General features: G+C 41.8%; 10 protein-coding genes and 1 pseudogene across 18 annotated transcripts; 6 read left to right on the top strand and 5 right to left on the bottom strand.

The window, feature by feature from the left end:
* Nucleotides 1-3,896: 3,896 nt before the first annotated feature.
* Nucleotides 3,897-13,123, bottom strand: LOC146503299 (alpha-(1,3)-fucosyltransferase 4-like). The gene is made up of 2 exons (XM_085131148.1): nt 4,621-13,123; nt 3,897-4,343 (listed from the first exon to the last, which is right to left on the bottom strand). The coding sequence occupies exon 1, from the start codon at nt 5,805-5,807 to the stop codon at nt 4,647-4,649; it is 1,161 nt and encodes a 386-aa protein (XP_084987274.1). The 5' UTR covers nt 5,808-13,123; the 3' UTR covers nt 3,897-4,343; nt 4,621-4,646.
* A 129-nt stretch (nt 13,124-13,252) lies between these two features.
* Nucleotides 13,253-69,792, top strand: cux1a (cut-like homeobox 1a). 4 transcript variants are annotated; one of them, XM_085131136.1, is made up of 23 exons: nt 13,253-13,435; nt 30,532-30,642; nt 34,858-34,905; nt 38,778-38,856; nt 41,622-41,759; nt 44,333-44,456; nt 46,574-46,650; nt 47,561-47,627; nt 52,042-52,090; nt 56,347-56,451; nt 57,743-57,931; nt 58,163-58,221; nt 58,486-58,528; nt 58,783-58,879; nt 60,184-61,002; nt 61,694-61,777; nt 62,250-62,351; nt 62,457-63,004; nt 63,097-63,238; nt 63,934-64,221; nt 64,324-64,512; nt 66,198-66,462; nt 66,864-69,792. In XM_085131136.1, the coding sequence occupies exons 1-23, from the start codon at nt 13,373-13,375 to the stop codon at nt 67,369-67,371; spliced, it is 4,194 nt and encodes a 1,397-aa protein (XP_084987262.1). In that variant the 5' UTR covers nt 13,253-13,372; the 3' UTR covers nt 67,372-69,792. The 4 variants fall into 4 exon arrangements, with proteins under 4 accessions (XP_084987262.1, XP_084987263.1, XP_084987264.1 ...); XM_085131137.1 differs by lacking the exon at nt 61,694-61,777; XM_085131138.1 differs by lacking the exons at nt 13,253-13,435; nt 30,532-30,642; nt 34,858-34,905 and adding an exon at nt 34,912-38,670.
* cux1b (cut-like homeobox 1b) lies at nt 68,257-76,709 on the top strand. Its single transcript, XM_085131121.1, has 10 exons — nt 68,257-68,323; nt 73,321-73,329; nt 73,433-73,636; nt 75,357-75,469; nt 75,585-75,701; nt 75,848-75,931; nt 76,169-76,225; nt 76,317-76,397; nt 76,493-76,557; nt 76,661-76,709. The coding sequence occupies exons 1-10, from the start codon at nt 68,257-68,259 to the stop codon at nt 76,707-76,709; spliced, it is 846 nt and encodes a 281-aa protein (XP_084987247.1).
* A 19,733-nt stretch (nt 76,710-96,442) lies between these two features.
* sh2b2 (SH2B adaptor protein 2) lies at nt 96,443-127,928 on the top strand. The gene is made up of 9 exons (XM_085130447.1): nt 96,443-96,688; nt 110,127-111,060; nt 119,276-119,377; nt 119,618-119,709; nt 120,094-120,194; nt 120,293-120,454; nt 120,577-120,779; nt 121,282-121,456; nt 124,368-127,928. The coding sequence occupies exons 2-9, from the start codon at nt 110,158-110,160 to the stop codon at nt 124,700-124,702; spliced, it is 2,073 nt and encodes a 690-aa protein (XP_084986573.1). The 5' UTR covers nt 96,443-96,688; nt 110,127-110,157; the 3' UTR covers nt 124,703-127,928.
* Nucleotides 127,929-130,511: 2,583 nt separating this feature from the next.
* On the bottom strand, nt 130,512-132,948 carry dnajc30b (DnaJ (Hsp40) homolog, subfamily C, member 30b). Its single transcript, XM_085130448.1, has one exon. The coding sequence runs from the start codon at nt 132,900-132,902 to the stop codon at nt 131,775-131,777; it is 1,128 nt and encodes a 375-aa protein (XP_084986574.1). The 5' UTR covers nt 132,903-132,948; the 3' UTR covers nt 130,512-131,774.
* Nucleotides 132,949-134,105: 1,157 nt separating this feature from the next.
* Nucleotides 134,106-143,946, top strand: bud23 (BUD23 rRNA methyltransferase and ribosome maturation factor). Its single transcript, XM_085184495.1, has 12 exons — nt 134,106-134,279; nt 134,589-134,626; nt 135,488-135,583; nt 138,683-138,765; nt 141,598-141,694; nt 141,779-141,875; nt 141,953-142,003; nt 142,116-142,201; nt 142,407-142,452; nt 142,539-142,600; nt 143,260-143,349; nt 143,503-143,946. The coding sequence occupies exons 1-12, from the start codon at nt 134,232-134,234 to the stop codon at nt 143,555-143,557; spliced, it is 849 nt and encodes a 282-aa protein (XP_085040621.1). The 5' UTR covers nt 134,106-134,231; the 3' UTR covers nt 143,558-143,946.
* A 1,722-nt stretch (nt 143,947-145,668) lies between these two features.
* LOC146503293 (syntaxin-1A-like) lies at nt 145,669-246,828 on the top strand. 3 transcript variants are annotated; one of them, XM_085184494.1, is made up of 11 exons: nt 145,669-146,270; nt 174,002-174,079; nt 185,650-185,749; nt 214,755-214,829; nt 220,054-220,127; nt 220,667-220,775; nt 237,525-237,598; nt 237,694-237,828; nt 239,402-239,512; nt 239,702-239,812; nt 244,278-246,828. In XM_085184494.1, the coding sequence occupies exons 1-11, from the start codon at nt 146,241-146,243 to the stop codon at nt 244,353-244,355; spliced, it is 975 nt and encodes a 324-aa protein (XP_085040620.1). In that variant the 5' UTR covers nt 145,669-146,240; the 3' UTR covers nt 244,356-246,828. The 3 variants fall into 3 exon arrangements, with proteins under 3 accessions (XP_085040620.1, XP_085040619.1, XP_085040618.1); XM_085184493.1 differs by lacking the exons at nt 239,702-239,812; nt 244,278-246,828 and adding an exon at nt 241,299-243,179 and having other exon boundaries at nt 145,671-146,270; XM_085184492.1 differs by lacking the exon at nt 239,402-239,512 and having other exon boundaries at nt 145,702-146,270; nt 244,278-246,825.
* Nucleotides 246,829-249,908: 3,080 nt separating this feature from the next.
* LOC146503292 (caspase a-like) lies at nt 249,909-255,250 on the bottom strand. The gene is made up of 8 exons (XM_085130595.1): nt 254,706-255,250; nt 254,339-254,617; nt 254,179-254,267; nt 253,877-254,053; nt 253,547-253,784; nt 253,301-253,453; nt 253,065-253,174; nt 249,909-252,986 (listed from the first exon to the last, which is right to left on the bottom strand). Exons 1-8 carry the CDS (start codon nt 254,710-254,712, stop codon nt 252,837-252,839), a joined length of 1,203 nt encoding a protein of 400 aa, XP_084986721.1. The 5' UTR covers nt 254,713-255,250; the 3' UTR covers nt 249,909-252,836.
* Nucleotides 255,251-259,334: 4,084 nt separating this feature from the next.
* On the top strand, nt 259,335-263,324 carry LOC146503291 (caspase a-like). Of its 2 annotated transcripts, none has more exons than XM_085130597.1 (8): nt 259,335-259,451; nt 260,958-261,242; nt 261,359-261,453; nt 261,585-261,761; nt 261,863-262,112; nt 262,210-262,380; nt 262,515-262,624; nt 262,993-263,324. In XM_085130597.1, exons 2-8 carry the CDS (start codon nt 261,062-261,064, stop codon nt 263,095-263,097), a joined length of 1,089 nt encoding a protein of 362 aa, XP_084986723.1. In that variant the 5' UTR covers nt 259,335-259,451; nt 260,958-261,061; the 3' UTR covers nt 263,098-263,324. The 2 variants fall into 2 exon arrangements, with proteins under 2 accessions (XP_084986723.1, XP_084986722.1); XM_085130596.1 differs by having other exon boundaries at nt 259,349-259,468.
* Nucleotides 263,325-266,960: 3,636 nt separating this feature from the next.
* LOC146503290 (caspase a-like) lies at nt 266,961-270,938 on the bottom strand. Of its 2 annotated transcripts, none has more exons than XM_085130599.1 (8): nt 270,822-270,938; nt 269,038-269,322; nt 268,827-268,921; nt 268,519-268,695; nt 268,168-268,417; nt 267,901-268,071; nt 267,654-267,763; nt 266,961-267,285 (listed from the first exon to the last, which is right to left on the bottom strand). In XM_085130599.1, exons 2-8 carry the CDS (start codon nt 269,216-269,218, stop codon nt 267,181-267,183), a joined length of 1,089 nt encoding a protein of 362 aa, XP_084986725.1. In that variant the 5' UTR covers nt 269,219-269,322; nt 270,822-270,938; the 3' UTR covers nt 266,961-267,180. The 2 variants fall into 2 exon arrangements, with proteins under 2 accessions (XP_084986725.1, XP_084986724.1); XM_085130598.1 differs by having other exon boundaries at nt 270,805-270,934.
* A 5,335-nt stretch (nt 270,939-276,273) lies between these two features.
* LOC146503289 (uncharacterized) lies at nt 276,274-285,398 on the bottom strand (annotated as a pseudogene). The gene is made up of 9 exons (XR_014868772.1): nt 285,388-285,398; nt 284,908-285,008; nt 282,784-282,875; nt 282,158-282,384; nt 281,551-281,710; nt 280,419-280,581; nt 280,244-280,297; nt 280,149-280,169; nt 276,274-279,307 (listed from the first exon to the last, which is right to left on the bottom strand). The product of XR_014868772.1 is annotated as an uncharacterized LOC146503289 (transcript).
* Between the last annotated feature and the right edge of the window lie 2,960 nt (nt 285,399-288,358).

Genomic DNA, 288,358 nt, shown 5'->3' with positions numbered 1-288,358 from the left:
CTGCAAGATCAGACATGTCCACCGCTTCCCCCCCGTGTACACTCCAGTGACTGATCATGCAGTATAGTGCAGGCACAGACAACCAAAGATGCACACCCACACATGTTCTCGCTGTTAATCACACAAGCCCGGGCACACACACAATGCAGAGGGCCTGTGGTCCATGTGTCGGCTCTGCTCACATTGGGGTGCCTTGTTTGCTGGACACAAGGGAGCGAGAGCGAGATGGTGTGTGCGATTTCCCCTTTCTTGCCCTTTTTTTTTTTCTTTCGCTTTTGACAGTAAGATGGATGATTGCAATCACAGGAGCCATCAGTGAGACAGAGTGGAGGTCTACGGGGCAGTGAGACACAGCCATGGGAAACCAGCCTTCAGATTAATGCAACGCGCTGCCATGGGAACGCTGCGCTGTTTATTTGTCGAGGGGTTTTGTTGTTTCATATGCATTTTCTTGGCCCCCTTACCTCCCCCCCTTCGCTGTGTTTTGATAAACAGAACATGAAAGCTTCCTTATAAAATATGTGCAGGCTGTGTGAGAGGGACAGAGAAGGAGAGCTTTTACTGTTTTGCAACATAGCGAGTCTGCAGTCAGTCTGCATGTGTCTTTAAACCAGTACAAATGTGACAAATTTCATAGTGATTATACTGGTCTCTTTGAACCCTCCCGAGAGAATGAGAGGCATAGTTTTCACTCCCCAGTCAACGGATGTTTTTAAGAGAAACATCTGTTGCTGCACAAATGAGATTACTGTGTCTCTAGCCAGGGGCCATGTAGGTTATGAATGACACTGTTACTGAAGAAGGAGCTGTGAAGGATCTTTGTAATAAGCTGCAGCGGGTATTTAAGGGCTTTAAATAATCAAATCGCCTTTTATTCCGAGTATTCATCAAGGCTCACTTTATAGTTGTTCAAAAGTATCTCGACCACTTGTATCTCATATTGATACATCCGATATTTCACCTTGTTGCCAAGCAACGACTCACCTCATCCTCTGTAAACTTGTCAGCCCGTGACATGAGGTGTTATTTCGTGCTGCAGGGGAGCAACGAGGAACAAGAATCACTGTTTCAATCTCTCTGACTTTACATTCTGCATTTCACCGGCTGAGCCTTGCATCATCATGAAACGCCTCCTTTATTGGTCTAATTCGTTGTTATCTGTGTGATGAATTCCTGTGAAGGGTCACCGAGTCTCTGCTGTGAAAGCTGTGAATAATATCTCACAGTCGCTCTTTCCCTCCCATCCCGAGGAACTACTGCTCCTTCTGGGTCAAAGACCTCGAAGGCACTGAGAATCGTCTGCTCGGGGTCAGTTTCTGACAAAACACAGGTAACGCTGCGAGCAGGGACTGTTCATTTCAAAGACGTCCACGCACACTGCACTGACTCACCTTGAGATGATACTTTTTGTGTCACCCCGCTAAAACGTAATGTTTTGATGCTAACAAATCTGGACTTTGCAGCACACACCACAATCCTTTCTGTGAGTGCATTCAGGTAACGATGTTTTTTAACCCATAAAAAACATTAAGGATGCTTTTAAAATCAACCTAGTCTGTGATCTTTAAATATGAATGACTATGTTTTACTTAAAATATTAATCTCTGACTAGCTTTAAGTTATTATTATATGTGGAAGAAATAAATTCGTTGGTTTGTATCCACTTTGTGGGCATGTGGTTCACAAATATAGAACATCTAAATGCAAATATAAACACATTTTGAAAACACAAATAGATTTTTTAAAAAGAGGTGATAGAATTTGATGTTTTTATTTTAATTCAAGCTGGTCTTTTATCAGTTCCCAGAGTCAGAACCAGACACGGAGAAGCCGCATTCAGCTTTTATGCTCCTTATATCTGGAACAAACTCCCAGAAAGCCTCAGATCAGCTGAAACACTCAGTTTATTTAAATCCAGGTTGAAGACTCACCTGTTCTCAGCTGCATTTGAATAAAGCACCAAATCCGCACTTAAGCTTAAATTTCAAAACTTACATTTTAACTACTGATTTTATCTGTTTTGATTTTATCTGTTTTGATTTTATATACTGGTTTGTTTGTTTGTTTATTAGTTAGTTAGTTTGCTTGTTTTAATCAATTTTAAATCCTGCTTTTTATTTGTTTTTGTTTCTAATGTCTCTGTAAAGCACTTTGAATCACCTTGTTGTTGAATTGTGCTACACAAATAAACTTGCCTTGATCAACAGTTAATAACAGACATTTTTTTTAACATAAAACTCACATTTTCACCTACTGTCTGCTTTCAAGAAATCGTTTAAAAATAGAGCCAAAGAAGAAGCTATTTTGCATCTCTTATGTATGATATTGACTAAGCTCTGGTCCATATTTGTGAAAGCCTGCTAGCAGAGGATGCAAACTGCCAGAAGAGGCAGTTCAGCTTCACAGAGTAAAAGGGAGTGAGCCCTATTAGCGTGCACACACACACACACACAAACAAACAAACACATGCACACTGGCATCTGTACTCTAACCTCATTGAACTCCTGGATCTGTTTCTACTCAGAACTCAAGTCTCCTTCTTTTCAAGCCTCTTGCGGGTGCCTGTAACACATGCCCACTGAGATCTGCTGTGGTTCAGTTAAGTGAAAACAGCTTGGGTGGCAACCTGTGTCAGTCAGCATAAACATCACAGAGATTGCAGATCGTTTAGAAACGATCATGCAGTTGATTGTATTTCTGCATAATTTTCTTTTTTCTTAATTTGCAAGATTTGATGCTTAACAAGAAGCATCGTGACAGTCATATTGATTACTGTGTAAACTATCGCAAATTTTAATTAAACGAGCATGAGACACATAAATAAAAGTTGCTAAGCATCACAGTGTTTGCAGGGAAATATGTATAATGAGTATGTCAGGGTGTTACCGCTGTGTGGCTCCTTTTGTAGGCTTCTCAGTGATCAGATGCGCTTTTTAATGCACATTAAGAGCAATCTGCTTTCTGTGTGTCCATATGTCAGCTGTCTAGCACCTGTTCTGTCCACAGTGGAGAGGTATAGATTAATGGATCTATATTTGAAAGCAAAGACGGTAACCAGTACTCACAGTAACCAGATATGCTCGCATGAATGGGATTAAGACAGGGATAAGGGCTCTGGCTGTTCTGGCCATCTGAAACCATTATTGCTGATAGACGTGAGTGGTTTCACCAGCTGTTGAGGCATCAGCTCATTATGGGGAACAACATTATTTGCCGCCCGTAGGAAATGTCTCATTTGACAGTGCGAAGTGTTAATTCTGTGCCACGGCCCCAACGCAGAGGTGTAAATTTAAACGATCTGCATCACATCATCAGCGGTCCTATCAAGTGACTGCTGATGCACATGTGTTCACCTCCTCCCTTGTTTTTTTTCTCGTTTTCTGCATTACTGCCACAGCCGAAGCCACAACAATATATAACAGATAGTAAAAATATCAGCAAAATGAGCGTGCGCGCGTGCTTATTATGCAATCTTAAATGAAAAATACAAAACCCCAGCGCCTCAGGTTTGAACAGTATTAGGTTTGGGGTCTAATGACACCTTTAAAAATGACTCAGAGCAGGAACAGCGCTGCAATAAAGTGATCAGTGCTGTGCAGACACAAAGAGCAGGCTGTGGTGGGGACATGTGGCATTCTTTCTGAGTCACCTTGAGGAAGTTGCAGGTAAACATGTTTGCCCTTTCTCGGAAAGCTTATTTCCTGCACCGGCATATTTGTTTGTTCTTCCTCACATTTTCTTTTCCCATCTCACTATCAGGTAAAAGCTGCTTCACAGAGGTGTGAAACCTGAACAATAGCAGGCACTCAAGATATTTTTAATATACAGTCACAGTCACACATGAACATTTGGTCACTTTAAAAAAAAAAATAATAATAATAATATTATCTGAAGACTGTGGTCTTTCTTCTTTGTCACACACTTTAATTTTGCCAAGCAGCAAAGTCAAATTAATTTTACACTGCGGGCCACATACAACCGGATTTAATCTTAAGTGAGCCAGAACAGTGAAACTACATGGTGAGTACATAAAATTACATAAAAAGTTCTGGTTGTTCATTGCACTGACTCTCCTGTAATTACAAAATATAACAAATTCAAATTCAAATTTTTATGAATTCACATTTTTTTAAAAAGCACTTTATCAATCGGCAAAGCTGTAAAACTTATGAAAATACAATTATAAGTTCAAATACTATGCACTCCTTCAGATTTTCTAAAGGCGTCCAGATGACCGTATTTGAGTCTTTGCCGGCCGATTCTGGCCCCCAGGCCCTATGTTTGACACCGCTGGTCTAAATTACAGATGTTGTGTTGTTAAGCCCTGGTGCAGAAGGTTAACTCTACTCCAGCTGTTTTATCAGAAGGACTCTTACTGGCTAGATGGGAGTCAGTTAAAATAAATTAATTAATTAAGATAAAAAGAAGAAGAAAAATTCACTCAGATAAGATCGATGATCATAAATGTATTTAAGTTATTACATTATTTAATTAAATCACATAAATTAAATATACTCTTTCACTGATGATAAAAAAAGATTTGATTTGTAAACTTTGGAAGCAGCATGTGGTTAGTAAATCTTTCCCCTCTTGTCTCTCGGCTTTGCCGTCATTTCAAACAGGTACTGGAGGTCTGATGCATGTTTTCACGAGTGGAACCAACGTGTCAGGTCTCTGACTACATTAGTCCTGCCTCTGGTCTTCCTCACCGCCCTGCAGGCCGTGCAGAAGTGCTCGTTGAAGAAGGTCGGTTGGCGTACGCCGTAGCCCCTCCTCCAGTCCAGGTGACGTCTCATCTGAGCCGGGCTCCGCCTCAGCATCAGCAGGTATTGGGCCAGCTCTTCCACTGAGGGGAAGTCGTCCACGTGGATGAAGGCCTCGGGGGGCAGGAAACGCTCATAGTTCTGCCTGGACGGACCCAGCACCACGGGGACTGCACCGGCCAGCACGGCGTTCCACAGCTTCTCCGTGATGTAGTCGGTGTGCTGGGAGTTCTCCAGCGCCAGGTAGAACAGGTACCGCTTGGCGAGCGGCACCACGCTGCCTGTCGGTAACGGCGCGCCCGCGCGCCCGAACACATCGATCTGGATGTATTGGCGCAGCTGGTAATAGAAGGTCACGCGCGCCTGGGACTCCGACCAGTTGCTGATGACCCAGGCCACGAAGCGTGACCGCAGGAGTGTGGAGCTGTAAGATCCGCGAAGCGGCAGCACAAAGCTCTTGTGGAGAGCCCTCTCTGTGCGCGCGAGGGGGACCAGATACCCATAGGGGAGGAAAATGTCCGAGTCTGTCCGGTAGCTCATCGTGAGGTTAAAAACACCCCCTAAACGCCAGAGTCCACGCGTGTGCGTGGGAGACTCGAAGTTCATCCATATCCACTTTTGCGCAAGTGGCCGCGGTTCTGGTGGGAGATCGGCGTAGCCAGTGGCAATCTCCCGGTGGTGAATTATCACGGCGTCAGCCTGTGGGTACCTGAGCTCGTCGTCCGTGAGCGTGCAGCCGTCTATCTGAAACAGCTCGAGGCAGTCCGGAAGTTCTTGATACTGACCGAATGGATACGTCCAAATCAGCAGCGTCACCGGGCTGAGAGAAACCAGCGGGTCGGGCGCTAATGCATCCGGCAGGTAGAGCAGGCAGACTCCCACGAGTAACAGGAAAACCACGGTGGCCACGCACACAGAGGAGCAGACACCTGTTAGAACACGTACGCTGCGGTTTTTCCCCTGGAATAACCCTGAGCGCCTGTCTGCTCCGTGAGCTGCGATTGAGGGGCGGCCCTCTGGTCTCCAGAGATCCCCAATTCCCATCGACGCCCTTCACCCTGCGGATTCCCCCAAAACTGCTGTAATATCAGTTTGCGTCTTTGAGATATCCGCACAGCCATTTGAGGCTTTTCGGGGAAAGTAGGTTAAACACCGGAGTCCATTACAGTCGTGCAGTCACACCCAGTGTGCTCTACTTTTAAAGTCATTGTAGTTTCAGGTGCGACAAAGAGAGCAAGGTACAGTTAAGCCAGTAAAGCGTATGGGGTTCCACAGCTCCAAAATACTCCTTCTATTGTTGCCTCATTCTTGTCTCACCTGTCCGACTCGTCGAGAAACTTCAAACTACCGCCATGGCTCATGTAAAGTAAAAGTAAAAGTTTGTCCCTGTGCTGTAGGATATACTTGACGTGGCAGCGTAGGTTCCAGTTACAGCTGAATGGGGCCTTTGTGAGGCCTGTTGACTGTCGGAGGACTTTTCGGGCATTTTTAGCGTGGGTAAACATCTTGACCCAGGACGCTGCGATCCGCTCATAAAACAAGCAAATGTTTTTAAATTAGAAGGCCTTTTAGAAATCGGCTAATGAGTCATTTTGCGAGTATAATCCAAACAAGGTAAGACTGAGGTTTAAATCGAGTGTAACACTGAACACTATTGCATGGCTCTAACCCCTTAACTACTGTTTATGATTATTAAGTCGTGTAAACAATCCCTCGCATTTTAAAGGATGACACACGGAAGCTCTTGTCAGCAGCAGTTCTTTGGCCCCTGAAAACTCGACACGGCCTCTTGTGAGACGCTACACCTGTCACTGACCACTTGGTGTCTCCCTACACAAGCGCAAAGCTCGCCCGTGCGCCGTCCTGTGCCGTTTGCTCGGTGTGTGGTGACATTAAGGATCTTCCTCAAAACGTGCATGTCTAATTTCGCCAATGAATAAACATCCCAGCTGCAAATTAGTCATGCAGCAGCGGTGCTTTGAAAAGGTTTGTCTTGAATGTTTTATTTATTAGATATAAGCCAAAATTGCAACACCCTCTAACTATGATGTGACTCACTGTTTTCATTTGGGGATTTCAAATTAAAAAAAAAAAAAGTTGTTAACACAGTGGCGCATTACTCTCCCCGTAAAAGGATCAACTGTCCGCGCTGTTGTCATCATATGAATCCATTCTGATCAAAACTCATAAAAAATGATGAGGCAGCAGAGATGGAAACCGTGCAACTGTGTGTTGTGTCTGAGCTCTGGTGGGCAGGAAAAACACGCCGTGACTGGGACGACGTTATTCCTCCCCAAAGACACAGAGTATGTCATGAAGTCTGAATGTGAGCGGAAAAAAAATGGCAGACGAGGAGTGGGAGGAGAAGCAAGAAGCATGTGTGTCTCCGCTGGGTCCTCCTCCTTCCTGTTACATCCATTCACTTTTCTTCACCATGGAAGAAATGTGTGCGTGTGCATGCGCGACTAGTTATCCCCATAAGAGGTTTTGTATTCTCTGTGCATTATTTATTCTCCCTTTCATCTGAACAGTTCTATTTTCAGCCAATCATTTAATGTCCTGCCTGGGGTTATCTTGTGTTGGGAAGAAATCTACCCAGACATAAGTTATGTAGACGAGTAGTGAGGTTTAACATCATAAACATGTGTGCTTCTTCTCCAAAATAGCAGAGGCTCTTGAGTGCAGCAAATGACACATAGGGATGAGTTAGTTTTTTCCTTTTATTGGTTCAGTTTTATTTATTTTAAGCCTTTCATGCAGCACAAAGCCATGCAAATGTGTCTGCAAATGTACTATAATTAAAGTGGAGCTGATTGGTGATATGGTGACATTTTGCACAGCTCAGATTACAGCCATGACGATACACACAAAGCCTGGCATTTATGTTTGTGTCATCTCGCCTGCTGGAAGAGAACTTATGTGACATCGTGCTCTTTCACTTGTTGTTGCAGACCTCGAATCTCTCTGGAGAGATCGATATTGCGTCTTTCTTGGTTCAAACATCTCTCCAACAACAGACTTGTGGGCACATGTATGCAATCTAGATAAAAGGACAAAACACACACACACACACACACAAAACAGACAGAAGAGCTCTTCATGTCGCTCTGTTTTGACCTGGGAAGCCATCAAACTGGATGTTTTGCAGACCCTTCCAGTTGTTTGCTACGATTTCCAGACTGCTGTTTACTGCTACCTTCCTGTCTCTCAAAAGCAATACCGCTGTGTATCTGTATGTGTTTTTGTGGATGTGTGAATCATGCCAGCACACAGAGAAGCATTCAGTTTTTGATGGGACCTCCAGGTCTTCACTCATCTTCCCTATTGATTTTCTCTTGCTCTCCTTTTCACACTCCCAGGGGATTGGATGTCTCAATTGGTCCCGCTGGGGCGAACCGAGAGCGTGAGCGATAAAGAAACAGATAGAAGATGAGGGGAAGAGAAAAGTGAGAGGAGAAAAATGAAGGGGAGAACACAAACAAGGAGAAGAAGAGCCAGGCGGGGCCTGCGGTCGCCACGATCGCTGAGGCCCTCGCTGACCCCTGACCTTGATCATGACCTCAGAGGTTGCACCGGAGGTCAGAGGTTGTGTGAAAGTGCCACTGCGGCGATTCACTCCACTGCTGGGTGATGATGATCTTATGCAGCCTCCCCAGCCTGTCTGACATGATCAGCGTTGCACTCTGCCTGCGGCTCCCAAGGGCCACACATCCATCGCTAACCCGGCCACACAAGGCCCGCTAAAAGCACCTTACAGGCAGAGTCAATGAGCAGGAGGAAAAGGGACACGAACAGAGAAAAGTGGGAAAGCTAAAGGACGGAAAGGCTGCTTTTAGCCCGTGGCTCTGGCTCTAGTTGTATAACGGCAGCGACACAGAATCGGTGCCTATTTCTATAAATTTAAACTTTAACCAGAAGTGCCGATGAGGCTTTTTAGACGTTAAATTTCCAAATCACAACACGTTCCTCCTGTTGTTCGTGTCACGAGCAATTTGAGCTGTTTTTCCTCCCCTCTCATTCTAACCACAGAGTAATAAAAAGGTGAGTTAGAAAAGGAGAAAAAACCCCCACCGAACTCGTGTCATTCGTGGCAAACACGCGTGAACCTCTGTAGCAGGAACGCGATCATTTGTAGGCAGTTTGATAACTCTGACTGTTACTTGTTCCGACTTACACTGTGCACCCCCCGCTGCTTCAAAGTAATCCAGAGCCAAGTGAAGCTTCAGTCAAATCCTCATGGAGATGCTGTGTGTTGAAATGCGCAGTTTGAGAAGAGCGCAGCACAAAATCAACTGACTGGTAATGTTCACGGCTTGTAGACTTGTGCGGCGCACTCTGTAGAAAGATCTTTTTTTTTCTTTTAAAGCTAAATTACTTTAGCACATTACAACTTGACAACAATTTGGCATCAACACTTGGAACAATTCGTGTAAATAAAACGGTAAGATCTCTGTTCTGTTTGGATAACTAACCATTAGCCACAAAAATTTAATGGTCTCGCTGATAAGAAAACGCTTTTTATGTGCCTAGATAAGAGTCTAGTCATGGGATATTGTTAATTATTTTATGGTCTATCCTATTCATACAACTGTCCCTTATTTGTGATGACTGATTTTGAAAGGAAGATTTTAAAAATCTTTCACTGTTCCAGAGTTTTGAATGATTTTTATTTTTTTTTGCCTCATGTCTGCCACGGTGTTTCTTTTTTCTTGTACTGAACATGGACTGCATCACGGATAAACAAAGGCACTCCGATCACAATATCTGACTCATTTAGTCCTCCCGTGCAAAGCAAAACATCTGCAATAATAAATGAGGCTATCTAAAAGAAAAACCCTGAATAAATGAGTGGAGAGACACAGCCAGTGCAGATGTTTCCACACAGGTGCACTGCATGGTACAATTAAGCAATTAACATCCACTCGTGCTCCGTGGCATGTAGATAAATGCCGAGCAGGCCCAGTGGATTCTCATTTTCTACCACAGTGGAAGGAGGAAAAGCTCCCTTTGAAAGAAGGGGCAGAAGCTTCAGTCACAACGCTCAACTGTTATTCGCTTCATTGACTTAAAGCACATCTGCATTTAGATCCACTGGAAATCATGGTGGGTGGTACACAGTTTGCTTTCTGCCACTCAAGCCTTTAGAAGTCAGGTGACAAACTATAAAGTGTAAAGTCAAAGGAGCTTGCAAAGAAAAGCGTCTGGACTTCTTTAAGTTACTTGAAGACGTTTCACCTTCATCCGAGAAGCTTCTTCAGTTCTAAGGTCAAATGGTGGAGAGTCCCAGATATAAACCTAGTGGGAGTTTCCCCCCACAGAGGGACAAAAGGACCCCCTGATGATCCTCTAATCGCCTGAGCCACTGAAGAAGCTTCTTGGATGAGAGGTGAAACGTCTTCAAGTAACTTAAAGAAGTCCAGACGCTTTTCTTTGCAAGCTCCTTTGACTACGATGACCTGGATGACTGAGAACCTTCACAGACATATAAAGTGTAAACAGTGTCCACAAAGGGGGGAGGTCAAGCTAGGTGTTTGGGTCAAAACAGAAGACTTTCACTCAGGAGTGTCCAACTAGGATCCTTTTTTAGATTTGACTTATTATTGTTATTCTATTTATTTTACAGGTTGGTTAGAGTAAAACACGAATCTGGGTTAAACTCCTCACAACATTAACCAAGTATAAATTGACTCACGTACACCAGCAGTGGCTCTTTTGTACTTTTGGGGGATTTTTCTGGCACGATTTGGATCGTTTTTCGCTGTTAGACGAAAGGTCAGTGCGAATCAATAAAAAATCACTCTGGTTGTTCGTCTTTTCAGATGTCTGGTCTCTTCCTGAATGCCCTCATGCACGGGGCACGAGGGCTCACAAAACAGGTTGATGATTGTGAAAATGATGCGAATAATTCAATGCGCGACCTTCGCAGTCGCCAGATCTCAACCCGGTGGAACACCTGCAGGAGCTTTTGCACTGGTGTGTTAAACGGCTCTCCCCACCACCGCTATCGTCAAAACACCAAATGAGGGAATCCGTTTTGGATGAATGGCGTTCATCCCTCCAGTTGATTCCCAGACACTCGGAAACATCGTGACCCAGCACCTTACTAAGTTTGCTTATTATTTCTTGAATCTGTCCCCTGCTTTGCATTTCCCATGTTTTTTATCGATCAGCACACGTAACTTTTCCTTTCTGTTTTACTCCTCATACTAATGCCAGCCGCGCTTTCACGCATCATATTCCTTTCAGTGTTTTCTTTGTGAGATGGGAAGAGATAACTATACAAATACAGCATAATGGACACATTGCAAAGCAACTAAGCTGGTACGGATTATCTCAGACCTGTATTTCTGGTTTGGCTTAATGATAGGTAGCATCATAAGTCAGGGAGGCCAGAACAAGGAGACACTGATTAACAAAGGGAAAGGAACGAGAGGATTAAACACAGGATTTATCCGTTCATATGCAGTTTTGTCTTAAAAAATAAACACATCTAAACAGCATTCATCGTTTCCTTTTGTAGATCAATTGCTAATAGTATTTAAAAATGACTAGTGAGCAATTTAATGCGAATCACACTTCTATTATGTCCCAGTGATTAAATTAAAGCAGATGTATCCATTTCTTCGTGTGACTGATTCCTAACTGCAATTCGGTCCATTTTTTATTAAAAGCATGTGACTGGGTGTGATTAGCAAACTGAAGCCAGCCTTTAATTCGCTGTATTATGTCTATAAATGAAGTATAAAATAAGGCAAAGCTATTAAGGCTACATATCAGCTGAGCACTGAGCACCATTCATACTCTTGGGAGGAGGGAGACACAAACAGCTTCAAATCAAATCAACTAATGGCCTGAAAGTTGAGCGGATTCAAAGCACAAAAATGCCCACCTTTGTATTCACAAAAATGCAGTGAAAGAGGCGTTATTATCTATGGCAAATTCTCATGTTATTTTTAGTCAGAGCAATTAGAGTGCAATGGCTGTAAAGAAATGAAAATGATTGAGGGTGGGGGGGTAAAGCTATGAAATATTTTTGTTAAATGCTCCAAGCGTTCAAGGAAAAAACAACAACAACAAAACCCTCCAAAGTGTGAATGCAGGCGTGGATTTTCCACACTGCCAGGCCTCAAAACACACTCGACAAGTCAAATTTAGGAAGCCACAAAGTGCTAAAAATGAAAACAATGTGCGGAGCAGATGTGTCACCCTGATAAACCTGAGCAGCTCGGCTCTGGTGTGGTGTGCCCGAAGCCGAGGCGTGATGCGTTTTAAGGTGAGGTGCAGTTTGACACAGGAATTTAGGGCCGTACATACAGCGTAATTAGAAATTCTTTGCATATCTCTCTGAGACACGTCCACGCACCGAGAGGGTCCGAGGACACGTCAGCAGGAGTGACGCCCTCAGGAGCAGCCTGGGTTCAGTGCATCGCTCAAGGTCGCATCAACAAACGATATACATGCACAGTGACACTGTGACCACTGGGCTGAACGCTGCGGCGCTGACTTCGCTGGATTAACAGCACAACAAGCTTATTTGATTAACTAATCTGATTAATATCCGTGCCGCTGAAGAATTCCTTAAACTTAAGGCTCATGTCCTTAATCAAATTATTGCAAACTGAGAAAACTAAACTAAAAAGAAACAACCTGCTCAAAAGCTGGAGGCCACTTCATCGTTTTACCAGTTCTTTACTATTTGTACACTAGATCCCATCTTTTCATAACAAAAACAAAACATTTGCAACAGATCATTTAACTGAGATAATTGTGGCCATATATTTAGAGTTACATCCCCCCCCCCTGCCCCCACCCACTCTATTCTATGTTTAGTAACCCTAATGAATTAAATTATACTTAAATTTACGGTGAGCCATATTTTTGCAGCTGACTTTGACACATGTTAACTTTTCTAGTACTGCGAAACACAAGTTGTGTGCTACTTGAATAATGAAAGTTTTATTTTTTTGATGTAAAAAAAAAAAATGCATAAACTACCACTGAAAGGAAGTTTTTTTTAATGCTGGCTGAATTTGCTGGCACACTGACTGTAGGTGTAAAAAAAATAAAATAAAATAAAAATGATTTAACTGTGGTTTGAAATGATCTTCCAGCACAGTAAAGTCAGTAGGAACAATACTGGTCCTGGCTGCTTCTCCCGGTGGGATATATATATTTATTTATTTATCTTAGATATGGCTTCCAAGTAGCCTCCTGGCATTATTTTTGTATGATCTTTGCTCTCCGTAACACTCACACACACACACACACACACACACACAGATTAAAAACAAGCTACAGCACGAACCACGGGCTCATCTGGCGCTGAACAACTTCGCCTATTTCAGCGCGATAAAATTAGGAGTAATTTAATGCCGATTCGCTTGTTTACCTGTAATATCTGAATGTTGATAAAATGCTATTTAAGCAATTATAATGGCGTTATTAAGGTGACACTCCTGGAAGGTGACTCCGCTCCGTGAGCCAGCTGCTGCAGGGGCGGGTAGCGGATGTGATCCGTTCCGGGTGTTCCGGCCGCCCGGTCCTCTCCACTGAACTCCAACCCCCGCGCTCTCTATCAGCATCTCATTCCTGTCTCAATATGTCTCAAGATGGCGGCCAATGCAGGATCGATGTTTCAATATTGGAAGCGCTTTGACTTACAACAACTACAGGTCAGTTCAGCCTCTGTTTAAATCGCCTCCGCTTCTTTTCGTTTCGGCCCCCTCGCCTCTTTCGGCGGCCGGGTTTCGGGTCTTTTTCCGCGACCGCCTCGGAGGTGTTTCGGAAGAGAATTCAAGACCTCTTCCTCACATTGATGAAAGTGGCTCTCTTGCTGATCAGAAATTGATCCTCTTTGTTCAATTCAACATCGATCGGACACTGCAACTGGGCAAGCCGGGGCGACGCCGCGGGGATGCGCCGAAATAAAAGCCAAACGGCGGCGCTTTAGCGGAAAGCTCACGGCTGGCTATCTTTATTGCGTGTTCTTCAACTTTTACCGGAGCCAGTAGCCGTAGTTAGCCCGACGCTTTAGCCGTTGTAAGGTTGGATAATTTCGGAGGGGGGAAAAATAAGTGCGACTTATTATACGGTGGCGCTGTGGTGACACCAACCGTTGAGACGGGCAGCACAGACACACAACAGTGTTTTTAGTTGTGTTTTCCTCCTTCTGCTTTTAACTGTCATATCGGTAAGTTTAGTTGAAAGCGGACGGGAACATTAGCAACCTTATCGGCTAACGGCTGTGAAACAGTTTATGTTAAAGTCGTGTCAGAGATTATGCTTGATGAACTCGGCCGTCTTTTTTTTTCTCGGTTTCCCCTGACGGCAATTACACACACACAGTGAGGTTTTCACAGACGTTGCCACGTCTGTGGGAAGTGGACAGGACGGGACAGTGTTTGTTGACGCGACGCAATTAAAAACACGAACGTTGGAAATGTGATAGATCATGACCTTGTGATTATGATCAACTCCCAGAAATGTCCCAGCCTCGCACGCTCGAGCTCGCTCGCGCGCGCACGTTCGCTAATCTCGGCGTGCACGGAGGAGATAGATCCGTGGCACAGGAAGGGAAAGAAAGAAGGGGGGGGGGGGGGGGTGCGAGGAAAATATTGGGCCTTATTCATTGCGTGAATATGGCCTGTGTATATTAGAGCGTGTTTGACCTATCACAAGACGTGTAGACAATGGCACTGTTGTGTTTTCCCGTGGCATTTTACATGCATTGCTGAATTTTAAATCACAGTTTTATGAATATTAGTAGCCCCAGTTGCCGTCGTCATTAACATAAAGATTGCATTATGTAGGCTTGGCCCAATTGTTCATACATTTATTTTGCAAACCGCACGGGCTTTGGGGTTTAAACTTTTATTTAGGTCATGATGCCCCTATGACTGGGTAGACAAAAGGACAGTGAACAAGTCTTCCCAGCGGGGCTTTGTGTTGCACTTACGCCACATCATCAAGGCTCCACTTCTCCTATTTATTTGATCCTGTTCAGTCCTCCTACTCATGCCCCCTTGTTCATGCATTATGTAAAAAAAAAAAAAAAAATGAGACTGCTTTCTCTTGTCTTTCCTCACTATCTATCTCCCACCCCCTTCCTGCTCCCTTCCAATCTTTCGCTCCTTCTCCTCCCTCCCCCTCCCTTCCTTTTATATTTTTTTCCCTCTCTCTCTCCTCTCCTCTCTCTCTCTTTCTCCTCTGGCCCTTCACCCTGCTTTCACCTATTCTGCCCACTCTGAACTGGTGTGTGTACGTGTGTGTATGAATTTGTCTGAGATCAGTCTTTTTTTCGTAGATTGACTGCCAGCACGGACAGCGAAGGCACTGCCAGCAGCCAGGACATGAAAAATGCATCGCATAAGTTTGTGATAAGGCCCTGGGTAATTATGGCAAAGGCCCCTATCACAAGCGATTAGTCAGGACAGTGAATCTGAGCGTGTGCAAAAAGGCTGGCGGTTGGCAGGCCTGTCTGCAGGATAGGAATCAGTCGGAGCTGGTGTGTGTGTGTGTGTGAGAGAGAGAGAGAGAGCAGAACATTCACTGTCTATTATTGATGACATCTTATTTACTCTCCCTCCCACTGAGAGGCTCCTAGAGGAAAGCCTTCAGATAAGGACCTTTTTCTTATCCATTTTTTTTCCTTCTTTTTGGGAGGATAATGTGGGGGTTAGCATGATATGATCATGGTCTACACACGGCTCTGTCAGCCACTTGCTTTCGAATTTGCTTCCCTCTCCTTGTAATCGACGGGCAGTTCGCGCCGTACACTTAGACTCGCAGCCTGATTCGTCTGTGCGAGAAGCACCAGCAAAGGAATGTTTTCTTTTCTTGTTTCTTTTGATGATGAAAATCCAACTCAAGCTAGATGTCAGTAGCTTTAAGCCATCATAGCGTGTATTCCTCAGGCTCCGACTGCTGATGTTCATTAAAATCCTATTTGATCAGTGTGTCCCATTCCCTGTGTGAGAAACTAGCTAGGTGGTTGTTACAGGACAGAGAGTGCTTTGAAACAGCACAGCGAGCTGTTAACTTGTCTTCTCTGCATGCCTTTTTTTCCTCTCTCTCTCCCTCTCCCTCTCCCTCCCTTGCCTCCCCCACCAGCACCAGCACCAGCACCACTACAAACACAAATGGGTGCAACAGTGATGCTTTTAGCAAGGTCTTGCACACTTGCAAAGTGGATCAGTGATTCAGAGATGATGGCAGGGTGACAGTGAATTACAGATGGAGAAGGCTTTAACGTCTGTAATCCCTGTCCGTCCATTACAGAGTTGAGTTTCTTTAGAGGGGATCATCACTCTTCTCTCCTGTTGTTTTTTCCTTTTCCTTTTTTTTCCTTCCTTTTTTTTTTGACCCAGTCAAGCAGTTTGCTGGAACATTGCGTTTCTGCTTAAGAGCGGTGAGAGATTGCGCTTCATTACAGGCGAGCCTTAATAAGATATGAGTGAATAGCTGGGCCTATATACCTACGGTTTGCTTATTTTCTGTGAAAGCGAGGAAAATTAGGAACAGACCATTCTGTTATACACATTTCCCAATTTAGGCCTAATAGCCTACATCTCACCTCGTAACATTTCCTGGAACAACGCACCCCCAGAGCCATTTTGAAAAATAGTTCACTATGTTAGCGGACAGCTAAATAGTGACTTGGATGAAAGCTGATATAGGCCCCAGTTCTTATTCACCACCTCCTAATGGGTAAATTTTGGAAAAGGGTTTTGTAAGTTGATCCCAGAGCCATGGTCAGTGGCAACCTGAGTGGTTTAAATCTCTCAGCGACTGGCTCGCTGTTGTCTGCAGGAGTTTTAGTGTTAATTTATGAGCCGGTTGTCTGAACTCACTGGTGGGATATTTTTACCCCTCTGTTGCTGCACAGGCTGGGGGAGCATAGAGGAAGGGGGGCATCACGTCATGCTTTTACTGTAGCCAACCGCTTCTCTGCCCAGTGACAAAACCTGGCATTGGGACTGAGGTTTCACTGTGTGTCGGTGGGTGGTGAGCGACTAAGCATGAGTCAGACAGAAGGACGAGTGCATGTCAGGTCTTTGGGCTGTCCTCCGTCTACTCTGGTGGGAAGCTTTGTCATCTTACTTTCTGAGAGGTTATAGTGTAAACGCGTGGAGACAACAAGGTGCAGCTCTCAGAAAAGTCAGGGGGCGGAAATGAAACTCAAACTTCTCATGGACCTTATCACTGGTTAATTCTCAGCAGAGGCCCATACTCCCCATCTCCTCAGCGATTACGCGTACGTCACTCTCGGGCTCGGTTTTCTTCACCCTCCCTCTGAATCGAAGAGACGAGTGTCTAGTTTAGATTCACTTTATCCGATTTATTATAAATATTAAATGTATTACTGCGCGAGAGGCATAATCGGACTTTTTTTTTTCTTTTTGTTTGTTTGTTATTGTAACTTTGGCAGGGTAAATGAAATTTGGACCAGTGTCATCTGATGTTTGAACAAAAGATACAAAGCACTTAACAGGAGTCTAAAAATAGGGGCAGCCAAACAGATGGAGTCAGCAGCTCTCAATTCAGGCTTTATGCAAAAGTGCGCACCAAACAGATTTTTTACCTTTTTGAAAAAGTCTCTGCTATATAAAAATATAACATCGTGTTTTTGTGTTCATCTTTGTCATTTTTTCCCCACTTTCGATCAGAAAACCAAAAACCAAATGAAGTAATTGTGGTACTACGATTTAATTACATTAAAGTTCAGCTTTGTTTAACCCAAGACAACATTTATTATGTTGAAAACATGTGAGGTAAAACGGAAAATCTGCTATGATTTGAGCGCAGGGCGTGGATACGACATGAAAATGTTCACATTTCCTCACATTTTCTCTTGTTTTTCTTACAACAGTGATGCCTTTGGGGCTTAATATACTCCCTGGTTTTTATAGTGTTAGTTTATGAGTGTGTGAGGTATAATTTCTGAATATTAGGGAATGCATTTTTTTACCAATCTCTGTTTTTATCAGTGTGTATTCAGCTCAAACACTAAACTACTTAAACCACGCAAATAAATCACAAAAATAAGGGTGTCAATATATTAAAGTGTTTTTATACATCAGCAGTAAATAAAATCTCTGTTATAACTCTTTGTAGGCAATATGTTTACCAGCTCAGATCAGTAGCTTGCACCCTTAACAGTATCACTGTAAAGTTTAGACGCTGTGATAATATTTAGAGAAACTTTATCCAGGATCAAAACGTGGGCCCATGTAAAAATCGTCCGCCTTCCTGCTTTTTCTTTTCGGTTTTTTTTTCCACTGCATAATACAAAAACTTACACCCGACAACCAGCAGCAAGAGCATAAGGGGGCAGTTTGCAGAGACCTATTTTCAAGTGGCAGGCATTATTTACAGACCCACTTGGAGTCTCTCTCACCTACAGCATCATAGAGTTTCACCGTATCTCATGACAGAAGCATCCATTATCGCGCTGCTCTGTATTCCAGCAGAGAGAGCAAGGGGCTACTGTGAGCGGACACTTCTCTTTAGGCTCGCTGTGGAATATACCGGCTCTTTCCACTTGTTCCAGGATGATGCCCACTTTATTTAAAAATCAAGCGCACACTTGAAACGGCGCCTCGGAGGCTGATGTATTCCTGCAGAGTCTGGTGTTCATCTTGTAATATTAAGCCTAAGGTTTTCAGTAAACAGAAATCCTGCATTCCCGAGAGGGAAATGCGTCTTGTCTTGAGTTTGCTGCGAAAGTCAAAATGCAGAGAGAGAAGTGAACGCCGACTGGAGGCTTAGATCCACTTTTATAACAAAACAGTCCACTCATACCCGTTTTTTTTATATGTACTTACATATGTTTTACATACCTCCCATATGTTTTTAATGATCTAACCTTCATGACGGTGGCCTGATGTGATGTTTTTACATGCACGTGACCTACAGATTGAACCTCATATTTTTAATGTGTACCCGTCAAACAACATTTAGGGGCGCTACTGTAAAATTATTTAAATCTCCTCCATTCCCCGATCTTCTATCATTCAGGTAATTAATTGTGTTTTTTAGTCTTTGCCTTACTTTACAATCTCCAGAGTCATTTTCCACTCCACGTGCAATAAATGAAGATTACAATTAAGCGTGGTAACCTCAGAAATGTGTGGTGAGAACCCCCCCCCCCCGCGCGAATAATGCTTTTGTGAAAAAACTGCTTTAAAGCAGCTGAGGAAATCTGAGCTTTTAGAAGCTGTTTGATTGGTTGTTAAGTAGCAGAATTCTGATGACCCGGCAAGAAGCGTCTGGGTGAGATTTGAGGCATTTCGAAGAGTTTAAACAAGATGTTAACATGGAAACATAAACAGAGGCAGCAGACCAGAAAACGAAATGGAGTCTCATTTCCACAAGGTACCACAATGTGATAATTTAGCCCAACTGCAGATGGTCACACACTGGGGGCCATGTTTTTTAACGGTTTGACTAATGTAGTTCTACACGAGTGTGTCAAAATCAGTTTCTGCAGCAGAGACTCCAGGGTTTTTCCTGCCTCAAAGTGGGCCTTTTGGGGGGGGGTGACTCCACACAGAAGCACGGCTGGTGTACGTATATTTAATGCAAAGAGTCTGCGTTGCCTTAATCTAGATTTTTTTTTGGTGTTTTAATAAATAAAAACCTACTTTCATCTTGAGTAAATAAATCCCCACTTAAAAACCTAAAAACCTGCCACGGCCCTGGTGATTTTCTTTTTCTTCTTTCTTTTGGATTAAGGCCAAAACCCGGTTACTCTGTGGCCTTCGCTTGACTGCTGTATCCAAGCTATTGGTGAACCACTTGTCCTACCTAATTTTAGTGCTGTTTATCTCACTGTTATCAAGGTGTCTCGGCTAAATAGGGTCTGAGGAGCCTTATGCAGACCTTATCCCATGTCAACCCATGACACCAGTATCAGTGTCCTGTTAGATCATTGACCATAGGTATTGAATTCTAATAGGCCTATTGGTGTGTCCTAATGGTCCAAGTATTGAATTATGATATTGGCAAGGGCTGATGGCCTCTAGATTGAATTATGATATTGGTATGCTGCGGGCTAATGGTTCTCAGTATTGAATTATGATATTGGTGCACTTTGATGGCGAAGGGATTGAATTATGATATGGGCAGCTATCTGCTAATAGCTCACTCTGTGTAATTTTCAATGTCAATCATGGCTTCAGTTGCTGGATCCATAGCCGGCCCTAAGGCTCAATACATCAGTGGAGTCAGGTGGGAAAAGCCTTCACCCTTTAGACTCGGCTCTCACTCCAATTTACTTTCCGTTACAGTCTCCTTTTTCACTTTCTTATTCAGTCTATCAGGAGTTTTGTTGCTGGACTCATTGCATCAATCTAAGAATAGGTGTAGAAATTTATTGTTTTTCTTTTCTGTACACTTTCTAGCCTTTATTCTCCCAGAATATGAGGGCTAGAAATGGCATGTTTTAATAAGGAGCCGGTTATAGATGTTAGATTAGGTAAAGAGTTTTATTGATTGCCTGTCCCTCAGTAGCTGTGTGTGGATTTAGGCTCTCTTTTTTTTTTTTTTCCATCCACAGTTTTATGTTATAAGGCCCCTAATGTTTAAGTAATGGCTCTGAATATGAGCTAACTTAATTTCAGTAAGTGTCCACACCTTTGCCGTGTTTGTGTTGAGCTCAGTCCCATTTTGGTAGTTTAAAAGCAACCAGAGCTGCGATAGTCCTGCTGCCAGCTCACGGAGTAAATGGACGGCCTGCTTCTGTGTCAGCCCTCTAAAAATAACACAGACTGCTGGCTGGGCTCAGCAGAAAACTACCACCGATTATGATGATTCAACTACCCTGTATTCACAGGTGCATGTGTATGTGTGTGTGTGTGTGTGTTGCATGGGGGTGGGTTGTGCTTAACAAATGGTTTTCTGCATTTGGTACAGTGTTTACTTTTAGTTCTTTCTTAGGTTGGCAAAACTTTTGTTGAAGTCAGGAGAATTTGTGTGCTGTTGAAGTGAACCACAAAAGAAATCTTTCTAATTTGAGTCATGTTAATGAAGTGCAAACTTTATTTATAGTGGACATCAGTGGATGCAGTGGGTCCTTGCTACTTTAACCCTAGTTAAAGGCCGGTCCATGGCTTTGGGAAATTGTATACGAAGAACGTCCTGTATCTGCTAAATTCATTGAGCGTCGTCAGACGGTACGTTAACCTCTTTCTGACCTTTGACCCGAGCAGCTGTCTGACTGGAGCCAGGGTTTGGATGAACTTTGACCCTGAAGACCCCAGTATGACCTGGGCTGTCTGACTGGCCTGACCTTTAGAGCTAACAGATGATGACTTCACCATCTGTCTAGCCTCCTTGAACTTGAACTTGTGTGAAAAAGAGGAGAGAAAACGGTGTCACAGTTTACGCAGGCGGTTCTCCTGCAGCGTATCTGTTTTAGTTTTAAAGCGAAATTACCGAGGTGAGAGGTTTGAAACGTTAGCCGTTGTTTAGCTCTTTGCGTATAATTTGTGAGCTCCTGCTCGAGTTGCGCCCCAGTTAAAAGGCATAAAATTGGCTGTACATTGCTGAGCTTTTAAAAACAGGGGGGAAAAAATAAAAGTGAGAGTTGCCTCTTGAGGAAGGGGGAAGGGACTGTGTTTAGTAGACACAGGCTCATCCGCTGACTGCTGTCTGACCCTGAGTTCAGTGGTATGGTTATTAATAGGCCCAGAGGCCTCAACTTCCAGGAGGCCCTGTGATCAGCTCCAGATGTGGAATGAGTGAGGACAAATCTACGCTAGCCTATCCATGTTTCACATGAAGCAGAAAGTAGGAGAGATAGGCATTTGGTGCGACTGATAAAGAGTGAGTGAGGGAGGGAGGAAGGGAGGGACGGGAGACCTTTCCACAGCAGGAGTGTGTTTTGTGAGTCTTTGTTTTCGCGTGTGTGTGTGTTTTTTTTCGTTTATTACACTCTCTGCCCTCAGACCAAAAGACCATAAAAACGTATGGCATCACCATGGCGACCATAATAACTACCTATAAAACAGCGTGTAAACTGTGAAATAAGACAAACAGACCAGAACAGCCCTGGCTGGCTGACTGAATGGCTGCCTTCCGCCATAAAACTATTTGAGAGCCAGACTGAAGGAATGCCTCGGAGGTTGCTGTGGCTGTCACGACACATGAAAGGATTAGGCTCTGTGTTTTATCTCCTCTTTATCTGATGGTAATGGATAAGCTGAGTGTAGCCTATCATCTGACGCTTGGGCCGGGGGTTTGATGTTTTAGTAGGGTGACGGTTTGTTGAGTTGACCGCTTTGGTCTATTGATTGCTGTTTGATGGTTTTGATATGTAGGCTGTGTGGAACAGGTCAAGTCTTTTATGCAGTGAAGGCTCCAAATAGCTTTTAGCTGTCCTTCACTCCCCCCATTACTCTAGTGGTTCGTTTGATGTTTGGATCAATCAATAGAAAGAGCCTGCGCTCTTACACATGCTCCATCCTACTTCCCACTGAGCTCAATTCCTCTTCCTTCATTGTGCAGGCTTTATATCACATTCTCTCAACACCGAATAAATGATATAATTACAACCCATTACTTAGCCTAACGCAAGCTAATTATTCTGTCATTACTGTAAGGATTAGCTATGCTCATTCTCTCTTTCGCACTGTGTTCCTCTGCCTTTTCCTCTCAAAAGTCATGCGAGCAGAACAGAGCAAACTCTTAGTCATAAAGGCTGAGTAAGACTAAGCCCCGGGACACGTTCTGTTGACGTTGATCGTATAGACCACGGGTGTCAAACTCAGTCAGGACGCAAGGCCACACTAGAAAGTAGCGACAGCACAGACCGGACACATTAAAGAGTCTCGACATACAGATATGTCTAAACTAATGAGGCATTTTGATGTATGCTTTTAATTTATGCGAAGAAATCAACATGCTGCGTTTATAGGCTGTGGCACGGCTCACGCTGATGTGTCATCAGGCGTCTAGAAAATTACTGGATACAACAGATAGACGAGGCTAAATTAAAATGTGGAAAAAGGGCATCACGCAGAGCAGGGATTTAATGTACCAGAGGCACATGAGAGTGATGCACACCTTTTTTTTTCTTTCTCTCTTTTTCTTTTTTTTTCCCCTTCACTGTCTTGTAACTGTGCCAACAGCACGAAGCTGCTCCTCGTCCTTATATGGAAGTCAAAGTGAATTACAACAAATCAAATAGGCTAACGAATTGAGAACAGATCAAATCTTAACTGAATTAGAGGAACTTTGAACACTGCTCCATTGTCAGAGCTCACAGACTTTGAAAGCTAAAAAGGTGTGAACGTTTGCACCGTTACACTGCTATCTTGCACCTGTGATTTTTTTTATTTTTATTTTTTTATGTCATTATCAGGGCTTTTTTTTTTTAACCTTGCATATAAAACATTCTGGCTTCCACTGAAGAGGTTTGGGCCTTCCACCAAAAGAAATTCACTGGGACTGTGATAAAAATATTTTAAGTGGGGGTTTAATCTTTCCGAGCTTAAAATACACTTTTATTTATCAAATTGCCAAAAATATCAGGGAAATGAACTGACTTGTTTTTAATTCAAGTAGCACAGGCTGTTTGCCTTAACTTTATGAAACAATTTAGGCGCAACTTGTGCCACCGGCCGCGCTTGGGTGTGTACTCACCCCTGCCAAATGGCCAGGTCCGAGCCAGGAAAAAAACGCGATTATCCACCAATTGTTGCTCGTACCTGCATTTGAAGTCATTTAAAGTAATGGCGGCACTCTAAAATTGTCGGGCCCCGGGCTCATGTGTGTGCGCTACCGGGCCTGAAGAGCCACACTCTTCTTCCAGACTTGATTAATCCCTATCGCCCCTCTCCATGATCGCAGTTTCCATTTTTTAGTCCGTATCTGTGCACTCATCCCCTCCCCAATCTCCTCTCACTGGCACAGAATGGCTTCCTGGCAGAGTGGAGGCATTAATTCAGGGATGAGAGGTGCGATACTCTCACCCTCTCTCTCTTTCTATGTCTCTCTGGTTCTCTCGCTCTCTCTCTATCAGCGCCGTGTTTGTAATGCGTGGCCTTTATCGTAGCCGAAACAGCTCACTACCCTCTGATCCTATCTCAGATCTCAATATCCTAGCCGTTCCACCCTGTAAACGCAGGGATGAAAAATCTTGCCCTTTCACCAATGCATTACACCCTAGCATATCGCCATACCCCTCTCCTCCCATTGCACACTCCACACCACTCACCCTTTGTGACACAGGCCTCCAGCTAAATTCGAACTCTGCAAAATGAGACCAAGTGAGCTGCACTTCTTCCATGCCAGAAACCATCTTAGTCTCATTATATTTGTATTTAGGCTCAGGCCGGGCTTCTGAATCCCCTTGTCAGATGATAGGTCAGGCAAAATAATGACTAGCTCTCAGTAAGCTTCAGGAGAGTTAAGGCTTGGATGTTGGGGAGATAAAACAACAACCAGTCTCTCAGCAGAAAAACATGGATCAATACAAACGAAGCCGCGGTGTAAAAAGGCTGTTTTTGATCCAGGCTTGCGTCAGCATCGCTGAGGTGAGTCTTGACAGCTCCTGTGCTGTTGGTAGATATGGATCTGTGTTCAAAAAAAGGAGCAAAACGCTCAGGGACCACAAGCGTCTTGTTAGACTATGGAGAGTGTTAGGCTGACCCCCGCCCCCAGCCGCTCTGCACGTAAACACAAGAGACGTGCACACCGTTTCACAAAAGCACACGCCAAAAAAAAAAAAAAAAGGGCTCCTCAGTTGTCAGTAAAACTCTTGTAGTGAGGAAAACTTTGTGGCTTTCACTCCAATGGGTGAGAGGAAAAGCATCCCCCCCCCCCCAAAAAAAAAAACCCCAACAAAAAACAGATTCAGGTAGATACAACTTGCGTCTTCAAACTCTGTGTGGTTTTGTGAACACAGTATCTGCTGGCACATTTAAAGTTGTGCACCCCGCTATGTCAAAGGTAGAAAGGCAGACAGGCAGCCAGGATTGTAAGTCTCTTATCTGTGCTGCTGTTGTGCTGTGTTTTGAGGGGGCGTGCCTGTGATCTGTGATCATGTACCGTGTCGTTGTAGCGAGCGTGGCTGTCGCTCCCGACTGAGCTGCCACCCCGCGACTCCACCCCCACACACAGTGGGTTTGGCATACAAAACAGTCAGCCGCATAGGGGGTGGAAAGCTGCGCCGGGAGTTTGAAAGGTAGGCCTCGTAGATTTCAGATAAGACATCTTTCCAGACGCCTTTACTGTTTACTATCATAACCACATAACAGCCTCAGACATGTCGGAGATAAAAGGAAAGATTAGCGACTGCACTGGCAAGACCGAAAACTTCATCTCTTAAACATCTGTGTCATGTTGCCAAGCACAGAGGCAGGAAAAGGCTTCTCACGTTGTAATGAACACAAGAAAGCTAATATGTTTTTGTTTTGTTAACAGTACCCTCCTCTGTAGTCTGACTAATATGGTGTTAATATTACTGAGAAGAAGCGGATGTATTTTTGTCTGTCCCTTTCTACGCCTGGCTCGGATTCAAGGGTGGTACTCCGTTAGATTAATGTGTAAAACATGCACCGAACGTGGCGCAGTTAACCTACATGGTGTTTGGACTAAAGGAGTAGTGGCAGTCTACTTGGCATGTGTGACTGCAGACGGGGTGTAAACAAAGCGTTTCTAGCAGTTACAGTCCCAATTATTCTACAGAGAAGGAGCTGAAGCAAATCCTCGTGCACCGTTCTCTCCTCGGCGTGCACTCCTGGTCACCGTACGCTCCTGGCAGCACAGACGGCAGCTGCAGATCGACTTCACACTGTGTACATAACAATAACTTTGTTGTCATTCCACCAGCCTATCTGTCTCGTCATCGTCGGAGCGTGAGGGCAAAAGAAATTCCACAAAGTTTTGATACCTCAATTAAAGTGCGTCTGTCTCCTGTTATCTCATTTAGGCTGTAGTCAATATGATTGGCATAATAAGACATGCCTGATTGGGGCCTCCCATTTAATTAATCAGTCTCACTGTATCATCACCTGTGGCTCATTAGAGTAATTAGAGTGAATTAGTCAGATAGAAGGCCTCTCTCTGCCTGCAGACGAGTGGAAGGAATTTCATTAGGAGTGATGAACACACATACATACACCTTGGGTCTGATGGCCATTGGTAATGGGATTTGTTTACCCGTGACTCTTATCAGCGATTACTAATATTACCGCAGCGGTAGGATGGAGAGACGCTCATTTCATGTCGAGCGCAGCCTCTTCCTCCTCGCTGCGAACGTGGCTACCCGTGCCAAATTCCGCCGGGCGAACATGTTAGCAGACTTCCTCTTTTGAAACGGGAGTTCAAAAGAATGTGGAAAGACTGGGCTCCCCAAGTTACTGCAGCGGCCTGTCTGTGCATTCATGTGAGAGCACACGCGTGTGGAGCAGTGTGCAAGAGGCTTCTTGGCCAAGTCGGTGTTGAAGTCTCTCTAGGGAGTGTTGGCAATCTGTTCCAATCGTCTTTACAGCTGACCAGACGACCAAATGAACCAGGACAGGGACTGCTGCTGTGGGCCAGTCCAGCCAAGCCAAGCAGGGCTGTTACAGCAATCACACAGACATTACAGCCCACTTAATGCTCCCCTGCACAGACCACGTTCCTTCCTCGACTAAAAACTAGACAGTGCAGATTCAAAAATAGCGCTGGTGTTGTAATGAGCAGTTATAGAATATATTAAGTCGTTTTTTTTTTCCCCCTCTTAAATGAAAAGTAAAAGCTTTCAAAGTCGAGCCAAGGAGAGCCAGAGAGTGTTGACCTCAGAGGCTGAGCCTGAAGGCCCCAAACCAAGCAGTTTTTCATGCTTGATGGTTGTCTGCAGGCTGTTCACTGAAGTATTTACATTATCTAAAGGAAATGCATTTTCTTTTCTGCATTTTTCTTCTTGTAATGCAAAATTTGGATTGTGTTCATTTACCAGGTTTTCTATCTTTACTTTTAGGGTTGTGTCTCCTTGTCAGACTAATTTGTAAGATTTGTGTGTACATATTATGTCTGTCACTGATGTCAAACAAGATAGAAGGAAAATCCCAGTTGAATGCCAGATGCTTAAACCCCTGTAGAGAAGCCTTTTTTTTAATTTGAGAAAGCATTTTTTAAACAGTAATCAACCTCCAAAGTTTTGAGCCTAATAATCTTTTAAGTCATTAAAATAACATGTAGCGAAGCATTTTTTTAAATTTTGTTTTTAGTGAAAAGGAAAGAAACCCTGTGATAATAAATAGAAAACAGGAAATTTAGTTAAAAATATGCAGCATAAGTAACTGCAAGGATAAGACTTTTTAGATTTCTTTTATTCAGGATTTTCTTTTCTGCCATGTTTGTCCTTTCTGACTTCTTTGTTCAGCTCTGAAACTTGCCACGGCACTGCCAACTCCTTTCTGGCAGTCTGCACACGCTGTTGCTGTTTGTGATCGCTGTGGTGACTCGGATAGATAGTGACACATGTCACCATGCTTTTCATTATGAAAATGAAGGGTCTTCGTGGTTCTATTTAGCCATCTATTAATCTAGCTATCTGCTATCTTTAGTCAGGGCGGTAACATAAACTCCAGAGTACATGCTAGCAAGTATCACGTAGCTGGACTGGTTAAGCACTGACAGTCCTAACTGCAAATGATTCAGGCAGCTCAGATGGTTAGAGTTTATACATTAACATTCATATTGTGGAGAAAGTGTCCACCTCTTTTAACCCTTGGTCAACAAGCTAACTTCCCAGGAAACTTGGAGATATGGCGAAGAGAGCGGCAGCATTTTACAGCTATGAATATATTTGCCCTATGGAAATGTGGCATGACAGTTTGACTCCTGTAGTCCACACCATCCAATGCGAAAAATGTAACAAGTTTGAATTTGATTTAGAAACAAAAATGAAAGAAAGAAGCGGACATTGGAAGCATTTTTTATATATATTTTAAGGAGGATGAGGGAATTTTTTTTATTTTCCACTTCATACAAAAACAGCATCCAGCCGAGAAAACACAGAACTGTTTGTTCAGTGTTTCGCTAAACGTGCTTAAACATGACAACTTCATGTGCAGTAAAATTGAGCTTAATATAGAAATGTTAATGGTTTTCTAATGGTCACTTGTGTGTGTGTGTGTGTGAGTGAATAACGAGCAGGCAGCGGGGATTGTGCACTTTCCGATGTTACGCTCTATCAGCAAGATGAGTGTAAAGTCTGCCCGTGTCTGCTGATGTGGGCAGAGGGGTTTGCTGCATAGTCAAAACCTGACTGAGTGTGAGGGTCCTTTTTTATCCCCCCCCCCTCCCCCACCTCCTCTCTCCCCCCCCACAAACTAAGACCATGCCCATAATTACTTGCCCACTTGGCACTGAATCAATCCTCTTTCATGTGTGATGTGTTTATTTAGCTTAGCAGTGAGAATTTTTCTTTTTTTGGAGCGAGGATTTGGTAACACATTGGGATATATGCAGGGTATTGGAAAGGGATTGGACAGAATCAAGGGCGTTGGAGATTGGCACATGACCTCTTAAAGCAGAGCCCTAGCGGAGGATTGTGGATATTTCACTTATATGAGCACAAAAACGGATCTTATTGATCAGCTTAAATGAATCGGTTGACCTACTTTGTTGAATTCCTTCAACGCCGTTTTGCATAAAATTCGCGGAATGCATCCCGAGAGCTCCTGTCAATAAAAAGACAACGTTGTCGCAGGATTTTTCTTCATCTGAGTAAGCAATGCTATAAGCCCTGCGTTTACAGTGACTGTGAGAGGCTACAAACGAACAGCAGCGTATAACAAAGGAGCCGTGCAGTGTGAAAGTTATGATCTCTGTAAACCCACAGTTGAAATAAGAGTGGAGAAATGAAAGCAGTCGTAATGGGCTTATTCAGACGTTACCTACGCTCTGTCGGCCATCCATACTATTTCACATTTGCAGAATTCGCATCACATCATTGCAGAGGGAGTATTTCTATTTTCCAAATGTATTCCATGTGCCTAATCACACAGCTGGGATGATTAACAGCAACCACACTTCGGGGATACACTGAAATTTACCCTCGAATTCCAGCTGAATTCACATCAGGCTTTAAAATAAAATTCCAGCGAGTGATTATAGTCCACGCTGATCAGAAAAGCAAGGCTTCATGCATCATATCGTCGTCATATCAATTTGATCCTTGTGTCTCGAACATACTGGGCCCTGTCTTCTTGTTCCTGTAGCTAATCTTTACCAATGCAATAATTACACCACTGTTCGTGAACTAGAACATTCAGTTTTTGACAATTAATTTAACATGATTAAAATTTATCAGGTTCCTCCTTTCATCAAGCGATGCACAAGCCTCTGCGCACGCTCGAGTTCACTAACAGATAGTGCAGCTGCTCCATGGCCATGGGCAGACAGGCTGCTACATCAACTGCTCTATGGGCAGCAAGAACAAGATGGCATGTAAGCAAGTGAGCAGTTTTTTGTTTTTTTTTCTCTCTCTCCCCAAACATCCTGTTTCTCCTGCATCAACTCCATTGCAGGGGACAGTCGACCGAATCCATTTGTTATACTTTTTCATGGTTTGTGGATAAAACGAGATCACGGCCGGTCAGGGAATTAAACGTAATGCTGATGGAGGGGGAAAAAAATCTCCTAATTAGTTCTTGATCACACTATTTCTTCAGAGGGTTGAAATTTCTTGTGTGTTTTTGGGGGTGGGTGGGGTGTACGGGCAAAGTGGGGAGGTGGGCATGTGTGCGTGAGTGTGTTTTGGGACCTTGTCAGCAGACTGAGCCACAAGGGCCCCTGTGGTAATGTGTGTATTAAATGATTAGTGCGTTAGTTAGCATAACGGCCCTTCAGCAGCGTTTAATCACTCTCAAGGGTGGGCGGCCTCACAGGAGGCGAACGGGGAGGGGGGGAGAGAGAGAGACGGGGAGGCGGGGCAAAGGCAGAAGTGAGATTTAAACTGAAGAGAAGGAACTGCTGGTTGAATGAGTGAGTAGATGACGTGTAGAGAGTATGGAAAAATGAGGGAGCGAGCATGACGGAGAGCAAGAATCCAGCCGAAACATAATCCAGCGGCACTCTCACACACTCAGCTGAGAGCAGAGATACAATCTTTACAAGGCCTGAACGGCTTGTTAATGTCAGCACACGGCCCATCAGCTGGAACAAGTCCCATAAATAGCTATTAATAACAGCGCAAAATGGATGTGGATGAAGATGGGACCGCCGTTCAGCCTTGACAACTGCTGCTGTTGATAATTGTGTTTTTGTTGTTATGTGGTGAGAGGGGAGGAGTCACCTGGTAGTCAATAATTGGTTTGAAATGCCTGGGCATTTACTAGTAGTGGTTAGAGCGGTAACTGATTGACTGCCAGGGTGAAAGGCCGTCAGGTTTTTCCTCGGCGGGCGGTTGGTGTTGTGGTTCTGCTTCCTGAACAGGTTAATGCTCCAGCAAAACCAGTGGAACTTGATTTGATAGGCCTGTGCCAGAGTGGTCACAGACATATTATAGGTCAAAAATAATAATTTAAAATGCAAAGCAACCAATCATACATATGTGTGTTTGTGGTCGTGTTTTCGGCCTACTGCAGCATACTGAATAATATCAGCAAAGCAAATAGGTCCAACAGTTTGCAGTCTAGTCATAAAACAGCTCCCGTCTTTTTAATCGTAATTGATAACAACGATTACGATTATAATGACTGTTACAGTAATGATAAGTGTAATAAAATGTTGACTGCAACGAACAAAAACAACAACCTTTCCGTTTGTGTTGCAGAAAGAACTAGACGTCACCGCCACGCAGCTTGCCAACAGACAGGACGAGAGCGAACAGTCCAGGAAGAAACTCATCGACCTGAGCCGCGAGTTCAAGAAGAACACTCCAGAGGTGAGAAAATCGGATATTCGCAGGCGAGCACCAACACAGCGCGCCCCGCAATTCTTTTGACAATCACGCTTGGCCTCGGCGTTTCTCGGCGTTTCTCGGCGTCTGCTCTCCTCTTCATAAATGTAGCCCTGATTATTTACCGAGAGGAGTAGACGGAACAGAGATGCGGGCTCGGCTCCCAAAAATAGTCTCTCCATTAGTTTCCCTGAAATCCTAAAGAGACAAAACAGAAAACCCCTCAGGAGTTTGTATTATCTGACCTAGTTTTTTATGCGAGCAGAAAGTGTGGTCGGTGAGTGTGCGTGCGCGCGAGAGAGGGAGGCAAGGAGAGAGTGACAGAGCAGAAGGGAGAGAGAGAGAGACAGCACTACTAAGTGGGATCAGGAGGGAATTCTGTCCTGTTCCTGTGTTCCCATCACTCCTCCAGGGAATATTTGTTTCATCTCTGTAACCAAGGCAACGTATTTCAAACCTCACAGCAAAAACAAAGTATTGTTGTGTTATTATTGGTAATGTCACCATGGTGAATTATTGATGGCAGCATGAATTATGTATGAACGGAGTAGACAGTGGATAGAAAATTGTCAACTCTCCGCGGAGTTGACAGTAGGCCTATTATAGTTACCACAGGATGGGGATTGTGACTATTGACTTCAGCGTGTAGCCCACCCGCTGTACAGGAGTATACACGGGAGGAAACTGTACCTGCGTACAAAGGATGCTAATTTCACTTCACCCTACACATTCATCTCTAATCTCATTTCCAAGTATAACCGCACAGCTAACAACACACACAGGGAGGCGAGACAGACGCAAAGGGAGAGAAACACACATGCAGAGGCAGCGGGAGCCATGCACAAAGAGAACATGCAGAGAAGGCAGAGGCACAAACACACAGAGGCAGATAGCCTAGATCACAGAACAGGACACACACATTCATCAGTGTAACAAGGCTGTGATTTAGGAAGGCTCCTCTGGCGTCTGTGTGGCCCCTGGCATCTCCCTGGTATGTGGAGGAGGAATCTGAGCCAGGCCAGACGAGCGACAGGATTCATTACAGGGCTGTAACAGCCTCAATAGGAATCAGCACTCAAACTCCGGGCGTTTGGAAATACAGAAGCATCAAGGCTGCCTACCAAACAGGCTGGTTCGTAACGTGCGATGGCCCGCGCTTGATTAAAAATGCCCCGATCGTCTTGTGCGCATTTGAGGAGCCGCGTTTTTTTTTTTATTTATTTATTTTTTTCCCCATCGCTTGCGTGGCTGCATGTGTATGTGTGTGGTTGACCAGCTTATAAAGCGGGCTGTCAGCTCTCTGTGGTCCGCACCAGTCAACGGAGATCACAGTCACATCAGATCAGACTGCATTAGGCTGAGCGGGAGTCCGTCTCTGATCCATTATTCAACAACCAGGAGACCGGCCCACGTTGACTGTGTCTAGTCTGCTGAGCTGTACTCGGTGTGAACTGCACTCATGGTCTGCATAATAACGCACACATGCACACGCACACACACACACGCTTTTGTAGCATTTTGAAAGTAGTGCAAAGAAATGCAGCGTGAAAACAAAGTTTTTATAATTCATTAGGACTGACACGCTGTTGAATTTTTTTTTTAGAGACTACATCTCGCTGCGCTTCCTAAGTCACCTAAATTATTCATCCACTTCTTAATTTCCTTTTAGTTAGTCAAGACTTCTCTACTACACTGTTATAAAGGCAAGGGTGGGAATGGTTGTAAAATGTCCCAAAGATTGCTAGCCAGAGGCAGTGGTAGTAAAACAACTGTGTGTGTGTGTGTGTGTGTGTGTGGCGTGGTGTGAGCGTGCACACACACACACACACATGTTAGTGTTTAGCTGCAGGCCAGACAGACAGCGAATGGGAGTTCCATACTCCCTGGAGGATTCCTCGGGCTGGCCTGTCTGCTGTCTGCCGGCAGCTTACACACCAGCCATCCATCTCTTGCTGCCTGGGCCCCTCCACTCCCCTCACCACACCACACCACACACACACACACACACACACACACTGACCATGGTGTCTGTGTGCATTGTTGTTATATGGTCATAAATCTTTGGAAGTGGAGGGGGCAGGGGGTGGAGCACCGCAGAGTGGACCAGTGGGGTTTAAAACTCCGGTGTTCAGCAGGAGGAGTCGCTTGGTGCCGTGTGGTATTTGCGTGTGTTTGTTTTTGTTTGAGTCTACACTAGGTTATTATAGTTAACTAAAAGCTAAAAGTAGGTGTAAATGAAGCATTTTAGTTAAGCTCAATACAAACAAAAGCTAAACTTTTGAAAATCGAACTAAAATAGAGTAAAAAAAAAACTGAAATCTTCAGGTTTAGGTTTTGTCACTTTGGTCTGATTTGCTTTTATTACCTGCCACGTGTTTATCGAGACTTGAGACGTCTACATGTGTGAATGAACAGCCTTTAGAAAATCTTGTTTATGTTCCTATTTCTATTCTGAACCTCTAAAGTAATTAAAGACTAAAAGTAACACTGAAAAGAATGAAACTTTTTTTCCTCCCCCAAACAATCAATCCGCATCTGGAAACTGTCTGAAAATAAACCAAATCGAAAACAAAAACAGAAAAACGAAAGAAGAAAAAGGCAAAAGTATAATAGTTGTAAGTAATCATTGAGGTTGCTGCAGCATTTATGAAAGCTTACAGTTACTAAAATCTAAAAACTCAAAAAGCTAATGAGATTAATAGAGCGACTTCATATGATTGGTTTTCTTAAAAAATTTTTTTTTTAAAAATTTATGGTTGCCTCAAGTTGACTCATCGCGCAGACTCCTTCAAAAAAAGCTGAAGATTATCATTTGAACAAAGGTAGCCATTATTGCTGGACTACTTTATTTGGTCATAAGAGGTTCTGTGAATCGGAGCTGAGTTGATGATAACACCAAGTGTGAGATACTGAAGTGAAAAGTGCCTTAAATGTTGCATTTTCATTGCCTTGCAGCAAAACAGGGGCGTACAAGTTCCAAACAAGTTAACTTTTGTTTCTATTTTGTGTTTTCATGAATCCAAATACGCTGTAGTGCAGGTCATCGAAAAACTAAAAGGAAACTGAAATGTGAAATTAGAATATTATCAGAATGCAAACGATGAAGGTGTTACTTATCTGGTGTTTTGTGTGGGTGGGTCTTTTTTTTTTCCTCCACGCTCTTCATCTCCTTCTGTGTTAGAGGGAGAAAAAAGAGGGAAGGAGGGTTTTTTTGGGGGGGGCAGGGTGCAGGTCATTACCCCTCAGCGGGGGGATATTGAATTGGCCCAGACAAACAGCCGCAACGACCCCTGATGGGGTAACAATGAAGCGGGGTCACCAAGGTCACGACCTGTCCTCGGCTCCAGACAAGCGGCCTGTCTGGACCAACCTGGGATTAGGCCTGGCCCCAGACACTGGTCCCAGGTCAGTTTGGGATGCACGTTCCCCTGCAGCCTCAGCTAGGCTTTTAAAGGCAGAGGGTTTCTAAAAGGCGCCGAGTCTCCCGAGCACACATCTGTCGTTGGCCTACTTCACATCTTCATTAGGCAGTTTTGAGAGTGCGCGTGCATTCGCAAACTGTGCGAATCAAGTGTTCCTGTACAGAATGTCCTATTCCGCCGCGCTTTTTACCATACGCTCCAGTTCAGTTTGTCAGGATGTGGGCTCAGCTAACAGCACGGTGATTTGCATGTTCCCCTGATACGTACTCGACCGGGTATCTAATCTGAAACTGCTGATTTGTACTGGAAAGTCATGCAATGGGACTTGGAGGATAAGGAGCGTTTCCGTTATAGTAAAAACAAATAAAATAAAATTTGGTGCGCGGAAATGATTTGCATTAACGGTAGGCCTTCTCCTCGGCTCATTCGCTCTCACGTGCGCTAGCGCTGCCCCTGGGTGGCCCAGGTGGTGCTGCACCTGTTCTTGTGAGAAACGCTGTCCGCCGGAACACCTCCGGGTACAAACCTGGCGTCCTCCCTAACATCATGTTCATCACTCACGCACCGCAGTGTTTTTTTTCTTCTTTTGTTTTTCATTGACAGCAGCAGGAACGGTCACTGCTCGAGCAGCTTATTTGATTGCTACATAGTCATTATACAACTTGTGCATCTCTGCCACTTGTCCCTGTGTTATTTAGTGCTATTTAAGGATTAAAATATTCAGCTGATTGTTCTGTTTTTGATACTCACTAATCTCCTCTTTATATTTTTTTTTTAGGATTTACGGAAACAGGTTGCCCCTTTGCTTAAGAGCTTCCAAGGAGAGGTGAGTGGATTATTTTGGAAATTATTATTGACACAGCGATATCCATAACATGCTCCAAGCAAAGTAATCAAATAATGCATTTTATGAAGCCTGTTTGACATTCATTAACTGCTAACTTGCTTCCTCTCGCGGTGCCATGTTCTCTTTTTTTTTCTTTTTTTAACTTTTGTCTTCAATCATCATCTCTTCTCTCTCACTTCTCTCTTTCCCCTCTTCACCTCGCCATCTCCTGTTCTCTTTCTTGCCACTATCTCATTTCCCCTTCTTTCCTCTCCCTCTTTTCTTTGCTCTGCTCTGCTCTTGATTTTCTGTCCTATTCATGAAGTCCTGTTGCCCGAGGGTGTGTTTAAATTGCATCCTGCAAAAAAAAAAAAAAAAAAAAAAAAAGAGGAAAAAAAGGCACCACAAAACCCTAGCTCTAGCCTGTCACAACTCACCGAGTGCTATTTCCTCAGACTTTGTCTGCATGATTCTGTGGGGGGATATTTGTTGTTGTTTTTTCTTTTTCTCTTCAGTTGATTTGGTGAATCATGAGCCATTTTTGCTCTTTGTGGCACATGCATGTTTACTTTAAGTTTGCCCAAGGTTTTTGTGTACCTTGACCAATCAAAGGTGACTTTTGTGTGCGCTATATCATACCCCTGCTGTTTCCCTCCCCACCCTTACCCTCTATCCTCCTCCTCCATCATTTTGGCCCATTTCCATCATGGCTCCTCCTCACTGGCAGCCATGCATTTCCAGTTCGCTCCCATATGTGAAAGTCAGTGGGTAGGAGTGGAAGCGGCTGGTTTAGACTGGGGCGTTATTTGGGGTTGGAGTGGGTGGACATTCAGCAGAATCTTTTCTCTAACACACACACACACACTCTCACACACAGAGAAAGAAAATCATCTCAATAGATAGTGACAGGGCTGCTTTGCTACTGGCCATAGAGTGCTACAGTTTAACACTGGGTTAGTTTCCATATTCTTGTGTTAGAGCAACAACCACAGCCAGTGGTTATGTAAAAATGCTGTAATTTATAGTGGTTCTTCCATGTTCTGCTGATGATCCACAGTCTATTTAGAGAATAGAAACGGCAGCGGTATAATTGGGGCTTTGTCAGCTGTTTCCACAATCCTCATGTTGACACACCTCGACGGCGTGCACACCAGAACACGCCGAGACGCGTAGTGGGTGGTCGCGGAACTGAGGAGGACATTATCTTATGATTATTGAGATAATACCGTACACCCGCGCCAGTCTTAGAGCAGCCCATCAATCAGTCGCCTATTCTGCACGCTTGCATGCCACGACACGAGTTGCTCTGAGAATGTGTAATTTTAGCCCGTCTTTGTTTGCTTACCCCTCGATGCTTTGATCAAGGACAAGACAGCACCAGAAGCCAGAAGGTCTTGTCGAAATCCCACAGTAACTCATCCTTAAGCATTTTACCCAGAAGGGCGAATCTTTACTAAGTGAATGTAGAACTCAGACAGAACAATAAAAAGTTTTAGCGCAGGAACTTGGAGGTCTTGATACTCTGTTTAATCTTTGTCATTGAAAGGTGGATGCCCTCGGGTCATAATTATTACCAATAACAGTAGTGTTTCCACAAGGCCTCAGTTTGGTAAACGGGTTATGTGTGTGTGTGTGTGTGTATGTTGCATACTCAGTGTTCCTTGTTGGTCCATCGATCAGATAAGCTTTTCCATTATCCAAGGCTTCAGTCTCTGCTTCCCATAGCCTCCCCTTATCAGACTCCACTGGGGCCACACACACACACAGATATATATGTATACACACACACACACACAGGTCAGCCCGATGCCCTTCACACACTACGGGTTAGATAGGGGAGCAAGGTGGTGCTGAGTGATGGTGGCACAAGGTGCTGACGTATGTACGTATGTGTTTGTGTGCGTGGACTTGTCAGGGATACCTTTTTGCAATTGCAAGCACTTCTCATCAGTAACCTACTGATACTGGTGAGGTATCATTTGTGTCACTTCATTTGTTTTGCTTGGTGTGTGTGTGTGTGTGTGTGTGTGTGTGTGGGATGGGGGCAGGGGAGCATGTAATAGCAGATGTCATTGGGATTGGTTGAAAGAGCTGCAGTTTGGAACAGCAGGGTTGTATTTGCAAATCCTGGGTGGTCTTCTAATGGCTCTGGTCCTGCAGTTAACCTGCCTCTAACTGTAGGGTGTGTCCTACATTAAATGTCTATTTCCTGCCTCCCATGTTGGGCTATATAAAGCTAGTGTACCACTGACCTTGGCCCAGTCATTGTACAGTCACGCAGCTGGCTTCCTTCGGTGCCATTGGCAGATAATTTTTTTTTCTGTGTGTGTGTGTGTGTGATGGTTTTTGTATGTTTCTTTTTTATGAGGAGATTGTGCGGCGGGACTTTAAGTCTCTGATCACATTCCCTTATATATATACAAACACACACACACAGGCGTGTGCACGGACATTTCGACAGGTTTGATGTTGGTGTGTGTGAGAAAGGTATTAGTGCTCTGCATCTGTAATCTGCCATTAGCGGCCATGCATTTGAGGATTCTGGTCGCTCGGTGTCACACAGCACAGGAAGAAGGGTAAAGTACACGATGCAGCATGAGAGATATTAGTATTGGAGAGAGAGAGGGAGGAGGGAGATTGCAGGAGCATGCAAGAGAGACTCAAGTGTGACAGAGAAACATGTGAGAAAGACTAACAGTGGAAAAAACAAATTGAGGAAAAGAAAAGACTGAGTCAGAGAACATGGAAGTGACAAGAGGGAGAATTTGTGAGAGAGACGGGGAGAAATGAAAAAAAGAGGGAGGGGTGGGGGGCGGGGGCGCTGGCACCAGCCTACTCAGGGCCAGATGTTTTGCGGCTAAAAAACTAGAGATGAATCAAAGCCATGTGAAGAGATTTATTAGGTTCCCATAGGAGCCCAGGCAGTATTACATGTAGCCCGCTCTGTTTACAGTGGCAAGAACCCCTAAACCACCCATCAACTACACTACTGGCTTGGCTGGGAATGTGAAGACTTTATATTTGGACTTATATAGGCTTTTGTCTTTATTCCTTTTCTCTCAGTGAATGTGCTGGAGGAGTTGGAAGAGAAACACAGGCTGTTTAGTCTGAGTGCGTGAGCCAGAGTAGTCAGCTGTAGCTCTGCCCAGTACAGTAGCACCATCTGAATGTCTTTATTTGGCATCTGTTTCCCTCGATTTAGACTTGATTTCAGATGCATTTCGCCTACTCTGTCTGCTTCTCATATTGAAGTGTGACACGGAGACTGTGGCAGAGCTCGTCGCCTCATGTTTCAGCGTTGACAACAGCGTAAAAGTTCCCCTCTCCGGTATGATTTTAGAATTAATCTCTTATAGATCCAATCTAATGCTGTCCATTTCAATAATATCGGTGATGGAATGCATGCCGTGCCCTCTTGTGTTAATGGCTGCATCAGTAATGGATCCACACTGTATTGCTGCTAAGAGCTGACTGAATAATCTGCCCCTGCTGTGGCTGGAAAGACTGAGCCAGCTGTTTAATGATGTCAGTGTGCTGGAGGGGAAACAAACGCACACATTTGCACACAGGCTCGCCAGCACACACACACACACACACATTGAAGGACTTAGGCACACTCACTCGAGGACAGCCGGATAGACGCACACACGTACACAGCAAACGAAACGCATCCGTCATCGGCTGAACAGCTGAACTGACTTCACAGGAAGGAAACACCAACGTGGCCGCTGTCACGACGGCCCCGATCTCATGCAACATACCAAGGCATAGTGAGGATAGGCAGATATGTAGACGGCTAAATGAATGTGCCTGCTTTTGGAGTGTATGGTAACTGACGTTTAACAATTACGTTTTGTTTCTCCTCCTTGCAGATCGATGCCTTGAGTAAGAGGAGTAAAGAAGCAGAGGCCGCCTTCTTGAACGTGTACAAAAAAATAATCGATGTCCCAGGTAAGACTGCTCTTAGCGACGATACAAGTGTGTTTGTGTAGACTCCTCCCTAGTCCCGAATTGCAATCAGGGAGACCTTCCCTCATCCGTGCAGACGGCAGCAACAGGGAAAAACGCAGAAAACGTGTGACCCCGTCCCTCTGGTGCTGCTTCACTGTTCATCCAGGCGTGTGCGACGCCTTAATACGTCCCCAGGAGACCTCGTCCCCATTGGTATAGCCTTTATAGGGTCTTAACAGAAGGTGCGTCCTGATACGGATGACAAGCGTGCCCACAATTGGCCGCGGCAAAGTGTGCACAAACACGAGCGGTCGCATCCAGCAGCGCCGAGGCTGAGGGAGGGCCGCGCGGCACCGAGAGCTGCAGAACACACAGCCACAGCGCTGCTGGTGGGAGACTTTCAGCTGCTCGGGAGCCCTGAAGGGGCCGCGTATGCAGGAATGAAAGAGTTGAGTTCATCTATAGCGTAAGGAGGTCATCATATTCCCACATGGATAGACCTACAGTAATATCTTTGGATTGTACTGCTCCCAATAAGTCAGCGCCAGCTCTGACGGGGCTATTCTTAACTTGCAGCGAGACAATGATGTAATGCCTGATGCATACACGCACACAGACACAGACCGGCCTGACTAATGCAGCAGTCTTGAAAGAGGAAACAGTGTGTTTTGTTCTGTCTTCTATCAGCTGAAGGCCTGGTTAGTCAGCCCAGTGTGCTCTGGTTTAGATTAAAGGTGTCTGGCGAGAGCGTTCAGCACCAGCGGCCCACCAGTCAAACCGCTTTTAACAGGCTGTACAGTTGATTTGAAGCGGGGGGGTCCAAGTGAAGGACGCAGGTTTGATAAGAGGGAGAGAAAGTTGATTTTTCAAGGGCACAGAAGCAGATAGGAGTCCAAATTCAGGGCGTACAGTTGTGTTAGTGAGTGTTTGTACTTGTGTGTGTGTTTTTTTTTGTGAGACTTTGGAAGCAAACGCATGTGTTTACGTGAAGAGGTGCGTGTGTGTGTCAGAGCGAAGCCCTGCATGGCGTGTCACCTTGACAGCACAAAATCAGCATGAAATTCCCCAATCGTTCTCTGCTGAACTCTCATTAGCATAGTTAAGATATCTAACTGCGTCAGACATGAGACACACACACACAAACGCGCGCGCACACACACAGCCCTTACCCCCAGCTGTAAGCTGTCAGTTCCTCTTATCTGTACAACACACACACACACTCATAAACACGCACACACAAACACACACACATAAACTGCTCTTTTAGCTGGCATGCTGATGAGCGTCGCCTGCGTCTCTTGGCTGCCTGTCACCAGTCTGCCACCCATGAGCACCAATCAGATGTGATTGGCCTGACTGACAGGCCTCTCTTCATCACACTGACAGTTAACCCTGCTGTGTGTTCAGAGATGTTGGTAAAATGCCTCCAGAAAGTTGCCTTTCTTCCTTCTGTCTCCGTTTCTTTAATCTCGTATTTACCTTTTCTCATTGCCTGTTTTTACAGCTCCGCTTTGTCCATCTGTCTGCTGCCATGTTTTTCTTCTTCCTCGCTTTCAAGCGGCATCATAGCGAAACACTTTAACTGATCACAGCCCAGTAATCTCTCCTGTTAATTTGTCTCATCTATGTTACTGTGTGCCTCTGCTTATCCGGTTCTCCCGCTGCGCCAACAGTTGACGCATTCAGTTTTTTTCCCCCCCATACAGAAACCAAAGTTAATCTCCTAACTCAACAATGGTCGCTTGATACAAAGACTGATAGTCTATCGTTCAATAGACTTTATGGATAAAGTTTTGTTAGGAAAGAATGGGTAAACCAACAGTGACTTATAAGTACGAACTTTGATCTGTTCTTTTTTTAATCACCGAAGTGCTCTGATGTTATGAGAGCCTGATGACTTTCTTTTTAGGTCATTATCAGTAAGTGAGAATAATGTATTTAAGTGTGGCCGTGAGAAGCCAGTGATGAAGACGCATCAAGGTTAAGCTGCTTTACTCTAAAGCAGGAGCGTTAAACATAAGGTCCGGGGGCCTGAATCGGCCTGACGAGCACTTGAATCCGGCCTTTAAACTGTATTTTTTTAGTTTTTAAGATTTTCCTGTTGATAAAGACTGCCTACCCCCAGTGCAATTCACACTACACCAAAGTAATTGAATGACAGGAAAGCATTTGCTTTTCAGCCACTAGTGAGTCTACAGTAAATTAACAAAAACTTTATATTTTACAATTACAGGACAATCTGTGCAATCATGACTCTTTCTGTAATTTTACACATTTATCATGCAGTTCCACCTAAGATCAAACCTGGCTGTGTGTGACCCACGATGTAAAATGATTGTATTGAATGTATTGAACCTTCTATCATTGAGAGTAGTTTGAAAACAGGTTTATTATAAATAACTAACATTAAATAGAATTTACTGCCACATTATTGTTTCTAAAAGTAAAGCCAAGCTCTGATTTGAAGATGTCAGACTGTTCTCCCCTCATCGCAGTATGACTGGTAATTGTGATATGTTTTGGTTTCTGCTCTAACCACTAATCCTCTAAAGGGGGATCAGAGGTCAGGGTCGGCTCCAGAACAGTTGTCCTGGAGCTGCTAGAGATTCATTGCCTTGCCCAAGGACTCTTCACCAGGGCAAGCTCTCCCTCTCTCTCACAGGGCCATGAATGTAGTTATTCCTAGCTCACTACACCACCTCGCCGCCCTTGCTTGTCTGATCTGCTTTACAGTGTGTTAACACGGTGTGTGTTTTCTCTACCAGATCCTGTACCTGTGTTGGAGCTGGCTCAGCAGCTGCAGCTGAAGCTCCAGAGGATGCACGACATTGAGACAGAGAACACCAAACTTCGAGAGACACTGGAGGACTACAACAAAGAGTTTGCAGAGGTTAAAAACCAAGGTTAGAGACGGATGCGTGCACAGGCGCACATTATGGGATTTTCCCGACTTTGACAGAAGTAGATGTAGACCGTACAATTAAGTAGCTAATCACTTATCAAAATTTCACATTCTCGTGTTTTATGTTGACGCTTGTTTGTGGAAAAAAAAAAAAACCAGACACTAATGGCAGCGAGTCCAGATCTTCACTCCATGTCATTTCCTTTTCCCTACACTTCTGGTCTCTTTACACTTGTGCTATCCATCCCCCTTCCCAGCAGCCTAAACATAAACTTAAAAAAAATTAAATGAGAAGAGAACTTGTGTAACCTGGGTTTTAGTGAAAAGCTTTTGTAAAGCCAGGCGGCACGGTGGTTAGCACTGTTGCCGCACAGCAAGAAGGTCCTGAGTTCAATTCCACCATCAGGCCGGGGTCTTTCTGTGTGGAGTTTGCATGTTCTCCCCGTGTTTGCGTGGGTTCCCTCCGGGTACTCCGGCTTCCTCCCACCGTCCAAAGACATGCAGCTTGTGGGGATAGGTTAATTGGATAATCCAAATTGCCACTAGGAGTGAATGCGCGATTGAAAGTGAGTGCGAATGGTTGTCTGTCCCTGTGTGTTGGCCCTGCGACAGACTGGCGACCTGTCCCATGACAGCTGGGATAGGCTCCAGCGCCCCCCGCGACCCTGAAAAAGGATAAGCGGAAGCGAATGGATGGATGGATGGCTTTTGTAAAGCTGTTGTAGAGCGATTCTTTTTTTTTTTTTTCTACAAAAAAAGGATGTTAACTAAATTAAAAACAATATGTTCAGCTGGACCTACAGTGGACCAGTCATCCTGTCCTGGATTGCATCTAATTGCAGTAACAGGAGGGTCTGGGTGGAGCAGAATACGGACTCACTGAGTCACCTGCTGCAGATTTGCTATGGTAGTTGAAGTCTAGGAGAGACTTGTTGGAGTAGCAGCTAAAGTGATATCCAGGAGGGCCATTACAGCAACCCTGTAGATGGGAAGTGTTGGAGTACAGCTGGTTAGCAGCAAATGAACTTTGAAAATATAACTGAGGAGACTATCCAGCGAGTTGTTTTCTTTCTCTAATGGATTAAAAAAGAAAACATTGCTAAATTGAATCGGCGGATACACTTCGGTGGCCTTGTTGTCAAATCTGTGTGTGAAAAGTGTAGTGGAAAATTGTGTCCTGCTTGTGTGTGAAAATGTAGTTTTAGTTCATTAAAAAAAACGAGCAGTGTGTGAAGCAAGACGAACACAACATTTTCAGTTTCTGGACACATTTTCAGTTTAGCTTACAGCTCTCTCGAAAGTGGAAATGTCTTAAAGTTCAGGGGACTAAAGGTGAGAAAGTCTCTGCCTTGTTTGAGCAGCTTTACTTGAAATCTGTCCTCATCATTGCGGGTTTATACCCCTTTAACATACATTGAGATATGTGGAAAAAAAATCCTAAACACTAAAATGTCCACAGGTTTACATTTAAAAAGTTTCCCAAGAGGAGGAAAAAGACGTGACAGAGTTGGAGGAATTAAAAAAAAAAAATGCGATGATCTACATCCGCTTAAAGATGGAGAAACTGACAACAGCGGGGAGAGATGAGCGAGAAGCGGTAATAAAAAGTGGTGTAATTTCAGTGGAAAAGGAGGAGTGAGCGAGCGAACGGGGGAATGTTTTGGAATCCCCCTTTCCTCAGTGAGAGTTAATTGGAACAGCTCGATAGCGGCAGGGTTCCATTCTGCCATTGATTTTCCTGTTCCCTCATCCTTTATCCCTCCTTCCCGCCTCAATAGATGGGGGATATTTAAACCCCAAAACACACTGTGGAACTCCCACTCCTGTTAAACACACACGCGGATCCGCCCGCACACTCTCACTCACACACCACACACATTCACACACATACACACACACACAGAGTGCAGGGGCCATTGATCCCCGCAACCTAAATGTTTAAAGTTCAGTTAAGCAGTTAAGGGGTAAGAGGGCTCTGAGGGGACTCTCCTCTATTGATTATGTGTCAGAGCAGTGAGACTGGAGTTTAAATCACACGCACACACACACAAAGTGCTAAGAGCCCTCAGTCAAAGGTAGCGAGCAGCAATGCGTTATATCATTGTCTCACTCACTTATATCTTTCTCTGAGAAACGCACACACACACACACACACACACATAGGGAGGACTGTTTATTACTCCAGTTATGTGTTAGATTTATTTCAGGCTGCCCCATAGAGCGCTCAGCCGGCAGCAGGTTATGGGGTTTCAGTACTAATGCAGTCCTAATGAATGCAGCATATCTGCTCTTAGTGACGGTTGAATATTCTACGGCAGCCGTGGATTCAAAGATTAGACCGGAGCGATGGGGGCCAAGGTCTTCATCTGTGCTCACAGAGGAAGAATGCAGGATGTGAAATACTGCGTCTTAGGCAAAAGTCAAACACCTCGCTAAAAACATCGTCACTGCTATTTTCTATCAGATATATAGAAAAGCGCCATAGTTTGTTTTCTGCGTTTTCTATCTAGATCACCCACGTTTCTGACTTCTTTTCTCTCGGCGCTCGCCTCTTTGCTCTAATCTCTTCCACAGAGGTGACCATTAAGGCCTTGAAGGAGAAGATTCGCGAGTACGAGCAGTCTCTGAAGAATCAAGCCGAGAACCTGGCCCAAGAGAAGCAGCTCCAGCTACACAACGACTATGCAGAGAAGGAGAGGTAAAAGTTGCGCACGTTTACGTGCGGACGTGCGCTGCTGCGGCTGTGTTTAAAGTAATAACTTTTGCATTATTTTGCAGTTTGAATGCTTTGGGTCATTGTGCCCTCAGGCAGAACTGCTGATTCTTATCTTTGAATGATAGGTTTAAGATTTCAGACTTTATTTAGCAGGGCTCTCTGTTCACAGCTTACTAATTCCTCCTTAAGCAAATCTCCAAGGGCTCTTTTCTTTTCTTTTTTTTCCGTAGTTATCAGTCTAATCGACAAATTGTTGCTTATTGCTTTCCTCCTGCGCACGAATGTAGGAATGGAGATAACTTGCATAAAAGACAATGCCAGCATTTGTGTCATGTGGGCGCTTGCCAGTCTCGCTTTGATGGGAATCGACACCATCCACTCCCATTTTCTGTTTACCAAGATACTTTTCAGCCGTTGGGTTGGATATTTAGCTGCCACGGGCCTCTGCTGTGCCTGGAAATGTACAATAAGCAGAGAGCCCTACCAAATGCCTTTGATGACAAAAATATGCTTTTGATAAAGACTACTTTATTTCAATACAATGGGGTCTTTTTTTGATAAAGTGTGGCATGTTAAAGTGTGTAATTTGCAGGTGCACAGGAAGACGGGGGCAGTAATAAGCTCAAAAAATGCTTCCGGATGCTTTAGGGACATTTAAAAAAACCGCTTAGTCAGGCTAAAATGCTTTAATACTGCCGTTTTCCAGAAAAGGGCCAATTTGGCCTAAAGTATAATGGACTTGAGGCGGGAATATTGTTTCACGTAACAACTAACTCAGGCTCCTTTGCTTCTACATCGGATCCCAAAAACCAGTAACTAGTTTAAGTTATCTTGTGATCCCGTATTAACTTGGATAATGTGTGCTCTTATTTTGAAGTAATCAAATCAAATAAAAAAGAGATGTGCAGACATCTGAGTGATGAGGCTTCATGTGATTAGCCGCCGCGGCCTCGGGGCTTAAAGACGCAGCATATTTTCACCGAGGGAGAACAAGAGCTAAAAAAGCTCTGATGGATGCGTCAGACCTGAACGTTTTTTATCAGCAATGAAATGAAAGTTTGAGACCGACAGAATTAACAGATTAAATTCAGCGTGTCACAAACGCTCAGCCGCACAGTATGGAGTTCCTCTTCAAGCGTGTTAATATGCAGTTTTACTACTAAATCGCACTCTCACCATGCAGATTTAGTAATGATATACTGACTCCAAACAGTCTCCGCTGTAATTCTAAGCGAATGAGACCCGACGCACTGAACGCTATGGATTTTCTCCAAGCTACAAGCTGCTTGCAGTCTTTAAAACACCCTCTGATGAAAGTCCTCATTTCAAGTTGATGTATACAGTTTACTAATATGAAACGGACTTTACAAAGCACGTTTTCCTCCTGTCAGTCGTCTCGTTTGTTTGACGAAGCTGTATTAAAGCTCACTGTCTCTTTCAGACGTACAGTAGAAGATCAATTGTCCAACTGTATTTCCTGTACGTCAGTGTTTTATAGGCCCCTTCCTGTCTGCAGTGAGCTGACTTCCTGTGTCTGAGAGAGAAGGGGGGTGTGGGAGTAAATGGATGGCACCTCCGATGCATTTCATCCCGCAAGGAGTGAGCGAAGGGTAGAGAGAGTGAGGGAGATGAAAGGATGAAGTAGAGGGCAGAAAAATAGAGATGACAGGAGAGACAGATTGGCGGGGAAGGGGGGCATCAAAGAGTGCCATAAAGACCATCTTTGTGCTAGATTATTGATGTTTTTACACGCAGTGGCAATTTCTCAGCAGAGCCCAACTTTTTATATGCTAAGAATGAATCTATTTTATCCTTGTGGTTTCTGTCGCCCCCTCCCCCCTCTCCCTTAGTCAAGCCTTGCGCACTCTCTCTCTCTCTCTCCCCCCTGGGTGCAGTGTGCCCCAGTGGCCAGACATTCCTGCCTAATAGGGCTGCTTAATGAGGAGTGGGTTGTGTTGGGAGGATTTTAGGGTGGAAAACACTTCAGAAATGGTGGGAAAATAGAGAATAGTCGCAGTGGCCACAAAGTGCGAGCTCAGAATTTACTGACTCAGTATCTCTTGACTGACTGTGACTTTCTGCTACCTGGTCTCTTGTAGGAAACTCCAGGAGAGCCAGGACTCCATGTCCTCAAGGTTGGAGGAGGCCGAACAGAACGCCCGGTCCCTACAGACAGGTACCAGCCTACGCAGCTTGTACACACCTGGGGATTGTTTACCCACCTTTAGATAAAGTGCCCTTATCACTGAAAGTGTAGTTGGGCTGGCTATTAAGCCTTTGAAAACTTCTTAAAGGGGACTTATTATATTAATCTCCAGTTCCATATTTTTATCCCTGTACTTTTGTAGAGAGCTTTGTATGATTTAAAAGTTTAGCGTCATCTTTGTTTACCTTAAACCCGTGAAGCCCTGTATTCTGCTGTCCTGAAACAAGCTGTTTTAGCTGCCTTCCACCTCCCTTTAATCCAGCTTTCTTCAGACCGACAAATAGAAGGGTTGAAACATCAGGTGGGCGGAGCGTCTGTGCTCCCAGGCAAAGCTGCGTTCCCGAGATGACCTTATAAGGATATCCCCTCTCAGTGATATCACGCAGATCCCAAAGTAGAAAAAAAGAATATATTTAACCGGAGCTTTGGGCTCATAGGGGTTACATCCACATACGCCGGCTATATTACTTAAAACTTGTCATTTGTAACGTGATCATCCACCTTTGTGTGACAGAAAAAAGGAAATAATAATAGATTCCCTCTATTCCTCTATTCCTCTCTATTTCTCGATAAATATTCACCCATTGTGAAAATGAGTTGGAAAAAAAAAACAGCTGCTGGTGATTATTATGTTTAACACTCATAGTTAATCTGACACATCTGGAATAGGTGTCTGCGAGGCCTGGAGATCTAAGAAAATCTCAGCTGTCATCAGTGAGAAACAGAAATGCCAAAGTTTCTCGTGCGAAATAAGAGTTTAGTAGTAAGAAGCTGTCAAAGATAATGTTTTCACTCAAAAGTATCGCTCATGTCTGGATCTGCTTCTTCAGCTCACTTTGCACCAGGAAAACCCTTAACTGTCTCTCACCGTCTTTTGCAGCACTTGAAACAACTCAGGCCGAGCTCTTTGATTTGAAGACAAAGTATGACGAGGAATCCACAGCAAAGTACGTGCCTCACTGATCTATGTGTGTTTGCGGGTGACTTCTCCCCTCTGGCTCCTCCATACTCTCCTCCTGACATAATCATCCTGTTTAGTGAATCTCCTTGCATGGAAACTCCCCCTTCTCTCCCTAACAGCTGGATTTTCTCCCAAAACAGCCAGCAGCCTCCAAATCCCGGCATTACCCATGCACTGTAAATACTGAAAGGGATTGTAATGTATTCTGCAGCCAAACGAAAACATCAAAATAGTTTGTTTTGCGCGCGCGGTTTTGTTTAATCCATTAAGACCCGATATGTACGTATAAGTCTTATATAGGCGCCTGATGTCTTAATGGGGTAAAGAGCTTTCAGATTTCATCAGAGACTTGATAGAGAGGTGCCAGATTGAAAGCTACATATGTTTTCTAATAGGACCTGTAAGATGAGATGGCTTCAGTCGGGCTTTGGGCATCTATCATTATTGATCTTATAGTAGCGTTGAGGATGAGAACAGAAGCTTTTCCATGTCAGCACTCCGCACTGTGAAGTGGCACTTTATGACATTCACACTCCTCGTTCCCTCTGGGTTAGCAGCAGGACCCAGAACCTCGTGAGCACCAGAATCGCATACGCAAAGCTGAAAAATTACATTTCCGTTGGAGGCGGGGGATCACCCTACCTCGGCTGAAATATGAGCTCTTTTGGCTAAATCGAGGGACCGATAATAAAATGGTCAAGGGCATCCTGTGTTCATACACAAAGTACGGGAGAGTATCAACTTGGCTTTTAAGGCCACCATCGCCACCCCGTCCCATTTACCTTGCCCCAAACTCACTGTGCCTCTCCATTAACAGAGTTGTTAAATTGATTGGCTGTTAGAAACAAATCGATCCCACTTCTGTCTTCCTCACAATTTTTTTTCCCTCCCTGTTTTTTTCCTTTTTTCCCTCTTACCTCGCTCACTCGCACACTTTGTTGTTTGTCTCCTGCATTAGGTGTTTTTTTTAGTGTGAGAGGAAAGACCACAGGACGATATTGCACACGGTGTAATGGCACTAATCAATATGTTTCATAGTCTATCAGAAGGCCCTCACTGCTGTTTCTCTTTCCCCCCCGCCCCCTTTCCTGCACTTCTTCTTCTTCTTCTTTTTTTTCTTCCTACATTTCTTTACGCTTTCTTTTGGCGTCCTTGTCTCTTCGTTTTATGTCAGAAGAAAACACTTTTTGAAAAGACACTTATAGTAGGTCCCATTTGCTTACAGAAGCTAATAAACACATGCCCACTCACATATACACACAAACACGCACACACGTACAAGTATACGCTCACTCATTCGCTCACTCACTCGTGAGCCCGAGGCAGTCAGGGTCCTTGACTATGTGGCGTGCTGTGATCTGAAATTTTAATGCAACGCTTTAAAGCACACACAAACCCTCTCTAACCCCGCACCCTCCCAGTCCTTGGAGTCCTTCCCCCGTTTACTGCTTGGCTGAGCAAATCGCCAGTGTTTGGCTGAACACAACTTTTAACCCTTTAACTGCATACATTTTGGCACTTCGAAACACAAACGCATACATACATATCATGCGCTTCTCTCCTCACAAGCGCGCAGACACGTGCGGGCACACACACACACAAACGCGCGCACACGCACGCACTCGCGCTGAACTTTTCACTAAGGAGGACATTGCGTGACAAATCCCCCCCATCCTCTCGCTGCATTTGGGTAATCTGCCTTTTAAAATAAGCACTAACACACTCTCACAAACACCCGTGGACGTACACAAACGCACTCCCTGAGAATTTGGTCGATGTTTGCAGCGCCCGGAGAGTCTCAGCTTCAGCGGGAGGCGAGCTTGCAGATGTAGCGTGCCCCCCCTTTCTCTGTGTCGACGCTGTGAGGGTCTGGCTTGGCCGCATTTTACCCGTTTAGTCCCTGTTAAAGATTAATGATATATTGATCTCCAGCCCCACAGGATGCTTTGTGTGTGTGTGTGTGTGTGTGTGTGTGAGAGTGTGCGGAGGCTCCTCTGTATGTTTGCGCATAGCTTTATCTGCATGTAGGAGGCTTTGATAACATTTTGGTTAAAATCCGTTTAATTGCCGATAATTAGGCACCGGTCAATAGGGCTTTCTTTCCGGTGTCCATCCCAAGCACACAACAACACAAAATGGCGCACAACATGCACACAGACACGGTCTCACAGCTAGCTTCTTTTTAAGCCTCCTTGAAATCCCCAAGGTAACACGCTGTGAAAACGCAATGTGGAGAAAGCCAAGGAAAGAAAAGGAACGGAGTGATGAAAGCTGGAGGGCAAAAAGCGAGCCAGGGGCCGGAGGCTTCAGCGAGGAAGAGGGGATAAGAGTGCGATAGAGGAGGGAAATGAAAATCTAAATCAGGGGAATATCCTGCTGGCACCGAGGACAGAGGCCGAGGAAGAGAGGGCGAAAGATGAGAGAGGGGAGGTGGAAGGAAGAAAAAGATGAAAGGAGGGGGTGAAAAAAAGTGGAGGGCGATGGGAAGGCAACGGTTGAGGGGGGAAAGGATGGAGGCAGGCAGAGGGTGGAAAAGAAAAGGAGCGCTTGAGTGAGGAGCAAGAGAGAAGATGATAAGAGATGAAAAGGCCTGTCTGAGATGGAGGAAGTACAGTAGGGCCTCAGAGGCTCTGGGCTTGTTTCAGAAGTCCTGTAGTACTCACTGATGTCACTGGGTGCACCCAATGGCTTTCATGGTACAAAAGAGTGTGTTTGAGTGTGCGCTGATTGTGTGCGTTTTCCATTTTGGCTGTGTATCTACTCTATAGCTCCTCCCTGTGGCTGCTGTATGGTGTTTTATAGATAAGTTTGGGTGCTATAAAATCAGACTTTATCATCACGAAGGACCCACCCCCCTTTTACTCTCCAGTGTTTGATGAAGTCATTCCAGCGGGTGCATTGGCGGGCCACGGACAGTTCCTGCCCTGCCCAGCGACTGACTGACTGACTGACTGTATCAGGATATGCAGAAAATCCCTTCCCTGTGATCTGCTTTGGCCCTCAGCCTCTAGCTTTGCCTTTATAATTCCCAAATACAGCCAAATCCAAAGGTTATTTAAGAAGACTTTGTGCATCTGTACTTTGATTAAATGATCACATTTGGAGCAGGAGCGGTGGTGTATTTGGGTTGCATTACTACCCATAAACGCTCTCCATTACAAGCTTTTCTAGCTTGTTGGCTCTCTGACCTTAACATTTGTGTGCGCGGGTGCGCGATTTGAGTGCGCTTGCGGGTGCCGCACACTATAGCTTAAGACGGGATAAAAGCTGTTGAGGTAGTGTACTATTATGTTGCTTAAATACATACTAGATCCTTTTAACTGTTAGGGAAAGAATAAAAGCGGAGAGTGAAAAAGCTCTCCCACCCACATCTGATTCTTTTTGCTGCATCGCCTGTGGCACAATGTTGACCTAATATCAACTGTGTCTGTTTTGTTAAACACATTCAAATCAGTAGTACTCAAGCCTATGGGACATAACACTGTTTCTCATACTGTGACACACAAATACAAAAGCTGCGTGTGCTACTGGGTTCACTATCAAAAGATTGCAATAAAATCAAAAGGTCTTAATGGACGCGCAGTGCACATATGCGCCTCACGCCTTTCCACTCAGTGCCACTCGCGTATTCTTATCAGCGAGGAATGTCTTAAATAAACACGCACGCATTTATGCCGTGTCGTCGCATCGCGTTATAGACCATCGGTGAGGTCAGTATTTCCAAAGCCTCCTCGTGCTGGGAAACATATTCACGCATGCTGAAAACAAAAACAGAAAGGCAATTGTAGTTTAACTCGAAGGTTAAAGCCGTCGTTATGAAATATTAACATTCGCTGCGCTTCTGTATTCTTCAGTTCCCGCTCATTGTTCACAGAAAAGTGCCAGGTATCCACGTCTCTCACGATGGAGGGATTATTTAAAATATTTTTCCCAAAGTCCAATGAGAGGTGGTATTACGGGGATGTATTCTTGCTTTTTGACCTCTAGCAAGTGAGAGGTGAACCATGGCCTCCATCCAGACCATTAGTCAGACACAATCACACAGCTTCATAGCAGATTAGTCTGCTGTATTAGGACTTAGAGCTCTATTAATGTAATCCCTCTGTTTTAGTGTGGCCTGGGTTTAGGGGCTTACATGTGCACACCCACACTCATAGACACACACACATTTAAATACATGTATGCACGCACATATACAAGCTGTTTGGGTTATGGAGTTCACAATCAATGGATTAAGGTGAAATTTAGACAGTAGCTTAATGGACACCGTACTGGGATGCTCTAAATGTGTGCACCTCTCTTTCTGGGAGTCGTCTTCATTCATTTATCCATATTTGTTTTTTTTATGTATCCTCTGTGCATTTATCTGAAGTAACAACACATGTTTTTCTGTCTCTTAGGGCTGATGAGATTGAGATCTTGATGACAGACCTGGAAAGAGCCAATCAGGTAGCCCGCTCGGTTTATTACTGAATAGTATTTTTTTTGTTTTGTTTAAGTGCAACACTGTCCAAGTTGTCTTCACAAGTTTCATTGTTAAATTGTAGACAAAACAAATGCTGGCTGAAATTGTTGTGGAGGCAAACATGAGGTAAACCGATTTAAAACAATTTAGTTTTGTGATATTTTGTATTTTAGCTTCCTCTAAACAAATGTGACACGACCAAACCACCAACACGTTTTTTATTGTGCTAACACACATCCACTATGTGTCATTTATTTTATTGTGGACCCGTTTAACCCTTTAAAGCCGGTCGGAGCGGGCATGCTCTGTTTTGCGTAACTATTTTTAAATCCCGGTAGCTCTGCAACCACGTAAGCTAGCGCAATAATGTTTTTTGCATATGAAACCGGAGGAGTTGTACTTACATCTTATGCCATCAGCTTGTCCTATGCAAAAACTGCATAAAAAGCACTTGCAGCAACAAAAACATAATATTCCAGAAACACGCTTTGCCGATCCGATCAGCTGTTCATAACACTTCCTACGTTGGAATAGACGTCAGCACGAACTATCGCATGTCCGCCATGACCTGTCCGAAACCGGAAGTGACGTCATTTTTGCGGAAATGTAGTTTTTTACCATCAGGGCCTCATGAGCCTATACTGGTGTTTTTAAAAGTTATGTTTGACTTTATGACTTTCTGTGTCGTTTCTGGGATGCTTAGGACTCATATTGCACTGCTGGAAATAGTTTATTTTGATGCATATGCTGCTTTTTTGCAAATTTGCATTATAATATTTATTTTCGTTTTTCATGCAGTGTATAAAAATTGGTGTATTTCAAAAATAAAACTATGAAGACACTCAAAATAAATTTCCTGTGGTGGGAAACTATTTTGTGCAACTTTTTTTGTATTTACAGTTTTGAGGGATAAGCCTCTTAAATTTCTCTAACTAGAAATATATGTTAAAAAAACAAAAACGATTTAAAAATTTTTTTGTAGTTTATTGCACTTTTTTGCAATTCATGTAATTACTATGCACTTAATGCAGACATATTAATAAAATCTGGGCTGTAATGGTTGTATTGATGTATAGCAACTTGAAATGCTCCCAAAAATGGCTCCACAGCATGTAAACATATAATATAAGCTCTGGCGGACTTGGTTCTATGGTAGGTCTTAAAGGGTTAAAAAAAAAAAAAGGAAAAAAAAAAGAAGAAACTTTGTCAACAGAAAAATAGTTGATAGGGACTTTCTGTCCTTTAATTGTTTATCTCTTACTTTGGTTTAGTATCAATGGCAATGGGGGACGTAAAAGCTGTAAAACCGATGAAAATACAGTTAAAAGTTTAAATGGGCCAGATTGGAGTCTTTGCCGGGCTGATTGTGGCACCCGAGCCTTGTGTTTGACACCCCTCCATGTTAATTGCAGTGAGGTTTAGCGTTCATTGTGTGGATGCCCTCAAAGGGCATCCACACTATTGAGTTCCTGTTTCTCTTTATTCTTCATTATTCCTCTAGTTGCTTCCGTACGTTTTTTGCCGATTAACTACTCCCTCAGTTTTCAGCCGATTTTCTCCATTCAAACTTTAACAAATTCTGCTCTTTCTGCTATTGCCGGCTATGACTTTTGGTGCTCATAACTTCTATACTTTTTGAGATATTGAATTTTTTTTTGCAATATTTTTTGCCCATTTCTGCCATATTATCAGTGGCCTCACTGATTTTCCTCGCTGGGCTGAGCTGTGTTTTAGCTCAGTGAGATGAGCATCCGTTCTCAGACTGGGAGGCCCGGGTTCAAATCCCGCTTATGGCAACATTCCTTTCAGTTAACAGTTAAACTTTTTTAAATCTTTTCAGCAGAAATTTTGCTTTTTCACCTCTTTTCAGCAGGATTTTAAATTTTTTCACCACTTTTCAGCACAAATCCCAGCTTTTTCAGCTGTTTTCAGCAAAAACCTCTTTTCAGCACAATTCTGCTCATTCACCTCTTTTCAGCAGAATTTTCAGAATTTTCAGCCCAAATTCTGCTGATTCACCTCTTTTCAGCAAAGTTTTCAGCCTTTTCACCTCTTATCAGCACAATTCTCAGCCGCTTCTGCTCATTTCAGCAAAATTGTCAGTCTCTCCACCTCTTCTTTGTGAGAATGACTTTGGCTCAGTGAGATGAATAGCCGCCTTGAGACCATGAGGGCCAGGTTCGAATCCTGCTCAGGGCAGTTTTTTTTCACCACTTTTCAGCAAAAATTTCTCCGTCTTTACCCCTTTCAGTAGAATTTTTTGCTTTTCACCACTTTTCAACAAAATTTTCTGCTTCTTCGCCTGTTTTCAGCAGAATTTTCAGTTTCTTCATCGCCATGCAACTTTTTGCAACTTTTCAACAGCTTTTTTCAGCAGACATCTTCAGCGTTAAGGCATCCACACAGCATTTTCGCAGGAAATGCAATTTTTTCTAGTTTTAATTGAATTCAATGAATCGCATACAAAGTCCTGCACGGCCAGGCTCCTGCTTTTTATTTTGAGTGTTTTGTGACGACAGTCGATCTCTGATTAACCGTTTACTTTAAATTGAGTCTTTGAGGTTTTGGCAGCTGAACTTTGGATTCCTTATTGTCTCCGAAATCCTTCAGAAATCTGTGGTTTGTTTTAAATGTCTGCTAAACGGGTTAACTTTTTCTTAAATACTTGCACTTTATTTTTACGATATTGGTCACACAAATGTTTTTATTGTCGGTGTGTTTAAGACCATATGCTTGGAAGTGTGTAAGTCGGGGCATTGAAACATATTTGTGTGGTTTTATCCAATATGTGAAGCACTTTGCTGTATAAATATTATTTATAATAAGGTGTTATAATAAGTACACTTGCACAGTGTGCTTTGCTTTGATTAACGTCACAGTGGGCATAATTGTTTGGATATTATTTAGTTTTTTAAAGAAACTGTTCTTTAATCTTCATAAAGAGCATGTGGGCCTGTTGCTGAGAGAATCTCAGAAAAGTGGTTTTGGTCTTTTTTTTCTTCTTTTTTTTTTATTGTGCGTTTGTTGACATGAAAAATAGACCTTAAAAATACCGAAATATTCCTGTTTATTGAGAATCCATGAGATGTGGCTTGCTTATCACTGCGAGGGTTGCTGTTTCTTTTGCTTGTTTATTACACACCTACTAAACCCATCCAGCTGAAATAAGCCCCCCGGTCTGCCCTCTGCCCTCATGTTGTAAATATTCCTGTGGTATCTGTTAATGTCATTGTTGTTAACTTTCATTATTAGCCCAAGAGTATGATTTGTGGTTAAAGGGGTAGCATAGGCATGTAATGTTAATATTAGCCTAAAGGTTAACGCTCCGACTATAATGCCGCACACACAAACACACACTCTATTCACACTTCTGATTTGAGGTTTACAGAGGATGACAGCATGGCCTCCAGCTCAGTCACAGACTTTTTATATGCTTTTATAAGAAGAAAATGGAAAACAGGATTTTCTTTTGCAACTAGCAGTCCAGCTCCCACCCAGTCAATAACAGCTCTCAATATGGTTGCAATTAGGAACACTGTGGAATCGGCTCCCTGTAACTCCTAATGATGGCAAGTTGGCCTGCGTTGTAGATGATTCCCTACTGGAGCACAGCACTTTAGCAGTAAACACCAGGCAGCGGGTGTCATCTCAATGCTCAGGAATGACTTGAGATTTTAAATTAAGGAAATGTTCGCTCTTGGTTGTCATTCTAAATTTGTACATCGCATTTCCAGCCCCCTCCACTCTGAAGTATATCATTGTTTACGCTGAAAGGGGCTGAATCGCTTTCCAAATAAAAAGTGCAGTTGACTGATAGAAGATTGTGTACTGAAAAACGTGTTCAGTTTGATTGCTAGTGTTGTGCATTCAGTATTGTACTCCTCTCCTTCACAGACGTCTTCGCTGTCAATGAGCAGCGGTCAGCGATTTGACAGATTTTAAACAGAGTAAAAGGGGAGGGGTTTTGCATATGAACAAAAACTTTTATTCCCGCTTTCTTGGGCTCACTATTCCCATTTTGTCTGTCTCGAAGGATGTGTTAAATAGCTCTTTAATTTTTTCTCCAGGGCTAGTGGAAAAAATGAGACAGGTTGAGTAGGGAAAAGCGTGTACATTAAAATTAACACTGAACTCACACAGAACTGATCTGCGTTAAACTTTAGATTAATAGTGTTTTAACTGTAGGAACCTGCGACACGGGATTTTCCTTGAATGTTTCTCCTTTTCTTTTTCTTTCCAGCGAGCAGAAGCAGCTCAGAGAGAGGCAGAGTCAGTCAGAGAGCAGCTGTCCTTGAGCAACCAATCCCAGCAGCTCAGCAGCCCGGCCAAGGCTGACCCAAACACGGTAACACGTTTCACTCATTCACTAGATTGATAGGCTAAAGATCAGCTTGGCCTTTTTATGCTACACTGACAGACTGATTAATGGCTCAGTCACACTAGAGTAAAAATAGGGTGGCAACCTCTTTGCCAGTAGGAAAAATAGGCGGTTGCTCAGTGATTTCAATAAATCTTTTGCAAGTCGTTGCTGGAACAAACTGATCATCCAAAGGCTGAGCATGCAACACCATCGGCCTTTAGCAGACCACTTTTGATCGCAAGGCGACTGCACAGATCCCCTCGTGGGAGGCAGCCTGTCTCCAAACACGCACAGTCCAGCTCGGACCGACTGCCATCACTCTGACAGATTGGTGAAGGTTTGCAAATAATTGCCATTTAATTTTTAAACACAGACAGATTGATTGCAATGTGTTGGCAGTCTGAGCGAACGTGTGCCAATAAATGCAACTCAGCTGCCCGTCTCTTTGCAGTCGGGAGCTTGGCTCAAGCGGTTGCCTGCTTCTGGTTATATTTCTGTATATATGTTAGGTTGTGCACATCATCATTTTTAAATCACCGTCCTGCAGCAACTACATCGTTATTTGTGGAGGAATATTTACATTTCTGTTACAAATCCACGAGGTTCTGACTGAATTCTGATTAGGAGTAGATAATGTGAGTTTCGTTGTATGTAGATGCCAATAGATTTGCCACAGTTGATCACCATTATCATAAATCAACCCATTCAGTTACACACTGATCACAGCAAGAGTCGTTTTGCCTTTTTATTACCATCTTAATGCAAGTTGCTTTAAAGATGGCAACTGACTGCGAGTGGTGGCAGACCAGATTGCTAGTTCACGGCATTTGGTCACAGTAATTATTGCCGTGCCCTGGTCTCCCTAGTGACCGTAGCTTTAAGCCTCGCTTTATGGATAGGCTTTAGTCACTGGTATTAAAGGTCAGATGCTGAAGTAACCAGTTAAGCTTCCTTAAGAAGTAAGATGTGATTGGTATATGGATTATCTGATTTATTGGATTTAGCCAATAGATTGCAGACATGGGACTTGGTTAGTGTACAACTACTACTGTTCCGCCAAAGTTATCTACTTTCCTTTGGTGTGAGGTGATTGTGATTGATTGCATCATCTGTGACTATGAATCTGAAGAAGTAAGCCTTTCGACAAGATAATCAATATTGATCAGCTTTGTTTGACACAAAACATCCACTGATGATATTATTAATTTGATAGAACTTGAGACTATATGCGGCTGGAGACTCACTCGATTAAACTGCCTCACTTTTTGGACTTTAGGAACAGTCGGAAGAGGTGGCGTCCCATTCGAATCTGGAGGCGGAGCTCAGGGCCAAAGAAAGAGAGACTGCCCAGCTGGTGGAAGATGTGCAGAGACTGCAGGCCAGCCTGACCAAACTCCGAGAGACCACCAGCTCCCAGATCTCACAGCTGGAACAGCAGCTTAGCAGCAAATCCGAAGTTCTGAAGGTACCAACACAACAAACATCTGATTTTTGTTGGAAGCCACTTAAACTTTTCATTTATAATAGTAATACTTACGTAGCTTGTCTTTTTCCCGTTTGCTTAACCATATTCACCAGTTTACACCCTTCGTTGTGTAGAGTTAAGTAAATAATAGAAACGCAGGATCTACTGAGATCCACGGGTCGATTTGTATTATTGTTTTAATTGTCTCTGTTGCATCTTTGCAATGTGTAGGAGCTGGAGGAGAAGCTGCAGAAGCAAGCCGACTATGAGGAGGTGAAGAAGGAGTTGAGGTGAGGAGTGAACGCAGGCATTTGTGTGCTGTACAGATCTGTTTACTGCACGTGTCTGATGTCTTTAGACACGTGCAGTAAACAGAAGATGTGTCTCTTCATTTAATGTGGGTAACTCAATTGGGTGCCCTTATGTAGGCGAAGCCTTTGTGTTTGTAGTTCTGTATCGTCAGTCTCGCTCTTTGTCATTAAAAAGAAAGACATGTGTTTGTGTATATTTGGCGGTTTTCTCATGCTTGCTTTTTTTCCTCTCTCCTTTCTCAGTATCCTCAAGGCTATGGAGTTCGGAGCATCCGACTCTGTGCAGGTAAGACTAAGCAGCAGACTGTAGACTTGAGGTTGCAGCCACTAAGTTATTGACAAAGCAAAAATTGCACAACTAGATCAGTATGTCTGTGAAGGTTCTCAGTCATCCAGGTCATCGTAGTCAAAGCAGCTTGCAAGCTTTCTTTGCAAGCTCCTTTGACAACTAGATCAGTAAACATGACCATCTGAGAGGAGAGGCTGGGAGGTGTCAAACGCTTTAATTTTCCCCTCTGTTCCTGATCTCCTTTCTGCCAGGACTCATCCAAACCCCTGGAGGTTCTGTTACTGGAGAGGAACCGAAGTCTTCAATCGGAGAGCGCCGCTTTGCGCATCGCCAACACCGAGCTGAGCGGTAAGTCTTATGTTGCTGTAAGGACCGGGTTCATCGACACCGGACAAACTGCTTTCACAAAACAAAACAAAACGAGAGAAGGTCAAGGGAGATTACGAGGCTTTAGCTGCAGTTCAAGTCATCAGGGAAGTGCATACAATCTCGTGTGCATTTAGATGGTCTTTCTCTGAGAATACTTAACTCGTAATGTTTGCGGAATTATTTGCACCACAGCAGCCCACATGTACAGGTTCATTGGTCGGAAAAAAAAATTGTAAAAGTCATGCAAAACTTTCTCATGGTTTGGAAATGTTGCTGGTGTAGTCCTGCTCTTCGTGGAAGGGAGGAAAAGGCATGTTTGGTGTTTTGTAAATACCCCAGCAGGAGGTCAACCTGAACGTTAACGGAGCCGCATCACACAAGAACGAGGACAACGTGCAATGCCCCTGACATTAGGACTCTTGCCCTCTGCAACAGTGTTTATGGGTTTGAAATGTCATGGCTTTAGGCATGAATAGCTGAATAGCTTTGAATTGATTAACATTCACAGTGAGAGGAGCTTACTGTCTTACTCAATCATGTTAAGTCTCAATGGTTATGCATTAGAATAATATTTCTCCCAGCGATTATTATCAAGATGGGTTCTGGTAGTTACAAGTCTGAGAAAATCTATTTTTTGTCTGTGTAGAAAAAATGTATTCAGCAGAAGTCTTTAGGAGACAAGCAGCCCGAGGGCCTTTGTTTTGAGTCAGCAGAGCTGTGCAGTCTGTCTTTTGGTGACATGCGTCTTTTTTCTGTTAAGCCAAACTAATTTCAGAAGTTTTTTTTTATTATTTATTTATGTTTTTTCACCTGGATGTATTTTTCTGGACTAAAAACTATGTTACTACACCTACAATGGAATAAATCGGTGTGTAAGGACACACCGCAGCAGCATGGAAGAGGACTTGGTGTATTGGCTATCTAAGGACATCATCTTGCTCTGTCCAGTTACTTCTGCTTTGCCTGCAACAGAGAGAGAGGGAAAAAGAGACCGAGCCCTGGGCCAAGCTAATCTGCCTAAGTGGCACAGTGTCAATTGTTTTGTTTGTCCTTTTTTTTTTCCCTCCAGGCTGTGGCTTACAAGAAAGGTTGAAATCACAAATGCATGGGCACTTGCCTGGGGGGGGGTTGGCAAAAAAGGAAAACAAGAGTTCACTAATTTGAAAAAGACTTGATTAAGACGACTTTCAACGTTTGTTATTTTATTTTTTCCTCTCTCGTTTTGGAACCCCTTTTTTGTTGACTCCCCCCATAATGCATGGTGTGTCTGACCTTTCTTGTAGGGTCAGCCGGGCGAAAAGGGACAGAAGAGTCCACAACGAAGGAGGAGACCGCGCCAAGCGACCCCTCTTCCTCGCCCCCTCCTCCCCCTCCCTCTCTTCCGTCCTCCTCACAGCGCCCCCTGTCTCGCACTCACACGGACCCTCTCAACACTGCCACCACCACCACCACCAGCAGCAGCAGCAACAGCAGTGAAACGCTCCCTTTCGCTCCTACGGGCATTGGACAGGACTTCTACTCCCCCGTCTTCCCTCTGGTGGGTGGTAAGATGGCTTTGAACTCCTTGATTCAGCGGCAGCTGCTCCAGACCTTCTACTCAAAAGCCTTGCAGGAGTCCTCTGGAATCCCCAGTGGGGCTCTACTGTTCACCCCCTTCACGCCAACCCTCAGCTCCATCCCTACCTCCACCCCCGGCTCAGGGTCTGCTGCCATCCCTCTGGCAGCCAGCAGCCCCCAGCCACCTCCAGCCAGCCCCGACATGGCTCCTGTTAACGGGAGCAGTACAGCTGGCAGCGCCCCCTCCCCATCACCAAGCCACTCCGACGCTAACACAGGAAGTGTTTTGGACGGGGAGGACATGGACACGGCGGAGATTGCTCGGCAAGTGAAAGAGCAGCTGATCAAGCACAACATCGGTCAGCGTGTGTTCGGTCATTATGTGCTGGGACTGTCCCAGGGATCAGTCAGCGAGATCTTGGCCAGACCAAAGCCGTGGAACAAGCTAACCATCAGGGGGAAGGAGCCGTTCCACAAGATGAGGCAGTTCCTCGCCGATGAGCAGAACATCCTCGCTCTGCGCAGCATCCAGGGACGGCAGAGAGGTGAGTCTGCGTTCCTGTATTGTTGTCTGTGCGCGGGGGAGTGTGTGCGTCTTGCATGTTGTGTGTATGTGTGTAAAGCCCTGCACAGAGCAATTGATTAGCTTGTCAATATGGACTAGCTTTTTTATTTTTCTTTCTCTTTCCTAACTCCCATTCTGTGCCACACCTGTGTTTTTTGAATGAGCTCCTAGTCACGCACTGATCCCAAGAGCCTCTCCTAGCTATCGTGGTCAATACAGAAACCTTTCACACATCAATAGTATTGATCGGTGGGAACTAAGGGAAAGGCAGGGCTACTGTTAACTACGGGTAGATTCGATTAGCCTGGGCTTGCCTTTCTTAACGCATCAAGACATCGCTGATTGAAGTTGGTCTCAGAGGTACATAAAAAAATATAACACAATTTACCAGCGAGTCATAGATGGTCCATGTTGGTGTTCCCATGTTTGATAGCTGCCACTAGGCCGTCTCTGTGGTGGCGTTATTATTACTGTTGGAGGTAGAAGTTGGAATCCTACTTGGGCCACAGATGGTTAAGACAATGCATTTATGATACTATATAATGTGCATTGGAAGGAACAGACACTTATTATGTTTGCAGAGCATTGTAAGGCACCATTTAGTCTAGCTGTAAAAGGCAAAGAAACACACAAGTGCTGTAACATAGTGTGTGGTATATTGTTTTTAACAGAGGGCTCAGGCCAGCCCCAGCTTAGCCGAGTGTTTCAGGACGCTCCGAAGCGGAGAACCCTCTCCGATACAGCTTCACACACAGGTCTGTCCCCTTCACACACGGAGATTCGAGCACGTTCTGTCTGTGTGGCATGTTTGTGTTGGGATGTATCTGTGTTGTGTGTGCCTACGTCGCCATATATTAATTGCGGGCAGGCATCCAGATATAAATGTGCCTTGAAGGTAACCGCACAGTTTCAGTGACTTGCGTCAAAGGAAAAGCCAGCATGTGTATTTAGGGATTTTATTGGTAGTTGTTATTCTGCGGGGAGTATTTACTATACGAACCCTGCAGCACGTGTGCATGTGCAAGCTCTAAAGGGACCTGAGGAATTATGACAATCCCTCCAGTGTAGTTGCGTTGAAGCTCAGTGGTGGGAATGTTGTTCTTTGTGCTGTGCTATGGTGTAATTCTTCCATCGGCGTCTGCTCTTTATCTGTTCTGTTAGTATTCCCAGCGTTTTAATCTGACGAGGTATTCCGTCTCCTCCCATTCCCTCATCCTCTCTTTCCAGGTAACATCACCGCTCGTGTGCGCACCCCAGAGGCAGGTTCTGATGAAGCTATCAAGTCCATACTGGAGCAGGCCAAAAGAGAGCTGCAGGTGCAGAAAGCTGGTAAGTTGGAGTTATTTATTTAATTTCCCCCCTCGTCTTCTCCGGGGCATTTAAGGTGCCCATGATGGCTGTGTCTGTAATGAAGGCTGTTTTTCTCCTCTCTAGACTTGTCTCATGCTCAGCCGTCCTATGCAGGACTGAAAGGGGGAGGTGGAATAGGAAGTGGAGGGGGGAGCGGATCAGACGAAGCTATCCGCTCCATCCTAGAACAAGCTCGCAGGGAGATGGAAGCCCAACAGGCCGCACTGGAGCCCATCCTTAAAGCCTCATCTTCCTCTTCGTCATCAGTTTCACTATCACACAGGGACATCCTGAGCTCATCTCTTACCGCCCCGCTCCCCCCTTACAACCCCCTGGCCCTTTCCCTCAAGAAACCTCCCAGCTCCCTCTTGTCCTCGCCCTCATCCCCGTCTCCAATTCTGGACTTTAGCTCCAGCGTGAAGAGAGAGGGCCGCAGCTCTTCGGGGGTCGACATGTCCGCTGACGGAGCTCTCAGGATGGGTCGGAGCTCAGAGGGACTGTCCCGCTCCGGAAGTGCCGGAGGAGCAGGTTACTGGAGAGAGCAGTGGTGGAGCAACATGCAGACGGATCCGCGAAGGACCATGTCCAGCCAGATAGGAGAAGAGAACCACAACCAGGAGGACTCTAAAGAGGTGAGGTTTAGGGGCAGTTCCAGAGTTTTATGGCTTTGCTTTGACTGTCCATTGGTTGCACGTCTGAAGTCTTCTCCCTCCGCGCGGTTTAGGGTATCCTGACCGACAGTCTGTCTCGGCACAAACCGTGGAACAAGTTGAACCAGAGGAGCAGAGAGGCGTACCTCCGCATGCAGCCTTGGCTCAACGGAGACCAGGGGCAAAACGCACACATCCAGCAAACTCAGAACCAAGGTAAACAAATCACATGCAAATACACACACGGACACACACCATATATTACGCTGGAACGCTACTCTGAAAGCCTGATTAGAGCTAGTGGCTAGTTGTTACTGTCACTCTGTCACTCACCCCACCCGCCCTCCTCCTCATCCCCCTCGTCCTTCTTGCTTCCATCCCACCCACCGTCTCCCCCCTCCCGCTCACTTCTCCTCCCACTATCCCCCTCCTCCCCCACATCCCCAGTGCTGCGGCAGTGTCAGCCAGCAAGCTGCTGGTTTGTCATGTCATAGACAAGTTAGTGTTGCAGCGCCAGATGGCAGCTCTGCATGTGTGTGTCTGCGCGCGTGTGCGCGCGTGCGTACATGCACGTGTGTGTCTCTTTTTCTCTCTGGGGGTGTAAACAGCAGCTAATGTACACTGACAGCTCCTCATGACTGCTCTCTTCCAGCCTGCTGAGCGGCACAGCGGCACTACACAGACAGAGACAGGGAGATGAAGGAATAGGAGGAGGAAGCCAAAAAGGCTTCAAACTGAAAACTTAAGCACCTTTGCTGTTTGTTCAACAGGAGTTAAATTAGTCGATGTAATTTGACCGAAGTCCCTCCTGAACCCAGCAGGGAGAGGAGATGAAACTAGTGTCGCCTCGCCTAGTTACACGTCGCCTAACCTGCGCGATCTTTCTCATTCTGTGTGTCGTGCTCGAGCAGAGGGTACTCCCAAGACATCGGCAAGCTGCAGCCCCGCTCCAGAGTCCCCCCTCAGTTCAGCTGAGGAATCTGTCAATGGTCTCACTGGGGACCCACTTGCGTCGCAGTCCTCCAGTCTCAAACCTCCGTCTGAGGATCCTTCAGGTGGGGAGTCTCAGCCGGGCACCCCGCTGCCTCTACCAGGTCACTCGGGTCTGAGCATCCAGGAGATGGTTGCAATGTCTCCTGAGCTCGATACCTATGCCATCACCAAGAAGGTTAAGGAGGTGCTAACCGACAATAACCTGGGTAAGACCTTTTTTTTTGTTTGTTTTTTGCTCTTACGCTCAATTGTGGTGTTGTACTTTTCTGTGTAGTTTAACCGGTTCCATTTTTCTTTCTCCAAACCAGGTCAGCGTCTGTTTGGGGAGACTATCCTGGGTCTGACTCAGGGTTCTGTCTCAGACCTGCTGGCCAGGCCTAAACCCTGGCACAAGCTGAGCCTGAAGGGCAGGGAGCCCTTTGTCCGCATGCAGCTCTGGCTCCAGGACCCACACAGCGTGGAGAAACTTATGGACATGAAACGCCTGGAGAAGAAAGGTGTGTGTGTGTGTAACAAAAAGCTCAATGAGTAGAAATAGATGCATACTCTACATACAGCACAGCATGCTGTCAGAAATAATAATCGAAAGGCTCAGAAAAACGTTCATGTTTTGTGCTTAAGCATGCATTTATTTGAGAAATATGCTCACAAAAAACAAAGCAAAAAAAAACCCCAACAACACACAAGCAGCAGCCTTTGAATTACACATGCACATCTGCACACAATATCCTTTGTGCAGGACAGCAGAGCATGTTGTGCAGATCACAGTCATCTTGGTGTGATGTCAGTACCAATCAGGACTGCAGACATCACGTACTGTATTCAATGTGACAGCTAGGCGACTGCCGGGGGCCTGCTTACTCACAGTCATCAGCACTACTCTTCATCATCGTCATCAACATAATAATCATCAGTGTCTATAAGCTCGTATTTTTATCATTTATTAGCCCATTGCCCGCTCCATCACTCCATCATCCTGCACTCTTTTCTGTCAGGAGGATACGTTTAGGAATCAAACACCCCCAATAGGCCTGCTTCATAACCCTCCCCCTCCTCCACCGCTGCCTCACAGTGACCCCGCACTGCCCACTTGAAGCAAACAGGGTATGGATATTTGAACCTGCCGGTGGGCACAGCCGTCCAGGATCAGCTTACCCTGCTGATATCACAAACTACGCACAAGGGCGAAAAACACAACTGACCTTACGCCTGTGCGGTCGGGGGGGTTGGACTGGTGGGGTTGCACTACATTCAGCTTCATGTTAGATTATTGACCAAGAGTAATGCATCCAAATAGCAATGGGCAATAGTTCTGGCTACCAGCAGAGCCCAGAGGAAAGACATGGACCTAGTCCAAAGTTACCACATTTGACCTCTCACCCTTGTGGTGCAAGCCTGCGAGGCGGCGCACAACTTTGAGCGCGCTCTAACCTTGCTCTGAGGGGCTTTTCCCTGCAACACTAATGTATCTGGCAGCGTGTATTGGGGTTGGGAAAATGTCAACCTCGTACGAAGCTGCCATGAGCTGTTCATTTTCAGTTGCCGGCGCCCCGAGTGAACGGTGCTGCTTGTTTGCTGTAAAATGGAAGAGATGCATTCATTGTTACAACCGGTGAGAAAGTCGAGAGCACCACCTAGCGGCTGATTGGGAGGCTGGCGGCGTTAGTTGTCAGACCTGTTACGTTGTATGAAAACGGAGCAGCTTTATTACTCCAAGTCTTCGTCATCATCTTGCTAATCGGCATTGAACTTGGCTCAACTGCAGCTGATTCAGAGCTCAGTAATAGAGGTTATTGCCGAGGAGAGAGACTACATCTCCTGCCTCGGGGCTTTTGATGGAAACACGATTACACGTTAACAGCAGAAATTCAAAGGCGATCGGTGTTTTCTTATTGAACGACAAAGCTTGCTGACAAATCTTTTACCTGTTTACGTTCCAGCTGAAGTCCCACCTCTGCTCTCTTTATATGTTAATGCAGCACATTTTATATAACTGCTTAAATGTCATGTGGTGCAGCTATTTATGCATTTTTAAATGTAATCCTTCACTTGTATTGAAATGTCTCTGTTATGCACTGTGGTTTTTACTGGTGTTGCCAGCTTTATCATTGAAACTCCCATTCATTTGTGGATTTATTAATGTATTCACTGGATGCCCCATTTCTCCCTCTTTCCCATCCAGCATACATGAAGAGGCGGCTGAGCTCCTTGAGTGATGGCCATTCTGTGGACGGAGGCCTGGTGGGGTCAGAGTACATGCAGGGCTCCCAGAGCCCAGGGCAGCAGCAGCTGAAGAAGCCCAGGGTGGTGCTGGGCCCCGAGGAGAAGGAGGCTCTGAAAAAGGCTTATCAGCAGAAGCCCTATCCCTCCCCCAAAACCATTGAGGAGCTGGCCTCCCAGCTCAACCTAAAGACCAGTACTGTTATCAACTGGTTCCATAACTACAGGTCAGCATTTAGGAGAAAAAAAGATGGACTCCTGCTAAATTCTTTCTGTTGTTCTGCATTTATTAGCTGCTCTCTGATGGATTAAATATAGTTTACCTGAAGTTAACACGATAAGGAGCTCATGTCTTTGTGAATAGTACCTCTGTTCAAATTCCTCGTTTTATTGAGATACATTAGTGGGTTCGTCTTGAGTTTATCTGCGGATAAATGAATTGTCTAAATCTTTGTGTACGACTCTGGCAGATCACATTGTGTTTTTGTTGCACTGTTAGCGAAAAGTCCAAATGCGTAAGCTGTTCCCTGTTCATCGAAAACATTTTGACATTAGTAGAGTGTATTGTATTCCACAAATTGAATTTCAGGATTTAAGTAGCGTGACTGAACTCATGGTTCCCTCTTAGGTCACGTATCCGGCGAGAGCTCTTCATAGAGGAGATCCAGGCAGCTGGAGGGGTAGGGCCTGGCAGCGAAGCGGGATCGCCTTCCCTCCGTGGGTCCAAGTCAGGAGAAGGGGACAGCTGCGATGGGACGGAATCTGAGGGCACAGTGGAGACACGCCAATCTCTGGGCATTGGCTTGGAGGATCACAGAGGAGCATGCAAAGACCACGACATGGAGGCTGAGTCTGAGGCAGGGGGCTCTAATAATTCCCCTGCCCAGTTAGACTGCACCGCCACAGGCTTGGCCGGGCCGGGCTCCAGCGGTGGACAGGGTGGACTGGGGCTTTTCAGCCTCACAGAGGCATCCTCCAGTAGCTCTGCCTCTAGTACTAACATCCCAGCCTCTGGCCCTGCCAGGAACCCCAGGGACAACAATCTGCGCAAGAAGAAAGCAGCCAATCTCAATAACATCATCCACAGGCTGGAGAAGGCTGCCAGCAAAGAGGATCCCTCAGAGTGGGAGTTCTAGCTCCCCCTGATCATCCTTCATCCTTCTCGTCTCATAACCTCACGACCTCTAACCTTGGACCCCTCCTGCTCTGTTCCAGTTGGAGAGTGGACACAGCCAAAGTCAAGCTCAGCAGCCATTTTTATTACATAGAAGCTTTCCAAAAAGAGGAAAGAAACAAAGAGTGGTTGGCAAAACCCTTAAAAAGAAGATTTACTGAATACGTAGAAGAACAAAATAAGAGAACTTAATTGTTTCTCCTGTTTTTTTTTGTTTGTTTTTTGTTTTTAAAAACTGCGTTTTGTTTTTGTACTGAGAAAAGCACTTAGCCGTCCTGCTGGCCTCTGGCCCTGCTGTACCTCCCCCTATCACCAGCCACTGGTGCACCAGACTGGTTAGTCCTGAGCTGGGGTCTGACCCACAGCTGGGGTTGAAACCTGGACTCAGTAACACAGGCAAGGCCTGACACAGCAGCTGTCACAGTGATAGACACTGATAGATGATAGATAGAGACAGGAACTCTCTTACAAGAACTCTCACTTTCTTAAAGGAGATTTTTTTCCGCTCTTCTTCTCACCTCCCAAGTGTCCACAAACCTCCCCTCACTCAGTGAGATGCCTCATTTTTCACACTGTAGAGTGACTGTTACAAACCCTTTGCCTTTTTCACTCACTGCGTGTGTGTGCGTGTGTTTGTATGTTAGGGGTTGTGTCAGTGTGCACCTGTGTGTGTGTGCGAGAGTGTATACACACCCAGAAAAAAGAGGAAAAAAAAAAGAAACGGTGTGTATGTGTGTTCTCTTCTCAATGGCAGCATGTTTTCATTTTTTTAATCTCACTCCTACACTCTTAAGAGGGTAGTTGAAGGCCTGCTGGCTGAGCTGCCATGGTTACTGGTGTAAGAACGATGAACTTTGACCTGTTGTGTCCCATATCCTATCCTGCTGACAGCCATGTGATGGCCAGAAGGATGTGTAATTCCTCACAAAATACACACACTCATCTGAAGAGGAAGGAAGGAAGGAAGGAACCCTCTTTTTGCCTCCTTAAACCCTTCTTTTTAGGATGAAGGATGATCTGTTTTTTCTTTGTTTTGTTTTTAAATATTGCAATTTGGTTGCCAATAAGAGATTGCACAGTCTATTGACTCTAAAGAGTACAAAAATAGGGAATTTTAGGAAACATTTTTAATTAGTACAAAATAAGAGCAGAAAAGACAAGAATAACAAGTTACTGTTGAAAAAAAAGAAACAAACAACCTTAGAATGGAATAATGTTGCATTGTAGACATACAAGACAATGAATTCACGTAGTACTGTAGCTGTCTGACATGGTGATGCTATACGTGTCTCTCGTTGTTTTCGGTTGTGCACGTCACAACTTTGCCCAGCACTGGACCTGCTGGGTGGGTGTGTTTGTGTGTGTGCGCGCGCGCGCGTGTATGTCCGCACCACCGACGAAATTTTCTCTGTTCACAAACACACATCTTTTTATAGGCCAAATCAGGAAGAGTGTGTGTACGTGTGTGTCTGTGTGCATTTGTTATTTGCCTGCATGTAAGTCGGGGTTGAGGTCAGTTCACTCAGAATTGGACCGATCGATCGATCGATTTGTCAATAATGAAATTCTTGATGGAAAATGGGTATTTTTTTCTGCAGCGTGCAGAAACTTCTGCTGGTGAATTCGCCCCAACCCTGGTGTGAGTAGTTACCACTCTCCTCCAGTCTCTCCTGTATCCAGGGATGTAAGTCTTTTTTGCATTGAATTCTACTGTATACACTACAAATTATAAGGCATATCACCTCCTCCCTGTCCCACACAAGCCCTCAGTGCCTGTCAGCCCACTGCCTCCCCTTTGTTTGTGTGTGTGTGTGCGTGTGTGTGAGAGTTTGCGTGGATGCATGTGCACGCACGCCTGTCGTCAACACACGCGTGTGCACAAAGCGTGCGTGAGACTCGAGTGTTCAGTGTTTCCAATGAGTGGGGTCATATTTCGTATCTTGCACACACTACTAGTGCACAACTGACACCCTTCTTTAAGCTGTTTGATGCGTTACCATTACATTAATCTTCTCACAAAGTAGTGTAATACTATGATTTACTGTAGCTTGGTTTTATTGCTATTTTGCATTTATAGTTTGGTTTTTATTCCGCTTATTTATAGGTGCTGTATTTTTCATTTAATGTCTTATCATTTGAGTTGTCTATTTTTTAAGGGATTATACTGTTCCTGAGGGCAAGTAACATTTTTATTAGACGTATAGACTGCCGGCAGTATTGGTTAATATTTACAAAGATGTACTAGTTCTCATTTGTTTGTATATTCATGAATCCTAAAGTTTAGTGTCATTTCAATAGCTTTTGAAAGATGTGTTTTGCTACAGTTCATGCTCCCGTAAGCATAAAAAGCTCTTACCACAACTGTTATGCTCACACACACACACACAAAAAGAAACTGCTAGCTAGAGAATCAAAGGACATATCAAGATCAGTGAATATATGATAGCATATCTGTTTTCCTGTTTTCTATCCTCCAATAATATTTGTTTGTTTGTTTTTTTTGTCCTTTTTCTTTTCTTTTCCTGGGCAAGCCCAACACTACCGCTCGGCAGGGCACGCAGCTTTCTTTAGATGTAGACCTTGCCCACTCATTAATCACATTAACTTAATTAACTGGTCCAAATTATACACTTTGTCAAATAGGTCAAGTGAAATTACCTAAACATACGAACGCATGTTAACTTGAAAGAGGTCATATCTGCCAAATTGAGATTAGAGAAGTGTACCAGCTAGCAGGTGTGCTACGCCAGATCGAGCAGAGATAGCCAGCCTATGATTATGCAGAATTTCTATTGCAGTTAGTAACGAAGCACTTATTAGGATCTTTGTAAGACTTACCTAGGACAGGGTCTGTAAACACTACAACAAGAGTACGATCCCGGGATCCTGGGAAGTGTATGCCTTTAAAAAAAAAAAAAAAAAAAAGTGGTTGTAAACCAAGCACAGATGCTTATCCACATTGTAACACTAAAAACAACAAAAAAAGAATCATAAGATAGCTGTACCCATGTTTTCTATGTGATTAAACTGAGTTTCTGTCCAGCCAACCCTTATTTCAAACTACAGATGACTGTGTGACAGGCGGGCTGTCGTCCTGTGCAGGTGTAGATATCATGAGTATCAAACGTGTCGTTTTCTATTCAGAAATCCCAACGTTTTTTTTTTTTATAGCCTCCCACTTTCCCCTCAGCGTATACTCGAGATAAGGTGGCAGCCTGTGGAAAGTTGAAATCGGACTTTCCAAAGTTAGTTGTTAAAAAATAATCGCCCAAACGTCGGCTCTCCCTGCCGTCGACTGATGTGAGACATCTGTCCCCTGCTGCGCGCTGAATAGTGATACTGCCTTCTGTTGGGACCGCTTGGACTGGACAGCCACAGTGTGTTTGTTTTATGGTGATGAATAGCTACTGTAAAGTATGAGCACTTAACCCATCAGTAATTATTTTCTTTTGTTTTTGTAATAGCCTGATCCATCCGCTCACCCGAACCGTGTGAGATCATCAGATTTGTGCCTTTAACTGCCAAGCAGGGCACCAAACTAGTGATGTCATTAGATGTAGAGGATTCCACCTGATTCGTTCGCGATGCATCTCGCGTCCTGACCTGAAATTTGTTTCTCACGGTACTTTAAACTCGACTTCCATCAGCTCTCCGGAGAGGGTTTATATATATATATATATATATATATATATATATATATATATATATATATATATATATATATATATATATATATATATATATATATATATATATATATATAAAATTTTATATATATATATATATATATATATATATATATATATATAAAATTTTATATATATATATATATATATATATATATATATATAAAATTTTATATATATATATATATATATAAAATTTTATATATATATATATATAAAATTTTATACATATATATATATATATATATATATAAAAATATATAATTGTCTGGGAGTGCAGTGAAGCAGGAGAAAACAAACTAATTTTTTTTGTTTGTTTGTTATTTTTTTCCCACAATGCATTACTTACGTTGTATATAAACTGACTAGCAGCGAAAAAGGCCAGAGCATTGAATGAAGGAGGAAGCATGCAGAAACGGCATACACTGTAATAACACTGAATTTATTCGTAGGGCATTTTTTGTATTTTTCTGTTTGTGTCAGGTTTGCTGTGACATTGATAAACGGCACTACAGGTATTGATAATGACACGTGCCAATTCTGATGGTTATTTGGAGAGAAAAAAAAAGAGAGCGAGAGAGAGAGACGTGTAAATACGGTCGATGGAGTAGCTATTGATTCACTATTGTCACGGTATGCTTTTGTTTTGAAGGCAGGAGGAGAGAAGGGACGATTCAGGACTTTTCCATGATCCACAGATATTTTTCTACAAATTTAAATCAGATGATTCTATACACTGTTGAATAACATTGTAAAGGTGTAACAGATGCTGTATATCATATCATGTTTTCTGAAGTCGTAAAGCTTTACTGTATGATCTGTTGAAGTAGTGGTTGTTCATTTGACATGTTTTTAGTTGTAACGGAAGCCCGAACAGCAGCACTGGTCACCATATTCAGGAGAAAAAAAGAAGAAAAAAAAAGTAAGAGAGAGAGAGACCTCAGATGTTTTTTGTAATACTTTTAAAATATATCTTATGGAGTGGGTTTTTGTAAGGAAACACTTTCTGAATCAGCGGTGCTGTATGCATAGCACACTCAGTAATACATACACACATAATACAGCACAATACACTCATGTTTTAAACCCTCCCTCCCTCCCTTAACCCCCTTTTTAACTTGACTCACATGGCTTTTGTTATTGTTTTAAGTCTTAAAACCATTTCCCCCGTTGTCTTTCGCGCTTAAGCCTCGGAGATCGGCTCCGGGATAAAAACATTTCATTCAGTACAAGATTTAAGATTTAAACAAACAAAAAAGAAAAAAAAAGAGGAAGCAAAAAGCCAAATAGTGACGTTAGTTATCCTCTTCTGTTGGAAAAAGGTCGCTGACTTTTTAAAATGTTGAATTTTTTTCTCTTTTTTTTTTTACCCCTGTACATTGCTAGTGTCGTCGCTTCAGTTCACCCATAGCTTAAACCACAGTGTAGTCTGACAACCAAAATGACCTGGGGAGATCTTCACCCACCCACCCCCAACCTCCTCCCCATCTACCCCCCCCCCACCCTAACCTCTTCCCTCCCCTTTTGGAAAGCTTTAAGATGCTTGTTGAGGCTTTAGCAAGTTGTTGCTGTTTTTTTTTTCTTAGATTTTTTTCCCCTCCCCCCCAACATGTCATCAACAACGTGAAAGTAATAATTCTCATCACTTTCTCCCACTGCTTATTTTTATTTTAACGAGTGTGTGCGTGCGCGTACGTGTGTGTTGTAGTACAAAAGGATGCATGACTGTAAAGGGATGGTCAAGATGTTTTTTGAAAGTCGTTTCCTCCCCCCCCCTCTCTCCTTCCCCGTCCCCCTCCGCACTTCCGTCACTCCTGAGATGCTTTTTAACTCCTTCACGGTCTCCCTCCCTTTGGTTTGTTTTTCCTCATGTATCATTGTTTCTTTATCTTTCTATTTACTAAACGTATCATGTTGTTTGTTCTCAGCACTGTAAAACAGTCCCTTCTACAACATTGAAAAGCAATATCACTGTATGAAATGTTCACAATGTATTTGTTATGATTGACATTTGATTCATCATCATTATTATTCACATGCACCCTAGGTGTGATAATTGAAGTAAATCTCTTTTATACAAATACTAAAAGTGTGCTGTGGCTGTTTTTCTGTTCCGCGTTCACTCTGTAAAAGAAGTATTCTCAGAGAAAGAGATCAGTTGAGCTTGTTAGAGACAAAGAAAAGGGCTTTCACAGATGTTTTGGACTGCTTCTGCCTTTTTTCAGCAGCTACAGGTGAGTTATGTTGGGTTATGTTTTATTATAATTTCACAGTTAAGTCCACAGTTGGTACGTTTTTGGAATCAGAGATGGTCTTAAAGTTGTTGTCTGTCTTCAGGACGTTACTCTGAGCTGCAGGTGGAGTTTGCAGCCGCGGTGCGTACCAGCGCCGAGCAGAAGGAGCTGATCCTGAAGCTGGAGCACGACCTGAGCACCGTCCAAGCCATGTCCTCCCTGCCGCGCCCCGATGCAGACGGGTCAGAGGTCAGCAACATGGGCAACATCCCCGAGCCGATCAAAGAGGCCTCTGCGACCTTTATCGGTAGGTCGCCGGGATGAAATGGAAAGTTGATGATGTTTGATCACGACGTGCGTGTTTGTTATTCGGATTCCTCACGTCATCCCCAAAACGAAACGTCACCTTTAGCCATAAAGTGGCCCCGCAGTTTAATTTATGATCAAAGTGGTGACAATATCAAACTGTTTAGAAATCGTTGGAAAGGACAAAGGATTTAAAAACTAAAATAATAATAATAATAATTTTATTAAAAAAATATTGCAAATGTTTTGTGCAGAAATGCTCAAAATAAAGAGTCACTGTGAAACAACTTTACCATTTACCATAAAATCAAAAAAACACATTTATTACACCATTAAAACTCCCAATAAATATAGAGATTGTAGAAATGGTCAGAAACTAAAAATGAGTTGACTTATTTGGCAAACAACAGACTGAATTCATGGTTTTATACCAAATAAGCAAATAAATGAGTGCAATTTGGCATCTAAATTAAATTATGATAATAATAATGATAATATGTGGTTTACTGTTTGTTTGTTTTTTCTCTTTTCTAAAACTAATTTGAAAATTGAAATGATTGGAAATAAAATTAAATTTATGGAGAAAAAAAAACTGTTTTAGCATTAAAAATATTATTTTGATTAACCATAAAAAACATGAAACATAAAAAGATTTTGGTCATTACAGTACAGTTAATATAGGGCAGCAGTGGCATAAACCTTACAGTGGATGGTGGTCTAATAATGCAATTTGTATATTTCCAGGGTTATTTGCAGCCAAGCAGCTTTTCATAATCCTCGCAACACCTGTGTAATAAAACTGTAATAAGCTGTAGTAGAAGGCGGCTGACATGCAAGCTACAACACTTATATATCACAATGTCACATAAATGTATAGTTGAGTCCTTAAAAGTCAAATAGAAAGCTGCGCACATTTTTCATGCGTGTGAATGAGCCGCCTCTCAACAGCTTTCTGCCTGAAAACGCAGCTCACGGCAGACGAGATGTGGAAGTGCATAAAAATTACAGCCACCCGAGAAAAAAACAACACAACACTTAATGTTTCCTGTTTGCAAATTTCGCAGCCAGCAGGCACTTCCGCCTTTTTATGACACCTTACATTTATTTTTCAAACACATTTTAATGCTAATGTTACCTCTGCTTTCATTAACGCACAGATAAAGCAAAGGATGGAGAGATAATATTCAATGTTCGGTGTTACTGGAGTCAATTATCACATTTCAAAACCACGAGCAGAGCGGCGAAAAAGGGAAGAAGACTCCAAATTAAGAAAAGAGTCGTTACAGATCACTGATGGTAAATCTGCATTCACATGCCTGTTGGCACCGGCTCATCTGTTGCGTTAAATTTCTATTCTACGTGTCAAAAAATGACAAATTATTCGTTTAATGTTTTTCCCTTCGAAGCCTACCGCTGGCACGCCTCGTAAACCGAATTATTCGCCCAGCTTTGATACTGAAGTCTGTCTTTAGCGCAGCTTCTCTAATTGAAGTCAGATAAATGTGCTGAAGGATGCTCCGCAGGGGGTTTCTGTTTTTTGGATCCTCACCTGAGTGCTTTTCTTTCGTGTGCCAGTTAAAACCTGAGGGTCTGGCGAGTTGAGCGCTGTCTATCTTATTTATCGCATCAAATAAACCTCGCTCGCCTCTGTCTGATCTGAAACGTTAGCCATGCAAATAGAGGAAAAGATTCCCGGCATGTAAGTGCTGCTTTATCTGCAGGTTCAGGTGTGAGCGCCCAGCCTGAGCTTCCTCAGGGCCAGATGGACTCGCTGCTCTCCATCATCTCCAGCCAAAGGGAGAGGTTCCGCTCTCGCAACCAGGAGCTGGAAGCTGTGAGTCTCACACACACACACACACACACACACACACACACACACACGTATATTCATGTGTCTCTTTCCCTGGAGGGCTAATTCCTCTTCCCTTTGTTCCCTCTGATGCCTGTAGGAGAGTCGCTCCATGCAGCAGACCATGCAGGCCCTGCAGAATGAACTGGACAGCCTGAGAGCGGACAACATCAAACTCTATGAGAAAATCAAATTTCTGCAGAGCTACCCAGGCAGAGTATGTCTGAGAGATTCTTTGTTTCTGATGTCCAGTTTGGTTTGCTGGCACAAAATAAACCCAGTTTGGGTGTTTCAGTGGCTGATGAATGCTTAGTGGTTCATTTGGATCGGTCTCCCCTCCCTCTTGTTTGCTCCCTGCTGCAGGCTGGAGGCAGCGACGACACCGTGATGCGTTACTCCTCCCAGTACGAGGAAAGACTGGATCCGTTTGCTTCCTTCAGCAAGAGGGTGAAAGTCGCACACTTGAGATCAAATAAAAATGTTAAACGCTGTCATTTCTTTGGGGTTTCTTTGAGATAGTGATAATAAATAATGACTAAATGCAGAGTGATGTATAAACACGTGAAGAACATGGATTAATATTCCACAAACAGTTGATTTATCATAAAATAAATCAACTCTAGATTTTATATTGACACGTGCTGCCGGGAGATGTCGTCATCGTTCTGTGCGGTGTGTTTTCAGGAGCGTCAGCGCCGATACCTCAGCCTCAGCCCCTGGGATAAAGCAACTCTGGGCCTGGTAAGAATCCGAATCAAACATCAGACATCACACGCTTCTGTGTGTCCGTGTGAACTTCTCATCTCACGCTCCGGTTGTTTGCGTCTCTCAGGGACGCGTGATTCTCTCCAACAAGATGGCCAGGACCATTGCTTTCTTCTACACTCTGTTCCTGCACTGTTTGGTCTTCTTGGTAGGTTTGCTTTCAGCACCGCGTGGCCTCCTCCGGTAGGTACATCTGCAGCTTCGGAGGAACAGGACTCACCTGTCCCCTGTGATTATTTCCAGGTGCTGTATAAGACCGCTTGGAGCGAGAGCATTGGCAGAGACTGCTCAGCTTTCTGTGCGAAAAAGTGAGTGTGCCTCCTGCAGCTGACTCAGAAGCTCGTCACATAATGCGGCAGATAAATGCGATGTTTTATTTGACCCTTACGAGTGCTTCGCTGTTTGTCTCAGGTACGCTGACCACATCCACCGTTTCCATGAGAACGACCCAAACCTTTAAGCCGACCCACGGTGACATCATGACATGGCATCGGTGACATCAACACCGAGCAGCATGCATGTTCCTTAGAGAAGTTTACCTTTATTAAAGCTCCTTTATTCTTCCTGCAGTAGCTAATTTCACCACTAGGGGGCAGTTTAGGGCTGTGAACTGCAAATTAAAGGGTTGCTTGATTACTTGATGATTGGTAAGTTGCGGGTGATATACAAAACCATAATCTGATGTTTATTAGATAATACAATACTGAAAATCAGTCATTAACAGTATATATGAGACATGTGCTATTTAAAGCAGGTTTAATGAAGTTCTTCTTTACCTTTCTGGACTGAAGGGACCACGATACTCCTTATTCTTCTTTTTTGTTTGTGCGGTGTGTTTAACTGGTTTAACTAGAACTGAAGATGTAAGTTTAGGTTGGTGGGGTTAACATTAAGACATTAACATTAAGTTTGATTGGTGGGTTTACTGTAAAAGCACAGCTTGAAGTTATATAGAAGGATTTATGAGCAGATCCTGGTGGTGGAACAACACATTTTTTCATTCCTTTTTGCTCTATTTAGAATAATTAATGGGAATAATAAGTGATTGTTAGGTACGAGTTTTAAGGGTTTGTTACTGTTGTTTGTTATTAGGAGACAGTTTTCTCCTCGGCTGAGTGATGCAGTAACAGACTAAAGGTTACTGAGTCTGTGATCCTAATACTCAACGTCATTGTGCATGTTTACCTGCTTTCTTCTCCCTTTCTGTCACTGCACATCTCTTACAATAAAGACTATACAGCAGTTTCTTTTGGAGTCTCGTTTTATCTTCATCTTGTGGTGTGCGAGATGGCCGAAGATAATATGCATACAAATCAATTCAGTTTTATTTATATAACCTTAAATCACATTAACAGTTGCCTGCTTTATGTTGTAGGGTAAAGACTCTATAATAATCCAGAGAAAGGAGAAGTGGGACAGTGGGAAGGAAAAACTGCCTTTTGACAGGAAGAAACCTCTGGCTAATTGCTCTCTGGCAAGTTCGGACCTAGATTTTACACAGAACTCAAAATCAAGCTTAAGTTTGCTTATGTGCTGTGCAGTGTTGGGAAGGTTACTTTTAAAATGTATTCCATTACAGATTACAGAATACATGCCCCAAAATGTATTCTGTAACGTATTCCGTTACGTTACTCAATGAGAGTAACGTATTCTGAATACTTTGGATTACTTAATATATTATCATGCTGTTTACAACTACATGAATGTACTATTGCTGTGATTTATTACTGTTACTGAAGGTCCGCGGCTCCGAACCGTAGTAAAGGGACCTCTGGCTAATACGGTGGGTTCTGTGTCGGGCTCGTAGCTGAAAACTAGCTTTACTTTGTTGTCTGGGTCACTTTGCTAGCAGAGACAGAGAGAGGCGTTGAAAGGCTGCTCCAACAGAACTTATTGTTTTTGGAGGAAAACACGAACACGGTGTACAGTCGAGTCTTAATAGCTTACTTACAACTGGGCTCGTCAGGCTCTCTTCTTGGCTGCAGTGGTTATTATTATATTTACATGCTTCCAGCTCCCGTTTTTGCTCGATGACAGCTCGTACTTTTCCTTTTTCTCCCTCCCTCGCTCACAGACACATAACGGGTATGGCAGTCCATTCTCCCTGCAGCACGGACTACACTGCCCATGATGCTACATTCTTTAGAGCTATACCTGTAGCATTCTGCCTATTAGCTTAGCACAACAACAACAACAGGCACTCTCTCACCCAGGAAACACGCAGAGAGAGCGTCACCCTGTAACCATGGCAACCGTAACGGAACAACAGAACGTAGCTGTCAAACAAAACCCAAACAGGCCTGACCCGCGACAATATGAAACAGGGAAGTACCGCCGTGTAATCCATTTATTTCAACAAAGTAACTGTATTCTAAATACCACCTTTTTAAACGGTAACTGTAACGGAATACAGTTACTCATATTTTGTATTTTAAATACGTAACGGCGGTACATGTATTCCGTTACTCCCCAACACTGGTGCTGTGTAATACTGACTTGTATGGTGGTTTCCTTCCTTAGAAGTAATAGTTTTTGTAATTTTTGCTGCTTTGTCTGGGTGATGGCAAGAGGGGTAAAAAGCTGTTGGCTGTCTTGTAGCGTAGACTTGCAGTGCTCTATAAAAGGGAGACATTGGAGCAGGTAGTGCCTTCAAACTCAAGTCAACAGTGGGCAGATGCACGCTTTCCTGCAGACTTGCCTGTCAGCTGTCTGTCTCTGTCCTCTTTGGAGTTTGAACCTGACCAGAGCGTGATGGATGTGCTCAGTCGGAGCTGCGTAGACTCGTATCTGTATCTGCAGCTGCCGAGACAGGATGAACTTCCTGAGCAGGCTGTACTTTCTCTAATGTGTCAATGTTCTCTCACTATCTGTTGCACTAGATAGGACTATAGTTTATTTTTGCTCCAGTGCCAAATGCATTGTGTCTACTGTAGCTGGACACAACCCAGAAGAGAATCAAATACCAGCAGAAAATTGTTCCACTGCCAAAAACATCAGTGTCCAGATCTCTCTTAGGATTTTATTTCTGAGTGTAAAGATAAGTAAATGTATTCTAAAGCAGAAATGAACAAGCTCATGCCTGACACTGATCATTTCCTTAGTATTAAAAGGACTAACACTGTATCTAACATGTAACTATATTCACCTACCAACCACGTCGGGGTGGCTGTAGCGCATCAACTAATCTGAAGGTTGGTGTTTCGATTCCTGGCTGCTCCAGTCTGAATGCCCAAATTATCCCTGAGCAACATACTGAACCCCGAGTTGTAATTCCAAGGTAATTACACTCTCAGTGGTGGGCAGCAGTATAACGTGCTACGGAAAAAAGAGCACATCGGTAACATTATAGGGATCTTTTTAATGAGTTAATGAAGGTTAAGAAAAAAAGCATTCTTGGGTTTGTGTAACAGCTGCACCACGATGAAGAAGAAAAAAAGAGTAACCGTCTAAATAAAGACGGGGAATGAATTCACAGATCAGTGATTCGACCCTCAGCGGCCCCTCTGAAGTCTGCCTACATCTTAGCATGACTGAATTAACCTGCATTATTCATGAGAGGCAATTCTTAAAGAGCACCACAGCTCACTGCCATTAAAGACAAACAGGGCTGGCAGACTCAGACGTGCACTTCCTCCTCCACCATTCTGGCCTCTATCTTAAGCCCCATTTTGCTTATCAATCAGAGCAGGCTCCAGGGCTATCTCGGCACAATTACGGCTTCATTCTGCCCCCCAGAGCGCCGTTCACCTTTGACCTCAATCTTTTTTCACATCCCCTCTCCTCTCACGTGTCCCCACCACACTTTCTCCTCCATCTCTCCTCTCAGCGTCTCCAGCTGCCCATCGTCAGCAGCATTAATATTAACATCCTCCATCTGCGGAATTACAAAGGTCTTAAGTAAGCCTAATGGCACAATGTTATTTTTATTGCAGTGGACAGGCCGCCTCACTTGGACCGGTCCTCTCAGTAATGACAGTGCACTGATGCCTCAGCATTTCATTTATTTATTTATTTTTCGCCTTGTCATGCTTGTTTTGAGGCTGTTCGAAAGTGCACATGAAAGAAGAGGACAGTGGATCGTCTAATCCTTTTGCTTTCCGTCCTGTGTTCAGCAGAGGGCAGTAAAGTTATGTTCTTTTTATCAATATGAATTATTTAGCTGACTCTTCTGACTGTAGCCTTGCTTGTCTGCCTGCAGCTTCCCTGATTTCTGTTTCCTGTTAATGAAACGGTGTTCCCAACATCTCCACTTGTGTCTTTAATGGCACGACGTAGCTCTGATGCTATGTTTTCTTTCTTTTTTTAATTAGTAAGGAAAATTCTTTTGATTACTACATTAATATTTCATGCTTTCAATATGTGAAGATCAAAGTGACAGCTTTAGATCTTAGATATAAATTCTTTTAATGGGATTTTTGTTTGGCTCCATAATGTAGGTGTTTACACAACAAGCAAAAGATCCCCAAAGGAGACACAAATCCCCTTTGGGGGTTGCATCAGCAAAGGCATCTGACGCAAAAATCTGCCAAATCAAACATGTGACGCTACCTGCTGTAGTGAATAACAGAACTGAAAAGCAGCTACGATAAAAACACAACCCATAATCTTTCTCATTAGCCGACCCAAGACTGAAACGAAAACACAACAGAAAACTGTATTACCTGTTTTTGAGTAAGATTTAGACTACTACGTCATCCGCTAATTGGAAGGTTCGTGGTTCGATCCCTGGCTGCTCCGGACTGCATGCCAAATATCCTCGGGCAAGATATTACACATGAATGAATAAAGCATAGAAAAAAAGTGCTGGTGTGAATGGGTGAATAAGGCAAGTTGTATAAAGTACTTTGAGTGCTCAGAGTAGAAAAACACCATATCCTCGGGGAATTTACAAAAACCCCAAGAGCTACATCTCAGACTCCACAGGCCTCAATTAGCATGTTAAATGTTAATGCTAAAGACATTGCAGTTATAAAAAGACTGAACCAAGTATAACTTGTTTGGGGGGGTGACGAAGAGATTCCTCTCAAAAAGAACATGCACCATGGCTGAGGTTTACAGATTTTAATCTGAGTAAAACAAAAAAGATCTGGAACAAAGTCATTTGGACCAACAAGATCAAAGTAGATATGCACAAACACCTCATACCAGCTGTCACGCACGGTGGTGGAGGGGTGATGAGATGTGCTTGTTTTGCTGACCTGAGTCTGACAATGAACTCTTGTGTATTTTAACTGTCCAGCATCTAAAGTTTGGACCGTAAAGGAGTCACACAACAAGACAACGATCCCACGCACACTGTGCACACCAGAGTCCAGACCTCAACTTGAATGAAATGCCGTGTTGAGACCTTAAGAGAGCTGTGTGTAAATAAATGCCCGCAAAGCTCAGTGGACTAAAGCAATGCTGTAAAGAAGAATGTGTCAGAATCCCACAGGAAACAATTACTTCAAGTCATTGCTGCTAAAGGTGGTTCTGCAAGCTAGTGACTGAGGGGCGCGTACTTTGTTTTTCACAGACTGGAGACTATAATCCATGTAATTCAACTAAATAGTTCAACTGTTATGTAAAAAAGTGAACACCTGAATCTAACATTCACTTTGTGCTCACATTTTAGTCGGTTTCTAAGTTAAACGCACACATTTAAACGTCAGCTCCTCACGCGTGCTCAAACTGACTCTGCAACTCCTCCAGGTTTTGGGGCCTTACGGGCTTATTTTCCTTGACATTGTGTCCTAAATGAATGAAGAGTTTTCAGTGGAGCCTGCAGGCTGCAGCTCAGTGCCCATGAATCCTGCTTCAGCTTGGCAGGTAAGACCTTTTCTTTTTTCTTCCCCAGACATCGCTCCCATTCAGAGGCATCATCTTCATTCATTTCTCTGCGGCTGTGAAAATCTCATTCAGAGCTTTCATTGAACTAACACACCATTCAGGATTTTTCTCCTTTGTGTCACTAAGTAGCTCAGACCATAAACTGCTGCAGAGGACTGTTGCATGGATACAAAGAGTGTGTGGGAGTGTGTGTGTGTGTCTGTGTTGCTAAAGGAGTTTGGTGCCTATATGTGTGCCGGGGAGGTCTCATTCATTTTATTTCAACCTCTCGTAATCCCCTTCGGAAATCTCTCAGTCCCATTCCTCTTTTCCTTCTTTAGCCTGTCTGCATGAAGTCAGTTTACCCCCCCCCCCCCACCCCTCTAAATCACCCTCACCCCCTATCCCTTCCACCCCCCTGTGGGTGTTGCTATGGAAACAGGCCTCCTCTGTCAGGTGGCTCCATGCCTAACGCTCCCCAGCGCTCTGATTTGCTCTGACATCGTCTGGCTGAATCACTCTGACACGTGATCCTCAATCAGCCAGTCCAGATGCTGAATATGGAGCTGGTCTCTCTTGTGACACCCCCCACCCCCATCATGTGCGCGCCCCACCTCCAGTCTTCTCCCCACCCATTCATCAGGGGAAGTTATGGGTGGGTGAGGTTTGTGTTAATTCGCAGAAAAAAGATATAATTTACTAAAAAATAAAATGACTTATTTGTTCAAACTACATAATATGTGGCTTCATTTAAATAGATTAACTTTAATATTGTGCTTTGACCCTCTTTATCACATTCAGCTCATTTGTCATTTTTCTCTCCTTTATAACCTTTCAAAATAGCAAATGTTTGATTTTTGTGTCGCTGTTAATCAGATCAGCCTCTCCTCTCCAGTTTGGAGCAAGCTGAAGAAGGAAATCTGAACTGGTTTAGGTTTTTTTACTGGTTTTGTATTTTCAGCATCCATCGCTCCTTGTGTTCCCATGGCGCTAAATGCTAGTTTATTATGTTAAAGTGCTAAGCTGTTCAGAGCATTCTTATTCTAAGAAAAGGACGCTATTAAACGCACGAATGAGCAAGAACAAAAAAGGAAATGAAAAAAAAAAAGTTTTCAAATAAATGTGTGGATTGCTCCTGTCACAGAACAGTGGAAACTGGCTATAACTGGAACAGAAGGAGAAGTGGGAGCCCCCCACCCGTGCACAACTGCATCTGCAGTTTGAGAAACCACACAGATCCTCAGCTGACAGCTTCATTAGGCTGTTCGAGCAAGATTGTGCGGTTAATTGTAGTGAGTGGTGAACACTGTTGTGTGACATGAAATTTCATAAAAAATTAGTTTTCTATAGTTAGGTCAAGAACGCTTGACATGACACTTTGTTGAGACTGCAACCAAATTCACCTGATTTGTTGCTTCTTCAATCAACAACTTCCAACTATGCCAACAAAATTAGTTAGACTTTTAACTTGGATGACACAAGTGCGCAGCAGTGATGGTTGCTGAAAATGGGCTTATAGGTATTGGTAAAACGAATTAGTGATGAATATTTCTATTCATCATTATGAAAAACAAGATTGTTTTAGATCAATTTCATCTTTATAAAGTATGAAATGTTTCCTTATTTGGTGCCGTAACCAGTGTTGGGAAGGTTACTTTTAAAATGTATTCCATTACAGATTACAGAATACATGCCCCAAAATGTATTCTGTAACGTATTCCGTTACGTTACTCAATGAGAGTAACGTATTCTGAATACTTTGGATTACTTAATATATTATCATGCTGTTTACAACTACATGAATGTACTATTGCTGTGATTTATTACTGTTACTGAAGGTCCGCGGCTCCGAACCGTAGTAAAGGGACCTCTGGCTAATACGGTGGGTTCTGTGTCGGGCTCGTAGCCGAAAACTAGCTTTACTTTGTTGTCTGGGTCAACTTTGCTTGCGAGAGACAGAGAGAGGCGTTGAAAGGCTGCTCCAACAGAACTTATTGTTTTTGGAGGAAAACACGAACACGATGTACAGTCGAGTCTTAATAGCTTACTTACAACTGGGCTCGTCAGGCACTCTTCTTGGCTGCAGTGGTTATTATTATATTTACATGCTTCCAGCTCCCGTTTTTGCTCGATGACAGCTCGTACTTTTCCTTTTTCTCCCTCCCTCGCTCACAGACACATAACGGGTATGGCAGTCCATTCTCCCTGCAGCACGGACTACACTGCCCATGATGCTACATTCTTTAGAGCTATACCTGTAGCATTCTGCCTATTAGCTTAGCACAACAACAACAGGCGCTCTCTCACCCAGGAAACACGCAGAGAGAGAGCGTCGCCCTGTAACCATGGCAACCGTAACGCTGCCGCCTGGAACAACAGAACGTAGCTGTCAAACAAAACCCAAACAGTCCTGACCCGCCACAATATGAAACAGGGAAGTACCGCCGTGTAATCCATTTATTTCAACAAAGTAACTGTATTCTAAATACCACCTTTTTAAACGGTAACTGTAACGGAATACAGTTACTCATATTTTGTATTTTAAATACGTAACGGCGGTACATGTATTCCGTTACTCCCCAACACTGGCCGTAACAATGAAAAGGGTCAATATGCACCGACCAGTTCATTGGCTCGTTGATGCAGATATCTGATCAGGCAATCAGAAGGCAGCAACTCAATGCATTTAGGCATGCAGACACAGAACAATCTGCTGCAGTTCAAACTGAGAATCGGGATGGAGAAGAAAGAGATTTAAGGGACTTTGCAAAAACCAGTCCGTCTGGTATTTCAGAATCTGCTGACCCGCTGAGGTTTTCCCATATAACCATCTCTAGAGTTTACAGAGAATGATCTGAAAAAGAGAAAATATCAGAGGTCAGAGAAGAAGGACTAGACTGCTTCAAGCTAATAGGAAAGAAATAAAGACAAGAAAAGAAAGCCATCAAAAATACTGTAAAGTATCAAAAGGAAGCCCCTTATCATGAGGAACTGTGTGTGTGTTCTGTGATTAGATAAATTCATATTGCTGTGAGAGCATTGTAGTGTTTTAGCTGGTTCAACATTGTCTCTGTGAGCCACACCTGTGCAAAACTATATTTAAGCACAGTGTTTGGGTAAACACGCCTGCTTTCCACCTCTGTTGTTTCCACCAGAAAGTTTATTGGCAGACACTTTCCAGCACATGACTAACCGACGCGCTTCCCTTCCTGTTGTTGTTTCCTCGTGTTGTTTACAGTGTCATCGATGGTGTGGTTTACTGTGCTATCTTGGGCTGAGCTCCAGAGTGGCTGGGATGACATCATTGCACACATCATGCATCACCTCCTGCCAGCTCAGCAGGAGAGATGCAAAGTCAGGTACAGGGTGACACTGAAAACACACACACACACACACACACACAGCAACGCTTTACTCGGCAGGTCGTCTGAGGATCAGCGCTGCTAATTTCTTGGCGCCCCTGTGAAAGTGTTTTAAGTGAAAGTTGGTGTGAGTCAGGCTGACTCTTGTGACACTGTGTGACGAGGTCCAACACCAGCCTGTGACCCAACCGGAAAACAAGAAATAAAGATCTTGTCTTTATTAAACAGAGGCTGAATTATTTCCTCCTGTTTGTGAATATGAGGCACTTCTCAAAAGCACTTCAGAAGCGAGGCTGGAGTATCAAACAGGCAACTTTCCGTCTGTACCGCACACTCAAGGGCCCCCAGAAAAAAGTAAAGGTCACTCTTGTAAGTATTCATATTCCACTTTCATCAAATTTGAGAGACATAAAAGAGACATCTTAAAGAATAATAGACTGACTTTTAGTTGGTGGTGCTCGGATGAACAGATTAAATGGACCCAGAGGTCTAAAAGCTCCGTGGAGCCCATACGAATAGGAGCAAGAAAAGCAAACTAATAGCAGCATTCTTGTTTTCGCTCTTTTGGTGTCATTTTTAAAAAACTGTAGCGTCATTTCAGATGTTTTGTGTCTGTTGGTTGCTTGAGTATTTCTGGGATCATCTGACAAACCAAATAAGTTTCTGATAAATTGATTGGTAAAGGAAACGAGGTCATCTTTATGCTTTATCCCAGTTTTTAATAACTTAAAGAAAGAAAGAAACAAGGAAATAGATTTATCAGCATTGACCTAAATGAAATGATGACATCACTAAAAATATACAGGAAATATTGTCAGTTTTAGTTTTATTACTGACTGTTTGACGAGGCTTTGGTGGGTTTGTTTGTTAAGAATTGGGACTGGATGGCCTGGGCCCCCTTTCCCTGGTGGGTTGCGGAGAATGGGGGTGCCTAGTGGGTTCAGCGGGGGAGCTGGCCCCAGGGAGGGGTCACTTGCCCCTCCCCTCCTTCCCTCCCCCATCTCCAGCTGCCTCCCTCTTCCCGCTCCACCACAGTCACCCACACATGCAGGGCCTTGGGGTAAAGGTGTGTCACCAGGGTGCAGGGGAGGCATATATGTCAGGTCGTGTATCAGACGCCACCTCTCTGGGGACATCTCAGGCCCTCCAAGGTATGGAGGCCTATCTCCCCCCACCACTCCCCCTGCCAGTGGCAGACACCCTCAGAATCGGTGCGTTGGCGGTTCTTTGTGTCCGGGGATGGGCGTCCAGGTACCCACCGGCTCACTCCTTGGTGGCTGCTTATCGGGGGCTGGAGCCTGGGGCTCACTTGGGCCACTTCGAGGGTGGGGTACCTTCGGCCTCTCGGCCTGGGGCTCGGTCACTCTGGCACAGCTGGCTGCTGGCGGGGCTCACAGGTACGTCACTGCAACCCCCCCTGACTTCTGCTCCGCGCTGCTGAGTGACCCCTCATCTGGGACTCTCCTCAGCTCTTTCTGGGACAGTGGCTCGGCTGCCCCTCTGTTGGTCTTCCTTGGTCTCTTGTGTTCTGGGGGCCTCTGGATGTCTGGAGTTTTGATCTCCTCCATACCTGCTTCATGCCCTGAAGGACGGGGCAGTGGCCCCCCACACCCTCTAGCACATAGGTGTCAAACTCTGGCCCGCGGGCCAAATTTGGCCCGCAGCCTAATTACATTTGGCCTGCAAAGCCATACCAAATTACTATCAGAGCTGGCCTACTGGTATTATACAGTTAATATATATATTGTTTAGTATTAAGCTTTGCTTGTTCCATATTCAGTTTTCCAGCAAAACTTATTTGAGTCCATAAGAAAAGATTCATTCTTATATCTGGAGGAAGATTTTTGTTTTTCAATAAATATTAATGTTAGCCCACGACTTTGTTCCAGTTTTGAATTTTGGCCCACTGTGTATTTGAGTTTGACACCCCTGCTCTAACAGATCATTACATGAAGGAACCTTTTAAAAAACAAGCGCTCTCATGCTCACAGGTGTGCACACGGGTGATCACACACACAAACGACACCCTTTTTGGCTCCTACCTCAAAGCACACTGTGCTGTCGATCTTACGTGCTGCACAATAATGTTTAATATTTAGTATTTACTGTTATATTCAAATATATCATCGTGATGCTGTTTATTGTATTACTCTCGTTTTCTTCTGCTTGTTTTCTTTTTTCTTTCTCAACAGCTGATCCAGGTGATTGATAGATGTATTTTTTGTCTGCTTATTTTGTTGGTTTTTGTTTTTTGCCCTTTATCCCCGTCCCTCTTCCCTGCTGTTTTTCTCTCCCTCTTTCTTTCCCCCAGTCAAATCTGTCCCATATTTAGCAAGTGAGAGTAAAATAAAATAAAATGAATCAAATAGACCAATACGGCAAGGCTGGGATGGTCCATTTGGTAAAGTAAATCCGTTGGGCATCTTTCTTCACCTTTAGACAATAATTCTGATGGCAAAAGAACCAAACGGGACAGACAAAAAAATTTATAAAAATAAAATAATTAGGACTGGATGACTTCAAAAAGTAATGAATCTGACAAATATCTTACCTTACCTCAGTTGTAGTTTTACCTCACCAGAAAACTAAAACTGAATATCATATCAAATCCATCCAAAATAACTGGAACTGTGTAATTGTAGCCTCAGTTTCCCATTCTTAGCTGAGGAGCACCCAGTGTGGTGTTGTGCTGCTGTAGCCCACCTGCTTCGAGGCTCAAGAGCCTTCAGTTATGCTCTTGTGCACACCTTGGTTGTAAAAACTGATTATTTAAGTTTAAGTTGCCTTGTTATCAGCTCATTTAAACCACATGTTTTCCTCTTCCTGATGCTCAGTTTGAACTTCAGCAGATTATCTTGACCATGTCTGCATATATAAAAGCCCTGAACTGCAGCCCTGTGATTGGCTAATTACATATTTGTGTTAATGGAGCAGTTGAACAGGTGTACATAATAAATTGTCTGGTAAGTGGATGACACAGTGCAACTCAAACTATCTCCCTGGGTGGTATTTAACAGTATACTGATATGGTAATGTCTTAACTTTCTCTGTTATTTCAGAGCAGTGTTGAAGTGAAAGCACTAAACTGGAACCCGCCTCCAACGTATCAGGTGTAAGGGGTCAATTTATTTTTTTTGTTTCCCATTTTATTGTCTTAAAACCTCATTTATAGCTTTAGAAATGTACACACAGACTGCACTTTCACATTTTTTTGTGAATTCTACTGAAAAGTATTTCTTCTTCAAAGTCAGGACATTTTTTGTGCACCTCAGTAGCCTGTTTTTGGTCAGGCGAGAGTGAGGAGCAGTTTCTTATTAAAGCCCGCTGACACATTGATCCTTCAACAGCCCCCAGGAGACCAATCTTCATCTCAACCACTTTAGATGCTTTCACAGGAAATCAACTCAAAAGCATCTTCTTTTTCCCTTCCTTTTTGGTCTTCCAGCTCTCTACTACCCGTGTCTCACCCATCTGAAGTCTAAATATGGTATATCCAGCGTTCTGATCAATGACGCCCACTGAGGAGGCCGTGCTGTTTGTGTGCACAGTAACGTTACGGGTCCTCTGCCATCGAGCTGTGCAGTATGTGAGCGCAAAGGACAAAAGGGAAAGCGGTGACCTTTTGTGGCACAATGAGAGGAATTAAAAAGGAACAATGTGATAGTAATTTGGAGGCATTGAGACGCTGACGGAACAGGACTAGAACAGATGTGATGTGGCTTAGCCGGGGAGGAAGCTGGGGATGAGCATTAGGCTAAAGCGGCCACTGCCCCCTCAAGGCCTCTGTCGATTCATCCTTCCGGCAGGAAGTGTTTAAGGATCAATAAGAAGCGAGGGTCTCTGGAGAGAGACAAAGAGAGAGCCTTCGTGCAGCCCAGGTCTCTTTTTGTTTCATTAAGCGGCTCCTCGCCCTGTTCTGGGCTTGAATTGAGAATAACGAGCTTAAAGGTTTCTGTCTCCATTTCTTCATCACTGCTAATGAAAACAGCAGCGAGAGGCTGCTTCCCGCACGGTCATCCAAACCAAAAGGTTTCTTATCTGTCATTTTTAACACTTTTTAAAACTTTTTAAGTGCCACACACTTTCATTAGATTAAAAGTATCTCATTCACACTCTCAGAAATGGAGTCATTTTCCCCAACAGGTCTCCATGCTTCCTCTAAAATGTGTTTATTTAGTTTTGTTGTCACGTCCTCCATTCATCTTTTGAAGCAGGGACGTTTCTCAGCATTCAGCTCACCTTAGTCTTACACTTTATGCTGCATTTATAATAACAGCTTACATAAATTACACCTATAGTTTCATTAAAACTGTGGCTCTGCGTGCAGTTTACACTTTTATGTGTGCAGTTCCAACACGTTTTCACTCCCAAAGCGTAACATTTTACGCTAGGTGACAAATCGTCAACATATTACGTTTTCGGCTACCCACAAATAGGTGCAGTGCTGTCTCATCTCCCTCACCACATCGTTTTGCTTCTGAAAATACTGCAGCTGGTAAAGTAGCAAAAAAGCAACTGATAAAAAAAAAGAAGAATGTAACCAAACAGCAACAAAGACACAAACAAAAAGAAACAAAAAGCAACGTAAAATCAAATACAGAATTCTATATCCTCCTGCAACACGTTCTCACTCCCAAAGCGTAACATTTTACGCTAGGTGACAAATCGTCAACATATTACGTTTTCGGCTACCCACCACGTTCCTAAATGACGACCTCGGAAAAATGAGGAAATATGAGAACCGTTTGGACTCAATCTACACATGTTCGCTCTTTTTCTTCAAATTGCTTAGAAACACGCTATTTAACATCGTTAAAGTTCTGGATAAGGTCAGGGAAAAGGTTATGGTTAGGGCTAGGGATACAAGGCTGGAACGTCTATTACCGCGGGAGCGTCATTGCACTGGATTTCGCCATAACCCGCCGCGTCCCATAAGAACGCCGAAGGTCTCCTTTCGCGGGACGCCGCGGGACGTGACAAAACGTCTGCATGTTACGCCTCGGGAGTGAGAACGGGCCAGCTGAATCAGTGACAGTCATGCACTTAAATTATTTCATCTAATTATTGTAGGTGAAGGAATCAAATGTTCCTTAAACTCGTCTTTGATTAATGAAACGTTGTTCTTGCTCTGTATGATTTGAACACAATCAGAATCAGAATCCTTTATTGATCCCTAGGGGAAATTATTTTTCGTTACAGTGCTCCATTATAAACAAACATTAACAGAGACAGACAATGCACTAAGAATAACACAATATATACAGGCATATATATACATAAAAGTCACGTATTAATAAATAGCTGAAAAGAACATGTGCAAGAAGGGTGTAGCTGTTGCAGTAAACAGTGTGTTAAGTGGATGAGTTGTACAGGGAGATGGCCACAAGCAGGAATGATTTCCTGTGTCGTTCAGTGGTGCTTTTTGGTAATCTCAGTCTCTCACTGAACGTGCTCCAGCATGTCATGGAGTGGGTGGGAGGTGTTATCCAACATTGTCTTTATCTTGGACAACATCCGCCTCTCCGACACCACCTTGAGGGAGTCCAGCTCCATCCCCACAACATTACTGGCCTTACGAATCAGTTTATCGAGTCTGTTGGCATCTGCGACCCTCAACCTGCTCCCCCAGCATGCAACAGCATAGAGGATCGCACCGGCCACAACAGACTCGTAGCAAATCCTGAGCATTTTCTGGCAGATGTTGAAGGACCTCAGTCGCCTGTTTATTGTCAATGTGTACTCCAAGGTATTTATAGTCCTCCACAATGTCAACACTGACCCCCTGGATTGAAACAGGGTTCAAGTGTTTCCTGGTTTTCCTGAAATCCGCTATCAATTCCTTGGTCTTTGCCACGTTGAGCTGCAGATGATTCTGCTCACACCACGTGACGAAGGAGTCGACCACAGCCCGGTACTCTGTCTCATCATCCCCGCTGATGCATCCAACCACCGCAGAGTCATCAGAAAACCTCTGAAGATGGAGGTCTCTGTGCAGTGGCTGAAGTCTGTGGTGTAGAGGGTGAAGAGGAAGGGGGAGAGGACAGTCCCCTGTGGTGCCCCTATGTTGATGATTACCTTGTCAGACACACACTGTGGGAGACGCACATATTGTGGTCTTCCTGTCAGGTAATCAACAATCCAGCACACCAGAGAAGCATCCACCTGCATCTCTGTTAGCTTATCACCAAGGAGGGTCGGCCTGATGGTGTTGAAAGCACTGGAAAAGTCAAAAAACATGACCCTCACAGTGCTCGCCGGCCGGTCCAGATGGGTGTAGACACGATTGAGCAGGCAGATGATGGCGTCTCTGTTCCGAGACGAGGCTGATAGGCAAATTGAAGGGGATCCAGATGTGGTCTGACTACGGGTCGCAGCTGGTCCAGGATGAGTCTTTCCAGGGTCTTCATGATGTGGGAGGTCAGTGCCACGGGCCTGTAATCCTGGGGGCCACTGGGACGTGGCGTCTTTGGAATAGCAAAAGCAGTTAGTTAGTAGTCATCAAAAACTAAAATCATGTGTGAAGTTGTGTGTCTGTACATGTGTAACAAACACAGACTGTAAATAAAAAATGGTCATACTCTAGCGCTCATAATCACCCACCGGTTCGTAGACCCACAGCCTGAAGCCTCAGGCTTACTTTTTGTAACGGCAACCTTCGGTCCTTCTTTGCCGTTTCTGCAGGACGTAAAGTTTCTGACTCGTGCTGTTGTTAAGTAGCTTGGATGCCTTCCGGTAGCAAAAACGAGGCGAAGGAAAAAAGGGGCAAAACATTTATTTTCCATATAAATCGAAAGGTACAAAACAAATGCCTCTGGTGGGAGCTCCGTTTACATTCCCTTCATGATACAACAAAAAATAACATTAAAACGGCGACAGTCAGAAAACTGTTGCTCCACATCCTGCTCGCTTACCTAACCTTTTACCCACACCCCTCCGCGTGCGGGCCAAATACACACCCCCTTAACGACACTTATCAACACTTTACAACAACAGATTAACAAAGCAGGATTAATTTATGGAGCACAGCCGATTACATTACAACATAAAATGATCAAGATTATAATAGAAACTTAAAGATCTTGACAAATACTTAAATATGGCACGATGTAACTGAGTAAAATATTGGCATGGACTTGGCTCCAACACTTTTATTGCAACTACCATCTTGGGTTTTGTGTGAAAAGTGTCCATATTTGCAAAGGAGGGTGGACTGCTACTCCAGTACTGTGAGAAAGTATTTTTGTCATGGTCTGGGGCGTGTGGCTGGAATTTTCCATCAGGCTCCTGAGTCTACCTGGTATCCACCCCTGGGCAGGGCCACCTCCTCCTCCAGTTCCACACACCTGGAGCTGATTGCAGGCAATCAAACCAGAGTGAACCTCCGGATCTCAGGTCAGCCATTCCACATCGCTCAGCTCACTCCGGATTCACGTCACCCCCTCCACCTGCAAGTAAGTAAAGCTATATAATATACTCACCATCTTCAGAGCGCCTCTCCACTACCTCCCTAACTCCGATGTCCTCTCTCCTTAGTATGTCTGCTTAACTGCCCCCTTCCACTCTGCATCTCTGGCCCAATTCCCCCTCTGTAGATCCATATCCACCTAGCCACGTTAACTAGGCCTCGCAACGTTAAGTTCTGTGTTTTTGTTGCCTTCTGTCCTCATCACGCAAATTTAACTAATAAACATTGTGAAACGTCCTGTCTCTTCTGACAATTTTTCCCCTCCTTGGTAGCTTGTTTTTTTTTTGATATTTATTGCATTAATGTACATGAATCCTTCAACATGCCATGGAATATTTAAGGGATTTAAGAAAATATTTTGTAAAAATTGCTTTACATGCAAAGGATCCTCATTTCAAAGCAGAGCAGGAGAGACAAACCCAGCCTCAGGGGCTTACGAGCTAATGTACTGCTGGTCCCAAGCCCAGATAGATGGAAGGGCAAAAAAACTCTGTGCCAAACCAAACATGCGGATCGATCTGCAGTGGCAAGCCCTCGGGAAATAAAGGAGCAGCTCAAAGTAGCTTACTTCATACTGTATTAAATAAAAAGACACAACATATATAAGCTGATAAGACATTTTTATAGTGAAATAAAAGCCAAATTTTTCCAGATGTGAAGTCATAAGAACTAAGAACCAGGTGTTAAGGTAATCCTGTGTAGTCTCTACTGAGACAGTGACACAAAACATCTAAATTCATATGATTTCTTGGGACCATATTCATCAGACACCAAGTCTCTGGGCTGGTTTTAGTGCTTTACAAAGACTTGTAAATCGTTGAAGCCATAAAACCGGCACCCTTTAAATCACCGTGCTTTTCTTTAATCGTTTGTCTATACTGCTAATCATTACACAGATCACTTAGAGCTGCTTAATGGCTGAGAAAAGAGTTCAAAAAACAAGATCACATCGTGACTGCTCTGACTTAAAGCAGGTGTAGAGGAAACACAGATTAAATACTGACCTTTCAAATCAGCTCATCCACTCCCACTACCACCTGTCTGTGGCCTGACCAGGTCATTATTTTAGTCCTTAACCCCCCACCAGACTCAATCCTCTCAGGGAGGATTATCATGAAGCTAAACTCTGTATGCCCCCACCACTGAGACGGGAACATCACAGAGCCACGTGAAAAGCCTAATTTGGCCCAAACAACATTTATGTAATAAAGGACAAACTGACTTTATTTGTTTAACCTTTGCATGTTTGAAACGCAGCTCAAAGAGCTTTACCAACTGGAAAAGATATTACCCTTGAAGACAAACCCCCCCCTTAAAGAAAAACTAAACCCCCATCACCCAAGGTTTTTATTTCAGATGTTGCGGACATGACCTGTTTGCTTTCTTCAGCCAAGCGATGGAAGAAAAGATCTGAAAATACTTCTGTTACATGCACAGAGGGAAATGTCGTTTCCCATTTTGTCTGTGGTTTTCTGTCACTTCCCTGAAGTATGAGCCTAATCCCTAACCCCACGTAGGATGTACTCTGGATTATAGCTCTTACTGAGGAGGAGCAGAGAGTTACGAAACTGTGAACACGTTTTCATATTTTTATGGACAGATTTAATTGTTTTGGATTGAAGGTGTTAATTTGTGGCAAATCAGAGCCTAGCTTTCCTTCCTTCGTTATGTTTTGGATCCCCGATTATCGTAGACGTTCACATCACAGACCTCATTTGCTTTCATGCTGATGTGACCTCGTGATCACCTCTCAAGTGCTAAAAGTATTCAGTATCAGTTTAATCACCAGCTCTGACAACACAAAGCAAACAGAAGAGTAAAATTAGATGTTTGACACGCTGTCCTGGAACCCCTGGTGAGCTGCTCCAGTGCTGTTTTGGGGTTTCTGGTTTAAAGGGCAACACGAGGAAGAGGTGGGACTCCTTTAAGACGCCCACACTGTCCTCCACTCCTGTGAATCTGGGTCTGTGGTCAGCTGATTTGTTTATATGCCCCTGTGTCTGTGCACGCTCTGAAGAATGGATCAAATATCCTGTTTTTCAAACTAATAAATGTATTTATTCTTTAAATAGCACGCACAGATAAACAGGGCATCCAGCATTGTGTCAGTGGCAACAATAAAAGGGTGTGGCTCCTTTAAGGGCAGTGTTAAATAGATCAGTGTAACACACGCACACATAGCCCCCCCAGTGCAGGAAGATGCGGTCAATTCAACCAAAGACACACAGAAAATGACAGCATTTTAATGCGCCTTCAAAATAAAAGGCCCTCATGATAATGCTGAAAGTGATTCAAAAATTCGCAACGAAAGTGTGTGTGTGTTTTCTGTGGATGCTAAATCTGAACAAAGAGTGAGTTATCTTTAAAAAGTGATTTTAAGGAACCAAGCAGTTTAACTGCACAGCGTGTATTTTCAGTTCTGTATTTCCATGTTCAGATAACAGAAAGCGCAGTGCGCTATAACTCATAGAAACCAGGCTTCAGTCAGTTTGTGATCACCCAATGAAGAACAAATGTGTTTAATATACAGAAATCAGCATTGTGTGATCTGAAACTATAAGAGGCCCCACTTTTGTTACTTCCCAGGAAAATTTTCTCTTATATTGATAAAAATCCTGATCGATCATAAAACTAATGATAAAAACAGCAAGAAGTTCGTTTTCTATTAGACCAACACTGCAGAGTATCATCACCACTGAATTTATTAATTACTCATTATTAATCTATTCTTGTCTTCTTCCACTCACCCCCAACCTTTCACTCCTAAGTGAATTTGATTTTTCTTCCTGTTAAAAGGGAATTTCTTTTACTTCCCACTGTTGCCAAAGTCTTGCTTTTGTGGGAGGGGGTTTTCTCTGTAGGGCCTTTACCTTACAGAATAAACCCACTTGAGCTGACTGTTGTTGTAATTTGGTGCGATGTAAATGAGATTGAACTTAACTGAAATTATTTGGAGGACACTTTTCTGTTTTGCTACAGAGGTTTATAAAATGTATTTTTTTTTATTAGTTATTATATAATTTAGGGAATCTTTGGTATACTTCCTTTTTTATTTTCCTGAACGCACATTACTTTCTAAAAAAGGACTCATAGTAACAAAGTACCACCTTAGTTTAGTTTAATATTATTTATATAAGAAATTCTTCCTGTTTTCTAGTATAAATTTGGGTAACTCATACATAATAAATCAAGATTACTTTGGTTTGAAATGACAAGTTTGTGGTATATATAATTCACCTAAATCCTAGCTGTGTTACAATACATTCACCTAACATTAGTCTGTATTTCATAGTGCTTTCCAGAATATGATTATAAAAGTACCACTAAAAAATCAACAAAACCACATGATCCCATTGTTCTGTCAGATTGACCAAGCTTGTTCAGGTTTCCATAATTCACAATAAGGAGCTGGAGGACAACTGGCACGTCACACATCATGTCCTCGTCCTCATCCTCCAATTTCCACCCAGACACAGCTACTTTTGGCGTGTCTGTGAACATATATAATCAAGCTTTTTACAGGTAACTCATTCCTTCCCCTTAAACTTTTAGCTTTATTCTGAAAGCAGTAAGCGGAAGTAGCAGCTTTTGTGACTGTCCCCGGTTGATGGTGGTCTGTGGAGAGCGGAGCCAGGCGTTCAGCAGGAGCAGCATAGTGCGTCGAGCGGAGATGGAGGTAGAGCTGACCGGCTGTGAGCTCGCGTAAAGACAGCAGCCGAGCCCGGGGAATGACCATGTTTGATCCCGAAAAGTGAACAACCTCACCGGGACACGCCAGCGTCATGACAGCACTCCTGTATTGAGGTGAGAGCTGATGGCACCGCAGAAGCAGTCGCTGTGTTTTATTTCTTATTTAGCGCGTCTGGACCATCCTGACGCGCAGGTTTAGACATTTCTGCAGAGCCTTTCTCGTGTGCTCGTGCTGACAGCAGAAAGGAGTCCGCATCGTGATTTGTCGAGGACAGCAGCAGCAGCAGCACACCTCCAGGTGCTGAGGCGGAGAAGAGGCTGCTCTGTTTGGGTGTTAAACCCGCTTCATCCCCTTAAACCTGCGCTCAGAGCCGGGCAGAGAGCGAGTGCGGTCTTTTGATGATGATAGCGGCTTGTTTGGGGGGGGGGGGAGGTTGTGTGTGTGTGTGTGTGTGTGTGTGTGTGTGTGTGTGTGTGTTTGTGTGAGGCTTCCTGGTTTTGAGGGGGTCGCGGTGTAAGAAGGGGGGCTTTTCCGATAATCCGTTTAATAGACTTGGGGGAGTTGGTGTGGTCGCTCACAGGAGGGCTCGGGGGCCCTGATGTGATCTGGTATGATGCACAGTCCGGTTCCGCTCGCGAGGATCCAGAATCAGTGTACCAGCTCGTGACTCTACACGCGGACTCCCATTCATCGCCCGCTTTTGGACCTGTGTCTGTCAGCCATTCAGCAGGAGGCTGCTGCCGATTCCCATTCATGAAGTCCAGTGCGCAGCCTGCACAGCGATTCGCTGTCGGCTTTAAATAGGCTCCCCGGGCCTGCAGTGGGCCTGTTATAGGCCTGCTATTGACTTTCTCTTATGTGTCTTTTTATTGGTTATGTGAGACAGTCAGTCAATATGAAGCCTTATCAGTCAGATTGGACCAGGATGCGGGCCTGCTCGTGTTTGTTATGTTTACATCATTGTACCATCCTGCTAACACTCCTCCGAGGCTGGACTGCGTCTGTCTCCAGGTTATGGTTTCCTATTGAAGTAATAGAAGGAAAACAGCATATTATTCCCTTATTTTCTGACTAAATTCTCTAATATTGCACTGGCGATGCTGTTTTTGTTTTGTGATGTTTAACTAGGATTTTAAAAATCAAGGTTGTCAAAGACCGAACAGTTCTTTGAATAAAAGTTAAGCTTCTCTGGAACTCGCCTGAGCTCAGGTGAGAAAACAACACCTAAGCATTTAACTCTGAATCTACTCAGAGTAAAGTAACAAAACAATAACGCACAGTAACATACAATGCAGTGTAGTTATGTGCAGACTGTGCTGGCGTATAAGCTGTTCCATCACTCTTATGTTCTGATAACACTTAAAGGATAGACCAGGTTGAAAGATGATACTTTCACTAAAACTCTAAGGTGTGACGTATGACTGCTAAGTGATGTTATTTATTCTACACCGTGAGAACACAACAAAAAAATCTAGATGTTATCATGCGGTCAGTTAGGCAACGTGTCTTTTGCACAGCTGAATCAACACTGGCTTTGCTCTAGTCAAATATAATAGTGATATATATACATATACATTTGTCTTGTCTTCTTACATGGTCTTGATGAACTTGAGTGATGTCATAGACCTTGTTGTGATGGACTTTTTTCATTAATAAAAAAAAAATCATCCTATACAGTAATTACATTTAGGCAGCCCCTCAAATATCTTGACACCGGAACATCTTTCATACTCTGCGTTGTGTTTTACTTCCTCGATGTTTGAGATCTCACAGAACTAGATGCTGTTTGAAATAATTACTGCAAAATCAACCCCGTGTTTCTCCATCTGCACCGATTTAAACCAAAATGTACTCACAGGCACTTTATTAGGTACACCTGGACCGTCTTTTTGTTCCAGCTCTTCCTCAACGGCATGTTGGGTGGGACCAGATCCACTACATCTCATAGTGCGCTATTATATTGAGACGTATTGACCACGGGACCATTTGAGAACCGTGTTTAAACAATGCTTATTTGATATTTAGGGGGCCAGAATATCCCCCACATCATTATGCTCTTCTGCATACGTTGGGTGTAACTATGGTTACTGTTGCCTTCCTATCAGCTCAACGCAGTCTGGCCATTCTTCTCTGACCTCTGACCTCAGCAAAGCACTTTTCACCCAAAGAACTGGTGCTGATTGGATATTTTCTCCTTCTTGGACCATGACCTGTAAACTGTAGACATGGCTGTGCAGAAAGTAGCTCAGACTTACTCAAACTTTGACATGTACCGACATGCCTATTAAGCTTTGCTATTTATTATTTATTATATGATATTCAATCAGTTAGATAAACATAAAAAATATTTCTTGTGTAACTGAAACAGCGTCAGGGTGGTGGGTTACTTTGGCACAGGGAGAGGTGGGGTGGAGTAAACAGGACCGAGTGCGAGTCGATTAAAGAGCACCGATGGCGACTACGCTCACATTCACATCTACGGCTAACCTAACATGCATGACTGTGGACTGTGGGAGGAAACTGGAGCCCCTGGAGGAAACCCACACAGGCACACGACTTATAAAAATAACCAACAGATTGATCAGTAATGAAAATTAGATTTCTGTGCAGATCTAAATATTCAGATTCAGATTTGCTCACGTTTTACATCATTTAAGGCGTGCGAGACTGCAAAGATGAAATACGATGACTTCATAAGAAAACTACAGGGACTAATCCACGGCTGAAGTTAACCACAAAGTAACGTTACATAGATCTGTGTAAGCGGCTGTCTCCAGCCTCTGTCGGCACTATCACCGTGCTGTTTTCTGCATCAGCTTCACCACAAATTAAAAGCCCATCTAGTCCAGCAGCTGAAAGACTCGACGCTCACACAGGTTGCACAGTATTCCTCCTTCTGCGTGCTTCTTTGTGAGAGGCCTGTGGTCATCTGTGAAATTAGTTAGACCTGGTGGGTGAGAGACAGGAAATGGAAGCCAGTGGTGCAATGTGCATCTCCCACACACTTCGTCCTTTATCACCGGCTGCCATATGGATGCTTGAGCTCACTCAACATTTACATTGTCACCGCTTGCCAGAGGAAGCATGTGAGAGAGTGAGAGAGAGGGGAAAGTCTGCCTGCAGAGGACACGCCAATTTATGTGTTTAATATCTGAGCGATGAGGCCGTACCTACATCATTAGTAGCGTCTGGGGGGAAAAAAAATCCCACAGGTGAGCCGACTCAGTTTATTTGTGTGCAGTCACAGTTTGGTGATTTGGTCCTCAGGAATGCTCGGTCTCCATCGCCACTGGCTTCTTATCGTTGTTGTATCTGTCTGCCTCTGCGCGCACATACACAGGCTCGCACAGACAGCTCAGGCATATCAGTGTCTGGATCAGGGCTGTATAGCTTTCATAACGTCTGTCTGCGTGCGCCGTCACCCGTCCAGTGAACATAGACGCTCTCTGCGGTGGTCCCGTGTTACAGGACTGAAACTCTTCCAGACATTCAGGAGCTTTGGGGAGAAATGAGGTTATCACCGCTTGGGTTAAAGGTCACCGACCAGCTCCTCTGAAGTGAACAGATCTAAAAGTAGTCGAAGGTCGGGGTCTATCACTGCTGACCTCTATTTCTGCTCTTTCTCTTGCTGCAACGTCTAATCCCCTTCCCTATCATACCTCTCTATCTCCAGTTTCTCTCTCCTGGGATTTCACTCTTTTTTCTTTTTTTTTTCTTTTATGATTCGCCTACATCTCTTCTGGTTTTCCTTCCACTCCCATCATCCTTTCTTCGTCTGTAGTGGCAAACCCGGAGTGCATAGTACCCTTCTTTCTCTTTTGCTATCTTTACTCCTACACACACCTGGAAGACTGCTGTAATAATCCGGATTGTGTCTTCTGTAGGTGAGTCAGTTTTTTGTCAGCGTGACTTTCCTCCTGTGTGAGTGTCTGCTTCGGTCCTCCATTAGCGTGAGGTATCAAAACAAAAGAGCTATCCTGTTTATTCTGCAGCATGTTTCTGTTGCAAAGGGAAATCTTAATTTTGCATGAAGTATTTTGATTCATCTCTTTATTTAAAGGCACTATATGGAGTAACTCCAATATTTAACATTAATGTGTTTGGTAGCTGATGTGCAGGTATGTTGCAGTACAACTTTGAATGGTCTTAAAATGGTTTCAGGTATTAGTACTGACTAGAGATGGCACGATACCACTTTTTTATGTCCGATACCGATACCGATATCATAAATTTGGATATCTGCCGATACCGATATGAATCCGATATAGTGTGTTTTTTAATCAATAAAACGTTTTTTTAATATCTTGCTGCATTTTGTATAAGTTTATACTCAAGTTTAAATAAACAACAACACTAAAGCTATTCTGTTATACCTGTATGTAAAAAATACACTGCGCCCAAAATATTTCATAGTTCAGCAACACTGATCAATCTAATAAACTTAAACCTACTCAATCCTTCCTATTCTGGTATTTTAAAGAGTACTTAGCAGAAATATTAAGCAACCTAACTAATAGAGTTGCAAACTTCCAGCAAAAAACAAACAAACCACCCTCCACCTCATGATGCTTAATCGATGTAATCAAGTTTAATTTGATGCAGGGGGAAAATGCACAAAAATAAATTATTTTTCAAGAATAATTAAATAGATTCAACATCTTTCTTCAACAGAATTGCAGACTGCACAGATGGTACCTTCCCAAAGGAAAAAGTACTATAGCTTACTAGGGTATATTAGACTTAACAGTTACTATATACAGTAATGGACTTCTATATATTTTATATCAGATTAAAACTTTGGGTGTAAGAGTCAGATAATTATTTATTAAAAGCTCGACATTTTAAATGAGAATAAGAAAGAAAAGTATGTCTTTGTGCCCCCTTTTCCCTGTTCATGCCCTATCAGCCCCCCTGGCTAAACTTTGCTAGATCCGCCCCTGCACAGTTACCAGCCGTCAGCTGCTTAGAAAAAGATCCTGGTGTAGAAAGTTATATTAAATAAATTCTAACAACAGCTTATCAAGCTTAATAGTGCTGCTGTTGTTCAGCCGCTGGTTTCCTCTTTCTGGTGAGAAGTGGGCCAAAAACTAAGAAGAGAGACGGACTCGCGACAGAAAAGCCGATCAGCTAAGCATTAGCATTATCATTAAGCAGTTTCACATTGAAGTAGCAGCAGGAGAGAGAGAGAGGGGCAGTCGCTCCTAATATCTGTTGTTAAGCTTAAGGTGGGAATGCTTTACAAACATTCAGAGATGAACTTACACACTTGCTTTACTTCTCTCTGGGAAAACTTCCTCGGAGATGAAATGCTGGTTTGCTAGCAAGGCTACAAACACACACAGCCGCTCTATCACGTGATGCATACTGCTGCTAAGTGCTACAGTTATGAGCCGAGTTACGCCGTGTAGCAAGTTTTGTGAGGTGCTTTTTTGATATTTAATGGATCGGATTACATTTTTTATTTATCTCCGATATCCGATCCAGTAATTTGGGTCAGTATCGGACCGATACGTAATATCGGATCGGTCCATCTCTAGTACTGACTGACTAACTTTATCCAGAATTGGTTGGTTGTTTTAACTGTTTTACTTGTCTTGTTTCTTAAGTTTTAACTCATTAATGGGAGGGGGATCTATTTCAACTCTATACTTTTATAGTAGTGCTGTACTGTTATAGTTACTTCACACGGGCAAAACCAGACAATAGGCAATGCTTTGGTTCTGGTGGAGATCGGATAAACGTTGCCTGGTCTAGATTTCGATTTCTGCAGCCATATTTGTGAGGTAGGGTCAGAATCTGGTCTAAACCAGAGGCTACCTTTGCATCGTTGCTGCCCATGTCCATCCCTATATGACCACAGTGTACTCATGCTCCGTTGTCTACAGGTCATGCACGTGTCACAAAGGTCCAATCAACTCAAGCTGGTGTCTTAAACACAATCAAATGGCCTCCACAGTCACCAGATCTCAATCCAAGGGAGCACTTTTGGGATGTGGTGGAGCGGGAGATTGACATCATGGACGTGCAGGAACTTTGTGATGCTATCATGCCCACATGGACTAAAATCATCAAGGAATGTTTCCAGCAGCTTGTTGGATCCAACCCAGTAGTATCAATCCATACCTAATAAAGTGTCCACTGAGTTTGTTTAGCTTTGGAATGTATGAACGGTGCGCACAAATCCGTGTGCAAATGCACACACGGAGCGTAAACACATAAACAGTATATCGTTTGTCCATTTCAAAGCGCTGCCATATTTCCATCTTATATAAGAACACATTATTAATTAATTCAGAGAGCGCTGAAGATGCCGTATGTGTACATCACTGTACTGAGTGTGCTGCTAGCTGTGTGCTGTCCTGTGTAGCAGGCTAATCTTAGAAAACATGTCTGGGCTCAAACTCCCTGGAGTGGGAGCACAACATCACCAATCATCCTCATCAGACAATCGCAGAGACTGTGCTCCTGGCATGCAGCTGCTTGCAGCATATAGGGCATATAAGTCTGTTAAAGGGCAAGTGCAGTGTTTATCCCTGAAAGTGCACAGAAGCAGACATGGCTACATAAATAAAAATCCATGTGCATCCGGTCCGTTTAGCTACAGTATCATTTCCTCAGTAGCTCTATATTACTACCCAAAACACCACAGTATTAATCAGGCATGTGTAATTCCTACCTCTGCTCAGCTCAGCCCTGTGAGAGCTCTACAAGGTACATGAAGTGAATGGATTTTGTATGATGTGTTTTGCAGGCTGTAGCCAATCACTTCTCCCTGCACAGTAATCTCTCTGCAGTCTCCCCCAGAGTCAGTTTACAGTTACAGACAGAGCTCCCGACCACCTGACAGAGATATCTGCCCCCTCCCCTGGGGGAACGCACCAGCAGGAGGAGGTGGTGGGTGCACAGGAGTGGTAGATTTTTACAACCGATAGGGACAAGTAACAGGAAGGAAAAGGGCCTTTCGAGGCCTGGAGGATGGAGGTAAACATTTTTAGATTCCCCACGACTCCCCTTAAATCTGTTTTATTTCTTTTGCTTCCAAATCATCGGAGCTGAAAAAAAAATCTGAGGGGAGTCGCAGCAATGTGAGAAACTACAGGGTGCTCCCCCCCCATCCTGCAGTTTGTTTCCCTTTCTTTACGCTCCCCTTGTCTCCTCCACCTCCACACATCACTGATTGTTTTAGCAGCTGGCCTGTGGAGCAAACACATGCCCCCTTCAAGTGGTGGAAAAAGTATTCAGGTTCTTTACTGTATCAAATGTACCTATACAACAACAGAAAAATACTCCACAGTAAATTTAACGGCCTTTGAGTTAAAGGAAAAGTTTGCTTGTTGTGATAAACCTATAAGTTGCTCCTTTGTAATTAGCAGCAGAAACAGGTGACTCGCTGCTGTCAGCAGTGGAATATTTAGCAGCTGAAATGCTGAATATGTTCCTCACACACATCCCAGATCAACACGCGAAGGCCGTTTTATGCCCGAATTCTCAAACAATGGTAATTAAAAAAAAAAAAAGCCATTCATAGGTATAGTTTATCATGAACTTTTCACTTTTTGTAACCATATTACAAAGAGCTTGCTAAAAATTAGACTTTTTAGAAATGTTTGGAAAACCCCCCCCCCCCCCAAAAAAAACTCCAAAACGTTTGCTTTTGACTAGGGATGCAACGATACCAATTCTTTCAAACCGATACGATACCGATACTTGGATCTGAGTACTTGCCGATACTGAGTACAAAAACCGATACTTCTACCACACACACACACACACACACACACACACAAATGCAATGAATTGGAAGACAGGTTTTATTTTATTCTCTGCCGATAAAAAATAAAATCGTAATAAAAATGACCACAAAAAAAATTTCAAGTGAAAAATAAGCACTTCTGTTAAATTATTGCAGAGTCTCCACATTGTAATTTAACAAAATATCACTGAACTATTGGCACTGTCTCGAGCTTTCAGAATAATAAATAAACACTTCTGTTTGGAATAAAATAAATACAAATTAAGTTTGAGAATAAAATAAACTTTTAAATTATTGCAGATTGTCCAATTTCATATCGCGGCTCGAGTATGCTGAGAAGACGGTTCAATCCTCTGTTTTCCACGACCGGCATTGGCTGGTCAATCAGAGCGATAAAATGAGTCAGAGCCTCTGTTATTTTAACTGCCCGTGGATTTTCTCTTGACATTTTTCATCGCTTTTCCAAAACCTGAGTTAAAGTTGGCTAAACATTTTGTTTAGCCTAGCTACAGCAGCCTCCAGTTTCTCTTTTTTATCTGGAGCCGCCAGTCTCACTCGCCTAACCCTGTGCCTGTTTAGCGCGGGATGTCCCCCTAGTGGCCAATCTAGAAAACTACAACAGAAATGACATGCCACCCTCTGACTAATGAAATAAGTTGGTATCGGTTCATGGTATCAGTTAACTTTTACGAGTATGAGTACACACACATTTTACAGTATCGGCCTGATACCCGATACCAGTATCGGTATCGGTGCATCCCTACTTTTGACTTTTGCTGTTTTTCTACTTCAATACTACTTTCTTTTTTTGTGCCTTAGCAAAGTAGATACATTTTTGCATCACTAGCAACACAACATAGTGTTTGCTTTTTTCAAGTGGAGAAAACACAGGAAGTCACAATAACAGAAATGTAGCAGTCTGTGACAATACAAGTAGTATGACAGGATTTTAAATGCCTAAGTTTTCTGTGTACTTATAGATGACCTCCTTTATTAAAAAGTGGTTTTAAATCAGTGGCATTCTATATCATTAAAATGTTGACTTTATATTTTGCTCAAAGGACACAGGGTAAAATGTTAGCATGGTTGCTGAGTAGCCTACTTAATGCTACATTACGTTAGCTTAAGCTTTTATGTAGCATTAGCTGATACAAACATTTTAGCCCATAGAAAAATAACTGCTTCCACAAAGACAGTGCCAGGTGTCCACGAGGTATTTCTATACCTGACTCCTCTTACTACCTTTCTTATCAGTGAGTTTGGGCAGAGCCATCACAGCACTACTCCTGTCTGTAGATATCCTCCTCCTGCAGCACATAAAGACAGGCTAACGCAGTTGTAGATGTATGCTTCCCCCTAACGCTAACACTAACTCACTCAGTCATCGAGTCAGCATGAAACTCAAGCCATGAGTGAATATATTGGCCAGAGCACAACCTATTCACTTAAAGATATCAGTTTAATCTTAATGTGTTGTTAGGTTTATGAAACTGTCAAACAAACGTTAGGAAAAAGAGTTGAACCTTTCCCTCCGCCTCAGGTCAAATGTAAAGTGAAAAAATGTGTTCCCAAAACACATTTCTGGTCAGTACTTCAAGTAAAGAGCTCAACTATTTCCACCACGGACTTCTCTCATCCGCACTGCATCATCTCCCCCCCATCACTCTGCTTTGGCTGTTTCTGCCATCATTTAAACTTTAGGTCCTCGTGTGTCTTTCCAGTATGTAGTCAGTCTCAGTTTGCTGAGCCTCAGAAAACCATAATGCCGTCCACTTCCTCCAGCGTCTCATGGCTTGAGTTTCATGCTGACTCGATGACTGAGTGTGTCAGCGTTAGTGTGTGTATGTGTGTGTAGTCATTTCAGTATCCTTGAGAGAGGCGCATCCTCGTCTTTACAGAAGGGCAGGAGTGTGAGAATCGCACCTCACAATGTGTTGTTGTTTTTCTGCTGAATGAGTGGAAAGTGGGCCCAGTGCAGGTTTTTAAATAGCTGAATGGATATTGACTTCCTTGCCTTGGCAACAGCAACACATGCACACACACACGCACACACAACACACACAAGGCGAGGGAGATGATTGTTACAACACTGGGTTAAATCTTGTGTGCCGTGAAAGAAAGAATGAATGGATGTTTAGATGAATGAAGTGATAGATTCGTGAATGAAGTTCATGAATGAGTGGAAAGAGAATTTAGCTTTTTACTTTTAAACGTTTAGCAAGCCATGACATAATACGTTTTTAAAATTGGGGATAATAAGACATTTACTAATGCTTTATAATCAGTTATAAGGCATTATAAGAGCAAACCTTGTACTTTTGAGTTATGAAAATCACCCCGTATGCTTTCTAATAAATCTAGGTTTGAATGGTCTTTATAATATTTAATAAGAGTTAATTGTAATAAGTGGTAAATGAATGGATTTGGGTTCAGATCCATTGTGACTCTTTCCAGAAGCTATACTGTTCTGTGGATGCCTAACACGTTCTGTCCAACCTGAAATCAATGATGCACTTTGTCTTAATTTGCTAGTCATAATATTTTTCCCTTCTATCCGAATTTGACTGGCTGATTTCTATTCTTTGACATTTCCAGTCAGCAACTTGCAGTTTAAATTTTTAGGTTCACAAAGGATTTTTCTTTGGTTTGTGAAACTGAACAGAGTCACAAAATGACCACTGTGTCTGTCTGATACCTCTTAGGATGTATTTCAGTGCCTCTCTTGCATTTTTCTTCACTATTCAGTCTCGGTGGTACAGTCGCCTCACAGCCAGTCTGGAGTCTTTATAGGTGGAGTTTGCATGTTTATCCCAAGCGCTCACAACTTAAAAACGTCTTTAGGCCTCCTCTGTTTCAAGTAAAGTATGGTAATTGCAGTGACGCATGTTACATTTTGCTCCAGTGGACAGTGCAGTGCATTGCTGTGCTGTGCCTTGAGGTGACTTTTGTTGTGATTTGGCGCTATATAAATAAAATTGAATTGAATTGAATTGCTGTGGAGCTTGATGGATTATCTTTTTAACCCTTTAAAGGCATAGATACAACTAGGTTTGGACATTTAACATTAATCTGTTGCTAATTTGCGATTTGTAACTGAGTGAATTGTGTGGACTCAATGCATGAAGACTCCTTTATGCGTAGTTCAACTGAATTCAGCAGATTTATTATAGTTTTGTATTTTCTAATTAGTTTTTATTCTGATTTCATTTTAACTTTTTTTTTTTTTAACAGTTTTTCCAGGACAGGTTTGCTCGTTTCAGTTTAGTTTTTATTGTTTGAAAATGTTTTCTTTTAGTTTGGTTTCAATTGTAGTTCTATTTATTAAAAACATTTTTTAAAATTAATATTATATAGCAGATATATGTCAGAGGTAAGATTTAGGAAAATCAGTAAACGTATTATAGTAAAAACAGTTTTTTCCCACTTATCAAGTTTCAGTGAATTCATTAAATTGTGCTGGCACACCCTCTGCGTTTCCGATTACGCCGACAGTCACTTTACAATCACCAGTTAACCCGATGATCGTCGTCAGATGGGTTTAAACCCAGAAGCTTCTTACAACGTAAGCTGCATCCAAAGACACATTTTTCACTCTTACGCACACATGCAATCCATGGGAAACACGGATGCATTCAGGAAGTGTTTCAAGGACACTTCAGTATACAGATGCACGAGCTGCGCATCAAACTACCGATGTTTCGAATAGTTGACGCCCTGCTCTAAATCCCGAGCCACCACAAACACTATTTTGGTGGGTCATAGATGATAACTGGTATATAACTTGTACATCTGTTTAAACTGAGACCCCTGACCCACCCGCTTCGTCACACTTAAATGAAGTAAAGGAGTAAAATAAGTCTAAATTCCCATAGATTTGTGAATAGCTGCAGTTTAAAGGAAAACATTAACCATTCTCATTTTTTCCCTTGTTAATCTGAGCCGTTCCTTTCCTTTCAAGTGTCTCTAACCATCACCGCACTCCTCTAAAATTTTAACACCAGGTCTTAGAATCTAAGATGTGCTAGTGAGCTCCCTTTATCACATCCTCTCTGTGATCTGGCAAACTGTTTGTTTCAGATCTGTGGGAGAAGAAACGAAAGAAAGCGACTGGCTTGTAGTTGAACATGCGTGTCAGACTTCATTCCAGCGGCGAGAGCGCTAATCCTTTCTGAAAAGACAACCCACACTGATGCTTTTGAAAATGACAACAAAGCTGCTTGCCAGAGAAATTCCACGAAACTCTGCAGTGCAAATGTATGCATGATTTGGTTTAAGAGTGCAATTTCAGTAAGCAAACATTTGAGCTCTTACTGTGAGTCAACTGCCAAGAGAAGCCCGGCAGCTCTGAGAATAAGCCTTCGCGGCGCGGGGAGTGTTGGCCGTCCCTTTGTGCATGTTGCCCGGCCTGCCCACTCACACGTTAACTTCTTTGTTATCTGCGTGCTTTTACAGAAATAATCAAACCAGCATGTTTCTGATGGTTTGGCACTCTTTGCTAATGCTGTGTTAGTCACTCGCGCGCTGAAGCAGAGAGAGGGAGTGAGAAGGGGAGGTTGCTACTGACACAAAGATGGTATGAAGAGTTTTTGCAGTGATGTGCTGCGCTCTGGCATTGCTGGGGCCAGAGAGGGTAGGCAGCGCTGAGGAGTGAATCATGCAAACACACACCTGCTGGAGGGCAGAGGAATGCAAGGATGAGTGGATCAGAGCAACTCTCATAAATACTCATTATTTAGAAAAGCGCCGACGAGTGAGACACACAGGATGTAAAGAGGATCGCTTTGTGTTGAATTTGCAATCCGCGCTAACCCGATCTGACAGAACACACTTCCAGATCGTTCGGATTATCTCAGCGCGCGTCACAAATGATCAATTGGCGAGGCTCAGAAGTGATAGAGACCGAGCTTTTGTGGATCATTTCCTTTCGATCCGCTGTCACATCGAATCTGCTCACATGCCAACTTCAGCCCTTCGTGGCATGCCAGCACTGCTCATAATCTTGGACTGTCACACATCTGGACTCAAAGTCAAAGTGAATAAAGCCCCAAAACAGTGAAATGGGGGGCTGTTTGTGCACCAGAGCTATAACGGCAACTGAGGTCACGAGTTGCCGAGTTGGGGTCACGCTTTCTGTCATTTTCTGGCTTTTTAGAAACGTGGTGTCGTTTATATCCTCATAGATTGATGTTTTAAAGAGGTTTTTCTTTTAGATTATTTATCGTAAGGAGATATTCAAACTATTAAAAAATGTAATTGTCTGTTAGAAAAATGAAAAACAGGCTGATTTCACATATCCTATAACGCTGTTAACATTGTGTACATAAATCATAGCATAAACAAAGGAAAACCAATCCACTTTTTATATGAACAACATTTATTCTGACTGTTGAAAATGATATTTCCCTTTTGGATGCCTCAGTTAAACGTATCAAACCTGGTAAGAGGATTTAGAGATGAGTGTTTTTCAGGACAGAGAGTCTTATTTCTGGAAGTTTCTAAACTTGTAAGTGAAAAGAAGCTGTTTTGCCTTAACAGTGCAAAAAAAGTAAAAATGTGTAATATTTTATTAGTAAATATTTCACTGAAAATCATTTCATTTTTCATATGATTAAGATGTAAATATTGTAATGACAAACAAGCTGGTTTGCAGTCTGCCTCGTCGTCTTCTTTGTGCCATCACACATGCAGGCTGTGCCACAACTGTCGCGTGTGACATCCAAGACCAAGAGATGGATAAATTCATGTCGCAGTCCATTTATAGTTTCCACACTAACTGTGCTCTTCTTCCTCCCCTTCAGCCTCTCCTCGGTGGGTTGGCATGGCCCAGTGATGAACGGAGCGGTTTTGCCCGGTAGCCCCGAGCTCTCCTCCTCGTGCCCGCTGCCCGACTGGCGAGAGTTCTGTGAGCTCCATGCTCGAGCCTCTGCTGCAGACTTCGCTGACAAATTCCAGCGCTTTCTATCAGAGAACCCCTGCTATGACTCGCCAGGCGCCGATGCCAGCTTCTCACAGCACTTTGCCCAACACTTCTTAGAGTGCTTCTCTGCAGCGCTGACCCAGGCCCGGGAAAACCAAGCATCCTCTCCGGGAGAGGACGGCTCCAACGCAGCGACAAAGTACAGCATCGTTCCTTTCCTGGGGATCCAGGGTTGCCCGCTGTCCTACGGTCACGACCTTTACCAGAGACGCAAGGACGCCGGGGCTTCGAGTGATTCCCTGGACAGTATGGACAGCGGAGGGGGAGGAATAAATGGGGGAGGCAGCGGCACCACTGCCTCCAGGGGCCCTCAGACGACCCACAAGGTCTCCGCTCTCGGACAGTCCCGCAGTTCAGAGGACGTTTCAGTCAGTCACCCAAAGGCTCGATTCAAGAAGGGCTTCTCCCTGAGGAACATGAGCCTGTGTGTGGTGGATGGGGTGAAGGAAATGTGGCATAGACGGGCTTCCCCTGAACCCGATGCTCCCTCTGGGACCAGGAAGGCTAATGGGGGAGGAGGAGGGGAGGCTGCGGGCGGGGAGAAGTGGTCCCAAAAGCTTCGGCTTCCACGGGGTTCACAAGGCCACAAGGCTGAGCTCCTAGAAATCCAAAGAGAGGGAGCACTGAGATACATGGTGGCTGATGACACAAACTGTATGGGTGCTGCACAGTGGCAGAAGTGCCGCCTGCTGCTGAGGAAGGCAAAGAGGGAGGAAGGGGAGAGGTTCCTGCTAGAGTTCTATGTACCACCCAAGGTATATCAACACTGATACTCTTATCAATACTTGGAATGTGCTTATCATAACAGCAGCCCATTCTTATTACACATTGGCATGCTAACCAGTGATGTTTATTGTCTAAACTTAGCAGGCATGAAGGTGTACAAAGTAAGCATGCCTCTGAGGTCAGGTGCTCCCTGTAGACCAGGGATGTCACAGCCTACAGGCAGTGGGCCGGACCAGTTAAAACGCCCCTTCCTGTTAGTGTGAAGAAGTTTAACTAAACATTTAAAATATTTAAGATAATATAAGCCAAAGAAGTGCAGTTTCAATAGAACATCTCAGTTTTCCTTCATGATAAAGAATTGCTGCTGTCATAAAGGAAAGAAATTTGTCAGCACAAAAAATTAAATGTGTAAAATTACAGTTAAAGTTCTGGTAGCTCATGGCCCAGATTATCATTTCTAGAGTAGACAGCGAAAAAATGGGAACTTTTCTTTTATTTAAATGTTTATCTACTACTTAATTACTTTGACGTTGTGTATGAATGGCAATGGATGAGCTCATTATCAGTAGGAAAAGCTACACAACCAGGAAAATACATCGATGCAATAAAAGTCCAAAATCTTCGCTCTCCTTCAGTTATTCCAAAGATGGCCCAGATTGGAGTCTTGGCCTGGCCAATTCTTGCCCCCAGGCCTTATGTTTAACACCCCTGCTCTAGACATTTTAAAAACCATGATAAATAAAATAGGACAGCTGAGGAAAGGTGAAACTGTGCTGGAATGAAAGGTTCTAAATCTTTTGTGATAAACATGCCGACAGCCCTGTCTGGGTTTCCTTATCTAACCACTGAGCAGGTGTTTGACTTTAGAGGCTGACTGTTTTCCACTGCGATTGCTGCTTGCCTAAACTCTAGTAGCATTTAAAGAAATGGTTAATAATGATGCCCTAACCCTAACTTATTAACTGCAGACTTTTCAGTTAATAATAAATTGAGGAGGTTGCATTTTAAGTTTGGCACATCCTGTCAGCGTCATTCGCTGGAGTGAGCTGTGTTGTCGTGAGGCTCACGTGTTTGATCAGTCAGAACCGAATGTAAACACACAGCAATGTCAAATATAATCGCCTAAGACCGGCAGCTTTGTCATTATTTGGGTCAGTTAGGAATTTGAAAACATTATCTATGTCAAAATGAATTAACGTTGCATAAAAACCCACAACAGCACCGTCTGCCGAGGCACTTACCAGTAGTCGTGTACGGGCTAGTCTGGCTGGATCTGGTATCAAGTTTCTTGACCCATCTCTGGTGGAGAGTTAAGGAAAAAATGATTACGATGAAAATGGATCAGCTATTATTTATTATTATTGCATTAATCAGATAGTTGTTTTTGGCTTTCAAATGTAAAAAAGTGTGCGAAACTTGAAATCCTTAGAATTTGAGAAGTGGACACCAGCTCTTTGTTGTTTAATCTAATAATAATCGTGAAATATGTTTTTATTATCAGTCAACTAAAACAATAATCTTAAGTGTCTCAGATTGTTGTTGTTGTTGGCTTGTTTCTTTTGGCCTGTTCGTGCTTTTGACAAACTGATATAGTTCATCTCAGTCAGAGATTAATAAATATGGGTGGTCAGCAGTGTTGGGGAGTAACGGAATACATGTACCGCCGTTACGTATTTAAAATACAAAATATGAGTAACTGTATTCCGTTACAGTTACCGTTTAAAAAGGTGGTATTTAGAATACAGTTACTTTGTTGAAATAAATGGATCACACGGCGGTACTTCCCTGTTTCATATTGTCGCGGGTCAGGACTGTTTGGGTTTTGTTTGACAGCTACGTTCTGTTGTTCCAGGCGGCAGCGTTACGGTTGCCATGGTTACAGGGTAACGCTCTCTCTCTGTGTGTTTCCTGGGTGAGAGAGCGCCTGTTGTTGTTGTGCTAAGCTAATAGACAGAATGCTACAGGTATAGCTCTAAAGAATGTAGCATCATAGGCAGTGTAGTCCGTGCTGCAGGGAGAATGGACTGCCATACCCGTTATGTGTCTGTGAGCGCGAGGTGGGAGAAAAAGGAGAGTTGAAAAGTACGAGTTGTCATCGAGCAGAAACGGGAGCTGGAAGCATGTAAATATAATAATAACCACTGCAGCTAAGAAGAGAGCCTGACGAGCCCAGTTGTAAGTAAGCTATTAAGACTCGACTGTACACTTTGTTCGTGTTTTCCTCCGAAACAATAAGTTCCGTTGGAGCAGCCTTTCAACGCCTCTCTCTGTCTCTTGCTAGCAAACTTGACCCAGACAACAAAGTAAAGCTAGTTTTCAGCTACGAGCCCGACACGAACCCGTATTAGTCAGAGGTCCCTTTACTACGGTTCAGAGCCGCGGACCTTCAGTAACAGTAATAAATCACAGCAATAGTACATTCATGTAGTTGTAAACAGCATGATAATATATTAAGTAATCCAAAGTATTCAGAATACGTTACTCTCATTGAGTAACGTAACAGAATACGTTACAGAATACATTTTGGGGCATGTAATCTGTATTCTGTAATGGAATACATTTTAAAAGTAACCTTCCCAACACTGGTGGTCAGAGCTTGAAAATGAAGGCAGCTGTGGAGATGGTTGGCCTCTCATCCGAGAGGCTCTTTCAGTTCTTACACAGTGAGGTATTTCAACCCCCTCTCAGGTGACTCACATGAGTCATAGCCTCACATGATGGTGGGGGCAGTGTCTCATAGAGGTTTCACCTATGGGACTCACATGGTCAGTAGTGGGTCACCTCCAAAGGGGTGGTCTCTACTCCAGTTGTTTTAAAGCTGAAGAGGCCTCTTGGATAAGAGGGGATACGTCTTCACAAAGACTAGTTTGACCCGAATCACTGAGAACAGACATAGTGCTGGATGTTGTTTAGATGCTAAAAATCTGACATTTTAGCCTGTTGCTATGTGGTTGCTAGGATGTATAATTCAGTTGTTCTGTATAAACGCGAGCCGTTATTGATGTGAAGACAATAAGAAAACTATAAGAAGCTTTTTTTTTATTTTCAGGTGTTGTAGTTGCATAAATGCAAAACATAAGTCTTTTCAGCCCGTTGCTAGAAGTTTGCGAGGCAACATGTAGATCCAGTATAAATAAGAACCTTTCGGGACCTAAGATTGTACCTGTGTGCCACGTTTGGTTGCTCAACCCCTGATCATAATAGGGCGGCCGAAGACTCAAACAAACAAACAGAGATTTATGTTATTATAATAAGATTTCAGCTAAGTTCCTTTAAATTTTTAGTAATTTGTCCTCGTCTCCATATATTTTAAAGTTTTTCAGTTTTCCCAACATACCCAGCTGACAAAAACAAAAGCAGATAATGGTATGGAAAAAGAACTTTTAATTACACATTTTGGAAATCTAGTGTTTTTTCACAGCCATTATTGGTATTGCGAGTTCTGTCTTTAGCAGTTTTAATTTTCCAAGCTTAGTGCATTTCTAGTTCCTCAAGTCTATTTATAGATTAGGAAAATGTTTAAAAAGTGATGAAGTAATAAAAGTAACCAGTAGTAGTAGCACTTCCTAAATTCTAGTTTTAAATTTAGCTGGGCGATCCAGCCCTGCTGACGCAGAACGACACAGTTCAAACCACGCGCTCACGTGTGTGCACACACCCTTCACATTTGTCTATATGGGATTTCCAGATCATCGCCCCTGACCTTAAGTAGGCTGTGCAGCTGATTGTGTGTAAATCTGCCACTGTCCTTTGATCATGGCTGGTGGGAATATGGGGGACAGGTGGGATGCAGACGTGCGGGGGGTATGAAAGTAGAAAAGCTGAGCCTGTGGGAAAGAGAGTTAGAGAGGAAGCTCTTACATTGATTTCTATAAGGCGAGGGGATCACAAAGTTTCCCTTTCATGTGCAAAAAATAAATATCGATCGCTTCCGCGCCTTTGGCAAACTGTCAGCAGCGACCAACTGAAAATGGGAACCAAGATAGTTTTGTCAGTCACTCGAACTCTGCCAAGTTGCTAAGAACTACAAAAAGAACAAAAAAAAAAACGTAATGACGGCTCTAAAGCAGTTTCATCTGTTAACTTCTATTAACATCCAAAATGGGAAAATTATTATCAGCTGTGAACAAGCCTGAGACTTCAGAGCGGCGGTTACAGCCTTGATGACACATTAATTAAACACATGCATTTCGACGGTCCTGCTCTGCAACTCTCTGACTTGCTTCATCACTGCCATCGTATTCGTCATAACAGTGCAGAGTCAACAGTGCGTGAAAGATAAACTGACTCATAAAATCTCACTCTTGCCCGCTCCTGGCTCTGACTCCAGCTCCGTCCCTGTCAGGTCCACCTATCTGCTGTGTGGCAGAGACGGCACACTGCAGCACGCTTTCGCTGCCTGCATTATGACACAGCAGCAATGCCTGAGATAAGCCGCTCTGGTTCACACCACAAAACTAACCCGCACAAACTAGAGAGGAAGAGTAGCAGCAGAGGCAGTTAACCTAAGGACCAGCTTTAAAGGTGCTTATTTTTAGCTCCACGTTATTTATTCAGTTAAGTTGAATTCAGTTTTATTTATATAGCACCAAATCACAGCCACATTTGCCTCAAGGTGTTTTACATTGTAAGGTAAAGCCTCTACAATAATACAGTGATCTGATGACTCCCTGTGAGCAAACACTTGGTGACAGTGGGAAGGAAAAAGTCAATTTTAACAGGAAGAAAACCTCAGACAAAACCAGACTCAGGGAGGAAGACGGGACAAAAGACACACTGTAGAGGAGAGCCAAAAATGAACAATAACTATTGATGAAATGCAAAGTGGTGTACGATTACACAGAGAGTGAAAAGAAGTGAGTGACAAAGAAACACTCAGTGCATCATGGGAAGCCCCCAGCAGCCTAGGCCTGTTGCAGCGTTACTAAGGGAGGATTCAGGCACACGTGATCCAGCCCTAACTATAAGCTTTATCAAAAATGAATGTTTTAAGCCTTCTCAAAAATAGAGAGGGTAAATGTCTCCTGAATCCAAACTGGAAGCCGGTTCCACAGAAGATGGGCCTGAAAGCTGAAGGCTCTGCCTCCCATTCTACTTTTAAATATCCTACAAACCACAAGAAAACTACCAGTATGAACGCAAAGTGGTTTATAGGGGTGCTATGGTACTATGTAGCCTTCAATAAAAGATGGGGCCTGGTTATTTAAGACCTCGTATGTTAGGAGAAGGAGAGGTGCACTTTGCTAGAGTAGCTTCACTAGAGTAGCTTTGCATGATTCATAGTTCAAAACAATCCATGTTTATTTTATACTAGGACAAGCTGCTCAGTTCATCTGAAACAAGCTGTTTTATCTTCTATCACTTTAAGCCAGCTTTCTTCCAAAAGTTGCACTTTGTGCCATATGAAGGAAATCTTCCTCTCATCGACATCATTTAGAGCCACATCTAGGAATAAATACCTGAAACCAAGCATGTTTGATCAGTCTGAAGCCTCAGCTATTGGCTACAAGGGATTAGTTATATGCTGACGTCATTTTCTGAATCTTTTGCATTATTTAATATCAGCATCCACCATTGTAACTGTATTTGTACGGGCAGAAAATAAGTAAAAACATGTGTGCAGCTTTCATTTCATACATTATTCATTGTGAAATGCTAAATATTTATTTATCAGAGCCTTTACTTTCAGGAAAGTGACTAATATAGAAACACAGTAATGCACATATACACAGCAGTCAGGGAAAGCTGTTGCATGCATGCATTCGTCTTGTTTCAAACTGTTTTACGTCCCGTCATTATACCAACTCAGAGCCTTCTAAAGAAGCTCCCTTGAAAGAAGCCAAGCCCTCTTTTCAAAGTCACTTTTCTCACTTCTCTCAGATAATAACCACACACTATTCGAGTTTCGAGTGCACTGGTTTGCGTTTCGACAGACAGAGCCCACTTAGATCGCACAGGAAATAGTTTATTACAGGAAATGGTTTTTGACATCTGATCCAAAGAGAGGGATTGTGGGCGGGGACAAGAGCCAGCTGCACAGGTGGATCAAGATGATGTTTTCTCCAGACAGATCAGCTGATAAAAGCCTCCGACTGACCATCAGTCAGTCAGCCCCTTCCCACTCCGCCTTTCCTGAAACACACACAGAAACGGCTCACTACCTCGACACACATTCACCGGATCTGCTGCGATTGTCATCTGGATCCAACTCTCTGCAGAGGGGGAACATGAGGCCAGCATGTTTTCTGTGTTCACGCTTTTATAAAGCCTTCCTGTGTCGTATTTGTTAGTCAGCCAGCGGGAATAATCGCCAAAAAACAGGCTTTGAAATGAGATACTGCATAAAATCTGAGCCATGGAGACATTTAAAAGTTATTTAAATGAATGTTAATTTCAACTGAGCTGTGCTATTTAATCTGTGGGTGTACTGCTAAGGCTGAACCAAATGTTGTGACTGCATGTTGCCCCTTAATTATCATGTATGAGAGCGAAGTTTGAGGGTTTGGAAAAGTTATCTTTGTGTGTTTCACACTAAAGAGAGGGGGTGAAGTGGTACTATTTAAACTACCGCACTACTAATTTAAAGCTAGAAAAATATACAGTTTCTACTTTTACAAGTGTTGCAGTTACCTCCTGTAGGATGTAACCCAACGTTTTTCTTTTTAACTTTGGACCAATTATATTTGCCTCCTCTGCTTTGGGTAATAGTACACTGACATAAGAGGCAGGACTTTTATAGTCTAAGGTCATCTGAAACAGGGCTTGGTTCACAATTTTAGAACACAACGGAAGGACGTTTTACATGTCTGCAACAGAAAGTATGAGTAGCTCAGAAGCAATTTTCCCACTTTAGATTGTGTCCTTAGTTTTTGGAGGCAAATGTTAAAGAGCATTTAAAAAAAAAAAATCAACTTATTGTATATTAGCAAATGCGTTTATTTGGTTCCAACACCTTCATCTTACCAACCTTGGCTGAGTCCTGACCAAGGTTATTATCGTTAACGAAAACTAACAAAATAACGAAAACTAGAAGTGAAAAAACATTTTCGTTAACGGAAATAAAAATAAAAACAAAAAAAGGAAAACTAACTAAAACTATAATGAGTGTTCACAAAACTAACTAAAATTAACTGAATTTATAGCAAAAATGTGTTTAGTTTTCATTGATGTGTGCGTGTCATACAAGAGTCAAGGGTGAAAATGAAGTTTAGTTTCCAGATTTTTTTCTTGCTGTGTCTCATTATGCCAGCAGGTGGCAGCACGTTAGTCGAGTCGTCTGTGTCGCTGCTCCGTCCACGCGCAGAATCATGTCAGGAAAAGTCGGGAGAAAGCGCCAGAGTCCAATTTGGGATTACTTTGAATATGACTGTGTTTTGGATAAAGCAAGTGTCTTGTAGTGGAAAGAGACAAATTATGAGGGACATTTCTAAAGGGAAAAAAATCCCACAAACCTTAAAGTGCACTTGAAAAGCTCACACAAGAAGGCTAACCTAGCTTAGCTTGAGAAGGTAAGGGAGCACACTCAACCCTCATCCCCAGAAAACAGAAGCTAACCCCAGGCAAGGCAGCGTGATGCATCCCGAGACAACAGGACGGGGATATCTACACAACTGTGTGAGTCAATCACCTTCAAAAAGTTTATCAATTCACTTGAACCAAAATTACGAACACCCGGTGCTGCGAGAGTTAATAGTCTCATTGGGGCCAAGATATACATTTTATAGTTGCCTGGTATCAATGGTTGTTCATCTGCCTTTATTTATTTATTTATAGAACCCATAGGTGGGAATGTGAGTTGTCTGTCTCTGCGTGTTAGCCCTGCGACAGACAGGCGACCTGTCCAGGGTGCAGTATGGTAGCTGGAATAGCAACATACCCAAGGATGAGCAGAATGACTGATATGATGAAACTGGGATTTTGTTACACTTAATTATTGCAAACAACTAAAACTATAACTGAAACTAATCAAAACTAAACTGAAACTAAAGATTTTCAAAAAAATAAAAACTAAACTAAACTAGCAAACAATTGGTAAAAACTAATTAAAACTGATATAAAATTGAAAATCTGAAGTCAAAACTAAATAAAAATAAAAACTAATGAAAATTGCAAAACTATTAAAACTCTGGTCCTGACTGACCTGTTGGGACTCACTAGTGTCAAGTGCAACAAGCTTACTTTATGCCTTTAGTGTGTGGCATGTATGTGCACTATTTTTAATATGCGTCTGTTTGTATGTTGTAGTCCTCAAAGCCCAAAGTTAGCATCCCTTTATCAGCCATTGTGGAGGTGCGGACCACCATGCCGCTGGAGATGCCTGACAAGGACAACACGTTTGTTCTTAAGGTAGGAAATACACAAATATTTGTGCACAACAACTTCCTGCTTGACATCAATAACACTGAAAAACCCTACATATAAAACAGAGCTTAAAAAAACGTCTGGTATGCAAATCAAGTACACCATGGCTTTGCTGAAGTCACGTTCCACTTCACCTGTTTTTTGGTGGGGTTTTCTTTTTTTGCTTTGACGTGGTGAACTGAACACAGCTCAGTGTATGACTGCAGTTTTCGGCTGCTTTCACAGGTGGAAAACGGGGGAGAATACATCCTGGAAACCATCGACTCGCTGCAGAAAAACTCATGGGTTGCTGACATCCAGGACTGCATAGACCCCGGGTAAACCACCAGATAAATATTTGCTGTTGACTGAAGATGGAAAGAAGGGGAGAGGGACGGAAGCGGGGGCGGAGGAAGGAGTGGACGGGAAAAGGGGGAGGAGGGTGAACACACACAGTCATTAATCATCCAATTACTAGAGTTTTTGACAACTTTCTTGAGCATAAACATGGGCGAGCTTGCACCGCGGACATTCCTGCCCGGTTTCTTGGACGAGTGGACGTTTGTCAGTGCAGCTCAGGACATAAACAGAAAGGTCGCTTGTGTAGGTGCCTGTAGGATTTGTGTAGAGTCGTCTGTTAGGACTCACTGATGTTTGTTTGCTCATGTGTGTGGATGTGTATACGTTCCTGCGGTTCTTCTGACCCAACTGCTTGTGTACAGTGACAGCGGCGATGACATCGAGTTGGCGTCCTGTCCTCATGGTCAGGCCTCCAAAGAGTGCTCCATGGTGGCCTCTTGCAGCTGCGAGCTGCTTTCTGAGGGTGAGCGTAGAGACTTGTTTTTAGTCTCCGATGCAGCACCGTGTAACATAACGTGAACATGTTTTGACCAATACAATAATGTATAAAAACATGTTTAGGAGTGTACCGTGCTCCAGAGAGATCGTGCTCCACAGCAGCAGAGCATTACAGCACCTCCTCAGTCCGTTGCAGGGAACCTCCTTTCACCCAGCACCCATCCCACATGCCTTTAGAGCGCTTCCTCCAATCCCCAGAGGCCCAGGGCTCCAACTCCTCTGCAGGTAATGATGAATTCGTTTTATTTTCCTTACAGGGCGATCCAAGCAGGTTTACAAGAAAATAAACATGAGAAAATTACAGATGGGGAAAAATAAACCATGGTTTCTCCTGTGACGCTGCTTAGGTGGCAGTGAAGGATCAAAAGACTCAAATGGAGATGCCAGTTTGGCAGGTTACCCGTGGTTCCATGGCACGCTGTCCCGCGTACGTGCAGCTCAGCTGGTGCTTGCCGGTGGGGCGAGAAGCCACGGGCTGTTTGTGATTCGTCAAAGCGAGACGCGTCCGGGCGAGTACGTCCTCACCTTCAACTTCCAGGGCAAAGCCAAGGTGAGATGAGTAGATGGACGATCTGCAATGTCATGTGACTGAAACTTGCACATTGGAAATGATTTCAGTTTTATCTGGTGAGCTGGAAAAAATAAATGTTTATTTTTTTATTTTCGTTAATTTAAAAAAATTGGCAGCTTTAACTAAATGACGTACATATTGTTTTGTTCTGTGAATTCTGGGGACTGCAGTTGCTCAGGCTCTGGAAAAGCTGCAGTAATGTCAATGTTTTATGTTCTCTTATGTAACATGATCCCTGCACATCACATCCTGCCAGCCGGCAGCGCTGAGGAAGTTTCAGCTGCCACCTCTTCCTCTGGTGTCAGCCTTGGGCGGTCTGCCACAGCAATAAGTCTCTCAAATAATGTCCTGACCTCTATCTTGGTCTGGTTTGTCTGATTGTTTCTGATGCTCACTGTGTCTCTTTTCTCCTCTTCTTTCTCTACTTCCTCTCTCTACTTGTTAATGCCCCCACCCTCCACCTTTCCACTCTCCCTACCAGCACTTGCGTCTGTCAGTTAATGAGAATGGGCAGTGCCACGTCCACCACCTCTGGTTCCACACCGTATCGGACATGCTGCGACACTTCCACGCCCACCCCATCCCCCTTGAATCTGGAGGCTCAGCTGACATCACATTGCGCTCCTATGTACAAGTGCAGCGGAGCTCAAACACAGGTAATCAGTGCAGTAACTTACTTGTTGTGTACACTCGATGTTTACTTTCTTTGGTATACCTTCAAGTGCTAGGACTTTCCCATGATGCGAGTCTCCTATTACACCACGTCCAAAATGTTGCTCTGTTGGCCTGAGATCTGGTGATTTGAGTGCAGTGAACTCATCTCTACGTCCAAGAAACCAGATTGAGATGATCAGTGTTGGTCAAGTTACTTGAAAAAAGTAATCAGTTACTAATTACTGATTACTTCCCCCAACAAGTAATCCCGTTACTTTACTGATTACTTATTTTCAAAAGTAATTAATTACTTAGTTACTTAGTTACTTTTTAAAAACACGATTTACAACCTGAATAGGTCATAAAACAATCGATCTTTCAGCCCAATTCTACTTTTTCTGCATAATCCATCATATAAAATGTAATCAAATGGAAAAGTCTCTTTTTAAAACTTGTTTTATTAGTTTTAATCTTTTAACTTTATGCATCAAGCAAAAATTCCAGCACATAATTTTTTTTTTGTGTGTTTACACTCAGTCTTTCAAATAGATGCAAGTAAAACACAGCAGAAAATAAATAAAGTCAAAGACTAGCGGTCCTGTTGCTCTATTTTCACCTGTAAAGCAGGAGTTGGGTAGGCGGAGGTTTACCCTGGTGCAGGTGTGCAGCGGTCAGTGGAAGAATCCGCGAGTTTCTCTGTGAGTTTCCCATTACGTCGTAGCTACTCGGTGCTTGCTCGGAAGTTTAGGGGTTTTTTTTGCTATAAAAAGAAGTTTTCTTCACACGCACAACGGACACTAATGTTTTTGTCACTTTTTATGGAATCAAACTCAAAGTAAGGTCAGTACTTCCACGCTTTAAACGCTGCACGCTCATACTCTCTCTGCACTCGATATATGATCCATTGTTGATCTGCACACAGCTGTTGTCACCAACGTCGCACTCGCTTACGTCACTGTCATGAGACATTCTCGCAAAAAAAATCACGGTTTTAGTAACGCAGTAACACAGCGTTCCTACGGGAAAGTAACAGCAGTCTAATTACCGTTTTTGCAATAGTAATCCCTTACTTTACTCGTTACTTGAAAAAAGTAATCGGATTACAGTAACGCGTTACTGCCCATCTCTGGAGATGATGTGAACCTTCTAATATGATGCATTAACTTGCTGATTCCTTCAGAAATGGCTACACTGTGGTCATAAGGGGATGTACATGGTCAACAGCAGCACTCAGCTAGGCTGTTGTGTTTAAATGATGAACAGTTGCTACTAAGGTGCCTAAAGTGTACCAAGAAAATATCTCCCCTGCTATTACACCAACACCACGATGAACAATTGATGCAATGTTTTCATGTTGTTTATTCATTAGACCAGACAACATTTTCCCTATCTTTATAGAAATTCCTGTTCTTAGCTAACATGGATGTTACCTGGTGTGGACTTCTGCTTCAAGTTTTGTTGTGTTGTGCACTCAGATATGGTCTTCTGCATTCCTTAGTTGTAAAAAGTGGTTATTTAAGTAACTGTTGCCTTCCTATCAGCGAAAAGCAGTCTGACCACTCTCCTCTGATCGCTGACGTCACTCACTGGATTTTGTATGTTTCTTTGTAAACCTAGAGATGCTTGTGGGAAAATATTCCAGTAGATCTGGAGTTTCTGAAATAATGAGGCCAGCCCATCTGGCAGCAACACCATGCCATGTTCAAAGTCACTTAAATCACCTTTCTGATGCTCAGTTTGGACTTCAGCTGGTGATCTCAGCCATGCCATCTCTACATGCCTAAATGCACTGAGTAGCTGCCATGTAATCAGGCATCTGGATAGTTTCATTAATGAGCAGTTGAACAGATGTACCTAATAAAGTGGCAAATATAATTTTAGCTGCTAATTTGCTGATTTTTTTACTCACAAACCTAATAATCATTAACACTAATGATTATTAGGTTGTTATGAACTCAAACTCAGACTCCACATAAGGTTTCCTGCGGCGCTTTGGACCTGTTTATATCTCACTGTTTATCACATGAACCCTGCAAACTAGTTCAGGCGAGCAACTTGAGCTCCGCTGCATCATGTACACGTAACATGACTATTTATGCTGCAGAATTTCCCATCTGCTCACTGCTGCCTTGCTTTTCTGCCAGCTGTTTCAACCCGTTCGCCATCCAGCTGTCGGCTCTAGGAAGGATTCACTCACCAGTTTTATACGTAGAATATTTGCGGCAATCGATAAGCTTGGACCTAAACTCTTAACTGTAATAAATCTGTAACTGTAAAGTGTAAAGTCAAACCAGTGGCGTCATTACTCCACAGATCCGATGTAGGTAATATAACAGGATACACTGCAATGCACCAGCAAAGGCAGAGAATTCGAAAACTGCAAGCTGGTAAACACAGATGTAAACAATACTGGATTTAAAAGACCCACCCCCACCTTCTGCCCTCCACTCTCCTGGCATGGGATAAATGCCCTCCTGTACAGGAGAGTGAGGGGGCGATTATACCGCAGCAGTTTTGCATGCAGGCCGAGACTCCGGCTCCTAGCCACTCTGGTAGTCACAAAGAAGTCCTCTGTTTCCTCAAATGCTGCACACACTCACACACTCATTGACAGACACACGCACACACACACACACAGTGAGGGTTTGATTCGGGGTGTAAAAGACTTTATTGATACGCTGGTCAGGCGTGTCTTTGGCAACAGTGTTGTCGGTGTTATTGCCCTCTGAGAGAAAGGATAATAAAGGAGGTTCGCACCGCCTGTGTTTACACACTGCTCTGTGAAGAAGCTTTTTACAAGCAACTCTCTTAGTGGAAGCCAGCAAACAAATAGCAGCAGCACAGAATATTCTGTATAATTAATATGTCCTCTATTAAAAGGATCCCTTTCTTCTCCCCCACAATCTCCTACAGATGTGACCTCGCCTCCAGTCCTTACTCCATCCAGGGATGCAATGTGCCGAACAGATTCAGCCCAGCCAGCTCTTCACCTTCCTGGAATCGCAGCACCTACGGGGCCTCCATCTGATGCCCCACTTTCCTCAAGCACCTCCTCCTCACCCACCGCCCTTCCCTCCCTCTCCCGCAGCGACCCAGGTACTGGAGGAGGAGTAGGTGGAGGCTTGCAGAGCCGGAGCAATAGCTCTGAACGTCTGCTGGAGGCCTCTAGTGGTGCATCTGATGACTATCATGATGCTGATGGGACTCGCAGGGCCCGAGCTGTGGAGAACCAGTACTCTTTCTACTAAATGACCCAGGCCAGGTCCAGAAAGTTGGAAGCTACATTGGGCTCTCCTCTGCTGATGATGAAATTGGTCCAAATCACTGGATCACTAATCGTCCAGTTTGTCGGTTTTTGTTTCAAGGCAATTTCCTGTTCCTCTGATTTGACAAGGGATGGGATGATAATGATCCTTAGCAGCGTGGCCATGCTCATAAAAACCCTCCGCCTCTGTGGATTTCTCTGTGGACGCCGGTTAATGGGAGACAGTGAGGGCTACAGGTAGGAAAGGATGGGTTATGGTTGAGAAGGAGCTGTTTTAAAAGAAACAAAATGTGGATGTGGTGAATGTAATCGTAGGTGGAGAAAGCAAGAGGAAGTCATCCAGTAGAGTCATATGGCTTTGATTCATCTCTACTGACCACTTCCCGTTCACCCTTACCCATAGTTCCCTGGGAGCAGAGCCCGTGTCACCACCCTGCCGAAGGCTTGCGAGTTTAAAATGACCCCGAAGAAACAGCCCCTCCCTTATGAGCTCTGTTAATGTTTGTAAAGCTGCTTTGAGCCCGTCCCGGATATCCTCACTTTCCCTGTGGGCTTTCCCTACAGAGTCCTGCTCCGGGTCTTTGCTCTCCACTAACATAAGTACAGCAATCATGGGTGTGTTAGTGTTAGCTTGGAGATGTTTTTCCCCAAACATGTACAGCCTAAAGGGTCTTAGTGCCTGACAATTATCTGATTAATTTACCGTTTGAAACATACCGAACCTGCATATCTCTGCATACCGAGAGCATTTTCTTCTACACAGACACACACGGTCATATGTTGTGTTACAAATCAGTTTAAAACTGTTTAAATGGAACATGAACAATAGAGGTCTGCACGAACAGGGAAGCGTGGCTCCAATTTTGTCGTCCTACTGGGGTATTTCTATGAGTGTGTGGTGGTGTATTAGAGTGCAAATATTTTTCGATGATCGGTGTGCTACAGTAGTGTTTCTGAAACATGGTTTTCGGGGTCCCTCCATCTGGTGACGGTTCTGTATTCACGCTCAGCATATGAATAACCTGTAGATTAGATATCCTGTTTATATAGATCACATTAAAGTAATGCCTTGAAAATATAATTATACCAAATCCAGCATTTATCGGAGGGACTTGGGACATGTTGTTTTGAATGGTAGCAGTATTGTACACTGTATATGTGGCCTGCAGGTGAGCTTTTGGGTGTGACCTGGAATGACACAGTTAAATAAAGGGTACTACATGGCCATGCTTGAATGGACAGATATGGCGTCACTGCTTTAATTTGTGCCGACATGGGAATAAGCTTTATGCAGAAAATTATTCAAGAAAAACATCATTTTCACAAAAAGAAAAGTGTGACATTTTTGGAAATATTGCTAATAACTAATTAGTGTAATACCACCAGAGCCCCGTCACTTCCTATCACTGCCTCTGTTATACTTACATTGGCTGCAGTTTACCTGGAGAGTGAAAAGCAGCAAAGCGTTCAATGAATGGGACTGAACGGAGCGAAACATTAGCAGAACTTCATCATTTCAATTTTTGGAAAATTACTGTCAGTCATTTTGATTTTCTTACAGTGGAACAGATTTTGCTCGTTGCAAGCTAGAGCCATACGGGATTTATGACAGGACATCCTCCCTCGGAGGCGTGTTTCCAAAGCTGTGACTCGGACTGACGTTAGCACTGTAGTCAAACTAAAACAGAAACTTGCCTGCGTGTAAAAAGCAGTCGGTTATTGTGGTAAGTGGCGACTGTTGTCAGGTGATTGCTGGTAGAAATCGCACGGTGCTTATTTGATGTCTGGAAACCAGACTTGTCACTAGGTGACCCTCTGGAAAGTAAAAACTGAACTATATCGATGGTGTCAGACGCTTTTCTCAAAAACACGATCAACATTTGAAATGCTTTTCGGCCACATGAATGTTACAGCTACCACAGGTCCAAAGTTGATTCTGGGCTATCTTGCAAGTGCCCCGTAGTTCAGGAAGTTCTGTTTCCTGTGAAGCCACGCTGCCAACAGGTGGCTGATTTAAATCAAAGACTGGAAACACAGGGAGTAGTTTTCCTGGCCAAGACTCGCTTGTGTAACATGTACAACAATATGTTCTGATTGCATGTTGGACTAATTTTTGGCTGGAGCTACTTTCCAAGCAACCTGCAAGTTTGCCCAAACAGAGCACACACTTGCAGTTTGGGATTTGTGCTAAATAAAGGAGACATAAATGAGCCTCGGAGAAGCTCATAGATGGATATTGTCACCTCGAATGGAGTCAGCCTATCTTAGCTGAATCCCCTTTACCTCCAGTCTTAAAACTGAGGCAGGCAACATGATTTTGGCACCAGTGAGCAATAATCCAAGAAAACTATGATTGGATTCCTGCATCTCTTGTGGCTTTGTTTTGAAGCTTTAAAAACTCTAACCTGTGGTAGGGAGACTTTGTCCAATCACAGGTATTTTCAGGCCAGATTAAGTCCATCTGGAAAGTGTTGGCATAGTAGATTAAGGAGAACCCTTCAAAGTACGTGCATATGCTTGTGCTCATCAGATGAAAGGCTCTTGGATTACAGAGGGCAGATGAGGAGTTTTTTCCTTCTAGATTTCCGCCTGTTACACCCTTATTCTAATGAATAATCTAAAAGATAAATTTGGCAACTGCAGCTTCACATTTCCTGTCAGTCACCTCAGCAATCTCTTGGCAAGGCAGTGAACAAGCATATTTCCTAACATGTCAGTCTTTTTTTGTTTCTTTCTCCTTAAAGCATAAAAAACAGACAACGCAACAGCCAAGCGAGCAGCTGTTTGTAACAGGTGGCACATATGCAACACTTTTCTTCAGTTGTAATAAACATATCAAGCGTTAACTGCCCCTTCAAGCGCGGCCATTTAGCCTCACGGGTGATTGCAGTCGAGGAGCGGACGGAGCGGTTCATGTGCCAATTTGAATCCTATTTTTGAGACATATTTATTCCTCAGCCGTTGTAAAATGACATTTTTTCCTATTGAGTCTTACTTATGTACAATTGATCGATTCTTCTTGTTTGTTTGCAAGAAAGCCATCTCACATATCGCAGATTACTCATCGTCTCCCTTTTTATTTTCTTAACACTCCTACAGCCGCAGTTTTTCTGTTGTCTGGCTGAGTTTTGAAGAGTCTGTGCAATTTTGTACAAAGTGATGTACTTGACATACTACTTTATATTTCTGTGAATAAAATGTGAACAAACTTTTGCACGCTTTCTCCAGTTATTCCCGCTGAGATGTCACCGTTCGAAAGCTCAGGCAGGTAACAGACTCGAGAGTTTCAACAAACAGATTCTCATAAAGTGCCGAAAGTAACACAGAGACAAAAAGAGACCCCACTTATGAGTCTATCTGTGTTAACAGAGGTATGAAAACTCATATGTACCGTGGGTTTGCTCGCTGTTTGTGTGTTTATATTTAACGTAACCACCCACCTTTATTCTATAATTAAGCTCTACGGCTGACATAAAATGACCTGCCATACTTTCATGCTCCCCACGTAGACTCATCAGGGTGGCCAGTGATCTCAATTTAAAAAGCCACAGTTTACAAATGTTTGACTTATGCTAGACAATAAGTTAAAGACGTGCTTTTATGTCTTTAATATGTTACAGCTTGCATGCATTCATACTCACACAAAGAGCCTCTGGGAGCCCGTCAGGCCTCCAGCTGTAACCTAGTGATCATTTCATTGTGCTCAGATGCCCTCTACAGGTCAGCTCTTGTAACATTCGGGGGGACAAACACGGGTGCTCTGTGCACATAGTGTTCAAGTAGTAAGTATTTTACTGCAAACACCAATGCAGTATCATATAATGCATTTTTTTTATTATTAATTTCTATTCATGAGGACATATACAGTTATCTCACAAGGAAAAAGAATTCTGGATTCAGGGCCAAACGAAAACGTAATCGCTTCTAAGCTGGACCAAATCCTCGGCTCAGGTAGTTATTAGGCAGTGTTGGGAAGGTTACTTTTAAAATGTATTCCATTACAGATTACAGAATACATGCCCCAAAATGTATTCTGTAACGTATTCTGTTACGTTACTCAATGAGAGTAACGTATTCTGAATACTTTGGATTACTTAATATATTATCATGCTGTTTACAACTACATGAATGTACTATTGCTGTGATTTATTACTGTTACTGAAGGTCCGCGGCTCCGAACCGTAGTAAAGGGACCTCTGATTAATACAGGTTCGTGTCGGGCTCATAGCCGGAAAACTAGCTTTACTTTGTTGTCTGGGTCAACTTTGCTAGCAGAGACAGAGAGAGGGTTGAAAGGCTGCTGCAACGGAACTTATTGTTTCGGAGGAAAACACAAACAAGGTGTACAGTCGAGTCTTAATAGTTTACTTACAACTGGGCTCGTCAGGCACTCTTCTTGGCTGCAGTGGTTATTATTATATTTACATGCTTCCAGCTCCCGTTTCTGCTCGATGACAGCTCGTACTTTTCCTTTTTCTCCCTCCCTCGCTCACAGACACATAACGTGTATGGCAGTCCATTCTCCCTGCAGCACGGACTACACTGCCCATGATGCTACATTCTTTAGAGCTATACCTGTAGCATTCTGCCTATTAGCTTAGCACAACAACAACAACAGGCGCTCTCTCACCCAGGAAACACGCGGAGCGAGAGCGTCACCCTGTAACCATGGCAACCGTAACGCTGCCGCCTGGAACAACAGAACGTAGCTGTCAAACAAAACCCAAACAGTCCTGACCCGCCACAATATGAAACAGGGAAGTACCGCCGTGTAATCCATTTATTTCAACAAAGTAACTGTATTCTAAATACCACCTTTTTAAACGGTAACTGTAACGGAATACAGTTACTCATATTTTGTATTTTAAATACGTAACGGCGGTACATGTATTCCGTTACTCCCCAACACTGTTATTAGGTAACTGCAGCGCTTTCAACTCACAGCGAGAATACAAGAAGGGTTTGAGTTCTTTGGCCGGGGACTTTATCTCTGTACCTTTATAGGTTCTCTCCCTTTACACATGCATGTTAGAGTAACGTGTAATTCTAAATTGGTCATAGGTATGAATGTGAACATGAGTGCTTGTCTCTCTGTGTTCGCCCTCCGCGTTGTTGTCCTCTGCTTCCGGCAGCTGGAACAGACTCTGCCCTGTTGCTGAATCAGTCAGGAAGAAAAGGGATGCACTGCACAGTTTTATTGTATTTTTCGTACTGCAGCTTTCCTCACACATAATAATCGACTTTAAATTTTTATTTTACAATACATAAACATATTTACACTGAAATACATGGAAGGAGGTGCAAGGATGTAATGCTACTAATACCAGCTTAATCTTATATGGAAACTTGTTTTTGCCACTGAAAAGTCAAAATAAGTAACAAGATTGTAACTTTAAATTTTGACTTATGTATCGCAAAAAATATAGATTGTCCCAGTGGGACAAAAAAAAGATTCCATAATCTTCAAATTTTACTAAAGTGATTTTTCCACATTACAGAGCTGGAGTATGAGGAAGGCCAAAGGAATTGTGCATTATACAGGAAGGACAAGTTGAATGATCGTCGTCTTTTTGCAGAAGTTTGATAGACAGAAATCAACCTGAACCACCAAAAGCTGTCTGACTTCAGCCTGCTACTACAGAAAATAGTATAGGTGCTAGAAAGACTAACCCAAGTCTATGCCAGGTACATGGTTTGCAACATGTTTCTACACCGATTTCATAGATGCACAGAAAAGAAAAAGGGTCCAAAGAAGTCAAAGCTCCAGCAACATTTGCAGTATAAAGAACAGCTTTGTGATTTTTACCAGCCTGCTGCCTTCATCGGGGTAATCTTAACCTCATTAAACATAAAAACATGAAATGAGGTAATCAGGACATCACCCATACACTGAGTGTATCAGGGGTGTCAAATGCAGGGCCCTGGTAACACGAGCCGTTACACTACAGGACAGCAGCGACATCTTTAACTCGTTCATAAAATCCACAAACATCACTGTACCTGAGTGAAAATGGGTCAAAGTTATTGTTGCTTTTGTTCGTTACAACAGCTACATGTGAAGGTTTTGTGCTTTTGCAGGTCCACTGTGGTGTTTAATGCAGGTTTCGCTCCAATCATCCGACTGTGGCTGCCGGTGACTACAATGACTTTGACACCCCTGACTTACATTCAAGTCCCCAACCTGTGGGGTGGTTTAGTTTCCACTGCCTTCGATCCATCGCCCTTCTACACGTGGAGAAACTGAAACATTCAGTTGTTGTCGTACAGGATCGCTGCCTGTCTCGACCAGGTTTTGCTTTCTGTAATCATTCCTCATGTTTACACTGGTCATTAAGGACGTGTTCACACCATGTGTGCATAGTGCTCACAATGAACCAATACGTACAAAAAAAAGGGACATTCAGACAAATGCACAACCTGATTTTCCACTTAGGCACAGGTTGTTGGATTTAAGCGATCCTCTTCTTAAATTAACTTTCAAAACCTTCAAAACCCAGTCTCTTTGTTTCCCTGAAAAGCGGTTCCACCCTGAGCTCAGCTGCCAACAAAAGAGCCTGTCTTTCAAGAGGACATCCTCTTTGAAATGGGGACAGCTGAAGGCTCGTTTTAGCTTCAGTTTTTTGAATGGAAGGGGAAAACTGGGGCTTTTGTCCAACATCGCTTACAATAAAAACACATCATGCGTGATTTAAAGGTCAATTCAACGTCCTGTGAACTATTAAAATGAAGCCTGGCCTCTTTTTTTGTCATCACTAAGCATGAACAGGAGGAACGACTGTAAAAAGCAAGAACTCTTTTGGGTTTTTTTAAATCGAAGACTTGAGAAATGAACCCATGTTTTTAAACAATCAGTATACAGTACAGACATGGAGCCTAACAAGTTGCTGCTTGAAACAGCTTAAATAATCCGAGTGAGACGGTTTGTTTACTCCTGAAAACAAATGAACCTCTTCAGCTGTCAGCAACTGTGCAAACACTTCCCGTCTCCACCTCCTCACCCTGAGAGTCATAAAGTGCAGCCCCAGAAAGGAGCGCCTCCGGCTGCCGCTTCTATTTCAGGGCCCGCTGACATTGATAATAATTAGCCCTGCCATGGCCAGCAGCATTACCACAGCCACCTCCATCATTTTCTTCTGCCTCCACCTGCTATGATGCTTCTTCAGCTCCTCCTCCATCCGCTGCTTCCTGGCTCTCAGGTCCTTCTCTCTCTGCAGCTGCTCCCCGTAGTGAGCCTGATAAAAGGCATCAAAATCAAATATGGGCCTCCCTCCAGGTTGGGAGAACTGTCTGGCTCTCTGCTGAGGCTTTTGTTGGGAGCCCGTGGATCTGCTGGAAGCCTCCTTACTGGAGGGTCTGCCTGCATTTTGGATGTCTGCCCGGCTCAGGATGCCGCGGTCGTACTTCCTCCTCAGGCTGATGTTTCCCAGCACGGTGTAAGCCTCGCTGATATCAGAGAAGCGCTGGGTGGCCTCCTTGCTCCCAGGGTTCTTGTCAGGGTGGTAGATGAAGGATTGCTTGTAGTAAGCCGTCTTGATCTGAGACTGCGTGGCATTGAGAGACACTTTGAGGATGTCATAATAGGCAGTCCTGCTCCTGTGCAGCAGAGGAGCGTCTTCCGAGCTCCAGCTGTAGCTTCTAGCTGCTGTGAAACTTGACTTCAGTGCGTCATGGAGCAGATTCAAACATCTCAGTCTGTGTCCACTTCCCAGCCTGTCTGATCCAGGATCTGCCAAGATGAAGGTAAGCGTGCAGAGAGCTCGGCGCTGTTGGGGGGACCTGAAGGCGTCAGGGTGCATGGAGACAGCTGCTGTCGTCCACAGTCTCATCCTGCAAAGCAGCAGCTTCTTCTGGAGGAAAAGAGCAGCTTTATGAGCTCGCAGGCTCCCCGTGTTTTCTAAAAATTCGGTGAAACCGGAGGCAGCCGCACTCTCCAACACCTGACTCCCGCTTTCCTTCACTGTGGAAACTTTCTCTGACCTGAGAAGTGTTTCTGTGCTTTCTGAAGCTGACTGAACTGCACGTCCACACTGGACTGATTTCTCTGTAACCCGACCGGAAACGAAGGCATGGTTTGTTATAAGACACCCGGGACTTCCTCCGGGGCACACGGCTCGACTCTGGCTGGTTTTGAGAGCAGACAGCCGGTAAACTCCGTTCCCCAGCTTTTGACCGACCTCTGCCATTTTACCGAGCAGGGGCCGGAAAACAGCTGCAGCATCCGGCGCGTGAGAGAAAGAGGACCCAATCAGAGTCAATGTTTACAGGAAGTAGTCAAACACAACCGACCAATCATTTAGCAGAGCACCAGCAACATAAATATCAACACTAACACTTTATTTCTCGTGTAAAATTAAAGGAAATCAGGACAATTGATTATTTTTAACTTCTAAAATGTAAAATATAGTTAAAACATTTGAGAGAGATTTGATTTAAGTCCTCTTCTTTTACTGAAATGACAATTCCTTATTCTTAAAACTGTATTTTTATTTTCTTTTGCAATGCAAAAGACAGAGTAGCTACTCATGCAACAGCGTCTCAAACTTTGATAAGATAATTCCAACTTTGTTACTGCGTGATTAATTAAACGTGAATTTTATAGAGGAAAGCGTTTCTATCTCTCTGGATGCAAAGTAAGACGGATAAGAGGATTTCATGAATGAATTAGTTTCTGCATAAAGTTCCTGCTTTTGTTGGAGTCAAGAGGAATGAGAACCTGGATAAAGGTGCAAAAAATAGACAATAATCATATCACAAAGATGCAACAGATATATTAAAAAATAAACAGTAAGTTGGTGATGATATGGAGGGCCAAAATGACTATAATTAGTGATTATAATAATGTAATAAATATAGTATTAAAAATATGGCAATAAATCTGATTTAAATCTGATTTTTTCATTACAGTTAATCTACAAATATTATTATTTGAGATTTATCTCAAAATGTTGCCCTCTCAAAATCAACAGCAATAATAAAAGAATGTCCTAGATTAAAGTCGAAAGATCCAGATTTTATGTTAAAGTAGTAAGTATTGCAAATTTGCTACGAAAAATAATGTATGAGCATTGGGACCACATTCAGAATAAAGTATTAGTCGTTTTTTTTCTAACAATCTATTCTCAATTAATAAAAAAAAATGAACTTCCAGTTCGACTTCAATCTTTTTTTTACTAGCATTTCTAATTTTGAGAATTAAGTCAAAATTTGAGATAATAGTATTATGTTAGGGTCAAAGTAAAACTCTATATTGGTAATAAAAAAGGATCTTTTCATATGTTTTTATTTATTTTATTTATTTATTTATTTTTAGAAAGCTTAAGGTGGTCTGCACGACAGGTCAGAGGGTGGCAGTAAAGTGCTCCAACGCTCCAAACGGGGTAAAAGAAGAAGAGGCGTGCCGTCGCTTGTGAATGACGTCATCATAATTCACGTGTGGGTCTTTTGCTACCAGGTAGCTTGTTTATAAAGTAAAATTACTCCCGTAACATAACGACTGACAAGGAGAAGAGAGCATGGCGTCCAGCTGTCGACGACCCGAACACTCAGCTCCTCCAGATGTGGTCAGTCGGACGGTTTATTGTTTTTTTTTAGCTTTTGTTTTCTGCCGGTGCTTCTTCTACAGGAGCATTTTAAATCTGTAAATGGCTCTTTAAAGGCCTCCAGCTGAAGCAGCTTTAAAAACATGGTTTAAATTGTTGTTTAGCGAACATGAGTCGGTTATTTGTTTTTTTTCAAAGGATGTGATTTGGTGAGCTTTGTGTTAGTCTGGTTTAAATGATGCTTGAAGCACCAGAGAAGCAGCTGCAGGGTTGTAGGAGTAAACTGAGGTGTTACTGATCTGTCAATCTGATGTGCTCTAATCTCTGCAGTTCTACAATGAAGAGGAGGCCAAGAAGTACTCCCAAAAGTGAGTGTGGATGTAACGATACTACGTTTGTGACTACGTTACGTGTTTATGTGTAACACACAGCTCTTTTTTTATCCAGTGTCTCAGTGTTTCTGTCCTTTGACATAATTAAACTGTGCGCTTCATTTAGTTTTTTGTTAGGGTTGCATTTCTAACACAGAGAATCTAATCTCAGTAGTTTTATTCCAACCCTTTTACTGTCCGCTGCACTTTATATATACATTCTGTATATGATTGAGACACTTCATTTAGTAAACCATTTTTATTCTGCCTTCATGGCTTCTTGACTGCTGTTTTTTTATGTTTAACTGGAAAGCGTTTGGTTTTAGGACTAAATGAGCAATCCGTTAATCTGTATCAAACTAGGTACAGTGGGTTGATAATGAGAACAATTAGTTGCACCTCTGGGTGAATGCTCATTGCTGCACAGTTGTTCAGTGTATAAATTAATTTGAAGACCTCAGGAAAGGATACATTTTCTTGACTAAATGTAAAGATGCCCGTGTTTAGCCTCTTTCATCCCACCTTGGCTAACTTACTTTGATGTGGGACACTGACCAAAGATTCAAACACCTAAAACTCCTTTGGGTCAAACATATAACAACTTAAAGAGGCTTTGTTTGTGGCTGTCATGTATGAACCACCCTTCCTCTTCCAAAAAAGGGGTATAGCTGTGTCATTACCCCCTTTTGTTTTCAGACGGATTTACAGTAAAACAGAATAGAGAACAGTTTTATGCCTGTCCGTTAGCGGCAAGTTGCCTGATTTTGTGTTCATAAGCGAGAAAATTAAGTTAGCATATGCCAAAAATGTTTTAATAATATAAAAGATCTGAAATCTTGTTGTGTTGTTGCTTCTTAGCTCTCGAATGATTGAGATCCAGACCCAGATGTCAGAGAGAGCTGTGGAGCTTTTGAGCCTGCCAGAGGGACAGCCCTGCTTCTTGTTGGATGTTGGGTGAGTGAGTGGCTGAATTTACTTATAGCAAGTGCATTAAGTTAGAGATGTAACATGGTAGTACATATTTACTCTTAACAATAACATGAAAGGCTCATCAGTAATCTAAGCAGTGCTTCGACAGGTAGACGCATTTTGGCAGTACTGTTGCATGAATGAATGTTTAGAACGAGCTCCAATCAGTGCCGGTCCTAGCCTGTTTGGCGCCCTGGGCAAACACTCCCTCTGGCGCCCCCCCATCTTTTGCTTGTTTCTCTTCCTCTTCTTTTCTCTTTTTTCTAAACTGAAGACATGATGATGAACTTTTCTTGTCCATCTTCCATTGGTTTAAATTTTGCACTCCAGTATGAACACCCATCTCCCAACCCGAGGATCACCACAACATAACAGACCTACACCTTAGTTCACAGATTCACTTTGTTTAAGGTGTATTTCTGGAATTTCAAACAACCCAGGGTTCAGATCATGAATACATAATGGGCTTGGATTTACAACATTATGAATGAAATGTGCTCTATTTGGAAGCAGCCAGGGCCCCTCCCCTTTCGACGGGTTGTGTGTGAGACTTTAAATTATCAAACTGTAAATTTTAAATTGTTATTGATCCCTTTACCCCTGGTCCTAAAGTGTATATTTATTTTCTTACTCTTCTTATATTTATTATTTGTTTACTTTCACTGCTGTAACTGGAGCCTCGTCGTCTCGTCTCTATAAACTGGACTGTATGTAGGGGAGATGACAATAAAGTTTACTTTGACTTCAGCAGCGAGCAGGCGCACCGACGAGAATTTCGAAAAAACATCGGTGCAAATTATAAGTTTGTATCATAATGTCTGGTGTTTTCGTGTTTATTGTTTTGTTTTATTTTGCGAGTTGGTTATTAGATGCTGCTCCAGCCGGTCAGAAAATCCCCCGCCGCCCCGCCCTCTCCTCTCTGCGCCGCAAGCAGCAGGCGCAACTCGCAAACGGAGGGCGCCCTTACTCCCAGCAAATGGGCGATAGAAAACCGATCGGTGCCTGTGACATTCCCAATATGCGCTGGTTGACGTCGGGGCAGCACGAGTACGAGCATTTTTAATTTTTTTTGCCGATGCCCGTGATGCCGCCCCCCACCACGATTCAATTCAATTCAATTCAATTCAATTTTATTTATATAGCGCCAAATCACAACAAATGTCGCCTCAAGGCGCTTCATAGATACAGAGAAAAGCCCAACAATCATATGACCCCCTATGAGCAGCACTTTGGCGACAGTGGAAAGGAAAAACTCCCTTTTAACAGGAAGAAACCTCCGGCAGAACCAGGCTCAGGGAGGGGCGGCCATCTGCTGCGACCGGTTGGGGTGAGAGAAGGAAGACAGGATAAAGACATGCTGTGGAAGAGAGACAGAGATTAATAACAGATACGATTCAATACAGAGAGGTCTGTTAATACATAGTGAGTGAGAAAGGTGACTGGAAAGGAAAAACTCAATGCATCATGGGAATCCCCCGGCAGCCTACATCTATTGCAGCATAACTAAGGGAGGATTCAGGGTCACCTGGTCCAGCCCTAACTATATGCTTTAGCAAAAAGGAAAGTTTGGAGCCTAATCTTAAAAGTAGAGATAGTGTCTGTCTCCTGAATCCAAACTGGAAGCTGGTTCCACAGAAGAGGGGCCTGAAAACTGAAGGCTCTGCCTCCCATTCTACTTTTAAATACTCTAGGAACAACAAGTAGGCCTGCAGAGCGAGAGCGAAGTGCTCTAATAGGGTGATATGGTACTACAAGGTCATTAAGATAAGATGGGGCCTGATTATTTAAGACCTTGAATGTGAGGAGCAGGATTTTGAATTCAATTCTGGATTTAACAGGAAGCCAATGAAGGGAAGCCAAAACAGGAGAAATATGCTCTCTCTTTCTAGTCCCTGTCAGTACTCTTGCTGCAGCATTTTGGATTAACTGAAGGCTTTTCAGTGAGTTTTTTGGACATCCTGATAATAATGAATTGCAGTAGTCCAGCCTGGAAGTAATAAATGCATGAACTAGTTTTTCAGCGTCACTCTGAGACAGGATATTTCTAATTTTAGAGATGTTGCGCAAATGGAAGAACGCAGTCTTACATATTTGTTTAATATGTGCGTTGAAGGACATATCCTGGTCAAAAATGACTCCAAGGTTCCTCACAGTGTTACTGGAGGCCAAGGTAATGCCATCCAGAGTAAGAATCTGGTTAGATACCATATTTCTAAGCTTTTCAGCGCCGAGTACAATGACCTCAGTTTTATCTGAGTTAAGAAGCAGAAAGTTAGTGGCCATCCAAGTCTTTATGTCTTTAAGACATTCCTGCAGTTTAACTAATTGGTGTGTGTTATCTGGCTTCATGGACAGATAGAGCTGGGTGTCATCTGCATAGCAGTGAAAATGTATGCTATGTCTTCTAATGATGCTGCCTAGGGGAAGCATGTATAATGTAAACAGAATTGGTCCTAGCACTGAACCCTGTGGAACTCCATAATTAACCTCAGTGTGTGAAGAGGACTCTCCATTTACATGCACAAATTGGAGTCTATTAGATAGATATGATACAAACCACTGCAGTGCAATACCTGTAATACCTACAGCATGTTCTAATCGCTCTAATAGGATATTATGGTCAACAGTATCGAATGCTGCACTAAGGTCAAGAAGGACAAGCACAGAGATGAGTCCACTGTCAGAGGCCATAAGAATGCCGCCCCGGGCAAACGCCCGTGTCGCACGTATCTAAAACCGCTACTGGCTCCAATCAAACTTTATTGAATTCTTTATTAGTAATGGAAAAAAAAGAAAAGAAAAAAGAAGTAAAGCATTTAAGGAAATCCCTGAAAAATTGAGTTTTGAGAAAGTGGCATTTTTCAGTACAGTCTAAAAACGTGGGAGTTTTATTTTAAGGATTTATTTTAAGCACCATTTTTTTTTCGTGGTACTTAAAGGTGGAAATTTGGCAAAAGTCAGAACGTCTGCTGATGTTGTAGAAAAGTCATTGTTTTGAGTTTTAGTTTGAACACAACTCATTGTTACGTGACACAGTAATCTGATGTATTTGTGATGAGAAACAATCTGGTCTGTGCCTCTCAGGTGTGGCTCCGGTCTCAGCGGAGATTACCTGTCAGAAGAGGGACACTACTGGGTCGGAGTCGACATCAGCACCGCGATGTTGGGTTCGTTTGACACTCAAACTTTATATCACTCATGATATATGGAATATATCATTAAAGATTTGTACATGTGCAGCTAAATACTGACATATTCTAACACACCTGAAGGAAATGAACAGTCAGCCTCCTGTTTTATTGATGTCCGTGTGTTAAAACATGATGTTTTTCCCAACATATGGTGCCAAAGCTTGACTATATTCCAAAAATATTCCTGAAGTCTGGCTACAGATTGGAACTAGATGAGTTAAAGGAAGACATTGTTAGCTTCAGGACATCCAATACATTCACACACTTATAGGTAGTCATAAAACTAGAGTATAAAATGCTCAAAGTGTGCAAAATCATATATCCCCGCCAAAATAAATCAAATCAAATCAAATCAATTTATTTATATAGCACTTTTCACAGGATAAAAACCACAAAGTGCTTCACAGTAATATAAAACAGAAATACATAAAATACATTAATAATAAAACACAGCACAAATCTAATTAAAAGCCAATCGAAATAAATGAGTCTTAAGCTGCTTTTTAAAAGAATAAATACAATCAAGGCAACGTAATGATGTAGGGAGAGCGTTCCACAACCTGGGGTCCACCGCTCTAAAAGATCTATCTCCTCTGGTCTTAAAACGAGTTCGTGGGACTACCAACAGCCTTTGATTAGACGATCTCAGGCTGCGAGAGGGAGCGTGGGGTTCTAAAAGATCAGAAATGTAAGCAGGGGCATCACAATTCAAAGCTTTAAAAGTCAGTACCAAGATTTTAAAATGAATTCTAAAATGTGGAAGCCAGTGTAATGAACGTAACACTGGTGTCATGTGCTCTCTTTTCCGTGTCTTAGTTAAAAGCCTTGCAGCAGCATTCTGGACTGACTGGAGACGGTCAAGATTCCTTTTGCTCAAACAAAGAAAAAGGCTGTTACAATAATCTAAGCGAGAAGAAATAAAAGCATGAATAACCATTTCTAACTCAGACTTAGACAGCAAAGTTCGCAGTTTGGAGATGTTTCTTAGCTGAAAAAGGCAGTTCCTTATTAACTGGCGAGAATGTTGTTCTAGGGACATGGCAGAATCAAAGATCACACCAAGGTACCTGAGGCTCAGGTGAACAGATGAGCCAAGAGAACCAAGATGCTGTTTGATTAGAGATATCTGGTTGTCAGGGGCAATAATTAATGTTTCTGACTTCTCAGAGTTCAACTGTAAGTAGTTGTCACCAAGCCACTGTTCAATGGAAGCTAAACATTTAATTAAAGAGGACAGTTTATGGACTTCCATCGACTTAAAAGAACAATAGAGCTGAATATCATCAGCATAGAAGTGATAAGACACCTCAGGGAACTGCCTAATTATAAGTCCTAGAGGTAACATGTACAAAAGAAAAAGAATAGGACCCAGAACTGAACCCTGCGGTACCCCACATCTCAGATCTTTAGAATGTGATATAAACCGATTTGCAAAAACACTAAAAGATCTGTTGGAGAGATATGACTGAAACCACTTCAAAGCCAGACCAGACACACCAACTACGTCCCGGAGCCTGTTAATCAGGATGGTGTGGTCAATGGTGTCAAAGGCAGATGTCAAGTCCAACAAAACCATGACTGAGGATGCTCCGGAGTCAGCTGACATCATAATGTCACTAGAGACTTTAAGTAATGCGGTTTCTGTTGAGTGACTTTTACGGAAACCTGACTGAAATTTGTCATAAATTTCATGTTTTTCTAAAAAAGTGGTAAGTTGATCTGCAACTACTTTTTCCAGAATTTTCGATAATAATGGAAGCTTAGAGATAGACCTATAATTCTTAAGCTGAGTTGGATCCAAACTGCTCTTTTTTTAATATCGGCTCAACAACAGCATGTTTACAGAATGCAGGGACCACACCTGTTAAAAGAGAGGCATTGCATATCTCTACAATAGAGGGGCCAATGACAGAGAGAGCATTTTTAAACAGCCCAGCAGGTAGAATGTCATTTGCACAAGTGGTAATTTTCATTTTATCCAGCAGGAGTGAAAGGTCAATACACCACGAGCAGTCTAAACTGTAAATACAAGGCAGGAGGGATCCACGCTTTAATGTCATTTAGGCCAAATTCTGACTGTGCCATCCAAGTGCTGCAGCAGAAATTGAGACTCATCATCACCAGGCAATGTTTCTTAAATCCAGTTTTGGTGAGCTTATGTACATTTTAGCCTCAGTTTTCTGTTCTTAGCAGACAGGTGTGGCACCAGGTGTGGTGGTCTGCTGGTGTAGCCCATCTGCTACAGCTCAGACCTTTGTGCGTTTCAAAATACTCTTGATTTCCTGTTGCTTTTCTATCAAGTCCAAGCAGTCAAGCCATTCTCCTCTGTCTTCAACAGGATGTTTTAACTCTGAACTGCTCCTTATTGGATATTTTACTGAATTTCCCGGAGGAACCCACCTGAGGGATTAATAAAGTTTCATCTAATCTAATCTAATCTAATTTTATTTTTCTGACCTTTCTTTGCAAACATTAGAGGTGGTTGTTCGGGGAAAATCCCAGCAGTTTCCGAATACTCACACCAGCCCTGATGACATCAATAGAAATGCTTAATTCAAGTCACTTAAATCACCTTTCTTCCCAATTCTAATGCTTAGTGAACTTCAGCTGATCTTCTTGACCAGGTCTACATGCCTAAATACATCGAGTTGCTGCCATGTGATTGGCTAATGAAATTTAAGCCTAAAATGTATTTTAAGCATGATAACAGATCCAATATGCGGTTAAGGTTGGTTGTTTTTTGTGTATTTATGTCACCACAAGAAATGCATAAACTCTAAGCAAATGTAATTCTCTTCTGTGTGACAGATGTTGCACTGGACAGAGAGGTGGAAGGAGACCTCGTACTGGGAGACATGGGCCACGGGATGCCGTTCAGACCTGGTACCTTTGATGGTTGCGTCAGGTAAAGAACTGCTTATAAGTCGGGCTCTTCCTGGGAATTTTGAATGATTTATGACCCCTTTAAAAAACTCTTTTTCTGTTTCAGTATCTCTGCCCTGCAGTGGCTTTGTAATGCAGACAAAAGGACGCACAGTCCTCCAAAGAGACTCTACACCTTCTTTAGCACTCTGTACTCATGTCTGGTAAGATTTTATCACTCAAACATCCAGGAAGCTTATTTTTGATGAAAAGATTTTCTAACCTCTTTTTGCTCTTTCAGTCAAGAGGCTCTCGTGCAGTTTTCCAGCTTTATCCTGAGAACTCAGAACAGGTAAAAGGGAAAAAAAACTCCTTTGTGTTTCCACGAAGGCTCTGTGTCAGCAGAGGAACACCATGATGGTTTCTCTTCACTCACTTACCACCTTCCTCTTTTCTCTCCAAAGCTCGAGCTGATAACAACACAGGCCATGAAGGCAGGTTTCAGCGGAGGCATGGTGGTGGATTACCCCAACAGCGCAAAAGCAAAAAAGTCAGTATTTCCTGGAAGTGGCTCCTTTTTATTTTGACGTCTGCAACCGATTCCTTCCTAATAGGCTGTGAAATTGGTAGCAGGGTGCTCACAACAGGGCTAATTAGAACAGGGGGGACTTGGCTGCATGATGAATGATTACATATTGGAGCTGTTTGGCTGGTTTACGTTTTCTTACACACACACGCTTCCTGTTTACCTCCAGGTTCTTCCTGTGTCTGTTTGCCGGCGTCGCAGGAGTTCTTCCCAAAGTAAGAAAAGCTGTGGATGTTGTGGGTTGCTGCCTTTTGTTTCAGCCAGATGATGCTCGTGTTAATGTCTTTTTCCTGTATTTCAGGGACTGGGATCAGAAGCGTCAGACAAAGCTGTTCCAAACCAGGTTCAGTACTCAGGACAAAGGTAAAGACGTCCACTGCAGGCCGATGCTGCCAACCCTGAGCGATTAGACTGTTTCATAAAGCTTTGCATGGGTTTACATAACAGCTGTTAATTCAGTTTGTGTTTCATGTAGACATATGCAATGTGTTTCAGCCCGAGGCCACTTGAGTGTTTTCTAATGTGTTTTTCTGCTGATTGTTCATCGTTGACTGCCGAAGGAAAGAATGTACGGGATTTTAACAACCTTACATTTTTTATTTCCCGTCTGTGTGGTAGTAGCTTTCAAACGATTTGCTACATCTTTTTTTCTGCAGAAAACAATATAATCAGTAAAGATGAATGATGTTGGCGACTGTTTGCTATGCTGTAATTTATTCTCATCAGGATAATTGGTGATTTGCTTATGATTTGTGATAACGCAGCCGTATAAATCATCCCATTTGTTACTTTGCATTAGGATAGTGAACTGGTCTCAGCTTTGATGAGTGCAGGTTCAGTCTTACCTGCCTTTATGAAGCCAAAAGACCAAAAGAAATGACAGAAAGGGTCGTCGTCCTGCTTGACTTAAAGCCCTGTCAGGCAGGTTTTCCTCCCTTTTACAGAGTAAGACTCAAGTGACTGGATATGTGAGATGTTTTGCATCTAATGCTAAGTGTTAATATTCGTTTGTCGCTGTGAAGATGTCGTTTCGGAAACATGAAGGGAAAATCGCTGAAGAAGGGACGAGACTGGATCCTGGAAAAGAAGGAGAGGAGGAGGAGACAGGGACGGTGTGTGCATGAGTGTATTTTCAACTCTCAGAGGACGAAAAATTTAATTCATTATACCGAGCTTAAAGCTTTTATCACCTTTTATTACCTGTATTTTAAAATGCACCTTAACCGGCTTCTCTCTGTCTCTGCTGTGTGTTTGTTAACCTGCAGGGAGGTTCGAGCTGACACTAAATACACTGGACGTAAGCGAAGACCTCATTTCTAGCTCTGACTCATGCAGCTGCGCCTTCATTAGCCCTCCTCTGTAACACACAGAGCCACCTCTGGAACTGCAGAGTGTTTGGACTCTGATTTATTTTTCAGCTCTTTAATTCAAGTGGATGTGATGCAAGAGCAAAATGCAATTACAGCCAGTCGTTTTTATATTTGGTCGAGTGTTCCTCGCTAAAAGCGGCGAGATCGCACTCACAATGTTCAGTTTGGCTGGAAGTACGTGAACAAATGTGTGTGTGCTCACAGCTGGTGGCAAAAACCACAGTGAAGAAAAAGCAAAACAGTATAAATAAATCAAAGCAATTTTATAAGTGGCCATATCTTTGTGGTTTATTGTATTATCTGCAATGTTTTCTCAATTAAAACTAAACAAGAAATGTATTGAGGTTGTTTAATGATTTATTTTTAGCTCATAAAAGAAATTAAAGAAAGAGCCACAAAATGAATTTACCTTTATTAGGGAGCTCTGATAATAAAAAATGACGTAATAATGAAGAAAATGGTAGTTAATCAGGTTAAAAAGGAAGAAACTTCAGGAGCTGCGTTTACAAGGGAGAAACTGAACTAGCCTCGTTTGTAATGGAGGAAAATTATTGTTTCTTGCAGCTAAGAAAAAATACATTTTTGTGCACAAGTTTTAAGTCACCCCTCATTTTTGCATATTTTGCTTCCAAGGAGCCAGACTTTCTTGAGGTTTTGAAGTGGTCTTCTGTTCTCCAGGCTTTCTGATGGTCTTTTGGGTTTTTTTGGACACTTTTTTGGCATTTCTTTGCTTTTGTTTAGCTTTTTGAGTCCAGCCCTTTTTATCTGACCACTTTCAGAAGAATGTTTTTTTTTTTTTTTGTTTTTGTTTTTTAAACGCTGACGTATGAATCATTCAAGCACAGGAAGGCATCTAATTCAAGAGATGACCGAGTGTTTTGTCTGCACATAACAGACAAGTTGACAAAGAACCAATTTTATATTTGTTAATAGCAACCCATTGCAAAAAACCCCCAAACTTAAAATGTGTTCCCATTTCTTTAGCTGAATCTATGAAGAACAAAAAGATCAAAGATAACAGTTTGAGAGGCAAATAGATTTATGCTTAAAAAAAACTATCTGCAGCACCATCTGACAGTCATGTCCTTATGAAAAATGGGCTAGGATCTAACACAGGAGCTCCTGTTTGCTGAAGCTTCATCAGAAGCTCAGTGGAAAGGTGGCTGTTGTTCTTAGGTAAAGGAAATGGGGAGAAAAGGGTGTGGTTTGCCAAATTACACAAGGACAGTCATCAGTATGTACGGAGGAGGTCAGGAGAGATGCACAACAGTGAATGTTTACAGCAGTCTGGAAAACGTGTTGGCAGTTTTGTCAAAATTGATGAAATTATGAAGGCAGAAATGTACTGTGAGATTTTGATCCAGCGCGCAGTATCATATGGAAAGCCTCTGCTTGGCACAAATGGAACACTTATCGGTCATGGATTGGCCTCCCCAGAGCCCGGACCTCAATTTTACTGAAGCAGTGTGGGAACTTGACAGAGAACCAAACAAAAAGGCAGCCAGCATCCAAAAGAAGAGCTTTGAATGTGATTTGAGAAGCTTGGAGAACTATTCCTGAACGCTCCTTAAAGAAATAACGAGAAAGCTGCCTACGAGAGTTCAGGCTGTGTTGAAGAATAACCGTCGTCGTACTAACTACTGACTTTGAAGTTTGTTAAAATTGTACAAGCTCTGTCTTTGCTTTATATACAGTATTTCACATTTCAATAAATTGCTGCACCATGTTGGCACCAGTTTGAGTGGTGTATGGTACCTGCAGGGATTCTGCGCCTGGAAAGGACCAGTGACAGACTCCAGACCACCCAAGAGTTGAATAAATGCTTAAGAAAAAACAGCTGGAGGATTGTGATGATGTCAAAATTTCTACTAATACAGAGTTATTTTTAATGCTTTGGACCTTGTCTTGATTTTAATTTTCTCAGGAAACAACAAATATTGACTAAAGGAAAAAAAAAAAACAGGATTGTTGTAGTGAGATTGAGTTAATCAAGCATCTAAACACAAAAATAAATTCTTTGAATTATATTTTCTCAAATGGAGCTTTAAATACAAAAATATATTATTGAAGGCAATATTTCTGGGTCATTTCGAGCTTCTTGTTCTGTTGCCATATCCGTCTGTTTCGACAGGGGTCGCTGTTCGCTTTGGCACAATGCAAAGTACCTGGGCGTTATCTCTGAACCTGCTCAATTGTTAACCAGAGTCAACACAATTTCCCCCCTCAGGCAGGCTCCCAGTGCTTTTGGTTTTTGTGTCAAACTAACCTTCGTGCAGTCGGACTAAATATTCAGCCAAAATAATAAAAGAGCTCCGAAAAGAATAAAGAAGAAAAAAAAAAGTCAATTAGTCCGGATTGAGGAAGTTGTGGGTGTGTAATGGGTTAACGGCGGAAGGCCTCGCCTCACCTTTATTGCGCGTCACCCAGCTCTGTAAAGTGGTCTCACCACCCCAGCATCCGAACCGAAGGGGGGAAATCACCGCCCCTTGCTGCCGCCAGACGCGCCTCTTCCTCTCGGTCGAGCTCACGTCTACCCGTCGGTCTCCGCCCCGCCGCTCCATCACCGTCACATACACCCAGAAGACAACGGGAACTGAGGGAATAACGACAATTTTCCGGCGAAACGGGGAATCATGAAGGACCGCATGCAAGAACTTAAACATGTAAGTTTGTGTTTGTGCGCTTTCTGCTCAGCATCCACCTGTTAATTCGAACAGACGGGCTTTTTTTTATGGAGCGACGTGTGCTCAGAAAGCTCCTGGCCACAGAGCGAGGTGCGCGGAGTGAGCAACAGTTGTGACTCTCGGGTCCTGATGGAAGCGCAAATGTAACGTTTTATTGTAGGAAACGAGCGCGTATTGCTGCCACGGTTTGCTGTGCGTAAATCGGGATGAAGCGCAGCAGACAGGAATGGTTTTAGATGTTAAAAACAAAGTAAAAGTCATTTTCTCAATGGCCCCTTTTGATCTTTGTGTCAGTGTTGTGAAATGAGTTTAAAGGCTCTTTGGTGCTAAAGAAAAGGTCATCGGCTAAGACTTTGTACTTAATAGCATCAAATCTTTCTGGTGTCGCTGATTGATCCACTGCTGGTTTCCTTGTAGGATTTTTTAAAAAATTGTAAAATCATTCGGAATTTAAAGGTGTTAGATAACAAAACGTGCACTTTATGTGGAAATATGCCACCAGGGATTTTAATTAATGTGTGCAGTGTGGTTTGATCGATCTGGCCAACTACGGGTGTGTGACTCGAGTGGGGAAATTGGTCCCAGCTCGCCCATTCCACCTGTGAAATGTCCGCCCTCTGCGCGTCACATGGGTCTTATACAAGAACCTTTAAACACCACCAACAAGGAACGCAACGTTTTGTCTTTCAACCCCCTGCAATGTGCTTTATTAGGGATGTAGTCTTGTGGATATGAACCATTTATTCTTACCACTGATGAGAAATAAAGCCTTGAAATCTTGAATTGTACCCTTTGACTTTCTGCCAGCTGTTTTTTTTTTTTAAACAATTTTAATTGTTTATTAAAGCTAACGTGGTAACAAGAAGACGTGTGATTGGATGGCTAACAGGTTTTTGGCTTGACTGATACAGAAGTAAAGCCACTGAGTAGCATCCTCCACAGGAATGTTAGTTTCAGCTTCGTGTAGGCTACTTCCTGTGTGTGTGGTGGTGGTAAAGTGGCCATTGTCAGATCTGGGTAATTGGCAGTTAAGCTGAGGAAAGGGGAAACAATTTGCAGCTCTTCAGTTTTCAGTGAAGATCTAGCTATGGATTGGTCACAGGGGAGACAACCCTGTGTGTGTGAGAGAGAGAGGCGTGCCTTCAGCCTGCCATGCTATGTCTTTGGAGTGCTGGAAAGATGCAGTTGTATCACTGAGAAAGAGAAAGATGGAGAAATAGTCCAAATCTTCCTCACCAGCTTCAGTGTGAATCATCAGCCAGTCCACAAACACCCTGATTCTGTTTCTTTTATCAGTTTTGATCATATCCGTCGTGTCTGAGAAATGGCAGCTGGAGAAGCTCAGCCGGACCTATTTCAGACAAACTGCCCCAAATAAAACTGGAATAAATTGCAAGTCACAGAGAGCTACTTCCCATCAGCATTAGATTAATATTGGTTTCCTCTTCAGCTTCAAGTTAATGTGGCTTCTTGATTCTTATCTGTCTCTGAAGGGCCGGCTATAGATGGGATTGTGTCAAAAACTGAACAGTAAGCAGTGACAGTAATTTAGTTTCTGATGACTCTATAGTTACTTTAAACTCATTTTTATATTAAATATATTTACAAGTTTCCAGGACCCAAAAACCCTTGTGTGGCTGACCAATCGTATAGACGAAAGATTATTAGTATAATAATAGAAAAGCGAAGAAACAATTATCAGTCGTATTTATGTGATAAACGATCCATTTTTAATCTATCAGCGCCCTGCCTTTTTCAGAGCTCCAGCTTTCGTGTAGAGATGTATTTAGAGAAATATTTTGCAGACTTTTGCAATTAAGTCTGCTGAGCTTGAGAGCTGAGAGCTTGGTCAGTTTATTGCCAACACTTAAGCTCAAGAACAAGAACTTGTAGCCTACTCATTGGTTTGTTTAGCACCCAGTACCTGAAAGTAGCTCTGCAAATAACTGCACTTTTTATATTTCGCCTCTCAGCTGGACAAGACGGGAGAAGGTCAAGTTCTATATTGTGCATGCTCATAAACCCACCTCTTGTGGCTTTTCATTATTTTTGCTTTGGATTTTCCATTTCCACTGTTGTATTGGTTTTAATGAGATTTGGGAGTTTCGGCCCTCTAAGAGCTGCCACCTTAACACTAGGGGAAATCTTGGATTCCCATGACCCCAGGAACTTTTACTTCAAGATCTCTGTGGACTAGCAGCATAACAGAGCATCCTCGCTTTGGGAATAGAAACTCGAGGAACTCATGATGAACACTCGCTAGTGACTCAGTCAGTGTTGCAACCTATTTAGGCTTAAGTACATTAAGGAAGACATGTGGAAGTTTCTTTCTTAGCCAGCAGCCACCACAACATAAACCTACATAGAGTACTGTGCAGTTGTCTTAAATCACCACTAATTTCTTTACATTTTGTTAGGAAAGTGAGAAATAGTTGCAGCAATTTATTGAAATGTGCAAACATACTTGGAAGAGACGCAGTCTATAAAGTAAAAACAGAGTTGTAGCTAGCTCGACAGTCTGGATTTGGTATGATCACTAGGGGTGGGGGAAAAATCGATACTGTGTAGCATCGTGATATTTTGTTTGCCAATAATGTATCGATACAGGGACAGCAGAAATCGATATTTTGTTACAAAAAACTTTTTGTGGACTGGAACATTCTGACTTCAGACATTCCTTCACTGTCCAAATGTGTTTAACTTTTTTTTTGCAGCAAAAAACATGACAGTTTACTTATTTTAATTTAAGACATGTTTTGTTTTAATTAAGTTTAAAACTTTTTTATTTAATGTAAAATTATATTTTGTTTTAATTTACTTTCAAATTCTTCAGTTGCTGAAGGGGCTGCATAGTTTTCATAAACTGCATAGTTCAGAATAGCTATAATTGTACCAGATGGTTGATTCAGTTAAGTTGGACTAGACTGTAATACAAACCGTTCAGTTTGTCAACAATAAAACTGAAATGAGAGAAAGACTGAGTGTGAGACTTTGATATTAGATAAAATGAATATTGATAAAGTTTACCTTTATGTACAGAATCTGAATATCGCAAATATTTTAAAAAATTGCAATAATATCGTATCGTGGGATGTATGGTGATTCCCACCTCTAATGATCACCTTTATTCTTCAGCAGCCTGAACTCTCTTTTCTTGTAATTTCTTTAAGTAGTCTCTGGGTACAGTTGCAGTAGCTCTCCGGGCTTCTTCAAGCACGTTCAAAGCGCTTCATTGGATGTTTGCTGCCTATTGTTCTGTTCTGTTCTGTCAAGATGACAGTGTGTTTGGCATCACTGTCATGCTGAAAAACGAAGTTGCTGCCAATCAGATGCTTTCCAGATAGTACCTCATGGTGCATTAGTATCTCATGGTACTTTTTCCTGTGTTCATAATTCATCCAATTTTGACACGCTCTCAAACAGCACTGCCTGAAGTGCAACCCCAAAGCATGACACAGCCTTTACCGTGTATCACAGACGACTCCTGACCTTCTCTGTACACACTGACAACAATTTGAACCATAGATGTCAAATCTGGCTTTGTTGCTCCATTTGACACGGTGCCACTGAGTCCTTTGCGCATGTGTCAATAAATACATGTGCGTATTTCCCTTTTCTTTTTTTTTTAAGCAAAATATAAAGAAATGAGAAGTGGTTCACAGCATTGTATGTGTGTGTGTGTTTGTATATAATTATGGATGGTTGTTCAAAGATTTGTATGTGTTGTAGTTAGGGATGCACCGATACGATACTGGTATCGGGTATCGGGGCCGATACTGTAAAATGTGTGTGTACTCATACTCGTAAAAGTTAACCGATACCATGAACCGATACTAACTTATTTCATTAATCAGAGGGTGGCTGGTCATTTCTGTTGTAGTTTTTTAGATTGGCCACTAGGGGGACGTCCCGCGCTAAACAGGCACAGGGTTAGGCGAGTGAGACTGGCGGCTCCAGATAAAAAAGAGAAACTGGAGGCTGCTGTAGCTAGGCTAAACAAAATGTCAGCAGTGTGGAACAGCCAACTTTAACTCAGGTTTTGGAAAAGCGATGAAAAATGTCAAGAGAAAATCCACGGGCAGTTTAAATAACAGAGGCTCGACTCATTTTATCGCTCTGGATGACCAGCCAATGCCGGTCGTGGAAAACATAGGATTGAACCGTCTTCTCAGCATACTCGAGCCGCGATATGAAATTGGACACTCTGCAATAATTTAAAAGTTTATTTTATTCTCAAACCTAATTTGTATTTATTTTATTCCAAACAGAAGTGTTTATTTATTATTCTGAAAGCTCGAGACAGTGCCAATAGTTCAGTGATATTTTGTTAAATTACAATGTGGAGACTCTGCAATAATTTAACAGAAGTGCTTATTTTTCACTTGAAATTTTTTTTGTGGTCATTTTTATTACGATTTTATTTTTTATCGGCAGAGAATAAAATAAAACCTGTCTTCCAATTCATTGCATTTGTGTGTGTGTGTGGTAGAAGTATCGGTTTTTGTACTCAGTATCGGCAAGTACTCAGATCCAAGTATCGGTATCGTATCGGTTTGAAAAAATTGGTATCGTTGCATCCCTAGCTGTAGTTGAACAAGATAACAGATGATGTCTCCAAATCATGAAATGCAGGGTGGAGGGATTGAGCTCGGGGCAGCAGTCTTTTTGCCTAAACGTAACATCTGGAAGTCGGTTGAATCATTTCTCTGAAAAACAACATGAGCCTGTTTAACCATGATTGCACAGACTAAAGAAATAGAGTGGATTGTGTCCTGTATCTGCTCTGTGTCAGTATTGATCATAACTATCTTATAGTATTTGCATTTGTTAAGACTTGCTTTGACGGCTTAATTTAAGAACTTTTGGTGATTGCTAAAAGTGTTGGTGTTATCATTTATTTGGACTTATTTGGAAATAGGCAAACCCATTCAGCTAGAAAACCTCCCCCGTTATATAAGAATTCTTTTTCACATCGAAACAAAGCGTATCAGGAGCAAACGGAGGACTTGTGAGCTTTACAGATTTTGTTGCTTATGTGTCTTTGTGTGTGTCACACTGCAAGTTTACTCAGCCATGTGCTCGTGTGTCATTTTGGCAGGAAATTGAGTTTTGCTCATATTTGTGTGAGGGTACAGGTTCTGCTCCAACACTGCCCATATGCACATAAAGCTACTTTATGAGCTCAACACCTGCCCACGACTCTGCTCTCCCAATAACTCGTTAGCTTGCTGCCTAAAGCCGCCCGACTTAATAACAAGGATGGCCACACGGCTTCCTCCCTCCCCTCACCTTGTCCCACCGCTCCCAGTTGGCCCAGCAGTGATTTGGCGACAGATGGTGATGATGTGACGCGTTTGTCAGCCTTCCTCGAGCTCTGAAACCTGAAGGGAAAAACACTGATGAGTTTATTACAGATTTCACACACGACAGCGACTGTTATAAATCAAATGTGATTGTTTATCATTTTGCAGCAGCGAGTTATTCGTTTAGGCCGGCATTTTGAGCGCTGCACCTGTAACAGTTAATTTCGCCTTCAGATTTTTTTTCCCTGACATTTTATCAGCTCTTTTTCTTCAGCCTTGTCATTTGATTGACCGTATCTGCCTCTGTTCCTATCTCTGTGTCTTTAATAGTAAGCCTCTCTTTTCCTTTCTTTCTCTACGTAATGGTGAGTTCGGCCATTATTGCTCTTTGCTCTCTTCCTATCAGTGATTTATCAGATGGCTTCCTGTCCTCCCCTAGATTTGTCCTTTCCTTTATCCCTCCTCGCTTCTCTAGGCAGCCTTGTTAGCCATTGTTGGCTCAGGCAGCTCTTTGTGTCTCTGAATGCTGGGGCTAATCACTGTCGCTACCTGTTTGGCATTGGAGTGACACATTAACTAATAGGATAATTGTCAACAAAGCCCATTCGTGTCTTTAAAAGTCTTGTTTTTATTTCATTTATCCACCTTTTTTCTTGCATTTTGTTCTGTGTCTTTATATTTTTCTCTTCTGTCCAGGGCCTGAACTTTACTGTTGACCCTTTTTCATTGACACTACCGGCAGCGAGGAAAAAGAAGCCACTTTGGTGGCTGTTGAACTGAACGCTGATCCTAGGGGGGGTCAGAGGTTTTGTTTGTCGTCGTTCAAAGCTTTGAGCCTCTGTAAACTGCAGGGCAAACTGGCTGGTTTCTGCTTGTGACCAACAAATCAGACTTTTCTGTAAAATTATGGGTATGAGGAATAAACTAACGTTGTTATTGCACTATATTATCAGAAAGGCACACAGACTGTCACAAACACATTATTCATTAACAGATAAATGCTGCATAATTGCATTAATGAGCCATGAAATGAGTGTGACCGATCTGGCATTTCACCAGAGACTTGTCTGTCTTTGCAAATGAGGTGACAGTTGCAATGATATCCAATATCTCTTGGCTGTTAATAGACATTAGATATGTGTGAATGGACTGTCGTTTGTACCACTGTTTGCTGAATATTGACTCCTAGAATTAATTCAAATCACCATGTTGCTTGTGGCGTTTTCTGCGTGCCAAAATCATGTTGCGTCTTCTCACAAGGAGAAGCAGCTTCGACGAGGCATGAGCTAAAAGAAATCCTAATAATAAATAGATGATTCTGTAATCAAACTATTCCCATCTGTTGTGGGAGACTTAGCTTCAGGTCATCTTTGTTACCGCTGCTAAAATTGAATTTTTAATGCGCTGACCTCTCTTTTCTCATCATCTTATAATTAATGGCAGCAGAAGGGCCTTGTAGCTGTGCCGATAACATCTTTTTATCAACGATGTTTCTTGGTGATTAAGGTTGTGAATTGTCATTGTCCTTATTAGTCCCGGTTTAGCTCTGTCTGCATTTGTAGGTCGTTAATATTGTGGTACAGATATTTTTAACTAAGTCCTCTGGAGTAAACAAGAACATATAACAATATTTGTGCTCACTGTCGCGGTCCCTGCAGTTTCCTTTGGTTTCGATTGCTCTTATTAAACACGCTCTCGTCACCTTCTGTCAGATGCCACTGCTGTCACAGGTGTGTTTCAAGCTTATGTGACTTGGTGCCTCATCGTTAGGTGTTAATAGCTCATAGGCCACTTTCAAAAAGAAGAAAAAGTTAAAGTGTGTATCTGGTTGTAGAGGAGTAAAAATAGATGCTGCTACAGTTTATATCAGCGCTGAAGGCGTGAGAACTCACTGCAGTATTCTCCAGAAAGACAGATGTCGCCACTCAGACGAAACCTCCAGATCAGCACAGGTACAGCCAGGGCTGGACTGGGACAAAAAATCGGCCCGGGCATTTTGACTAGAGACCGGCCCACCAAAAATGTGACGTCATTCAGGGGTAAAACCGCAAAGGATTCTGGGAACTTGTGGCAAGCGGTACTAGCGCATGCAGGCTTTCAATTGAACTCAGTTACACAGCGATAAAAAGAAACACAAAAAATGGCAAGAAACTGTTGTATTATTAACTGCAATAGCCGGTATTTGCCAAAAACTGATTTCCGGTATTTAAATTGCTATAAGTAACTTGTTGGGCTATAATATGTGAAACATATGTCAAATGCATCCCTCATCGATGACATAAAGTCATATTGAGCTACAAACAACATTAGTGTAACAAGGTAGAAGCCGCAATCAGTCTTTGGCAGTGACTTTTATAGAACCTTTATTTATGCCGTTAAAAAAAGTCTAATTAACATTAAAAATGTCTTTTGTAAGAAGTAGTTGGACAGCAGAAATGGCTCAAATATTACAATAGTTCTGTAAAAATATTTAAAGTGGGGATAAAGGACCGGATTGGTTATAATGTAAGTACAATAACACAGAGTTGTAAAGATACTTGAAAAAACAGATAATTTTTTAATTCCATATATAGCCCCTTTGTAAACGCTGTTCACCGAAGTCTATTTACCAACATAGATGTTACACATAAAAAATACACACAAACATTGGAAATCAGTTTTTGGCACAACACCTGTTGCATGACAGCCACGGGAAGCCGACGGGTAAAGAGATCGGTTGTTATCGGATTACGTCGTGGAAATTGTTTAAGCCATGTTTCCGAAGTAACAAAGAGCCGATGGATGGCCTATAAGATTGCTAAACAAGGGGGAGGGTGCATCCGACCTCCTCGGCTGTAATTGGTCCAGCCCAGAGTCGATCATGACCAATTGGCCAATCCAACACCTTTCATTATTTATACCCTTCCAAAAAAAAAAAAAAAAAAAAAAATCGATCGGCCCATAAAAACAAAAAATCACCAGCGGCCCACCGGGCAAATGCCCGGTATCCCCGATGGTCAGTCCAGCTATGGGTACAGCAAAAGAAGACAAGACTGGAAGCAATGAAGTCACAGAGGTTTAATTTTTCCCCTGAGCTTGTATTTTCTTTCCCTTCCAGAAAGCCTCATCTTTCGAGACTGTTGCAACATGGCCTCTGTATAGCTTCTTTACTGATATATCATTAAGACGGAGAGTTGCACAACCAGCCAAAAAGAACACTAAAGGGCGGCTTGTACCACCGGATGGGATGTCACTTTTGTTGTCTGCTGCGTGAAAATGGGTGAACTTGATGGGCCCTTAAGGCCTGAGTCGCAGCCGCATAGAGCAGGGGTGGTCAACCAGTCAGAGACCAAGAGACACTTTTTTTTTTTTACTGTGTTACCACAAAGAGCCACATCATACACATGAACATCACCCATCCTTTCCTCCCTCTCTCTCACACACGCACACACACACACAAAAAATAGAATAAATCTGGCTGAGCGGAGATGTGTGTAAATGTCACACATCAACATGATACTGACAGGAATGGACTCCTACAGTACTAAAACCACAGGCCAGTCATTTTCAACAATGAACACTGTGTGCACTGTCTTACACACAAACTCTCAGTTCAACCGAGTCCACAAACAAAATAATAATAATCTACAATAGCATTTTTCTTTAGCTATGCATGCTGTAGAGCGGGAATTCTGGCGTTCCTTGCCTTGAACAATCCTCTTCAAATCTGGCTTGTATTCCATTGTTGCCACTTGAAGCAATGAGTGTCAGTCAGAACAGATCGATGCTTTGCAGGGCTCGCAAAATTTCAAAATCCCTGGTAGCCCTTCGGGCAGGGACTCTTCAGTTTTTGGTAGCCCAAAATAAATTTAAGTAGCCCGAATAAAAAAGAGAGCAATTTTTTGATTGATGTTTTGTTTCTGTTACAATATTATACATTAATGTATAATATTGTAACAGAAACAAAACATTAATCAAAAAATTGTTGAAAAACAAATTACAACATTGTATAAAAATTACAATCATCAACTCAAATACTTGGTTCTAATTGAACAGAAATTTCTATGAACTTGTAAGAACAGTGTAGAACATGAATCAGTCTGTGTCAGATCCTGAATCTGAAATTTCCACTGAAGTCACGGGTAAGAAGTAAGTGGAACCAAGATCGAGGCCGTTTGCTTTTTGAAGTTTGCAAAGACTGCTACATTGTGCCAGTGGTAGTTCACTCTTTGCAACATAGTAGCTGTTCTAAACAGATTTTTCAGGTTTATTTTTAGTTTGTTATTTGCAATTGGTGTTTGTTCTGGGAAAGATACTGCAGACTGAGCAATAATGCATTTCTTGCATTTCTCATGGGTTCTAATGGGGGCCTTTCTTAAAATTACTGGTCCCAGTAACAAAGGCGCTTGTCAACTCAGAAATCGAGGGAAAACCAACGACACACCCGCCAGAACATTATGTTATTTACAAGGGTGCACATAAGTGGTCTGCAGGTGCGCATTTGCTGTCAAAATAAAAGACGCGCACCAGATAAGACGTTGCAGCGCGCATTTGCGTCCATATAAAAGGCAGTTTTTGTCCACTAGAGTGGGATTTTCACAGCACATTCTGCACCACATCTCTGTGCGTTCATCATTTGTTTGAAGCCAGCTCACCTCCTGCAACCACTTTCCGCTAGCCCCGGGACGTCGGGCTAGCGATTTTGCGAGCCCTGCTTTGATTTCACATGTTTTAGGGTAGAAAACACAGACTTGCAGACGTATGTTGACCCAAACATTGACAGTATCTTAAGCGCAGCCCGTTTGACATTGGGGTATTTTTCCATTGGCACACTTTTCCAGAACTCAATGGTCCCTTCCCTTAAAGCAGGTTTCAATTGGTCCTCCTTGCAAAGATCCTTCATCTCCAACTCAGCCGCTCCCTCATCTGTGACTAGCGGGACTTTCAAACAGTCTGTCTGTGCATTAAATGGGTCAGTGAGGAACGCAATCTGTGGCCTTTTCAATTGTAGATCATGGAACCGGGTCACAAAGCTTTCATGCAAGTTTTCAACCAGCGTTGCATATCTGTCTCTTTTAGAGATGGACCGATCCGATATTACGTATCGGTATCGGTCCGATACTGACCCAAATTACTGGATCGGATATCGGCGAGAAATAAAAAATGTAATCCGATCCATTAAATATCAAAAAAGCACCTCACAAAACTTGCTACGCTGCGTAACTCGGCTCATAACCATAGCACGTAGCAGCAGTGTGCATCACGTGATAGAGCGGCTGTGTGTATTTGTAGCCTTGCTAGCAAACCAGCATTTCATCTTTTTTTTTTCCCAGAGAGAAGTAAAGCAAGTGTGTAAGTTCATCTCTGAATGTCTGTAAAGCATTCCCACGTTAAGCTTAACAACCATACCTGGAGCTCTCTCTCTCTCTCTCTCTCTCTCCTGCTGCTACTTCAATCGTGAAACTGCTTAATGATCAGCTGATCGGCTTTTCTGTCGCGAGTCTCGTCTCTCTTCTTAGTTTTTGGCCCACTTCTCACCAGAAAGAGGAAACCAGCGGCTGAACAACAGCAGCACGTTTAAGCTTGATAAGCTGTTGTTAGAATTTATTTGATATTACTTTCTACACCAGGATCTTTTTCTATGCAGCTGACGGCTGGTAATTGTGCAGGGGCGGATCTAGCAAAGTTTAGCCAGGGGGGCCGATAGGGCATGAACAGGGAAAAGGGGGCACAAAGACATACTTTTCTTTCTTATTCTCATTTAAAATGTCGAGCTTTTAATAAATAATTATCTGACTCTTACACCCAAAGTTTTAATCTTGTGTAAAATATATAGAAGTCCATTACTGTATATAGTAACTGTTAAGTCTAATATACCCTAGTAAGCTATACTACTTTTTCCTTTGGGAAGATACCATCTGTGCAGTCTGCAATTCTGTTGAAGAAAGATGTTGAATCTATTTAATTATTCTTGAAAAATAATTTATTTCTGTGCATTTTCCCCCTGCATCAAATTAAACTTGATTATGTCGATTAAGCATCATGAGGTGGAGGGTGGTTCCCTATTTTTTTTTTTTTTTGCTGGGAGTTTGCAACCCTATTAGTTAGGTTGCTTAAAATTTCTTCTAAGTACTCTTTAAAATACCAGAATAGGGAGGATGGAGCAGGTTTAACTTTATTAGATTGATCAGTGTTGCTGAACTATGACATATTTTGGACACAGTGTATTTTTTACATACAGGTATAACAGAAAAGCTTTAGTGTTGTTATTTATTTAAACTTGAGTATAGACTTATACAAAATGCAGCAAGATATTAAAAAAACGTTTTGTTGATTAAAAAACACACTATATCGGATTCATATCGGTATCGGCAGATATCCAAATTTATGATATCGGTATCGGTATCGGACATAAAAAAGTGGTATCGTGCCATCTCTAGTCTCTTTGCTTACTCAGGGCAGCGCTGGCGACTTGCCCGCTGGCTTTTAGCAGAGTGGGAAAATGTGATAAATCTACCTTTTGAATATGTGCCTTGAACAGCTTCAGTTTGTTGATAAACACAAACGCACTTTGCACCAGGTCAGGCAGCATTTTTAAGTTACCCTGCAGGGTCAGGTTCAGTCTGTCCAAGTGACACAACATGTCGACCAAAAAGGCCAGATCCATAATCCACTTGAGGTCCGAGAGCTCGGGATAGTCCTTGTCCTTCTCTTCCATAAACAGTTTCACGGCATCCAAAAGCTCAAAGAAGCGAGAGAGTACCTGGCCTTTTGACAGCACCTCACAGTGCAGTGCAGCGGCAGGTCACCTGGAAGCTCTTGGTCCAGCTCAGCGATGAGATTCTTGAATTGCCTGCGGTTAAGCGCATGTGTGCGGATGTAGTTGACGATTTCCATCACAGGCTTCATGATGTTATCTAAATTCAGTGATTTAGACACGAGTCACTCCATGTGGATGAAGCAGTGAAAAGGAAAAGTTTGGTCAGCTTTGCACAGCCCCACAAGCACGTTCACAGATCCCATCATGGCTGGTGCTCCATCCGTGGCTATTGCAGTTCATTTCATTATGGGCAGATTTGCTTTTTCAAATGCAGCCATCGTGGTTTCTTTCACATCTATGCCACGGGTTCTGTCTTTTAATGGCACAATATCAAGGAGTTCTTCTTTGATCACACAATCGTTTGACACAGACCGTGCAAATATTGCCAACTGAGGCTTGTCTTGTATATCACAACTCGTACTTGCGAAGTTCAGTCCCTTTTGGAAATTCCTGGTCGATGTTAGCATGGAGTGAGCTGAAGCTGCACTGAAGATTTGAAGCTCAAGAGAAGCGAACGCGCACATTTTACTACAACAACAACAACAACCACAACCACCTTTTGATATGAACGTAAAAGCCGCATGAAACCAGGCAAAGAGCCGCATGTTGGTCGAGAGTCGCGGGTTGGCCATCCCTGGCATACAGACTGGTTGGTGATCTCACCACCACCACCACCCCTGACAACCTCCATAACCACCTTTGATTTCTTTGGTTGCTAGGAGGTTCCCGCGGTAGTCTGGAGTATGCATGGACGACAGTAATAGTGATACTTCAGAAAGTACAACGGAAATAACAGACAGTAAAAGTTAGAAAAGTTTGGACACGGACCAACACGTTTGGAAAAAGCACAGCTTTTACTTTGAAGGTGAACATTTAGTTTTGTGACTGTTCAGCTAGAAGTAAGCGAATGTCTGCTGGTAGGTGAGTGTGTTCTATATGAACACTGGGCAGTAATCTGCTAATCAAAGCAATTGCAAGGAGGTTTTCAGAGCAGCAAGCCTGAAGACTTCTCCCGTTTGCTCCATTCGATGACTGCTCGATGGTCGTCGACCTCACTGTAGGCCTGTGTGACTGGGGCCCGAGACACAAGTTTGTGTTTGGCTTTGTTTTATTTTACTCACTTTTTACTTTTGCTTCCACCAAGTGTTACATTAGTGGTCCTTCACAAGCACCTGTATGTGATGAATTTGGAGTGACAGGCTGATATGAGTATTGCCATAGCCTGGTCAGTCGTAGCATCATTATCAAAGGACATCTTTGGTCATCAGGCACGGCGTAGAAATGACAACATTCAACATATTTCTTAGTGTTTTCCTTTCTCTCTGTCCTCTGGGTGTCCCTGTATCTTACTTTGTTTTTCACCTCCTGTTTTATTTTCAAGGGACTTCCTTCTTGTGGCTTTGCTTCCTGCCGTCGTTATTACCCGACTGAATTCAGTTATGCTTTATTATCTTTCTGTCGAATCATCAACCTTCCTGTCTTTTTCCTATTTCTGAGTTGAGCTTTTATTATCAACTTTTGGACTCTGTTATTTTCTTTTCTCATAGTTTTTCCTTTGTTGGATTTTTGCTGCTGTGTCCCTCCAGCACTCTTTTAATAAGTTAAACTTTATTTAAATTGCCTGTTTTTGTCTCCTTGTTGTGTTAGTAACTTGGTTCAATTTCCCCAATTACTGAAAATAGATGTTTTTGCAGAACAGCATCAGTAACTTCTGAAGCTGAAGCTGTGAATACCATCCTGACACCATCAACTTTTAAATTGATAGAGAAAACTTTCTAGTGAAAAGCGTCTCATTTACACATCTGCTGTGTTTCTGTTCATCAGGAATCTTTCAAATCAATATTCATGGATACTTTAGCTTTGTTGTAGATAATAAGGTATCAACCTGTTCATACTAAATGCTTTTCTGTGTTCACAAGGAAACTGCTTACCGTGACAACTGTTGTTGGGTGCAAAGCAGGAAGCTTAACGTACAAACCAGAGCAGTGTAATTATGAGCCTGAGAAACAAAATCATGTTTGTTTGCTTTTATTATTCTTTTTGGTTATTCTCTGTAGAGTGATACCACCAAAATGGATAATTACGGTACCTTTTTATTACTAAAATACTGAAAATGTGATGGTGGCTATTTTTGTTTGTATTTTTGGATTAGGTTAGATTTGCAACAGTGCCATTTTCGCCTCCTTTAGCTTCAAGTTATCACTAAGGTAGCAGCTATGGCTAACAATAAAGTGGTACCGATAACATTTGATGCCTCGCTCTCACATTATCAGTATTGTCTCTCTATAATGTTAACAACAGTGGTAATTTAGCAGGATAACGGTTATTTGTGTCTAAAATGTGTTATGTTTCTCTTCAAAGTCCCTGATCGAAGTTAAAAGTTTACCATCAATGGTAGCAGTCTGCCTTAACGAATAAACAGGAAAAAATCAGGGCTGTAGCTTAACACATTATGCCTCGTAATTTTTACCATCGACCCGGGTGTTGCAGTCAAGGTTTGAAATTCTTGCATCACGACGACCCTGAATTTGGCTGCGTTTACTATTACCAGTGTTGGGAAGGTTACTTTTAAAATGTATTCCATTACAGAATACAGAATACATGCCTCAAAATGTATTCTGTAACGTATTCCGTTACGTTACTCAACGTATTCTGAATACTTTGGATTACTTAAAATATTATCATGCTGTTTACAACTACATGAATGTACTATTGCTGTGATTTATTACTGTTACTGAAGGTCCGCGGCTCCGAACCGTAGTAAAGGGACCTCTGGCTAATACGGTGGGTTCTGTGTCGGGCTCGTAGCCGAAAACTAGCTTTACTTTGTTGTCTGGGTCAACTTTGCTAGCGAGAGACAGAGAGAGGCGTTGAAAGGCTGCTCCAACGGGACTTATTGTTTTTGGAGGAAAACACGAACACGGTGTACAGTCGAGTCTTAATAGCTTACTTACAACTGGGCTCGTCAGGCTCTCTTCTTGGCTGCAGTGGTTATTATTATATTTACATGCTTCCAGCTCCCGTTTTTGCTCGATGACAGCTCGTACTTTTCCTTTTTCTCCCTCCCTCGCTCACAGACACATAACGTGTATGGCAGTCCATTCTCCCTGCAGCACGGACTACACTGCCTATGATGCTACATTCTTTAGAGCTATACCTGTAGCATTCTGCCTATTAGCTTAGCACAACACAAACAAAAAGGCCTCTCTCACCCAGGAAACACGCAGAGAGAGAGCGTCACCCTGTAACCATGGCAACCGTAACGCTGCCGCCTGGAACAACAGAACGTAGCTGTCAAACAAAACCCAAACAGTCCTGACCCGCCACAATATGAAACAGGGAAGTACCGCCGTGTAATCCATTTATTTCAACAAAGTAACTGTATTCTAAATACCACCTTTTTAAACGGTAACTGTAACGGAATACAGTTACTCATATTTTGTATTTTAAATACGTAACGGCGGTACATGTATTCTGTTACTCCCCAACACTGACTATTACAAGTGCTTTAAAGCTGAAATGACTGTTAAACTGATTAGCAAACACTCTAACGCCAACATAACTTTAATATTTTGATGAAAGTCACTTTTCAAGCAAGACTAGAGAACAAATTCAGTGATTTTCTACTTTTTTTTTTTTTCACTTGCATCACCGGAAACTAAATTCTGTCGTTTCGACCACACCACCTCGGGTTTGAGATATCAAGGGCACTTTTAACTTTATTTATTCCTGACTTAAATACCAAAATGTAATCAGTTAATGGAGCTCAACAGCTTTAATTGTTTTGTTTTAAATTTGCCATTTTGTTTCAACCGGTGCTTCCTGACAGCCTGTTTTTCCTCTGCACTTCTTGTCATGTAGCTCTTTCATCGCTCCTTCATTTGGTTTCTCTGCATCTTGCTATTCTTTGACATCCCTCTCACTTTCAGTTACATTTCCTCCATATCTGGAATATAATTGCTTTAGTGGTGCATTGGTGCTGTCATAATCCCTCATGGTAAGCGAGATACCAAGAAAAGCACTTAATATATTCCCCAGGGAAGAAAGAGAAGAGACTAGGGGTGGGCAAAGCCATAGTATAAACGGCGACAGCATCTTTTCACTGCCTGTGATCTGTCATTAAAGTTCAATTGGAGCTTTTATGACATTTTCTCACCCACTCCTTCAACGCTGAAGACCGGCCAACGATCCACTGCTTCCTACACACATGCTCAGGGCAAACAAGTTTGTGTATGAACAGCATGTCACTTATATATTCATATCCATACCCATAGGCCAATTATGAGCAAGCCATAATGGGAATAAGCATCCACTGTTTAGTCTAAAAGGTCAGTCATCTCGTGAGCTCCTTCGGCAGAAAACGATACCTGTAGGAACTACAGACATTGGAAATCTGGTCAGGAAATCAGGATTCACACGAAATCTTCCTATGAACACGATAAGATATTATTTAACCAATAACTGTGTGCCACTTCGTATTCAGACAGGTTTAAATCACTCTGATGCTACGATGTTTCTAAATTGGAAGTATTTCCTCCTCTGGTCTGAAAAACATCATTTGCATTTGCATATTCCACTTGTGGATCAGTTGTCGTACCTTGGTCACCACCCCTCAAATGCACAGCGACACACATAGTGACTCTTGTCGGTGAGTCAGCCATCACTGAATTAGTTTTCATTTTCCATTTGTAGTTTTTCCCCTGCTTGTAGTCTTTCTTCTTCTTCAGCAGCGCTGGATCGCAGTCTTGTTGTCATATGCTGCCTCCTTCAGTTCTGAAAGAGTTGCAAATCTGTCAGATCTGTGTTGTTTGATATTCCACTTAAGAAATACATATACACTCAGCAGCCACTTCATTAGGTAAACCTACTTAACTGCTTGTTAATGTATAAGTCGGTGACTTGATACGTTAGGACAGATCAAGATGACCCGTGAGATTCAGACCAAGCATCGGAAAAATCGCAAAACTCAAATCATCTCAAACTAGTTTCTTGAACATGACGAGAATTCGCTATACTTTAATGGTCTCCACAGCTACCAGATCTCAGTAGCAGCATGTGCAGCAACTATGCGATGCTATCGTGTCAACATGGGCCCACATCTCGGTGTGTTTCCATCACCCTGTTGAGTCTGTGTAATGAAGAAGTAAGCCAGTTCTGAAGGCAAAAGGGAGTCCAACCTGCTTCTAACAAGATTTGCCGAAGAAAGTGGCTGGTGAGTGTCTAGCAGAATGAAATGTTGATACTTCTGAGGGCAAGGTATCACAACATACACAACATAGCAGTTAGTGGTCTTGGCAAGAGATAGTGAGATAGTAAAGAAGAAAAGACAAACAGTGCAGGTCTGAGGAGGGAGAGCGAGACAAAGGTAACGGAGTCCATGCTGTGTGGGCTTACTGCTGTAATGATTCTGTAGTGAAGCTGGAGTCTGGAGGAAGGAGAGCGAGAGAATGACTGACAGGAAGAGTGAGAAAGAAAAAGGAAGCCCATTAAAGAGGGAGGACATTGAGGAGGATTGTTAGGAAAGGGAAATTGTTGCACATGTTCACACTTTGACACTGTGCTGCTGTAGTGGCAGCGCTTCATCTGTTCTCCAACCCACATTATTCTCCTTCATCTATCTACCCCATGCTCTGTACACTGTAGGCACAGCTTATAATACAGTCTTGTTAACCTCAGCCACATCTGTTCTTTTTTTTAATGGAATATAAAACAGTCATACTTCATAAACTAGATGGATATCCTTTTCTAACTAAAGTGAAACTAAAACCTCCAAAATTAAATATATAAAATAAAATAAAATAAAATAAAATTATATATATATATATATATATATATATATATATATATATATATATATATATATATATATATATATATATATATATATATATATATATGATTAGAGCTCTGGAACTAAGACTGAAACAACAGATTTCCTCTAAAAGGACCCTGTTAGCCGTTGGCTCCAGGAAACGTCTTTAAATGGGTTTTAATGACTGGCTTTAAAATGTTATTTCTTGTGTTGATTCTTTAACCCTTTTGGAGGAAAAACGTCATGTTTTAGGTTGGCGTAGGTGCCAAATAACTGCCTTTGTTCAGAAGCCCCACAATTTCTCCTTTTAATTACCTTCATTTACCAGGAAGTCCCACTGAGATCAACTCTCTTTCACCTGTCCAAGTTGGCAGCCATGCAAACTAAACAAATCTCGAAAAAATGCTACAGATTCAACATAAAATCGTTACCCACAACACGAAACATAAAACACTCGTGGCCACTTCAGAGAAACATCCACAAGTCTCATTCACTGTATCCTTACGATGCTTTTAAATCCACTAATAGATATAGATATAAGTTGAGCTCTTTCTGTAAGTTAATTCTGTGTTCAAGCTGCACAGTTGTTTGCTTAAAGATTGTGGTTTGGGTTTGCGATATTAACCCTGCAGTTTATTTAAAGTGGGTCCTAACAAATCATCCACATGTGTCAAGTTGGAGTGAGACCAGTCTCTGTGTTGCTGTAGCTGGCACAATACCTTTTTTCATATCTCTGTGATGCCAGCGGCTTCTGATGGCAGCATTTGACACCCTGGAAGGAGGAACAGCCTGTCATTGTCTTTTTCTTTTTTTCCTTGGTGAGTTCCTTCGTTCGATTTGTGCCATTTCAGTAAATTGGCTGTGGTTTGATTGCAGAGTGTTGTTGAGCGTTGAAAATATAGACAGGTGGTGTGTTGAGCTCAGATGATTGATAAGAAAGAGAACAGTAGATGTTCTTCTGTGTGATTGCTTACACAATATTTTGTTTTTACTCAACGCCAAAACTGTAAAGCACCTTTTTAGATTCATATCTCAGATCAACGCAGTATTGAGCTGTATTTTTTTTTAAGCACGTTACCAGCAGGAGTCATTGGACAAACCAGTGCATACGAAGAAATGAACCACATTGCTTTTTCCAGCTGACTGCATCTGCTGAAATTCACACTTGCCATTAGTGTGTGTGCCCTTAAAGATGGAGACTTGTTGATTTTCTCTGCTCCTGGTTCTATATGAGAGAAGAGGGAACAATAATGTGAAAAGACCTGAATTAATTTTACAGTTGGCTGGTCTTCTGGTTCAGTCTATCACTTCCTGTGTCCTCTCATCGCCCATACTGATCCATGGTTGTGTAACCTGTCTCGATAGCCCTACGCTGTGTCCTTCTCGTTCATCAGCTGGTCACGCAGCCAATCAGTGGATCAATCGATCAGTGAGGTTTGTGAAATTGTGGTTTCGATGTGTCAGCACCATCTCTGTACCATCAGTGCTATGCCACAGATGGCTGTCCCTTCCCGAGCCTGGTTCTGCCGGAAGTTTATTCTTGTTAAAAGATGTCGCTTTACAGCAGATTTCCTCAAACTTTTAACATAATTAAACTGAAATAAAAATAAAAGAAAAAAGAGGTTGCGAGAGGCACAGGATACAGAGTTGGGCCCTGATTTGGGGGTTGCTTTTGATCAAAAAGCCTGTAGTCCAAGGGTAACTGCCAGTTCCTGGTAGCCTGCTTTCACCACGGGACATCTGCTGGTTCAGTCGGGGACAAAGAGAGGCCCAGGTGGCAGTGGATTTGCAGGTTTTAAAGGCATGCGTGGCAGCCGCAGGCGAGTGGCTGAGTCTGAATTTATCACACACAATAAAAGGAAAAAATAGAAGATCTTTGTAGCACAAATAATTCAATTTTTCAATTCAATTTTATTTATATAGCGCCAAATCACAACAAAAGTCGCCTCAAGGCGCTTCATAGATACAGAGAAAAACCCAACAATCATATGACCCCCTATGAGCAGCACTTTGGCGACAGTGGGAAGGAAAAACTCCCTTTTAACAGGAAGAAACCTCCGGCAGAACCAGGCTCAGGGAGGGGCGGGGCCATCTGCTGTGATTGGTTGGGGTGAGAGAATGAAAACAGGATAAAGACATGCTGTGGAAGAGAGACAGAGGTTAATAACAGATATGATTCAATACAGAGAGGTCTGTTAATACATAGTGAGTGAGAAAGGTGACTGGAAAGGAAAAACTCAATGCATCATGGGAATCCCCCGGCAGCCTACATCTATTGCAGCATAACTAAGGGAGGATTCAGGGTCACCTGGTCCAGCCCTAACTATATGCTTTAGCAAAAAGGAAAGTTTTAAGCCTAATCTTAAAAGTAGAGATAGTGTCTGTCTCCTGAATCCAAACTGGAAGCTGGTTCCACAGAAGAGGGGCCTGAAAACTGAAGGCTCTCCCTCCCATTCTACTTTTAAATACTCTAGGAACAACAAGTAGGCCTGCAGAGCGAGAGCGAAGTGCTCTAATAGGGTGATATGGTACTACAAGGTCATTAAGATAAGATGGGGCCTGATTATTTAAGACCTTATATGTGAAATAGAAACAAAAAAGCAACAGTTTATCCTAATTTATTTCTGTTTTCACAATATAGTTGTGAGTTGAATAATTGAAATTTATATTTAATTAATCGCCTAGCCCCAGGTGGAGTGGTTAACATCTGTTATCTGGTAACAAGGCAGTGGTCTGCATGGAAAACTTTGTTACTTGGTCACATAGGATGACAAAAATACCCTCTACTGCGAAATCTTCATGGCAACGGCCGTATCCTGCAGCATGACATTTTGCCCTGTCACACTGCAATACTCATCAGCGACGTCTTCAGGAGTACAACAAGGAGCCCAAGGTGTTGATGTGGCCTCCAAATGCCCCTAGATCCCGACTTAAGCAGGCATTTGCGCATGTCTGCAACCAATAAAGAATCTGCTTCTCATGTCCTGGTGCCAGACTTTGCAGGAGACTCCAAAAATGCCATGTTAACGTGTTTACTGTGGGATAAGAGGAGTCTTCACAATAGTAGGCAGGTGAAGTGGCTTTAATGTTGTGGCAGATCAGTGCATGCACAGCCTCTAAATATAGTTTTTACTCGTACTCTTCTGCGGTGGTTGTTCTGGTGACAGATAAATGTAATTAAACCTGTGCCTTTCATAACAAAGTCATTCTGGGTATGATTTTCTGCTTTAAGCGAAAGTGAAAAACAACATTTCACTTGCCAGTTTTGCTGGTAGATTTTCCTGAGTGCATATAAGCAGAGCGCAGATCTGCATATAAGCGTAGAGCGTTGAATGTCTCGAGGGCTTGAATGAGTACAGGCCATAGCGGTTTAAGTGGAGCTGGTTATTCAGTGTTTATCTCCGTGGGGACCAGTTGGAGCATTAAGCCTCAGAACAGGGGTTTATATTCAAATAATCGTGTAGCAGATTTGGCATCTTATTTGTTGCTTCTTATTCAGACCACCTATATTACTTTAAAAGCAAACAAAACAAAAGCAATAAAGGTAATGCTAAAATTATTCACTTTTTTTTTTTAATAGACTGAAATGACCAAACACAATCTGAAACTCTAAGAAAAATTAAATGAATGAAAAATACAAAATTAGTTTCCAGTTTACTTGGACCTGGAAGGACACGTGCCCATTTAGTTCCCTTGTAGCGAAGTGAGGGGTGAAGGACTTTAATACAGAGTAGGGATGCAACGATACCAATTTTTTCAAACCGATACGATACCGATACTTGGATCTGAGTACTTGCCGATACTGAGTACAAAAATCGATACTTCTACCACACACACACACACACACACACACACACACACACACACACACACACACACACACACAAATGCAATGAATTGGAAGACAGGTTTTATTTTATTCTCTGCCGATAAAAAATTAAATCGTAATAAAAATGACCACAAAAAAAATTTCAAGTGAAAAATAAGCACTTCGGTTAAATTATTGCAGAGTCTCCACATTGTAATTTAACAAAATATCACTGAACTATTGGCACTGTCTCGAGCTTTCAGAATAATAAATAAACACTTCTGTTTGGAATAAAATAAATACAAATTAGGTTTGAGAATAAAATAAACTTTTAAATTATTGCAGAGTGTCCAATTTCATATCGCGGCTCGAGTATGCTGAGAAGACGGTTCAATCCTATGTTTTCCACGGCCGGCATTGGCTGGTCATCCAGAGAAATAAAATGAGTCAGAGCCTCTGTTATTTTAACTGCCCGTGGATTTTTCTCTTGACATTTTTCATCGCTTTTCCAAAACCTGAGTTAAAGTTGGCTGTTCCGGTCCACACTGCTGACATTTTGTTTAGCCTAGCTACAGCAGCCTCCAGTTTCTCTTTTTTATCTGGAGCCGCCAGTCTCACTCGTCTAACCCTGTGCCTGTTTAGCGCAGGATGTCCCCCTAGTGGCCAATCTAAAAAACTACAACAGAAATGACAAGCCACCCTCTGACTAATGAAATAAGTTAGTATCGGTTCATGGTATCAGTTAACTTTTACGAGTATGAGTACACACACATTTTACAGTATCGGCCGGTATCGGTATCGGTACTGGTATCGGTATCTGTATATCGGTATATCGGTATACCGATACTGGTATCGGTATCGGTGCATCCCTAATACAGAGTCTTGTGTTCACTCTCTGACAAAATTGATGGCGCTTGAGCCCATGCAAAACTCGCTGTAAGACTGCAGTTTGAAAGTCGTGGTTCTCTTCCTCCTTTACTAGCAGATTCGAAATATCCTGTGAGCAGCAGGGCTTTGCAAACCGAGCGCGAATCTGTTACTGTATCGTTCAGATTCTGCTGTTTCTAGCTTGGTGTTTGTCTACTGTAGGAAAATGAATAAATAATCAAAGGTTTGCGTGTCACTGAGTGAGCGCACATCTATAATGAATGCTACCTAGCTGTATTGGGATAATAAATCTGGTTATACGCTCAGTGTTCCTCTGTGGAGCTGACACAGATTTTTATGAGTCATTTCTAATGGGACTGCAGGAAGCTGCTTGATTTGGCTGCGATACAAAGATGCAGGAAACGGGTCTGCTTTAATATGGTAACACAAAAGGACAATAAAGTACTGCTCACATGGGTGTCTACTTGAACTGTCTCTCACTGGTCTTACTCAGCTTATTTTCATATAAAACATTGCACAGAGTCTGAGAGCGTACAGGCTTGCAAGCATATTTTATCCCCCACACACCCCCTTTATTTAATCCGATTTCTTGTACATCAACACACTATTGCCTGCATGGCTTTTTGTTGCACACGTTAATGCACTTTAACAGCTTTCTGTAATTGTTTTGTTCCCCTGTTCTCCCTCTTTTTTTCCCTTTAATACCTTGGTGATAGGAACCGTGATTCTTGCAGCCTGCTCACTAAGCCTGTTTTATCTCTCCCTCCCTCACACTTGGACTACATTTCCTCCTCCTCCTGTGTCTGTGCAGGCACTTTTGTCTTCATAGAGCGATATCTTGCTGGCATGCTGCCCGCATCAACTCTCTAATCTAATAAACACCATAATCAGGCCACAACTTGACTACACCACAGTTGGGGAGTTTCACCCGAGTGTGAGCCCCAGAGGCAGCGAGCATTCAAAGGTTCTGGTATGATGGGGGGACCAGCTTGTATATAAAGCTCGTTCTCTCTGTGTGTTTACCCTCTGCTGTATATTGCCAGTGTGCTAGCTACAGTGTGAATGCATGTTTGTGTGTCTTGCTCAGAGCATCTGTTGTGTGGATAGTCAAGTCTGTAGGCTCAGTGAAGAGCGCAGCACTAAAGGCCTCTCCCAGCCTCTTTGTGGCTCAGCAGGAGCTTCAGATCTGGTGGGAGGAGGACGTTTGAGGTGCGCTACTCGGACTTCTCTCCTCCTGACCACACAAAGTAAAACCAGACCAAAGCCCTCCTCTCTCTGTGGGAGATACAGCATCTCTCTGTGGAGGCTGAACACAGTACTGGTACTCTGAGCCTATTCTGATTCCCTGCTTATTCTCCTCCTCTGCTTCCTGCTGCTGCCGCCTCTACTCTGAAAGTCTGCAGCTCCGTGAATGCACATCAGCGCCATGCCAACACATTAAAGATTAGATCTCAAAATGGACTTTTAGGACCTTTATTCTTATTATTCTAGCTTGTTAGCAATTTACTGTACCTGTAGTGAATATATATACTCTGTGTACACTTGGATTAGTTTGAGTAGGTCTAGATATTAGTGGGATTACAGCATCTCTGTACTCCTCTCGCTTAGATCTGTGGCATTTGTCTTGCTAAAGTCTGTCTTCACAAGCATTTTCTCAGGGACTGTTTCCTTTTCTTCAGTTGTTCTCATCTGACTTCCTTATGTCTCCTCCCCATCTCCTACTGTGTCTGCATATCACATTTTAACCCTCTTCAAAGAGAAATGGCATCGAAGAAGAAGTTTAATACAGTTATTTATTCATTTCTTTTACAGGCGCAAACTTTCACAATTTTTATCTTTCAGTGTCTGCGTAGTAGAACATAAAGAAGAAACGATATGATTTGATTTAAGTCATATTAAATTCGTTGAGTCATTTTATCATGTTTTTCAGTTGTAATCTACAAAAAATCTCCTACGCAGACTTTATTTTCTGACCTTCGGACACTTTAATGCTTTTCGCTGAATAAAAAGAGTCAGAAGCAATTTTTCATACTTTAGAATGACTTTAAAAAGATGAATCTCAGTATTTAAATAACTTGCAGTGCCACCATACATCGGCAACTACATTCACTGACCACTTTATTAGGTACACTTGTTAAGCTGCTCATGAACACTTCAATCAGCCAATCACATGGCAGCAACTCAGTGGATCTGACATGAAGGTCAAAGCGAGCATCAGAATGGAGAAGAAAGGTGATTTGAACAACTTTGAATGTTGCATGGATGCTAGTGCAAGATTGGCCAGATAGGAAGGCAATAAAATAATACAAATAAATACATCCAAGTATGCAGAAGAGCATCTCTGAATGCACAATATGTTGAAGCAGATGGGCTACAGCAGCAGAAGACCACACTGGCTGCAACTCTTGTCAGCTAAGAGCAGGAAACAGAGGCTACGGTTTGCACCTGTTCACCAAAATAGGACAACGGAAGATTTGGAAAATGTTACCTGTTCCGATGAGTCTCAATTTCTCCTGCAGCATTCAGGTGGTAGAATCAGAATCCACCCTGCCCCGTGTCAACAAACCAGGCTGCTGAGGCATGCATGGCAGCCGCAGGCGAGTAATTGTGTGGGGCATGTCCTGGCACACCGTGGAGCTCTTATCACCAACTGAAAATCATTTAAACATCGCAGCCTACCCGACTATTGTTGCTGACCACGCCCATCCCTTTCTGACCACAGTTTGCCATGTCACAAAGGTTAAATGAGTTCACTGTACTCGGCCAACAAATCTGCAGATACTGTGTGATGCTGTCATGTCAATGTGGACAGAAATCTCTGAGGAATATTTACAGCAACTTGTTGAATCTATGAAATAGTGACTTAAGGCAGCTCTGAAGACAAATTGGGTTCAATCCAACACTGACAAGGAGTAAAGTGGCTGGAGAATATAAATGTATTTATGAATGTTTGGTAATATCAGCTGTACAAACTTGTGTCAGTAACGCATGATGTATATGTGCATCCTGCTGATCCATTGTTAAACAGTTAACAAGGGATAAGTAGCTCATTTCTTTTACTGGAAATTGATCACTTGATGCAAAAGTTTCCTGTGCTTCCTGCCTGCTGATGCATGTAATGCCTGCATTTGTTTCCCTGTCTGGTTGAACCTGGCTGGCTGCCCATACACATGGAGAGCATAAATAATATCTGGATATGATTCATTGAAGTTTTTAAATATTTACTGGTTAATTTAATGGTTTAAAGAGTTTTTAAAGTTTTAGGGACTCTTAATCTTATTCTTATTTTGGTAACAGTTTTATTTTGAGGTTTGAGGGGAAATGAAGTCATCATTTTGACAGACACTGGGACGCATCGTTTGCATAATTCAGGACTCTCTTACTGCTGTTTGGAAATTCTGGGATAAGAGTAAGGAGTCATTTCAGGGCAAAAGAAGATGAAAACTGCACTCTGTCCTCACGGCCTTGATAAGCAAATGGATCTCATAGGCCACTAATGGGGAACCAAATTAGTTTGACAGTGGCTGTGATGAATGAGATGAGGCCACATGAGATCCCACTAATGCAGTATAATGGCTGATGTGTGATTAGAAGCATGCAGAATGAATCATATGCCAGAGTGCGAAAAGTTTGCAGAGTTTTTGAACTTTTTGTTTTTATGTTTTTGCGTCCAAGCTTTGATTTATTCACTGAGAATGTTCAGGCCTTAGTGACGTGACTGTACCTCAGTAAGAGCAGAAAACAACCGTAATTACTAGAAGAGTCTGACATTTTGAGAATTTGAGTTTCAACAGGTTCCAGTCTTGTGATTTATTTTTTTTCTTTTTCTTTGAGTAACCCTGTTGTTTGTTTTTTCCGCAGTAAGCTTTTAGTTTGCTATTTAGGGTTTATTTTTCTACATTTTATTAAGTCACATGTAACTGCTAAGGGGATTTTGTTACCATTAGGACGAAGTCACAACAGCTGGTTTCCCCCGATTAAAGTCTAACCTGTTGCATGATTTAGTGTGTTAACTACAGAGATATAGGAGTGGTATCAAAATATTAATCTGCTCCTTTAAACTGAAATGGTTACATGAATCTGTGCATGAGTGAAGGTAGAGGGATGCAGAAGTCAAGGTTTTCTCTGCCCGTAGGTTCTAATTCAATAATGACTTGCTAATCACTCGACCTGTGGTTCTAATTAAAAGTGTCATTAAGTGCTCCTTGATTCTAATCAGGTGATGTTTGGAGAGGTTTGGGAGGAGGGAGGGGTGTTCTCACTGTTCCATTTAACCTCGAATTATGTAAAAACAACCTAACATGGTCCAATTCAGTCGTCATCAGTGTTATTGTTGATAAAAATTATGTTTACATGTTGTTTTATAGAGGTGGGAATCACCATACATCCCACAATACGATATTATCACGATACTTAACGCACGATACGATATTATTGCAATTTTTTAAAAATATTTTGCGATATTCAGATTCTGCACATAAAGGTAAACTTTATCAATATTCATTTTATCTAATATCAAAGTCTCACACTCAGTCTTTCTCTCATTTCAGTTTTATTGTTGACAAACTGAACGGTTTGTATTACAGTCTAGTCCAACTTAACTGAACGCAACCATCTGGTACAATTATAGCTATTCTGAACTATGCAGTTTATGAAAACTATGCAGCCCCTTCAGCAACTGAAGAATTTGAAAGTAAATTAAAACCAAATATAATTTTACATTAAATAAAAAAGTTTTACACTTAATTGAAATAAGTAAACTGTCATGTTTATTGCTGCCAAAAAAAAAGTTAAACACATTTGGACAGTGAAGGAATGTCTGGATTCTTGCTCAGAAGTCAGAGCACAAAAACCTTTTTGTAACAAAGTATCGATTTCTGCTGTCCCTGTATCGATACATTATTAGCAAACAAAATATCACGATGCTACACAGTATCCATTTTTTCCCCCACCCCTATTGTTTTAGTGGTTTTTTTATGTTATTAACCATGTTTATTGCTTTATTATTTAACTGGTTCATGTAATGTAAGTAATTAAATTCAATTGTATTAAGATTATGTATTAATGCGTATAAATTTTTTTTATTTCGTGTGTGTCCAGGGGAAGGAGACGACTGAGGAGGAAGATGAAGTCGCTGTTGGGATGGAGAAAGGCTTTATGGACGAATTCTTTGAACAGGTTTGTTTCTCTTCCAATCCTGATCCTTCCTTCTCCTTTTTTTGCTGTCAATCACTTTTTCCCCATTTACACATTATCAGGCTCATTGAAGGCTAATAACTTGTCAGTCCAGGTAATTTGCTACTCTACAACATGCCCGGGTGTTTTTCCTCTGCTGATATTGAATCTACTCGTGCTGGCTTTTTTTTGGAGCGCTGTAATCAATCTCATGCCGTTTGTCTTCTCTGGGGTGCGTTTTTATGATTTTATAACTGTTGATGTTGTTGCTGGCGTGACATAAATTGTTCTGCGTTTTATTTCATTTGAAAAAGCCTTTATTGATTCAACATATCACACCAGTGCTCTACTCGCCCAACTCTGAATAACATTGATATTTTTCATGTATTTCTCTCAATCTTTCCTCGTGGCACGACAGATGCTGAGCTTGTGTGTCAGCGGGGGATCGTTATTTGATCCCCGGCTAAATTTATAAGTTTGCTCACTTACAAAGCAATGAATAGTACCGTAACAGTCCCCGAGACACAATATCAACCACAAATAAAACTTTAAAAAGCGAAAACGCATTACATAAAAGTTATAAATAGATTAGCATGTCACTGAGTGAAATAAGTAGTTGATACCCAAGCAGATCTTGTTGGAGAAACTCTTATTAGCAAGCACAGCGGTAAGAAGTCACCAGGTTCATACACATCTCAAGAGGGATTTTGGCCCACTCCTCTTTAAAGAAACTCTCTCAGTCCTTTAGGTTTATTGCCAACAGCTTCGTACCCCTCCATAGATTTTCTATAGGATTCAGCTCTAGAGACTGGCTAGGCCAGGGGTGGGCAATCTCAGTCCACGAGGGCAGGTTTTAGATCTCACCTTGTGTCAACACACCTGAATCACATGATTAGTTTGTTACCAGGCCTCTGGAGAACTTCAGGACATGTTGAGGAGCTAATTTAGCCGTTTAAATCAGCTGTGTTGGTTCGAGGACACATCTAAAACCTGCAGGGACACCGACCCTTGTGGACTGAGATTGCCCACCCCTGGGCTAGGCCCTTCCATGACCTTAATGTGCTTCTTTATAAGTCGCTCCTTACTGTCATGCTGGGAGATCCATCGATGACTTCGTCATGAGTGTTCTGGTTGAGGAGAGGTTTTATGGTGCATGGCCCTGTCCATTGGTCCCTCCTGTACTTTCCTGTACTCTTAGCACATAAACAGCCCAAAGCATAATGTTTCCATCGCCGTGCTTGACTGTGGGGTTGGTGTCCTGTGGGTCAGCTGTCTCTTCCTCCAAACACTGTGGGTCAAGTTGATTCCAAAGAGCTCGATTTTGGTTTCATCTGACCATAGCACTTTCTCCCAGGCCTTCTCTGAGTCATTTAGATGTTTACTGACAAACTTCAGACGTCCTGTACATGTGCCTTCTTGAGCAGTGGGACCTTGGGGACACTGTGCTGTTCTTGGTGACTGTAAACCCAATTGTCTTCATTATGCAGTTTTTGGCTGATCCACCACTTTTCTCACGATCATCCTCCTGTTATCTTTCCCCTGATGTCCTCTGACAGCTCTTTGATCGTGTCCAGGGTGGTCGAGAGGTTGGAATGCAAGAAACTGAATCTGTGGACAGACGCGCTTTATACAGATAAGAAGTTGAGATCAGGAGTCTCTCAACAATGGTGATTGTAGTCTTTAGATTATCGTTAATATTCTGTCTCTCTTCATTAAAAATTAAAATAAAATTACCATAGAAATAAGACTGTTCACTTCTTTGCACGTTTGCAAACTTACAAGTTCATCAGAGAGTAAAATAATAATTTTCCACACCGTAAATTTCTTTTCACATACATTTGGGAGCGTGTTCCCAGTGTGTGCCATGCACGTTTGCTGAGAGTACAAGCTGAACATCATTATAGCTCTCAGAGGGAGGGCCTCGTTTCAGCATGGCAGCAGTGACATCGCCACTCCAGAGAGAGGGAGACCCACTGGGAATCATCATTCATATGGTGCCAGGCCTTTTTTTTTACCCGGTGACGGCGTTCACTGTGAGAACAGTAGTGTCAATTTTTTTATTACTTGTGTTGTTGGCAGTTATATTTCTTGTATTATATGCGCCACTACTTTCATTTTCTAAAACACCTGGGATTTGCCTTTGAAGTATTTAAATCACCATTGCAAATGCTGCTACAAAGGTGGGTCGGGCGAGGTTGAATGGCATTTAGCAGCATTTTTGAGTGTCGAAAAAGGTCTGGCAACCAGCACTTTGATACGCGAGCTTTCAAAGCGCCGCGAGACAACAAACGCGTCGCCAAAAAGCCGCAATCATCAGTGACTGAGCTGCAGGGAGATCGATCAAAACGTCTGTGTAGATATTTAATATTTCAGCACAGACAGACGTCAAAAAGGAGAAGAAGCAGCCTTCTTTACAGACGTGTTTTTATCATCACTATATTGTTGTTAAGTCATCAAAAGCACTAATTCATGCAACTGGGCAGCATATAGATGCGAGTTGATTAAATGTGCTCAGTGACTGCCTGCGATTGTTTAACACACTCCACCTCTCCACCCACTTCCAGCATTAGCATTTAGATTCCTCCATCAACCATAACATGTAAATTTAAATGTGATGCAGTGCACACCCTGCTACATGTTTGAGCTTAGTAACAAGTTTGCGTTAAACTGGCAGCAGAGGCAATCAAAAAGCACCATATCGTATGTAAATATTGATAATAAATGAGTAATTGGTCTGTGAATACCTCTTCTGACTGTGTGCGTATCCTCGGAAAATCTTTTCTTGCTTGGAGTCATCTGATCACAGGTCAATCAAACAGGCCACCTCAGCTGCTTCTGTCCACAGTCTTATTATTTTATTCATGAGCCAAAGAATGGGCAAGAGACGAAATGCAGATTAACCAGAAAATCGAGAGCTTGTCTACTACAGTGGTCTCTCAAATGGAGCAAAAATGTTAATGTGCACAGAGCGGGGAAGTTATGCTTGTAGTAGCTGGCTCGGCTCGGCTGCTTCATTCATTCTTCACCATTAGTGGCTCATTCATGTGCTTCGCGGCTATCAGATGACTACTAATGTGTTATCTTGTTACTGCAGCAGGTCCCTCAGGTGCTTTAACCACGTTTTTAGTTTTTTCTTTTTTAAAGTCAAGGTTGATTGGACTCTGGGAGCAAGAGAACCCACACAGGGGGGAGACCATGAAAGCTCTACTGCACTGCTAAGCACTGCACAGAAACCAGGAAAAGGACTAAGGATAAACTGGAACCAGTGACCACCAGAATGAATGGCATGCTTTTGATCCACTTTTCTACCAGGGAATGATTACATTAAATCATTCAGGATTTTGGAGGATACCTTCATGCTGCGTCCCAATCGAGATGACGATGTCCCCATCAACAGGGCAAGAAGGGACACTCAATAATTTGACTGTGAAAATGTTGTTAATCATGTCTTCAAAACGTTGAAGATTTTGGACTGACATGTCCAAGTGTTTGTACCACTCTCCTCGAAGCAAAAAAGGAGGAAATGATTTTGGAAGAATGTCGTTCAGTCCTTTAAGAATCAATGCTTAGTCACTGCAGACTCGCACGATCTGATATCCTCGTGTTGGTGTTGTTCCCAGATCATCATACTAAAGGTTGTTCCAGGATCAACGTTGCAAGTGACCAATCAGAATGTTGTGATGTCATACTTTTGCGACTTCGGGAAAAACTGGCGTAAAACAAAAAACTGTACTTAAGCTGCGAGAAACCGCCTTTGTCCGCCGATCAACGGACCCTGACCCTTTAATAAACGCTAAGCAGAATTGATATTGTCTTTGCAACATTGGAATTTCATAAATGCACGAATGGGTTGGTGCGCAAAAGAATAACGTCACAACAATGTGATTGGTCACTTGCAATGTTGAACCTGGAACAACATTTTCATGATGATCTGGGAACAACACCAACACGACGATATCAGATCATCCGTGCAGACTCATGCTCAAAACGTATGCTCTCTTTTTTCCCTTGTTTTGCTGAGTCTGAGCTGTGGCCACCTTTTAAAACATTCCCTGTTATTAAGATCACAGGTGGCAGTGGCAATATTTGTTGCACATGCTAGTATACAGTGGGGTGGGGGGGACACAACAGAAGAACACCATCTAAAATAGGAAGAGAATCATTAATCGGCTTGTGACTCAGCATCCTGGCACATCTGGTCAGTGTTGCCAACTTAGCGACTTTGTCGCTATATTTAGCGAGTTTTCAGACCCCCTAGCGACTTTTTTTCTAAAAAAAGTCGCTAAAAAAAGACGTGAAAGACATTACAAAAAACAATAATTGCTAAAAGAAATTTAATTTGTAGTTCTAAATAAATTCTAAATGCATTTAGGACGTTTTTTGCTCACTTTATGTCTCGTCCACGATGTTATTTCTCTCTCCAGCAGCGTAGGTTACAATTACATTAGCATGACCAATTATGCAAATTAGGTGATGACGTCATTTAGCAACTTCTAGCGACTTTTAGGACAACCAATAGCGATTTTCCTTACTGAGGAGTTGGCAACACTGCATCTGGTACAGCCGTCCATTTTGTTTAAAAGCTTATCTAATGCTCCGATGTTGCCTATCCAGGGTGTCATGGCACGGGAGGCGGGGCACTAGCAAAGCAGGTAGATGGCCCATCACAGTAAGAGCTTTTCTGTTCAGTTCAGAATCACCAGCTTTTGTTTTTTGTTGTTGTTGTTGTTGTTTTGTGGAAAGCAAAGCACTGGACAAAGCCCCTGCAGGCCCAGGGAGATCATGGATTTGAACCAACAACCCTCATGGTGTAAAATGACAGTGCTAAGCAGTGCACCAACGTGCCGCCCCGTTGAATGCAAAATATGAAAACAATTTTGGCATCTCTCAGCTACGCCTGTACGTCAGCAACCAAAACAACGCATTTTTATATTTAAGGCAAGGCAAGTTTATTTGTATAGCACAATTCAACAACAAGGTGATTCAAAGTGCTTTACAGAGACATTAGAAACAAAAACAAATAAAAAGCATGATTTAAAATTGATTAAAACAAGCAAACAAACTAATTAACAAACAAACAAAAACAGTATATAAAATCAAAACAGATAAAATCAGAACAGATAAAATCAGTAGTTAAAATGTAAGTTTTGAAATTTAAGCTTAAGTGTGGATTTGGTGCTTTATTCAAATGCAGCTGAGAACAGGTGAGTCTTCAACCTGGATTTAAATAAACTGAGTGTTTCAGCTGATCTGAGGCTTTCTGGGAGTTTGTTCCAGATATAAGGAGCATAAAAGCTGAATGCGGCTTCTCCGTGTCTGGTTCTGACTCTGGGAACTGATAAAAGACCGGATTCAGAAGACCTGAGGGATCTGGAAGGTTCATACTGGGTCAGGAGGTCACTTTTTAAAAAAAAGTGCAGAAAGTTTTCTTTCTTTCTTCAGTTGCGAAGTCTAAAACTCCTGAATCTGAGGTTTGACAGTCAGTACAGAGGTAATCCAGGGTATAACTTCAAAAAGTCTGTAATTATGGGATGTTTTAGCTCCGGAGGATCGCTGCAGGCTGCAGCCATTTCTCTCACATTTTTCTCATTTATGTTCTTCCGCTGCTTCCCGCTTCTGACAGACTGTCTGTATCCCTGATATAGAAACGCAGCCCTCTTTATCTGTCTGTAATTTTCAGTCTGTCTCAAGTGAAGAAATGAAGGAGGCAGAGTTTGACTGAAACATGTAGACAGAGGGATCCACAGAGAGCGGTTTGACACTGAGCTAAAAGCTTCAGGGAGAGTGAGAGTGGCAGATTTTTGAAAGAGTCGTTAGGAGAAGTTAGACAGCAAGACCAGAGAGGAAGAACGGGTATCAGTGTGTGACAGAGAGATGTAGATGGTGAGGGGAGCAGAAGAAGAGCAGGCGCGGTCAGGCTTCCACCCCGACTGGGTGTGTTAATTAAGCTTTCACTAGTGATCTGCAGGGATAACGGACAGTGGAAATACCACTGTGACCTTGAGTCACACTGCAAACACTGAGTGTGCATATTGCTTAGTATCTATCTGTGTGCATGCCTGTTTATGTGGAGATTAATGCACATAATACCTATAGGGGTAAGAGTTAAGGCTGCATTTGTCAAACCATGGCTGAATATTTTCCTGATGCTGTCTAAACTATGCGATTATGTAACAGTCACTGAAACTGCCCACCCCACGAAATATTGTTTTTTTTTTTTACATGTCACACAATGAAAATTGTAACTAAAAGAATTTCTTATATTTCCGTAATCTTTATTAGTGCTGTTGAAATAGTGGATACACAGAGAAGTTCTAATTGGTTTAATTAGAAAATTAATTTAGGATCTGCTTCATGTGATGTGGCTCGTCTTTGAAGCTCATTAGCCGGGACATGCATTCACCATACAGTGATTAAAAAGCTCTATTTTTACATTTAAGTAGCGTTTTTACTTTGTTGATTATGAAAATCAGCAGTGCAGTTTTTCCCTGCAAGCTTTTTCTGATACGTGCTTTTATAAATATTTACAGTACTGTGCAAAAGTCTTGAGCCACTCCTTTCTTTATATTTTGCTTCCGAGGAGATGGGTTTGCCTTGAAGAATAGTTTTCAGGCTTTCGGAAGTTTTTCAAGGTCTTTCTTTAGACATCATCTGCTCCTCACTTATTTTCAGTCAAATCCTTGTATCTGATCATCTTCGTAGGAATATTTTTTTTTCTTTTTTTGGTTGTATGCCAAACCACAACAGAAGTCTCAAGGTATGAAGCAGTGTTGTGTATAAAAATAACTTGGGAAAGAGCCAATTTTAAATGATATCTTTATACTCTTTGTTACTAGCAGCCTGTACAATAATGCATCACTTGTTCTCATTTGTTTAGTTGAATCTATGAAAAAGACAAAAGTTTGACAGTGTTTTTTTTCCCCAGAAATACTTTATTAATCCCGAAGGATTAATAAAGGATTATATCCAAAAGAGCAGTTACCGAAAACTTCTTTTCCACATTGTGTGGCTTTTTAAAAAACTGAGGAAACTGAGGTCTATATGTATCCAGGAGGTCATGAGAGAAATGCAACAGTGAGTGCTTACAGCCATCTGCAAAACACGGTGGAGGCTCCGTCCTGGTGGTGTCAAGATGAACTTTGGAATGACTTTTAGGAAGGCGAAGAGCTACTTGATTATGAGTAAGCTCTTATGTAACCAAGGTTATTATCGTTAACGAAAACTAACAAAATTACGGAGCCCCGCAGGGGACATGGGAGAAAAAAAAATTAAGATGGACTTTTGCGAGATCTCGCAAAACAAACTCGGGATCTCGCAAAACTTTTGCTAGATCTCGCAAAAGTTTTAGCCGCATTCTTCCCATTAGCTCGAAGCTAACGGGAGACCTCCCGTTAGCTTCGAGCTAATGGGAGGTCGAGACCCACTACAGCCGGGAGGAACACCGCTTTCCCGGCACATCGTGCCTCGACCGCCCGGTCGGCTTCGAGCCAGCGTCCGAAGAATGCGGCTAAAACGTTTGCGACCGAGTTTGTTTTGCGAGATCCCGAGTTTGTTTTGCGAGATCTCGCAAAAGTTTTGCGAGATCCCGAGTTTGTTTTGCGAGATCCCGCAAAAGTCCGTCTTAATTTTTTTTTCTCCCATGTCCCCTGCGGGGCTCCGTACGAAATAACGAAAACTAGAAGTGAAAAAACATTTTCGTTAACGGAAATAAAAATAAAAACAAAAAAAGGAAAACTAACTAAAACTATAATGAGTGTTCACAAAACTAACTAAAATTAACTGAATTTATAGCAAAAATGTGTTTAGTTTTCATTGATGTGTGCGTGTCATACAAGAGTTAAGGGTGAAAATGAAGTTTAGTTTCCAGATTTTTTTTCTTGCTGTGTCTCATTATGCCAGCAGGTGGCAGCACGTTAGTCGAGTCGTCTGTGTCGCTGCTCCGTCCACGCGCAGAATCATGTCAGGAAAAGTCGGAAGAAAGCGCCAGAGTCCAATTTGGGATTACTTTGAATATGACTGTGTTTTGGATAAAGCAAGTGTCTTGTAGTGGAAACAGACAAATTATGAGGGACATTTCTAAAGGGAAAAAAATCCCACAAACCTTAAAGTGCACTTGAAAAGCTCACACAAGAAGGCTAACCTAGCTTACCTTGAGAAGGTAAGGGAGCACACTCAACCCTCATCCCCAGAAAACAGAAGCTAACCCCAGGCAAGGCAGCGTGATGCATCCCGAGACAACAGGACGGGGATATCTACACAACTGTGTGAGTCAATTACCTTCAAAAAGTTTATCAATTCACTTGAACCAAAATTACGAACACCCGGTGCTGCGAGAGTTAATAGTCTCATTGGGGCCAAGATATACATTTTATAGTTGCCTGGTATCAATGGTTGTTCATCTGCCTTTATTTATTTATTTAAAGAACCCATAGGTGGGAATGTGAGTTGTCTGTCTCTGCGTGTTAGCCCTGCGACAGACAGGCGACCTGTCCAGGGTGCAGTATGGTAGCTGGAATAGCAACATACCCAAGGATGAGCAGAATGACTGATATGATGAAACTGGGATTTTGTTACACTTAATTATTGCAAACACAACTAAAACTATAACTGAAACTAATCAAAACTAAACTGAAACTAAGGATTTTCAAAAAAAAAGACGTGATGGGTGGCTCAAGACTTGCACAGTATGTGAATCATTAGACTCCTGCTATAAAGTAATAATTTCTTTCTCATGTATTGCACACAAATGTATTCACAACAGCAAGCGTGTGAATACATTTGTGTGCACTATGTTGAGGCTTTAATCTGCTTTGGCGTTGTCTGAGTATCAGATCGTTTAGATGGATGCAAACACTACTCTAAGACGCAACTAAATCTAAATTGTGATGCTGTAGAAAGAATTTAATTTGAAGATCTAAAGATGGGTAGTAGATGAGGCTGATATTTGAAATTATGAACAATTTTGAAAAAAATGTTTTTGAATATGGATAATTCTAAGAAAATAAGTCTAACAGTGAGCTAAAAAAAGGAAAAAGCAGAGAAAAGATCCTCATCTTCGGCTATTTGTCAAAAAATACGTCTTACTTTTCTTCCATTGTGCAACAGAGCCCATTTATGCTTCACCTGATGATGCAAGAATGAAGTGAGCCAAAGGAAGAAAGACTCGCTGTTGCCTCGAGGCTCCCGATCATTCTCCTTACCAGACAAAAATGAGATTTTTACACTAGAATAACTTAAAACTAATGATTACTGCAAGATCCAGCTGGGGATTAAGGCTGTTTAACAGGACATTTGCACAAGACAGAGAATAATAACAAATGTCTTGGGTCAAAAAGTCACAAGCTGTTGCAAAGCTAGCCTCCAAGTACGTGTATCAGTTTGTTTTTACACATCTGTGGGCTTTTTAGCCTCGTCTGATCATGTTTTTCTCTCATACCAATAAAATTTATCTGATGCCTTATAAGAGCAGAGTGATGTGCCATGACTCACTAACGTGTGATTTCTAAAGCGAGGCAGCTTAAAGTGGTTTCATCTTCTACTCTCTTTGGCGTCCTTCCTTTCTCACTCTCTTACATCTTTAACTTTTGCTCTCTTCCCCACATGACGTTTAGCTCTGCATTCACCTAAGCGACCCACCCACGGTGTCTGGTCTCTCTCCCAGTTGTCTTTCAGAGCCAATTATGTTATTAAAAAACAGAGCCAATCAGAAGCCAATTAAAGAGATAACTGGCGAATAATCACCGGGGCTGAGAAGAGGAAATCTCAGGATTGTAGTAGAGCTGTGAAAAGCGACAGAGGAAACGTGGAATTAGAGTTAAAAAGCAAAGCCAGAGAGATGTGCAAGGAAATGACCAGAATGACATGGGGATAGGCTGGCCTGTAGCAGAGCAGGTGTAAAGGAGGAGAAAATGATCAGCGGTTTGATGGACTGAGATGAAAGTAGAGATTGATGAAGTCGCTGACAGATGTGACCCGCTGATCTTCCAGCTGTCGCCGAGGGCCAGAGACGGCACAGCTGGCTGCCAGGCAGCAGGAAGTATAGGCGAGAGGTGATGGGGTAGAATATCAGTCCTGAACCTCAGTGGATTTCAAAGGAGCCAGATCTTGAAATCTGTGTCAGAATTAAACTGTCATGAACTGGCTGTTTGGAGGCAGATGAGGACCCGAACACAAAACTCACGGAGACAGGAACTGAACTCAAAATCACTGCTTTATTGCAGGCCTTAACACGAAACAGAACTAAACCGGGAATACTAACAGAAGACCGAGGGAACGCAGAAAGCCACACAGGTTCGGGGAGGAGACATTGACGACGCGACACCGAACTGAGGGAGACATGCACATAGGCTGTATCCCAATTCAGGGTCTGCAGCCTTAAAGTACGCAGCCTCAACGATCCTCAAGGGCCGCGTACTTAAAGACCGCTGAGGCCGGAAGTGCGAGGCTTGTGAAATGGGACGGTCTAGCCTCCGTTGCGCTGCCCAGGTTGCCTAGCAACCATGATACTAACAGCGGGAAAGGTTTCATACAGCTTTGTTTGACAGAAATGAAGGAGAAAATCTTTTGTTCGTTTGTTTGTTTCTACATGAGCTTTGATCATTCTCTGTAAGATTAAGCTCAGCTATTGAACGGCGTATATTTTAAAGTAAAGGCTGTAAAACCAAGTTAGTACAAACGTCACTAATGTCATAACTTTGCCGACATGTGGCCAACAGGAATGTTTTCATGTTCTTCATTATTAAACATCTGCACATAAATAAGTGACATAATATTCAGTACTTACTTAAAGTTTACTCTTCGGCGCCCCTCATCCGCTGTTTTTTTTCGGCAAAATTATCCACACCCACCGCCGCGCTATGCATTCTGGGATATGTTGGGCCACGAAGTCTACACCGCCACGTCCTTGAAATTCAGGGAAATGAAGGACGCATTTGATGGGCACATTTCAAGCAGCCTTCGAATTGGGACAGCCTTCGTCGCGTCGCTGTGACGTAATCGGCCTTAAAATGCGGCCTTTAAAGCTGCAGAGCCTGAATTGGGATACAGCCATAAATACACAGAGGGTTAACGAGGGAAGTGGAAGCACTCCGGGAACACAGCTGACACAGATAAACATAACGAGACATGGCAGGAATAAACCACACTGACGGGAGACTGTCAAAGTAAAACAGGAAGTACACAGAGGTTCAGACAGGAGGAGAGAGCACAGACATAACGGGCTGGGGAAAACATCAAATGAAACACGAGGGGAAACGAGGGCTCACAGATACACAGAGGGGCACACAGGGGGTAATCAAATAAGGAACATCTTTAACAGAACCTAGGAACCACAGCATAAGGAACAAAATACAAGAAAACTAAGAATGCTGGGCCAACATGGCCCGGGACCATGACATCAACGGTATAAATAAGAGAGTCGTCCAGTTTAGCATGGAGAAATGACGCCTGAGGCTGGATGAACTTGGAAAAACTTTCATATTTGTGGTCTTCACAGCATCTGCCAGGTTAGTCACAGGTGCTTCCTGCTACGGAGCAGATCTAAAGCACCTTTTTGTGTCTCGCTCTCTTGACAGGTGGAAGAGATCCGGGGTTTTATCGAATCGCTGGCAGAGAAAGTTGAAGAGGTGAAGAGGAAGCACAGCGCCATCCTTGCCTCACCCAACCCAGATGAGAGTAAGGCTCTTTTGTCTGTTCTGCTTTCTAGTGTTTAGCTCTTTAACCCTTTAAGACCTACCATAGAACCAAGTCTGCCAGAGCTTATATTATATTTTTACATGCTGTGGAGCCATTTTTGGGAGCATTTCAAGTTGCTATACATTAATACAACCATTATAGCCCAAATTTTAATAATATGTAGGAATTAAGTGCATAGTAATTACATAAATTGCAAAAAAGTGCAATAAACTACAAAAAAATTTAAAATCGTTTTTGTTTTTTTAACATATATTTCTAGTTAGAGAAATTTAAGAGGCTTATCCCTCAAAACTGTAAATACAAAAAAGTTGCACAAAATAGTTTCCCACCACAGGAAATTTATTTTGAGTGTCTTCATAGTTTTATTTTTGAAATACACCAATTTTTATACACTGCAGGAAAAACGAAAATAAATATTATAATGCAAATTTGCAAAAAAAAGCAGCATATGCATCAAAATAAACTATTTCCAGCAGTGCAATATGAGTCCTAAGCATCCCAGAAACGACACAGAAAGTCATAAAGTCAAACATAACTTTTAAAAACACCAGTATAGGCTCATTGAGGCTCTGATAGTAAAAAAAACTACATTTCCGCAAAATGACGTCACTTCTGGTTTCGGGCAGGTCATGGCGGATATGCGATAGCTCGCGCTGATGGACGTAGGAAGTGTTACGAACAGCTGATCGGATCGGCAAAGCCTGTTTCTGGAATATTATGTTTTTGTTGCTGCAAGCACTTTTTATGCAGTTTTTGCAAAGCTTTATGTGGAAGGAAACTGTGACCGAGGACAAGCTGATGGCATAAGATGTAAGTACAACTCCTCCGGTTTCATATGCAAAAAAATTGTTGCGCTAGCTTACGTGGTTGCAGAGCTACCGGGATTTAAAAATAGTTACGCAAAACAGAGCGTGCCCGCTCCGACCGGCTTTAAAGGGTTAAAATGACATACTCAGGGTAACTCTTGCCTCAGAAATACTGTACTTTTGTTCTGACGGGACTCGACTGCCTTAGGAGTTTCCATTCAGGTGAAAACTATAACTTATATTCTTTTAACCAAAGTCCTAATTTATCCAGAATTTGAATGGGTTTTTATTAATCATATCCACAGAGTTTTATTTCTCACTTGTTAAACTTGTTACCTACCCCCCAAAATCATAAAATAAGAGACGCCACCACTAGAGCAAGTTTAATGATTTAAAAAAGGGGCCTACAACAAAGTAAAAGGATAAGGCCATGTGCAGTACCAACCACACTGATGTAAACTAACATTAATGGGGAAATAACCATCAAAAGAAATGGAGAATATACCAGTGCAGAGACACACGATACGCCGGACCACAGGGCTAGGTAGAGACCGTTTGTGCAAAACCATCCTCAGATCTCAATTTAGCTTTGAAGGCTTAAAAACAACCTTACCAAATCACTAAAGTTGTGTTGGTTTTAATTTATTTTTTACCCATCGATTTGTCGCTCCCTTATTTCCAGAAAGAGTGATTCGCCATGTCTTAATTTCTTGATTCATTCAGCCGAGGTTACGTTGTCTGAGCCACGACTGACCCCTTGTTTTCACCTATCACTGTTTAATGATAACATCAATGTTTAATACTGCAGTGATTCAGTAATGAGTCAGAGAAGCTTTTAATGGAAAAGAGAAAGAGAAGAAAGCCAAAAGTCACAGTTTGCCTTCTAATGTACGACGGCAGCCGAAAGCAGGATAATCGTCGCAGAATCCACTGAACAAAGGGAAGAAAAATGACTGTGTCGTTTAAAAGAAATTGAAGAAAAAGAGGACAATTTGTCAGAAAGAGCAAGAAAGGCAGTGTGCAGACTGGAGACTTCAGTAGAAGTCAGAGCGCTCCACCAATCCGTCCTCTCTCTGCTTTTGGGGCATTTATACCCTCACGGTGAAATCTCTTACCTTCCCGTTTCTCCATTTTTCTCAGTTTTTCTGCTTTCTGTCTCCATCACTCTTTACTAGGGATGGGTATCGTTTAGGTTTTATCCGATACCGGTGCCAAACCGGTACTTTTGAAACGGTGCCGGTGCTTAAACGGTGCTTAAAGAATGGAGAACACAAAATTGGTCCAAAAACCTCTCATGTTCAGCTGTTTTTTTTGTAAAACGATAACAATGTTAGCCTTTTCTGCAGCTATGGGGCATATATGGTATCACTCTTGGCTGGAAGCAGCTTAAACAATGGAAAAAAACACAAACTTTGTCCAAAAACCTCTCATGTTTAACTGTTTTCCACTTTTTCTTTGGTCATTTTAGCCTTTTTGGCCAGGGTGAAGGGAGTATCTGCCATCAAACAAGAAGACAGCTGCATGTAGCTATGATGATGTTTGCTAGTTCACCTTACATGCATTAATGTAATAACGTGGTTAGCCTACTCAACGTAAATTACACACGAACAACATTAAGCTACTCAGGCAGAGAAGAACGGCTGCTGCTGCATCATCATCATTTCTGCTACACTAGCAGGGCTACGGCTACACAAGCAGTAGATGTGCACGGTGTGAGGTCTCGCAGCAAGCTATCAAATACGACGCATTTGTTTCATCGGATTTGAGGTGTTACCTCCTTTGACAGTATCACAGTATCAGCTTAAAGCACTTGTTGCAGCTGCTGAGTTTGCATATTTTGCTGTGAAGCACAGCCAGACTTTGACCGCTTCGCCTTGGGCATTTTTAATCTGTAGCTCTGCTCTAAAAGAACGTACGTACCTGGACCCGCCTACTATCCTCGGAAACGTAAAATGATTGGCTAGAATTCAAAGTGTATCACATCTCAGGAAAATAAAGCACCGAAATGTGCGCTGCTTTTCGGTCTGGTTACTACCGTTTATGTCAGGACACCAGTACCCATCCCTACTCTTTACTGCTAAATTTTCCTTTTCAGCTGCTGTTAGCCATATTTCATACTTCCCAGTTTCTCTGCTGTCTCTTTGCCCCTCTTTACATCGCTTTTGTTCAGTCTGTGCTGGATACTCAATCCATCGTTCCTGCTGTCTTTTTGCTCCACGACCTCTCATCACCTCTTCTTCTCTCATTTTATGTCAGGGCATTGATCGTGACCCTTGTTCACACAAGGGGGATGTTACTCATGCTAGTCAAAGGAGCTTGCAAAGAAAAGCTCATGCTAGTGACACCTCCTACTAATAATTTTCCTTTCCTCCTCACTAAGTCCCTGCCTCCCCTCCCGCCTGCAAATGTATCTATGTGCTTGCAGCGGCAGGCATCAGACGGGCCCTTTATCTATCCCGAGCGTGCAGATGGACGCACTGAGCGGAGCAGCAATGAGGAAAGGTGTTGCATTTATGATAGAAATTCTCCTGCAGGTCATTTCCTGACTGAAATGACTGTGAATGAAATCAGAGCCGTGTGTGCGCCTTTGTGATAAATGCTAAAGAACCGTACATCAATCAACGATTGATGTAAATGTCAGGGTTGTTCATTACAGGTAGGTCATTATGTTCTGTACTTTCTACCCGTTGCACTGCGACCACTGACGGCGACTGAAGTAACCTGGAACGTACATTCAGGATGCTCATTCGTTTGCTGAGTTGGATTTTTATACCCTGTGTGTTTTTGTGCATATATTTACATATTACATATTACATATTACTGCTTTTGTTTAGCAGAAATTTCCCTACATCAGTGTTTCTTGTTACATTTCCTTACATCATCTGTTTCTGGGACCTGAGGCATGACTATGAATGAATTTAATAAGTAGTGTGATAAGTAGGATGTTGAAGACTGTTCTGCTAGGCATGAGAAAAAAGAGGAAGACCACAGAGGTTCATGCATATAGTAGCGGTGGGAATCACCATACATCCCACGATATGATATTATCACGATACTTAACGCACGATATGATATTATTGCAATTTTTAAAAATATTTTGCGATATTCAGATTCTGTACATAAAGGTAAACTTTATCAATATTCATTTTATCTAATATCAAAGTCTCACACTCAGTCTTTCTCTCATTTCAGTTTTATTGTTGACAAACTGAACGGTTTGTATTACAGTCTAGTCCAACTTAACTGAATCAACCATCTGGTACAATTATAGCTATTCTGAACTATGCAGTTTATGAAAACTATGCAGCCCCTTCAGCAACTGAAGAATTTGAAATTAAATTAAAACAAAATATAATTTTACATTAAATAAAAAAGTTTTAAACTTAATTAAAATAAAACATGTCTTAAATTAAAATAAGTAAACTGTCATGTTTATTGCTGCCAAAAAAAAGTTAAACACATTTGGACAGTGAAGGAATGTCTGAAGTCAGAGCATGTTCCAGTCCACAAACATTTTTTTGTAACAAAATATCGATTTCTGCTGTCCCTGTATCGATACATTATTGGCAAACAAAATATCACGATGCTACACAGTATCGATTTTTTTCCCCCACCCCTAGCATATAGTGAAGGAAGGTTGCTGTGGCAAATGTGGATGCTTTGCATAGGGTGAGATGTGGGCAGATGATCCACTGTGGCCACCCCTAAAGGGAACAGCTGATAGAGGAAGAAGAAGGAGCACTTAATCTCTTTAAACAGGCACTGGATAAGAATTCTCCACAAAGGAAGGAACACATTTATGAAATTCAATTTCAAAACCACATTCTGACAACAGTTTAGTGTTGGAGCAGCTTTTTAAATTAATCTGCATTCATAAAAATGCCCGTCACATTAAACATGACGTGCTGGCGTGGATATCTGCTGGCTCAGAGTTTTGGACATTGTCCCTGGCTAAGTTTTCATATAATAGCCGGTGGGATCTCTAAATTATTAGCACTAAAATAACTAATGATATTTCCATGATAATAGATGCTAATCTTATGATGTGAAATTGATTTTTTTTGCTATTTCATGATCAGAAGCCACAGTCTTAGTAAAACTGAAATGATGACCTAATGAGAAACTGATCTCAAAAAAGAGATTAAATTCATCCTGATGGGAACACAATTGTTTTATCCAATGTCACCGTTTATCTGTGCATTATAAGGTCTGCGTGTGTGAGTGTGGTCGTGTGGTGCCTGTGTGAGAATGTCATTTTTTTTTGTTTTGGCTGCTGTGGTTCTAATTGTGATTTTGACATTTCCCTGCTTCTGCTGGCGTGTGTCATCAAAAGTAATTGCACAGTGGCATTTCATTGTGAAATCTAATGCATGCAAGACCTACGCTCATTCACCGCTCTATCGAAAATGGAAAGTCTTGCTGATATTCACTGATTTTTCCTCCCCCGTGGCAAGATGAATCAGTTCTGCTTCTGAAGGTTCCTCCCATCAAATCAAACTTTACCTCCTTGCTGATGCATAATAGGCGAGTCTGTCCTTTTTCTTTTCCTCTTCTAGCACAAGTATTTTGCTACTCATCCAAGAATCTTGACTCTTAACTTCTGTTGCTCCCCCCCCCCCCCCCCCCCCCCACACACACACATAAAAACGGGTGTTTACAGAGAAACTATCCAGTGAGCGGCAGTTCTGTGTGAAAATATCTTGTTGATGTCAGAAGAGAATAGCCACAGTGTTTCAAGCTGACAGAAAGGTAACAGTAACTCAAATAACCACCTGTTACAACCCAGGCATGCAGGAAAGCATCTCTGGATGCAGAAGATGTCGAACCTTGAGGCAGATGGGCTACAGTATCAGAAGAACACACTGGGTGCCACTAGTGACACCTAAAAACAGGAAATTGAGTCAACAGTTTGCACGGGCTCATCAAAAATGGAAAAATGTTGCCTGGTCTTTTGTGTCTCAGGTTCTCCAGCAACGTGTCTGTGAAGGTTCTCAGTCATCCAGGTCATCGTAGTCAAAGGAGCTTGCAAAGAAAAGCGTCTGGACTTCTTTAAGTTACTTGAAGACGTTTCACCTTCATCCGAGAAGCTTCTTCAGTTCTAAGGTCAAATGGTGGAGAGTCCCAGATATAAACCTAGTGGGAGTTTCCCCCCACAGAGGGACAAAAGGACCCCCTGGTGATCCTCTAATCGCCTGAGCCAAGGTGTGGAACTGGGTGTGGGTCCCAATCAGCCAGAGTTTTGGGTGAGTTCATTGTGAAACCTGGCCCCACCTTATCATGTGAATTCCTGAGGTCAGATGGCCCAGGATGTGAGTGGGCGTTAAGGCGTCTGGGAAGGGAACTCAAAACTAGATTATAGATGGCAGAGAGTTGGTGTCGTAAACCACCGCCTCTGTTCAAAGATGGTCGCTCACAGTGGACATAGATGCTTCTTTCACTCCTCTTTCAAACCATCTGTCCTCTCTGTCCAAAATGTGAACATTGGCATCCTCAAAGCTGTCCATCTGCATCCTTAAGATACAGATGGACAGCTGAGTCTTGTCCTGTGGAGGTGGCTCTTCTGTGTTGTGCCATGCGCTTGTGAAGTGGCTGTTTGGTCTCTCCAGCAACATTCAGATGGTTGGATTAGAATTTAAACAGCTTGACGGCATGAATCCATTGTGCCCTATGTCAACAGTTCTGGCCCTGTAGTGGTGTGAAGGTGTGGGGGGGATATTGTCTTTAGTGCCAGTTGAGCAGTGTTTAAACTCTACTAGTGTCCGATCATTGCTGCTACCATGTCCATCACTTGGTGACCACAGTGAACCCATCATCTGATCACTGCTTCCAACAGAATAACACACCATGTCACAAAGGTTAAACAATCTAAAATTGGTTTCTTGGACATGATAATAACTTCACTGCACTCAGATGGCCTCCACAGTCACCAGATCCGAATCCAATAGTGCAGCTTTGAGAGAGAATCACATCATGTGTGTGCAGCCGAAAAAAATCTGCAGGAACTATGTGAAGCTCTCATGTCAATATGGAGCAAAATCTCTGATCACTGTTTCCAGCAGCTCATTTAATCTGCTTTGAAGAATTAAGGCATTTCTGAAAGTAAAAGTAAGGGCAAGGTGTACCTAATAAAGCGGCCTAAGCATTTAAATGGGAGTAGTGGGTTGTGCGTTATATTGAAAGAGAGAGCGAGGAAAAACACTGCCATATATATATATATTTTTTTTATCCAGTCTGCTGCTACTGATGAAGTACTATGTAATATGTAAGATTATTTACTTTTGTTTGTTTTAATAGAGATCTATTAATCATCATCATCAACTTTATTTATAAAGCACTTTAAAACAATCACAGCTGACACAAAGTGCTGTACATTGGAACTGTAAAATAAAATTACATAAGATATAAGTAAAAACCAAATAAAAGTGAAATCATTAAATAACTACTTCAATTAAAAGAGAAACTAAGTCTCGCTGAGGTTAAAAGCCAAGGAATAAAAGTGGGTTTTAAGACGTGATTTAAAAGTGGACAGTGAAGGGGACTCTCTAACGTGCATGGCACGTTAGTGCAGAGAGGCTAGCACGGGGGTTATATGCTCTCTTAATCTATTTGTGCTTCCACCATGGCTTCAAAAACATTTCACATCTCCCCAGGAGCTGCGCGCTTGGCCAGCTTCACAACCCCGAATCCCTCCTCTTCTTCCCCTTCTGCTCGCTGCAAACTTTCACTGCCCGAGATGTTTCCTCAAGAACTCCACAGGCTTAGATCCTACATTCATACGCGCACACATATTGTCATGCACGTGGCCTCTTTGCGGTGTTACTTTCGCCCCTGCATTACACATTATCCCATATCTCAGTTTATCCACCCCTCTGAATGAAGCACAGAAAATTACCTCAGGGGAATTGCAGTATGCTGTTTGTGTGCTTTTTTTTGTTTGTAGTTAATTATGTGTTTGTGTGGATGGTTTTCTGCAGCTGCGTAGAATAGTAGAAGTTTCACAAATGATGATGGATTCTGTAATCATCTGTGTCATAATGTGTATTGAGCCCATATGTTCTCATGAGTGCATTCCTCTAATGCAGGAAGAGAAGCTGCAAATGTAAATTTAGAAACGTTATTGATTTTCCATTCGCAATTAAATGATTGCATTATTTGTTTTAGCTTCTCATTTTTTGATCAGTGAGGCAGAATATATAACAAAAGGTCAAAGGTCAGCGTTCATTACTTTTCCTACACACGTCCTCCACACTCTGTTAGTCCCGGGAGAGTGCGAAATTTATAGGATACAGCGAGGCACGCAGTTATTTTCAGTTGGGAGAATTCAGGTGTTTTTAAAGCACCTTTTTAATCCACATTAGGGTTTGTGACACTGAGACATTGTGGTTGTTATGGATGATAATCAGTAGCTTTCAGAGATTGTGTGTTTTCTAGTAACGCATTACCGCCCGCTGTGGAAACTGGAAGCCACCGTTCATATGGTTTTCTGCTCGCTTCACTGCTGCTGAATGTTAAAGTGTGTTCACCAGCTGATAATAGATTACAGTGCATGTTTACAGAAGGTGTTTAGCTCGGCTGATGCTGAGCAGAGCTTGATTCTACTGTGCTCTGGCACATGGATGTGTTTGCTTGCTTTCCTTCTAATTTCTCGTGCCTCTTTATGCTGTGTGACAAGCTGCATATTTGCTGCTTTAATAAAAGTATTTACCCATTTAGTTTAAACATCAATTGAATTGAAACTTGTCAAATATAAGACCAGTTTTTGCAGCTCGTTTTCCATCGTAGGCTACGTGCAGTTCATTGTTACCGTTTTCATGGCTCGGTCAAGCCATTTAAAAAAGGTCGTCCAAACAGCAGCATTAAATTAACTGAGTGATTTTATTAAATAATAGTCAGAAAGTCAGTCAAATTGAAGGGAGATGCTTGGTCCAGGGAAAGTCCTGGCCTTCCAAGGGGGAGTTGGAGACCCAACTAGCAGATCCTGAAACTGCCAGTCACAACCCGATCCATTAACCCTTTAAGACCTACCATAGAACCAAGTCCGCCAGAGCTTATATTATAGTTTTACATGCTGTGGAGCCATTTTTGGGAGCATTTCAAGTTGCTATACATCAATACAACCATTACAGCCTAGATTTTAATAATATGTATGAATTAAGTGTATAGTGATTACATAAATTGCAAAAAAGTGCAATAAACTACAAAAAAATTGAAAATCGTTTTTGTTTTTTTAACATATATTTCTAGTTAGAGAAATTTAAGAGGCTTATCCCTCAAAACTGTAAATACAAAAAAGTTGCACAAAATAGTTTCCCACCACAGGAAATTTATTTTGAGTGTCTTCATAGTTTTATTTTTGAAATACACCAATTTTTATACACTGCAGGAAAAACGAAAATAAATATTATAATGCAAATTTGCAAAAAAGCAGCATATGCATCAAAATAAACTATTTCCAGCAGTGCAATATGAGTCCTAAGCATCCCAGAAACCACACAGAAAGTCATAAAGTCAAACATAACTTTTAAAAACACCAGTATAGGCTCATTGAGGCCCGGACGGTAAAAAACTACATTTCCGCGAAAATGACGTCACTTCCGGTTTCGGGCAGGTCATGGCGGACATGCGATAGTTCGCGCTGACATCTAATCCAATGTAGGAAGTGTTATGAACAGCTGATCGGATCAGCAAAGCGTGTTTCTGGAATATTATGTTTTTGTTGCTGCAAGTGCTTTTTATGCAGTTTTTGCAAAGCTTTATGTGGAAGAAAACTGTGACCGAGGACAAGCTGATGGCATAAGATGTAAGTACAACTCCTCCGATTTCATATGCAAAAAAAATTATTGCGCTAGCTCACGTGGTTGCAGAGCTACAAGGATTTAAAAATAGTTACGCAAAACAGAGCGTGCCCGCTCCGACCGGTTTTAAAGGGTTAAACAAAGACGGTTACAAAAACAGTGGTAAAATTCACTTTGACATGCTGGGAAAATCCCTCAGCATTTTCTTTTTAACCTTTTATTCATTACATGTCAAGTGTGTAAAGCTTTGGAGAGGATGGCCAGTGCTTACTGTTCAGCATCTTGGACATAAATGATAGATTTTATTCATGTAGCAATTAGCAGCAGTGATTCATCATAAATGCAAAGGATTTTACACCCTAAATCAGTGCTAATGTTTCCTTCTCATTATCTGAATGGTTTAATTGTTGATTTTTAAACTGAGGCATGGATTGGATTATCCATGCCTCTCTCCTGTACTTTACTACTAGCACCCATTTTAATTGCATCCACTTGTATTTGAAAAGACAAGAAGGAAAGTAGCTGATCTGCTCAGTTTTTAACAGTTCAGAAAGCTGCACTAACCAGCTGTTAGACACAGAGCTCAAAGAGGAAAAAAAAACAATTTCAGGCTGTTTTTTTTTTTAGCACTTGGCTTTTTCAGGTGTCTGGGTTGTTGGGAATAGAAGTAAATCTCAAGATTACCAATCCTTCCATTATCTGTATGTGCTATCCTGTTGCAAAAATGGAGCACATTATGGATGATCACCAGTGTTGGTCAAGTTACTTGAAAAAGGTAATCAGTAACTAATTACCGATTACTTCCCCAAAAAAGTAATCCCGTTACTTTACTTATTTTCAAAAGTAATTAATTACTTAGTTACTTAGTTACTTTTTTAAAACACGCTTTACACCCTGAATAGGTGATAAAGTGATAGATCTTTCAGCCCAATTCTACTTTTTCTGCATAATCATCATACAAAATGTAATCAAATGGAAAAGTCTCTTTTTAAAACTTGTTTTATTAGTTTTAATCTTTTAATTTTATGCATCAAGCAAAAATTTTATTATCTGCAACATTCTCTGACTGGAAGAAATTTGTTTAACATTTAAATCTATTTTCTGCACATTCCAGCACATAAAATAAAATATTTTTTGTGTTTACACTCAGTCTTTCAAATAGATGCAAGTAAAACACAGCAGAAAATAAATAAAGTCAAAGACTAGCGGTCCTGTTGCTCTATTTTCACCTGTAAAGCAGGAGTGGGGTAGGCGGAGGTTTACCCTGGTGCAGGTGTGCCACAGCGGTCAGTGGAAGAATCCGCGAGTTTCTCTGTGAGTTTCCCATTACGTCGTAGCTACTCGGTGCTTGTTTGGAAGTTTAGGGGTTTTTTTCGCTTTAAAAAGAAGTTTTCTTCCCACGCACAACGGACACTAATGTTTTTGTCACTTTTTATGGAATCAAACTCAAAGTAAGGTCAGTACTTCCACGCTTTAAACGCTGCACGCTCATACTCTCTCTGCACTCGATATATGATCCATTGTTGATCTGCACACAGCTGTTGTCACGAACGTTGCACTCGCTTACGTCACTGTCATGAGACATTCTCGCAAAAAATCACGGTTTTAGTAACGCAGTAACGCAGCGTTCCTACGGGAAAGTAACGGTAATCTAATTACCGTTTTTGCAATAGTAATCCCTTACTTTACTCGTTACATGAAAAAAGTAATCAGATTACAGTAACGCGTTACAAGTAACGCATTACTGCCCATCTCTGATGATCACTGGACACAGCTAGTTGGGAAAGTCGAAGACCATCCCAACCACGCCATTCACCACAGGGAGAATATATTCAAGCCATACTTAGATGACACAGGAAGCCACAAAGTGTTTGGACTCTGGGAGGAATCCTGAGCAGCGACTGTGCGCCGGGCCTGAAGAATGATTGATCCTAGTGCACTTAACATGCCTTCCTCATCTGTCCATTAAAACCATTTAAGACAGACAGCCTGGTGTAAGACCTTGAAGTGGTGCTCCACTAGTAAACAACTTTTTGCATCGAGGTTCATTATTGACCATGTAAAAGCAGTGGTGAATATTTTATCACAGATAGCAAAGTGATGTTAAAACTGATGCAAAACTAGCAGAACACCAACGAAGGGCCTTTAAATGTTTTCTCTTACATCTCCTGGCTGGAGAGTTTTGCATGAATCATAACGCCAGACTCAAACTCATTAGCTGAAATTTATGTAAACAGAAGGACTCGGTCTATTCTGTCAGTGTTCACATTGGCATTTTTTTATACATATTTTGCGATGTGCTGGGAATGTTATCCATACAATATAACAGTAAGGACGAGCGGTACAGTTGTTAACTGCACCTCAGAAACACAATAAAGCAGTAGACACTTATCTGCACTTGGCTGCAGAGAATCTGCCCTTTAACACTGATACTTGAGAGGTTATTTGACAACATTTCTGAGTCTGTTTTTCCAGCCACTTATGCGTTTGCACCCTCTGACATCTCAGCCTCCAATTTGGAAAGAGCATCTTTCCCCTGAATCTTAAAAGTCCTCAACTCACAGCACTGGAGATGCTTGTTTTAATTGCAGCCTGTGAGTGTTACTATTTCTAGTTAGTCAGTTTTTGGTCTGCTCCCACCCTCGGAGTGCTGTTTGCCAAGGCTCCTCCACCCTCAACCAGAATTTGAAAGTGTTGTGTAAGTTCCCCCAGCTTTCTGTATTCTCTTTGTTCTCCCTCAGCTGTCTTTTTCTTTGTGTTTCTCTCTTTTTTCACTCTGTTTCCTTTTCTCTTACGTCTCCCTCATTATGTCTGAGCTGAGATAATGTGGTGCTATAGCCTCCGAAGACATGGCTTTTTACCGTTGAATAATAAGATCTCTATGAAAGTGAGGTTATTGTAATGCGGACTATCGCATCCAAGAATAGGGACGCTTTAAGAGACAATGGAGGTCAAAGGTGGTAAGATAACGTATTCACACAGGGATAAATCAGTCTGAATGCCTTCTGTCCTCGACTGTAGAGCCAGATCAGCGATGCCGTGCAGGGTTAGTGGTCTGAGCTGCATTAGTTTCAAAGTGACCATATCATTACCATATTAATTCTTTATAACCCTGACGTATCATCTTGGAAGATGTTGCAGGGCCAAGGGAGGCTCTTGGAGAGAAGGAAATGGTTTGTTAGCAGAGACATAATGAGGTTATGTGCTCTACAGTGAGCGGTAACCAAAGAGATAACACGACCAGTGTTTCCTTGCAGCACAGAGTGTAGGACATATTCATTTAAACTGAGTTCTGAGATTGAAAATTTTCAGGATTAGTGTTAAAGCATCATAAGCTGATTTACGGTTGTGATCACAAGTGTACACCCACTTAGAGTGGTGCAACGGATCAAAAGTCTCATGGTTCGGATCGGATGATGTTTTTTTTCCGTCACGGATCGGATCAATTATCGGATCAGCAGGGGGAAAAAAAGACAAACATTTAACTCGCCGTTTACTTATTTAAGTATTTTTTGCCTATTAAAAAACATTAAACTCAAGACTCATTCCAGGCAATTATATAAAAACAAATTAAGGTGCAATATAGGGCAGTACAGGGCTTTCTATCTACCATTATGCTGTGATATAATGAGTGGTCACTGTCACGTAGCTTTCCGTGATCTTGTCACTGAAGCGGATGCGCGATGGGATGTCATAGCGTGGCTCAAGCACAGGGGTGGGCAATTCCAGGCCCCGAGGGCTGGTGTCCTGCAGGTTTTAGATCTCACCTTGGGTCAACACACCTGAATCACATGATTAGTTCATTACCAGGCCTCTGGAGAACTTCAGGACATGTTGAGGAGCTAATTTATCCATTTAAATCAGCTGTGTTGGTTCAAGGACACATCTAAAACCTGCAGGGACACCGGCCCTTGGGGCCTGGAATTGCCCACCCCTGCTCAAGCACCTTCATCATAGTTTAAACTAGTGCTGTCAGCATAAATCTCGTTAAAATGACGTTAATGCATTAACCCGGCAAATCTCCGTTAACTAGTTACCACGGATCACCCCGTGCGTGGGGCTGCACGGCGTCAATGTGTCAACTAACTAGTTTAAACCCCTTGTTTTGCACAACAGAATACGGCCTCCCGTCTGCAGCTAAACACCCCAATAGCTTTTGTAATAGCTTTAGCCCAGTCGGATTGGGCGGCGAAGTGCTGCTTAGATACCGCAAACTCCTCTGCTCCTCCACTTAGCTATCGCTTGACAGACTGAATGTTTTATTTTGAATGTTCGGATCACGTGCGTACCGAACCGTGGAGTGGGAACGGTTCGGATTACGGATCAACCGTGATCCGTTGCACCACTACCCACTTATCGTGGACATGAATGAATGAATGAATAGTAATCTTTGGGCTTTTAATGGTTTCTTTGAACTGTTCTTTTTCCAGTGTGGAATGAATGTACAGCAAACATGTTTAATGACTTTAGCAAGTTGCAACTTCATCAGATGCTTTTGGAAGAAATTAAAAAAGCTTCTGGCATAATTCTGACTCAATGTTTGACCACTCTGCTCAGAAAGTGGTCAAACATTGAGAATTTGGGGTAGTCCTCCTCTATTAATTTATCCTCAATATACCAGTACCACTGGAAACAAAACAGAACAGTGTATGATGGTACCACCACCACCATGCTCTAAACATACCTCGTTCTAACCAAATGGCTCAGTCTTTGTCTCGTCTGACCATAAAACTTTTTGAACGAAGGCATTTGGCTTGTCCGTATGGGCCCCTGATTAAAAAAGACCCTGCTTGGTCTGCTGCTAGCAGCAGCTACATTAGATGCTACTTGTAAGAACAAGTAGGAACCAGTCCAACCAAAGCTAAGATGAGGAGTTGGCTGTAGAGCTTCTCAAGTCATAAAGGTGCATTTATCTGATTTCTTGCAACCTTTTCACGTACACAGCATTAGTCCCCAACAGCTTTATAGAAAGACGATATTCTCTTTGATGTGCTGTCTGACTGTATTGAAAATCAAATGCGTTATAGTTGTTATGAATGACCGTGCTGGAAGGAAAAAAGAAAAGTCGTCTGTCTTGGCGATGCAGGGGGCAGGCCCAGTATCATTCAGAATCACTTTTATGACGAGCTCTCCAGGCAGCTATTGACGGTGTTCATTCATTTACACATGAGAAGTGCCGTAAATTGTAAAGTACCAAATAAAAAAAAACACAACAGGATGAAGAGTGCAGTTGCCATTTTCTCTTTCCTTCAAACACAGAGGTTACCAGGGATTTCAAATCTAACCCAGGAAAGGAAGGAAGGAGCTCTATTTTTAAACTCTTCTTGTATGCATAGTACTTTAGTGGTTAAAATGTAACTGTGCTTTCAGTTTGCCATTATCCATGTTAGGGCAGCATTTCTGGAGTAAGGCAAATGTCAGTAATATTTGAGGGATGAGCTCACACTGTCTCTCTGAAACATCAGGCAACTGGACTCTAGACGATCAATAAGCGGAGCAAACACACAAAGGACTGGTAATATATTTACAGAGGGAGCTGAGAGAGAGAGAGATGAAGAAGAAGATAAATAGCTGCAAGTTAGAGATTGGAATGGCACCAATTGACCCTGCAGCAGAGAGGAGGAAACAGAAGCAGCTTGGTATCTTGTCAGTGTCATGTTACCCATGTTATGTGAAGAGCAACCTCGGATTGTGTTTTGGTGAAGGGTTAAACACTCCTGCTGTAATAGTTCATGTAGGCTAGAAGCTTAATGTTGGAAAGAATTCTGGGATCTTTTTCTCAGTTCACATGATACGATTTCATGATCACCTTTGAGGAAAGTGATATGATGATAAGAACATGCTCACTGCAGGAGGTTTGCTTTTTGATTCAAAGCTTTAATTGAGATATCATCAATCTGATAATCAGGAACAGTCTCACACTGATAGCTTAAAGTTAAAGGAAAAGTTTTTGGAATTATTTCTACATTTTTTTATTGCCAACAGCTGAAGAAATCAATACTGATGTTGTCTGTGCATGGCAAAATATTGCAAGTGTGGCATAAATGTTTACATTTTTTTTCTTTCTAATCCACTTTTCTCTACTGTTTTTGAATGTTTATCATTATTGAGTTTTTTGGGCTTTTTGCACCTTTTATTATGATGGGAACAGTTGAGAAAGCAGGGAGAGAGGGGAAGACACACAGCAAATTGCCCGGAGCATTGCATTACTGCATTAGCCTTGTGTTGTATGCATTTCCACCCTAACTTGATGAGCTTAATGGTGTTCTGCTCCACTGTTTTATATGTCACGTGATGTCTTGGTCAGGAACTGTTATTATTAAGATATCACTAAATACTCCCGTAACAGATTTTATAAAATGAGCATTTCAAATCTCCACCGTTCTGGTTGTTAAGTCATCTATCTCTGTGATTGTTGGTCCACTGTGAAAAAGGTCATTGACTTGCCTGGTGTGTGTGTGTGTGTGTGTGTGTGTTTTCTCCTTGTGTGTTTTTTTTTTTTTTTTTTTTTGTCTTTTTAAATTAATTAGTTAATTTTGCAAGTTGGAGTGGAGATCTGCAGTGTTTACACATGGGAGAAACGGTTTGTTTATTTAACCAATTTAATCATATGTGTGTCTTAGTGTGTGTTGTAACAGTGTGTAAGTTGTAAATGACTACATACTTAATAATACCTAGACTGAAATTGGGAAGAGTTAACTGAGCATGCCTGTCTGATCTGTTTTGTTTCTGCTTTGCGTCAATAATTAGTAAAATAGCCAACAACATCATCGGACGCTTAAAGGAACTATTCGAAGGAAAGACGGTTACTGTGATTTTTAACAAAACCTGAAAAATTGTAAAAGCAGATGAATGAAGTGGGAACCCAGAGCCAAGGGAAACCTCATAGATCTGGGTGGGAAATTACACAGATGGCTAAAAGGCAAAGACGAGAAGTAAAAGATGCACAAAAAGTGGTTACAAAATTAAACAGGATGTTACTATTGTATAGGAATTTCTTTTACTTATGTATTAATCACATTATTTTATTGTATAATGCCTTGGTGCCACTGGATTTCTGTCTGACACTGAAAGACAAATGGTATGGTGGGGGTCTAGTAAGGAAGCAGACAACTCCACAGGAAGGAATCTTTTGTCTCTTCAAGGACTCTGGGAGGTAGCAAGGGAGTGTGAACCTTAAGGTGTGAAACAGCTGTGTACTGCCTTTTGTTCTTGGAGAAGGTATTTAACCCTATAAAGCCAGTGGGAGCGGGCACGCTCTGTTTTGCGTAACTATTTTTAAATCCCGGTAGCTCTGCAACCACGTAAGCTAGCGCAATAATTTTTTTTGCATATGAAACCGGAGGAGTTGTACTTCCATCTTATGCCATCAGCTTGTCCTCGGTCACAGTTTCCTTCCACATATAGCTTTGCAAAAACTGCATAAAAAGCACTTGCAGCAACAAAAACATAATATTCCAGAAACACGCTTTGCTGATCCGATCAGCTGTTCATAACACTTCCTACGTCCATCAGTGTGAACTTTTGCATGTCCGCCATGACCTGCCCGAAACCAGAAGTGATGTCATTTTGCGGAAATGTAGTCTTTTACCATCAGGGCCTCATGAGCCTATACTGGTGTTTTTAAAAGTTATGTTTGACTTTATGACTTTCTGTGTGGTTTCTGGGATGCTTAGGACTCATATTGCACTGCTGGAAATAGTTTATTTTGATGCATATGCTGCTTTTTTTTTGCAAATTTGCACTATAATATTTATTTGTTTTTCCTGCAGTATATAAAAATTGGTGTATTTCAAAAATAAAACTATGAAGACACTCAAAATTTATTTCCCGTGGTGGGAAACTATTTTTTGCAACTTTTTTGTATTTACAGTTTTGAGGGATAAGCCTCTTAAATTTCTCTAACTAGAAATATATGTTAAAAAAAACAAACGATTTCAAATTTTTTTGTAGTTTATTGCACCTTTTTGCAATTTATGTAATTACTATGCACTTAATGCATACATATTATTAAAATTTGGGCTATAATGGTTGTATTGATGTATAGCAACTTGAAATGCTCCCAAAAATGGCTCCACAGCATGTAAAAATATAATATAAGCTCTGGCGGACTTGGTTCTATGGTAGGTCTTAAAGGGTTAACTGAGAGCCATGCTAGGCTCAGGGAGACTCTGCTGACCGTCTGTCCCGCGGACATGCAGGGACTCCATCAAGCTTGGTTGTCCGTTCTTTGTGTGTTTTGATTAAAGAATGTTAGCTACCGCTCACCGCTCGTCTGCAGGCGTTATTTAAATGGAAAACTTCCACAACACTATAACACAGACATAAAAAAGAGATGCATAAACAAACAACGGCAGATAAAGATGATGAAACACAGGGTACTAGATGTACAAACGACAAAATGTGAAACAAAAAACTGCAACAAAACTTAAAATCATAAGACTGCTCTGCGGTGAATAAATTGATGATAGCTCGAGTAACCAGAGTAATGTGAGTGTAAATCCTGCAAAAAGGTAATTTTATTACCCTTCAAAACAAATTAATTCCCTGCGTGTATTTGATATGTGCTCACACTGTTCTTCTCCGAGCTTCTACATTTCTCCGTGCCTTGTAGCGTCTCTCTCGCTCTCCTTCCCTCTGTCACTTTGAAACAATCTGAAGCTGGCGAGAGGACTGACTGCAGACATCGCCATAGCAACACAGTCTTAATGATGGCAACAAGCATGACCTGAAGATTTCATTTGAGAGCGTCTGGAAGAGGGATGGAGTGTGATGCCACAGCTCAATTGACTCCTCAGTTTTGCCCTCTAATTTGCTTCCCTCTCTCCTCTCCCTCTGCTTATTCATCAGCTCCTGTACTCTTCCTCTTTTCACACAGTCAGTAATGAGGCTGAATAGACACTTGATTCAGCAGCTTGGCCTCCTCTGTTTGGTAACCACAAGCGGGAAATCTAATCTAACTCCTTAGCGCACGCACAGGATGCGCACACACACAAACACATCGCACGCAGCCTCAAACAAAGCTCAGTTTTTATGGTATTTTCTCTGTAATACTGGTAGCTGACCTCATCGAACAGGTGACCAGAGGTTGCTATGGTTACGCAGAACCGAGAGACACGCTTGTTAATAACCTCACACCCCTCTGAGATTTTGAAGTAGTGCAAACTCATGAATAAGTGGGCACAACGATGAACCTTAACTGCAGTAGGGGGGGATCCACAAATTAAAAGGCTCTTCATTTTATTAAAGATAAATGGATATAATAACAAATTTCTTGCAATCTGTGATGTTTAACTTCCATTCAGATTGATTATTGAAGTTGGGAAGATCTGTGCCATCATTTAAACGAAATCATTTGCAGCCTCTTTTGTATCTGACAATCAGACTGCAAGTAAAAGATGGACATGGCCATTATGACATCGCTCATTGTTTTGGGGAAGTCACGCCTTGAAACTGAGCGTCTTCCCATTTTGATTAGGGATGCACCGATACCACTTTTTTGGAAACGAGTACGAGTACTTGCATTTCAGTACTCGCCGATACCAAGTACTTAATAAAAACATGATTTAAATTTACAGGTAACAGCTTTAGTCCTATAATTTAATAAAAAAAAAAACACAAAAAAAAAAACAAGGGACTGGTTTGGAATTAAGAACATTTATTTAAAATGAAAAGCATGTTGTATGCAACATATTACAGAATAAATAATTAAAGTTATTAAAAGAAAAAAAAAATTTAAACAGTGACAGTGCAACTTTTGGTGCTTGATTAAATTACTTGTGTTAAATGCGCTACCTTTTGAGCCTCCTCTGGACAATTTCGCTGAGCACAATTTGGAGTCCTTTGCAGTCTGGGGCCTGGGGGCGGCACTCGGGGCCTGGGGGCGGGCACTCTGGGCCTGGGGGCGGGCACTCGGCGCCTGTGATTAACCCCTTACATGCCACTCAAACATAGACAGGTCTCAGACCGTGGTATCGGTCCCCGGTATCGGGGGACTTTTAACGAGTACGAGTACTTTAGAAAATGTGTTATCGAGGCCTAATTTTGATGTTTGATCAGAAAAATGAGAAACTGCAACTTGTCAGTCACTTATTAGGTGCACGGTAAAGCGTTCCCGCCCTTGTCACCCTTTTTGGCTTTAATAGAGAGCATAAAATCCAAACTGAGCATCACACTGTATTCAGTAATAATTGAAACTTGTGATTGAGTAACTGGAGGTCATAGATCACATGAGCAGTGAGAGCTTTTCTTATAGACTGTCATACAACCAAAATTTGCAGGTTGACATTTTTGCCGGTGCCCCTCGGAAAGAATAGTTAACGATCTGATGCATTCCCTTACTTTTGCCATCCCAGAAGCTATGTGCATATTTTCTTCTTCTTCATCAGCTTGTTAATCAAAGCTTTGCACTGTCCTGACCACATCATCCAACATACTGTGTGCATCCTTTGCATCTGCTCTTTTTCCTGCTCCTGGTCTTTATACAGCCAGTCTGTTTTTGCTGGTTTGTGAAATGCGCCCACAAATTTACATATATATTTTATTTCTCCCTGAGTTTGTCTTATCACAAATTCTGCAGAAGTAGTTGTGTGTGGCTTAATTAGCAAGAGAAACACGCACCAAGGAGAAGAAGGCATTTGTTTGTCTGCATAAATAGCCCAGCCTGGTGGCACGGTGGTTAGCACTGTCGCTAAGGTCCTGAGTTCAACTCCACCATCAGGCCAGGGTCTTTCTGTGTGGAGTTTGCATGTTCTCCCCGTGTTTGCGTGGGTCCTCTGGCTTCCTCCCACCGTCCAAAGACATGCAGTTAGTGGGGATAGGTTAATTGGTTAATCCAAATTGCCCATAGGTGTGAATGCGGGAGTGAATGTGAGCGAGAATGGTTGTCTGTCCCTGTGTGTTGGCCCTGCGACAGACTGGCAACCTGTCTAGGATATACCCCACCTCTCGCCCTATGACAGCTGGGATAGGCTCCAGCGCCCCCCACGACCCTGAAAAGGATAAGTGGAAGCGAATGGATGGATGGTCTGCATAAATATGACATCAGCAGATTTTATTACTAGTTCTAAAACTCATAGAACCCAATTAAACAATGAATTTACAATATTATACTTTTTTACATATCTCTGTGGATGAAATTTTTTTTTAAATTAAGCCCTCAAACAGAGACGATTGAAGTAAAAACGATTCTATCACTATCACGCGCTTGAAAAGATGCGACTTTTGAAGGCAGACTCTGGTTTGTTGTTCCCTTTTTCAAACGTGAAAAAATCCCCTGTGAATGGTTAGCGAGTTTGCAGGCAATTCAGTGTCTTCCATGCAAACTACAAGCGACTGCAGCAATCTGCTAGTAGCCAAAGCAATCGCAGAGAGATTTTAGGCTTAGTGTGCCATGTATCTCCTTGCAAACAGTTTTACCTAGTGACTACCAGCAACCTCAGAAACATCACATCACAACCTGTTACTCAGGCCTACAGGTTTATTTCAAGTTGTAATAGAGCTGCACGATTAATCGTTAGAAAATCGCGATCTCGATTCATACTTATGTGTGATCTCATTTCCAAATGACAATGATTTAAATTTAAAAATTAAAAAAAAGACGACGACGATTGTACCGCATTTTGATCCGGGACGTAATCTGCATGAAAACAAGCGCTCACTCTTCCTGCTCAACAAATGACAAGGGCGGAGCCTTATACCACGTGATACAGAAGCTGTGCCGTGTGATGCTAAAATTAGCAGGGAAAAAACAACGGAGAACACGTCAGGAATGACGAGAAAGTGACTGGAGAAAATCCGTCCCGGTCAACCACCCAAACATCAATAACGGGAACCTTATACAGCGCTTCCCTATACCCGTCGAACTCCCGCAGGTACAAAGAAATTACGGAGGCTGTTACTTATCACCTGACCAAAGATATGGCTCCATCAACACTGTGCAAAACGAGGGATTTAGGAAAACGATCAACACCCTAGACAAACGCTACGCAGTGCCGTCCCGCAACTATTTTTCTATTGTTGCACTACCTGCTCTATACACGCAGTGTCGAGCAACGGTGGAGACGGAATTTCAAGCAGTACAACATTTTGCGGCAACCACAAAACGTGAGACATTTGTTGTTTTTATGTTTATTTATTGTTTTTATGTTCAGTCTCAACTGTTACGAAGTTGATGTGCAGTTAATAAGTGCAATAAATATTTATACTGGAAAAAAAATCGTGAGAGAATTGTGATCTCAATTCTAAGCCAAAAAATCGTGATTCTCATTTTATGCAACATTGTGCAGCCCTATGTTGTAATCATTTATGAATGAGCACAATGTTTTTATTTCAAGGACGATCAAAATCCCAACACATTTTAGAAAGTAAGAGTAAGAGAAATTCATGCTAATCAGACTGGAAAATGTTACAAATCTGTCTCTAAAGAGTTTAGATTTCACCCATCCACAGTCAGACAGATTGAAGTTCAAGACTCCAAAATGACGAAAGACCTTCACACATTGATTAATGTTCATGAGTCAACGATCAAAAGAAACTGGTGTGTATGTGAAGACTGCAAGAAGCTCATCTTGCAGTTTGCTTAAGAAGCAGGAAGAATCAATAAAGTTGTTTGAACAATGTTTTATGAACCGATGAAATTAATATGAAAAAACTTTATGTTTGGAGAAAAAGAACAAAGACCGCAATCCAGCATGAAAACTGCCATTGTCATAGTATTATCATGGTTTGGGTTTGTTTTGCTACAACTGTGCAAGAATAGCTGCCCATGATTGATGGAGCAAGACATTTTGAAATATTATAGCAATTCTAAGGATGATGTCTGTGAACTGAATCTTACCAGCAGGCTTTGCAGCAAGACAGTAACCCTCAGCACATCAGTTGTATTACCAAAGAAAAATAACAATGGTGTTTTTGAACAACCAAGTCAAAGTCCTGACCTTAAGCCAGCAGAAATGTTGTGAGCAGTTCATGTGTGGAAACCAACCATCTCAAAAATGAATGTGTTCTGATCATATTTCTGACCATTCTGATCAAAATGGGTTAAAATTCTTCCACATTGATGTGCAGGACTGATGAAAAGTTAAAGCTTTTGCAGCAGCTATTGCGGCACAAGTTGGCTCCACCAGATACTGAAGCAGATTTTCTCAGGCCTTTTCTTCCTCACATATCTGTGAGAATCTTTGTAAAGTCTGTTTTGGTTTCATTTGTTATTTTTTTTTATTTGCACATATATTCACAACATATAGCTGTTGTCAATAGTGAGTCTTGCTATATTGACATTTAAAATGAGGGATGACACAGAAGGTTGGCCCCCAGCTGCCTGATCTGTTCAGTCCTACACAACTGAAACTAGTCAGCCTTATGAAGAAGTGTGCACATGTCCACATGCATGCATAGCACATACACTGTTATTTTGCCTTGAAGCTCTCAGCCCACCACCTTAGTGTTTGACCCTGACAAACTCAGTATTTGCTGTTGCCACTGGCAGCAAAATTAATTGCAAGTGATATAGGCTTATTCAAACACATACCAAGGATGTAGTTCCCAATTGCTCATTTCCTGAGTGGAGTAGCTATTTTTTGGTACTCTAACTTGTGCTTTATTTATTTATTTTTCTTAAAAACATTGGTAGGATATTATTTATTGTAGCTGGAGAGTGTTGGTATGGTAGACTTACATTATAATTTATTTTATAAAATACAGACTTACAAATGTAAATGAAGGGACAAACCACTTGATCTCACTTTATATGCATAGTCCTCTTAAAAGAACAATTTTAAACCCCCTTTTTTTTCTTCCACATCTACTTTTTGTAATCTCAAGAGAGTGAGTCTTTCCATTAAGAGTTGTTGTTTTTTTTTTTTTGTTTTTTTTATCTGGAAAAGGATCCTGTGCTCACGGTTCTATTCCCCAGGTTCTCGTTCTACATCTTTCAGTTGCTATTAATTGGATTTTTGCCCAGTGTTTGTGCATCACATTTCAAAAAGACGTTTGAATATATCCTAAATCTTTTTTGTTTCATTTCGTTTACTGAAACAGGTATTTTCTGACATTTTTTAAACACAATCTCCTGCAAGGATGTGCGTCTGGATCAGTGATACACGGCATGAAAAGGCTTTTCAGGCTTGAGCTTTAAGGAAGTCTTTGGTAATACAATAAATTTATTGTTGGCTTTTCTTTTTTTTTTAAATTTATTGGTAAAAAAAAATAGATTCAGATTTATTCTTGATATGTTTGAAGCTAGACTTTAGGGTGATCAGTTTGTTTGCTGTCCGTGTAATGAAAATGTTCCACTTTGCTGTTTAAAAACAAACAAAACAAAAATGCTGTATGTGAAAGGACACCTATCAGCCAGCACTCTGTGTGTCCACAGCTTTGTCTCACTGAGCTGTACGTACCACAGGCTGATGTCTGCTGATATGGAAATGCATCTGTTAAGCAGATTAAAGTCTTGTAGTGCTTTGCTGATCAGTGTATAAATGGTTTACCATCTTTTGCATTATTGCATCAGTGAGGGTTTGTTTGAATGAGCTCCTGATTAGAATTTAGATGAAATGGTATGAATGGTATTATTCAGTGTGACTAAAATCCAAATACAACATTCTCCTTTCAGAGAATGATATCCAGACTGCCATGAGGAGCATTCATATATTATAGATCTGCATTGTAGCTTCAGAGGAAGAGATGATGATGATTTCACATTTCTCAGTTTCTTTCCCATCAGAGATATGTGCAAATATTATATTTAAGTAATTGAACATGTAGCAGTGATTGAAGTATTCCTCGTGCTGTGTAATCAAATTACACTGAGGCTGTGTCTCTAATTGGGTGCAGATGTTTAGCACGAATTTTAGTTTATTGGCCGTTATTTATCGTTGTGATTTATTCAGCTTTAAAAAGGAGGGAACTACGCAGAAACAAACTCATTAGAAAGAACTACTGCAGGCGGTTTGGTTTGATTGAATAGGTTGACCGGAATAACTTTTTAGAAGAATCTTTTATGTATGCTGGCCTCCTACAGCTTGTTAACATATGGAGATTTGGTTCTTTTATGGCATTAAGATGATAAATGAGTTTCTCACCCCCTTGCAATGTGCTAAAAATGGCAGTTAATGCTCCAGGGTAGTGTGTGTGTGTGTGTGTGTGATAGAGAGAGGGAATATGTGTGAAAGCTTTTCCATTTTCTCTGACTTTTTTTTTCTCCCCTCCGTAGTGAAAAATTGAAGCAATGGGTAGCACTTTACTTTAACGCTTAAACAGCATTTTTAAGCTAATACTAATTTGCATTAGGGCAGTTGTAAGAAGATTTAAGTGGAATTTGCAACAGCTCCTGTGGACACCTGTAAGTGGATGCACCTGTGTAAACACAGTAAAGCTTGGATGTGTACCAAACTTGTGGAAATGGTAGTTTTCATTGTCACATTTCATCCTGCTATACTTCAAAAACTAAGAAATACAAAAGAAATACAAAATACCAGGATGCTGTTGACTTGGCCTCCAAACTGTCAAGTTCTCAGACCTATTGAGCGTTTTAGGGAAGGTTAATTACGGAGCCCCGCAAGGGACATGGGAGAAAAAAAATTTTAAGACGGACTTTTGCGGGATCTCGCAAAACTAACTCGGGAAAACTAACGCGGGATCTCGCAAAAACTAACGCGGGATCTCGCAAAACTAACGCGGGATCTCGCCAAAACTAACGCGGGATCTCGCAAAACCTAACGCGGGATCTCGCAAAACCTTTAGCCGCAGTTTTAGCTCGAAGTTTTAGCTCGAAGCTAACGGGAGGTCGAGACCTCCCGTTAGCTTCGAACTAACGGGAGGTCGAGACCTACTACAGCTGGGAGGAACACCGCTTTCCCGGCACATCGTGCCTCGACCTCCCAGTCGGCTTCGAGCCAGCGTCCGAAGAATGCGGCTAAAACGTTTGCGAGATCTCGCAAAAGTTTTGCGAGATCTCGCAAAAGTTTTGCGAGATCCCGAGTTTGTTTTGCGAGATCTCGCAAAGTCCGTCTTAATTTTTTTTTCTCCCATGTCCCCTGCGGGGCTCCGTAGTTAATAGAACAAGTAGCATTAGCAGAGATCCTGCTAAAAAACTTGCGGGACTCACCAGAGGTGTTCTGTCCATGCCCTGATGGGTCAGGTTGTTTTTGGCATCATAGAGGCGGCAATTTAAAAAAAAAATAAAAATCTCCAAAGAACACTGGGCAACAATTCCTACACAGCGATGTGACAAACTCACAATTATCACAGATCTTGATTGGAGTTCTTAGCTGATTTAGGAGGGAAGTGCTTTTTCACACAGGGTCAAGTAAGATCGAAGAGCTTTTTTTGTCCTTTAATAAATGAAATAATGCTTTCAAAGCTGCACTTTGTATTTATTCAGGTTATGTTTTTTCTAAATTTTAGCATCAGTTTGATGATCTGACACATTTAAGTGTGATAAATACGCATAAAACTAAGAAGCCAGGAGGGAAGCGAATACTTTTCACAGCACTGTAAATGTTATTATCTCCCTGCTACTTCCTCCACTGCTGTCGTTGTCATAAAGCAAATAATTAACCACGTACTTTCTAATATGAGGCCATGCAATTATTTCACTGTAACAGCGAAATAGCATGCCCTAAATAAATTGAGGTCAATTGAGGTTGTGTTGGGGATGAATGCACATGGAAAAATTATGAAAATGCACTTCTGCACATTTACAAGAAAATGTAGATCCATATATGAAAAAAAGATGAATCATCTTCTGTGTAAATGGATGTATTCAGCCTTTAAACAGGCAATGGTTAATGCTTCAATGGCCCTTTTACATGAAAAAGCCACAAATTTGACTGCAAAGGAAAATAAAATGTATTTTCAGCAAATTGAAAATGTTTGCCTCACCTGAAAGTATAATGAGCAACAGTTGGTTCTTCAGTTTATTATAAAAAAAAAACACTACATGGAAAGCACTCGAGTGGGCCCTTCACTGCTGCTGACTTTTGAAGGTTTCACTGAAGAGAAAAACTTCCTTTGTGCTCACAAAATAAAGTGTTAAACATGCCCATGGATGGCTGGATAGAGGAGTGAAGGCATCTTTTTGTCTTTATGTTCTCCACTTAGTGCTGACCTTCCCTTTCTGTGAATCCTCATGAGTGCCCTGTTCCAAGACCCTCACTCTCTTCAGCAAATGATGCCATCTTTGGTCCCTCTTGTAAGCAGTTGAATGTAAAAATGTGTCTGATTATCATACACTTAGGCTACTGTTGTGCGTCCAGAAAATTTAGAGTAGCACAGTAAAGACTAGGGATGGGGGAAAAAATCGATACTGTGTAGTATCGTGATATTTTGTTTGCCAATAATGTATCGATACAGGGACAGCAGAAATCGATATTTTGTTACAAAAAAATGTTTGTGGACTGGAACATGCTCTGACTTCAGACATTCCTTCACTGTCCAAATGTGTTTAACTTTTTTTTGGCAGCAATAAACATGACAGTTTACTTATTTTAATTTAAGACATGTTTTATTTTAATTAAGTTTAAAACTTTTTTATTTAATGTAAAATTATATTTTGTTTTAATTTACTTTCAAATTCTTCAGTTGCTGAAGGGGCTGCATAGTTTTCATAAACTGCATAGTTCAGAATAGCTATAATTGTACCAGATGGTTGTTCAGTTAAGTTGGACTAGACTGTAATACAAACCGTTCAGTTTGTCAACAATAAAACTGAAATGAGAGAAAGACTGAGTGTGAGACTTTGATATTAGATGAAATGAATATTGATAAAGTTTACCTTTATGTACAGAATCTGAATATTGCAAAATATTTTAAAAAATTGCAATAATATCGTATCGTGCGTTAAGTATTGTGATAATATCGTATCGTGGGATGTATGGTGATTCCCACCTCTAGTAAAGACGGTAGGTTATGCGTGTTGCCAAGGCAATCTAATGACTAGCCAGCATTGGGAAAGTATGACAAGAAAATTTTACCTTTTTCCCTGTTCGACCAAAGTTAACCACTTTGCTGTATTGTGTTCCTATAACATATTATACTGATTTGACCTAAAACTAGCAAATGTTTCAAGTCTTCCTCGTTGATCAAAGCTACACCAGTTGTTCCAGTTCTACTACCTGCTGTTTTCTCCATTTGAACATTTTCTACGTATTAAACGATCAGTATAAACTGCCGGCAGAGATTTTAAATGTATTAGTAACTCCATCATCTATATCAAATTTATACAGTATATGCTAAAATATACTAAATTCATCTGGTTGTAGGCCAGATTTTTTTATCCATCGTGATTTGACTTATTGCTACGATCACATCTTTGTCCTCACCAGGGGTCAAAGTAGGAAACTTTGTAGGACCAGGACAAAATCATTACTTACTTTGGCACACAAACTAATGCCTTGATTTTTCTTCATGGCAGGGCACTGTAGGAAAAAGAAAAAAGAAATGGTACCTATTAGGGATGCACCGATACCAATACTGGTATCGGGTATCGGGACCGATACTGTAAAATGTGGTATCGGTTAACTCGTAAAAGTTAACCGATACCACGAACCGATACTAACGTATTTCATTAATCAGAGGGTGGATTGTCATCTTTGTTGTAGTTTTTTAGATTGGCCACTAGGGGGACATCCTGCGCTAAACAGGCACAGGGTTAGACGAGTGAGACTGGCGGCTCCAGATAAAAAAAGAGAAACTGGAGGCTGCTGTAGCTAGGCTAAACAATGTGGAGACTCTGCAATAATTTAAGAGAAGTGCTTATTTTTCACTTGAAATTTTTTTGTGGTCATTTTTATTAAGATATTATTTATTATCGGCAGAGAATAAAATAAAACCTGTCTTCCAGTTCATTGCATTTGTGTGTGTGTGGTAGAAGTATCGGTTTTTGTACTCGGTATCGGCAAGTACTCAGATCCAAGTATCGGTTTGAAAAAATTGGTATCGTTGCATCCCTAGTACCTATTGCAGTTAACATGTGCAAGCCCCTTAGGGTCTCCACCACTATTTGTGTGGCCATTCTTTAGCTTTTAGTGGTCCTGCCACTCTTTGGCTCTGCGCCGGCTCCACACTCATTGATCTGTATCTTTGTGTCTCTGTAATATAAATGTGAATATTTAACAGTGTAAACCTGGAAAGAAGACGAAAGAGTGCAAGAGAAAAGGGAGGATGTAGTTACTCCCTATAGAAAAGAAGCATTAAGAAGGCTGAGTTGTGCTGCTGTGGACTGAAAGTGATGAATGTTCGTCTCTGTTGGGAGCGACACTTCCTGTGTGTCAGTATGGAGTCGGTGCCTGTGAAATCGTATTTCCCAGTGGTTTATGTGCTTGGCTGAGTTAGTATATAACCCACTAACACATCCTCTCCTTTTGTCTCATCTCCTCTCAGAAACTAAAGCTGAACTTGAGGATCTTATGGCAGACATCAAGAAGTTGGCCAACAAAGTACGCTCCAAGTTAAAGAGTGGGTATCCTTTCTTTCTCTTTTCGCCTGCCAGAGCCACTACTATTATTTTCTATGCTGCTTCAACTTTTTTGCATTTGTTTAATTTATTTAAATGTGCCTTGTTCTGAGAATTAGTGACCAGTTGGTTCCCAAAACTCTGATTGGCATCCAAAAATTATTGCACTCTTGAGTATGACAGGGTTTTTATGTAATAAATGCTTAAAATAGTTTTATTGTCTACACGGATGTGAGGAATTTTCTAATAACCGTGAATGAAACTACCAGGAATAAAATGTTTAATTTCTATCTCTTTTTTAAAGCAAAAAGTCTGAAATATTTTAAGGTTGCAGCTTCTCAGACGTGAGAATTTGCAGCTTTTCCTTGATCGCTGTAAACTGATAAATGAAGGCTTTGGACTGCCAACATGGGACTGTAGAGATTCTGACAAGCATTTTCAATGTGTTAGCAAATTGAATATCTTAAATTCATACATTGCGGAGACCAATTAACTGGTTAATGACCATGTAAAATAATTTTCTTGCCCTGTTTATTATATGTGTGCACAGTGGTTTATCTCGTGGTCCTGGTACTTTCTTAGGATCGGAGAGATGGTAACAAGCGAGACATAATGAGACGGTATAGCATTTGGCAGCTGACAGACGACTTGGTTTACACTCATAGATTCAGTAAAGAAATAATGGTATACTCTGTATGAAAGGAAGATAAAATATATACTTCGGTGCACAGAACTAGAAGATGATTGCCTTATCCTTCATCTGGCATGCCTACAGCCTGGAGACACAAAGATAAGCACACATATATGTATCGGGAGGCACACGCTGTCAGGCAGACCAGGCCTTGCATCACAGTCCTCTGTGTCACTCCAGTTCGCGTCATTTGATGCCACGGGATACCTTTGTGTTGCTGCTTTCTGTGTGTTTCACTGAGTGACCTCAGAGTGCACCCTATGATAGATCCTGAAGAGGGAGCAACAGCAGCTACTTTTTATATATAGTAGGAGAAATAATTATTTGAACCCCTGGTGAATTTGCTCAGTTTGCTCGCTGGAATTAACAGCCTCTAATTTTTATGATGGTTTCATTTTATTGGAGAGAGACAGACAAACTAATGCCAAAAACACAGAAAAAAAACACATAAAAGTTATAAATTGATTTGCATGCTGTTCAGTGAAATAAGTATTTGATCCCCTGCCACCCTGCGAGAACTCAGGCTAGCATAGATGCAGCATACAAATCAGAATCAGTGAATAAAGTCATTATGTGCATAAAGCACACCTGTCCTGACCTCTTCACCACCATGGGCAACATCAAATAGCTGTCAAAGGACATCAGGTACAAATTTAGACCTGCACAAGGCTGGAATGGGCTAAAATACCATCAGCAAGAAGCTTGGTGAACACTATATAAATAAAATTGAATTGACGTTGACAGCTGTTGGTGCAATAATTTGGAAATGGAATAAATATAAAATGACCATCAGTTACCCTCATGGGTCATGAAGTCAGGATGATCATGAGAAAAGTGGTGGGTCGACACAAAACTACACCAGAGGAGTTTATTCATGATCTAAAAGCAGTTGGAACCACAGTCACCCTGAACACCATTCATTACACAGCATGACAAAGACTGAAAACATGTCTTAAAGGCTACAATGGAGTGGCTAAATAAGAAGCACTTTGAGGTCATGGCGTGGGCTTTCCAGTCTCCAGACCTCAGTCGGTAGAAAATCTGTTTGGGGGGCTGAAACAGCAGAAATCGAACGGATTTAGAGTTTCTGTAAAGAGGAGTGAATCAAAATCCCTCCTGAAATCTGTGCAAACCTGATGACCAAGAACAATTAAACAGCTTACTGCTGTGTTCAGCAACAAAGTGTTCTCCACCTGTGTTGCTTCAGGATCAAATACTCATTTCAATCCATTAAAATTAAACTACTATAAAAATTTCTTTGTAAGTGAGCAAAATTACAAATTTAGCAGATGACCAAATAATTATTTTCTCCACTGTAAAATGGTAAATGGCCTGTATTTGTATAGCGCTTTACTTGGTCCTAAGGACCCCAAAGCGCTTTACACTATACACAATCATCCACACATTCACACACTGGTGATGGCAGCTACATTGTAGCCACAGCCACAGAGGCAAGGCTGCCGGACACTGGCGCCACCGGGCCCTCTGACCATCACCAGTAGGCAACGGGTGAAGTGTCTTGCCCAAGGACACAACGACCGAGACTGTCCAAGCCGGGGCTGGAACCGGCAACCTTCCGATTACAAGACGAACGCCCAACTCTTGCGCCACGATCGCCCCGCCACTGTATTTCATGTGTATTCTTTAACAATTATGAATAATTCAAAATTTCTTTGCAAACAGACAACAGATGGTTCAGAGGTCGATCTTGGTCTTTTTGAATTGTGGTCATTTTGGTAAATCAAAATGAACATAAAGTTATTATATTAATCGCTGCTGAAGTTCTGCAGGCAAGCACTTGTGGAAGTCAAGACAACTGGCTCAATGCAGTTTTGTTTTTATTTATTTGAAGTAGTTGTTGGAATCTGGCATTTTATCATCAGCATAATCGCAACAACATAACAAAAATCACCAGGCAACCACTGATTTATTTATTTTTAATTGGTTGTAAGGTGACTGCAGTCTTATTTTTGCTTTAGAGTGACTCATGAGGTCAATTGTTCACTTAGTTTTAAAGAAAGTTTATTTCAAGAAATACCAAGAATTCAAATAAGTAGTTTTAAGCATCAAAATAGCAAAATTGAAAAATAAGACAATTAAAAAGTGAATTCTTTGTACCTTCTAGAAAACTGGTAAATGTACCAAATGCCTTTTTCAATAGCTTTCCAGTTAAGAATAAAGATGGGAAATTATAGTATTAATGAGCATTTTTAATTTCACAATACCAATACTGCATATACAGTCTGCTTTGGCTGTTAAGGACCTCTTATACTGCATTTGTGCTAGTGGTTTATTTTCATGCACCTAAACTATTTATTAAGAAAAAACGTGTATAAGTAGTGAAGCAAAGGTTCGTTTTCTGTGCTGTGGACAAGACGTACCTAATTAGCTATATGTGCCTAGAGTTATAAATACTCTTAGGTTGTACTGAGCGCAGCCTGGCACAGACACAGACTTAACAAGCTCAAAGAGTGGATTTAATCATGCTCTCAGTGGTTTTGGAAACACATTCAAGGCAAAATTCCAATTTGAAATGATTTCTAAATGATGCACAATACTGATTATGTTCAAGTAAATCAAAAACCCATTGTGGATTTTCCTGGAACAATTAAAATACAATGTCTCCTTTGTGACACAACCAATTATTGTGTTAAATAAACAAAGCAACTCCTCTAGCCTGTCTGGGTTTTCCAAATAATACACAGTTGTAGTTAATTGGCAAAAAGGAAGCATCCGCAGTGGCTGAATCAATCAGGACCGATCGATAAATGGATGTTAAATGAACGCGTTTTTCAGAGATCCTGAAAGCAAGTGATTTATTATGAGTTATCATGTTTTTAACACCCTATGAGCTGTGATAGTTTGTTATACTGAAGCTGTGTGTATAAATAGAAACGAACACAGACCCTTACAGTAACAAGTCAGGTGTAGCTGCACATCTCACTGTAAGACGTGTCCATGCAGGTGTAGCAGCCTTCATCAGCCATCCAATCCCATCTTAAATAATGAAAAACTGGATTTAAATGAAAGCTACATCTCTGTATAGTTCAGCAACTGTACTTCCCGTGGCCTCTGATAACCTTTCATTTACATTATTATGCTCGGCAGCATCTTCCTGATGTGTGACAGTGAAGAAGCAGTCAAGAAAAAGTGACTATTACAAAGTCACCCCAGTAATTTGCACCTTGATGAATTTCTTAATAGTCGCTGCTTCTTCCACATCATCAATTATTCATCTGAGTGACTGATTTGACGTATGATTAGTTAATCTTTGTGTCATGCATGTATGGCAATCTTAGTGCATTGCTACATTATTATACGTAGATATAATAACCACCCCCCGGGTTATAATTATAGTTTAATACATAGATCATAGATCACATCCTCTTGATTACAGGTGTTGAATTAGAATTTGATTCCCCTATTGACAAAGTGTCCAGCACTTTCACTCCCAGCTCGACAAGCATTGACCGAATGCGGTAAAAGATTCACAGCCTCCGGAGTGTTATTGATTAGGATTTGACCTCCTAGCCTTTCCTCTTGTAACAGTTCATCCTTTCCCGTGTCCATCTTGTAACAAGGTATCTCAAAAACAAATAGCTGGATTTCTAATAAATTTGGATGTGTATGTTTGTGGTCTCCAGATATTGAATTCTTGTATTTTTAATAACCTCTGGACCTTTCTTCTTGCTCTAGCCTCAGGACAAAATGCCAGATCTGCACACAAAATGAACTGCCGTTCCTCATAATCTATTTAGCAGCGTACCATGAGGATTTGTGAGCACAGTTACAGTTCATTTTTGATTTTTATTAACCTCCTCGTCTTTCCTCTGGTATCGCCAACGGATTCGTACCCTTATTTTCACTACTGCTGAACAGCTAAATCATTGGTATCTTTGTTAATTCATCTGATCTGTACGTTGTGTATGATTTAATTAATCTCTACAGGCAGCCAGCAGCATTGGATGCTTTATTCAATTCAATTCAATTCAATTTTATTTATAAAGCGCCAAATCGCAACAAAAGTCGCCTCAAGGCGCTTCATAGATAAAGAGAAAAGCCCAACAATCATATGACCCCCTATGAGCAAGCACTTTGGCGACAGTGGGAAGGAAAAACTCCCTTTTAACAGGAAGAAACCTCCAGCAGAACCAGGCTCAGGGAGGGGCGGGGCCATCTGCTGTGATTGGTTGGGGTGAGAGAAGGAAGACAGGATAAAAGACATGCTGTGGAAGAGAGACAGAGGTTAATAACAGATATGATTCAATGCAGAGAGGTCTGTTAATACATAGTGAGTGAGAAAGGTGACTGGAAAGGAAAAACTCAATGCATCATGGGAATCCCCCGGCAGCCTACGTCTATTGCAGCATAACTAAGGGAGGACTCAGGGTCACCTGGTCCAGCCCTAACTATATGCTTTAGCAAAAAGGAAAGTTTGAAGCCTAATCTTGAAAGTAGAGATAGTGTCTGTCTCCCTTTATTCAAGGAGAGCAGCTGTATGTTGATCAAATGTGTACTTTTGTGCATTTGCCCAGGTATCCAACAAACCATTGAGCAAGAGGAGGGGCAGAACAGGTCATCGGCTGACCTGAGGATACGTAAAACACAGGTACAGTTCAGGGAAGCAGCAGAATCACAGCTGTGCTCCAGTTGCATCTTACTGCATGACGGTGAGCCATATTTGAGTACTTTAGTTAACACCCTCCCCACTCTGTGAGGACGTAGAATCACTGGATTTCTCTCAGACAATCAGCAAAGATGAGACAACTTCACAGATGATGACATCATGGCATTCAAACTCTAAACGTAATCACAAATAAAACCCACATGTGAAAGGTTACCTCCTCCCATTACAATGTGGATTAATGGTGTCTATCAAACAGCACATGAAAATATCAAGTGTTTCTTTTAGTAGTCATAGTATAGTATTATACTAACTGCTTTGAGTATACTTGTTGGGCCTATTTGTCCTATTTCCATTCTGAACACGCTTATTTGCATGTAATTAGTGTGTAATATGCAGTTGGTACACTGCTACACTCCTGTTCACGTAGCATTGACTTATTCTTACTTCTCTTATTTACTGTCTGGCGCCAGCATCAGTCGGACTCAGGTGAAGTGGTTTGTTGTTTCTCCTTGTCTCTGCAGCACTCCACACTGTCCCGCAAATTTGTCGAGGTGATGTCAGAATACAACACCACTCAGTCGGACTACAGGGAGCGCTGCAAGGGACGCATTCAGAGGCAACTGGAGATTAGTGAGTAGACCCGGGAGACTAAAGCCACCGCCACCCCTCAAACTGTGACTGTACCTGTGTGAACACTGCACCGATTCAGAACATCTACATCTATTTTCATATGCCAGATAAAAAATTTAATTGTTGTTCTAATTTGTATTTTCTATCTGGTTTGTCTGATCCAGAGATCCGATTACTTTTTTCAAGTAACGAGTAAAGTAAGGGATTACTATTGCAAAAATGGTAATTAGATTACTGTTACTTTCCCGTAGGAACGCTGCGTTACTGCGTTACTAAAACCGTGATTTTTTTTTTTTTTTGCCAGAATGTCTCATGACAGTGACGTAAGCGAGTGCGACGTTCGTGACAACAGCTGTGTGCAGATCAACAATGGATCATATATCGAGTGCAGAGAGAGTATGAGCGTGCAGCGTTTAAAGCGTGGAAGTACTGACCTTACTTTGAGTTTCCATAAAAAGTGACAAAAACATTAGTGTCCGTTGTGCGTGGGAAGAAAACTTCTTTTTACAGCGAAAAAACCCCTAAACTTCCAAACAAGCACCGAGTAGCTACGACGTAATGGGAAACTCACAGAGAAACTCGCGGATTCTTCCACTGACCGCTGCACACCTGCACCAGAGTAAACCTCCGCCTACCCCACTCCTGCTTTACAGGTGAAAATAGAGCAACAGGACCACTAGTCTTTGACTTTATTTATTTTCTGCTGTGTTTTACTTGCATCTATTTGAAAGACTGAGTGTAAACACAAAAAAATATTTTATTTTATGTGCTGGAATGTGCAGAAAATAGGTTTAAATGTTAAACAAATTTCTTCCAGTCAGAGAATGGTGCATATAATTAAATTTTTGCTTGATGCATAAAGTTAAAAGATTAAAACAAATAAAACAAGTTTTAAAAATGGACTTTTCCATTTGATTACATTTTGTATGATGATTATGCAGAAAAAGTAGAATTGGGCTGAAAGATCTATCACTTTATCACCTATTCAGGGTGTAAATCGTGTTTTTAAAAAGTAACTAAGTAATTAATTACTTTTGAAAATAAGTAATCAGTAAAGTAAGGGGATTACTTTTTGGGGGAAGTAATCAGTAATTAGTTACTGATTACTTTTTTCAAGTAACTTGACCAACACTGGTCTGATCCCACCTAGAACACACCCTCTTATCGTACAGTATAACATCTAACTCTTGTGTAGGTGTGCTGTTGCTATACTGAACAAAATGGTCAGCTTTAGTCATCTGTCCAAAAAAAAGGCTGTCAAAATCACTTTTCCCACATTTCCTAGCATGTGTTTTATCCTCAGGCCAAACATCGTCCTCTTCATATCTGTCCTCCCTCTTATTGCTCAGATGTTGAATTCATGTTAATTAGCCTGAAAATGAGATCTGCATCCTTTTTTTTCTGAACTGTTTATCCAGCTTAGGGGAGATGGAGCTTATCCCTGCTGGCACCGGGGCCTAAAGCAACATTCATGCCTACATTCACACCTACATCAATATAGAATAACCAATTAACCTAACATGCATTTTTTTTGGACTATGGGAAGAAGCCAGAGAAGCCTTGGAGGACCCACACAGGCACAGAGAGAACATCCAAACACAGAAAGGGTCTCAGTTGGCGGTGACGCACTCCTCCTTCTTATTCTTCTTTCAGCTGCTCCCTTTTTGGGGTCACCACAGCAGATAATGTGCCTTAGGCCATGTCCACACTAAAACGTTTTCGTTTAAAAACGCATCTTTTTCTCTCAGTTTTGGCTTTGCGTCCACACTGAGACGATGTTTTTGGTCAAGGAAAACAGAGCTTCTTGAAAACGTTCTCCAAAGCGGATATATTTGAAAACGCCGCTTTCGCGTCGCAGTGTGGTCAGCGAACCAGGAGCCTTTATTGAAAGCGATGACACATTTTAGTCATGTGATGTAGTCATGTGACCAATTAAACTAAGATAGCGGCGGGCATTGCACAGCAGTTTTGTTTGCTCTCAATTTTGACAGACCTATTAAAGACTAATATTCGTTGATAGCTTTTCTTCACATTCTTTAACTCTCACTCGCTTTTCCAACGTTGTGCTTTTGTGTTACTCGCAGCAACAACTCCACCTCATTGTTAGTCCATTTAAAAAATTTGCTGCTTTTCCTCAACGTTTTGCCGCAACATCTTGCGCTTCACACATGCGCAGTACTGGAAAAGTGTTTTTGGCTGTTTCAATGTGGACGCACAACTCTGTGAAAACGAATGAAAACGATAGTGTGGACACAGAGCGTTTTCAGACGTATACGGTATATTTCAAATTTATCCGAGCTAGTGTAGACGTAGCCTTAGTCTCATTCTATCTCTGGTATCCTTTGCCACACCAACAGTCTGCATGATCTCCTTCAATACATCTGTGAACTTTCTCTGTGGTCATCTTCTTAACAGCTCAGCATCAGTTGGCCCGTGCATCCACCATCTCTTCTCTGACCATGTCCAAACTATCTCGACCTTGTGTCTTTAAATATCTCTAACAATTGTTAACCTGAGTTATCCCTCTCATGCACTCATTTCTAATTATCTGGCCACTACTAGTGAAACTCTTAGCATCTTTAGGTCTGTTACCTCCAGCCAGACCTCCGGTGTTTTTATCAGCGCCACCATCTATAAAACATCAATCATAGCAGGTGTCACCATCTTGCACACACTGTTACTGTTGCTGTTATCTTTCTGTCACAAATCACTCCTGACGCTCGTCTCCACACACTCCACCCTTCCTCCACCTTCTTGCTTGCCACTCTTGTGCACCTGTTACTGTGGATGGTATTTAAAGTCATCTACCATCCAGCTGGGCTACTGTACGGAGCCCCACAGGGGAGGAAAAAAAATTAAGACGGACTTTTGCGGGATCTCGCAAAACAAACTCGGGATCTCGCAAAACAAACTCGGGATCTCGCAAAACAAACTCGGGATCTCGCAAAACTAACTCGGGATCTCGCAAAATTAACTCGGGATCTCGCAAAAGTTTTGCGGGATCTCGCAAACGTTTTGCGGGATCTCGCAAAACAAACTCGGGATCTCGCAAAAGTTTTGCGGGATCTCGCAAAAGTTTTGCGAGATCTCGCAAAACTTTTGCGATATCTCGCAAAACAAACTCGGGATCTCGCAAAAGTTTTGCGAGATCTCGCAAACGTTTTAGCCGCATTCTTCGGACGCTGGCTCGAAGCCGACCGGGAGGTCGAGGCACGATGTGCCGGGAAAGCGGTGTTCCTCCCGGCTGTAGTAGGTCTACAGCCGGGAGGTCTCGACCTCGAGCTTCAAGCTAATGGGAAGAATGCGGCTAAAACTTTTGCGAGATCTCGCAAAAGTTTTGCGAGATCCCGAGTTAGTTTTGCTAGATCTCGCAAAAGTTTTGCGAGATCCCGAGTTAGTTTTGCGAGATCTCGCAAAAGTCCGTCTTAATTTTTTTTTCTCCCATGTCCCCTGCGGGGCTCCGTACTACTGTACCCATTTTCTGCCACTTTAAATCTTAAAAATCATTGCATGTGTGCAGACTTGAGGTGTATTCACCATTTTTGAAAGAGCTTTAGTATGTCTGCACACTGTTTACCACACACCATGACCCCTCAAACCTCAATTGATTGACTTGATCAAATTCAATCAGAGAAACTTGTGTAGCGAGAAGCGTTGTAATTGTAGGCGCAGCTTCTTTTGACATTTTCTGTTTTCAAGGTTTCTGCTTTTTTTTTTTTTTTTTTTAATAAATTCCGGCAGGAGGAAAACTTCATCATCGCAACATCTCACAGCTGCTCCAACAGCTTCCAGCACATCGTTATTCATAGAACATTTGCTCAGCTGGGCTGACATTCAAGTTTAATTTATAAATATATTCAGTTTATTCACTCTCAAAGTCGCATTTGAATGTCTTCAGCTTGAACTTGAACACACACACACGCACACATAAAACAATACAAATTGGAGAGTGTGTCCAACCATTATCATCCCACAGAATCATCAGTAACACTTGTGGAGAAAAGACTACAAAAATGCAGTGTTTTCTTGATTTATAGAGAAATTTCAGTTTCCCACACCCATATTTTATTTTGAATTGTTTTGTGTAGTGTACCAAAACAACCACCCTCACACTGAAACCACTTTCCAAAACGCATACATCACCAACACCCACAAATATATGCATGCACATGCCAGGTTGCTGCAGCTCAGATCTGAGCTCATCTCACTCGTGACACGCTGCATGTGTAATGTGATTTGACGGGTATTAGCTGTAGGCGCTGAGCTCCTGGACCAGGCACCTCGCACGGCCTCTGACACAGCATCCTGACAGACCGCACTGTGCCAGCTGCCCCTAACAATCATGATAGAGTCCCCTTTATAAAAACACACATGCACACGAGCATCCAGAGACAGTGACTCATGTAATAGCAATAGCAAGAGGAGAGCAAGGGCAGTTATGTCGCACGGCGCTTGGTATAGATGTCATTTCCTCTATAGATGTCAGTTTAGATGGACACATGCGACCAGTCTGTATGCGTGAGCTCCGCCCAGTATATGCAGACTACAACAACAACAACCGTGCGCAAAAAAGAACAACGCAAATCCACTAGTGAAGTTAAACACACGCATGTGACTCACTTTTTCCTTGAGCTCATCTAGATCCATTTGGATTTGATTTGTCAGCTGGTGGAGTCACAGGAGGCCTTAGCTGATCTCACCTGTCGTCAAGGAAGGGATTAGTTACAGAGAGCGAGCACGGAGATGGAAAGAAAGATCGGGAAATCATCACTTGGAGTTTAGGGATTTAAGAATGAGAAGAAGTCCATAATAGTTGAATCTAACACTGTTTAAATCATTTAGGGTGATGTAGCAAGTGGCCTTTTTCTGTCGTGCCTGCACCTCCGACATGTGTATGTGTGCACGTCTGTGAATCAATGAGAGTGTGTCACACAGAGGGAAACAGTCTGCTCTGTCAGACTGAGTATTGATGTTCCCTCTGCTGCTCATCCCCTTTCCTGTTCACTCCTACTCAAACCCGCTGGGTACATGCATGAAAAAGAAAACAGGAAAGGTACACTGTCATGTAAACACGTTGTTGTCCAGACAACATTTTTGCCCCTGATCAACAGTGACTCTAAAGAAGTCTTGAATCAAGACCACTAGCTGCTATTAGTAACGCCCTGTTAGTATTAGTAACGCTTAGTAACGCTACTACTAACGTTAGTAACGCTCTGTTACTAATAGCAGCTAGTGGTCTTGATTCAAGACCACTAGCTGGTCTAGCCGAGAAGTTATTTCGGGTAATTGAGAACAACTTTCTTGCTTTAAAAGAAGGTTCATAACTTCTTGTCATCCTTATGTTCTTCTTTCCTATGTCTTTTACAAATGAGCAAAATTGGTAGTATTGGTGGTGTTTAGTGTTTCTGGCTCGTATCTTTGCCTCAAGTGTTAGATTTATCTGCGACAACAGCCGTGAACCTCAGCTGTGCACTCATGTCAGTGCATGAAAACACTTATCATCTCCTTTAACTGCCGTCTTCGGTGTTTTCTCCACAGATTTGTTGTCAGAATTTTTTTGAGTACCTTATAATGTCCTAAATAGATCTAGATGCATCATTTCTAATAAAAATCCATTTCTATACATCTATTCTTCTGGAATTTTATCTCTATCAATAAAATTTGGGCAACACCGCTGTGTGTTGTGCTGTTTAGCCCCATTGCCTCACAGCAAGACGTTTTTGAGTTATGCAACATTTCTGTGTGGAGTTTGCATATTCTTCCCATGACTTTTACTTCAGGAACTCTTTGGGACTGTGTGAACACATGCATGTTAGATTGATTGGTGACTTTAAGTTGATCTTAGATGTGAATGGCTGTGTGTTTCTTGTTAGGCCTGTGGTAACCTGGGTTAGGCTCCAGGCCAACCGCAACCCTGAAATGGATAAGTGAAAGAAAATGAATGGATGATAAATACAATTTTTGGTTTTCAGACCTGAACTCAAACAGTTTTAGTGTATTGGAGACACTTTATTAAAGCCATAAAACTGTATGCTATTTTCACTTAAATCATTGTCGAGCCTGTAGACTCCCGGTGGAGCATAGGGCCGCAACAACACCACGCCAACGGACTCTGTTCTGGATTGTTCTCTTCAGCTGGGTCCACGTCATTTCACTTTACTTCACTCTTTTCACTAGAAAAAGAGTAAGAATTGATTTGATAGTGATTTTAAAGCTTTAGGTTATCCAGTTTTATTCTTTTAAGGTAGAGACTAGGGATGGGTATCGTTTAGGTTTTATCCGATACCGGTGCCAAACCGGTACTTTTGAAATGGTGCCGGTGTTTAAACGGTGCTCAAACCGGTGCTTAAAGAATGGAGAACACAAAATTGGTCCAAAAACCTCTCATGTTTAGCTGATTTTTTGTAAAAAGGTAACAATGTTAGCCTTTTCTGCAGCTATGGGGCATATATGGTATCACTCTTGGCTGGAAGCAGCTTAAACAATGGGAAAAAACACAAACTTTGTCCAAAAACCTCTCATGTTTAACAGTTTTCCACTTTTTCTTTGGTCATTTTAGCCTTTTTGGCCAGGGTGAAGGGAGTATCTGCCATCAAACAAGAAGACAGCTGCATGTAGCTATGATGGTGTTTGCTAGTTCACCTTACATGCATTAATGTAATAACGTGGTTAGCCTACTCAACGTAAATTACACACCAACAACATTAAGCTACTCACGCAGAGAAGAACGGCTGCTGCTGCATCATCATCCTCATCATTTCTGCTACACTGGCAGGGCTAGGGGCCAGGACTCTACTCTTCAGCTTTTTGGTCGATGTTGCTAACTCTGGGTCCGATAACAGGCACCACACCTGCAGTAGATGTGCTCGGTGTGAGGTCTCGCAGCAAGCTATCAAATACGGCGCATTTTTCGGCTTTTAAAAAAACCGCTATGCGTCGCCAGGTGTTTCGTCGGATTCGAGGTGTTACCTCCTTTGACAGTATCACAGTATCATCTTAAAGCACTTGTTGCAGCTGCTGAGTTTGCATCTTTTGCTGTGAAGTACAGCCAGACTTTTGACCGCTTCGCCTTGGACATTTTTAATCTGTAGCTCTGCTCTAAAAGAACGTACGTACCTGGACCCGCCTACTATCCTCGGAAACGTAAAGTGATTGGCTAGAATTCAAAGTGTATGACAGCTCAGGAAAAAAAAGCACCGAAATGTGCGCTGCTTTTCGGTCTGGTTACTACCGTTTATGTCAGAACACACCGGTACCCATCCCTAGTACAGACAGGCTATTTTCTTTTCTGATTTTAGGATTCATGCTCGGCTAATACAATATGTTTTCATATTCAAAAGCTGAATATTAGAGAAATGTAAATCTTTACCATTTCTTGCAAGACAGCAAGTGAGTGCATTTTACAAATGCTGAACTAACCCATGGACTTTCAGCTAATCTTTTAAAGCACTTTGATATGAGTTTAATCCACTGTGTTTGCCTTTTAGTTTACTATTGATTGAGAATGCATATTTTGATATGCTATTTTGCTTCCATTATTTTGCAGCAGTGAGCAGAGAGGCCAGGCCAGCAGGGTGGAGTGGATGTTGGTCACAGGCATTGCAGGGTCTCTTTGACATTTGATTGTTGTGTTTTATTTCTCAGTGGACGCTCTTTTAGCTTAGGAGAAGCGCGCTTGCAACGCCAGCGGAAAAGACAGAGATGTACGCCACATACCTGCCTCGGGAACAAAAGAGATCGATCTCCTTTACATGGGTGCAGATCGGCAAAATGTAATAGAAAATTACACTTCTTGTTCTTGTGCTTGGTTGTGCCGTTTCTCTCTGCTCCTGGAGGGTCTCGCTTGATTTGTGTTATATAACAATGGAAATGAAATAATGCTGTTACTGGTAGCAACATAGTATCAATGATTTAATAGCCCATAAACACCATGGGTGAAGTGAGACTTCTTGGCTTCATATTAGGCTTCTCAGGGTTTAGGTCTCCATGGTAACAGCTAAGAGCCTCCCTCAGAGACTGTCATGGCTTAAAACAAAAAACTATGAGGAACGTGTGTGTGTGTAGGAAGTGAGATAAATAGTGTAGGGTAGTGTGCCTCAATTTTTTTGTCTTCATGATTATGCATGACTCACTGTCACTCCTCTCTGACCCTCTTCAATGCTGTAGTTTTAGTCTGATGTTAGAGCGATTATTATCAGAGAGGGCTGGAAACCAATCGCAGCGATGTAGTGAATGTGGCCTCTCGCTCTTCTTTGTGCCTCGTTCTCATCCTCCCATTTGTCATGCTGCTGAAATGTTATTGCTCAACATGTCTCTTAAGCGCGGTAATGAAACTGTGCAACCACTTACTCACAACTAAATGAAATTCATTGGTTTGATATGGATATGAAGTTTGAATTGCACACGATGCGCTCTGTGTATACAAAGAGAAGTGTGAATGGACTCTGCCATGGATGCTTGCGTGCGGCTTCATCAAAATTCTGTTCGCGAAGGCAATCGTCGGCTCTGACTCCCGACCATCATCAGTCACCAACACGCTACCCGCTCCGTCTCTGAGGCCCCACAGCAACCACCAGTCTTCATCACACGCATTCTCACGCACGCTGATTGGATCATGAATCCAGATTTTGTTGCCTCTAAAATCCCCTCCCAGGGGTCCAGTGGTGAGAAAGAATGAGAAGAGTTCACAAAGTAAGCCGTGCAGGTCTGTTACTTTAAGCTACTGTGAATGAATTGAGTTGTTTTTTCTAATTATTTGAAATTTGAGGAGTTATTTGCCTTTTTCCAAGAATTTCAAGTTAATAAAATCATCATTACAAGCAAAGCACAAAGTGTCAAACTACTATCTCACTACACTCTTTTTAATATCACACAGAAGAACTGGTCACACCATGTCAGGGTTACTATAAATTTCTTTGATCTACAAAACAATTTCCCCAAGGAGTTCCAGTTTGAATAGTATTGACTTCAATTTGACTCATTTTATTTATATAGCACCAACAGCAGTCATCTCAACGCGTTTCATATTGTAAGGAAAAAACAAACCCTTCAATATCAGACAGAAAAGTCCAATAAACACCACCTCCAGACAGACAAATTCTCCTTTAATGGGAAGAGACCTCCTGCCATGGCCGAGGAGGGATCAGGGAGGGGCGACCATCTGCTGTGACTGCAGGGCTGAGGAGAAGGAGAAGAGAAAAGAAACTATAGAAGAGACACGTTAATGACCGGCATTAGTGGCATGTAAACACATCAGGAGTGGAGAAGAAGAGCTCATTGCGTCATGGCAAGTCTCTCATTCCCTGCCTTTACCAGCACTGCTAAGGGATGCTGCAGGGTGACGTGATCCATCCTTAACTATAAGCTACGAGTCAAAAAGGAATTTTTTAAACCTAATCTGGTTGCACAGGAGAGGGGCCTGATAGCCGCCTTCCATTACTTTTGCAAACTGTGGGAACCACGAGCCGCAATCTAGCAGTCTGAGAGGTCTCTGCTGGGGTGATATGTTGTGATGGGGCCTGATTATTCAGGACCTTGTATCTGTGCAGAAGGCTTTTAAATTCAGTTCTGAGTTTAACAGGAAAGAGAAACAGTCTCTTTCTAGTCGCTATTAGTAGTTTTTCTGCTGTGTTTTAGATTTAATAAAGTCTGTTCAGGTTCAGCTTTTAGAAAAACCTGATAAGAGGGAATTACTAAAGTAGAACCTTGAAATATTAAATGCATTAACAGGTTTTTCAGCATCACTCTTCAGTGTTTCTACTTTTGGCAGTGCTGCACATTTTACTGCCCTCAGACTGAGGTCACTATGTGTTATAACTCATCAGCACGTCCTAACCCTTATTGAAAGGTTAAGTAATGCTTTGATGCTTTTTCTTCTTATAAAATACTTAAAATTCTTTAATTTATTTAAGTGCATTTCTTCTTGGAGTGAGGTTATACTAGCAGAAAATATAAAATTATTAATGATGGGTTTAGACATTTGTAGATATTTCCATTAATGACCAGTTGAATAAATGTACCTAATTAAGTAGTTGGTGAGTGCATATAGCAGCTAATTATTACAGTATGTAGCAGACTAATAAAAAGACAGAAATTCTCTCTAAACTAAACCAATTTGAAGCACATAGTTCTTGGACGGGCTGTACCTCATAGAGGGTCATAATATTTGTCACATAATTCCATTAAAAATACTCCAGAAGGCACCAGCAGCACACACACTGCCATGAAGTGCCGACAGCTATTGCTGATAACGTTCTGTCAAAGCAATCATAACTCTATCCCTGAACAAAATACAAAGGGAAGAAATAAATCCCCTGGAGAGATGTTTGAAAGCAGAAATTCATTGTAGAGACCCAAACCATTTTTGTACCAGGCTAGGGATGGGTATCGTTTAGGTTTTATCCGATACCGGTGCCAAACCGGTACTTTTGAAACGGTGCTGGTGCTTAAACGGTGCTCGAACCGGTGCTTAAAGAATGGAGAACACAAAATTGGTCCAAAAACCTCTCATGTTCAGCTGTTTTTTTGTAAAAAGATAACAATGTTAGCCTTTTCTGCAGCTACAGGGCATATATGGTATCACTCTTGGCTGGAAGCAGTGCTTAAACAATGGAAAAAACACAAACTTTGTCCAAAAACCTCTCATGTTTAACTGTTTTCCACTTTTTCTTTGGTCATTTTAGCCTTTTTGGCCAGGGTGAAGGGAGCATCTGCCATCAAACAAGAAGACAGCCGCATGTAGCTATGATGGTGTTTGCTAGTTCACCTTACATGCATTAATTTAATAATGTGGTTAGCCTACTAAGCTATTCACGCAGAGAAGAACGGCTGCTGCTGCATCATCATCCTCATCATTTCTGCTACACTGGCAGGGCTAGGGGCCAGGACTCTCCTCTTCGGGTTTTTGGGGGATGTTGCTAACTCCGGGTCCGATAACAGGCACCACACCCGCAGTAGATGCGCTCGGTGTGAGGTCTTGCAGCAAGCTATCAAATACGGCGCATTTTTTGGCTTTAAAAAAAAAAACGCTATCCGTCGCCAGGTGTTTCATCGGATTTGAGGTGTTACCTCCTTTGACAGTATCACAGTATCAGCTTAAAGCACTTGTTGCAGCTGCTGAGTTTGCATCTTTTGCTGTGAAGTACAGCCAGACTTTTGACCGCTTCGCCTTGGGCATTTTTAATCTGTAGCTCTGCTCTAAAAGAACGTACGTACCTGGACCCGCCTACTATCCCCGGAAACGTAAAATGATTGGCTAGAATCTAAAGTGTATCATTCCATACCAGTTGGTGGCGGTAATGCACCTTTCAGTTGTTTGCCAACCGCCAATACAAATGTAAGGAAGAAGAAAGTGTATCACAGCTCAGGAAAAAAAAAAGCACCGAAATGTGCGCTGCTTTTCGGTCTGGTTACTACCGTTCATGTCAGAACCGGTGCCATCATGGCACCGGATACCGGTACCCATCCCTATACCAAGCTGTGAGCATGTTAAGATTATCTCTGGAGTCGTTAAAAGGGTAAGCGGCCTCAAGTGGCCACTAGATGAACTGCAGGTTTTTGGCACTTCCAGTTGGCTTCTTTTGGGGTTGCTGTTTCAGTATACCCCAGTGGCAGAAATGAGCTAAATACATTTATTAAAGTGCTGTATTAGCACAGTGTAATTTGAAGGGCTCTTTTATGTTAATTTATATCAGTTGCTGACAACCTCAGCTACAGGTCTGACACTACAGGTCAACTACAGGGGACCACAACAACCTGTTGGCGTTCAAAGCAATCACAAGAATGTTTCTGGTGTAGCACTACATACCTCTTTGCGAGCAATTTCACTTGAGCACAAGTAACGTGCACATTTTTCTCTAGCAAGCTGTGATTGCCAGGCGATCACCCACTGGTCTCTAGGCCTGTGACGCTGAGGGCGTAGGAGAAATGTTATAGATGGCGTGCTTTTTAGATCTTTTTCTAGACAAACATTGTGATGTGGCGCAGTAGGGAAGGAACAGGCAGAATTAATAATTTCCCCATAATATCCCAGCATGCCACAGCAGTGAACCAGTATGAAGAAAATTGAATGCAGCCATCATGAAGGCACTTGTGGTGTCCCTGCTGCGAGTCAAAATATCTGCTTTGAAAATGTTCAAAATATATTTCTTAGTGTTTTAATTTAATTTGTTAATCTTAATCCATTTTGCCTATTGGGAAGTTTTGATGATTTAAAATCATTTTTACGACAATATTTCTGAACTTTTTCTCTAAATGGCTTTTTCTTGTACTTCTATTTAGTAAAAAAGCTCAGTGTTTCTCTCACCACTAGGTTTTTTTTTTTTTAATAGACAGTGTTGTTAGAAAGCTTTTAGATTTCTTTGGCTTGCTATTTGTTTTTGTTTTTTTAACCATAGCCGAGAGAAGTTAAACTAACTGCTCAGCTCTGTACATCGAGTTACTATTTGATGGGTCATCACGTGTGTCATCACTAGGGATGGGTATCGTTTCGTTTTTATCCGATACCGGTGCCAAACCGGTACTTTTGAAACGGTGCCGGTGCTTAAACGGTGCTCGAACCGGTGCTTAAAGAATGGAGGACACAAAATTGGTCCAAAAACTTCTCATGTTCAGCTGTTTTTTGTAAAAAGATAACAATGTTAGCCTTTTCTGCAGCTATAGGGCATATATGGTATCACTCTTTGCTGGAAGCAGTGCTTAAACAATGGAAAAAACACAAACTTTGTCCAAAAACCTCTCATGTTTAACCGTTTTCCACTTTTTCTTTGGTCATTTTAGCCTTTTTGGCCAAGGTGAAGGGAGCATCTGCCATCAAACAAGAAGACAGCTGCATGTAGCTATGATGGTGTTTGCTAGTTCACCTTACATGCATTAATGTAATAACGTGGTTAGCCTACTAAGCTACTCACGCAGAGAAGAACGGCTGCTGCTGCATCATCATCATCCGTCATCTTTTCTGCTACACTGGCAGGGCTAGGGGCCAGGACTCTCCTCTTCGTGTTTTTGGGGGATGTTGCTAACTCCGGGTCCGATAACAGGCACCACACCCGCAGTAGATGCGCTCGTGTGAGGTCTTGCAGCAAGCTATCAAATACGGCGCATTTTTCGGCTTTTAAAAAAAACGCTATCCGTCGCCAGGTGTTTCATCAGATTTGAGGTGTTACCTCCTTTGACAGCATCACAGTATCACCTTAAAGCACTTGTTGCAGCTGCTGAGTTTGCATATTTTGCTGTGAAGTACAGCCAGACTTTTGACCGCTTCGCTTTGGGCGTTTTTAATCTGTAGCTCTGCTCTAAAAGAACGTACGTACCTGGACCCGCCTACTATCCTCGGAAACGTAAAATGATTGGCTAGAATCTAAAGTGTATCATTCCATACCAGTTGGTGGCGGTAATGCACCTTTCAGTTGTTTGCCAACCGCCAATACAAATGTAAGGAAGAAGAAAGTGTATCACAGCTCAGGAAAAATAAAGCACCAAAATAAAGCACCGAAATGTGCGCTGCTTTTTGGTCTGGTTACTACCGTTTATGTCAGAACCGGTGCCATCATGGCACCGGATACCGGTACCCATCCCTAGTCATCACAGGGAAGAAAGGGAAAGTCCTGTATTCACATGCAACCCCAAAGAGGATTTAAAATGTGCAAAGGAAAGATTGGAAATGATGCTGATAGTGTCTGACTATGACTTACAGTAACAGTGGGGCAGTAATGGAGCCCAAGTGGAGCAGCGCCGCATGCAAACTCAGCGCTCAAACGAGAGTATTAGGGTAGGTGTAGGGAAATGTTTGTAAAGTAGGGCAACTCTGTCGGGGAAAATAAAGATGGATGAGGAGCAAACTCATCAGCAGAAAGAAGCCATAAGAAATGCTGTCACACAGAAAGAGATGGGAGATTGAAAATATTAAAGCAAACTTAATAAACTGCTGAATAAGTAGGTGATAGTTCTTCCTCTGCTCCTCGTGCTAAGAAAACTACACAAGCCTCATATTGAAATGAATACGAGCCGTGTTTACTCACGTTCTGCCCGTCTGACAGTTGAAGGGGAAATGTCAAAAGATGATCAGCGAGTATCAGATTCAATCTCAGCTTCTACAAATGAGATGCAGACTGATATCTCTGACTCAGCTGCAGTCGCTGAGCTACCGTGTGTGATTTGTCAAAAGCGAAAAAAATCTAACTTGTAGGTTTTAGAGTATTCACAGATCCTCGTTCAAACGTTAATGAAACGTGCTGATAGGATTAAAGAAGAGAGACCGTGAATGTTTTGCTTCAATTACAGCTTCAAAACACATCAACAAATGGATATACACGGAGCAAAAAACTGAACTGTTAGTTTCTCTCGAGGTATTTTACACCATTAATCGTGTTCACATTAGTGTGGCTGGATCAGAAAAATGCAAAACTCCCGGCCTGCAAATGTCAGAGACGTGGGGTTAAGTGCAATAAGAAGTCCGATGGCTCACTCCTGCAGTTAAGCAATATTTTAACTGTAGGCCCATTAATGTTTGAATTGCAGGGTTTATGGCTTTCTGTCTGAACCTTGGCTTGGAGATAATTTGAGATGACTAGTTAAATACTGACAGATGTATGAACACATATTTACCCTGCGACATTCAGATCAGTTTTTCTATTATTACATCTGTTTTTAACCCTTTTTCTGCCTGGACAAATCTTTTACATTTTACATCCAGTGTTGCCGTTCCTGTACAGTGGAGACGGATGGAGAGAGGATGGAAAATAAGTGTAAAAGATGAGCAAACAGCTTTTATTTTATGTCTGTGAAGGTTCTCAGTCATCCAGGTCATCGTAGTCAAAGGAGCTTGCAAAGAAAAGCGTCTGGACTTCTTTAAGTTACTTGAAGACGTTTCACCTCTCATCCGAGAAGCTTCTTCAGTTCTAAGGTCAAATGGTGGGGAGTCCCAGATATAAACCTAGTGGTAGTTTCCCCCCACAGAGGGACAAAAGGACCCCCTGATGATCCTCTAAGGATGAGGAGCCAAGATGTGAAACTGGGTGTGGGTCCCAATCAGCCAGAGTTTCGGGTGAGCTCATTGTGAAACCTGACCCCACCTTATCATTTGAGATCCCTCCCCAGACGCCTTAACGCCCACTCACATCCTGGGCCATCTGACCTCAGGAATTTGCATGATAAGGTGGGGCCAGGTTTCACAATGAGCTCACCTGAAACTCTGGCTGATTGGGACCCACACCCAGTTTCACATCTTGGCTCAGGCGATTAGAGGATCATCAGGGGGTCCTTTTGTCCCTCTGTGGGGGGAAACTCCCACTAGGTTTAAATCTGGGACTCTCCACCATTTGACCTTAGAACTGAAGAAGCTTCTCGGATGAAGGTGAAACGTCTTCAAGCTTTTATTTTAATTAATCCTCAAATTGGCATTGTGGTGGGGCGTGGTCTGCGGTGCCGTGCGGACGCACCTGCACGGCATCCGCAATCACCCCCGCCGTGTTAAAACACGGGGACTCAGGGGTTGGTGGTGTGTGGTGGTGAGGTGTGTTCAATAAAATGGCTGTGAACGATACTCCGTGGTCCCGCCGTGCCTTATTCACGCCACGTTGGTGCCGAAACCCAGGAGGCAGCACGGCAGGTCCGTATCAGAGCCAGGAAAAGGAGGAGCTGGCCCAGAGGGTGGCCGAAATGGCGGCCGCCCAGCGGGAGCAGGCGGCGGAGGTGCGTCGCCAGCAGGAAGAGCTGCAGGACCAGTCCGAGCGCCACCTGGAAAGGCTTGGGGAGCTGGCGGCGCTGCTCTGGGCCTGGGCGCCATCCCCACAGGTGTGTCCCGAGGAAGCGGTGGAGGAGCCGCGTGAGGCCCCTCAGCAGCCGGAGGTGGCAGACGAGGCGCGTGGGGATCTGCGCCTGCCAGAGGAGGGGGAACAGCCGGGTGAAGGGCTGCTCCTGCCGGGAGCGGTGGATGAGGCGCTCCAACCGGAGGCGGCAGATGAGGCGCGCAAGGGTCTGCCCCGGCTGGAGGAAGAGGAGTCGCGGGAGGGGCTCCCGCCAGCGCTTCCGCCAGCGGCGGACGAGCCGCTCCAGCCGGAAGAGGTGGAGATGGCGGTCCCCGTGCCAGGGGAGCCTGCTCGACCTGTGCCCGAGGTCGAGGATCGAGCTGCCCCGGAGCGTCAGATGCGCCGGGTAGTGAGCCCCTCCCGGGGCCGGTGGGGTCGTGCCGGCTTGCCAGGTAGCCGGCCTCCGGACCAGTTTCGCCGCTGCTGCTGGAGGCGTGGCCGACCCCCGGACAAGGCTCGCCGCCATTTGAGGTGTGGGCGGCCTGCGCAACGGACTTTGCTCTGTGCCAAGGTTGGGAACCGGTGGGGTGGGGGAGTAGGTTCGGCCAGATGACTCCCCGGCCTCAATCGTGCGATGGGGGTGTGTGGTGGGGCGTGGTCTGCGGTGCCGTGCGGACGCACCTGCACGGCATCCGCAATCACCCCCGCCGTGTTAAAACACGGGGACTCAGGGGTTGGTGGTGTGTGGTGGTGAGGTGTGTTCAATAAAATGGCTGTGAACGATACTCCGTGGTCCCGCCGTGCCTTATTCACGCCACAGGCATATAGACCAGGAGGGGATGACTGCTGTGATCCAGGGCGTTATATTAGTGTTTTATTAATATAGTCTTCATTCTCTTTGGAAAACCTTTTAAATGAAATATCGATGCACCTACAGTCATCCCTAAAAGTTTAAGCAAGCTGGCGGTCTTTTTTTTAAAGTTTGTGCGCTTTGCCTTTTTAGCTGGAAGAAACACAACAAACGAGGAGCTGGAGAGCATGTTGGAAAGTGACAACCCAGCCATCTTCACCTCGGGGGTAAGTCTTACAAACAAAACAAAAAAGCAAAACATAAAGAATGCAGCGGGGGCGCACCTGTCAGTCACTACTTCCTTAATTTTGTACCTTCTTAGATAATCATGGACAACATCACCCAGCAAGCAATGAATGAGATCGAGACGCGGCACAATGAGATTATCAAGCTGGAAAACAGCATCAGGGAGCTTCACGACATGTTCATGGACATGGCCATGCTGGTGGAAAGCCAGGTGAAAACACTGATCTCTCTCTCTCTTTCTGTTTCTACAGCTGTGTTGCTTGAGTCTCGGCCAAATGCATGCAAATGAAACAAACATGCAAATGCTCAATATGCTTATAACTGACAATCCATCTGCCAATTGATGCATAATGACTGGTTTCTACATGCAGAAAGGGCCATCTTTCCATTGCAGCGGTTCAGTAGCTCCCCGTGTTCATTAATAGTAAAATCATTAATCAGCTCAGCATGCTAGCATGCTGCTCCTCCCTATTAAAGCTCAAGCAACTACACGTCTTTCATTTTGCAGAACGGTTTTTAAGTGTATTAGTGTAATTGAGGGCTTGTCTATGCCAACACGGTTGGAAGGAGGTTATGTTTTCAGCTCCATCTGGGTGTCTGTTTGCAAACTATCTCAGTAAATTTAGACAGTTTTGGGGGAACAGATCATTTTTGGCTCAAAGATAAGTTGATTGGAGTTTGGTGATTATCTCCACGTGGGATTTCTGGCTTTGGACTGTTTTTTCTTTTCTTTTTTTTTATAAATAATTCTCCTGCTGCGATCATTAGCTGGAAAATAAATCTGACATCTACAACTTTCACGTTGGCAACTTAACAGAGTCACATTTTGTTAAAGCTTTTAATTATAAATAAACCTTAAATATTTCAGGCTTTAGCTTCGCGCATTTAGAGCTGTTCAGAATTAGTCTTTTTATTATGTTGCAAAATATGAATGCTGCACATTAAAAAGCGTTCCAAGTCTCATGGAGTGAACAGTTCCCTAATTTTCCGATACATATTCGGGTTTTCTTCGTGTGTGTGTGTGTGTGTGTGTGGCTAAACCCCCACAGAGATGAACTATTTCCTTCATCAGAAATAATCGGCCTGAATTGTACAGAATGGATTCTGAGTTAGAGAACACTTGAAAATATGAAAAATAAGAAAATATGGAAGTAAATCGCTACATGAAACTGATTTTGGTTACACTGATGGCACAATGCAATAACATTTAGTGGGAAAATGTCTAATAATTCAGTGGAAATGGGTGTTTGTATGTGTGTGCTCTAAACTGTTCAATTAACTAACCCTTTATGCTCCTAGTGCCACATGATTTAAGATTAAACTGGAGTGTGATTGTTAAATCTACCCTTCTCAGCTTTGCTCTCTCTGTGTTTTCTTCTTCACTACACAACACTGCCCCCACTCCAATGACTCTAAGCTCTGGAGAACACAGAACGTTGTTCCCCTTCTAACACAGCAAGGTAATTTACCTCTAACTCGAGACTTTTCACCTGTGCGGACTTTGAATTGTCTTTGTTTTAGTGCATGCACAGAGAACAGTCTGGGTCACTTTTGATTTGTCAAGTGATTGTGGGTCAGTGCTAATGTGAAAAGTTATGATTTTTTTTCTTGTTGATTAATGCTGTTTTAATCATGGTTTGTTACCAATACAATGGAAATGATAAGAGATGTGATATCACAGTTATTTTGTGTTCTATGACATATGACATTAGTCAGGTTGCTTTGTACTACAGATTTCTTCTTACTATTACCTTAATGTGTCTCCATCTCTGATTCTTGTGCAGGGCAACCTCGTGAACAACATTGAGCGCTGTGTTATGGAGGCCCAGGATTACGTGGAGCAGGGAAAGGACAACCTCCCAAAATGCAAAAAGTTTAAAAAGACCAACAAACGGGTGACATAATTATTTCTTTTTCTCTTTTTTCTTCTCCTTCTCTCTCCTACTCATTTATCTGTTATTCCTCCCCTGTCACTTGCCTCCATCTGTATCCGCTCCTCCTCCTCCTGCCTACACATCTGGCTTCCTCTTTATTCTTCTTGTCTGCATGTCCTCCACACCTCCTCTGTAACTAACTTCTTCTAGGGGGAAATGATAGACCGCATTGAGTACAATGTGGAGCACTCGGTAGACTATGTGGAGAGGGCGGTATCAGACACTAAGAAGGCTGTTAAGTACCAGAGTAAAGCCCGGAGGGTGAGTTGCTTAAACGGGAAAAAACGTGCTGTCATGTGAAACGGTGGTAGTTGAAGTCAGAATCGGTGCATGTGCATAGTGGAGTGGTTGCTGTGCATGCTCACCTGTCATGTATCTGTGTATGGACTGTGGTTATTGTGAGTGTATTTAAGTCTACAGCAATGACTTTCAGCCTCAGTAACTTTAGCATATACACTCACCGGACACTTTATTAGGTGCACTTTGCTAGTACTGAGCTGCCTTAATTCTTCAGTTCTTCCTTTTATAGATTCAACACAGTTCTAAGAACATTCCTCAGAGATTTTAGTCCACAGTTGCTGCAGATTTGTCGGTTACACATCCATGATGATGCAAAAATTAAAACCCAAAAATGCTCTATTAGATTGAGATCTGGTGAGTGTGGAGGACATTTGAGAACAGTGATGGCCATGTTCAAAAAGGCAGGTAGGGATGATTCGAGCTCTACGACATGGCATATAGCCCTGGAAAGGAAAGGAAAGTATATGGTCAACAGCAAGACTCAGATGGGCTGCAAAGTTTAAATCGTGACCATTTGATACTACGGTGATTAAAGCAGCAAGTGTGCCAAGAAAATATCCTCCGCACAATTATACCACCAGCCTAAACTGTTGATGTTCTGCTGCTGTAGCACATCATGTCGTGCCCCCAGAGATGCTCCTCTGCATACTTTAGTTGTAACAACTGGTTATTTGAGTTACTGCTGCTCCCCTACCACGACCTTTAGCATCTTCACCATGTCTAGATGACCTAAATGCCTAAATGAATTTAGTTGCTGCCATGTGATTGGCTAATTAGATATTTGCTTTAAAAAGCAGTTGAATAGGTGTACATAACAAACTGGCCGGTGAGTGCCTATAAGAATCTGACCTAAGAACAATTCAATTTATAAATAAAAACACTCTGTATGTATTTTTAGTTCAACCTTTACAACCAGAGTCACTTTTAACACATGAACACTACATTCTGGTGGAGAGGCATGACAAGGAGCCACAACAGATAACAGTGATTTTACATGTTTAGTGCATATACAGTAAATGCACAAACTGTCATCTTTGAATAGTTGTTTGCTAGCAAAGCGAGATGTATCATCTTACATCATGGACTCTGGAGGTTCACTATCTTTGGACAGGACTATGTGAAGCTGATTGTTCCCGTAGTATATAAACATTTGACAAACGCTCTTAAAAGGAATCGTGGCAGTCTTCCTTCTTTTAAACAATCTGCAACACAATGGAGCAATTCTGCCACCTCTTGGTCAACGTCTAACAAGATGCTCAACATTAGATAAATTGCACACATCCAATGACTCAGTGCAAGAGTCATCTACATGGTTATTTCCCCATTTATAATTAAAGACTGCAAACTTTCTTTCTTTCTCTCTCTCTCTCATGTTCCTCTCAATCCCCTGACTCATTATCTAACGCTGTGCTCTCCTTGTTCCCCCTCCCCATGGTCCCCCATCCAGAAGGTGATCCTGATAGGAGTTTGTGTTGCGATTTGTATCACCATCCTCATTATTTCGCTCGCAGTGGGACTCAGTTAGGAGCCTAAAAATCATCACATGGCAGACAGGACAGTCATTATGAGTGACATGAATGCCAAAAACACACACACACACCTGTTCATGTGTTAAATGTACTGTATGGTGGCCTCTGCAATGTGTGCAGTGAGCACTGCTTATGAACTGGGAAGCAAGTCATTGCATTACTGGTCTGATGTCTGTGCAGCAAGCTATGAACACTCAAATATAATCTGCATCAACTTTTATTCTTAACGTGTGCTTCAGCTACAGGAACAGTTTGTGCTTGGCCTGTTTGAGTTGCAAAGCTTTGTCATTTGCATGTTTCTCTCTATGTTGTCCCACAAACACAAATTGTAGATGATTGCATTATTACTAAAACAGTCATCAAAATAAGCTTATTACCAATTAGTTTTAACAATGATGTATTACTAAAGGTAAAACAAAATAGTTAAACGTTTTGGGAAATCCACTTTTGAGTCAGGTTGGTCAAATATGTGCCTTAGAGATTTTGTCATTTCGCAGCCATAGTGACTTTATGGAGGAGTGATCAGGAATTACAGCAATCTCCAAAAATGTATTCTCCCTTCCAGGTTTTCATCTGTAGTGCATATCAGTGTTTATGCTTCCGTGTAATTTCTGCTTTTGGAAAAGTCCAACAAATATAAAACCATTGACTTGTGGTGATGTGTTAACAGCTGGGTGGATGTTTTCTTTTTTGTTTTGTTTTTTTTAAATAATTGGGATTTTTTTTTTAAATCATGATTTTTAAGATACTGTAACAATGTAGAGATTTTATTTCCTTCTCACCCAATACATCCATGATATATCGATGAATCTGAAATGACCAGGTAAATTAAATAAGCTATTAATAGTTTATGAGTGAAAAAAGACAGAATGAGATATCTGTTTTCAAAAGAACGCTTTCTTTTAATTTGATTTAAGGTTGGGACATTTAAAAATGTAGTCTGTTACTTTACAGAGCTTAAAATGAGGTAAAAAGAACCTCAGATGAATAACAACACATGACATATGTGTCATTATTTATTTTTTAAAAATCCAAAATGCAGAACCAGTGTGTGAAAAACTAAGTACATTCTTAATACTTTCAGAGGAATTAAAAGGGTAAGTAGCAGCCACGTGCTGCTAATCTAATGCATTTGATAGTGGAGAAGGGTTCTCGTTAAAGTCTATGCCTCAACGAGAACCATCCCTGTGTACTGATCTGCCCTCATCCTTCTCTGTTGTTGGGAACGAGTCTTGGGTCGCCAGGTTCTCCGTTAACGCTGTGCCTTTGACGTGTCCTTTCAGAGTGTCGGGGCACTTTTCTCCCTGAAGCTCAGAGATCAAGATATTTTCATTTCTCTGAAACAGGTCTTTGAGCAGAAGGATGACCAGTTCGAGGGCCTAGCACCGAAGGCCTAACCCCCCTAACCCTATAGCATATCAAACACCTCATGATGATTTGGGTTTTGCAACCACAGAAGCTGGGCACCTTACAGTCACTGATCCCAAGCATGGCAGCAAAACGACAACAGAATGGCTGAAAAAGAAAAGAATCGAGGTGTTTCAATGGCCAAGTTAAAGTCCAGACTTCAACTAGTTTGAAATGCTCTGGTGGAATAGCTGTGCTTCATTACATACATACATCTCAACAAGCTGAAGCAATGTTAAGAAGAGTAAGCCAAAAGAAAAAAAACAATAATATAAAATGCTGAGAAATTTGTACAGAAAATGATTATTTCAAGTTATTGCTGTTGGAGTTGGTTCTACAAACTACTGAATCATGTTGTTTACTTAGCTTTTCACACACTGCTTCTGCACTTTGCCTTTTTTTAAACAAATAATGACACACTGTAATATGTCACATGTTTTGGTTTATTGAGTAAATTAAAATTGAATGAACTAATTTAAGTCTTTCTTTGTGGAATTAGCATGTTCTCCCCATGTTTGTCTCTCCGGGTACTCCAGCTTCCTCCCACAGTCCAAAGACATGCAGTTAGTGGGGATACGTTAATTGGAAACTATAAATTGCCCATAGGTGGGAGTGCGAGTGTGAATGGTTGCCCTGTATCTGTGTTAGACCTGCAACAGACTGGCAACCTGTCCAGGTTGTACCCTGCCTCTCGCCCTCAGACAGCTGGGATATGCTTCAGCGCCCCCGCAACCCTGAGAAGGATAAGCAGTAGAGAATGGATGGATAATTTTAGTTTAGTTGTAATAACCAGATGATTTTGTTTATGTCCTGATATGTAAAACTTTAGAACTGCATGAGGGTGTCTCATAGAGAGAGATGATGTGTTTAATTGAACTTTTATTTTCTTCTTATTACACTGATGTGATGAGATGTATGTGACTCATAACTAAGGGCATATTTCCTTAAACAGTTTCTTTAAGAATTGTTGGAAACTGTGCAAGTCCACAGGATTTATTTGCTGCACGCTGAACTTCTTCATTAGAAGGACCTTTGCTAAAAAACACATTTTAAAAGTGAAGTTTGTGTTTGGTGGATTTTTAATTTTTGATAAATTTGCAGTCTTGCTTGCATATTCTCAGTTAACCACTAGATGGAACCAAATTGATGCTTTTTATGTGCATGTGATGGCTTTAACCGCAGAGATGATTTCTGTTTGTGGCATGTGACAGATGGTATGAGCAAAATGCAGGATTTAAAGATTTCTTTCTTTTAAAAGAAGATGTAGAAATAATGTAACATTTTGGTCACACTCCAGCATTATTAGAATGAATTAAATTGCATTTTTTCCCCCCGCTTGGTTCTTTTACTTTTGTTGTAAACTGCATTTTGTTCAAATTATTATTAACTCTGTTCAAGTAAAGCACAAACAGTATAACTAACATGTTTTCTCTGCTCCCCATTTGCTGCTTTGGATGTTTTTTCCTTTTCTTTTTGTTAATACCATTCAGAAGAAAATTATGATTATTATATGCTGTATCATTCTGGGAGTCGTCATTGCTTCCATTGTTGGGGGAACACTGGGCTAAACCTCAGCCACGATCACACTAAAAAAACACAAAGTCACACGACAGAGCTAAAAGCAGAATAACACACATTTCCAATTTCCTGTTTTAACAAATGCAATCTATTACGTGTTCAGCGAAAGATACGTTACATAATGTACAATAAATTTTACACACAGTGTACAGGGCCAGAGGCGTTTTGTTTTTGTTTCGCATGAGTTGCTATTTTGTAAATGTGTGGTGCTGCAAACTGTTTATCAGAGTGTCGAGTGTTGTCAATGATATGATGTTTCTTGAATGAAAAAGTTACTAAATGAAATGTAACAATATACTAAAACATTCCAACTTCCATGTATGACACTGATTCAGATGTGTCTTTTTTTGTGTTGTACAGGCAAAGTGACACATTGTTATGTTTTTCAGAGCTATGTTATCTGTAGACCTCTGTTCATTTGCACATGTATTTATCTTTTTAGTAGTCTTTTTACTTTCTCTCTCTGATGTCTTCTACCTCCCTCTTAAAAGCCCTGCATGGTTTAGTTCACTGTAAAGTGGTGTTTTGTACTCTGTTGCAAAAGGGAACACATCAAAAAGAACATAGCTACGCTGATGTTGGGTATTTTGCTCGTATATTTAACACACTGCCAAACTTTTTTTCTAATTGCACATCTCTTGTAGTTGACAGAAGCAATGCTACTGTACTTAATTTCATCTGGCCTTACCGGTTGTGCAGCATTTTTGACCGTTGCTCCAGTGTTGAGTGTGATTGAGTGCATGCATGCATATATAAGATTTGAAAGGATATTTGCAAGTTCCTTGGTAGCTACATGTGTGAACACGTTGTATGTGAGTCGTTGGATGAAAACATGAGTGCTTGTTGGTAGCCAAATGTGTCTTTGTTTTCTAAAGTAATATAAAGCTCTCTAACACTGCCAGTATATTTAAATAAGCTGTTAAAGTGGAGTCTAGTCTGGTTGGATTAATGAAGTGACAAACCTTTTGTTTATTTCTGCCGTTTCTGTAAACCCCAAGGTTTAAACAGTGCATATTATCCTGTCAAGCTACTTCTACTGTATGTTTATTTCCATTGATGAACTCACTGAGTCATTGAATGCATCAGCATGAACTCAAAGTAGCCCCGTTAAAAGACTCATATCATTTTTGGGGGGAAACATCAGACAGCACAGACTGCAACCATGTTACCATGTTGCCTACTCAACTTGTTGCCTTTGTGTTGTATTGTAATGACATGGGTTTATTTGTTTAATGAGTCTTGTTTTTTTTCTTTTTTTTAAGTAAAGTTTGTCCCAAAAAATTACACTGAGTTTGTACTTTGCCTTGCACACATGATTCCACAAGGGAATAATATATCCAGAAGTCCAATACCAGTGAAAACATGAACGGTGAGTCCTTGAAGTTGATGTGTTGGTAGCAAGTTATTTAAGCACCAGAATGTCCACAAACATGATTGCAAAATTAGAGAGGGACGTCAAACATTCAGCCTTCCTCCAGCCCAGTCCCAAACTGCTCTCCTTCACTGGTCTGGACGGGCCGTCTTGTCGAGATGAACTGACGATCCACAGGACTATGATGTCACTTTTTCTAGACAGGATTCTGATTTTGAGGAGTTCAGTCATAATCCCGCAGTTGGTCGCTTTGCACCATTGACTCTTCAAGCACATACACAACGTTTGAACCTGAATGCACAAAGCAGGATTATTGCTGCACCAACACATCATTAGTAGCAAAAACCAAACCTGTCCTTAGCTTTCTATCAACAGCAGAAGTTCCAGAGCAAAACTGTGTTTCTTCTGCCACAAACCTGGACACCTTGTTGCTAACTGTTTGAGGCTGAAACTCAAACAGAGAGCCCGCTCAAAGCAAAAAGGGCCTGCTTTGAGAAAAGTCAGTCAGGGTTCTCAAACCGACAAGGTTGGCCGGCCTAGTAAAAGGCTACCCTTGGAGCATAATTGCTCAGTAGTGTCATGTAGTCGGGGTAAGAGGTCAACTAACCCTGAGCTGCCGCTGGTTGACAATTTCCCAGGTCCTCAAAATGACCTGCAGGGGGACAGACTGTGTATAAAACCACCAGTAAGACCCGCAACCCTGGCTAACAAACATGCCTGTACCGGTGACTTGAGGAATCGTCTGCAAAGTGTTTCAGTAAGGCCCACTAGTTGCCTGCTGGGTTCTCCACATGTGATGGTTCAAAGCCCTGGCTATCACATGGGACATTGTTTCGAGGGTCTGGGGCCACTCTGTCAATGTTGTGAACCCACTGAGATGGGGTTGGCAGCTTCCGCAGGAAATGCCTAACCGTTGCTATGGGGTTTGGTAGGTGGAAAGCCTACAGTTTGGTGATGCAACGGTTACGGACTTGATTAGTTGTTTTGGTTATCATAATCATGTGACAAACCACGGGTTTGTATTTATGGGAGGGGGTGTTACGGCCCTAGCAGGGCCGCCTCCTGAAGTTGTCTGTGTGACAGAACAACCCCAGGTTTCTCTTCAGCACTGTAGCCAGGCTGACAAAAAGTCAGAGCTCTTTTGAGCCAACCATCCCTTCAACGTTAACTAGTGATGACTTCATGAACTTCTTCACAAATAAAATTTTTATCATTAGAGAAAAAATTACCAATAATCATCCCACAGATGTAATATTATCTACAGCTACTCTTAGTACCATTGATGTTAAGTTAGACTCTTTTTCTCCAATCGATCTTTCTGAGTTAACTTCAATAATTACTTCCTCCAAACCATCAACGTGTCTTTTAGACCCCATTCCTACAAAACTGCTCAAAGAAGTCCTGCCATTGATTAATTCTTCGATCTTATATATGATCAACCTATCTCTAATAATCGGCTATGTACCACAGGCCTTCAAGGTGGCTGCAGTTAAACCTTTACTCAAAAAGTCATCTCTAGACCCAGCAGTCTTAGCTAATTATAGGCCAATCTCCAACCTTCCTTTCATATCAAAAATCCTTGAAAGAGTAGTTGTCAAACAGCTAACAGATCATCTGCAGAGGAATGGTTTATTTGAAGAGTTTCAGTCTGGTTTCAGAGCTCATCACAGCACAGAAACAGCTTTAGTGAAGGTTACAAATGATCTTCTTATGGCCTCTGACAGTGGACTCATCTCTGTGCTTGTCCTTCTTGACCTTAGTGCAGCATTCGATACTGTTGACCATAATATCCTATTAGAGCGATTAGAACATGCTGTAGGTATTACAGGTACTGCACTGCAGTGGTTTGTATCATATCTATCTAATAGACTCCAATTTGTGCATGTAAATGGAGAGTCCTCTTCACACACTGAGGTTAATTATGGAGTTCCACAGGGTTCAGTTCTAGGACCAATTCTGTTTACATTATACATGCTTCCCCTAGGCAGCATCATTAGAAGACATAGCATACATTTTCACTGCTATGCAGATGACACCCAGCTCTATCTGTCCATGAAGCCAGATAACACACACCAATTAGTTAAACTGCAGGAATGTCTTAAAGACATAAAGACTTGGATGGCCACTAACTTTCTGCTTCTTAACTCAGATAAAACTGAGGTCATTGTACTCGGCGCTGAAAAGCTTAGAAATATGGTATCTAACCAGATTCTTACTCTGGATGGCATTACCTTGGCCTCCAGTAACACTGTGAGGAACCTTGGAGTCATTTTTGACCAGGATATGTCCTTCAACGCACATATTAAACAAATATGTAAGACTGCGTTCTTCCATTTGCGCAACATCTCTAAAATTAGAAATATCCTGTCTCAGAGTGACGCTGAAAAACTAGTTCATGCATTTATTACTTCCAGGCTGGACTACTGCAATTCATTATTATCAGGATGTCCAAAAAACTCACTGAAAAGCCTTCAGTTAATCCAAAATGCTGCAGCAAGAGTCCTGACAGGGACTAGAAAGAGAGAGCATATTTCTCCTGTTTTGGCTTCCTGTTAAATCCAGAATTGAATTCAAAATCCTGCTCCTCACATACAAGGTCTTAAATAATCAGGCCCCATCTTATCTTAATGACCTTGTAGTACCATATCACCCTATTAGAGCACTTTGCTCCCGCTCTGCAGGCCTACTTGTTGTTCCTAGAGTATTTAAAAGTAGAATGGGAGGGAGAGCCTTCAGTTTTCAGGCCCCTCTTCTGTGGAACCAGCTTCCAGTTTGGATTCGGGAGACAGACACTATCTCTACTTTTAAGATTAGGCTTAAAACTTTCCTTTTTGCTAAAGCATATAGTTAGGGCTGGACCAGATGACCCTGAATCCTCCCTTAGTTATGCTGCAATAGACGTAGGCTGCCGGGGATTCCCATGATGCATTGAGTTTTTCCTTTCCAGTCACCTTTCTCGCTCACTATGTATTAACAGACCTCTATGTATTGAATCATATCTGTTATTAATCTCTGTCTCTCTTCCACAGCATGTCTTTATCCTGTCTTCCTTCTCTCACCCCAACCGGTCGCAGCAGATGGCCCCGCCCCTCCCTGAGCCTGGTTCTGCCGGAGGTTTCTTCCTGTTAAAAGGGAGTTTTTCCTTCCCACTGTCGCCAAAGTGCTTGCTCATAGGGGGTCATATGATTGTTGGGTTTTTCTCTGTATCTATGAAGCGCCTTGAGGCGACTTTTGTGGTGATTTGGCGCTATATAAATAAAATTGAATTGAAAATTGAAAATTGAAAATTTAATTGGGTGTGTCCGGCCATCTCTCCTGCCTTACTTGCCACCTCTGCAGCATGGGAAAAATGCAAAATAAAGATTAAAATAACAAAGATCTGTTTAGACCAAAAAGCTTGGGGAAAAAAATGACTGGACTAAGTTTCTTGAAGATGTTTCACTGTGACGAGCCACATAATTAATACTGGCTTAGTGACCCTCTCAAGGTACCCAAGTAGGGTTTAACAACTGGGACGGTCTACCATTTGATTTTAGAACTGAAAGGTTTAGCCCATGAAACATCTGCACAAAATCTAAAGTGCAGTCGCTTTCTTTCCAAACTTCTTAGACTACTGCATTACAGAACCTGCACAGACCTGTTTACACATTTCACTGCGACACATCTGAATATGGATATGCTTCTGCTTCATAGAAAACACACCTTCACTTCTAAAAGAAAGGTCAGGCAGCAGCACTCTGTGTCTAGGTTTAGCTTGCTGAATGGACAAGCTGAAACTAAAATGGCAACACTTAGGTAGCTTCATATGAGTTCTTCCAGGTTTATGTGCAGATGTATGTTTTAGGAAGCCCAGAAGACCACATCTGATGGCAAAACTGCATCACTGCTGCTGGTCAGATTTCCCTAAATAAAGTTGAAAATTGTAGCAGTCTTCTTTTATTAGAACTAGCAACTTCAAGAACTCAAAAAGGAACAGGCATTTATCTAGATGGTGCAAAAAAGTAACATTAACAACAAAGCCAACATTACCATCCACAAACAGCCAACTATATTATGTGTCCAGTGCTCAGTTCCATCTTTTAGCCTATAGCTTGTGCTGTATTGTATCTATTTTTCCCTTATCCAGTATAGTGAGAAGATGCCCCACACATTTATTGGCAATATTTGTTAAAAAAAATCAACACTTCTCTGGCATGTGACTGTTTATCCGTTTGAACTGAGAGCAGGGAAGGTTGTCATGATGCATCTGGGTAGCTTTTCAGCATATTATATTCTACTCAACAGGGGAAATTATTCACAGCCTTAAAATCTGCAAAGGCAGTGATTTTGTCAAAATATGATGGAAAATTTGGGAAAGAAAAGGGATGTCTGCCCAATGAAACACTGGGAAGCTACTTGAGTAAAGTTAGTGGAGTTCTTTCAGTTTCACAAGTGGAAAGTATGACGTATAGTCACACAATAAATAAGGAGAAGCGAGAACGAGTGCAAGAAGGCAGAAAAGACCATATGAAGAAACTTCAGCTTCCTTTTGTTTTTATTGTAGTAGTATTTGTTCTTCACATGCTAACTGTCAAACCTGCAAAGTTTTTGTGTGTTTGCTTTAAGCTGAATAAATCAATATTTCAGACAACTCAGCATTAGCAACATGCCCCATGTTATCCTTCATGTCCTACGCCCCGGTTTAAATTTGTTTGGATCTAGTTACCCTGCACTCAAATCTACATTTAAACTTCTCAAGGACCTGCAGAGGGTGGACAAAGCTGCTAAGGGTGTCATCAGAATCACAGTGTATATGACCAAGATATGACAGAGATATACACTGTGACTGGCACAAGAAGACCAGCTGAATAATAAGGAAAATAACCCACTCTGAACACTACCTGTTATCCCTCTCCACTTTACCTTTTAGACTGATTTTATTACACCCTGCAACTGCTATTCTTACATTTTTTATTTATACTTTTATTATTCTGCATAGAATTGAAGAGCTGCTAAAGAGACTGCCGTTACTTACCATTAAAATTTAAAAACTTAAAGTTCAGTTTTGAAAATGTAAATTAAATGGATAAAACTTTAGTCAATTTGAACATTCAGATATTTTGCACTGCATACCACTAAAAGTATGCACTTTATTTTTTTTTTCTTAGATTCCAAATGAATACTTTGAGTTATTCTTTAGATTTCTTTAAACCCTTAAAGTCTTGTGCGACCCATAATTCCTCTTTACGTTGCATGAGAGAGACCAGAGTTTCACCTACTTTTTCTTTTAGTATTTGAAGGCATTTCAAAGTTGTACACTTAATGTTACAGGGTTTCAGGTTTGTGGGTTTCCTTTCAATTTTTTTTTTTTTTTACCAAGAAAACTACTTCCTATTTGCAAAACTACTTTCACACCATCAGGGTCATCTTCCTGTAAAGAAAGAGATGCACCGAGATGCAGGAAATCATCAGTGAACACGTTTGCACTACTACTTACAAGCTTCTGGCTCGAGTGAAACAAGCAAACCAAGCTTTTTATGCAGCATTTCATCACTTGAAACCACGAAATTCTCAATAAATGAATAAAATTGTTAGCTAAAGAGAACCGATAAATGGTTAAAACAGGCTCATGAATATAGCTGTTATATGGACTGCTAACTAAACATTTTAGATGCATGTCTGAAATATAAACCCACTACCAACTGATTAAAGATTTAGGCAGTTTGCTACAGAGGTAGGCTACATGCACCGAGCGTAAGAGATAAAGCAGTGCAGGTGTTTATAAGGTGGTGCTGAAGGGAATTATTTTTAACCCATCTAACAGGGTTTTGAGGGTGGAGGCTACATCAGATGACCAAGGTTGAAAACCACCATCATACAGGATGTGGCCAAAACACTGCACAACTTTTAAAGGTACATGTTCACGTTTTCTCTCCACCCAGTTAAGGATCTTTTGACCTTTCTGTTGTCAGCTAGCCAATCATAAAGGTAAAGAAGTGCTCATCCCCAGATGAACAAGTTGAGAAAGCATGTAATGATTTCTTTGAATGTGAATGTGTTAATATGTCAGTAACTGTACTATATTATGTTTTGTCTAAGATGTTTTAAAATGCTCATTCCCACAGTCAAAAATGCTGCAGCCTGCTTAAAAAACTGAAAATCCCACTGGGCCCACCCAATCTTAAATCGTCACTCTAATTAAAATACAAAATAAAGTGATGTATTTCTTTAAAACTCTATTCAAAAAACATAAATAACAAGGGCTGTCAGGTATAAATTACTAAAGCTTTCCAGTCTATACAATGTGTTTAAATCAATGTAGAACTAACCTGCCACTGGATCTTCAATAGAAAAACAGTAAATTTAGGTCACAGTAATTAGTAATATCTCAAGCTAACCACCTCCTATTGGCAATTTTATTTTAACTTTTACATAAATAATTACATTTATATAAATATGTAACTTTATATACTTGTAATTTCTATTACTGTAGCCCACCTGTAGATTAAAGATAGTTAATTTGCAGTAATACAAATCTGAGTTACTAACAAAATGCTTTCAGTAAGAATAATTATATGTTGCACCAGTGGTCATAGACCCACATGATTCAATTCAACTCAATTTTATTTATATACCACCAAATCACAACAACAGTCGCCTCAAGGCGCTTTATATTGTACAATAATACAGAGAAAAACCCAACTATCATATGTCCCCCTATGAGCAGCACTTTGGTGACAGTGGGAAGGAAAAACTCCCTTTTAACAGGAAGAAACCTCCAGAAGAACCAGGCTCAGGGAGGGGCGGCCATCCTTCTCTCACCCGGTTGGGGTGAGAGAACTAAGGGCTCATTTACTTATTTAGACACACAACAGTAACAGTGATGACATTATAGACGAGAACAACTGATGAATGTAAACGATACACTCACTCATGTAGCTACTAAAATCTCCAAACGTATTAAAGGTTGACAAAATCTCACATTCACTTTCACAAAGCAGTAAAAACAGAAACAAAGAAATCAATATTATACATATAATTCACAATAATCAATGCATATCCCCTGTTATACTACAGATAAGTATGAATCCCTTATTCCATGAAATCATTAATGTACTTATTAGCGCTTATTATGAGTTTCCTTTGACCAAAATTCAATCCTGTCTCGGCGGCCTGGAAAGAGGTAGAAGCGCTTGGTTAGAGTGCATCTGTCTTTGGTTGGCATCTGTCTCAGTGTCACAGAGGGAAAATCTTCAAAGCGTTGCATGACCTGTGTGATGAAAACATAACCAGTGACTGCATCTGTTTGCCTGCAGCACTATCACCAAACGAGTTTTCAGGTACTTACTTTTCTGAAGAGCTCGTCGATGTCGTCCTCATGGGAGCACGTGTTGAATACCTCCTTGATGAACTGGATCAGAAAAGACCCGCGGTCTTCCTGTCTGTATGAAACAGTGTCTGCAGGAAATCATGCGAAAACAGAATGAGACTATGCTTGTGTGTTATTGGTGCAAATTTCAGATGCTTATCTTAATAATGGCAGAAACTTTTTGCATAATAAAACCCATCAGCAGACAAACTGACCTGGGGTGCTGGACAGAAGTGAAATGAAGTCCTTTTCTTTGTGCACATATCGAGTAGAGTCATCCACAATGCTGTTTTCATCAAAGCGGCTCTGTGACACATCATCACAGACCACTTTTGCACTGTCACTAACCATCACGGAGCCACCAGATTCTGCAACACACGCAGCATGCTTTTAATTCAGGTCCAAACTGTAGCTACGAGGACATTTCTGGATGTTGGTCAGATGAAATGATTGAAAGTCACCTCCTCTGCACGCCTGGATGATGATGATCTTTGGTTTGTTTAGCAGTGCTGAGCATTTCTGTGAGCCCAAGTACTTGTAAATATTGTCAACAGGGAATTCATCTGGTTCCACTTCTTCTCTGTGATTGACACCGAGGACTATTCCCCGTTTCCCGTGAGACATAATCACCACAAACACACTGTCTGTCTCTTTGAGTTTGGGATGTTTGGAGAAATTCATCAGAGCCTCATCGATCATCTGATTGAACACAAAAAGTCCCATCAGCATCAGTTATTTTGTCACTCAGCCTTAATTTGCTAGGAAAGAATAAAAGATTAGTATTTAAATACCTTTCCAGTGAGATCTTTGTATCTGACCACTTCATAATGCAGAGATCGGAGAAGCTTATCCATGTTCTCCTCGTCAACTTCAGCTCCTTTTCGGGTTAATCTCTCATCAGAAAAATTTCGATTAGTGATTAGCAGGGCCACACGACTGCTGATGGACTTTTCTGCCACAGGGTAAATCTAAAAATACAAATGTAAAGACAGAATATTTACAGTTATAAATGTAAAATTTAAGTGTATAAACTTACAAAGTATTCCAAATTTGAATCTTGTTCGTTAAAAGTGTTTGAACAGTCATGACAAACATTTTTATCGTTCAGCTTTGTCCTCCAGAAAGAGTCAGTTGTGGCGATGAGTTCGGACGACCAGCTTTGCTCCTTCTGAGACGCTGCAGCTGGAAAAAAGAAAAGCACTGTTCAGACTTTATTCTGTACGATTTCCTTCTTCCAAACAGGGCGAACTCACCAGGAGGCTGACCACAGGACAGACCCAGCTCAGAGTAAAGTGTAGGATCTCTCTTCTCCAGGTGTTCGATCATCTTCCTGCTAGCTTTATCTCCTTTCCTCTTCACCATGTCGATGAGAGCACGGGCCATGTCTGCTTTGTTGCTGTTGTCTTCGAGCACAGAGTCTGTCTCTCCTTCATTCAGCAAACCCTCTTCTAAAAGGTCATCCAGGAGCTGTTTAAGAAGGGCTTTTGATACCTTTTCAACAAACCGTCCTCTCACTCTGGCAAGCTCCTTATCTAGAGGGAAGAATGAGATCAAATAATAATGTCAAAATCAAAATCTATCACACATTAACACTTGGAGTGCATGAACCTTCTGTCTTACCTGCCATCTTTCATAACCTTTACTTCACAAATTTGCAACCTGTGTCCTCCAGCATGTACAAATGATTGTGTGTTTGCCAAGATGTTTTTATCTATTAATAGTTGTGTGGAAGCCACACTTCCATGGAAGTGGTTGTAATCAAGTCAAACTTGAAATGCAACATAAAATATTTTCTTTTTCTTCTGAGCAGTGGTCTCTTAGAAATGAAGTCATGACAATTATCTTTGTTTGCAAAGAACACATCTTTTGTATTTTCTAAGAGTCATGTTCCTGAGCACCTCCTGCACTACTTGTGCTTTCTGTATGTTACGATTTGCAAACCTTTATGTGTGCTCATGTGTGCTGTGAAGTATTTTGGACAGCACTGCCTGATTTCCTAGGAACAAAGAGATGCCAATAAGTGGTTATAGAGCAGTTAATGAAATGCAAGATGTTTTTAAATTCAAGGATCAACTAGCTTTTGCATTTTTAACATTTTTATTTAGGCCTCAACTTGTATTGAACAAGAGTTCATAAACTCTTCTTCCTGCTTTAGGCAAGGCAAGTCAAGTCAAGGCAAGGCAAGGCAAGGCAAGTTTATTTGTATAGCACAATTCAACAACAATGTGATTCAAAGTGCTTTACAGAGACGTTAGAAACAAAAACAAATAAAAAGCATGATTTAAAATTGATTAAAACAAGCAAACAAACTAACTAATTAACAAATAAAACAAACAAACAAACAAAACAGTATATAAAATCAAAACAGATAAAATCAGAACAGTAGATAAAATCAGTAGTTAAAATGTAAGTTTTGAAATTTAAGCTTAAGTGCGGATTTGGTGCTTTATTCAAATGCAGCTGAGAACAGGTGAGTCTTCAACCTGGATTTAAATAAACTGAGTGTTTCAGCTGATTGGAGGCTTTCTGGGAGTTTGTTCCAGATATAAGGAGCATAAAAGCTGAATGCAGCTTCTCCGTGTCTGGTTCTGACTCTGGGAACTGATAAAAGACCGGATCCAGATGACCTGAGGGATCTGGAAGGTTCATACTGGGTCAGGAGGTCACTGATGTATTTTGGTCCTAAACCATTCAGAGCTTCATAGACCAGCATCAGAACTTTAAAGTCTATCCTCTGACGGACAGGCAGCCAGTGTAAAGACCTCAGAGCTGGACTGATGTGGTCCACTTTTTTGGTTTTAGTGAGGACTCGAGCAGCAGAGTTCTGAATGAGCTGTAGTTGTCTGACTGATTTTTTAGGTAGACCTGTAAAGATGCTGTTACAGTAATCAAGCCTACTAAAGATGAATGCATGGACTAGTTTTTCCAGGTCCTGTTGAGACATCAGATCTTTTATTCTTGAAATATTCTTGAGGTGATAGTAAGCTGATTTTGTTATTGTCTTGATGTGTTTTTCTAAGTTTAGGTCTGCATCCATCACTACACCCAAATTTCTCGCCTGATTTGTGGTTTTTAGGTTTATAGACTGAAGTTCTCTGGTGACCTGTAATCGTTTTTCTTTGGCGCCAAAGACTATTACCTCAGTTTTGTTTTTGTTTAGCTGGAGAAAATTGTGGCACAACCAGTCATTAATTTCCTCAATGCATTTACCAAGAGCCTGTACAGGGCCTCGGTCTCCTGGTGACATTGTGATATATATTTGTGTGTCATCTGCATAGCTGTGATAGTTTATTTTGTTGTTCTTTATAATCTGTGCCAGTGGGAGCATGTAAATGTTAAACAGAAGGGGTCCCAGGATGGAACCTTGGGGAACTCCACATGTGATACTTGTCTGCTCAGATGTGAAGTTACCTGTTGATACAAAGTATTTCCTGTTTTCTAAGTATGTTTTGAACCAGGTTAGTACAGTTCCTGAAAGACCTGTCCAGTTCTCCAGTCGTTTGAGTAATATGTTGTGGTCAACTGTATCAAATGCTGCACTGAGATCCAGTAAAACTAAGACTGACATTTTTCCACTGTCTGTATTCAGACATATGTCATTAAACACTTTGGTCAGAGCGGTTTCAGTGCTGTGGTTCTGTCTAAAACCTGACTGGAAGGCATCATAGCAGTTATTCTGTTTTAAGAAGTAATTGAGCTGTTGAGAAACTGCTTTTTCAATGATCTTACTTAAAAATGGAAGATTTGAGATCGGCCTGTAGTTGTTCATTTGTGTCTTGTCAAGATTGTCCTTTTTTAGTATAGGTTTTATTACAGCAGTTTTTAGTGATTCTGGAAACACACGATCTGTAACAGGTCTGACTCTAAGGTCTTTGAGACCTTTTTGAAAAAACTTGTTGACAGGACATCTAAACAGCAAGAGGAGGAGTTCAGTTGAGCTAAGATGTCCTCCAGGTCTTTGCTGTTAATCGGGTGAAACTGTTTCATGGTGTTTAAACAGTTTTTCGGTGGACACAGTACATATTCTGGATCTGCTGTTGATGTACCAATTGCTTGTCTAATCTTTTGGATTTTTTCTGTGAAGAATTTGACCTGCAAGTCATTGCAGGCCATGGTCGAATGAAGTTCAGCTGCCACTGACACAGGAGGGTTTGTTAGCCTGTCAACTGTAGAAAATAAGACCTGAGCATTATGACTGTTTTTGGTGATGATGTCAGAGAAGTAGGACCTCCTTGCATTCCTCAGTTGTAAATTATAATTGTGAAGTTTCTCTTTATAGATGTCATAATGAACCTGGAGGTTAGTTTTAGACAAGCTGCTGCTTGTCTAAAACTAACCTCCAGGTTTGTTTTAGACAGTCTATGCCTAACGTGCATAGACAAGCTGCTGCTTTCGTGACAATGTTTCTTCTTACTTTCATAGGTTCATCTGCTGCACGTTAGGCATATAAACTCTCAAATCTTGCATTTATAACTTAATTTATTTTCAATTTATTTTCAGATATTTTCACGCCTAACTTACAATAAATGCATTTTGTGTATACTGAATTATGATCAAAACAGCTTGCTTTAAAAAGAAGGCAGACATAAGGAACAGGGAGTAAACGTGAAACTTGGGCTGCTGACAAAGAAAACAGAAAGATGAGATAAAAGCAGTTTACCGACAGTATCAACATTTCCGTGTCCTTTGAATTACCACAACATGTCACGTCATGTTTGAACTGAACATTTCAACTCTACGATGTTTTAATGGCCAATATTATACGTTAATGAGAAAAAAAAAAAAAAAAAAAAAACATAACCAGAGAAAAATCGCCATCTCTCTTCATTTCATAGAATAATTTTCTTTCCATCTACCGTTCCTTTGCTGAGTGTTTCCAATACACTGAACTATGCCTGTACGGTTGACTGCATCAAGACCACAGATATTCTTATCTATCATTGCAAGATCTCGAAGAAGAGAAACAAGTTCAGTAAGTTTCAGTTCACAAGTAATCCCCCTCCCTTCACCTGCCTTACTTGGAAGTGTCTGCTCTGAATAACTATGAAAACCAGTGGCGGTCCTAGCCTGTTTGGTGCCCCCCCCCCCCACACACATATTTGAAGAGAGAGACAGCGTATGCAAACGTTGTATGCAAACGGCTACTAAACAAACATCATAATTCGTCATACAATGACAACAGGACAAATCAACAACTGACAATCAACCTCTTCTTGACCAGCTCCTGGATGACATTTTGGAGGATGGCATCTTGAATGATGGAGAGAGAGAGTCAATAGTTGAGGAGAACAATAACCGAGCCGACAAGGCGCGCTGCCTCATTGACACTGTGAGGAAAAAAGGAGATCTAGCCAGCAACAAGTTGATTTCTCACCTTCAAAATAGAGATCCTCTGCTTTTCGCTGAGCTGGGTCTGATTGTCTGACCAGGTGAGATGGGATACATCAGTGGAGCTTATCAACACATATGAGCAAAAGGAGGCTTTAACCCTGATTTTATGACATAGTGTCACAAACTGATGTTGTACTTTGACACCGAAATACAGAAATAGGATCTATCAGGCTTTGACTTTAGTTGATGCCACTTAGGTTATGTTTAATCTCTACGCATTGTTGTTTGGCACCATGTTTTTTTTTTTTTAACCGTTACCTGATTTTTGGTATTTATGTTTTTATCCACAGGAGGAAACGAAAACCTCGTGAACACTCATCCCTACTGCCGAGACTTTATGAATTAAAGAAATGTGGAGTGAACATGCTCATCTTTCATCATCATTACTTTTCAAAGCAATAATATCAACATGAATGATCACATCTAAAGATACAATAATGTATCTTAATATTTTGTTTACACTCTAGAGCACTATTATATGATGCTTTTATATTTTGCCGACGTGACAATCATAAAAACAATCTATTTGTGCTCTCAGATGTGCATGAAAATAAAACTGTAACGGTTCCAGGTTCCTCTGTACATTATTTTTTGCATGAGATGGATGAGAATGACAGAAATTACAATCTGTTTACATTAAGATCACTTTATAATCTAGTTGAATTAAATCTCAACGACAGTAAATGAGCTTGTGTGTTTATTAGATAGTGAATGGTTAGCATGGGTGCCACGGTGTTTTATAATGTTACAGTATAGTTTTAGCCATTATAAGTTACAGTTTAATGTTACTCACATCAAAGTAGGAGCACCACAGGCCTGCTTTGACTTTTAAACACATATTTATGCACTGCGCGGTACTACTATGTAGGTCATATGCGGAAAGGAGGAGCCTTTATCGTTCATCTCTGATAGCAAACATTACGCAAGCATAATCAGGTTAAAGTCAGCAGCAATTTAAGCAGGTTGGCCACACAAGTTTTGAGCAATGGCAGGTAAGAGCACACGGACTAAATGCATTTTATTCTACGTTGTCATATATGAGTTTAGCCAGCGAGCAGGAATGCAGCACAATAGGCATAAAGTGTTTACCACCACTGCATTGTGTTACGAACGTTTTGCGGAAGACAGCGGCGGAAAATATGTATTCTTACACTTTCGACAGTTTTGCAACAAAAGTATTTGTCAGACAAAAGTTTGAATAGTGCGATTCGACATTTGTTATTTCCATTCATGTTTATGCCAGGTTGGATCCATACTTTGGTTTTGCACCGCGGAAAATTATTCCCGCCCGGATGTCTGTTGTTGAAAAAATCGTCTGGTGGAAGGGTTTCAGAGATGAGAGAGCGAGGGTTTAAGTTTCTTTGTTGGCAACTATTTGCGTTATGTATACGCACTGAATCCACGGAGGCTGTTCTTTAAGTACAACTTCTAAAGATGGGAGGTCACACATTTCCAAAGTGCGACAGGATAGCATATAGAGTTTGTTTTGTTTTGTTTGTTTTTATTAAAATATCCAAATTTGTATGTTGACGACAGGCATCGGTAATGGTTTCGTTATGCACTAAAACAGTAGCTTCGTTTTTACTCTGCACTTTATGAGGAAAAAGGACATATCAGCCATTTCCTATTTCCTTTCCAGCTGAAGAACACCAGGCGTTACTATAATATGGCAGGGTGTCCTACGTAGTGCGCAAACATTCACTCTTTATATGGAACCAGCGTTTGAAATGCTGAAGTGATTCATGCACATGAAATGTTGTAGATTCTAATCTCTCAGGGGATCATTCTGTAAATGTGGGTCTTTCACCGTTAACTGCATTAAGATGCCGGATTATTAGATACAACTAATATATTTTACTTTGTTACAAAGCAATAAATCTGTACATAGATCACAATGTTTGTGTGGTATCGCAAGAAATGAGTTGGTTATATAAATATATGAGTATGCATAATAGTTATTATTCATAGATACCTACATCCTGAGTTCCTGTTATTCATCTGAAAGAAATAGAATGAGTGTGTTGTTACAATGGTAATGCAGTATTGGTTCTGTGTTACATTAATGTTGTAAGAAAGTGAAAGAAGGGTGTGTCCTGTCGAGACAGTAGAAAATGGATACTGATGTTCTGTACATGCCCTGAAAAGAAGGTTCAGTAAACCACTTGCAACGATACTCCATTGTAAGGCTCAGTTATTTTATTTTTATTTTTTGAAGATGCAACAGTTTGCTTTTAATTTAAAAAAAAAAAAGACTATTCAACTTTTAGAGTCATTGTGAAAACCACAGTTTGTAGTGATGCTGACATGTGTTATGCGTTACTGCTCCCCACCACAAAGTGAAGGGTATTCGATATATTAAATAAAATATATTAAATAAAAACATCAAAATGTATACATCGCCCACTTAGTTTGAGACGAAAAGTTTTCAAAGGTCAGCAATCTTTCTAAACATTTCTAAAAATGACATATTCTCTATTCTAGATAAGGAGCTTGACAGGGTACGGCCAGACTTTGTGAAGGGTGTGTCCGAACCGGTTATAAAGCTGCTGCTTGACAACCTCGTAAAAGATGGTGTGCTGAATGGTATGGAGAGCGAGTCAATACTGGAAGAGAATGGCAGCAGAGCTGATAAGGCGCGCTGTCTCATCGACATTGTTAAGAAAAAAGGAGACAAGGCCAGCAGCAAGATGATCGTTCACCTTAAAAGTGGAGACTCTTCACTTTACGAAAACCTTGGTTTGTCTTGCAGTCAGCCTCCTGAGGCAGGTGAGAAACCTGAAAAATATTTTTATTAAAAAATATAGTGCAGAAGATAATGTAATGATCACACAGGTACAAACAGAATAAAATACATTATTTCAAGCAATAATCTGTTTTGTCAGCCCCAGCTCCAGATCCTCAGAAGCCGCAGGAATGGTCAAATACACTGATCCGCACGACTGAGCAATTCTGGAAGATGAAAATGGATGATAAAAGTGTGAGTCATTCACAAAACTCATGTAAAATATCTCAGTTTGATAATAAGAAATAAAGTGTTTTCTTATTAAAGTTAATGTTGAGACACAAGATAGATTTTTCAACTTTTTTCCCTTTATTTTTGTTTTCCAGATTTACCATGTGACCAAAGACGCCTTTAAAAATCGCGTAGCTCTGCTGATCACTAACATAAAGTTTACTGATGGGAAATTCAATAGAAATGGAGCTGAGAGAGACGAGGAGAACATGAGGAAGCTGCTCTCTGCTCTGGGTTATGAAGTGGTGAAACACACAAATCTCACGGGAAAGGTATTTTTATTAAAAGGGAAAATCTGGGGAAAACTTTTATGTCTGGTTTGTTTTGAGATACAGTAAGTTATGCCTTGACTTTTTTTGTTATGTTCTTACAGGCAATTAATAAGGCTCTAATTGACTTCTCCAAACATCCAAAACTCAAAGATACAGACAGTGTGTTGGTGGTTATAATGTCTCACGGGAAGCTAGGAGCGGTCCTTGGTGTCGACTGCAAAGAACCCCTTTGTGATAATGAGGAACAAGATGCGTATGAGGTGAACAACATTTACAAGCAGTTGAGCTCAGACAAGTGTCCTGCACTTCTGAACAAACCCAAGATCATCATCATCCAGGCCTGCAGAGGAGGTGATCACCTTCTGTTCTTACAGTTACAAAAAAAAAGGATTAAGTTATAGATTTGCTGGAGTCTTCTTATCTTACAAGTACATTGAATATGTTTCAGAGGGGAAAGGAGCTGTGTTTGTTAGTGACTGTGCAAAGCCAGATCTGGTCTCTGATGACTTGAAACAGCCAAGTCCATCCCTGTTTGCTGATGAAGAGGGCTTAGAAGACGACAGTCTACGATGTGTACACAAGGAGAAAGACTTCATTTCTCTTCTCTCCAGCACTCCAGGTCAGTGTAGCTAGGCAATTATTAAAACTTAGTGACACACGCAGTGATGACACGCATGAAGCTGTAATGATAACACCCCCCCCCCTCCTCAAAAAAAACTATCCAATTTCTGTCTCTGAATTTTCTTCCTGCAGATACTGTGTCAATAAGACACACGAGTCAAGGGTCTATCCTCATACAGTACATTGTTCAGGTTTTCAACACCTTTGCACATCAAGACGACATCGATGAGCTCTTTAGAAAAGTAAGCGCTGCAAGTGTAAATTGTTTTATACTTCTTGGAAGCAAGTCTCATTACTTCACAACCATGTTGATACTGCTTGTGACATTTATGTGGACAGTTACTTTAAAGCAATATTCAAATTACACTTCAATTATCACTGGGAAATAGTGCATGTACAGTATTAAAAGTAAAATAATAAAAGGTTAAAAAGAAGGTTTTCAAAGCATTTTTCATCTCCTGGAAGTTACGCTTACAGGAATCAATGAGTGTCATATCTGTCACTTGTGTTTCTGGTACATGTGGAAAGTTGTATTGCTATAGTCAAGCAGTAATTACTTTGTTCTCGTGTCATTAGTGTGATAATGTTGTACATCATTTATATCATACAGGTGATGGAACGCTTTGAAGACTTCGAGGCTCAAAACAGGAGACAGATGCCAACAAAAGACAGATGCACACTGACAAAACGCTTCTACTTCTTTCCAGGCCTCTGAGATATTTTTACAGTTACCTCAACTTTGCTGCCATTTCAATTGATGTTTTTAGTGCTCAAAGTTAGGTCATTTTGTAATTTCCAAAGAACTACAAAGAGATGCAAACCTAGAAGCAAAAAGATGACATGATCTCACAGTTAGACAAAAACGGCCACAATAAGATGCAAAATAGCTACAAACAGATGGAAAATACAATGATAATAAAAATGTAAAAAGAATGAAACAAAGCTACCATCTGTCTGTCTCCTTTGTTAAAAAAAATCCTGATGACATTTGTAGCTTCATGTGAGACCCATGCACACAAAACACATCAACAGTGAAATATCCTCTATGTGGCAATTGGCGACAGTTGGATGGACGAACTGGAAGAGACATCCAGCAGAAACAGGGTCAGAGAGGGACAGTCATACTCTCTTCCACAGCATGTCTTTGTCCTATCTTCCTCCCTTCCCCCCATCTTCCCCGAAGATAGCCACCCCTCCCTCAACCTGGTTCTGCTAGGGCTATCTTCCTGTTATAAGGGAGTTTTTCCTTCCCACTGTCGCTAAACCTCTTGCTTGCATAGGAGTCCATATGACTGTTAGCTTTTCTCTGTTTTCTTTGTATTATTTTTTTTCTATTATTCTAGAGTAACATGTAAAGTATCCTGACATAACTGTTGCTGTGTTTTCATGCTATACAAAAACAAAAAAATAAAAATAAAATGCGCTTTGCTTTTATTTTCCACTCACTGCCTTTCTCTCTCTTTGGATTCATACACCACTGCTGCATTTAGCTTAAGTAGTTACTACACTCTGCCTCTCTCTCCTACAGAGTGTCTTGCTCTCAGTTCTTCTCATCTCTGCCCTTGTCGCCACATCTTCCTGTTAAAAAAAGAATCCACTGGTGTTAAGTGCTTGTTCAAAGGGGGTCATCTGACTGTAATTGTGCTTTTTTGTTTGTTTATTTATACCACAGGACCTTCAGCCGACAATATAAAGTGCCCTGAGGTGACAACTGGTATACTGGTTTAATACAGATGTAGATTGGTATTGCTAGGGAAATAAGCCCCCACACCTGGGCAGTGGCGGTCCTAGCCTGTTTGGTGCCCTGGGCAAACACCCCCTCTGGCGCCCCCCCCCCCCCCACACACACACACACACACATGAAGAGAGAGACAGCGTATGCAAACGTTGTATGCAAACGTTGTATGCAAACGGCTACTAAACAGACATCATAATTCGTCACACAATGAGAACAGGACAAATCAACAATTGACACTGACTAATTAATATTATATTATTGTATATATTGTTTGGAGTTTAGTCTGTTACTGTTACTATTTTTACCATTTCTTCCTGGAGGAACTGTAACCCACATAATTTCCTTAGGGATTAAGAAAGTATCCTGATTCTTAATGTTTTAGGATACATGACCTGCCATTATCCAATGACACATCTGCTTACCTGCATCTTTTGCTCGTTTCTCCTTGTAGGAGTCATAATTAAATGTATTGAATTTTAATGATCACTGGGTTTTCATTTGTTTGGTTGCTATGGTGATGTGTAACGGGAGTCACGTGGGTGCTAGCGGCGACATTAAGAGGGCGTTGTCAGTCTGTCTTTCACTGGTTTGATTTTGACAGAGAGGAGGGCTGGGTAGCCATAGTTTTTGTTGACCGCAGCACAACGAGTTTCCCCTTGTTGCATTAGAGCCTGTGATGTTTTAAGAGTTTGAATCGCGAGCCGATCACATTGCTTTGTAAACTTTTCAAGCACTTTAATAAACAAGCGAGCAATTCCACCTCTCGCATTATTGCGTAAAGTTGACAGGCAAATAGGCAGGCTCAGTCCCCGGCCTCTACTCCTCCTCTTCTTTTCTCCTTTTTTTTTTTAGAGTTTAAAAACGGGTTGTGTGTGAGACTTTAAATCAACAAAATATAAAATATACATTTTAAATTGTTATTGATCCCTTTACCCCTGATCCTAAAGTGTATATTTATTTTCTTACTCTTCTTATATTTATTGTTTGTTTGCTTGCACTGCTGTAACTGGAGCCTCGTCGTCTCGTCTCTCTGTATACTGGACTGTATGTAGCGGAGATGACAATAAAGTTTACTTTGACTTCAGCAGCGAGCAGGCGCACCGAGGGCTCTCGCGCTCACTTTTCGAGTATAGAATTTTGAAAAAACATCGGTGCAAATTATAAGTCTGTATCATGATGTCTGCTGTTTTCGTGTTTGTTGGTTTGTTTGTAATTTGTTTTATTTTGCGAGTTGGTAATTTTTGCTGCTCCAGCCAGCCAGAGCATCCCCCGCCCTCTCCTGCCTGTGCCGCAAGCAGCAGGCGCACCTCGCAAACGGAGGGCGCCCTTACTCCCAGCAAATAGGCGATAGAAAACCAATGCCATTCCCAATATGCGCTGGCATGATGTCGGGGCAGCATGAGAACAAGCCGTGATGCCGCCCCCACCATGATGCCGCCCCGGGCAACCGCCGTGCCGCCCATAAAGAATCTGTGGGATATTGTGAAGAGAAAGTTGAGAGATGCAAGACCCAACACTCTGGATGAGCTTAAGGTCGCTATCGAAGCATCCTGGGCCTCCATAACACCTCGGCAGTGCCACAGGCTGATTGCCTCCATGCCACGCCGCATTGAAGAAGTAATTTCTGCAAAAGGATTCCCGACCAAGTATTGAGTGCATAACTGAACATAATTATTTGAAGGTTGACTTTTTTTTGTATTAAAAACACTTTTCTTTTATTGGTCAGATGAAATATGCTAATTTTTTGAGATAGGAATTTTGGGTTTTCATAAGCTGTATGCCAAAATCATCAATATTAAACCAATGAAAGGCTTGAACTACTTCAGTTGTGTGTAATGAATCTAAAATATATGAAAGTCTACTGTTTATCAGTACATTACAGAAAATAATGAACTTTATCACAATATGCTAATTTTTTGCGAAGGACTTGTATGTGTCAGGCTGGGTCTTAGGCTTTACCTCTTTCTGAAAGTCTCGGGCATCCCCAGGTGTGGGGGCTTATTTCCCCCACCACACTCCCTGTCAGTGGCTGGTGCCCCTGGGGCATTGTAAGGACTGAAAATTAAAAAAAATCCTTTAAAAAATCTTCTAAGCTATGACCATCAAGTGGACCAGTATAGCAAAAGCCCTATAGCAATACCAATCTACATCTGTATTAAACCAGTATACCAGTTGTCACCTCAGGGCACTTTATATTGTCGGCTAAATAAGATGAACTGAGACCAGAAGAACTGAGAGCATGACACTCTGTAGGAGAGAGAGGCAGAGTGTAGTAACTACTTAAGTTAAATGCAGCAGTGGTGTATGAATCCAAAGAGAGAGAAAGGCAGTGAGTGGAAAATAAAAGCAAAGCGCATTTTATTTTTATTTTTTTGTTTTTTTATAGCATGAAAACACAGCAACAGTTATGTCAGGATACTTTACATGTTACTCTAGAATAATAGAAAAAAAATAATACAAAGAAAACAGAGAAAAGCTAACAGTCATATGGACTCCTATGCAAGCAAGAGGTTTAGCGACAGTGGGAAGGAAAAACTCCCTTATAACAGGAAGATAGCCCTAGCAGAACCAGGTTGAGGGAGGGGTGCCTATCTTCGGGGAAGATGGGGTGAAGGGAGGAAGATAGGACAAAGACACGCTGTGGAAGAGAGTATGACTGTCCCTCTCTGACCCTGTTTCTGCTGGATGTCTCTTCCAGTTCGTCCATCCAACCGTCGCCAATTGCCACATAGAGGATATTTCACTGTTGATGTGTTTTGTGTGCATGGGTCTCACATGAAGCTACAAATGTCATCAGGATTTTTTTTAACAAAGGAGACAGACAGATGGTAGCTTTGTTTCATTCTTTTTACATTTTTATTATCATTGTATTTTCCATCTGTTTGTAGCTATTTTGCATCTTATTGTGGCCGTTTTTGTCTAACTGTGAGATCATGTCATCTTTTTGCTTCTAGGTTTGCATCTCTTTGTAGTTCTTTGGAAATTACAAAATGACCTAACTTTGAGCACTAAAAACATCAATTGAAATGGCAGCAAAGTTGAAGTAACTGTAAAAATATCTCAGAGGCCTGGAAAGAAGTAGAAGCGTTTTGTCAGTGTGCATCTGTCTTTTGTTGGCATCTGTTTCCTGTTTTGAGCCTCGAAGTCTTCAAAGCGTTCCATCACCTGTATGATATAAATGATGTACAACATTATCACACTAATGACACGAGAACAAAGTAATTACTGCTTGACTATAGCAATACAACTTTCCACATGTACCAGAAACACAAGTGACAGATATGACACTCATTGATTCCTGTAAGCGTAACTTCCAGGAGATGAAAAATGCTTTGAAAACCTTCTTTTTAACCTTTTATTATTTTACTTTTAATACTGTACATGCACTATTTCCCAGTGATAATTGAAGTGTAATTTGAATATTGCTTTAAAGTAACTGTCCACATAAATGTCACAAGCAGTATCGACATGGTTGTGAAGTAATGAGACTTGCTTCCAAGAAGTATAAAACAATTTACACTTGCAGCGCTTACTTTTCTAAAGAGCTCATCGATGTCGTCTTGATGTGCAAAGGTGTTGAAAACCTGAACAATGTACTGTATGAGGATAGACCCTTGACTCGTGTGTCTTATTGACACAGTATCTGCAGGAAGAAAATTCAGAGACAGAAATTGGATAGTTTTTTTGAGGAGGGGGGGGGGGGGGTGTTATCATTACAGCTTCATGCGTGTCATCACTGCGTGTGTCACTAAGTTTTAATAATTGCCTAGCTACACTGACCTGGAGTGCTGGAGAGAAGAGAAATGAAGTCTTTCTCCTTGTGTACACATCGTAGACTGTCGTCTTCTAAGCCCTCTTCATCAGCAAACAGGGATGGACTTGGCTGGTTCAAGTCATCACAGACCAGATCTGGCTTTGCACAGTCACTAACAAACACAGCTCCTTTCCCCTCTGAAACATATTCAATGTACTTGTAAGATAAGAAGACTCCAGCAAATCTATAACTTAATCCTTTTTTTTGTAACTGTAAGAACAGAAGGTGATCACCTCCTCTGCAGGCCTGGATGATGATGATCTTGGGTTTGTTCAGAAGTGCAGGACACTTGTCTGAGCTCAACTGCTTGTAAATGTTGTTCACCTCATACGCATCTTGTTCCTCATTATCACAAAGGGGTTCTTTGCAGTCGACACCAAGGACCGCTCCTAGCTTCCCGTGAGACATTATAACCACCAACACACTGTCTGTATCTTTGAGTTTTGGATGTTTGGAGAAGTCAATTAGAGCCTTATTAATTGCCTGTAAGAACATAACAAAAAAAGTCAAGGCATAACTTACTGTATCTCAAAACAAACCAGACATAAAAGTTTTCCCCAGATTTTCCCTTTTAATAAAAATACCTTTCCCGTGAGATTTGTGTGTTTCACCACTTCATAACCCAGAGCAGAGAGCAGCTTCCTCATGCTCTCCTCGTCTCTCTCAGCTCCATTTCTATTGAATTTCCCATCAGTAAACTTTATGTTAGTGATCAGCAGAGCTACGCGATTTTTAAAGGCGTCTTTGGTCACATGGTAAATCTGGAAAACAAAAATAAAGGGAAAAAAGTTGAAAAATCTATCTTGTGTCTCAACATTAACTTTAATAAGAAAACACTTTATTTCTTATTATCAAACTGAGATATTTTACATGAGTTTTGTGAATGACTCACACTTTTATCATCCATTTTCATCTTCCAGAATTGCTCAGTCGTGCGGATCAGTGTATTTGACCATTCCGGCGGCTTCTGAGGATCTGGAGCTGGGGCTGACAAAACAGATTATTGCTTGAAATAATGTATTTTATTCTGTTTGTACCTGTGTGATCATTACATTATCTTCTGCACTATATTTTTTAATAAAAATATTTTTCAGGTTTCTCACCTGCCTCAGGAGGCTGACTGCAAGACAAACCAAGGTTTTCGTAAAGTGAAGAGTCTCCACTTTTAAGGTGAACGATCATCTTGCTGCTGGCCTTGTCTCCTTTTTTCTTAACAATGTCGATGAGACAGCGCGCCTTATCAGCTCTGCTGCCATTCTCTTCCAGTATTGACTCGCTCTCCATATTATTCAGCACACCATCTTTTACGAGGTTGTCAAGCAGCAGCTTTATAACCGGTTCGGACACACCCTTCACAAAGTCTGGCCGTACCCTGTCAAGCTCCTTATCTGGAATAGAGAATATGTCATTTTTAGAAATGTTTAGAAAGACTGCTGACCTTTGAAAACTTTTCATCTCAAACTAAGTGGGCGATGTATACATTTTGATGTTTTTATTTAATATATTTTATTTAATATATCGAATACCCTTCACTTTGTGGTGGGGAGCAGTAACGCATAACACATGTCAGCATCACTACAAACTGTGGTTTTCACAATGACTCTAAAAGTTGAATAGTCTTTTTTTTTTTTTAAATTAAAAGCAAACTGTTGCATCTTCAAAAAATAAAAATAAAATAACTGAGCCTTACAATGGAGTATCGTTGCAAGTGGTTTACTGAACCTTCTTTTCAGGGCATGTACAGAACATCAGTATCCATTTTCTACTGTCTCGACAGGACACACCCTTCTTTCACTTTCTTACAACATTAATGTAACACAGAACCAATACTGCATTACCATTGTAACAACACACTCATTCTATTTCTTTCAGATGAATAACAGGAACTCAGGATGTAGGTATCTATGAATAATAACTATTATGCATACTCATATATTTATATAACCAACTCATTTCTTGCGATACCACACAAACATTGTGATCTATGTACAGATTTATTGCTTTGTAACAAAGTAAAATGTATTAGTTGTATCTAATAATCTGGCATCTTAATGCAGTTAACGGTGAAAGACCCACATTTACAGAATGATCCCCTGAGAGATTAGAATCTACAACATTTCATGTGCATGAATCACTTCAGCATTTCAAACGCTGGTTCCATATAAAGAGTGAATGTTTGCGCACTACGTAGGACACCCTGCCATATTATAGTAACGCCTGGTGTTCTTCGGATTGACCGAGGAAATGGCTGATATGTCCTTTTTCCTCATAAAGTGCAGAGTAAAAACGAAGCTACTGTTTTAGTGCATAACGAAACCATTACCGATGCCTGTCGTCAACATACAAATTTGGATATTTTAATAAAAAACAAACAAAACAAACTCTATATGCTATCCTGTCGCACTTTGGAAATGTGTGACCTCTCATCTTTAGAAGTTGTACTTAAAGAACAGCCTCCGTGGATTCAGTGTGTATACATAACGCAAATAGTTGTCAACAAAGAAACTTAAACCCTCGCTCCTCTCATCTCTGAAACCCTTCCACCAGACGATTTTTTCAACAACAGACATCCGGGCGGGAATAATTTTCCGCGGTGCAAAACCAAAGTATGGATCCAACCTGGCATAAACATGAATGAAAATAACAAATGTCGAATCGCACTATTCAAACTTTTGTCTGACAAACACTTTTGTTGCAAAACTGTCGAAAGTGTAAGAATACATATTTTCCGCCGCTGTCTTCCGCAAAACGTTCGTAACACAATGCAGTGGTGGTAAACACTTTATGCCTATTGTGCTGCATTCCTGCTCGCTGGCTAAACTCATATATGACAACGTAGAATAAAATGCATTTAGTCCGTGTGCTCTTACCTGCCATTGCTCAAAACTTGTGTGGCCAACCTGCTTAAATTGCTGCTGACTTTAACCTGATTATGCTTGCGTAATGTTTGCTATCAGAGATGAACGATAAGGCTCCTCATTTCCGCATATGACCTACATAGTAGTACCGCGCAGCGCATAAATATGTGTTTAAAAGTCAAAGCAGGCCTGTGGTGCTCCTACTTTGACGTGAGTAACATTAAACTGTAACTTATAATGGCTAAAACTATACTGTAACATTATAAAACACCGTGGCACCCATGCTAACCATTCACTTGGGAGCCATAACAAACAAACAAACGAACAAACAAAAAACATAAACGAAAAACCCTCATGCGCTATAAAGGTCCACGTGTCATTGTACATGCAAATTAATCACACTATATAATAAACACACAAGCTCATTTACTGTCGTTGAGATTTAATTCAACTAGATTATAAAGTGATCTTAATGTAAACAGATTGTAATTTCTGTAATTCTCATCCATCAACAGTTTTATTTTCATGCACATCTGAGAGCACAAATAGATTGTTTTTATGATTGTCACGTCGGCAAAATATAAAAGCATCATATAATAGTGCTCTAGAGTGTAAAAAAAATATTAAGATACATTATTGTATCTTTAGATGTGATCATTCATGTTGATATTATTGCTTTGAAAAGTAATGATGATGAAAGATGAGCATGTTCACTCCACATTTCTTTATTTCATAAAGTCTCGGCAGTAGGGATGAGTGTTCACGAGGTTTTCGTTTTCTCCTGTGGATAAAAACATAAATACCAAAAATCAGGTAACGGTTTAAAAAAAAACATGGTGCCAAACAACAATGCGTAGAGATTAAACATAACCTAAGTGGCATCAACTAAAGTCAAAGCCTGATAGATCCTATTTCTGTATTTCGGTGTCAAAGTACAACATCAGTTTGTGACACTATGTCATAAAATCAGGGTTAAAGCCTCCTTTTGCTCATATGTGTTGATAAGCTCCACTGATGTATCTCATCTCACCTGGTCAGACAATCAGACCCAGCTCAGCGAAAAGCATAGGATCTCTTTTTTGAAGGTGAGAAATCAACTTGTTGCTGGCTAGATCTCCTTTTTTCCTCACAGTGTCAATGAGGCAGCGCGCCTTGTCGGCTCGGTTCTTGTTCTCCTCAACTATTGACTCTCTCTCTCCATCATTCAAGATGCCATCCTCCAAAATGTCATCCAGGAGCTGGTCAAGAAGAGGTTTGGAGGTCTTTTCAACAAACTTACTCCTCACCCGCGCAAGCAGGGAGCTCGCGCTTTCTAGGAGAAAGAAAATCCCATTTATCAGGTTTAAGATGATTCAACGCAAACTCACGTAACAACTTGAATAATTTGCTCTCATTTTGACTTCTTAAGGTGACTTCAAGTGGTAAAAAAAATTAGTCAACACGCTTGTACACAAATTGAAACACATCTGTCATTTAGAAAGCTCAGTTCTCAGCTGTTGACCAGTGTTTGTTTGGATTTATTGGAAAACTGCGAGTTAAACTACAGAATCCTTCAGAACTGAGCAGTGATCTCTTTATAAAGCTCTGTTTGGTTTGCATTAGATTTTACAGGTGTACCTGATTTGAGATTTAATTAATATTTTAGTGCTGCATATTAAAAGCACTCCAGTGGCGTGCTTCCCATCTGAAAACACAAGATATTTCTAAAAATATTTCCTTTTCGAGATAAATGCAGCTAATTTATAACTAAATGTAACTTTTAAAATCTGTGTTGATATATTCTGGCCAGTGATCTTCATCCGGCGCTGTGTGGATATGTAAAGCGGTTATTTAAAAAAAGAAACAAAGAAAAGTGGGTGGGCAGTACAAAAATGAAACTACAAACGATTTCACGCTGAAAAAAGGAGGGAAAAGAATACAAATAAAAAAAAAAAGCAGAACAATTAACAGTATCACGTCATTTACTCTAAGGGCATCACTTAGGCGAATGCGTTTTGTGAAAACACAATCTCTGCGGATACTAAACAGGATTTAGATCGAAGGAGGATCTCCTTTGCTTTTCACTCTGCAGTTGTGCCAAAAAAATGACAGCAGAGCTTTTAACCGGTGGTTTGCCTTACTACCAGGTCAAGTTTGATTTCATCCTAACTGAGCTCTGGCAACGAATAATTAATGACTAAGAGAGAAAAAAGGAAGTTTTCAATTATGAGTCAGATCCGTGTTTATCGCTATAGCCATTCTCCAACTTCCTCAACCCGTGCTGCTTGTTTGTATTAATTGCGTGTGATTTAAAACTTCAGTTATGTGTTCACATTTGAATAGCTACAACTTGCTTTAGATGACAAATCCCCTTACCTGCCATTGCGCTAGAACCTCAAATCACTCGAGACAGATGAGCAGCGTTCCAGCACGCATAGGTATAGTACGAGTCAATACAACTTTCGAGTCCTTTTTTTTGCCAGAGCTCGCCAAAGCCTAGCGTTCTTCCTCACATAAAAAACGATTGCGCCTCTACGTTACATTTTACGGTAGTGTATGGTGGCGCAACGTTGCATCCGGTCACATCCCTACCTTTCTACTGGTACCTACGAGTCATAAATGCAGCATATACACTGACCACTTCATTTGGTACACACAAAGCACAAAGCATATAGACACAAAGCACAAATTATTTACACTCATGGGAAAAAGAAGATTTTCACAAGATTACTCACAGTACACCCTTACTTCCATATGAATTCAGAGGATATGTAGCAGTTAGGTGCTCTTAATCAGATTCACAGAAGGGAAGTTATGAACTGTTTCTGAGAGACAAATAACACCAGGATCCTTTTCTACATAGCTGACAACTGTGCAGGGGCGGGTCTAGCAAAGTTTTGCCAGGGGGCCAGGTAGAGCATTAACAGGGAAAGGGGGGCACAAAGAAATACTTCTCTTTCTTATTCTCATTATTCTCTGAATCTTACAACCAAAGTGGTCATCTGATGTAAAATGTATAGAAATCACACACCACCACCCCAATTGTTATTGATCCTTTTACCTTAATTTTAAAGTGTATATTTGTACCCTTTACCTTTCCCTTAGTCTTGTAATGTTCCTGGGTCTGTTGACCCAGCGTTTTGAGTTTTAGTTTATTTGGATGTTATGTTTAAGTTCTTTAGGGTAGCTAAGTTAATTTGTTTATTAGATTCCCTTTGTGTTTTCTACCCCTGTATTTAAGTTTCCCTCCCCCTTTATGTGTTTCATGCTGCGTGTCTTATGTTGTCAAATTTATATTGTCATGTCTGCGTCCCATGTTTCCTGTTTTATTTTGAAGGTCTGTGTCCTATGTCAGTTTAGTCAGCGTTGCTTCCTTTGTCTCGTTCGCTGTGTCCCATTTCAGGGTCTGCACGCTTGAAGTACGCATTTTAAGTGCGGTTACCTCACTGCCATGCGATGACGGCTGTCCCAATTCGAAGTGTACTTGAAATGCATACTCCAAATGCGCCGTCGATTTCCCCAAATATCAAGCGTGGTCCGGTGCACGCTTCGTGGTCCCATATATCCCACAATTCATAGCGGGGCGGTGGGTGTGGATAATTTTGCCGCAAAATACGGCAGAAGGGAGCAGCCAAGAGTGAACTGTCAAAAGTAAGTACTGAATATGACGTCACTTATTCATGTGCGAATATTTAATAATGAAGAACATTAAAACATTGCTGTTGGCCACATGTGGCAAAGTTATGTGACACTAGTGATGTTTGTACTTTCAGCATTAACTTGGTTTTAAAGCCTTAATCTTACAGAGAATCTGATGATTTTATGGATAATTAAAGTCAGTCATATATCCACAAACACAACAAGCTGAAAGTCAGTGATATAGATTATATATATATATATATATATATATATATATATATATATATATATCATAATAATCTGACAATACTATAATATTGCCCATATTATATTTACATTACCACAGTGAGATGACTTTAGTCTCATGAACAACATTAATTAATTATTATTTACTAACTAATCTTAAATAACTGTTCAGTACAGAAATGAAGCCCTTGAATCATGTTTTACAGTCCTGTGGTCTCAGCCTCAGATACTCAACTAATCAAAGTGATGTCATGACAAAAATGAATGACCAACAAAACAATTTTCTCCTTCATTTCTGTCACACAAAGCTGTATGTAACGTTTCTCGCGGTTAGTATCATGGTTGCTAGGCAACCTGAACAGCGCGACGAAGCATAGACCGTCCCATTTCACAAGCCTCTCACTTCCGCACTTCTCGTACTTATAGTACGCACCGTACGTAGTACGCGTAGTGCGCGTACTTCAAGCGTGCAGACCCTGAAATGGGACACAGCCGTTATGTCAGACTAGTATTTGCTGTTTCCCCATGTGTTTCCACTTCCCCTAATCACCCTTGTGTGTACTTAGTCTGTGTGTTTCTGTTCATTCTTTGTCAGGTCGTCTGTTGTTTACGTCATGTTCTCCATGCCATGTTTCCAAGTTTCGTGTCGTTTGTTTAGTTCTCCCAGTTTAGTTTAATATTAGTATTATTTCAGCTTGCCTTGCCCTTTGTTTGTACCTTTTAAAATTTTTTTTTTTTACCAGCCTCATTAAACTGCTCGCTTTTTGTTAGTTTTGTTCCACGTTCCATTTTGTCTGAATTTTGGGTCCTCTCCGTCAAATTCAGAACGACCTGACCAGTATGGATCCAGCGGACATCTGTGAGGATTTTTGTGAGTTCAGCACTCGTGTGACCATTCTCCCTGGACAGTGGAAAATCTACTCCACTGTCCATGGACAATGGCATACTTGACGTTGACGTTTGCTGCGTGGGTTGCTTTACGGTCACAGGTGTACAGGCGTGCCGTAGGAGGATCTGTTGCTGAGGTGCAGTCGGGGTGGGGGTGGTCCCAGTCACAATGATTGAGACTGGTTGGTAAGGAAATCTTTGATTCAGGAGCAGGTGGCAGGGGGGATCTGAAGGTGGTTCAGAGGATGTTTGGAATTATGGTTTTACATGCTGAGTTGTAGTCCATGTAGCTCCTGTTCTCTAGATGGATCAGTGCTCTGTGAAGGGTGATGGTGATGGCATCCTCCATGGACCGATTGGCTCTGTAAGCAAACTGGTGGGGGTCAAGGGAGGGGGTAGACAGTCTCTGATGTGATGAGACACTATATGCTCAAAATACATCATGACTGCAGACATGAGGGCTATAGGTCTGTATTTAATGAGGCTGTTTATACCAGTTTTTTGGGGGATGGGAATGATCGTGCCTTCAGACAGCTGGAAATGGTGGCAGGGAGAGGTTAAACAGTCTAGTGGGGATCCCTGCCAGTTGGCTTTAACCACGGCCCCTGGGATGCCGTTGGGGCAGTGGATGTATGCGATGCCATGAAGGGTCTACACTGAGCCCTGTAGGTGAAGCAGGTTTTTTTTTTTTTTTTTAAATAATCTTATTGATATGGTGTATAGGTTTTATTTGACCCTAAAGGTATATGTATAGGTTCAAATAAAAAGATTGACTGTGTAACATTCAGATGGGAACCAGTGCAAATATATGCCTCCTAACTGAATCATCTGATTAGGTTCATACCATTGTTTACATAGTGTTGTGTTGCAAAGTCATGATTAGTCTTCGAAAGCCTTTAGTTAGGTTTTACTTTTTGGATTTACAGCATTCACTCACATCCTCACACTCAGGCACACCCTACACCACTGATCTTAGGGATTTGCACACCTCATTAGTTTATTTCTGGGTTATTTTTAAGTTTGATAATATAATATCATATCATAATAACATTGCTTCATTTGTTTTGGTTGCATCCAAATGACATCAGTTGAAGATTTTGGTATTTCCCTAAAAGCTTCCTGTGTTATTGAATGTTCCCATGAGAAGGATTAACAGGACCAAAACAAAATAAAAGACTGAGTGTCAGTTCAAGCAAAATTGCATTCATACACTTTCCTTTGTACCCTAGAGGAAGTCAGTCATTCTGGATTTTGTTTTGCACTGTTCTTCTTTTTCTATCAAGCCAAACCTCTCTAGTACAAGAGAAGAAGAGGGCCTTTTCTGCTTATTCTTACAAGGTGTAATTTAATGACCTTGTAATGTACGAAGAATAATAACAGAAAGGGATAACATTATTGATTTTCATGAAATGTGTTAAGTGCTCCTGTGTTGCATTGTTTTTGCTTTTTCATATTTTGACGTGTCAGGTGTATAATTAAGTTTATTTTTTAAACAAAGCTATTAGATATGAATATTTTTTAAATTATCTGATTTTTAAAGGGTGCAAAGCAGCCTAATATTACTTTAGAGTAATCTGGTACCTTATAAACCTACCAGATAGTCTTAATCTATCTAGAACTTAATGTCAGAAATTTGTTTTTACAATAGTCTTGGGATATCAAGTTATCAATTAACCTCCTAAGACCTGAACTCTTCCACAGCATGCATTTTTAATTTCTCTTTGATATTTGGGCTGATTGGGACCTGATGAATGTAAAAGCAAAGAATTACCAGATTTTTATTTATTTTTTTTACCTTATTTTTGTTTCTAAGACAAATAAGAGCCACATATGAGGATATTCGTTTAAAATTTTGATAGAACAGTAGCAGCATAATGTCCCCGTAAGTGGATATCAGGCCCTTGTAGAGCAAAATTGAGTATTTTGGGCTAAATAACCCAAAATGTGATGTCCACATATGTGGACGCCAGGTCCTAGGAGGTTAAGCAGTCTAAATGGGTGTACACTAATGCTTGAATACCCCTTTTCTGACCTAAAACGTGTACCAGATGTACCAGTAATACATTTATAGATGCAGCCAAAGTCCCAAGTTTTTAATTAATCTGATCTGCGAAAGGTGCAGAATCCTCTTTAACATTTATTCTGGACTATTTAACAGTTCAAAACTAGTTAAAATAAATGTTTCAACTCTTTTGCAAACATTGCATGTTAAACATAAAGCCTGTAATGAAAGCACTTTTTTAGTAAAAGAAAAAAAAAAGCCCTCTGCCAATGGCAAGCCCAGCCTCAAGATCATCAACTCAATAGGAAAAAGCAAAATATGTTATTTATTTAAAGCTTAAATCATAAGAACATTAGGCCACAAAATAAACACAAACATGCAAAGTCAAACATGCAGTATCGAGACAAAACCCAAACATCTGCCATTACCACTACTGTGTCTGTGCACTGAGGCCTTATATAAATTACATTCCAATAGAAAAAGTAAGAATAAAAACAGCTGTTTATGAAAAGAAAATACTTTCATGGTCTTTTCAGTGGGACCTCTGGGTGGTACAGCATAGTAGCATTCATGGCATTGGCAACTCAGTGGTTAACATTCACTAGCTTTAGCTATCAAAATAAATTATGCCATTTACAGTATATGCATACATTTGATTATGTGGGTCAAGGTCAAACATTTTTTAAATTATGTATTATAATTTGTTTCAGTGCAAGAAAATAGCTTAAAAATAAAAAACGAGCCATGTGCTAATATTTTATGAAGCTACATTTTATAGTGCTGTAAGAAGTCAGCAACTGTTGATTCCATGTTAACAAGAATCAAGAAGAAACTTAAGCTTTTTTTTTAGACTTCTGAAGTTAACAGTTTCATCGTATTATTGCATACACTGTATACTTAAATATGTACCAACTGGGCTGTGTCACAGTAGCAATAACTCTCTTAAGTTATGTGAGTGAGTACAATGTGAAACTCATTTCATATTTCAGTAAAAAGCTACAATGTTACAAAAAATTTTTACTTAGTCATCTCAGTGAACAGATTTTCTGAGAGTGGAGGAATGGCTGAGTTTGGCTAGTTATGTGCAGAGTCACATGTAACTGATGCTGCAGTTTTAGTAATATTATGTATGTAATTATTTTAAATGCATAAGTAAGCAGTAAGTGTAACAATTTAAAAATAATGCATTCTGTAATGGCATTTGTCTGTAATGCATTACTGTTTCTAAATCAGGTAAAGACATTACGGTTACAGACGGTACATAAGGAGTTTTTGATTTAATTGTGAGAATCAACCATTACTAATGGCTCTAATAATACACAAAAAACAAAGGACAGATTAGGTATGTCTTTCTTTTTAGGATAGCATCACTATTGCTAACAGACCAATGTATAACAATGCAGTAATGTGTAATACATTCAAGAGAGTGAAAAACCCAATATTGCAAGCACAAAATAAAAAATACAAAATTAGTACTTTGTCAGAGAATAGAGTAAGTCATCAGGACTGCCCATGTATAAATCAGCCAATGGTGACCTAAGGTGAACATTTGGAAATAATGAAATGGAGTGACTGAAGAACAGTCATGATTGAAATCAGTGAAAACATTAACTTTGTTAAAGAAGTAGGTCTTCCCAAGAATCAGTTTAGGGAAGCTGCAGCGATCATCTGTTTCCAGGATGTAAGGAAAAGGCAGAGCTTCGGCCTCCATACCATGAACCGTCAGCACATTCCCAAACACAACGCTCTGCTGAGACTCAACTCAACGAGGGGAAAACTGAAGTCCTCGTATGCGCCCCTGATAGGTTTCTATCGCAGATAGTGAAAGCCCTTGGTCCTCTCTCACTTTATGTTAAATCCTCTATCAGGAATTTAGGTGTCACCTTTGACTCGAGTCTCACATTGGATGGGCATGTGAAATCTCTGGTTCGGTCTTGTTTTTATCATTTAAGAAATGTGGCTAGGCTAAGGCCGGTTTTATCTCGCTCTGAACTCGAGATTGTTATACGTGCATTTATTTCGTCACGCTTGGATTACTGTAATTCGCTGTTTATGTGTCTAAGCAAAGGTTCTCTGGATCGTCTGCAGGTTGTGCAAAACGCTGCAGCGAGGCTTTTGACAAAATCCTCCAAGCACTCACATGTGACACCGTTATTATCTCAGTTACACTGGCTTCCTGTTAAATTTAGAGTCGATTTTAAGATCCTGGTCTTGACCTACAGAGCTGTGCACGAACTGGCACCAGCCTACATCTTTGATCTGCTACAGCCCGATGTCCCTAGCAGGTCTTTGAGGTCATCTGATCAGGGCTTACTTGCTATAAAAAATACTAAGAGGAGGACTGAGGGTGACAGAGCATTTGCCACTGTGGCCCCGAGACTGTGGAAGTCTCTCCCCCAAACATTAAGAACTGTGGACTCAGTAGCTGTTTTTAAAAAACAACTCAAAACTCACCTTTTTAAAACTGCTTTTGGTTAATTTTTTACCTGTTTTATTTTCTCTTTTTAAATCTTTTTATGATTTGTAATCTTATGTGCAGCACTTTGTGATTCTGTCTTGAAAGGTGCAATATAAATAAAAAATTATTTATTTATTTACACACTTTTCACAGTCCCAATGTGCACTAAGCAAAGATACATAAAGCCATGGCATTACAAACCAAAACATCAGCATTTTTTATGTTAAAAAAAGACTTACTTTTTTGGCAAAGATCTGTTTTGTTCAGATTATTCACAGATAGGACTCTGGATTCTGAAAACAACATTATACATGTTATTGGTAAAATGCAGGATCTGGGCTTTGCCATCAAATTAAAATGACGTCAAATGAAGTTCTACTGCATGGAAAGGACATCTAAGCAGACAAAACAAACCATTAATCATCTTTCTTTGACCCTGTCCTGGTTCGTGGATTGATCTCAGCCTCCCAGCACAGCATGACCACAGGGTGGTCTTGTAATAGAGGTGACCACAGCATCTAAACCCTGTCTTGGCAGAGTAGATCACCTCTTCCTCCTCACTTGAGCAGCAAATGTCCTGGTAGTGACAAGAGATGTTAGTTAAGTTTCTAAAGACGGGTGTAATATTCCTTATGCTGAAGGTATTCTGACTGTCAGATATACACTAAATATAAATGTTTTAGTATTGGTCTTACTGGGGCCTTGGCAGCAACTGCATAGTTTGGCTTGCAAAGCCTAATAATGATGGTTTGGTTATATTAAATTATAAATTGTTGTGTTTAGGTTCAGACTGGAGATCCTCCTCTTTTTTGAAATGATCTGTAAAGGATTCTTCGGACTGACTTTTATAAAGTACAGTAATCTTCTCCTGGATGCATTTATCAACTATTTGTGTGACAGCCGGACAAGCTGTGTCCATGAAAGCAGCCTTGGGAGCCAATGCATTACAAGGTGTTGTTTTCCTTCACTGTAGAGTAGGCATACATTCTAGATTTAATGCTCAACTGGTTATTGAGAGGTGTCACAAGTTAGAAAGGAAATTCAAAATGCTTTTGGAGGAAGGAAAAAGAAAAGAAAAAACAAAGTGTCAAAATTAAATGGACCATAATTTCTGAAACTAGGGTGGCCTGTAATGCTACTTTCACCTTGCAGCTCTATTATGTCATTCATTAGTTGGGACTGCAATCTCAAATATGATACGGAAAACAGATGGAGAAAGCAAAGATCATTGCCTGAGACTGCAGTACAGAGAACGGCTCAGTGACAGATTCTCAGTGGCTTCTGAACCTTACAAATCCCCTGATAATGATGAGAGGGTGTGAAAAACTGAGAAAGAGGGATGGACGGTGGGGCATGGAAATGAGAACAAACAAGCATGTGAGCCATTTATAGAGATATAACCTGAAGTGGAGTGTTTGACTTGTCGTCCTGCCCCTGAAATTCATATAGTTTATCTCAAATAACTTCTCATGGCATGAATAGGATGCACGAAAAATGGTCAGATAACATGATAATTATATTATATACATCATTACTGATAAACTACCTGTGGCTCTTGCAGAGTGGATCCGCGGCATTGCACGTCCCCTCCATGCTTATGTAATGAAGTCAGATTGTACAGTGTTCCTGCACAACACTTCATCTGTGGGTCTTTAATGTTGTAGGCTTTGACCCCACAGCAGTGAATGTTTTCTGATTTGGGATGTCTGGTTGGAAAACAGAGGGCGCAATTAATATTAAATGAAGCTTATGCATAAGTTAAATAATGACAATCTGTAATTACAAGATCTCTCTGGTTTTCTGGGTGTTTGCCTGCAAGTCAATTCTTTGCATAACTTCCAATTTCCCTTTATCACATTAGACCAGAGCACAACGGTGCCTGAGAGTAAACAAAGGGGGGACAGTGTTATGCACAGCTGGAATTTCTATAAAGAAAAGACCTTCTACTGGAATGCAAGACATTTCCTTTGCCTGTCCCTTCTGGGTTTCCCCTCAACCAGCACAACATGCATAAAAATTAACTCCCCACTGACCTAAAATCAAACACTGATTGAACCAAGCTGATGAATAAGGAATGGAAAAAAAAGCATCCCTTTTCACTAGATTTTATCAGCAACACACACACACACACACACACACACACACAAAATGACCTGTGTCCGTTGCAGCAAACCTCAACATCAGGCCGGTAAATTTCTGTCCCACAGCAGTGTTGTCCCGGGCTGCCGTGAAACTGAGAACAACATATAGTCCCTTTGGCCGGGTTGTAAGGAATACCCATCTCTGAACATTCCTCTCCATCGTCTCTGTCCTCGTACAAGGTGTTATTACAACAGAGAACTCCACGTTGTCCCGAGCCGTACGGCGTCTCTCCACAGCACTTGAAGAATCAGAGATAATACAGTAAATTGTTCAGAAATGCAGACTAAGACTTTTGGCCCTTTTGCATTAGTAGCGAATACTGAGGCCGTTTGATGACCTTTAGACAGATCAAAAAACACCCTCAGTTATTGTATAAAAGGAGCGGGGAGCTCTGAGCTCTCTCATCAAAGGGTCAGTAAAGCAGTATTTTTTCCTAGAATCTCTCTTTTCCACTGCTGTCAGCTCTACATTTCATTTAATAATGAAATGTGTTGCCTATCATTTTACCCATTAACAATCTTATTAAAAATTCTTCCAAAATTCTCCTAAGACACAACTTTCTATTATAAATAAAAAATGAGGCCCAGAGACAAAACAACAAAACAAACAAGACAAGGAAAAACTATTTGATTATTACCTGATCCATCCAAGGCTTCCACGCAGACATACATCCATCACAGCAGACTTGTATGTGTGGATTATACACAGTGGGTGTTGCCTTGATTTGACCTAAACATAGAGGTGTGAGGGTTGGAAGGGTGGAGAGAGGACAGGAGTTAGAAACTTCTCATAAATGCTGAACTCAGTTACATCTTGTTACGGTTCTGGGCCAGTGTTGACCCAGCATTTTGAGTTTCTTATATTTTGGTTTATTTTTGCATTATGGATTGTTTTCTGATGTTCTGGTGCTTTGTTTATTATTATTATTATTATTATTATTATTATTATTATTATTATCATCATTATTATAGATGTGTTTCTGTTATTCTTGGTGAGGGATCAGTTCTTAGGTTTTGGGTTCTCATGTGTATTGCAGTTTCTGTTCAGTGTCTAGTCTGTTTCTCAGTGTCGGGTCTGCATCTTTGTTTAGTGGTTTCTTGTTTCCTGTTTTATTGTGAAAGTCTTTGTCTTATGTTAGTGTGTGCAGCTTAGCTCCCCCCTGTCTCGTTAGCCCTGATCTCTCCCAGCTGTGTCTCCCTCCTGTTACCCATTCCCTGATTACCACCCTGTGTATATTAGCCCTGTGTTGTCCTCAACCCAGTGTCGTGTCGTACCATCAGATTATGCCTGTGTGTTTCTGTTCTCCGGTTTCAGTGTTCACTTCATGTTTTGTTTTCGTACCAGCAATAAAGCTGAGGTTTTTGAGTTTCAAGTTAGTGTCTGAGTCCTGCGTTTGGATCCTCCTCTCCGCCTGCCTGCACACAGAGCCCTGACAGAACGACGCGACCAGTAATGGATCCAGCGGACTCACGCTTCGCCTCTGAGGGAGAGAATCTCGCGCTCCTTTGGGATTACTGTTGGATGGTAGTCCACGCCGCGAGCCCCTACAAGAGGCAGCTGGAGGTAGTATTTTTTTGATAATTTTTTGTCATCCACTGTCAGTTTTCTAAATATAAATGGACTCAAACAAATAACAGCTCTAAGAGCGAGGCTAAGTTTTGAACTGTTTGGCATGGGCGGCCCAGGGAAAGAGGATTCAGTTGTTCTCCTGGAGGTCCTCGCCACTTGGTACTTTCAACGACAGCAGCATTTTTTGCCAAGGTTTATCGCCAAATCGTTTGATCCATCCATGAAGAAGAAATGCAACCCTCGCCATCATCACCCAACCACACTTCCATTCTCTCCTGTAGTACGGACTGGTGCAGTTTTCATTTCCACACCTTCAGCTTTTCGTACCAGCAATAAAGCTGAGGTTTTTGAGTTTCAAGTTAGTGTCTGAGTCCTGCGTTTGGATCCTCCTCTCCGCCTGCCTGCACACAGAGCCCTGACAGAACGACGCGACCAGTAATGGATCCAGCGGACTCACGCTTCGCCTCTGAGGGAGAGAATCTCGCGCTCCTTTGGGATTACTGTTGGATGGTAGTCCACACCGTGGGTTTCCGGGGTGATTCACCATTAGTGACTCTCTGTGATTAATAATTCTCTGCCAGTGGCTCTCCATGATAGTCTGTTCTCAGCTGGTGTATATTCATGTTTACCTCACTCTTCTGTGTAAATTAAGTCTTGTGAAAAGTTAAGTTGGGTTTGAGTCTGCATAGGTTCCATATCGTGCATGAACCTCTGGATCATGACACAAAACCCTCTTTAATGCACACATTTAACTAAAAATGAGCATATAGGATTTTACAAATAGAAAACAAGATAGTATTTCTTTGTTTCATCATTTGATAAACTCCCAAGGCATTATTCTCAGTTTTAGAAAGAGTTAGTTTAGTATTACAGTATATAAAATGATATTACTAGGGGCGTGTTTTGTCTTCTCACTTTATTACTTGAGTTTTCCACAGTGAGCTAACATCACAAGAACAAAAGGCACAATGTGCTCTGTAGGAGAAATTTATGCTGAAAACAACTCTGTTTTTACACCAGTAAAGCAAAATAAACTGCTCACTAAGTTCTAACTGCTCTGTTGGAGTTTGGGCTGTGATCCAGTTCCACTTTCTCTTCCAAAAGCTGCAAAGTTAGAACCACAGGGTTATGTAATTTTTATGTGATAGTAACTGACACGACAGCTGCAAAACCAAAACAAACACAGTGATACCTGAGGTACAGAACCAGAGAGGCTTTTGGTTTCTTTCACAGCAGTGGTGCTCTTTTGGATTGTAGCATGATGACCAACAGAGATGTGTGTTTGGTTCAGTGCTGCGGATATGCAAAAACAGGTAAAAATAATCAAAAACAGTCAACATCGCATAAATACTATGCTAAGTTTTCAAAGCCTCACAGATAAGGTGTCATGTGGCATCTATGCCATTGTCACTGTCCTGGGTCTTTGACCCAGTGTTTTTAAGTTTTATTCATTAAATTATTGTTTTCTGTTGTATTATATTTAGCCCTCCTGATTTCTGTTCTGTTCCTGTGCCTCACCTCGCCTCGTCTCATGTTTCCATGTCCAAGTGTCGAATCTGCGTCTCCATGTCTCTCTTGTATTCCTTTTTTACTAATGACAGTCTGTGTCTTGTGTCACGGTCTTCAGTTTTGCTCGCCTCCCCACCTCGTCACGTCCCAGCTGTGTTCTCACCTGTTCCCCATCCTCTCGTTTTCCTTCTTGTGTATATTGAGGGTGTGTTTGCCTCGGTTTCTCGTCAGATTGTCTGTTCATCATTCTCTTCTTCATCCCCTGTTTATAGTGTTGTTGTGCAGCCCAAATAAAGACTTGCTTTTTAATAACCTCCACCTATCTCTCCGTTGTCTGCGTTTGGGTCCACTCCTCATTCTCTCCGCATGATTTGCGCCATGATGCAGCATGTTTACTCTTCATGTATGGAAGCTTATAAAGGCTGTCCTAGGAGTCACTTTAAAACTTCCAGGAAATTACAAAGATGTATTTTAACCCCTGTTGTGGAAGTTTTTCCATTTAAATAAAGCCTGCAGACGAGCGGTGAGCGGTAGCTAACATTCTTTAATCCAAACACACAAAGACAACAGACGACCAAGCTTGATGGAGAGCCTACATGACCATGGGGCAGGGTCAGCAGTCTCCCTGAGCCTAGCATGGCTCTCAGTTAAATACCTTCTCCAGGAACAAAGGCAGTACACAGCTGTTTCACACCTTAAGGTTCACACTCCCTTGCTACTTCCCAGAGTCCTCGAAGAGACAAAAGACTGGTCCTCTGGAGTTCCTGTTTCCCCCAACATCCTTACTACACCCCCTACCATTTGTCTTAAGTATGAGTGTCAGACATGTTAATACAATAACATAATGCGATTAAATACCTAGGTAAAAGAAATTCCTCTACAATCCCACCCTTTGATTCTTAAATCAAGAATCACATTAAAACCAGAATTTCTTTCCTGACATTCTGTATATCACATCAACATTATTGTACACTTAAAGGAGTTTCACACTGTGTATCCTCACTTCACTGTTCTCCCACCACCCTTTGTTCATCTTTAATCTTCCCCACAATCTAAGCTCCCACATGCAAATGGAAACAACAATGATACAGAGGACAGGCCTTCTCCAGAGTGTCAAAGTACTTTGCATGGCAAAGTGAAACAGCATTAGGTGGTCATTCCCAGTCACAGTCATGGCTCCTGTGCCTGAGTCATAATTCCAACGCTGATCTTCCTTGCGCTGTCACTTTTGGAGCTTGGCACGCTCTCTTCATCGCTCGATCTCTGTTCCAACGCGGCTGTAGATTTAAGGCAGAGCACGTCGTACACCTTAGTTGTCTTCCTCAGCGTCAACGGCGAAACTCTTTCATTTTATTTTAAGATTTTGCTGTTCAAAATCTCCTCATGACAATCCTTTGGAAGCCCAGTGGTGCAGCCCACTGTCGTTTGTCAGTTGTCCTGGAGATGGTTCCTGCTTCTCAATGGTCCTCTTGAAGCGTTCTCTCCCAGTCATGGTCTGCATCTGCGCCTCAGTCAATCCTTCCATATCCCTCATGTCACGGTTCCTGCAATTTAAAAATGAAAACTTCCCCGGAAAACCCTCTTTTGCCCTATGTCAGCTTATCGCAATTAGACATACACAATAAAGTTGTGCATTGTCTCTTAAAAATTCTCAGGGCTTCTCCCCTGAAGTAGCTTCACTCCAGGCCCTGTCATAAGAAAAAACATTAGCCAGTGGTAGGGATGGGTACCGGTGTCCGGTGCCATGATGGCACCGGTTCTGACATAAACGGTAGTAACCAGACCGAAAAGCAGCGCACATTTCGGTGCTTTTTTTTCCTCAGATGTCATACACTTTGAATTCTAGCCAATCATTTTACGTTTCCGAGGACAGTAGGCGGGTCCAGGTACGTATGTTCTTTTAGAGCAGAGCTACAGATTAAAAATGCCCAAGGCGAAGCGGTCAAAAGTCTGGCTGTACTTCACAGCAAAATAAGCAAACTCAGCAGCTGCAACAAGTGCTTTAAGCTGATACTGTGATGCTGTCAAAGGAGGTAACACCTCAAATCCGATGAAACACCTGACGACGCATAGCGTTTTTTTTAAAAGCCGAGAAATGCGCCATATTTGATAGCTTGCTGCGAGACCTCACACCGTGCACATCTACTGCTTGTGGGTTGCCTGTTATCGACCCAGAGTTAGCAACATCCCCAAAAAACCCGAAGAGGAGAGTCCTGGCCCCTAGCCCTGCCAGTGTAGCAGAAATGATGATGATGATGATGCAGCAGCAGCCGTTCTTCTCTGCGTGAGTAGCTTAATGTTGTTCGTGTGTAATTTACGTTGAGTAGGCTAACCACGTTATTACATTAATGCATGTAAGGTGAACTAGCAAACACCATCATAGCTACATGCGGCTGTCTTCTTGTTTGATGGCAGATACTCCCTTCACCCTGGCCAAAAAGGCTAAAATGACCAAAGAAAAAGTGGAAAACAGCTAAACATGAGAGGTTTTTGGACAAAGTTTGTGTTTTTTCCATTGTTTAAGCTGCTTCCAGCCAAGAGTGATGCCATACATGCCCTATAGCTGCAGAAAAGGCTAACATTGTTATCTTTTTACAAAAAAACAGCTGAACATGAGAGGTTTTTGGACCAATTTTGTGTTCTCCATTCTTTAAGCACCGGTTTGAGCACCGTTTAAGCACCGGCACCGTTTCAAAAGTACCGGTTTGGCACCGGTATCGGATAAAACCTAAACAATACCCATCCCTAGCCAGTGGTGTGTCCTGCTGTAAATCATGTGATTAGATCATATGATTAACCCTTTGCTGTGGAAAAAGTGATGTAGATGTCTGTATGCACACTTTCTCACAGTGACCTCTGCACTGTAAACAATACAAGGTCATGAATAACACACCGCTGGTAAATTCACAAAGACACAGTAAGTGGCATTTAAAAGGTTAAGTCAGCACGGCCCAAAAGCTCATGCAATCTGTTGCTGTCATCTTTCTGCTCCTGTAAAAAGAAACATACATACATCCACCCTTTTGTCACTGTCTAGGTGGAGGTGCAATCTTGCATACTGGTGTCCAGTCAGTCAACAGTCAGTTCCCCATTTTTTATTTGCTGACAGTAGAACCTCTCGTGACGCAATAAGT

This window comes from Neolamprologus multifasciatus, chromosome 14 (genome assembly GCF_963576455.1).
Source record: "Neolamprologus multifasciatus chromosome 14, fNeoMul1.2, whole genome shotgun sequence".
NCBI classification, from domain to species: Eukaryota; Metazoa; Chordata; class Actinopteri; order Cichliformes; family Cichlidae; genus Neolamprologus; species Neolamprologus multifasciatus.
The sequence above is the reverse complement of the archived record's forward strand: the minus strand, read 5'-3'. Positions and strand labels throughout refer to the sequence as shown.

Coding starts and splice junctions, on each gene's coding strand:
- LOC146503299 (XM_085131148.1), bottom strand. CDS start 5,807: ATGGGAATTGGGGATCTCTGGAGACCAGAGGGCCGCCCCTCAATCGCA.
- cux1a (XM_085131136.1), top strand. CDS start 13,373: ATGGCGGCCAATGCAGGATCGATGTTTCAATATTGGAAGCGCTTTGAC. Junction 58,529..58,782: donor GAGCATCCGACTCTGTGCAG/GTAAGACTAAGC, acceptor CCTTTCTGCCAG/GACTCATCCAAACCCCTGGA. Junction 61,003..61,693: donor CATCCAGGGACGGCAGAGAG/GTGAGTCTGCGT, acceptor TGTTTTTAACAG/AGGGCTCAGGCCAGCCCCAG.
- cux1b (XM_085131121.1), top strand. CDS start 68,257: ATGAACTTTGACCTGTTGTGTCCCATATCCTATCCTGCTGACAGCCAT. Junction 75,470..75,584: donor GCAACCAGGAGCTGGAAGCT/GTGAGTCTCACA, acceptor TGATGCCTGTAG/GAGAGTCGCTCCATGCAGCA. Junction 75,932..76,168: donor TTGCTTCCTTCAGCAAGAGG/GTGAAAGTCGCA, acceptor GTGTGTTTTCAG/GAGCGTCAGCGCCGATACCT.
- sh2b2 (XM_085130447.1), top strand. CDS start 110,158: ATGAACGGAGCGGTTTTGCCCGGTAGCCCCGAGCTCTCCTCCTCGTGC. Junction 120,195..120,292: donor CTGCGAGCTGCTTTCTGAGG/GTGAGCGTAGAG, acceptor AAACATGTTTAG/GAGTGTACCGTGCTCCAGAG. Junction 120,455..120,576: donor GGGCTCCAACTCCTCTGCAG/GTAATGATGAAT, acceptor GACGCTGCTTAG/GTGGCAGTGAAGGATCAAAA.
- dnajc30b (XM_085130448.1), bottom strand. CDS start 132,902: ATGGCAGAGGTCGGTCAAAAGCTGGGGAACGGAGTTTACCGGCTGTCT.
- bud23 (XM_085184495.1), top strand. CDS start 134,232: ATGGCGTCCAGCTGTCGACGACCCGAACACTCAGCTCCTCCAGATGTG. Junction 134,280..134,588: donor ACTCAGCTCCTCCAGATGTG/GTCAGTCGGACG, acceptor TAATCTCTGCAG/TTCTACAATGAAGAGGAGGC. Junction 143,350..143,502: donor AGGAGGAGGAGACAGGGACG/GTGTGTGCATGA, acceptor GTTAACCTGCAG/GGAGGTTCGAGCTGACACTA.
- LOC146503293 (XM_085184494.1), top strand. CDS start 146,241: ATGAAGGACCGCATGCAAGAACTTAAACAT. Junction 146,271..174,001: donor GCATGCAAGAACTTAAACAT/GTAAGTTTGTGT, acceptor GTGTGTGTCCAG/GGGAAGGAGACGACTGAGGA. Junction 220,128..220,666: donor TGAGGATACGTAAAACACAG/GTACAGTTCAGG, acceptor TTGTCTCTGCAG/CACTCCACACTGTCCCGCAA.
- LOC146503292 (XM_085130595.1), bottom strand. Junction 253,454..253,546: donor CATCCAGGCGTGCAGAGGAG/GTGACTTTCAAT, acceptor CGTGTGTTGCAG/AATCTGGTGGCTCCGTGATG. Junction 252,987..253,064: donor TCGACGAGCTCTTCAGAAAA/GTAAGTACCTGA, acceptor TTCATCACACAG/GTCATGCAACGCTTTGAAGA.
- LOC146503291 (XM_085130596.1), top strand. Junction 262,381..262,514: donor TCTTCTCTCCAGCACTCCAG/GTCAGTGTAGCT, acceptor TTCTTCCTGCAG/ATACTGTGTCAATAAGACAC. Junction 262,625..262,992: donor TCGATGAGCTCTTTAGAAAA/GTAAGCGCTGCA, acceptor TATATCATACAG/GTGATGGAACGCTTTGAAGA.
- LOC146503290 (XM_085130598.1), bottom strand. Junction 268,922..269,037: donor CAGTCAGCCTCCTGAGGCAG/GTGAGAAACCTG, acceptor CTGTTTTGTCAG/CCCCAGCTCCAGATCCTCAG. Junction 268,696..268,826: donor TGAAAATGGATGATAAAAGT/GTGAGTCATTCA, acceptor TTTGTTTTCCAG/ATTTACCATGTGACCAAAGA.